General features: G+C 45.8%; 12 protein-coding genes across 28 annotated transcripts in view; 3 read left to right on the top strand and 9 right to left on the bottom strand.

Moving 5' to 3' along the window:
* Window positions 1-8,892, top strand: part of itga3b (integrin, alpha 3b) — a 20,983-nt gene extending 12,091 nt beyond the window's left edge. Inside the window, exons 4-26 of the mRNA XM_079293823.1 lie at window positions 233-482; window positions 693-791; window positions 932-1,136; window positions 1,425-1,618; window positions 2,115-2,203; window positions 2,299-2,435; window positions 2,603-2,689; window positions 2,778-2,845; window positions 3,068-3,216; window positions 3,303-3,449; window positions 3,571-3,668; window positions 4,316-4,484; window positions 4,630-4,704; window positions 4,791-4,870; window positions 5,059-5,136; window positions 5,280-5,382; window positions 5,648-5,824; window positions 6,880-7,011; window positions 7,471-7,584; window positions 7,691-7,789; window positions 7,865-7,990; window positions 8,214-8,369; window positions 8,777-8,892. Of these exons, the coding sequence (XP_079149949.1) occupies window positions 233-482; window positions 693-791; window positions 932-1,136; window positions 1,425-1,618; window positions 2,115-2,203; window positions 2,299-2,435; window positions 2,603-2,689; window positions 2,778-2,845; window positions 3,068-3,216; window positions 3,303-3,449; window positions 3,571-3,668; window positions 4,316-4,484; window positions 4,630-4,704; window positions 4,791-4,870; window positions 5,059-5,136; window positions 5,280-5,382; window positions 5,648-5,824; window positions 6,880-7,011; window positions 7,471-7,584; window positions 7,691-7,789; window positions 7,865-7,990; window positions 8,214-8,324 (2,787 nt within the window). The 3' untranslated portion in view covers window positions 8,325-8,369; window positions 8,777-8,892. The remainder of the gene's footprint in view (window positions 1-232; window positions 483-692; window positions 792-931; window positions 1,137-1,424; window positions 1,619-2,114; window positions 2,204-2,298; window positions 2,436-2,602; window positions 2,690-2,777; window positions 2,846-3,067; window positions 3,217-3,302; window positions 3,450-3,570; window positions 3,669-4,315; window positions 4,485-4,629; window positions 4,705-4,790; window positions 4,871-5,058; window positions 5,137-5,279; window positions 5,383-5,647; window positions 5,825-6,879; window positions 7,012-7,470; window positions 7,585-7,690; window positions 7,790-7,864; window positions 7,991-8,213; window positions 8,370-8,776) is intronic.
* A 4,276-nt stretch (window positions 8,893-13,168) lies between these two features.
* On the bottom strand, window positions 13,169-30,958 carry ace (angiotensin I converting enzyme (peptidyl-dipeptidase A) 1). The gene is made up of 25 exons (XM_079293929.1): window positions 30,620-30,958; window positions 27,496-27,663; window positions 27,297-27,384; window positions 26,257-26,400; window positions 25,917-26,108; window positions 25,266-25,363; window positions 24,933-25,102; window positions 24,346-24,569; window positions 24,055-24,199; window positions 22,732-22,830; window positions 21,924-22,046; window positions 21,626-21,831; window positions 21,237-21,373; window positions 20,141-20,299; window positions 19,759-19,846; window positions 19,285-19,428; window positions 18,583-18,774; window positions 18,044-18,141; window positions 17,415-17,587; window positions 16,979-17,202; window positions 16,744-16,888; window positions 16,475-16,573; window positions 16,102-16,224; window positions 15,688-15,872; window positions 13,169-13,699 (listed from the first exon to the last, which is right to left on the bottom strand). Exons 1-25 carry the CDS (start codon window positions 30,851-30,853, stop codon window positions 13,509-13,511), a joined length of 3,849 nt encoding a protein of 1,282 aa, XP_079150055.1. The 5' UTR covers window positions 30,854-30,958; the 3' UTR covers window positions 13,169-13,508.
* Window positions 30,959-38,550: 7,592 nt separating this feature from the next.
* abi3b (ABI family, member 3b) lies at window positions 38,551-44,813 on the top strand. Of its 5 annotated transcripts, none has more exons than XR_013772973.1 (11): window positions 38,551-38,792; window positions 38,974-39,141; window positions 39,623-39,802; window positions 39,965-40,026; window positions 40,510-41,533; window positions 42,099-42,156; window positions 42,238-42,484; window positions 42,626-42,746; window positions 43,836-43,898; window positions 44,015-44,231; window positions 44,692-44,813. XR_013772973.1 is itself a non-coding variant. In XM_079293705.1 (5 exons), the coding sequence occupies exons 1-5, from the start codon at window positions 38,649-38,651 to the stop codon at window positions 40,910-40,912; spliced, it is 957 nt and encodes a 318-aa protein (XP_079149831.1). In that variant the 5' UTR covers window positions 38,551-38,648; the 3' UTR covers window positions 40,913-41,770. The 5 variants fall into 5 exon arrangements, 1 of the variants encoding a protein (XP_079149831.1); XR_013772974.1 differs by having other exon boundaries at window positions 40,510-41,435; XR_013772975.1 differs by lacking the exon at window positions 38,974-39,141.
* Window positions 44,814-46,182: 1,369 nt separating this feature from the next.
* On the bottom strand, window positions 46,183-74,027 carry mpp2b (MAGUK p55 scaffold protein 2b; the record flags this gene model as incomplete). Of its 3 annotated transcripts, XM_079293702.1 has the most annotated exons (13): window positions 46,183-46,371; window positions 46,886-47,014; window positions 47,309-47,511; window positions 47,812-47,973; window positions 48,052-48,120; window positions 49,157-49,259; window positions 49,374-49,505; window positions 50,910-51,137; window positions 51,600-51,755; window positions 52,000-52,152; window positions 56,456-56,556; window positions 66,327-66,406; window positions 73,821-74,027. In XM_079293702.1, 12 exons carry the CDS (start codon window positions 66,355-66,357, stop codon window positions 46,195-46,197), a joined length of 1,644 nt encoding a protein of 547 aa, XP_079149828.1. In that variant the 3' UTR covers window positions 46,183-46,194. The 3 variants fall into 3 exon arrangements, with proteins under 3 accessions (XP_079149828.1, XP_079149827.1, XP_079149829.1); XM_079293701.1 differs by lacking the exons at window positions 66,327-66,406; window positions 73,821-74,027 and adding an exon at window positions 64,487-64,577; XM_079293703.1 differs by lacking the exons at window positions 66,327-66,406; window positions 73,821-74,027 and adding an exon at window positions 64,487-64,577 and having other exon boundaries at window positions 46,183-46,398.
* A 377-nt stretch (window positions 74,028-74,404) lies between these two features.
* On the bottom strand, window positions 74,405-76,204 carry LOC306794565 (peptide Y). The gene is made up of 4 exons (XM_079292679.1): window positions 76,154-76,204; window positions 75,721-75,908; window positions 74,889-74,969; window positions 74,405-74,558 (listed from the first exon to the last, which is right to left on the bottom strand). The coding sequence occupies exons 2-4, from the start codon at window positions 75,906-75,908 to the stop codon at window positions 74,546-74,548; spliced, it is 282 nt and encodes a 93-aa protein (XP_079148805.1). The 5' UTR covers window positions 76,154-76,204; the 3' UTR covers window positions 74,405-74,545.
* A 5,525-nt stretch (window positions 76,205-81,729) lies between these two features.
* On the bottom strand, window positions 81,730-86,570 carry tut1 (terminal uridylyl transferase 1, U6 snRNA-specific). 2 transcript variants are annotated; one of them, XM_079294004.1, is made up of 10 exons: window positions 86,382-86,570; window positions 85,929-86,119; window positions 85,628-85,831; window positions 85,397-85,511; window positions 85,160-85,287; window positions 84,842-85,068; window positions 84,611-84,720; window positions 83,626-83,748; window positions 83,277-83,369; window positions 81,730-83,110 (listed from the first exon to the last, which is right to left on the bottom strand). In XM_079294004.1, exons 1-10 carry the CDS (start codon window positions 86,455-86,457, stop codon window positions 82,002-82,004), a joined length of 2,376 nt encoding a protein of 791 aa, XP_079150130.1. In that variant the 5' UTR covers window positions 86,458-86,570; the 3' UTR covers window positions 81,730-82,001. The 2 variants fall into 2 exon arrangements, with proteins under 2 accessions (XP_079150130.1, XP_079150129.1); XM_079294003.1 differs by having other exon boundaries at window positions 84,611-84,762.
* A 776-nt stretch (window positions 86,571-87,346) lies between these two features.
* On the bottom strand, window positions 87,347-96,315 carry mki67 (marker of proliferation Ki-67). 3 transcript variants are annotated; one of them, XM_079292767.1, is made up of 16 exons: window positions 96,176-96,315; window positions 95,551-95,653; window positions 95,006-95,087; window positions 94,686-94,801; window positions 94,004-94,073; window positions 93,821-93,884; window positions 92,936-93,607; window positions 92,592-92,821; window positions 92,252-92,492; window positions 91,870-91,985; window positions 91,514-91,691; window positions 91,279-91,422; window positions 90,424-91,196; window positions 90,098-90,143; window positions 89,073-89,966; window positions 87,347-88,952 (listed from the first exon to the last, which is right to left on the bottom strand). In XM_079292767.1, exons 1-16 carry the CDS (start codon window positions 96,207-96,209, stop codon window positions 87,580-87,582), a joined length of 5,136 nt encoding a protein of 1,711 aa, XP_079148893.1. In that variant the 5' UTR covers window positions 96,210-96,315; the 3' UTR covers window positions 87,347-87,579. The 3 variants fall into 3 exon arrangements, with proteins under 3 accessions (XP_079148893.1, XP_079148892.1, XP_079148894.1); XM_079292766.1 differs by having other exon boundaries at window positions 90,098-90,146; XM_079292768.1 differs by having other exon boundaries at window positions 90,098-90,146; window positions 96,171-96,299.
* A 1,637-nt stretch (window positions 96,316-97,952) lies between these two features.
* raraa (retinoic acid receptor, alpha a) lies at window positions 97,953-226,524 on the bottom strand. 7 transcript variants are annotated; one of them, XM_079293441.1, is made up of 12 exons: window positions 226,318-226,524; window positions 209,989-210,058; window positions 192,246-192,368; window positions 172,272-173,117; window positions 112,903-113,051; window positions 106,890-107,031; window positions 104,432-104,476; window positions 101,565-101,725; window positions 101,242-101,418; window positions 100,909-101,113; window positions 100,558-100,716; window positions 97,953-100,378 (listed from the first exon to the last, which is right to left on the bottom strand). In XM_079293441.1, exons 4-12 carry the CDS (start codon window positions 172,423-172,425, stop codon window positions 100,176-100,178), a joined length of 1,395 nt encoding a protein of 464 aa, XP_079149567.1. In that variant the 5' UTR covers window positions 172,426-173,117; window positions 192,246-192,368; window positions 209,989-210,058; window positions 226,318-226,524; the 3' UTR covers window positions 97,953-100,175. The 7 variants fall into 7 exon arrangements, with proteins under 7 accessions (XP_079149567.1, XP_079149571.1, XP_079149568.1 ...); XM_079293445.1 differs by lacking the exon at window positions 104,432-104,476; XM_079293442.1 differs by lacking the exon at window positions 209,989-210,058 and having other exon boundaries at window positions 226,318-226,332.
* Window positions 226,525-247,000: 20,476 nt separating this feature from the next.
* Window positions 247,001-251,098, bottom strand: LOC306795241 (uncharacterized protein). Of its 2 annotated transcripts, none has more exons than XM_079293686.1 (2): window positions 250,757-251,098; window positions 247,001-249,355 (listed from the first exon to the last, which is right to left on the bottom strand). In XM_079293686.1, the coding sequence occupies exon 2, from the start codon at window positions 248,914-248,916 to the stop codon at window positions 247,462-247,464; it is 1,455 nt and encodes a 484-aa protein (XP_079149812.1). In that variant the 5' UTR covers window positions 248,917-249,355; window positions 250,757-251,098; the 3' UTR covers window positions 247,001-247,461. The 2 variants fall into 2 exon arrangements, with proteins under 2 accessions (XP_079149812.1, XP_079149811.1); XM_079293685.1 differs by having other exon boundaries at window positions 247,001-249,372.
* Window positions 251,099-261,835: 10,737 nt separating this feature from the next.
* LOC306795280 (gap junction delta-3 protein-like) lies at window positions 261,836-262,618 on the bottom strand (the record flags this gene model as incomplete). Its single annotated transcript, XM_079293747.1, has 1 exon — window positions 261,836-262,618. One exon carries the CDS (start codon window positions 262,616-262,618, stop codon window positions 261,836-261,838), a length of 783 nt encoding a protein of 260 aa, XP_079149873.1.
* Window positions 262,619-263,864: 1,246 nt separating this feature from the next.
* On the bottom strand, window positions 263,865-275,472 carry top2a (DNA topoisomerase II alpha). The gene is given in 36 exon segments (XM_079293395.1): window positions 263,865-264,344; window positions 264,439-264,647; window positions 264,760-264,876; window positions 264,969-265,018; window positions 265,104-265,275; window positions 265,641-265,811; window positions 266,528-266,642; window positions 266,817-267,005; window positions 267,272-267,355; window positions 267,430-267,576; window positions 267,682-267,773; window positions 268,034-268,229; window positions 268,324-268,524; window positions 268,675-268,809; window positions 268,923-269,154; window positions 269,293-269,441; window positions 269,589-269,660; window positions 269,662-269,720; window positions 269,831-269,945; window positions 270,030-270,122; window positions 270,315-270,424; window positions 270,555-270,660; window positions 270,961-271,071; window positions 271,238-271,363; window positions 271,509-271,666; window positions 271,755-271,893; window positions 271,991-272,128; window positions 272,245-272,346; window positions 272,679-272,852; window positions 273,074-273,286; window positions 273,387-273,484; window positions 273,853-273,998; window positions 274,164-274,227; window positions 274,338-274,428; window positions 274,526-274,675; window positions 275,342-275,472. Coding segments are annotated over 36 exon segments (4,680 nt in total). The 5' UTR covers window positions 275,360-275,472; the 3' UTR covers window positions 263,865-264,206.
* Window positions 275,473-286,655: 11,183 nt separating this feature from the next.
* lrrc3ca (leucine rich repeat containing 3Ca) lies at window positions 286,656-287,647 on the top strand (the record flags this gene model as incomplete). The annotated part of the gene is made up of 1 exon (XM_079293140.1): window positions 286,656-287,647. The coding sequence occupies one exon, from the start codon at window positions 286,656-286,658 to the stop codon at window positions 287,448-287,450; it is 795 nt and encodes a 264-aa protein (XP_079149266.1). The 3' UTR covers window positions 287,451-287,647.
* Window positions 287,648-287,738: the final 91 nt, after the last annotated feature.

Genomic DNA, 287,738 nt, shown 5'->3' on the forward strand with positions numbered 1-287,738 from the left:
TGGGGGGAGATATTACCCTTTGCATTTCATTATTACAGTGTCACAGATGACACAGTGTGCTTGTTGCAATATTTACTGCAGCATCAAGCATTATTTTTTTTAAATAATTCTCGCTCGGATACAATCACATGTGTACATTATCAGAATTGATTGCCAGATTTGACACATTGTAAGTTAGACCAATTACACCGTCCATAATGTCCCAGAATACCCACTCTTCTCTGGTGTCCAGGCATGCGGGCATCGCTATGTGAAGATCGTCCAAGGAGGCAGAAAGGAGCAGCGACGGATGATCGGAAAGTGCTATGTCAGGAGCAACGACCTGACCTATGACCCCAACGATGAGTGGCAGACCTTCAAGTATGAGGTCTGCAACCCCAACTTCGACATGGAATATGAGGGCATGTGCAACATGGGCATCTCAGGCGGCATTACAGACACTGATGTCTACATTGGTGCGACAGGCAGCTACCTGTGGCAAGGTGGGCACTGAAGAGTTAACACCAAAAAGAGTGCGTTTTGTTACTTGAACACTGAAATAATGGGCTGGTTTCACAGACAGATTAAATCCTGTGCAAGTCTGCTAAATTCTAGTGTTAGTCTAACACTGGGATTATTCTCTGTCTGGGAAACCCGTCCAATGTGCATGAAGCAGACATAACATTGTTGTTTAATCCTGCTTTTTTATTAAGGAAATGTTCATGTAACGTGGAGAAATCCAGAGAAACAGACTTCCTGGGACTCTGTCGGCAAAGACTTTGGACAGCTGAAAAGACGATACAGTTATATGGGTAAATATATCGTACAAATACATGTTTTTGCATCATATAAATATGTACATGTATGGACTTTTCCATGCTTTCAAGGCCTCTTACCCCTCCCACAGTCAGATGACTGTTTACCAGTGAATCTCGAATGCTGTCTTGCGCAGGTTACTCAGTCCTTGAAGAGAGGAAGCTGTTCAGCCGTGACGAGTACACAGTGGTGACAGGGTCTCCCAGGGACGAGTCCAAGGGCTCTGTGATGTTCGGGAGAAAGACTGAAAAAATTATCGAGCCGGTGCTTATCATTCCCGGGGAACAAGTGGGCTCGTACTTTGGGAGCAGCCTGGCTGTCACCGACCTCAACAACGACGAGTGAGTCTCTGCACACTGCACTGAACATCGAGAATGCATGACACTCATGTTTGTATGAGAGAACCTGTCATTTCAGCAGCTGAGATAAAGTGTTTATCATGACACAATGGTGAAATCATGTCTCCCTGAATGCACGAGTTAAACCTTGTTTGGTCTGTAAGATTTTAAGGAATACAAACATTTGAAATCCAAAGAATATACGATTTAGGATGTCATCTTCTGGTATCTATGTGTGCAGGTATTTGCATGTTAAAAAATATTTCTGGACATTTCCTTTGCTTATTACAGCTGGAATGACTTGATCGTGGGCGCCCCATTTTACTTTGATCGCATGAAGGATGAGGGAGGAGCGGTGTATATCTTCATGAATGAGAATGGATCGTTCCAAAAGACCGCCAGCGTGGTGCTGAAGGGTCCCTCGACCTCTGCATTTGGCTTTGCAGTGGCTCCCATCGGCGATGTCAACCAAGATGGATTCCAAGGTATGACTCTGAACACAATATTCGTTTTATACTCACGAGACCAGCGAAATACAGTGAATAGTTCATGGACAATTTGAAAAAAGGCAAAAATAATTGCACCCAAGTTCATTGATTAAAAATGACTTCAAAAATATATTTTGTGAAATGTTAATTCAGATATTTCTAGTTACATGAATTTGATAAAGTGTCTATTATTTTGTCTACCTTGTGGATTCTACTGTGTATTAAAAGGTGCTGCTAAAAACAAGGGTAAATAGGAAGCATTCAGTTCCCCATTGAGACTTTGTGTGATTCTTAATTATCCCACCAGTGAAAGATAACGTAACCTACTGTGTTGCACTTCAGACGACTTAAAAGCTGTACACAAATGAAGCAGTGCTATGCTGCCACCTAGAGGGCAAATATATTCCACACACAGACCTCCCTTAGCTTCTTCTCAGCAGACTGCTTGTGCATGTTTCCTTGTAATGTTTCACTCCATTGTTTATGTCTGCAGACTTTGCAGTGGGAGCTCCATTCCACGACACAGGGAAGGTTTACATCTGGATGGGAAGTAAAAAGGGAATCTCAAAGGATCCCAGTCAGGTGATATCTGATTTAACGCCACAGATGCACATCAGACATGCCGAGGGCCAGATTTAATGTGCTGACCTCGTATTTGTCATTGTCGCCCCCTGTAGGTAATTGAGGGTAAGTCGGTGGGAAAGGGAGAATTCCGCACATTCGGCTACTCCATCAATGGAGGGATGGACATGGATGAAAACAGTTATCCTGACATCTTAGTTGGCTCTCTGGACGACCGCATGGCTCTGCTCAGGTACAAATAAGAGAGAGGCGAAGCAGAATATGGAATTGTTTTTTGTTTTTTTGTTTCTCTTGTTGGAATTGATGGTGTGTCTCTATTTGTGACCGGTAAATATGTTGACTGTTCACGCAATTGTATGAAATAGGCCACAGTTTTATTCTTCTTCCTCTGGTTTTCAGGGCTCGACCAGTCCTCCACTTAACTACGGACTTAACTGTCGAGCCAAAGATCGTGGACCCTAATCAGTGTCTTGGAAGTACACCATGGTGAGATGTCTCCTCAGAACACCTCATTCTGAAACGGGCTCATTAGATTTCGTGTGAAAATACATTCGTTTTTATTTGTGTGTTTCAGCATCACAGCGACTCTGTGTATGTCTTTCATTCTAAGCAATGGAAACAAAGACTTTAAGAAAAATACCAGTAAGCAATCTTTCTTTACTTAAATTACACATTTGTTTTCCAATGAGAATTCATGTAATGTTAAATGAATAATAATTCAAATTTGAATAAAATATAGGCTGCAATTTTGAATCCACATGTATATCTGTAGTTACAAACTGTGGGGATACTGGCATGCTGTGTGCTTGCTGTATTGTCTGCTGCAGCGTTCTATAACGTGCTGTGTGTTTGTACTTTGTAAAGCGGTGAAGTACACGGTGGAGGCCGACGTGGAGAGGAGAAGAAGCCCTCGTGTTCTCTTTCAGAACAATGACGACGACGACACGTATACCGGCTTCCTGAGCCTGCTGTCTTCCAAATCCACGTGTCATACTCTGAAGCTGATTGTGGTGGTAAATCCTCAATACAAATGTGTGTTTTATTTACAGCTGTGGTGACCGTGTGTTTACTAATGTAAGACTCTTGGATGACTCTCCAGGAGCCTGTGAGAGACAAACTGGAACCGGTGGTCTTTTCCCTCAGCATGTCCTTGCATGAGCAGAAAGTTAAATCCAGGCGATCCCTGCAGAACCTCGACTCCTTCCCAATTCTCAGTGAACAGCAGAAACTCACTCAAAGAACTGAGGTGTGGCGTGTGGTGCATACACACATAAGTCACATTGTAAATCATTGTAAGCACATGTATAGCCTGTGTGGAACTCCCCCGGTGAGGTATGATGCAATATTATGTGTTCCATTTCCTGCAGATTAATTTTCAGAGGGAGTGTGGCCTAGACAACAAATGTAGCAGCAACCTGCAGCTGACAGCCCAGTTTGTTGACGAAGAGGATAAGCCTTACCCCAGGTGAAGTGGAACTCTGATTTATTAAGCCCTCTTTGACTGATGAGGGGTTTTTAAAGCTGATGGAAGTCACAAATAGGTGACATTTGGGGAATATGTTTCTTCGCTTTCTTGTCCAGAGTGAGATGAGAAGATTGATGCCACTAAATATACAATATCAATAATAATATCAAGCCAGCACCATCGGCTGGTTGGCCTATGACAACTGGAAAGAAGAATATAACACGTTATATATGGTTTGTTTACTTCATGCAGTTATCTTAGGACAGAGCAAGGCTAGCTGTTTACCCTTGTTCCTCGTCTTTATGCTAAGCTAAGCTACTGTCCCTGGCTGTAGCTTCCTATTTAGCGCACAGACATAAGCGTGCTATTGAGCGTCTCATTACCGCTGTGCAAGACGGTGAATAAGTGTGAATCCCAAAATGTCAAACTATATATATACTATATATATATACTATAAATATTGAATCCCTTCAATATTTTACCCTTTCAAATGTGTAACAATCACAAATGCTTCTTCAAAAACGTATGCACTATCACTGTTGATTAGCTGACACCGCCACAGGCCCTTAATGTATTGATGAGCCAAAGTTATTGTTAAAAATGTAGTGACGGAATAATACACACGGTACATGAATCCTTGTGTCCAGGTATGGCAAATTCCAGAAACTTCAGTTCAACAGCAATATCAAGATAATAAGGCTGATGGTGGAGGTCACCAACACTCCTGGTGGGGGGAAGCTTGGTGAAGACGCCCACCAGGCCATGCTCAACGTCACCATCCCTGATGCACTGAGTTACTCTGGCGTCAGGTCGGCGGTACGTCCACTGGAGGGCAGCAGATGACTGGCAAATGTCCATTTATTCCGTATTTCCTCATGGCATGATATTATCTTCATGTATGTTTGCCATCAAAATGTAATTATTTTCTTCTCTTTCTCCATATGCCCGATTTTGTGTCCAGGACCACGATGTGCAATGCAGTCTGCATGATACAGTGATTTGTGAGCTGGGGAATCCACTTAAAGGCAATGAAAAGGTATGTTTTGAATATTGATTTTCTCTCACACATGTTGACTCCTTTCCTCCTCCCGACGCCGCTCATTCTCTCGCTTCCATTATCAGGTGTCACTTGAACTCAAGTTCGAGACCTCGGGGATCAATTTGTACACACAAGAGATTGTGTCCCAGCTGCTTCTGTCCACGTAAGTGTTTAACATTGATTTTGTTCCCTTTTTATGTTGAAGGCTTGGGTCCCGGTTTTGATTCCACAGTTCAGCATTTTGCAGCTGTTTTATTTTTATTTAGTGTAAAATGTAACAGTGCTTTTTCGGCTCGAGTGGCTGTTACATTGCATTGGCACACAGTGTAGTAATTTGGGTTGTTTCTTCAGTCTTAGTGAGCAGAGTGACATGAAGCCTGTGCCTGTGGTCCTGCAGATTGAAAACACCATCATCCCCTCCTTCTCCATGTGAGTCCCATTGCCGAACATGACTTCCTGTATATACAGGAAAGACCACAGACATGCCACGGACACTGAAGCAGTTCATGTCGCGGCACTAAATTGTTACTTGCACAGTGTACAATCATTTCTAACTCTCTCACCCTGTCCAGAGCAAACATGCTGGTCAAAACGGAGTTCAGTGGGACGGTGATGGGCGAGTCAGCCATGGTAAACACCAGTGACGTGGGCAGTCTGGTGGAGTTCACCTTCAATGTGAGTCACCATCAGCACTCAGACTATATGAGACCTCCAGGATTGTATATTGCATGTATAATGTGTGCTACCCACATTTCCCTCTTCTCCACCCTGTCTTTGAAGCCAAAACTTTTAATTCTTCAGAAGTTTAATATTGTGCGGGGAAGGGATTGTGGTGTGAGCACGACCAGGGGTGGTTACTATTTAGGGGTTACAAAGTGGAGCCCTGACTGTTATTCCACACCATATTGTTATTTCTCACCATATGATTGTCCCCCACTAGGTGGACATGGGGGGACAGCTCCTGGGAGACATGGGGACCCTGGCTGTGGAGTTCGAGTGGCCCTTTGAGGTCGCCAACGGCAAGTGGCTGCTGTACCTGACGAATATTTTGGTGAAAGGGGAATCAGAGGTGGAATGTAACCCTTCTGGAGAAGTTGTCAACCTACTGAACCTAACTGTAAGGCTTTTTATTTGTTATGCCTGTGCCCTGGCGACAGCCTTGGACAGAGTCACTGTGTTTTCGAGTTGTCCGTCTGTCTGTATGCACGTACGCGATATGTCAGGAACACCTTGAGGGAATTTCCTCAAATTTGGGCGGGACAATTGATATGTAACGTATCGCCATCAACTTGGTCAAGTTTATCTTGTCTAATAAATAAAAAGATGCAGATTGTGAATAGAAAAGAAGACACGTGAAAACATCCTGGGTTCATATTCGCCTTTGATACATGCTTTTCTCATCTAATCTTTCCCATCTCTCTGTGTACTGGCAGCTTTGCAAAGGTTTGTCTGTTCTTACAGCTTACTCCTGCCCACACCCAAGACATACGCACATCCCAAAATATCCCATTACTGAAAAGCCACACAGTTACATATAAACAGAGAGGTACTGGCTTTAACGAAAGGCCGAGAACCAATAACAGGACTGTGTCTACGACACTTTGAGCAAAATGCTAATGCCAGCATGCTAACATGCACCCAATGACAATACTGACGTTTAGCAGGTTTACTGTTCGCAATGTCCACCATCTCAGTTTAACATGCCAACTTTTGCTACTTAACACAAAGTACATTATATGCCAGCATAGGCTATAACAACTGTGTTACAGTTACTCACAGTTTCATTTTAGTTTGCTGCCGTTGTGCTTTTCACAGGCTTGTTGCGTGAACTGTAGTTGATCCTGACGTGAGTGACCTGAAGCAGCCTGAGCTGTATTAGTAGATGTCGGCGGCAGAAAATGGGTGTGAAAAAGGTCTCAAAGCCAAACCACAGATGTTCAGAAATACATTTTGGAGACTGTATGCGTCGCCACATCCAGACTTCACAGAGCCTCAAATAGAAAGTTATAATGCGTGCGGCCTAGAAATAGAGTATAAATGACAGTGCTATTCTAAGAACTATTTGGTAATGTCTTTATCAAAACCAGTAATTACCACGAGCCCTCTGATGTCATGTCTCTGTCTCATCTGCGTCCTTGTTTCATTTTCCCTTCCCACTTTCTTGTCTTCCAGTTGTCAGAGGGCGGACGAAAGCGCACTAAACGACAGATCGCGGTGGATGACGCTGAGACAACAAAGCCACAAATGATTGAGCCACAGGCAGCCGTCACATTGCTCTCTCCTCGCAAAGAGACATACCTGTTGGTAAGAAATGGATCTGGTGCTCTCATGAACAAGCTTGCGTGCAGCATTTGAAGTACAAATATCAATTATATTTGATCAAAGATCATGAATATCTGCACTTTATTGGTGGTGGGACCGGAAGAACAGTCAGGGGATCACCAAAATCAGTAGAATGCATCCTCTGGGAATGATTTATACCTTTAGCAAATGTCATGGCAGTCTCCATGATTGTTGCTGAGATGTTTTTGTTTGGTAGACCAGTAAGTGTGGCTGGAAACCAATAGCAACGACCTACTTTCACTCAACATATTCTTTGGTGAAGAATGTCATCACTGAGTGCAGAAGTGAATCTTGTATTGGCTCGGCCTGTCTTTTTCTTTTTTTTGTATTTTGAGAATGTGTCCATCCTGAAGAAACTAAACCTGCAAAACAGTCTTAACTGTCCATGTTTGTGTTGTTCTTTGTCATCGTGCGTTAAAGAAATGCTCAGAGGGAACAGCCCGATGCGTGACGTTCACCTGTCCGCTGCTCAACATGACGGACTCAGCCACAATTTATGTCCGGGCCCGTTTGTGGAGCAGTACGATGCTCGAGGTCAGCTCTCCAGTTTTATGTACACACATTATTGACAATAATGGCATCCTTTGACTTATTTTTTACAATGTTTTCTTGCCGTGTGTGTGTGTGTGTGTTCCTGCAGGACTATTCCAACGCTCTGAGAATTACGGTCAAAGGTCAAGCCACTCTGAAGCTCATTACAGATAAACCAACCATCAGGATGGACAGTCAGACCAGCGTGGTGTGTGATCATGCTGATGATGATGATGACGATGATGATTGTGATGATTTTACTTGACTCTCTCCACCTTTCTAGTTCACAGTAGAAATAGAACCGCTGGAGGGGGTGGAGGCACCCGACGAGCTCCCGCTGTGGATCATCATCTCTGCAGCTGTGGCGGGAATTCTCCTACTGGGAGTAATCATTGTGATACTATGGAAGGTGAGACTGCCAATCACTGCTGCACTGATTACAGTCCTGCACATGCTGTATTTCTGCAGACACAGGCAGCAAATAGCCCCGAATCTCTCTACGTGTACTTTTTTTTTTTTTGTCACACCAACTGGATTATGAGAGCTGTTGACTCATTTTTTTCTTGCTGATTTATTACCTCCATATTGAGCCTTCAGTCTAACCTTTGACATGCACCCTCCTCCACCCCCAGTGTGGCTTCTTCCAGAGGGCCAGCAGGAGGGAGATGTATGAGGCCAAAGCCCAGAAGGCTGAGATGAAGATCCAGCCCTCTGAGACAGAGAAGCTTACTGAGGACTACTGAGGACCCCATGGGTCCCCAAACAGAACACACCAGTGGGGCTTTTGGGTAACGACGCCCATACAAATGGATCTTCTCTGGATACTATTACTTAAGCTTGGGATGTGATTCTTTCTCATGACTTAACTTTCTCTTTTATGTCCGCTCTGTGTCTACCTAACATCGCTTCTGTTTCCCTTTCAGGCTATCAGTGTGCGCTGCTGATCATTTAATCTCATGTTTGTCTTTACTACTTTAATCGCCCTCTCTATCTTACTCAGCGTGGGTCTATCTTGACTTGATTTTCCTCAGACTATGAATCCCAAATCTCATTCTCAACTCGCCATTAATCCCAGCTCTCCTGCTGTTTAAGTGTATCCTGTTTAATGTCACCTCCCTCTCTCTCTCTCTCTCTCTCTCTCTCTCTCTCTCTCTCTCTCTCTCTCTCTCTCTCTCTCTCTCTCTCTTCCCACTAGCTTGGATTCTTCAAGCAAGCAATCTACTACCGGATAATGCCAAAGCACCAGGGGGTGAAAATTCGCAAGGCTGAGCGGTATCAGTTCAATCTTGGATTTCAGCCTGAGGAGCCACAGAAAAAGTATTGGATCACCAACTGGACAGAGATGCAGCATTACTACTACTGACGCCTTTACTTTGGGTCTCGAACCACTCACACTGGTTTCACACGAGTCAAACAAAGAATATTAGGCTCGGTCGAGCCACGCGCATGGAAAAACATTGGATAGTGCAGTCCATTTTTCCCCCTGTTAATTAGATATAATTTCAGTGCAATATGCTGAAGAGTTTGTTTCAGAGATTGTATTTTTGATGAATTCAGTGTTGGAATCCGGGTTGCATTCCAGAGCAAATTGTAAATTGATTTGATTATTGTGTTTGCATATATATGTTTCCATTTTATTCTTTGAATCCTCAAAGCAAAGTTGCTGGTCATTCCTCATTTTTATTCCCACCAAGTCTGTTTTCCTCAGAGGACTGATCTTCTCTGTGATTGTGTATGTTTTTCCCTGCTCGGTCCCCGGGTATCACTTTGTGGTCAGCAGTTGTAGGTTCTGTAAAGGTTTTAAACCTACATCAATCTTTTCGGAGTTTGTTTTCAGACTGCACTTCGAATACGCTGACCAGCAGCCACTCTGTTATGAGTGTCTTTATGTGAATGTCCATGTCAGTGTTTGGCAAGCATTGCAAAGGCTAGCATCTCAAATACAGTTATGATTGTGGCACTGTCCTCCAAAAGTGTAATAATCACCTTTTGTGTTTTTTAGCCTACATAGAAAAAAGATTTCCCTAGTTTCAGGAAATAAATACAGAGAGGCACAAAGAAAAAACTGTTTTAATTGGCGAGTAATATACAGGCCAGCTTGACGTGAAAAGGGTCATCCAAGCACCCCTTGAACAAGTTTAAAGCAATAGCTTCTTGTCTGTATGTAGAAATAGAAAACCTGTGTTGAGATGATGGGAGAACAATTAGATTATTTATTACTGTCTTGTGTTATTACAGGAAAGAACTTATCTTTAAAAAATATCACAATAGGGAGTCATGACACTGGAGTAAATAATACATGACATTGTGTATGTCTGAAGACTGTAAGCTCTGGCATAGATAATTGTTATAAATTGTACATAAAGACAGGTAACCAAGGAATTTACTATTTGAATGAATGCTTCCGTCACTGGCCTTTGTTGTTTCACTGTGCCTAGGCTTTTTATTTTTGTATGAAACTGTAACCTGCACTCAGATTATTTCCAAGCCTTTGTGGTCCCCATTGAGGTCAACCTGCAGCACAGAGTAAACTGGACCAGAAGAAGACTGTCATTGAACACAGTCTGATGGGACTATATGTTGTGTTGCCACTCTATTCTGTGTTACTTGAGAAACCACAAATTGTGACTTTGGGTTTCACAGAGGCTCCATTGACTCTGTAAGTAAAGAGGGAAGGGCTAAAACCAATGCACAATCTCTGTCATGGTGTTTTTTTTACTGTGCAGTCTCATTGTAATTAACTAGTTTTTAACAACCTTTGCAATTCAGTTGCTGCCATAATATCTCAGTTGAACACAGGCAGAATAAAGATTGAATGCCTTTATTGTAGAAATGCAGATCAAAAACAGAACATAGTAACAAAATAAATATTCAAAAATGTTCTTATGTCTATCAGTTAGTGGGTAAAGGTCACAGTATTGTATCTTGGAAAAATACATGAAAACGTAATAAAGGCAGTGTATGTCGAAAACAGCCATAAAAACATCATGCTATAGCATGTCATGAAAAAGTCATAGTATGTTGAGAAAAGTCACAGTATAGCATGTCAAAAAAGTCATGAAAAAAGTCATAGTATAGTATGTCCAAAAAAGTCATAGTAAGTTGAGAAAAGTCATGAAATAAAGTCATAGTATGTTGAAAAAAGTCAGTATAGCATGTCAAAAGTCATAGTATAGCATGTCGAGAAAAGTCATGAAAAAAGTCATAGTATAGCATGTCAAAAAAAGTCATAGTATAGCATGTCAAAAAAAGTCACAGTATAGCATGTCGAGAAAAGTCATGAAAAAAGTCATAGTATAGCATGTCAAAAAAGTCATAGTATAGCATGTCAAAAAAAGTCACAGTATAGCATGTCGAGAAAAGTCATGAAAAAGTCATAGTATAGCATGTCGAGAAAAGTCATGAAAAAGTCATAGTATAGCATGTCGAGAAAAGTCATGAAAAAAGTCATAGTATAGCATGTCAAAAAAAGTCATAGTATAGCATGTCAAAAAAAGTCACAGTATAGCATGTCGAGAAAAGTCATGAAAAAAGTCATAGTATAGCATGTCAAAAAAGTCATAGTATAGCATGTCAAAAAAGTCATAGTATAGCATGTCAAAAAAGTCATAGTATAGCATGTCAAAAAAGTCATAGTATAGCATGTCAAAAAAGTCATAGTATAGCATGTCAAAAAAAGTCACAGTATAGCATGTCGAGAAAAGTCATGAAAAAAGTCATAGTATAGCATGTCGAGAAAAGTCATGAAAAAAGTCATAGTATAGCATGTCGAGAAAAGTCATGAAAAAAGTCATAGTATAGCATGTCGAGAAAAGTCATGAAAAAAGTCATAGTATAGCATGTCGAGAAAAGTCATGAAAAAAGTCATAGTATAGCATGTCAAAAAAGTCATAGTATAGCATGTCGAGAAAAGTCATGAAAAAAGTCATAGTATAGCATGTCGAGAAAAGTCATGAAAAAGTCATAGTATAGCATGTAGAGAAAAGTCATGAAAAAAGTCATAGTATAGCATGTCGAGAAAAGTCATGAAAAAAGTCATAGTATAGCATGTCGAGAAAAGTCATGAAAAAAGTCATAGTATAGCATGTCGAGAAAAGTCATGAAAAAAGTCATAGTATAGCATGTCAAAAAAGTCATAGTATAGCATGTCGAGAAAAGTCATGAAAAAAGTCATAGTATAGCATGTCGAGAAAAGTCATGAAAAAAGTCACAGTATAGCATGTCGAGAAAAGTCATGAAAAAAGTCATAGTATAGCATGTCGAGAAAAGTCATGAAAAAAGTCATAGTATAGCATGTCGAGAAAAGTCATGAAAAAAGTCATAGTATAGCATGTCGAGAAAAGTCATGAAAAAGTCATTGTATAGCATGTCAAAAAAGTCACGGTATAGTATGTCCAAAGAAGTCATAGTCCGTTGAAAAAAGTCAGTATAGCGTGTCAAAAACAGTCATTGTACAGCATGTCAAAAAAAGTCATTGTATAGCATGTCAAAAAAGTCACAGTATAGCATGTTGAAAAAAGTCATAGTATAGCATGTCGAAAAAAGTCACAGTATAGCATTTCAAAAAAGTCACAGTAAAGCGTGTCAAAAAAAGTCACAGTATAGCATGTCAAAAAAAGTCATAGTGTAGCGTGTCAACAAAAGTCATAGTATAGCGTGTCAAAAAAGTCATAGTATAGCATGTCGAAAAAAGTCATAGTGTAGCGTGTCAAAAAAAGTCATAGTATAGCGTGTCAAAAAAGTCATAGTATAGTATGTCAAAAAAAGTCACAGTATAGCATGTCAAAAAAAGTCATAGTATAGTATGTCAAAAAAAGTCACAGTATAGCATGTCGAAAAAAGTCACAGTATAGCATGTCAAAAAAGTCACAGTAAAGCATGTCAAAAAAAGTCATAGTATAGCATGTCGAAAAAAGTCATAGTGTAGCGTGTCAAAAAAAGTCATAGTATAGCATGTCAAAAAAAGTCATAGTATAGCATGTCGAAAAAAGTCAGTGTAGCGTGTCAAAAAAAATCATAGTATAGCGTGTCAAAAAAGTCATAGTATAGCGTGTCAAAAAAGTCACAGTATAGCATGTCGAAAAAAGTCAGTGTAGCGTGTCAAAAAAGTCATAGTATAGCATGTCAAAAAAGTCACAGTATAGCATGTCGAAAAAAGTCATAGTAAAGCATGTCGAGAAAAGTCACAGTATAGTATAGTGTAGTATGTCGGAAAAAGTCATGTTAGTAAATCGAAAGATTTCATGTAAAAAGTCACAGTATAGTCTGTCAAAAAAACTGATAGTATAGCATGTCGAAAAATAGCCATAAAAACGTCATTAAAAAGTCATAGTATGTCGAAAAAAGTCATGAAGTCACAGTATAGCATGTCAAAAAAGTCATAGTATAGCATGTCAAAAAAGTCATAGTATAGCATGTCAAAAAAGTCATAGTATAGCATGTCAAAAAAAGTCATAGTATAGCATGTCAAAAGTCATAGTATAGCATGTCAAAAAAGTCATTTTATAGCATGTCAAAAACGTAGTTCAGTTGCAATCATCATCATTATGTATTTTCCATAATATCTTGTTTGAACACATAGGCAGAATCAACATTTAATGTTTTTTATTGTAGAAATGCAGATTCAACAACAAAAGCAATTAAATCAAATATTCAAAAATGCCATCAATGACTTTAAAAACATTAATTTAAAACATTTATTTGTTAAACATTCAAATATTTAAAATAAATTACAAAAATGTAATGTTCTTTTGCATTGGCAAAAATATAATTTGACTCCAAGTGTATACAACAAATATACAAGACTAGATAAGGAGGCAGACCAAAAAGAAAAGCAAATTTGATCAGATGTACAACACAGCACAAAAACACTGATGTTTATGATGAAGTTGGTATAGGTACTAGCTACTGCTAGCTGTCATTGATGACTAGTACTTTTGCTTGAGCTCCATCATGGATAAGGACTTTTCAGGCTTTTTTGACCTGTACTTATAGGCCAATAGGATGGTGGCCACCAAGAGGACCACACCAAGGACCAACAGGACCCACTGGCCAGCTTTGGCAGCTGCGCCGTCCACATTCATACCCAGGAAGTCCACTTTACTAGCCTTAGCATTACCTGCAGGACAAAAATAAGAAGTTAGTTTTGACTGTTCGTCACCCACTCACAAACTCACTCATTCACATTTAACGTATTTAAAAAGCTACAGTTCTCCACAAGGAGGTACTATTCAGTCATTTTCAGACTTAGTTATATATAGACCTACTTGTGGCATCTAATGGGCAGAAAAGTAAGAGCAAGAGCAGTTCCAGGTTAAATGCAAGAATCCTGTAGTTAAATTCAACAGCTTTTGAAAGATAAATAAATAAAAAATAAATAAACATCATGGTATAGAATGTCAAACAAATGTCTTTAAAAAGTCACAGTATGTTATATCATTATAAAATGTCATATAAAATGACATAATATGGTGTGTCATAGAAAAAGGCATGAAAATAGCATGTCAAATATTCTGTGAAAGTATAATAGTATGTATGGCAAAAAAACTTAAAAAGTCATCGTATAGTATGCTATTGAAAAGTCTGTCATAAAGAACTCAGGAGAAGTCATAGTATTGTATTCCGTTATTATTTAAAATAGTGTGTCAAAACATGAATTCTATAGAAAATGTATCATGCATCATAAATGTCCATCTATAGTCTGCCAGTGGCGGGCCGTCAGGGCCTGCAAAGCCTTCTCTGCTGGCCTAAACAGAATCACAAAGTTATAGCTGTTTTATAATTTTTCTTAAATACACTACATGTATTATAATTTATAAAATAATTTTTCCCATTGTCTTATTTTCTCGTTGCACAGCTCCTGTCTTCCTCAGTTGCTCTGCTTCCAGTGCAGCTTGTTTTAAGTAGAAATCCGAAATCCGAAATCCGAGTTCACCTCAGTGACTCTAGGTAAGAAGAGAGGCCCGAGGCCTGCAGAGTCTTAAGTGAATCCCTTTGCAGTTTAAGTGAATGGGGACGTTATTGTTGATTGTCATAGTGTTCAACCAATCAGATCTTTAGTTTGACATGTTGGCCGTATTCTTTGACGTGCCAGAGCCTGCTAGCTGGCCTACGAATAAATCCGTCAGCAACAAGAACTATGGAGTCGTGCTGGGAGAGTTACTACTCTGTTAATTTGTCTATCGTGTCGTTTTCATGATATGGGTAATATTGTTCCCTCTGATATGAATAATATTTGCACTCAGTGTATTTGTAGGTGTTGAGCTTCATTTTTACGAGCCCAGGAATAAAATGCACGGCCCACCACTGTAGTATGCCATAAAAAGGTGTTGTAAAAAAATGTCCAAAAACATTATTGACACTGTGCCATAAAGATGTTATAAAAAAGTGTCACACTATACTATACTTCTGGACTAATACATCTACATTTGGAGCTTTAAAACCTAAAAGCTGAAAAAAAGCAGCTAAAAACAGGAAAAGTATGCTGTAATACGACTGGCAAAAGTAGAAAAATGACAAAGATGTTACTCTTCCTCGATGGCGCTCATCAAAATGTTGATATCCTTAAACTGCTGAGGCTACTTAGTATTAATGACTCTGTTGTTGTTGACACTGTTACAAATAACCTTCAAGTTATTGAAGCCAGCGTAACTTAAGGAAACAAAGTAATTTCATTTGACCTACTTTATATTCTTTTCACACTCGTTCATTATTCATTTTTGTATCAACATTCTTTATTTCTCTTGATCTGCGTAACAGCTGTGTTCTCTTTTTCCCCACTATCTCTTCATCTGCCTCTCTTTTACTCTGTTGCTAAGAATCTAATATGTGCACATCCTTTCAGTAGGATCTCATCAGGAAGCCAAGAGGAGCAGGAGATTGATTTCACTGTTAGCCGCAGCAGAGGAGAAAAACTAAATGAATCCCTCTGTGCAAAACCATTGTGCTTTATTTTCATGGATGGAGTTTAAAAAAAACCCATTTGGCTTGGTGATTGGAAAACATACTGAACACAAAGCGAATAGGCTTGCCTGCATGCGTGTGCTTTTGTTCATGTTTCTGAAGAAGCATCAAAAGTATGTTAAAGCAAGAATGTGTTGCACGCACTTGAAGGTTTCCAGTCGTACTCGGGCCACCCTCGAACATCATTGTTCCGGTTGTTTTCCACCTCCAGCCAGTCAATGAGAGGTTTGAAATACTGTACGAGAGGCTGGGCACTCATTTTGGGCTGGCCGGTGATCATGGTCATAGCCTCGGGCCAGGGCTTACTGAAGCCAAGCTTCATCACATCACTGCCAACGACAACACAGAGGGGGTCAGAGTGGAGGTCGGGGGGGGGGGGGGGGGGGGGGAAGGATCAGTAGCAAGAGTGTGTTCTAGAGATAATTACATATATACATACATACAGTACATGAAAAATGATTTGAATTCATTTGTTATCACTGAGTTGTTTCATGTGGCAAATGCATCTTGGGATATGATACATAAAGGTTGATTTTTAAGTGGTAAGTGGATACTAACCCGAGTAGCTTCCCGGCTTCTTCAGACTTGTAGATATCACAGGTATGTAGAGGCCCAACATGTTTGGCAGCATCACACAGAGCCTTTTGGAACTGAAACTGGATGATGAAGCTAACGAAGTACCTGATTGAAGATCATTAGACATGACATTGCTTTAATGCCAGGAAGACAGAAAAAAACACAGAACAACACAAAACAAACTGGCTCTGTCATCTCAACCCCTCATAATTAGGGATCGATTTTCCTTTCAGCCACGTGAGCAGCTGTTTATCTTATCTTTCCATCGTTCATTGGAGTGTGCTGAAGCCGTTATCAATCTATTGACCTCAATTATCAGGTGCCCTGTTTGTTTTGCCAAACAGAGAAACGTTACCTCACGTATGGCACGTTAGCAGGGATGTGGAACTTTGCACCTGGGTCGAAGTCATCCTCAGTACGGGTTACAGGTGGACACAGACCCTGGTACTTCATTCTGCAACGCAATAAAGTTTAATCTCGTTTTCATTTCAGTATATCATTTACAAATGTATTCATTTAGAACACAGATAATGCTTACTGATTAACTTTCCTTGATCAATATAATACATTTTCTAGATGATAAACATTGCACTTTGTAATTGTAAAAATGCTGGTGAACTTTACCTGAGGTTCCACCATTCTTTATTGTACTCAGTCGATGGGATGCGCCCGTCAAATACCTTCCATCGCCACTGATCCATCAGGTAACCGAAAGGTAGGAAGGCGATCTTGTCAAGCGCCATGCTCATCAGGAAGTTGATATCACTCTCTAGAGGAGGCGACGGAAACACCAAAACCATGAGCTGTGTTATAACATCACATGCCTTTACAGAACGATACAAAACTCATGGTCACTCACCATGGTTGTTCTCAACTTTGTCCAGGAGGCCGATGCTCTGCAGATGTTTGGGCGTGGACACCGACAGGGCTAACACATCGCCAATGGCCTCATGGAAGCCGGGGTTGGCTCCATCGCGGAAGGACACGGGCTGGTCTTTGTACTGCAGGAAGTACTGGATGTGGCCCATCTCATGGTGCACCGTGATCAGGTCATCCATAGTCACAACAGTGCACTGTTTGATCCTGGTGACACACACAAGGCTATCAATTTCACATCGTATTGGTTTCCATGCACCCAATGGCTGCAAAAGGAAATTTATTCATTTATCAGGGACCGTGCACAGCTTCTTAACTGTAACAGCTGTAGCTAGGTTTTGGATAACGCACACACACTTTTCTTTTGATGACGTAAAAAAAAAAGAAGTCTGAAAAAGGTTCTGACAAAAAGAAAGAACCTGAAGTCTTTTCGGTTGTAGAAGTCCCAAGCAGAGGCGTGGCACACCACCTGGCGTCCATCAGACGGCTTCTCCAGCATGGAGTTGTTCCAGAATTCTTGTGGCATTGGCAACAGACCCAGAGAGGTGAAAAATTTGTCCGATTCCTGGAACATTCTGACGGAGTTCCAGCCCTGTACAGGAAAAGAAGAGCGAATATGTGGCTGTAAGTGTGAGTAAATATAAACAGTTTTTCCAGGCAATGAGATATTTGTGAAGCGCAGTGTAAACATATAGCGCTTCTAAAAGGATCGGCGGTAACATACCCTTGAAAATATGTAAACAGTATGTCCATTAATAATGTACACTTCATGTCAGTTATGGATGTCTGCTGCTGTTATTCAGCTCAATTAAACATCTCTTTATTTATCCTCATTCTGCTTAAAACCTCCACTTTGGACTGCAGCAGAGTCTTATTTCACTGAAACAAACTGATCCTTGATCTCTGAAGTGGTGGAAGAATGCACATGTGTGTGTGTGTGTGTGTGTGTGTGTGTCTGTGTGTGTGTTCTTTGGGTGTGTCCTTGTGTATTCATGTGTGCAGGCTTGCTGTGATCGTTATGCAACAGCTGGCTCATGGGTTTACTCACCTGTGAAACCATAGCAGGAGTGGCGTCAACCTGCGTGGCATGCGGGTAAGGCATGGCCAAATCCATTATGCCAGACCACGTCTGCGCCCACATGTTGCCTGAAAGGACAGAAGACAGCTTTCCTTTACTTTTCTTCCAAGTTATGGGGCAAGTCATCCGCTGCTCTGCCGTTATTAAACCAAGTCGGATTCGTGGCGGTGAGCCAGTCCAATTCCTCACTGCGAGGAACTGTCACACACAATCTCACGCTTGACGCCTCTGAAAGCATATTGGATCGCGTCTAAATCCAAATGCATCTACAGCCAACGAGAATATCAATGGGGTACTCTTCCACACAAAAGGAGAGTTTAGGCTTGAGGAATCCTTTAAATTCCAAAGTGAAATACTGACTGAAGTGTGGTGTTGACCTGCGACCTTAGCCTCAACTCCTGAAAGCCTGAAATGATCAATGGAAAGTTTCCATGTAGACCTGAATATTGTACTTAAACACAGTGTAGCTTGATGGAAACCAGTTCCAAAACGTCCCTGTTGTTACCTACCCAGCAAATGAGCAGGAATGGGTCCATTCAGGTTGATATGCTCGGAACCATACTTTTTGTACAGAGCCCTGCGGACATAGGCATGCACATTCTGATAGAGTGGTTCCAGCTCCTTCCACAGAGCCTCCAGGTCTTCCTCGAAGGTAGGGGTTTCATACAGGGAGCGCCAGAAAGCCCCATTGTCAGAGTGGCCTACAGACAGCACCAGGGATACAAATGTTATAAGCATTACATTAGTTTCATGCAAACTATGAAAGTAAAACTGCAAAATATCCGAAATGGTGAGTTTAACAATAAAAGGGAAACTTTTTGTTGTTTATGTCGGAAAACTAATGAATTCAATCAAACAGTGAACAATAGAAAGACTTAGATGAGAGGATTATACCACTTTATTGTCTGTATAGTTGAAAGGAAGCCAATGAGCTACACTTAGCACAACGACTGGAAACAGCTTGCTCTGTCCAAAGGTAGCTAAATCTGCTCCCGGGGGTTATGTGCCAGACTATATTTAGGCCAGGACTATGTTGCAGGCAAACAGCAGAGACTCCAGGAAGGTACTGGTCCTGACCAAGAAGCAATGCTTTTTTTTTACTGATTAAATAAACATGATATAAAGATGCTGGTAGCTGGAGTTTGAACAGCCCTCACTCTGAAAAAAGAAATTCTCGAAACCGAATCTCAAGGTGGGTGTAAAATCCATACCATTGAGTTTGGCAGCTGTGTTGGCCAGTTCAACATATCTCTTGTAATCCTGGCGAAGCACTTTGCCAGCAGCATCTCTCCATCCTTTCCAAGCAAACAACAGCTCGTCATAATCCCTGGACTCTGCCATGATCTTCTGGAGATCTGAAACACCGCATTCTTTTACAACTTCAAATACAGAATACTGTCCAATGCAGCAGAGTGTTCATGTCGTTTCAGAGGTCTCATTGTTTCTTGTGAAATAATGAAGGGCATGGTCATATTTATTGCACCTATTACATTATTTCATAGTAGCTAAATGTTATTACATGCACCAGTAACTACAAATCAATAACCAATTTGATCTGGTAAGTATTAAGAAGTTACTGCATGGTTTGCCCTTATGCTATATCTTCATTATATATTATAGCATTATTATTTCTATTTCTTTGGAGTCAAACTCTTCATATTAGGATTGGTACTTCATCGTCTTACCTGGATCCAGCGGATGGCACGCCCCATTGTCTCTGCACACCTCAGCCACACTGTACTTGGTCTCCATGTTGGATAGGAGAGTGTTGTACTGAAACGGTAAAGGCATCCACCAAGCATTAGATCCCACAGAAAACATTTTTCTAACTACCTGCAAGCTCTGTTCTTTGTATTCTGAGATAGCACCATTCCTGCTCATTGCTGCCTAGTCTTTAGTTAGCTAGATAATGTTATCTACAGCCGACAGATGTCTCTCAGCATGAGTTTTCTGTCTATTATTGTCAACAAAGAACAACTTTCCCATTCAACTCAACCAATACATGTGCCTCCGGAGCAGCTCTGTCTTTAATAACCATTTGTAAAACTAAAACCGAATTCTCCACACCTCTTCCAGTTGTGCCATGGTCAGCGCAGCCCTCTCAATGTCGCTGAGTTTATTGATGATGCGTTTGACCGAGCCGTCCTGGAAGTCTGTGGTGTCGTACTGACGGGCCTTCTGGCCATACTCCAGGGTGTGGGCCGACATCTCCAGGCTCTTCTGAAGCTAGAGAGGAATGATTAAACACTCTTTAAATCAGGGGTGTCAAACATACGGCCCGCGGGCCGAATCCGGCCCGCCGTGTCATTTAATGTGGCCCGCGAATCCGCCAGCCAAAAAAAAATAAATAAAATTTATTATTTTTTTACAAAAATTTAAAGTTAGATGTGAAAATAAAAATATCCCCATGGTCGAAATTATGAGATAGAAAGTCGAAGTGATGAGATAGCATGTGTGCCGACATTAAAACTATCACAACAGGTGGACAGGAGATGCAACAACCCATAAAGAGGATTTCCAACAAGTGATCGTGCCTTTCTCAACATGCGTACTTCTCTGCACTTGTGAACTCGTGGACTTGTGAAATGTCATCATGCCATTTGCGCCGCCGGTCTCGCCGGGGGCTATTTGTGTTCATTCGCACTGGACTCGCCGGAGAGGGGGCGTGGCTTATCGCCCTGAAAGCCGTTCAACTGTCCGCCATTAACCATGGAAAAAATAACCTATTTCTGCTTAGTAGGTGTTGTGGAAGTCACAGATATCCCGGGAAACTAAACTAAATATATTAGGAGAAGTTACATTTACACCATCTTACATTTACAACCGGCCAAGAGTGAAAATGAGTTTGACACCCCTGCTTTGAATGTTCCATTTTTACATGAACTGTCAGTGGAAACAGGTGATTGATTGGGTTAAAAATGCACAGATGGGTACATGAGTAGTTAGGTACATAGATACATTCATACATGGGTTGATTAGTAAATCACTGACTCAAAACTAATTATTGTAATAATTATTGATTTAGACATTTTTATTGATGCCCTGAATATTGCAAAAAATCAACATAAGATGCAACACTTCATATGTTGTTGATGATAGATGATGCTTGAACAATGTTAGAGTGATCTCAGTCAGTCGGTCTGTCAGAGGCAGAGCGGCTCACCATTGCCTGCTTATTGTCTTTGTTGATGTCTGTGTTGTACTTCCAGGAGGCCTCGGTGTAGGCGTTCCACACCACCTCAGCTGTGCTGTTGTAATCTTTCAGAAATGTCTTTGCATCAAGCTCATCTGTGTTCTTGTCTGGGTAAACAAAAAGAGTGATAAGCTAGCTGAACTACCGTAAATAAATCCATGTAATCAAGTTTGAAAAATAGTATCACATTTCAGCTTAATTACAATGTGTGCATTGTGATTATTTATGATGTGTAAATGTCTTCACTTTCTTACAAGTTGATTTATTTAGAATAGTTCTTGTATTATATTCTGTCCCAGATAATGTGAATGCGTATCATCCTCTGTTAGTCTGCTGTACATTTCGATCAGTACTCTTACCAATATCCTCAGGGTAGCCCTCAGGGATGGGTGGGACCCAGTTAAAGTCAGGCCATCCCAATGTCTCATTCACATTTTGCTCATCCAGCCACTTAACAATGGGGTCAAAGTATTTCATCAGTGATGTGGCATCCATCCTACTGGTCCCTATAGCCTCCTGGAGCACTTCAGGCCAAGGTTTAGAAGAGCCAGACTGGAGAATTTTCCTGGACGGGGTAGAGAGAAATCGTACAACACCTTCACTGCTTCCCTAAATCCATTGTTCATGCTCTGTGTGACAAACAAGCCGAAGTCATACTTTAAAATGGCCCCGGCTTCTGCGGAGCGGTAGATGTCGCATGTGTGTAAGGGACCCGTGTGCTTGGCTGCCGCGCACAGTTTTTCGTGAAGCTGGAACTGCAGGATGAAGCTGACAAAATACCTGCGGGGGAAATTATTGCCGTCATCTCTTCGGTAAATTATATTTACAATAGCACAAACAAAAAGTCAAAAAAGACAGAAATCATAACGAGACATATTACCTGCTTTTTGGTCAAATCTGTCATACTTCGATAAGCTAAAAAAAGACCCCTATAGGTTTTGATGATAAGAATGCTGTAAGCATGTGTTTCTGCTACAACACAAAAATGTGTTTTTCTGTTTAAGTGGGTGTTTGACAACCTGTCAGTGGCCACATTGTTAACAAAAATCTGCTCGGGTCAGAAGCTTTGCTTTTAGAAGCTTCCTGCTATTGTAAGGCTATTGTGTCGTTTAAAACCACTCAAGTGCCAGTCATTTGAGTCCACATTACAGCAAACAATACCTTAATTCCCCAATCACCAGCTATTCCTGCATGTTCATTCACTTTCCATATTTCACATATTTCCCTGGTCCCCTCATGCTGTTGAGCAGGCACGTACACAAATACACTCACACGCTCAACATGTGCACTAAACAGGCTCCATTTTATGGTTTTTAAATCTTTAAGTCTGTATGAGTTCAGCTAATCACACAGCTAGAAAAACACTGAATACATGTCCAGAAAATATCCATAGCCCAAGCTGATTGTGTGCATTTCTTGCGTGTAAACTGTTACATATAGTGGGGTGGCTGGAAGAGGAGGATACCTGATGTATGGTGTGTTTCCAGGGATGTGGTATTTGGCCCCAGGATCAAAGTGCTCCTCTGTACGTCTGGTGGGTGGGCAGATGCCTTGATATTTTGTCCTTGAAAATGAAATAAGAGATAGATGTAACTAAGAAATGATGTTGTTACTAAGGAGCAGCTCTATAATTATTCTGTTGCGGCTTGGATTTGCTCAGTCTCAGCAGGTGCAAAGTGTATATGGAATATCAGCCATAAACTGACATTACATTAATGCAGCTATAACCATTTTTTCATGATTTAATAATGACTTATTATTCATGTGACAATATGAAAGACGTTGCTGATGAACTTACAGAGAATTGTCACCTGAACCTGCTTTACAGAGCTTTATAGTGTGTTTGGAGGCTAATTGTTTAGCCCGTCAGGCTACGGCTTTATTGTTTTGGTTCACTCTGACAGCTCTCATGCAGCAGGGAGCTGTTTTCTGGGACGTAGCTGTCAAAACTGTACACAAAAAAACTATACTAAGCACCAAACAGCAGGCAGAAAAGTTAACGACCAGATGGAGAATATTGTGGAGCATTTAGTCTCTTCAGCTCCGTCTCATGGGCGTAACTGCAAATTGAGGAGTTTATTTAGGCCTCAAGTCTATTTTTTTGAAAATATGCAAGTAAACGTGAGGTTAATGCCCATTAAAATGGCACCGAATGTCAGTGTATCTGGCCGCAGAGCGGTGGCTGGGGATCGGCGATGCACTCAGCTGAGTTATCACTCGTGGCCTCTATCAGCCAGGGGGCGGTTAAGAGTAGTGAGTGAAGAGTCAGCACGCAGTCAGTGGCATTAGAAAACAGGCAATAGAAGGCGTTTTGAAAAAGTGTGAGTCACTGCAGCCACACTTACTCACGGACACGCATGAGCGATCAAATGATTTTGCTGATAAGAAGGTGGACTTTCATTCATCGGATGGACTCAAACCTGACTCTGAATGAATGATAATGACAGTTGTTTGTTTACTCATCCAGAAGTGTATGCATAATTGTTTGCCAACAGGTTCACCATGTCAACTTAAAAGGCGATGATCTGTCAATAAGTTGTTTCTGCTTCTCATCATATCTGAAGTTTCAAACAACCGACTTTATCTAACAGGTTAGCATAGCTTAGCATAAAGACCAGTAAAAAAACTAGCAAGAGCTTCATATTTACTATAAAGACATGAGGGTGTTGTCAATTTTCTCATCTGATTCTCAGCAAGAAAGTGAATAATCACACTTTCCAAAAAATAAAGCCATTCTCTTTACATGGAATATGTTGTCAGTGTGTTAAGCCTGTGCATAAAAGTCTACCTGAGGTGCCACCAGTCAGCGTTGTACCGCTCTGGTGGTGTGTTTCCATTGAACACACCCCATCTCCACTGGTCGATAAGGTAGCCAAAGGGAAGGAAGGCTATCTTCTCCAGGGCCATCTTCAACAGGTAGTTGGTATCCGTTTCTGGAGAAAGACAATGCAGAAACACATTCTTGAAACATTTGCTGACAAAGAGAGATATTTAAGAATTCATGTTGGGAATTCAGCCACATCTGTTCTACGGGAGGGTATTTCAGTGGCTTGGATTTTATTTGATTCCGTCTCTTTACCAGGGTCAGAGGTCACATTTTCCAGAAGGTTAATGGTTTGTAGATGTTTGGTTGTGGAAACGGAGAGAGACAAAACATCGCCAATAGCCTCGTGAAAACCAGGGTTGGCTCCGCGACGGTAGCCCACAGGCTGGTCCTTGTACTGCAGGTAATATTGGACGTGCCCCATCTCATGGTGTACGGTAAAGAGCTGCTCCATCGTTACTGTGGTGCACTGCTTGATCCTAGGAGAGTGAAATTACTTTGTATTATCAACAAAATGGGCAATGACTTTCATAATGTAAAGACATAGTGGAGTAATGTCTACCACAGCAAAGAATGAAATCACTCCCCTTCTGTTTGTGTTGTAAGCTGAGCTTCTCCTGGCTTTCTTGACATATACCGGGACAGCCACGTGTGCCTTTTAGTGCATGTTAATGCATGTGAAGGAGCCCCACGCACACCGCTCTTCACTGCCCTCATAAGTTGTGGCGTCCACCCTCCCGCTTCACCTCAAGTAACCACTGTTAGCTCTTGTCAGCACCGTTTCCGTCGTGTAACCACAACTCACAAAATAGTTCACTCATAACTTCATTAGTTCATTTTACCTGAAGTCTTTGCGGTTGTAAAAGTCCCAGGCAGACGCATGGCACACCACCTCGCGACCATCAGGCTTCACCAGCATGGATCCGTCCCAGAACTCCTCAGGCATCTCCTCTAAATTCAGAGACGTGAAGAACTCCTCGGCCACACGAAACATGTGCGTGGCGTTATAGCCCTGTGGAGAGGAAACAAGTCTCAATTCAGCTCAATGCTATCTGACGAAAAAGCAGATTCAGATTTATGAGCTTCGTCATTTGAGGTAACTGTCTGCAAGACCAACAGGATGCTTATTTTACACAATCCATTCCAGTGGCACAGAATCCTTCCCCCATACTCACTTGTTTGAGCATTTCATCAGTCACATCCAAGTTGGGTTTATCAGGAAATGGGATCATCATACCATAAATATTGTTCCAGGTCTGGGCCCACATATTTCCTGAGGGTGAGGAAGAAAACACACTTTAGCAATAATTCTGACTTGTTATGAGATACTCCGCTCAGGGTCAGAAACACCTCATTCACAGTCATGTGATGAGCACCCCAAATGACTTGCCGGGTTTTGTCTGCATCTTAATACAGTAATGTGTGGTCACATCTTTTGATGACTTTCCATGCTTTTATTAAACAATGACTCCTCGTGTTTGGGAATGCATGCCAATTATTGGAGCAGTGACAAAATATGTGGTTGAAGCCCTACACCCGATCCATAAAGATCCACATTTAGTGTTCCTTAAAAATGACATATTGGTCCCCTAGCTGCTACAAAATAATGCCCTGATGAAAAACAAAAAACATGTTTGCTGTCCTCTGTGTATGGAAACATGCATCCATTGTGCACACAAGGCTTTTACTTCACACAACAATTTGGATGCAACTGTCCAACTTTACATTGGGCATGAATAAATCCATTACACCTGTGACCCAGCACATATTCATGGCTCTCATCAGCAGATAGCATATGTTAGCAACATAACAATGTTCAGTTGTACCGAGCAGATGGGCAGGGATGGGTCCTTTAAGGTTGATGTACTTGGGACCGTACTGGTTGTAGAGCTTGCGGCGCACAAAGGCATGCAGGTTCTGGTAGAGCGGTTCAATGGTCCTATAGAGTTCCTCTATATCATGCTCAAAGGTCGTAGACTCATACCAAGAGCGCCAGTCGGCTCCAGTGTCATCAAACCCTAAACAGGACAGAATGGTAACGTCATTTCTACTCCTTTACTCTCCTTGTTCCATCGTTATGTCAGTCCCATTCAATTTATTACTTATTTGTAGCGTTACGAGTGCTCTCAATAACAATGACAATGTCAAAAAGTGAAGAGTTCTCACCATCAGCTTGAGAAGCATTGTTGCTGAGCTCCACAAACTTGGGGTAGTACTCCCTGAGAGGTACACCTGATTCATTGTGCCAGGCCTCCCACACGTACAGCAGCCTCTTGTAGCTCCTTGAGGTGGCCATTATGTCTGTGAGATCTGCAAAATTAAAAAAAATTAAATTCCAACCTTAAGTCATGAAGAAAATGATGGAAATGTAAAGGGACGCTGACCTTATCTGGTGCACAGACAAACATTTATAATTCAAAAGCGAAAGGTGAAATTTCTTTCCCAAAACAGTGAAGATGTATCGGCATTTGAATTACTTCATGCTCCCTCAGCAGGAAAAGGCCAGAACAGACGCATTAACCAAGAGATTAGCTTTGAGTTTTGACAACTCCGTGATATTTTGAACGTGATGCAAAACAACATTTATCTTTAAAATTCCAGAAATAGGAAATGAAGGGGAAGAAAAAGGGAAAAAGTTGAAGAACACAAGGTGGTTGAAATGGTGGAAAAAGGTGATTGCTGACAGTCTGTTTGTTATTGTAATGACTCCATGTGTTTTGTAACGGGATGCACCACATCCTTTGAATAACCCTGTTCCACCTTAGTATGTTTCCAAGATTAAGACACCAGTAATACCACAGTTGTAAATTGGCATCTTTAGGTTTACGAGTAATAGTTTTCAGAAGAAGTAATGTTTGTGTTGTACTGTGTGTGTTGACAAGCATTTCTCACAATTACTATTGGCAGCTAAAACATCGAGCCATTGTTCACAATACATGCCGGCAGCTTTAAAAGCCGCCAACATGATGTTTCTACAGCATTCAATCAACAATAATGGGCACATCCATAACACTTCCTTTGGAGACCTCTCTGAAGTACTTTTGCCCATCCTGTTACTTTTCCAAGAGCAGATAAGATCTAAACCACTTAAAACTGTTTTTTCGTCTTCAGACTTCCCCTCCTTATTGTTGTGACTTTCAAATAACTCCAAAGCATCTGAATCATATAATTCATGCATTTTAAGCTTTTATTCTATATTTACTTACGTGGTTCCAGGCTCCAGCTTATGTTCGGTGCTGGATGCACCTTGGCCGTTGAATAAATATTGTCCATTTTGCTGAGAATTGTGTTGTACTGGAGACAAGAAAAAGAGTTTTGATGTTAGTCAAACAAGTTCAGCATTAATACAGCGATAAAAAAAAGAATTAGAAGGACAAATGTCTAATGTCTAATGTCTAAACAAACCTCCTCTCTTTCTTTCTGGGGCAGGTTGGCAACTCCCAGTATCTTGATCTTCTTCATCAGATTCCCGTCTGAAGTCGTTAGAGACTCCAGAACGCCATTACTGAAGACCTGCTTGGCCTTCAGCCCCCACGCTGAGGAGAAGGCCTGCTCTTCAAGGGCTGCATTTACCTAAAGACGAGAGGAAGTTAATGATCAGAACATGTTGATTACTCAGACTCAACAATCGAAAACGTAAAGCCGGGCCAAGAAGGCCTAATGAACATGTAGCATCAGTCATTTAGTTTCTTCACTTCTAGAAGCATTTTTTATGACCAAGCAAGGGTTGTTTTTGATATTTTCCTGTGTAGTCGTACTTTTTGCAACATTGACGCGTCTCAGGAGTAGAAAGTGGGCAGCAATGAGAGCACGTTCGGACATAAGCGACACCTTTGTTGAGCGGTGTGGGAGGAACCACCTGCACCTGGAGGAGGACATGAAGAGAACTAAGATACATTCACACATTTGATGATTTACGGATACTAAAGAACAGGGAACATCAAAAATGATTGATTCTACATTTTGAGAAAGCAGTTTCTTTGTATCTTTCAAGATTGAATGGATTGTCATATTATTGGCACTTAATGGATGAATCCCATGGAGCTCTGTGATCCCCAGACTTGCAATTGATGTTATTTGATGCAGGCATTAAGTGACCCCCTGACTTTTAATCTCACTCCATCATCGGTCAAAATTGAAATTAGTCCAATACTTTGGTTTACCTATCGCTAACAGATTTGATAGGTTGATGGCCAATAGCTGCTGGCATGGCGGCCCACTTTTCTAACTCCTTTACCAGCTGCAACATATCGGCATCTGTGCCTTCATGTGTTCCTTGGCAGCTGTACCAACACATCTCTCCTCTGGGCTCAATAGAGTGCTCTGTCTATTGGGAGCCAGGACAGAACAGCATAACAAACCTAGCTCAAGGATCATATTTTTGAAAAATGTCTTTGTCATTGCTCAAGTATATGGCCTCACTGAATGTCACAATTTCTTTTCTTTATGGCACTCTGGAAGGCCGTGGACGTCGGCGTTGCCATTATGTAATGACGGTGCTGGTAGAATGAAAGGAGTCAAGGCTGCTGTGGAACATTGCATGGATAGCATGTGTGTGTGTGTGTGTCACATTGATTTGCTCCTATTGAAAATGATGAACTACTGCTGTATTGTTACAGCACTATGCTGCACCTGAGACATCGTGTTTGCCGAAGAAAAATATGTTCCTTACTGGGTCGCAACCTTATACTGTGTGTGCATGTATTTCCGATTTTCACAAGTGTGACTACACGCTAGCTCAATTTACAGTGTGCTTTCTTAACTTTGAGGCAACCACATCCTGATATCACTGACCAAACAGCAGCTTCATTCCTGTGATGTTTTCATGGAAGCCTTTCTTATCTGTCTTTCTCACAGCCTGCACTGAAACAACAGGCTGCACGAGGGAAAACTGGTGACAGTGAGTTGAAGTATTAACTCCGACCTTTGTGCTCCTCCTCTTAAGCGCTGTCTTCTACTCAAACGTGGTTTCCACCCTGCCTACACCCATCCATCCACCCAGATAATCATTCTCAACCGAAGAAACACAATAAAGATACTAGAAGGCTGAAATGGCTTCTTTTTTTTGCTGATTTTGTTTCCCTCAAAGTCTTTTTGTTTTACAAGCTGGAATGAGTAAGCGGTTTATTTAACAGTACTTCATACTCATTCACCTGGTTGTGGTCAAAGCATAACTAGACTTGAATGCAGCACTTCTGTGAGAGTTCATTTCCAAAATGAAAACGCATGCACTTTGGTTGTTAGCTTTGAGAGGTAAGTATTTGTATTAAGTTAAAGAGTTATTAGAAGGTATTTGTGCCTGAAATACCTGAATTCTTAGAAAGAAAACGATTTTGCTTGGACAACGAAATGCTTCCAACAGGAAATTACAGCATTTCAAAACAGAACTCTTCACTTGAAGGTATAGTTCTCAAACATCAAATTCAAATCACATTAAAAAAAAAGCCGGCAGTATGCAGTGAAATGAACCTCAGGTCTGATTGAGATACTTGAAGGCAGCTGGTATTCTGGGGTTCAAAGGACCTCAGTCATTGATATCCACTCTCATCAGTTCATATTCAGCATGATTAGAAGCTTGTGAACTGATCCTCATTCTGTTTGATCTTCCACACATCTAACATGTGCCTTATTTGCACCCAGACCAAATCACTCTCACCTCTGAAGCCCAGGAGGAAGTGTGTGTGTGTGTGTGTGTGTACACTTGTTGTAATTTAATATGCCTTTATTAAAATAATTTCTATTCAACGTAATAGATTTACAAGGCAGCGTAAGAGAAATGGCAACACCAGAACATCTCTCTCTCAGGCTTAACTGCCATGCGCTCCCTTTGCTGGCAGTTTAGATGGAGCTCAGTGCTCTGATCCACTTTGATCCCATCTCACAACTCTCCGTGCTCTTGCATTGCAACTACAATCCTGCTCATCTTTCACCTTGCATGGCAGACACATTCTAGAGAGCAGAACACATTCTGCAGCCTTGACATTGGTGTGGTGGGAGCTGCACCTACACCTGTGAAATCCTGTTGTGACAGCTGTCCAAACACACTGCAACGTATTTTAATGGCTGCAAATATTGCCACTTTGGACTATAAAGGACTATTGGTGTGTAAAACTGCATCTAGTGGCAGGTGCATTCATCTGGAGAAACTGTACTTCGCAGAAAATATCATAAAACAGACAGTTAAGCAAATGATCGTCAACATTACGCAAGTAAGAAATGTATTCACAACTTGAAGACGTTTGCACCACAGGCATTGAGATCCGTTTTATATTTCCAGTAACACACAAGCTGAGTTGGCTGCGTTGGGAGGAAACTGAGCATGTCATTCTGGAGAGAGAAGAATAGGGGTAGTATCCAAATGATGCAGGGCTCCGTTCCACGGAAACCCCTTGACCATGCATGAATTAATGGTGATGAGGTGCCAGTGCTGGCTTGAACTGATCTAAACGGGCCAATTTTATACCAGCGTGAGAGAAAGGTCCAGCTAACATGTCACCCTCTAAGCTCAACACTCCAGGAGTTGTCCTACCTGAAGCTTGGAGTTGTGGTCCGTGATGTTGGTGTTGTAGTTCCAGTTGGCAGAGACGCTGTAGAATAACACCTCCTCGGCAGTGCTGTTGTAGTCGCTTAGGAACCTCAGTGCATCATCTGTGTTGTCCAGATATTCTCCTGGCTCCCAGCTTGCTGGCAGAGCCTCAGAGTGTCCCAAGACTGGCAGCAGCAGCAGCACTGACCACAGAAACCCATCCACGCCATTACCCATGGCTAGCCTCCACCAAAGGAAGAGTGGAGGAGAAAAACTGTAAAGTGAAAGAGTTGGAAGGTAGAGCTAAAAATACACTCGCTCCAGTGAATTGAGAGTACACCTTCTCCCTGGAACTGTTGTCTCATCTACTCCCTCACTGCTCCCTTCGCAGCACCCCAGCCTGTCTGCTGGTGAAATGCACAGAAGCCAAAGAGAGCTTCTTTTTAAGTGTCAGTTTAACCCAGCCCACACTTCTCTGCAGCCTTCCCTCTTACCTCTTTACACCACTGGACACATTTCCCACCCCCCTGCCTGCCTGCCTGTAGAGTGGCGGATCCTGAATAACCAGTTGCTGCTGGAGTATCTGGGAGGGACCCCACATGCTTTGATCTCAGCTCCCTCCGAGAATATACTCCACAGAGCAGTTCATTTCCTCCATTTGAGGGAATAAGAAACAGATTTGCATTGCATTTTCTTGACAGAACATTCACTAACATTAACTAGACACTAACTGTTCAAGTGTCTTTGAGTGCCTTTTAAAGCGCTATATATATAAAATGTACACCACACCCTGTGACAGCAGGTATGACACATCTGGTTTAACTCGTTCTTTTGGGGCTGTTGACACAAACTGTAAACACAAAACAGGCTATGACCTTTTTGAGGTAATAATCCTTCGGATTTTCAAACAGCTAATGAAATCTCATTTTGATACTTTGCAAAAGCCATTCAACACATATTTTCAGTAATTACCAATCTGTAAAGTAGATGGATTCAGGTTTCCAAATAACACATGAGAAATTTAATTTAAGAAAACAATGCATTCAAGTAATTCCGTGCATTTATTGATTACAGCCTCTGCTTACTGTGTCGGAGCTGTATTTAGTCATTGCTAATGCCAAACAAAATATGTATTGCTGCTGCTGCTTTACATTAACGGCATTCAACTGATGAAACAAGTTGGCTTTTATTGTGAAACAGCCACAGAAAAACAATGTGTTAACACTGACCATTATCATTTAACAAAAATAAGTGTAAAACAACCGTCACTTTCTGCATTTTTTTTGTCTTTGTATCTCCTTTTAGTTCTGTTTTGGTCTCCACCAACTCCTGAGGAAAATACGTGACATGTGCAAAGTGCTTACCAGCTAGTTGCTATTACAGTGCGGTTATAGAGCTGCCTTCTAAAGCTGTACTAAAAACTAAAAGCTGTACTAAAGCTGTACTACTTCTAAAGCTGATGAGAGCAATGACAGTTTGCCTTCAGTCATTCTCATCAATATTTCTTTGAGTTACCAGTGCTGGCGGTGCCATTGCTGATTGCTTCTTGGTGGCCTCTTGGCAGGCTGGTGCAAAAGATTCTAATTAAATACAGGAAGAGGCAATTTCGAATGTTCCAAGAGTCGGTAAAAACCTCTGATCAGCCATTATATATATTGCTCTTTTTGTTGTGTTAGGTCAGATTTTGTCTTCGTTAGATCAGTGCAGTCTGTTCACTTCTATTCAGTTTATGTTGAATTAGCATAGCCTAATTTAAGTTCTGTTTAATAGATCTCTTTTATGGGCCCAGCACTTTATTGCTAATTTTGTAAATCGTTTGTTTCGTTTTTGGTCAAATAAAACCCGATTCCTGAAAACTCCAGTGACTCCTCATGCCTCCTAGATCGGTCTCTTCCACATCACAGACAGTCATTTGACCCATGGTCGTGTAGAAAATACTGCAGCTTCTAATCACAGATTGGCACTCTTCATTTTAATGGATACAAAACCATTTGAAGATGAATTGACTTCCTGTCACATTTACCTTTCATGCTTTAGTGCCATGTTCAGGGCACTGTTAAAAAAATCAACTGCTTCTCTTTGGTACCAACCAGCTGATCATTCACCCGACCCTGGACCCTGACTGGCCTTAGTTACACTTTAAACAATAATTACAAATAAACCATTTTAAGTCCACTGAAAATATGTGGCTGGTTTGTTTAATCTTGGCAATATTCACAATGTTCAGCAACTTTTTCCTCAAATAATGCCATATTTTATATTTCTGAGGAATAACGCCATATAGAAATTAGAACATACTCAATTAAAACTTCGAATGATTACTCCAGACATTATTGCACAGTCTATTTGAGTTTTGTGACAGGCGATACAAATGTTATTCATATTAGAAGACCACCCGTAAACCTCCAGTGTGAACTGTGTTGAGTTTGAAAACATTGACAGTTAGCTGAAAGGAAATTTGAAGATGTTTGAGCACTGCAACAAAACAAGGTTGTTTGTCTTGAAGCTGCTCAAGACAAGGCAAGGCAAGTTTATTTGTATAGCACATTTCAACAACAAGGTAATTCAAAGTGCTTCACATGAAACCATTAAAAACATAAAGGCAAAAGTAAAGGAGATTTACATTACGCTGCACGCAATCAACCATACACTGCCGCAATTCTGCAACTACTCGCACACAAACCACGTTCAGCAGTGACTGAATGAGCCCATAAAACATGATGATGTTCAAAAGACGGATCTAATATTCCACGAAGATTGGATCATAAATCTTTATGACTTAAATAGCTGAAAAACGATTAAGAGTTTGGTTTGAAGTGTGAATGGATCACATTTATTTTTCCAACAATCAACATATCTTATTGTTTGACGGTTGAAGCTCATATTTCCCAGGTTCATGTAAAACTACAGGTATCTGGCATGTTGATTTATAGTGTTTGGTGAAAGCCATGAGTCAATCAAAGCCTCCATTAACCTTGGTAGAGTCATGTGACGACAGTAAACTAATACGTATCTCTTTATAATAATATAATTCTTATCAGTCAACAAAGGTATCTTTCTCGTCTAAAAGAGGACGCCTTTGATGGTGGAATAAATGGCGTTGATAAGGAGTTTTCCTCTGGAGCGGGTAAAGATGTAATTGTAATGATGCTGACATTGCTAAAAATAAGCATAGCCTGTGAAATGAAGTGAATTCACACTGTACTAGTGACTGTGCTGTCAATATTACATCACAGTCGCCATTACAGTGTTGATTCACTTCCTTGTGAAGTGTGTGTGTGTGTGTGTGTGTGTGTGTGTGTGTGTGTGTGTGTGTGTGTGTGTGTGTGTGTGTGTGTGTGTGTGTGTGTGTGTGTGTGTGAGAGAGACTGAATCTGAACTGTTTGTTTGTCAGGTCAAGGCAGAGGGAGTCACCATCACCTCGCAATGAGACAGCGATAGCTACACGAGTACTTCAGGGTCACAATGGATTTAGCCTCGGATCACAGGATTAAAATCACACCACGCTGTCCTGCAGATGATGCTCTGTGCAGAGATCTGCCTCGATCGGGTACAGATAAGTCATCCTAGATATCTGTCGAGTCACGAAGCAGATATCTTCAAAGAGATAACGGATATCTCAAAAATAGCACCAATGTTCTAGTACAGACACACCCACACACGAGTGTTGCCTTTGAAAATGTGAGACACATGTCCAACATGTGAGCCACCTGCGGGCTGGATACTTATTGACAGAGCACATCCTAGCCGAGAAAAATGTCATATGTCAAGAATAGTGATATACTTTTCATGAGAAAGGAAATCTATCACAAGATTTGTAATCTGTATTTCACAGCCAGTGGCTTAAAAAAAAGTTGGAGAAAAGGGCAGCAGGTGCCTGGAGACTAATTTGAATTGAGTTCATAGTGTTCACAGTGAGTGCAGAGTGTTAACTGCTGCCTTATTTTGTGTCTGTGTGTGTGTGTGTGTGTGTGTGTGTGGAGACCTGACAATGTAGTCTCCTCGCACAATAATTGAATTTGGCTTTTCCTTTAATGGAAGTCTGTGAAGTGTGGAGAGGCTGTGATAGAGCCAGAACATCCAATCTCCACAAACAGGCATACGTTGCACACACCATTGGACATGGATGCTGCAGTGCAGTATGTGTGTGTACTGTAGGGTGTACAATGACATTTTAACTCCTTCCGTAGCTTCTTCACCAACATTCTGAATAACTTAAAAATATGAATATCATGGTGATAATTCTAAAAGTGTCATGAGTTCATAATACAAAGAAATCATAATTTATCATCATAATTTGCAGAAGGCGACCATTGAAGATCAATGTGGAATCTAGGTAGCAACTGCATACATCTGTCCTGTAAGAAGAACCTTAATGTTTCATTGTTGGTCAAATCATTACGCCTTGAAGCTGACTGTGGGAAGCTCAGTTTTCTTATAATTAAGGTATTAAAACTGAATAATTGTTGCGTCTTCTTGCTTGTTAAGATTAATAATTAGATTCCCCAACATATTAAACAGGGTATGGTTTAATATAGATGTTAAAGGTACCCTGTGGCGTACGTTGTTTTTTTTACCACTAACAGCACTATAGAGACGTTGTATTTTTATGAGAACCCAGCCCATTGTTGCCAATTCTTTCCCAATGAAAGTAGCTAAAACTTGCTAAATGTAGCGAGAAAGTCACCAAGTCAGAAACACTGACAGCCGGTCCCGTCAGGCCTCCCTCCATTACCACTCCCCCAAAATCATCATTATGAACGTAAACAACGAACACGGCTATGGTGAGTGCTCACGGCTTTTAAGATTGCAACCTGTGGGAGACTCCGGTGACGAGCAATGTACATGTGCAGGCAGGAAGGTAGGTAAGTAGCAATGATTGGACGGGCAATCGTTTTGTCCAATTGTTTCATTTTTCGCTGGATGGGCTTATTACAGTCCTGCGAAAGCCACAGTTACTGGATATTTTTCAATCAATTCACTGATTGCTCTCAGGATATAATGAGCAACCCTTGCTGGTTTCACACTCGGAAAGTTTGTCCATGTAAACAACGCCATAGAACAGCAGTGTGCTGTCCGTGCTGTCCTGACTCATACGTACAGATTTGGATTTGAATGCAGCTAATCTGTAGCGGGAGGGGGCTCGTGATGAACTATCTGTTCAGATGGTTCAGGATAAACACACTGAATTCGTTTATTAGTGAAAACTTTATACAAATGGGGCCGCTCCGAGACTGAAATTCCAGAGGATTAAAAAGTGCATCTGAGTAAGTGTGGAGTAATGACTGAAAGGGTAATTGTGTGTTACAAAACCCTGGTTGCGCATTTGAGGCTCAGAAAGAAAATGACATAATGTCTGAGGTCAGCGAGAGGGCAGGAAGGTACGTAGAGTGTTCTCCCTCTCCTCAGTAGGTTCCTGTGTCTCTACAGTATATCATATCATTAGGCCACGTCTGTCTATAGTGTGTAGTGTGATACTAGCTGCATGAAGTCATGCAGAACAACAAAAGCAAGGGACAGAATCACAGCATTACCAGAGATTGAGAAAGTCTACAGCTGCACAATGCTGCACACACGATACAGAATTTCTGTCGACATGCACAAAAAGAAATTTAGTGATCGATCAGTTTTCTTTATTGTGATAAATGTAGGGTTTGTTCAACTGAAGGAAAATGCAGCGAAAAGCCATAATTATTAAAACAGTAATCAGTATCATGATTGTGAACAGTAAATCTCTATCTTCTCTTTCAACACAAATTACCCTGCGGTGGCTAAATTATTTCTATATTAACATTTTATGACTTCAGATTGTGCTGAACGCAGAGAAAATGAATGTTCAATAAAGGAATTAAGTCATCCATAATCTCTTATCAGTAGATAATGAGCCTGATGACTCCGTAATACGAGCTCCAACACATTGGAATAAGGTGTACTGTTGAAGACAGCTGTGACATTATCAATCATATCAAACCTGGAAAAAGTTTGGCTTACTTTCAGTGGAGAACTCAGACGCATGTGAACAATTATCAGATCCTTAAGAGAACATTAGCTAATTATTATTAAATATATAATTTCAACGTCATTAGTACAAGGCTAGTGCAATTTGGTATCAGTTACTCCAAAGCTTACATTTAATAGACCAGAAGAAATTAAATAATTTCACCAAAAAAGGATAAAAGAAAAACAGGAAGATAGATTAACAAGTAGAAGAGTCTACAGCCATGCTAACATGCTAACATGCTAACGGCCCTGTGAGCCTGTACTTTCGCTCAGTGGTGCTTCAAGCTAAATGCTAATATCAGCATGCTAGCATCCTCGCATTACAAATTCTAACATGTTGATGTTCGGCCGGTGATGTTTACCACGTACACCATCTTACTTTAGTGTGTTAGCATGCTAATATTTGCTAATTTGCACGAAACACAAAGTATTGCTGGAGCTGATGGCAAAGGGATCACCAAAGGTATTCATCCTGTATAGGGGGCAACCTGCTGGTGGTGCTAAATGAAAGGCGAGGGTACATCAAAGTCTTTAGGATCCCCCCCCCCCCCGACCATGAATGTCTGTATAAAAATTCATGGCAATGCATCCAATAGTTATTGTAAAGTTTTAGACTAACGGAGCAACCAACTTACAGAACGTTGTTGTCATTAACCATTCCTTTCCCCTCATTTCCTGCCATCTCTTTACTGTCAGCAATCTTACAAAGGCATAAAATGCACCCCAAAATATGGAGCTAAGGTCAGTGTACAAAAGTCTGTAGAGCTGCAACATGTAAACAGTCAAGTGGCCCTTTGGCAGACATAGCAGTCACCTGATAGTCAGGTATCAACACTAAACTGCATCCAACTAAAATGTTATTGTGGTTTGTCACATGGCTCAATAAGGTGAAAGTGTCCTGCTGGACTGGCACATGGCAAAACATGTGCACTAATCAGATGTATTGTATCAGACTGCATCGTGCGCATGTAGGCCAACAGAAACCTCTTTATAAACTGGAGTTGGGCCACCGTGAACTTCTGCATAAATGCAAACACAATCAAGGATGCTGGGAAATTTAACTTGTTTACATGCCAACAGGATATCCTGAACAATGCAGTGTGTTTTGACTTTGGCTGAGCATTTTGTCATCATGAAACCGCTTAGAAGTGAAATATTATCTGATCCAGCTGGTTCACACTTATGTTATACTGTCCGTGGCATCATTTATCATCATCATCATCATCATCATCATCACCATTCATAATGCAGAGTACGAAGAACGGGGTCACACATTTTACTTTCATTTCAATCTCTCAGAAACTGCATCCCTTATAGATTCGCTTTCAATCTGCTCTTAAAGCCTAAACTGTCATATGAACTGTCAAATACACCTTGTGCAAATAATACACACTCAAAATACACCTTTAATGGGGAAGACTAAAAAGCAACCTTAAAAATGAATTGAAAACGTTTCATATGATGTCTCCAACATCGAGAGAACATAAACAGGAAAAAATCAATGTGATTATACTCAACTCATCGTTATGTAAGTCTCTCACGCTCAGCTCCACGTGTCAACAAACCCGGAGGAAAATGCAATCAGCATCCGCAACTGGGATTTGTTTTTGCGTCCGACTAAGCTAACCACATGCATCACTGCACTGACCTCTAGCGGATTTTTATAAATAACACAAGTGGCTCGTGAGACGCGATGCACACCTGGTGTCACATTATTACATACATTATGTTGTAATATAAATAACAGTATTGCCTCTGTGACGATATTATAAAGATGAATACACATACAGTATATGTGTATATAAGGTACATCATGGTTGCTCACCTGTTTCAATGGATATGGACCTCATGCAGCGAGCCCTGCCCTGAGACCAGCTGCTCTGAAAATCTTTACCCTGCGGTAATTCCGCCTTTTACCGCCGACATGACAACTCCCTACGCTGGCTGACTGTTGCCAAAAGAGGTTTTACAGCCTCCTCAACAGCGAGAGGAAACCATTGTTTCAGGGTTTTGTTGAGCAGGCAGCGCCAAAATGGGAGAAATGACGGAGAAAAATAACTTTTCTGAAGTTATTACTCGGATATTTAAAGAAGCGCCAGCTGGCAGGAAGGATCTTGTTGATAACCACAGCAACCTCCTCCGCGTCGCAGATTACTGCGAGAACAATTTTCTCCAGGTGAGTTATGCGCATAAAAAAAGTGCCCTTTAAAAGCACAACTATGGCATACTTTTAGATATTTTCGAGAAGCCTTTGAAGCGTGTAACAACATATGTAATATATATATATATATATATATATATATATATATATATATATATATATATATATATATATATATATATATATATTCGTTCAGGCAGAGGATTCAACCAAGGCTGTTGAGGAGGCCAAGGGCTTGGCTGCCCAGGCTCTGGCCAGTGTGTCGTACCAGATCAACAGTCTGGCCAGCACCCTGCTGAGGCTGCTGGACTCCCAGTTCATGCAGATCAGTGACATGGAGTCCTCAGTCAACCTGCTGTCACTGGTGAGTTGCACATTCCACCTTCAATGCGCCACACCTGAGGTCTGCGTGATGTGACCCTTGCATATAGCTGGCAAAAGATAATAACATCCGCGGCACAGTCCATAGAAGGTTGGACCATGTCTGCTCTTTAGTTGTTGAAATGAAGAAAAAAAATAAAGAAATAAAAGTTGTATTCACTGCGGAAAGTGACATATAACTAGGTTAAGAATAACTGTGGTTTTATTTTTGTTTGAATAAATTAGTGATCTGCATTTGTTTTTTGCATGCATCACCTTCAGGAACTCAAACTAAAATACAAATATCTAGAGTCTTACTGTTGGTTGTATAGTTACGGTGCATTTGTTCTACTGGCAGGTCCTTTAATCTGTGGTCAGTGTGGTCGCTGTGAACCGTCTGTTTCATTGTTGAGAGAGAAGAAAGAAACTCTCTCGAGGGGACAAGTGGTGTGAAAATCTTGTGTTCACACTGTGCTCTGGTCCAGGCTGCTGCTATCCACTTCGAGACGGTTGCCAGGAGAGAGATCGGTACTTTTACTACTCCCAAAAACAGGAGCCGCTCCAAGCACATGACCCCACCGACTTCAGGCAAGGAGGCAGAGAGCAGCTACACAAGGGTGCCACTGTCGTTCTCCATCTTGGACTTCACTGGCCACTGTTTTGGGGTAAATTTGAAGACAGAATTGTGTTCGAGTCCACACACCTTTCATTATTTCCCATTCGATTAAGGATGCCGAGCACAATGCATCCCCCCCTTTTCCACAGTGAAGTCCCAGTGGATGTTTTTTTTTTTTCACCTTCATCTTTCATTCATCTTCTCCCCACAGATCGCTGAGCAGCAGCCCAGAAAGAGAACAGAGAGCACACTCACTACTGCGGAATACTCTGTGTACGTATCGATAAAGTTCTCCTTTTCCCTGTTATTAGCAACAATTAAACACTCTACTGCGATACTGATTATTATCATATGGGCATAGCATGACCTGTATCAATTATGATCATGTCTGAAAGGTTTCTCTATTGTGGACTAAAGAAGCAGTTTGGGAAAAATGCAAATTCACTTTCCTGCCGAGAGTTAGATGAGAAGATCGAGGCCACCCTCATGTGTGTCCGTTAAATATTGAGCAACAACCTGTAGCTGGTTAGCTTAGCTCAGTGTAGCATAAAGACTGGAAACAGCTAGCACGGCTCTGTCTGAAGAAAAAAGAAACACCGATAGCATCACCTCTAAACCTCTAAACTCTATATCATGTTGTGTCATTGGTCAGTAAAATAACAATGTTCCCAACATGTGGAACTGTTCCTTCAGCATCTAAACTGTGTCACTCTCATGCTGCCTCACAGTAGCTGAAGGTCTATTTTGTGTATGCAGATCCAGTCTGGGCATTGCTGTGCCTCCACCATCAGTCCCCACCTTGCGAAGCGCCTCCGACCCCATCAGCGGCAGCCCGCCTCCCCCACCTCCTCCTACTGCTGATTTGGACCCCAATATGCCCGCTCCCCCTCCCCCTCCACCACCACCACCACCACCTCCCTCTTCCTCCATGGACACTGGCCTCCCCCCACCACCACCACCGCCCTTCTCCACCTCACCCACATGTCTCCCCCCGCCTCCCCCTCCACCGCCAAGCTGTCCATCAAACGGCTCCTACCCGCCTCCACCTCCTCCTGTAGCAGGAGCTGCATCCCCTCCACCTCCTCCACCACCACCACCACCCCTTCACACTGGCACCTTCGGTATGGTGCCGCCACCCCCTCCCCCTCTCCTACGCTAATGAACATTATGTTATTGGATGGTTTTGTTCTAACTCACAGGCACGCTGGGTTTTGCCATCAACATGTGTAAAACATGTACAGCTGCATGGAAATATTTCCGGGCCTGAGAGCAACGTTCAGCATGAATAAAAAGCTTGAAAAAGTGCGTGTAGTGGTTTACCTTGAGCGCTTTCACATGTGTTAAATGGCTCACTGTGAGCCTCAAATGATACTTTTTCTCTGGGACAGAAAATCCTCCTTCAAAGTGAAACGTTGTGCTGCGCAGAGAGCTGCAGTAGAAATACCTCCAACATGTTTCAACTATACCTTGAGTGCATTCCAAAGAAACAAGCTGAAACAGGGACTCTTGTGTCGTCCTGTTTTGTGATTTCCCCCTCATTACCTTTCTGTGTTGTCGATCTCAATCTATGTTAATCAGTAGGAGTCCCTTTAACAGCCAGCGGCCTTTAGCCCACCGTCAGTCTGCTGTGTGGCGAGAGCAGTGTCAATGATAAGTCGTTTACGTCACCGGCTGTAGCCTCGGTGAGTTCTTCTACTTTAAACAGGTCAATGAGGCTATAAAAATATCTGTTGCGAGTCAAGGCTCTACTTATCCTGCTCCGCATGGCTTGTACTGGAAGGTAAGCTTTGTTTTCAGCATGTAAGTCATTCAAATAAGTCCGAGACAGCTAATCCAAACTTGTTAAATAATGTTTCTTTGTTCCGTTTTGTATTTGACTTTGTTAAAGGCCTGAAACCGTAGGAGCAGTCTCATCGTACGAGGCCCATTCTTGTATATTCATCAAAAATGGAAAGGAAATAGCCACTGCCTTTTACCGCTGATTACTTTTACTTTAATCGACCCAGCTTCAACTTTATTATCCTTCATGGGGCAACGTGCCATAAAAGCTACACATGCTGCACAGTTTTAACTTTGAACTATATGTTGCGTCAGTGTCTGCGTGTCTGCGTAAAAACGAATTGTACCGTGTTGGATATACATTCCAGGATTGTGCAGCTTTCGCAGTAATTAAATCTTCCTTCAAGACTTTTGTTTCTGTCTGTGTGATTTAAGGACACAAAGAGATAAAGAGCTACCTTTGACCTGTACAACGGTGTTGCAAAACAACATGAACCTGCATGACAAAATGAGTGAAATGGAGTTACGATCTTCAACTTTAAAAATTGATTTGTCCTTTTCCTCAGGTGTGAAGGCTGATGTGGAAAATAAGACTGCCATGGTCACTTTTTATCCTGCGATTGAGTAAGTATTCCCTCAGATTCATTTGTCGTATTCATACATTATTGTATGCGTGCTGCTCGTGTAAGCTGTCCTTTATTTCAGGATCCCCATATTGTGCGCTGGTATCGTTCTTTGGGTTTTTTGTTGCCATTTCGCAAAGAAGCACAGAGAAGCAGAAGGCTGGCCCCCGAGGCCCACTGACTCTTCATCTGTGCACGTCATCCCCATGTATGAAGAGGATCGGGTGGAAGAAGAAAACGAGGAAGCACTTGACATATATTTTCAGCCTCCTTCCAGAAACCCTCCCATGTACTGCTCAAGAGACGTCAGTCCACCTCCTCCATACAGGGTACAGCGCTGTATGCATCTTCTTCGCCTTCTTACGTTCATCATATTTCATGATGAGGATGATCTGGAAACAGTTTTACGAGATTTCATGGTCAGCAGCCAAATTGCATCATCTCTGTTTAAATGTCTCTCTCTTTTGCAGCTTGACCCACCATCCCATCCAGACCCCCCACCGTCATACACAGATCCTCCGACTTACTCAGAGCAAGCCTGATCTTCCTCGTCTTCCTCTTCCTCCACTTCAGTACTGTGGTTCCTTTTTTGTATGTAATTTATTAAATTAATTTATACTCGTGAATAAAATCATTTTAAGGAGTCACACTTGAAATTTACAACAATAGTGTTCAGTTTGATTTTCCTGAAAAGCAAAGTAGGAAGATGGGTTTCAGGCCAGATCGTGCCAAGAATTCAGCCATCACTCTTTTGTCGCTATTATGACAAAGTTTGGATACAACTGTCTCTGTAGAGACAGAACAGCGGTCTAATATTTGTCCCCTGAAGCCATAATTATTGGTTGACTGCAATAAATAGCAGTCTTTCACAAATCTATCATTTCGTTTTTTCACACACTATAACATAGAAGACACATGAGCACACCTCTAAGTCCTGTGTCTTTAAAAGAGACAATAATGCTGTAAAAGCTGCTCAGGTTGTGCACTTCCCTAAGTGACACATAATCCTTTGATAACAATCCTGAGGGCAGGACAGTTTCTGTATTGTTTTGGATTCTCAAATACGGTAAGGACTCATCCCACTGTAACATACTGATCCACGGATCTTCCAATTCTGTATCGTTAATGTGACATATGTTAGAATTATGTCAATTCTATTTTTTGTTTTTTCCATATACTGTTGTAATGAGCAAAAGATTTATAGGATGAAGGTCCACTGTCCGTTGTTAAACTCAAACGGTATAAAGTCAAACCGTAGGCTGGTCATTGATGCTACTTAAACTCCGAACGTCTTGATTTAACTTTACTTGTGCAGTGCTGAGCAGTTTAAGGGTTTTTAAAGTGGAATAATTGTTGGTGAAAAGCTTCAGGTCACAACACTGTGATTGGACAGTTCGTGTGGAACAATTGTTTGTGTGCGATTGAAGATGTAAAGGCTGACACATCATCATATCCTGTGATGTCAGCTCACACCAACTCACTGATTGTCAGTTGACTTGTCAGTCGTTCTTTCACTGTACCTATACTGTAGCCATTTAACAGGAATTAAAACTTGATTGTTGTATTCCAGAACAGATTGTGGATGTAATTAGATGTAGCATTCAATCGACATTATTCTCATTTCAATAAAAGTACATTTTTCACATAATTGTATTGTTTTTGATCCCCTCCCCTTCACAGTAATGTCAGCAATTTGACATCAATTCCAGCCATGACTGTGGCAGTGAATATCGTCCAATATCTGTAAGTAGTTTAATAAAGCCAAGAATGTATCCCTCCACACAGGAAGGGACTTTTTTGTTTTGCTTTGAGACACAAAAATAACTCAAGTCTTGAAAATGATGGCAATGTGCTCCTAGATTCCCGGCCCTGATGGTGTCCCTAGCTGTGGTGCTCCTCTGCTTCTATTGTCACGCAAAAAGGAAACGAGCAGCGTACGACGTCACCATGCCGACGCCGCATGGTGACAACTCGTCTTCAGTGCTCTACACGGTTTCTTACCCTGAAGATCGGGCAGAAGAGGACAGATTGCCTCCTCGGTACAGCACTGTGGATCACCCACCCCCATACTCACTGGTGTGTTTGCCCTCACAGTCACCCTCACTCACTGCAAACTGACTCAAACTACTCGCCTGTCATTCACTCATATTCATAACATATAGGAGTTCCTAGGTAGTCAGAGACATATTGTGGTTCTGTAAGTGGATTCTCTAATCAATATTTTTTAACTCCATTTAAATGTCCCCAAAAAAAAATCAACACTTGTTTAAGATATAAATTTTGGGAAATATGCTTAATTGCTTGAGAAAAATTGTGTCAATCTTCTCATCTTACTCTCAAGCAAGAAAGCCAATAAGCATATTTCCCAAAATGGACTATTCCCTTCACACTGAAAACTGCTCTGTGTTCTTTCTAAGGGTAGTAGAGCTTTCTGTATTATTATACGATTTGAAATATCGAGTAAAAGAGACTGTAACCGTTTTTAAAATGAACTGTGTTGCGACAGTACTGTTGTACTTCACTGTCTTTCATGCAGTTCGACCCCAAGCTGACGAGTGTTTGGCCAGGGGGCTCGCCGCACGCCTTCGAGCTGTACCCGATAACGCTGCCTCCGGCGCCTCATCACTGGACGACGTCCACAGGAGCTCTGCGTCCAACCCCACAACCCTCATCCAGCACCCGAACCCCCCCACAGCCACAGAGGCTGCAGCAGGCCTCCATCGGCTAATATCCACAGTAACTGACCGCTCACGCCGACGCACCGTCACTTCTATCCGTGTACTTTGAAAAATACTGTTGTTTCTTTTATACTGTGATTTTAACTTTAAAATAAATTGCATTCATATTATCTGTAGACAGCGCAGCAATATACATTTTAAAACATTTAATATGAACATCAAAACTACAGTGTAGTTGTCTACACACCCGCAGAATCATCAAAGCACCAAGGGGTTCTCCATGTTATACTATATACTCTTTATTACAATACAGTACTTACAAGTTTGAGGGAAGTGAAATAAATATTTAATGAGTTGCCAGTATTATTTTCTCTAAATTCTAAGGAACACGTACAGTGATAACAGTGTTTCCTTGGCTTTTGAACCATGTCAAGGCAAAAGTAAGTGTGAATTTCAAGCCACTGATAAAATCTTTACTCTTTGTACATCAAAAAAAACAAAAAACATGACAATTTCCAATAATTGTCCGACCTGTAATGTTTAGTAATTTGTTTGCCTTCATTATACAATCAGTGCATACTGTAGGCTACTTCTTCAGCTTTTTTCTTCATTTTTTTGGTTGCTGTTCTCAGTGCTACAAAGACAACAACAACAACAACAACAACAGGATCAAGCAGGAAGTAGTTGGACACTGTGATCCATTCGCTGAGTCTTCTCGCCGTCAAACAAAACCAGACACGTTTACCAGCACAGGGAAACAAATGTAACCGACATTAAAACGGAAAAAAAAACAAATCGAGACTGCAAATCAACGCAAAATGGGCTAGTGTGTCTGTAGAGTAAATGTATTGCACCTATGTGTTTTTCTTTAAAGTGATCTATTGCCGTTTGTTTTTCAAATCAGTGGTGACATAATATAAAGCACACGTATGAGCACATACAATCATACTGTATGATCAAATGGTAAAATATTGAGTTTTTATCACAAACATTTGGCAGGAAAGGCTAAAGAGTTCAATATCCTTCAGTAGAGCACCGCTGTCTGCAAACATTTTCTTTACTCTAAGTCTATCATCACGTCTATGATAACACACACACACACTCACTCACTCACACTATTGCACTAAACCTCATCATCAACTCTAAACCCTTCTGAACAAATAGCAATTCAATTATCCCAATTCTGACAAATAAAGTACAACTTGACATTCGGCTCAACAGAGGAACACTGAGTTTGTACAGAGACGCTCTACATGAGGCTGGTGATTTGCGCTGAGTCATGACACTTCACCACAGCCCCTCTGGAGCTACCACACCGTCCTCTGACCTCAGGCCTGTGGACCTGGTGCTCTCGGGGACTTTCAGAAGACCCAGCTGACAGGAACCCACTGCTGCTCCGTTGACAGTTTGTCCAGTGCCGACCGCAGACTTCGGAACGCCGCTTCCAGGCCGTCGTTTATGATGCAAAGATCAAAGTAATGTCCATAGGCCCGCTTAATGCGCTCGCTCTCGTCCACCGTCCTCTTTAATTCGGAGTCCTGTAGAGAGCATCTCAGGGAGAGGTGCGGGGCAGTGAGGCCATTAGGTGAACATAAATACGATGAGCAGGCAATTACTCGAATGGAAGAACAGAGTAAACAGTGAAAGCCGTGCGCAACAGAAATCAAATTCGTTTAAATTTTCCCATTCGCTATGCTGACTAAATCAAACACATTAGGTATTCCAATTACTAATACAATAATCTTTCATGTGATGCATTTCAGTCGAACTGATTTAGGGTAGAAACTGTAACTGCTTGGTTGATTCTAATGGGAGGACCACTGACTTTTAAAGTCGCATGAAAACATGGTTTTAAAAGTATTCCTTTCTTCTCTTTTCTTACATATCTGTGACTAAATAAGCAACGATCAAAGTTAAAGTTTTGAAAAAACATCACCATGTGAAATAAACAAAGTGTTCCAAACGGAGCGTTCATACAATGACAATATTTGTCATCGTGTAACATGAATGAGAGAATGGGTTTTCAAGGCCTTTAAGAAAACACACACTTACCGTTAACTGTTTTGTAACAACTCCTGACTCGATTGCGGACTTATTCATGGCTTTGAGAACCTCAAAATCCGGGGCTTCAATGAAGACAACATAGGGCAGGAACTCTGACGTCCGCAGGACTTTAAGAGCCTTCAGAGACAAACATTTACAATCACTGCATCGCTGCACAGCAAGCATTGGGAATCGATGTAACACATACGGAATTATCAAGTTGAGAATGTGATTTCAATGCAACGGCAGCATCTTCATCCAACAAGTCTATCACGCTAATGTGTGCAAATAAAATAAGCTGAGTGTTTCCAGCAAATAATGTCGATCATTAAGAGATCCTTTTTGATAAACACTGATGTGTGCTTAGCCTGAAAGGACTTCAGTAGCAACGAGCTGTACGTAAAGTTCAGATGGCAGAGCAACAGAACCTACCTGTGGGTTGACGTCCAGGATGCAGATCTTTCCCGTGTCTATCACCTCGTGTATGGAGTTGATCTTGGTGCCATACAGGTTCCCGTCATACTCGCCATGCTCCAAGAAACGAGCATTTTTGATGTCGCACTCCATTTCGCTACGGTTCATGAAGGAGTACATTTGGCCATCCCTCTCGTCCACCTTTGGCTTTCTGCAGGTGACTGAAGGACAGAAAAGAGGACGGAATAGATCATTTGCACAGCGCAAATACAGACACTGAAATACAAGGATGAAATCACAAGAAGAAGGCCAGAATATAACAATTTCAAAATATGTATATATTAAAAAACATTCAAACTTCAACACCAAGAGACAAGATGACAAAGAAAGAAATTAACTTCAGGGAAAAGCAGTTAAATGACAACAGTAGCACAGCATGCAACAACACAACAAACACTGTCACAACAAAAAATGAAAGATGGACTTTCTGTTTTAGTGGGATGATGATTGGCTGCACTCACAGGGGATGGTGGTGCCATACCGGTGGGGATCCGACACCAGCAGCTTGTTCTTCAGACTGCGACGGCCGACCCCCTGCGCACCAATCAGAACCAGCGTCTTCCTCCGGAAGGGCGGGACCTTGGCAACCTCTTCATATATCCGCAGCTCGTGTCGATCAAATTCTAGTCAAAAACCAGTAATTAGGGAGATGTATAGAATGACAAAAAGACAGTGATCTCATACTTTGTGAGGTGAGTTACCTGCATTCTTGGTAGTCAAATACATCATCTTTTTTTTCTTCTTACCACCCATCCCAGCACATAGAGGACCTGAGACAGACAGCAACAGCAAAAAAAAAACTCAATAAAACTTACAACCTTGGCGCTTGTTTCTGCCACCCGCTTCCACAAAGTCGAAATGATGTAGCGTCAAGGTGAATGTCTCTGAACGCACTGCAGGGTCATAAATCCAAACTCTTATTTTAGAATTAGAGAAACAAGGCCACTGGGTGGCACTGTGCACCAATATGTATCAGTCTATGTGCAGCCAGTCTGCTGCCAGAGGACACCTGTGACGAGGCGATCTAAGCCGTTTAAGCCGTGGAGCAGAATGTCTTATGAGCAGAGACAAGAAAAGAAGCAAACATGAGATCAGTTGTTTGTTTCCATGTCAGAATCCAACCCTTCAGGCTGTAACAGCTATTTTTTGTCAGCGCCTTACAGCCACAGTGTTAAATAATGACATATTTTTCCTGAATTGGACCAATTAACCCATTTTATCTCATTCAAATCCCGCTCTTAGTTGGTATGATGTGTGAAAAGCGTGCTAGCAAACAGATGTGTCCTTCCCAGGCTCCAAGGTGAGGCTGTCATCTTCCTTTCCTCCACGAGTAAAGCGCATGCTGCCGGCTGTGACTCGCCACCTGTTTTGTTGCTCCTGAGGAAACGCCACAGAGGCAATAAATCTAAAGGAGCTGAGCCTCTTTTCACCCGGCATCTCATAAGAGAGGAGAAGATTATTGATCAGGTTTGTATTTACGGGGGTCTTGCCACCACTCCTCAATCAACTCTCCTTCTCGGGAGAGCCGTTTGCGACGGGCAGAGCCTGCAGCTTAATCACAAGCAGATTGCAATCTGGCTGCCTGAGACACAGCGATGCTCATTACCAGTTCTCCAGTGCTCGCTGGCAGAGTAACAGACTGGAGAGGTGAGGGGCGGATGAGCGGGCCGGCGCCATAAGAAATGCTTGTATGATATGGAGAGGAACAGATGTTGTCTTTGTTGCCGGTGTGCTTGTGCGGCGAGGAGCCTGCGTCGAATCTGCATAATGAGAAGTGCTTCTCTGCTCTGCTGCTGAGAGGTGTACCTGTGGTAGTGAGCTCCAGATCTCTCTTCACAAACGCTTTCCTCTTCTCCTCAAGCAGCTGGCTTGGAATTAGACCGGCACTGCCTCCCTCTATGTGACAGGCCTGTGAGGGCACACAAAGAATGAGGCAACGAGCTAACAAGCAGGCGAATAAAACCCCTCAGTCTTAGCTCAATTGATGCACAAAAATGTTGAATATCGTGGGACTTGTACTGACCTGCCACCAATTGAGGTCCTCCTGGTTGAAAATCTGCAGAACGTCTCCGCTGTTGAAGCTCAGCCCTGCTTCTTTACAGGGAATCAGGTTATCATGGGATGGGTCGTAGTCAAAGTGACACTTTACAAAGGCCTAAATGGATAAACATGTTGAAGAGAGGGAAGGGGTCAGTGCAATTGCTGTAATGGATGTCAAAACAGAATGAATATGCATATATAGGCTGTGAGTGGTGGATGGATTGGGTGAGTGAGTGTCCGGCACTTAAAGTCTACTCCATCTCTCAGCTCACTTTCCCGACAACTCAAGGCTTCAGGCTTCAGCTCAAACCAAACCATCAACCCCCACCGACAGGACAAGGAGTCTGAGAGACAGACAGGCAGAAATAAAGAGAGAGGCAAAATCTGTAGCCATGGCAACTACCCCCCCCCCCCCCCTTGCTCTTGACGCCTTTTCCCGTTCTGAAGTGATGCATAAAAAGGCTGCCAGCCCTTACTGCACTGCGTGTGTCTCGTTCCAGCCCTGTAATGACAGACTGGCACACACTCACAGTCTGAACTGGCCAAAGGGAGCTGCTGTCAGTTGTTAGTCAGCATGCGACGGCAAAGCTCAAGGCGTTGCACACAGACAGCTGCATCACATTCAGAGAGAACTTCTGCGAACAACTCTTATCGTCGCAACTCCTCACACAGTACAACAGCGACCGACACAGCACTTCACTGTGGGAGCACAGCCACATCACTTTTTAACATCTCTAACTGACAGTATTCAAGTGGGCACTTACCTAACAGCAATAATATGCTTCAAATACATGTGTATGTCTGTGCTAAACCCTCTCTGTATAATTTCCTTGTAGATTGTGTTCCAGTATATTGTAGTTTCTAGTGTCTTTAATTCATTTTGCACCGCATCTTCAAGCCCGAGTGTTCCTCTTCTCTACTGCTGAGACCGATCAGTCACAGAGCCTTGTGCCCGACACATCTCGATCTGCATGCGCTGCATCCTCCGATGTGCTGCATCCTCCCATCCCATTGGCATCACCAGGCAACGTAACTGGTTTATTTCCCCCCTCCGTTTGAACTGGGTCACATCTTCAGTGTGGCTAGCCTCATGTGGTTCTTAGAAAGCCGGTGTCCATTAGCTAGCACAACCCAAGGAGAGCCACAAACACGCCATTATCCTTTTCTGCCGTGAAAACACTCTCTTGAGTAATTTCCTACAAATAATGGACATCCGACTGACTGAAACAATATTTCTGATGTGAACCTTACAACCGCAGCAGGAAAGGACTCCAGTGTCAGTGTGCGAGATCCCGCTTCGTCTTTCTTGTTCTTGCAAACTTCAAATATTGATCCATTATGTATGAGCAGGAAATGACCTTACATTTGGATAAGTGACAAAGCTGGAAAGCAGGTATTACATCTAAATAGGCAAAGTCATTTATATCTCTCTCTCCATGTGTGTGTGTGTGTGTGAGAAACGGATGCTTGTGACGATTGTTTTGATGTGTGTATCCCCCCCCCCCCCCCCCCAGCTGACCTGTCTTGGTGTGTGTGGCTCCTGGTAGCTGGGCAGGATCTTCAGCACCACACTGCCACTGGCCTCCTTCAGCATCTCCTGGAGCACTTTGGGGTCGTTGCCCACCTCCTTGCCGTTCACCTCCTTGATGATGTCGCCCACATGGAGCAGACCCTGCTGGTCAATCATGCCGCCGTGGAGGATCCTGGCTATCACCAGCTCGCCATTCTCCACTCGAAACGTCACTCCCTGCACACGCACAGTCAAAATACAAGGATCAGTTAAGTGGGTTCACTCAGTTTCCACTTATTCTTCCTCACTTTTGCTACAATTTGGATTTTGTGACACCAGCAACTCCCTTCACTTCACAGTAACATGTGAAATGACGAACCTATGAGCGACTCCACTGACAGTTGGCAGAGAGTCGGTGCGACAAGTTAGACAATACAGCACCTGGCAAAGTTATCGCCGGTATTAATCAACATGTCATGCTGCAGATAAATCTCCCCCATTGTGTGCTGCAAAGCAGTTCTGACTTGTTTCTCTTTTTAACAATGCTACGGAACAATCTCATGAAACTGAGGGCATGTGCTGCTTCCAAAACACAAATCATGCCATGAATTCAGGCCTTTTATCTGTTCACAATTGACAGGAGGGCTCTATCCTGCCCCACTGATTACGATGGGCTGCTCATTAACTGAGTAGACTTACCAGGTGCTCGCCAGACACCTTCCGGATGCCCACCATCCTGACTGCGTCTGGGGGAACAGGCTGGTTGTTGAGGGCTGCGTCCATGTAGGAACAGGGGCTGGGGGGAGGAGTCTCGTAGTTTTTGGATGCCACAGAGTCATGGGTCTCCAGGAGGGACTGTGAGCAGAGCAGCGTGTGACACAAACACTGAGGATGGCATTGACAAACGATTGCACTTGCAAGACAATGACAGGATCACGCTTTACTGTCGAACCAGGTGTCCTCGCTCTGGCCTGTGCGGAGCAATTGCCAGTCACTGCATGGACTCCATATCAATCTAATCCATGCTAGCATCATTAAGCATGAACATCACTTTGAAAGGAAATCAATTCAAGCTACGGTTTACTGTGAGACGCAAGACCTGGAAGTGAGGCTCCTTCAGGATGCGGACCAGCTCGTCCACTGCCTGGCTCCTGTTTGAGAGCGGGTGGAGCTCGTTGAGGATGTCCTGGACCAGCTCCACGTTGTTCTCCCTCACAGCCTCGAGCTTGGGCTCCTCAAACTGCTCATGGGCCTGGGATTTAATGAACATAAAACAGACGTTACTTCAGGTTCCTTCTCCAAGTGCCAGGATTTTCCCGATCCCCTGAGTTGCCTCTACCAGTCTTTCAGAAAAGGAATCTATGACATCTAGTTCCTTTCGCTGCAGGACCGCTGATTTTGTATTCAGCAACACCGATAAGGGCACCATAACAAACGACAACACAGCAACCTGAAGCCAACCCCTGCTGAGAGCGACTCGTAAATCCTCAATGAAAGATACAAAAACAAGAAAACTGAGCACACACTGAGGTCAAATCTTGCACCCGGTAGGAGCTTTCAGTATGTTGCTGTGAAACATCAATATTTCAGGGAACATTCATTTTTCACTTTCTCTGCCGCCATGGGTCTGTGGTTATTGGATATGGCTTCCACGTCTCTGGTACCAGGTCGCAGGTATAAAATGCACCAGATGGGAAAGGATGAAGTCATTCAGTTTTTTATCATTGGGATATTTCTGTTATGCTATACACCATATTGTTTTGCAAATAAATGAGCTTTCCATACTGAAATATGACGACATTTAATCAACTAACAAAAAACAGATGCTGTTTAAACCCTGAACATATCAACAGTCATGTACAGTTGCACTTCTTGCAGCTGGACACGCAGCAATCTTGTATTTGAAGGTCCAAGGCGTCCCCACAGAGGATTTGTCTGGTGGCACTGATGACGACGTTGTTTGTTTGTCTGAGGAAGAGATGAAGGATCCCACATTATCTGCAGTTATTTGCACGTGGGCTTAAACACAGTGATTCAGTGATGCGGCACAAGAACTTTGTTCATTTGTGTTTTTTGGGCAGAATCCTTTGCAACGATGGAGGGCGCCGTCAGTGTCGGGCCCTTGGACTACATGCCAGCTATACGATGACACTGTTTTGAGAGCCATGAACACCATTTCTGAGGCACGCGTCTGTTTTGGCACCACTTTAAATTAGTTGTGAAAATTACTAATCGCATCAAAAACGACGAGGATAAGCATGTTTTCGTACTGTCCCGTTACATTGAGCATTTTCTTTACTATCAGCCAATCAGGTTGATGATATAAACTCGATCATTGACACTGCTAATTTAACAATTATTCTGCAAAGTACTGACATTTGAGGCTTTTTAAAATTCCCATTTCATTATTATAATTGCAAGACATTACTCATCTTCCCAATGAGCACTGCTGTTCTGAAGGCAAAAAGGAAACGACAAAGCAGTGTCGCAATTGTATTCTGCATCTTCATGTCTGGTTTAGTTCTCCAGTCTTCTCATCTCACCACTAAAGCTCAGTGCTGTAATCACATCAATCGTGTTCCCAATGGTCATCAATGGTGGCTGATAAAAGGTAATATTACTTAAAGGAAGACTCGTGACTGTTGTAACTTAAACACCAGTGTTGAATTCAACACACTGAGGGTTTTTTTCTTACTTGGTCTGGTATGACCAGTAGCTTATGATGACCAATGTTAAATAACGTTGGATACGGCTGTGCAACTGACATCAGAGAGTTGGGTCCCTGACTGTATGACTCTTGTGTACTTGTGTACTTATGATGAGCCATTATCTTGTCAATTACTTATTGCCACAGTCGGTAATACAAATCCCACTTTAAATAATGGAAATTGAATAGATAGTTTCTCACATTGTCTTTGACTGCGATGCATCATTCAGCATTCAGCATCTAGTGCATTCGGAATTACTTTGAATTGACTTAATGGTGAGCGCTGAGTGCTACATTTGATAAGGTGCACTACAGCATGTGAAGACAAGCTTTTATGCATGAGTAACCGTACTTTCAGAATTGTGAAGATTTGACCGCTTAATCACATAACACCTAAATTGTTTTGCACAAACTGGCTTGTATAAAAGCAGAATTCAATGTTTTGGAGGCCATATGGCACTCTTTATCAAAGACCTTGTCATGTCTGAACAGGGGAAATACGATGGCTTGGAAGTTAAAAAGTACAAGGTCGGTACATAACTAAAAGTCTAAAGGCAGATCATTGAGTCAGATAGAGAGCAAAGCATTAAGTCAGTGCCACGGTCACAGCTGATGATAATCGAGCACTGTGGATAGCGCCTGCTGTTGTTATCCGTTCATTGTCACCCTTCAGATTCATCACAGAATTGCAGGTTGGGCTGATTGCATCATTCTCCAGTGAGTGGGGTGCGATCAGCACAATTCACTGCAGTCACCGTGCCATATGCACACAAGCATGGCCAAATAAACCAAAAACAAATTGAGGGAGAGAAATCGGGCTGGAAGGGAGCAGAACAGGGAGGCTTTGTATGCAGTGTTCCCTACTGCTCCCTGTGGAGAGTCCGTCTCCAAATGTCCTGAGCAGAAATGCCTCTGAATTACTGACTGAGGCTGCATAATGCGTTACCTCTGGCTCTTGTCCGAGTCTCTGAGCTGTAGCCCGGCAGACCAATTCATCTCCCCGGTCATAGAGGCCTCGCAAGCAGCTACCACCTCAGTCCATCCCAGCTAACACGGACCGTGCACAGTTCCAAAGATGAATATGGTAATCCATACTAATGACTGTTGACCATAAACCATGAAGGAAAAGGCACAGAAAGAATCTCAGTACGCGACGTGCACTGCATCTCTACTTTTCTCCTTGCCTACTTTTGCAGTGAACAGAAGTGTACTCTTTCCTTCTCTTCCTGTTGTTTTTGTGAAAAGTGCACACTTTTATGGGAAATTGGGCTCTTGGTAAGAAGTGGAAGACAACACCAGAGAGAGAGACTTTCTGCCACTGCTAAGCTCTTTCACTTCAAATCGCTGCTCTCCATAACAACCGCATCTCTCTCCTCCACGTGTATGTGAAGAACTGGCTGGGATTGGTTTCTTAAAAACATGCATCGTGCTTGGTTAATCTTCTATCCAACATAAATGAACATATTGTTCAGGTACACTCGCTGTTCATGACGCTGCAAAAACTGAAACACTGGAAGAATATCAGGTGGATGTCACGGCTCAAAAAGAAGAAAGGTCTGCGGATAGTTTGCTGGAAATGAATGAGCTTGCAGCTTAGCTTTATTTAACTATAAATAAACTCATCAAACGTGAACAAAGAGAGACAGAAGGTCTGAATAGTATGAATATATTCTTTCATCATATTTGCGTTTACCTGTGTTTATTACCATTATTTTAGCCAAAGGAACAAGACAATTGCCAGCGACGTCTGAGTGCTCTTGGAATAACTTCACTGATTTGCTTCCATCAGGACAAACTTTAATCCAATGTCTGAGCAACTGTCCAAGATAAATCTGTGCGAAAGCAACACTGATTTGAAAATGTAACTTGTCCATTCTGATAAACAGGCTGCGGACAAAAAAAAGAACAAGGCTTGATACGTAGATCAAGTATGTCTGGCATGGAAAACCCTTGGATCCTTCGAGTGCTGTAATACAAGTGCTTTAGCAGTGTGGATTTGAGTATTACTGCGTTGGACTACAAGGTGCTGCTGGCTCTACGGGATGATGTAGTACTCGTAGTAGGGGATTGATGTGAATCTTATGGACAATGTGCAAGTGAATCATTTTCAATTCTACATTGTTATGAACGGAATAGAATGAATACAGAAGTGTAAAACTTAATGGCTGCCATTCATTCCTGGATGCTCCATTGATCGCTGCTGCTCCCGCTGCACTTGTCAACCTGTCAAACGTGTCACGGGTAACTGTGCTGCTCACTGACTAGTATTTCAATCTTTTGCTCCGATTGGCAATAGAAATGTTGAGTTGCCTTGTGACTGACAGCTGGGCAACAATGTTAACAGTCCCTTCAAAAAAAGACAGATGTCTTCTCTGTGTTGTTCAGCTAAATATTATCATATGCCAAATAACTGCCAAAACATATTTTGCCTCCTTTGAGTTAAAAAATAAAAAAACATCACGATTAGTTATGAATTACGTGTCAGCGTAAACGCAGGAAAAGGCACACGCAAATGAGGATGTTGAACTCAAATTTGAATGTTGAGACAAAATGCAAAACTGTATTGCCATGTAACCAAATGCATTGAAATTGTAAATTTGCATGTATAAAATATCCTTCATTTTGCAGCTGATACGCTGACATCCAACTCAATATAAGTAGCTCGTAGTGTTGGGATGTAATTGCTGTATCGTGAAAGCCCTTTCTCATTGACTCATCCATTAGTCTGTCCATCCAACTGGAAAGAGTCGCATTAAAAGCTGTGAACACACACACACACACACACACACACACACACACACACACACACACACACACACACACATTTACAGTACAGAGTTGTTCTCACCACTGGGCTCTCCATGATGCCCTTGAGGAAGATGAGGTCCAGGTCATTGGCAGTTGTGGAGCTTGTGCTGTCACTCAGCGTGTCCAGGGCCCGATGCATGGCTACACACAGACAAAAAGAAGATATTTTACAGTTACCCAAGGGAAATAGACTGAATAGATCACCCCAGTGAGTGAGTGAGTGAGTGAGAGAGTGAGAGAGAGAGAGCGAGCGAGAGAGAGAGCACATTGACAGTACTTCACACTGCGTGGCTGAATGAGAGGAGGCTGTAGGCAAAGTGAGCAGGAGGGAGGAGGGATGTGGCTGCATCACATCCTTTCTCAAGCAATTTCACCTCTGCCAGTCACCCCCCCCCCCCTCTTACGGCTGTCGGAAACGACAGTATCTTTCTCCCACAACTCCCAACTTCCTCCCCCCTATGCACACGTTCTCACCTACACACACGGGAGCTAAACAACAAGAAAGTTGCGAAGAGAATAAACCTTTTTTGCCAGTTTGCATATGATTTTTTCAGTCTATTTTCAGTTCGTATGCCTGTACTAAACTAAAAGCCCCTTGATTAAAAAGCCAGATAAGACGAGATTCTAATATGGACAAAGTCAGTTGATCATAAGCCCAGAAAAGGAAACACATGCACGCATATGCGGCCATATTTTAAAGATGCTAAATCAAACTTCTAAACCACAGACATCAAATTCACGGAGGTCTTTGTTTTGCAAAGCTAAATATACAAACCTTTCCCCCCCCCCCCCCACTATGCAGGCAGGTGGGTGATCCACTACAGATCATGCACGACCCATTTCATAAGTCTCATGTCCTAATAAGGGCATAACAGAGCGTTAAGCGGTTGAATGGTCCAATTAGAGGGCAGTTAATTCGTTTTGTGTAAGAAGACTGTCCCACATAAACATGTTGCACCTGAGCAAGGGAGACTTTGGATACCCAGTATGCAGAACAACATAAAACATGATAGCTGCTGTGATAGCTGGTGCAATGTATAAATCCTCAAAAAGCACTTATTTTGTACGGTTTTCCTATCAGTGGTATAAAGTACATGGATTTATTCTACTATATAGGAGCGAGCTAGAAAGCTGGCATATTTTCAAAATGAGCCCCACGTACACGACTACAGGAAAAAAAAAGGACATGGATGGTCGGCTCCAGGTACGCTTATACAGATACTCGTGCATTTAAAGAGACAAATAAGTCTGTGGCCATACTAGTGGCTCTGTGAGGCTATGCTTAAGAACAGCAGTGCTCTGAGCCAATGACAATGACCATGTTTACAGGGTTTAATGTTTCCCACTTTCAACATCTTTGTTCAGCGTGTTAGCACGCTAACATTCGCTTAAACAGATGGGACATTTCTTCATTTTGCAAGTATTTGTACGTAAAACCAAAGTGACAATTCATCCCGAGCATGAATGCCTGCACCATGCAGTCTATGGTCCGTATAATGCTTCATGGCAATCCACCCTACAGCTTGAGGTATTTCAAGCTGGCCTCGGGCCTCCATCGCACCGTGCCGGTGAATTTAAGTTTTTCACTCGAAAGAAGAATCTGCGTTTGTCTTGTGAAAATCGAGATTTGTTACAATTTGGGAGTCATGAATATATGACCCAGAGAACCATGATGTTATTCGGCGGGTTTCATGTTTCATTGACGTGCAGCCTGCAGCTGCTCTATTGACAACAAACAACAACATTACACTGTGGACTCAAACACCATCAACTCAAGCAGAAAATGTTCTCTAATCCCCTTATAATGATCCTTTCTATGAACAAACTCATGTTTCAAGTTGATATTCTATAGAGAGGAGTGAAAACACAGGAAGACAAACCGCCAAAAAGTGTGTTTATTGATGCTGTAAAATTGAACAATACGGACAGTGGGAGTTGAACACACAACACAACAGTTGTGTTTTTTGTGTGCAGCTCAGGTCTGTCACAAAGCTGGCAAATGATTTATGTTTCTATTGCTCAGCACAACAGTGGGGGTTGTTTTTCTGTAAAGATGCCTAAAGAAGAGTGATGAGGTCATAGATATTTTGAGAAAACTATTTTCGGTCTTCTGAGTTAAAAAAAAAAAGAGGTATTTTTACGTGCACATTTACTGTATATCCGCGTACAGTCAGAAGAACGACTGTCCTCATCTCTGCTTTCACGCACATTAAAAAGCCAGAAAGCCAGAAGGCCAGAGGAAATACATTAAGTTAATCAAATAAATAATTACACAAGGCTTCCGCAGTGAAGCCTTGCTTCTCTTCTATTTTCCCTCAAACGCCGGCTCTGCTCCAGCAGGAACGTTGCCAGATCTGCGCCTGGCAGAGAATATCAGACCAGCAGGCTCGGCTTACGAGTCCTCCATAATTCTCGTTAATCAAAGCAACTGCACGCCGGCGTTGTTGCCACATCGTCACTTTTCAATGATGTCAGCTCGTCTCTGAGTAAGACGCGTGTGGACTGTGGAGATCTTTTTTTCCTCTCTTCATTTTCTCTTCGTCTCACGCTGCTCATGCTGTCTCAATACATTCACACGTCACTGATCATGTTCTCCTCTCCACTTCCAATCAGATGTTACAATTCTGATCAAAGTGATTGGTCCTCTCGAAGGCATCCAGGGTGTTGACTTTGCGTTTCATATCCTGTGATAGTGCCAATGCTTGAACGTCAGAGAAGGTGTGAAAGGAACCGGAGAATAATAGCCTTTTTTTTTTTTGCCTGGGGTCCTTCTATTATTCATAGAGATCATTAAAAATCCAACTTGTCCTCCTTCTCTGGTCTCTTTGCCTTTCTTCTCTCTGTATAGATAAATAGGGTTCCATCGCTGTACGTTCACTGGCAAGCATCAAAGCAAAGACAGCACAGGATTGGTCATACAGGTCAACAGTCCAGACAGGAAGAGGTCTGAATGTCAGACTAAGATACTGTGTCGATTTACTTTCTTCTTCTTTTCTTTTCAAACAGCAACTTTCTCTTTCGTATTCAGGTGGAGCATTTAATCTTGTATACTGCTGCTGTCCAAGCCATCACCCCATGCATAAACCATCTTTATTTAAAATATCGCTCACAGTATTGATCTTTCTTCTGCTCATGTCTCATGTAGACATTTGCGTAATAATATACTCTGTGTTTTTATTCATCCTCTGAGCCTTTCGAGGTGAGCGCTTAGGCGAAAGTCATTTTTCGCTCCAGTGAACCTGAATTCCCGATACTACACACGGTAACTTGATACCATGAGAGAACTGCATTTAGCAGGTGGGGGCTTATGAACACAAAATGGGACTCAGGTGTGCAGACAAACTGAACCAGCTACTTGTACGTCATGTGCTCTTCCGGGGAAATGTTGTCGAATTTCAAGTCCTTTTCATGCTTGAGAATGTCTTCACTACTGTGCATCTTCTGGATTTAAGGGGTGAAGAGGAGACCCAGTAGAGCAGGTAAATAATCATGACAAACATGTAAAAGTTCCCAAGAGACTCTGATGGTGTACACACAACTTCCAAAAGAAAAAACGATTAAAAAAAAGAAGATTAAATCCTCCTTCATAATAATACTGCACTGTGGTGGCCTCGAGCATCGCCTCTTAACAAAGGTTAGCGGAGTAGGAGCGTGCTTGCCGTGGTGACAGCAGAGCACACGTAATCACAAGGAACCCTGAATAAAAGGTGCTTTCGTCTCTTTAAAGTCTCCAGCTGCAGCTCCAGCGAGGGTTACAATTAAACTCAATGTCATGGAGGCAGCCAAACAAACCTGGGCCGTTATCGTTTGTGGATAGAGCACAGCGGGGGAACATGAACCTCTTAGCCAGCACTTAGCGAAGGTTGTTCCGTTGCTATGGAGCGGAGGTTAGGGAAACACGGAGAGGATGGAGTGGGCAGCTCAGGGAGGGTGGTGCATGGAGGGAAAAGATGCTCTGTGTTGCCATACTGAATCCTCATGGGGGACGTAAACACAGAGGAGTACGGTGTGCAGCCGACTCTTTCTACTTTCTAATATTCTAATATTCTCAAGCTCAATCATATCAGGGAGTCAGCGTATACTTGACCCCAAAGTACAACTAAAACAGTAAATTGGGTTGATGCAATTTAAGCACTTTGGACTCTTTGATTTCTTTCTATGATTCTCAAACAAGCACCATGAGGAACAATGTATTCCGAAGTACCGAATATGTGTCATCGTGTCTCTACGGCAAAACATGCCTCAGTCTGGAAAATGGACTTTAAATTTGTGTAGCCAGAATTACACTGAAAAGAAAACGAAAAGTCAGTCGCGGCAATGACCTGCTAGCCATTAATCAGGGTGTTGTCAACTGGTACGGTCAATGTTAAGCTTTTCAGTGTGCAGAGCGACTCCGCAGTAATAACACCCGCTTTGTCCTGTGAAAACACCGGCAGATTTCCAAGCAGCCTTCTCCACCAAAAACTCATTGATATTCTCGTGTTTCCTGGAAACACTTGGAAGTTACTGCAGTTTTATTTCTCCATTAAGAACAGAAAGGAGCATGATGACCCTGAAACTATTTAAAATAAGCCATAAGTCCCATCTATGTTATAAAATACTCCCGGGGCCCTGACAGACTTTATTAAAGACTTTAAGCTTGCGATTAGATTTGATTCTGCTCCCTGCTCTCCAGCACAATATAATTACCATCCGTCCCTCAGGTAGCGAAAGATGAACGTCTGAGACTGTGCTGGAGAATTTCATTGGAATGAAGTATATTGCATTGTGCGTACCATACCGATGAATCATTCCTGACTGAAGTATATGAATTATTTGTCCTTATGGTATGTGCTTGATCCTCGCCATGATGTCCTTGCAGAGTGTGAAGCATTTTTCTTCCGAGCATACAGATTACGTGCCTTGCACGGCAGCTGGATTCTCGCAATGACACGAGATCACCCGAGAATCGCAGGATTGCACATCACACAAAAATCCATCTCGTCAGGCTGCAAAGAATGTGTAACGCGTTTGTGTCCGGCAAGCCAGAGCAGGGACCAATCAGCTGCGAGGGGCGTGGCTACGGCCGTGGCTTAGGTGTGAGAGACAACACGGAGAGAGGACCGTTTGTCCGAAACAACAATGGCGGAGATGCTGCAATAGCATGGAGGTATATCAGAGCACTTCAATGGAAAAAGACGTTTTCGCTCCTCTCCTAACTGGCAAGAGTTTGATTGACAGATTGTTCATTAATTCATCTGCCAAACTGTTTATGACTGCTCCTCAGATGGTTCTGTGTAACAAACATCAGGTTAACAGAGTAGAACTACCACAGCATATATATATATATATATATATACACACAATATATATAAACGATATATATATATATATATCGTTTATATATATATATATATATCGTTTATATATATATATATATATATATATATATATATATATATATATATATATAACGATATATATATATATATAACGATATATATATATATATATATATATATATATATATATATATATATATATATATATAAAACCTTTAAAGTACCTGAATTGATTGTATTAGTTGACACTTCTGCAGTTCTTTTCACAGAGTGGAACACATTGTCGCTGTCACAATTTCTCAATATTTCCAGCTTGAATTTGCAGCTGGGACGCTGACATGAAGGTCAGTTACTCATATTTACTGGCTAAATAATATGAACAGAGCAGAAGAATTATAAACGACGTCCACACAGTCCTCACACAGCATGTAACCAGCCAATATAATTAAAATCCCCATTACTATGGACGTTAAAGGCCTTTAACTCATCCAGGAAACTGAAAAGAAACCAGGAATTCTATCATTTGGCAACATCTTCAGGGGAAAACCTGTAACCCTGACCTCCTCTCTCTTGGGTAGCCAATCAGCAGGACGAGGGACTTTAAAGCTGCCATTTAAACCATCCCATCTCCATGGTGATGGGTGCGTGCTGGATCGCCTTATTAGCTGGCTTAAGGTCACCACTGGAGACAACACTGTCATTTTTGTTGACATTCTGCAATTGGACAGCAGCTTCCCATTACACCTCAGCCCGTGGAGAGTCTGGGCGAGGGATAACTTCATGTGAAGTTATTTTTTTGGGGGGGGGGGGGGCTAACACGAACAAGTTAATCGACTGAACTTGCTGTTAGGAAGGAAACATGTCGACTTTGTGCGTGCAGCTATTTTCCTCGCAGCGGTTAATGAAAGAGCAAACAGAGATCGTCGGGGTGCGATACGGATGAAATAATTGCCAGTGTCACCGCATCATACCCTCAGCCGGAACTGAATTAAATTGTTATCTCTGACAGCCTAATCCTACCAACACACTGCACTCAATGATCCATCACCTGTGTTTGGGCACGGCTTCATTCGTCCAGTCGGCACACTCCGATAGTGTGAAGGTTCGTTGGGGAAGAGAGACAAAGAGTTATTTGAAGGTTGTGATTCTGACACTCAAGCGTGCTCGCTCTGATCAGAACACTGTTGCATATGAATGACCTACTCTCCATGAATGTACAATGCACGAGAGGTCTCTCTTTATCGTTCTCTCTCTCTCTCGCTCTCAGAACTGATAGACGGGATGCAAACGCTATGACAGAAGATGTGATTCATTCTGACCGTCACCGCTGTCTTGTCAAGCTACATTACAGAGCAGAGGATATCTTGCAACACGGTACACTGTGTGACATGCAATAGACTGGGCAATGATTCAATGACGCTTCTAACCTCGACTAATTTAACACGACAACATCAAATAGCGGCAAGGACAAAACAGACCATGAATAGATATGGACTCACAACATGTTACTGTGTAGTATGCAGTATGTGTAGCAGTTGTGTACTCTCCGTTGTGTTGTTTAATTCAGGACACGATATCTTTTGATGGCTCCAACCAGACGTTTATTCATCGGACAGAATATAGCTGGTAAAAGAGAACAGCTTCAGTGACGCTCATAGACAACGTTGTGGTCACAAGCTCCGGAACACTGTTAAATCAAAAGGGACAAATACGTAAGCTAACTGTGGTTAGCATGTTACTCATGCTAAATGCTAAATGAGTTAAAACCATTTGCTCTAGAAATTATAAATTAAAACAATTATACGAACAAAAAGGGACTTCTAGATATCTCTATATATATATATACACACACACACACATCGAATGAGATGTTTCACAACGGAGCTTGTCACAGGTCAACCTACCATGAAAACAGCTTCAGACTAGTTCATGAAAGCTGGGCGCACCGCTAGAGTCTGCAAGCAGCCAGCAGAGGGCGCTGTTACACACAACCCACTTGTCTCCATGGGGAACTAATGATATTTAAACAAGGAAATAATATGAAAATGATAAGATTAGCAATAACTTAAATAATATAGTAATACTAGCAACCAATGGCCAGGATGGCAAGTGGAATCATTACCTCTGTTACAGATGCACTCCATCAAGAATGAATTGAATGTATGGAACTTCCTACGCCATGCTGTGTGAGCTGACATTATCTGTGCATTATCATCCAATACAACAAATATGCACTTGCTCTTAAAAACAGGCCGTTCATCTTTGAATGACTTCTTATCTTTTTGCTTTCTTTACTTATCTCAAAGTGCAATCCTCCGTCTCTCACTCTTTATTACTCATAGTTTACCACAAGGCATCTCACTGGAAACTAAATAGAAGAAAATGTGGCACGTTTTCCCTGCACGTTGCAGACTGCCTTCTTTGTCTTAGTAGTCTGCTTGTCTCTGCCCAGGGTCCTACTCCGTCTCTGCTCATCTTCATCACACTCAGGGGCTTTGAACCAGCACATCAGGAGCAGGTGCAATGCGAATTTAAAAACACCAAACAGCCCTCAACCACCGATGTGTGCACAAGCATATTGCATAGTTGCATTTCAACAGCGATTCATCCTTCTCGGCTGCCCCACAGTTTCTGTCGAGTATATCCTTCCCCAACCAAACCTGTGACAAAACATATAGCTGCAGAAGTCATCTGTCTAAACTAATCCTGCATCCCTCACACAGCCAGCAGGTAGGACCCGGTGTTCTTACCTTCTCCCCCCAGCTTGATTTCCAGGCCCTCCAGGGAGTTGGCCGAGTCCTCTTCGTCCAGGGAGAGCCTTCCAAACAGACTGCCAGCCATGGTGAACAACACCTCTCTACAGTGCCCACACTCACAGTAACACACCCAATACTGTATCTGAGGCAGGCTGAGAGATCTCCCTCTGTCTTTCTCCCTCCCTATCTGCACCTGATTCTCTCCTCTCCTTCTGGCAAAAACAGCTCCTCGCTCTTTCCTCCCTTCTCCACCTGCTCTTGACGTGAATGTGTGGAAGCTACGCCTGGCTGAGCGGCTTCTGCTCCACGTGAATGAATGGAAATGACAGCGGGTTGAGTGCATGAGCAAAGAAAAGGGGGGGGGGGGGGGGGTTAGGGAAGAAAGTGGGAGGAAGGTGTGATGCTTTCTCTAGGAGGAGGGAGAAAGGAGGCAGGGCGATTTTCACTCCGGGCTTCCCTGTGGGGGTTAACCGGGGGAAAGAGCTGCAGAAGGCTGGCTTGTAGGGAGGAGGAGCGGTTGTGCGTGGGGAGCCGACACATATACGAGTGATGATGACCCTCCATTACAGAGATCACAGACACGGGCACAAACACAGCCAGCCTTGCAGATACAGTCAGTGAAGGGACATATTATATATTGGGACGTTTACATTTGTGCTTTCTGCTCATAGAGAGTTCCTTTGCCGACAGGAGTTGAAAAATATCGTCTTGTTTGTAGTCGGAACTGACCCGCCTCTAACCCTTCTCCCATCATGTGCAAAAATAGCCTTCCTGAAAATGCTGCTGTTGAAATTTGAAAAAAAAGAAAGAAAAAGAGACATGAATTGGCTCGGAGAAACTATTTACTGTGCCTTACTAAAAATGCCAGTCATCCCGACTCAGCCCTCAGCTGGTGCACAAATCAAGACTGACTGACAGACCGTTACGAAACTAAAGAAACTCCACACACGCTTTAACTCCCCGCGGAACTGCTTTTCTCCCTCTATCCGACAGCAGACTCCTGCGGTGTATTATCACGCGATAGAACATACCACGAAGCTCTGAGTTGAAGATTTGGTCCTCCGTTACCCAATATACTGAGACTCCTAATTTCCCAGACATCTGGCTGACGCTGTCTGGATCAAATGCATGGAAGCATGGCCATGTGCCAGTTTAGAGACGAATGTGAAATATAAATATGCTGCTACAGGGCGACACTTCAACTTTCATATCAGTGCCAAAGTATACATCTAAAAATCCACTCTGATACAATGCCAACAAAAGAGGCCATCAATGGGACGCCACATTTCAGCAATTCTGTTGAAAATTTTGCAAACGGGTGCAATCATTTTTTTTTACTAGTAAGCTGTTACTCTTCTGTTGTCAAGTGCCAGAATGTCTTTACAGCGTCTTTACTTTAAATTGGATCTTTCTTTTCTTTAACTACGACCAACGGAAGACACTCGAGAAGTGACTGCAAATCCCTGAACCCTCTGGGTTTCACGCTGTACTATTTCAGTCATCATTGATCAGTCATCAATCCATAAGAACAGACATTTGTGTGCATGCACTCGTGTGCATTTGTACTACTGGCCACTAGCGCAGGTTTAACGTGCATGTGTGCATGCGGAGAGGGCTGGGAAGGGTACAGCAAATCCTTCGAGGCATGACTGATCTAAGGCTGGAGGGTTAGCGCTCCATTAGCCACCTCATTAAGTCACATTAGAACTCTGGAGATGAGATACATGTCCCGAGTGCTGGAATAACCACAAACCATTCAACATCTCCTCCCGCTTGTCTCTCTCGATATCCATCTATCTTTCTCTCTCTCACACACACACACACACACACTTACTGGAGTCAGAGCTGGATGTTGCCACAGGCATTTTAAGAAGCGGTTCCTCCCGGTATCCTCCACAGAACTTGTTGGGTCAACTGCAATGAAAGAGAGTGCAGTGAGAGAGAGAAGGGAGATGCATTGAAAACACGAATGAAGTATCGATTGTGAATATGAATGATGTCAGAGCACCGAGGCCGAGTTAAGGTTCAAACAAGGGAAGGAGGGTAGACGCTCTTTATAGAAGTTCGATAAACAGTTTCGCATATTTGATATAGCTTGTTTTTAAATGGCTGCTTGTCACATTGTGATGAACTGTGTTGTTGCATCAAGGCCCTTCAAGTGCAACACACAGGGATCCATGGAAGTCTTAATCTAGTCATAATCACTGTGGACCTACGTACTGTATGTGCACAGCTCATTCTTAATTTGCAAGCTCCCACACACGCCAATTGGGATCTAACTTTGTTAATACTATAAATAGGATAGCCAGTTGCTCTGGTAACATCCAAACAGTCTTAGCCGTCACGTCCGTGGGGTACTATTAGCAACAGTTGGAAAGACTGAGTGAGCGGATGAGTGAGTGGGCAGGCCGGCTACCATTAGCTTAGTGAGGATCGCTGTTGTTTCTAATTGATCCATTTAATAATCGGGAGGAGAGAACGAAAACATTACAGACAGAAGACTGGGAGAGTAAGCGTCTGTTGTCCTAAAATTCTAAACGGGCCCATCAGGCGACGTGGAAATGTTACACAAAAATACACGCGGTAAATAGAAATTCAGAGAACGGGAGGAGGATCAGACAGAGAGAGAGAGACAGAGGCAGAGAGACAGAGAGAGAGAGAGACAGAGAGAGAGCTCAAACAAGAACAATGGAGAGGAGGAGAGGAGTGCAGCTGAAGAGGGAGAGAGACAGTGGTATCCAAGGATGCTAATTCCTGGTTGCCATGACAATAGCAATCCATGGTGGAACCAGTGCTGTGGTGGCCAAAACCCATTAACATCCCTTTGCCTTATGCAATAAATCGATGTCCTAACCCACAGACATGTCAGATGACATTTGGAATAGCTCGACCTGAACTCGATGTAACTGACGCACAGAAATAAAAGCTGTGCGTGTGTGAGTGTATCACTTCATTCTGTCTCTTGGTTTAGTAAAAGTTGTGTGTGCAAGTATATGTGGCTGTGACATTGAAGCATGTTCCTAGATGCTGAGGGACCCAAGCTCTTTCGCAAACCTCTGAACAATGCGGATCAGGTTCCTAACACCACATACCAGTCCCCAGGCTTATCTGTGGCATCCCGTGTTTGCACTGTGAAATGACAGGGCTTCTTAAAAGTATGCAAAGACCACACAGCCGCTAAGAAGCCAAAGCCGATTGCAGCGGAGCTTGGCCGTGCTGGAGCTGGGCTGACACACTGGAGGAGGGGTCAGGAAGGTTGGGGGTGGGCAGGGTGTTCTCTGCTCTCCGACTCTGCCACTCTCCCCGCTTCTTATTTTATATTACTGATGGTAAATAATTGGCCAAGACCTAACGATGGTGCAGCCATCACCAGTGGTGGCATGTATTGTAGAAAAGCCTGGATGTCGAGAAAGAGTTGCAACCAGTAATCAATCCCTACCGAGTCCTCTGGACCCACAGGTGGTCATTACAGTTATGGTTACATTCATGTATTCATACAAATCGGATCATTATCACTTTATTTACATTATCCTTTGCAAAGGAAATGCAATATAATAAGAACATTAATTGAGGGTGGTCTGAAAGTCTGGTGATCAAAATGAAACACAAAAGTCTCTGTCGCATTTAGTCTCTCCCATCTACGATTGAGACTTCAAACACATGGTCATGGTAATGGCAAATAGTTGTTTGCTGCTCTGTTCATGCTCTGAATATCGTGCAGGGAACCTGAAAGACGAGCTGAACAGTGTGTAAATAAGTGATCCTTCAATGAGGTCAAATTGGGTATTTTCACACGAGCTGCAGGTGGAAAAGAACCTGCAGTTAGGTGAAAATGGAGGGTCAGTCCGTAATATCTTGTGTATCTAAAGGGTCTCTGCTCTCTGAGTGATTTCTCACTTTATTAGTCAACACACACAGTTGCATACACTCACACAAGTCTTCATCTTCCACATCGCATTGCAGGAAGAGAGAAGCTCAAAGGCGCAGCTGCCATGACATCATATTTGCAGACCTGCCATCATCTCTACACTGTCAGTCTATTAAAACAAGAGGCCAGCTGGGTGTGTTGTGTGTGTGTGTGGTTTTCGTGCATGCACACAGACCGATAGATTACATTTCTAGATATTTTTGATACTTCTTAGCAAATAACCCTTTCCAGCCTTAACAGACTAAGTTTAAATTCCTGCATCACCCAAGTCTTACACAACGAGTGACGAAAGCAAAGGTCAAATCTAAGGTGTCTTAAAAAGATTCAAGGGAATAAGTGAACATGATGTTCATTGAGGATTGATACTTATTTGCTTCATATTGCCTTTTTATCTGCAAGCCTATACTCTCACATGAAACCAATGTTGTAATGTATGTGATCAGTAAGGATCACCATTAGTGATTGAGGGAAGAGTCTATTTCTTTCTAGCCAGCAGTGGCGGCTGGTCAATAGAGGGCCATGGGGCATGGCCCCGCCATGGGGCATGGCCCCACCATGAGCCACACAAAAAAATATATGTTTTTTATAATAATAATAAATTATACAAACTGTCAAGCCGCCACTGCTAGCCAGCATCTGCAGACTTGTTTTTTTCCAAATTGCATGTCAGCACATTTGGAGCAATGACACGAGTGGTGGCCCAGGTGTTTGAATGCCAAGTGTAGAACATCTTCAGCTCTTCCCAAAGTGAGTCTGCATTAAAGCCTGTAAACATGCTCTCACACACATCTTAATCCACACATGCAAGCTGGCCGCAGGCCTATAAATAGCCCTGTGCTCCCACAGGTTCAGCTCATTACTTTACAAGGGAAAACCGTCGTATCCAAGACAACCGTGAGCAGCTCTCCGTCTTTTATCCCCCGGCGCTTTGCCATGGCAACAAGGGAAAATGCGTAAAATAACAAGAAGTTGGAGCTGAAATCGGGTCTATTAATAGGTTTGAGCTTCAATACAGAGTTGCTCTTTTTTTTTGGGGGGGGGGGGGTAATTATTTCATATCGGTGTCGTTGTATACGAGTGTAGCGTTCACACAACCATTACTCTCCAGCCCAAACTAGCCCTTTTAAACCGCTTGTATTTAGCTGCTGTGGCCTGAGCGCAGCACGTCGTCCAGCTCCAGAAAGCTATTTCACCAGAACTGAAGAAACAAACACAGCGTGCACAGGGAACTCTCAGAGGAAAAAGAAAACAAATCCCCATCGAGCAGCAAAGGAAACATTTTCATTTTAATGTAAACAAAAACACAATACAATATTTGGATTCTTGACAGTAAAGGTCAGAGTTAAATTTAAGCTTAACGGGTCAGTTCACCCAAACCACAGAAGAACACAGTTCTTCACTTTGCCCGAATTGTTTCCGATCGCTCAAAAGTTTGGATTTATGCGTCGCTATTTAGAAATAATCTGCCTCTGAAACCTCTTGAGCGCAATACAATGGAGGTGATTTTGTTCAATCGTTGAAAGACAACATCTGAAAAAGTCACTGCAAAGACGTAGTTTCCTAAAATAGACAATCCTGTCAGAGATTATACTGTTATATTGGAGGATATCACTTCATCAAAACTACAACAACAACTTCTGTTAAGCATCTGCCCTCAAGTATCTCCAAACACCGATATGTTTGTGCTTCTCTGTTGTCAAACTAAACATTAAACTCTTTCTCAAAAGGGAATGTAAAAAAGAAAATTGCCTTCACATCAGCACCCAGGTCACTACACATGCCTGTACAAATCAAAACAAAGCGTGGAGGTCTTTTGAAGGGAAGGATGAATCCAAGTGCACTTTAAAGCCATGCGCTGCACGGTTGACCGACTTCAAAAATAACAGGCGCTTTAAATTCCCTGCGTGCACATTAAAAACACACAACGCGCTGTTCTCAGCAGCAAGAAAACATCATGGAAAGAGACGCTCCATGTATGCTGCCAGGCTGTAGGATGAGCTTAAATTGTAAATGATTAACCATCCGCTCACAGACTTGGGACTCATTAGCCACCTCAGGCACATGAAGTATGAGACTCACAGGAAGAGTCAAGTTCATTATCTTCTATTTCCTGTTTCCTACATCACTGAAGAACGAACAAACTATTAGCTTCTTTTTTTTTTAAACGGCATGATGACAAAAGAGTTACCACTATCAGATGGTGTCACTCGATGCCAAACAGCTAATAAAACCTGATGAACTCAGTGCTGCTGGGTCTTCCTTTCCCCTCAGCTGCTACAGATTGTAATTAGAATGAAATGGACTCAGGTTCAGTGTTGAGAGCCACCCATGGGGGAGCATTTACAATCACCACCCTGCCTGTCTGGATTTTATTTAAAAGCCCCCCCGACTCCCTTTGTCACTGTTTTTGTCTGAGGAAGCAGCCATGATGAAATCAGCAAAATGAACGTCACTGTTTCAATGTCACTCAAATCCCTCGAGAACAGAATCTGGTGGAGGACGGAATATTACAAAGCGAATCCTGTGTATTTGGCAGATACTAGCGTTTATTAAGGCAGAATGCAAAAAGATTATTGGGGGGGGGGGGGGCTGAATCTAATTTATGGTTTTGATGGACCCTCCTTTTGACATTTACCAAGAAAAAACAAAAATCGGTTTTACAGCCACAGAATTTGTGAGCAGGCTCCAGCTCTGTGGACGCTCAAGGACTTGAGCATCGCAATACTTTCACCCCGCCAGGAATCACAAAGAGCCCAGAAATATTTAGGATTTAGTTCAAGATGATATTGTAGCTTGATGTGTATGAGATCAGATGGATGACTATTTGTCATAATCAAAGTGATAAAAGTGATTCTAGGTCACATGACCAGACATGTTGAAGATGTTCCCTGAAGACAGCTGTTCCAAAGAGAACATTTATGGATGTCAAAAATGTAAAGACAAGCGCTCGCACGTGTGTGGAAGATATAGAGAATGAGCTAAATTGGAACAGGCACCGCCTAACTCTGGTTTCCCCACTTATAATTCATAACAATCAAAGATAAACGTTCATCACATCAGATTATTATATTGTAGCCTGTATGAGATCAGATATCTGAATGTCATAAATCAAATACTGATGCCTGAATTGCATAACCAGGTGTGCACAGTTATCCTCGGAGGCAATATCAAACGAAATTGGCACAAAGTTTTTTATGCAAATTCATCAAGTAGATGTTTCGCTGAACAAGTGAAAACATTGACCTGCTGGTGGCGCTAGAGGAGAAGTCCGGGTATCACAGTCACTTGGTCCTATGGGAGACATCATCAGTCGTACTAAATTGCATGCGTCATGGCAGTTGTCGACATATTTCCACATGGTGCATCGACCCGGACCCACTTTCCTAAAGCCACACCGTTAGCTCGGCAGAAAATATCGTATTTGTCCAATAAAAATCCATGTATATAAAAACACACCGTAATGCCACAGCCTCTTTATATGGAGATGTGCTGACGGGAGAGAGGTGGGACGTGTGAGAGTAATAGGAGCAGGTCAGGGTTTTTTTATGAATGATGCCATGGTGGTTGGGGAAAAGATGCTGAGGCTGTGGGAAATGCTGCAGATTAATCTCCCTGTGGAATCGAGTGTAGATGGGTCCTGTTTCTTAAGTCTTTCTGCCAGCTGCAGTTGATTCGTTGTCAAAGCAGTAAAACTGCGCCATGTCACAGAAGGTGTTCTCATTAAAAAATATTCAGTATGTGACATCAAATACCAAGGATGCTCTCTGACTTCCTCTATATAAAGGATCTGGGCCACACAGGGATATCCCAGTGTTAAAGGATATGTATGCATCCTCTGAGGCTCAGACATGTCTCGGTCTCATTGTCTGCATCATCGTCGGTGCTGTCAGTGTTGTTCCAATTTGATGTCTCATACAATCTGTGCTCACATCTGCGAAGGGGTTTAGAGTGAAGGACACACTCTATCTCAAAGTTTAGAGTCCAACTTCAAGCAGACTTTTTTTTAAATTGGTAAAGAAGTGCTTAGACGAGGTTTCTGTTGAGGTGGAACCAGACCTGCTCATCTTGTAGCCAATCCCCAAAGCCGTCAGAAGCACAAATTTATGGAAAACCTCACATCTTCCCAAACAGAAAGTGATAAGAAGGCTGACGTTTCTTTAATCCCAGTCGAAAGCTCGTTGAAATGAGACCCGACTGTGGTTTGACATGAAAACCCAGCAGTGGGATTAAAACGTTTTTTATGTTGTATTAAGTGACTACAAATGATGGTGGTTTTCAGAATCTGTTCTAAATGTTGACCATTTTTTGTGATCATACTGAGTTTTTTTTCTCTCAAAAGGACAGCAAGGAGTTTACATTTATATCCAACATGCGATACAGAGGAAGTACAACTCTCCCCTCAAACCCTCCTGGTGGCGCTCTACACGTGCGCTCGGAGGTCACCAGCAGAGAGCCAGCGCCTTCAGAGCTGCGTATTAAAAACACACTCGCACAACATACAGTCGTTCCAGATCACGGCTTCGTGTGAACATGCTGCTACAGTTTCCCCAACTTGTTTTAGCCTCGATGTAGCGTAGCGCTCTTAATTGTAGGTGATAACGTAAGCATAACACTGTAAGAAATATGGCACATGCTGTTAGAGGCTAAATGTGCGAGTGTGTTCATGAAGAAACCGAAACCATTTACCAGCAGCTGAGATACAGTGGTGTCAGAAACCTTCTCCCGAATGAAGAACTGGGTCATGCTGGAATATAAATGGAACTTGGGATCAAATGTAGGTTTGTCAGTCTTACTTTTTTTGGAGTTTGTTTGATTCTCATATTCGCTTCAGTAGTTGTCAGTGGGGAGAATTAAGGTGTAGACTTTTTTCGGTCTTGTCTTTTTTTTCTTATCCTTGTTAAATTAATAGTTAATTATTAATAATAGCGCGCGTGTGTGTGCGAGTGTGTGGTATGACTAGGTAGGAATTAAAGGGAAAGGGAGGGGTTTGCCACATTCCGCTGTATCGTGTTCAGTAATGGAGGATTCCATTGAATGTTTGTTGGTTTCTGATTGCTGATTGGTTTCACCTGTAAAGGTGCAAATAGCACGAGACCAAACTGGCCAATTAAGCTAGTTTAAATAGACATCGCGTGCTGGTACCGATGCTGGTAAACGTACTGCGTACAAACCCGCGCTAGAGGAAGCCTAATGTGTACCTTGAGGTGTTTTTTTTTAACGGAACCGAGACTTAATATTCCCCCTTACTTTGACAGGAGACGTGGAAATATCTCTGCCTGCGTGTACCAATACCCACCGAGCGAGAGGCGAGGGTGGGAAATGGCATTTCTGCTTAACACCGACCTAAAATAAGCACCACGTTTCCTCTGCTGCTACCAAAACAAAATGGTTTGCGCTCACCTGCCCCGGTCACCTTTATCCGGATGCCTCACGAGGTTTGCGGTATCTCCGCCCGGTCCGCTCGTAGTTGCTGGAGCACGGGCAGGTCTTGTTTAATCTATGCAGTCACTTTCACAACACCGATGCCAGCGGCAACCCACACACACACTGCTATCTTTAACGAGACCTTTCCTAAAACGGCTCGCGTGCTCTTGCAAGTGGCTCCATTGATTTAACGCCAATTGGCTGCGGTGTTAACCCTGATACCGTTTCCTGACGCGTGTCCGGGGGAGGTTGTGTGCTGACGGGTCTAACGGTGCGGCACCCCGGTGCGAAGTTGAAGCTCGTCCGCTGCCGTCGATGTGAACCCGCACAAGAGCAGCAAAAAGATCCAGCAACTTGAAAATGCACGTTTCCTGGTGACACAGTGGCATCTAGTGGCATCAACATTAACCACAGTTGACTTTATTAAAAAAAGAAAATAGAATACCAACGCATTTGTGTCTTTTTAATACTTTTATTCCCTTCAATTCTTTATTGTAAAGTGATTTTAATACAAATTATTTACATTTTTGGCCAAAGAACAAATAGATGTACTGAGAGAGAGATAGAGATTTGCATGCACATTAAATCATTAAGTGTGGAGAGTCAAAGTCCAGTGCAGGTTGAGAACCTCATTGTTTTCTGATTGTTGGTTAATCGAAGGGTCGGGGGGGAATGTAGTTTAGGGTCGGCGTTGGGCTCGTTTACCACTGATCGCTGTGAGGGAGGAGAAATAGCAGGTTCATTCATACAATATTCACACTTGCTGCATCCTAACATGTGGTGGACACCACCTCAACTGATGAAACATACAATCGTCACATAATGATGGTGACCAGTGGGCTGTGTACATTCTGTGCATTAAGACAATATATTAGACCAATATTGGCAGGGCTGTGTTTTCTATGTTGTGTTTTTTACACTGACTAGCCTACAACATCGGTGTAGACAGCGGGCATTGCAATAGCAATGTGTTAACCGGTATCAGTGTCAGCATTAAAGAGCCAGATATGATTAAATGTATAATCCTCGTCATGATTCTCTCACCGTGGTTCAGTGTCTTGGCTGGAATCGGCCCCAAACAGCAGCCACGCCACCGCCTGCTCCGGGGTCGACCTCTTTCCATACCTGGAGACAAATCAAACATCGATGTAAAGACTGCCACTCAATATTACTTTGGAGATTCTCATCCATGTGAGACTCTTCTCTGCTTTCCACGAGCAGTCACTCAGTCAGCATTTCACTGGGTGCTGTAATCAGTTATATCATATTTGTCACATTTTTGGTTTGAAAGATGAGACAAAAAGCTAAAACTTGTAAAAAAAAAAGGTGCAGAAAAACTTTTAAGTATCAAATATTCTGTCATGAAGAGTCTTGATTTTCACTCATAAGAAACAAAAGAAAATAAATAGTATGTTCCAGCATGTCGATAACAAGATTTGAGGTTACAACGGAGCCATTGGGGGCTCCTATCAGGACTTTATATGCTCTTCTGAGGAAACCCAGACTCCTCTCCTCTGCCTCATTATATCTCATAACAAGCACAGCATTGCATCGCATCATGAGCAGAACAACACTGGAGCCCTGATCGACTTGCCAAAGACGGGCTGAACTCTTGACCAACGAGAAAAGTCTTGATTTCGGCTGGAAAACAGGCCTTTTATGAGTGAAACCATGCCTCAATGTCAAGGCTCGATCCCCCATGACTACTTGTTTCTGAGCCAGAGACTTTAATCCCTCACGTCAAGCGGTGTCTGACCCAACCAGAGGACGAGAAGATACCAAAACCACTGCACGCTTTCTTTCTCAGTCCCTCCATATGTGTTCGTTTCAAGAACAGTGAGATGTTTCAAAGTGTAGTGTGGTGAAGCTGACTCACCTCTGCCTGGTGATGAGGTTGACATAATGCCTGACAGCTGCGTGGTATTTGGCCCAGTCCTCCGGGGAGGCGTTGTTCCCCGGGCTCTCCGGTTGGGGAGGGTAGGCGTCCGCGAAGCTGCTCCAACACACCAGCAGGCAGACGACGAGCGCCGCGAGCATCATCCACGATCTCATCATGTTGGCCATCTGAGGAGAAGCACCGGTACCCGTGGTATGATTTACATTTTGAAAATGACTTTCGTTGAAGCCAAAAAATATCTTTTTTTTTTTTATTTGAAGTTTCTGTTCCATTTCAAATAAAAACCTTAACGCACAAAATGCCTTTTAAAATATTCTATGAAAATACATTGAATGATAAATGACACTGAAAAATCTTTCTAGGATGCGGTTACAAATTCAAGCTGCATTAAAGTCTCAAAAGAATATCTTACTCTTTGACAGTTGTCTCCTGATGTGGTCTCCCCGGCGTTGCCCCCGTGTTGTCGTCTCCTCTCGGCTCACAGGGTTATATAGTGCGGGATGGTACCTGATGCGCACTGAGGAACACTTAACCACACCCCTCTCTCTGCTAGCTGCGTCTACAGTGGAAACTTATCTCTGCACAGTATTCTAAATAGGTTTGATTCGAGCTACATTTGTTTTTAACATACGACTTTTAGCTGAATTCTGAAGTTTGTTTTGTCAACCTGCCTTCTCTCTGTTTTTTTCAATATGAAGTTTGACATTTGTGGCCAAGTTTAATGGGTTTGGTAACAATTGAACAATTTCATCCTCTTAAAGAAGATGCTATTTGCAGCACATCATCCATGCACGACGCATTCATGGCGGCCCACTGTATGCCTGGCACGTGTCAGTATGTTTGCGACCAACATGTGACGTAACAATCCTGCTAGGTGAAGAGCAACATTGTTGGATGCTGAAAGAAACTATGAGGCGATAGAAAGTGTTTCCAAAAAAGAAAACGACTGAAACCTGATCTCACCTGCACTGAAATTATGTCTCTCAACGGGCAAGTTCAGAAACCACAACAGCACGAAAACAATACAGCTGTGGGTACACACTTGAGATAAAGGCCTGCACGACTGCACGATGGCACGACTGGCTCTGCAATATGGTGCTTGACAACACAGAGAACACATTCCTCCAGCTATCACAGTCAGCAGCTGCAGTCTCTATCCATCGCTTCTTCTGCTGCCAGATGTTTTCTCATCATTTTCGTTTGGCAAGAATATTGAAAAAGGTCTAATTTGAATGAAAGGGAAATGAATCCTTTTTTCAATTGTGATCAGCCGTCCAATTGTTTTATTGACTCCGGTCTATTCTGTGCGTGGGGTAGTCCATGAACAAACACAGCCGTCTTCCGGTAGACACAGAGGATATGGGATGTGCACGCCCCCGAAATGACATAAAATATAGACATGGGTTCGATCACAACTTCTTGTAAATGTCAATGTATTAGTGGTAATGCATTAATATGAAATGCTTCATATCCAGGAATGATTTAGCCTAATGTGTCTAATCATTAGCCCCCCCCCCCCTCACCTTTGGCCCGCTATGCACTCATCACCCCTGCAAGCATTATTCACATGGCGATGAAGCAGAGATCATAGGCTACAGCATCCACAGATCAATAATGCTATTGTGTTGCACACACTCACACAGTAGTGTCAGCATATTGTAGTTGAACTAAACGATCCATCGAGGTGTTCTGGGATCAAACATCACTTGTATTAACCATTAGGTGAGGCCATTAGGGTGGATGTGGACTGATGTGGCGCAAACGACATGAGCACACACAGCGTGTACATAAATACCTTTCAGGTCTCAAGTGCTGAGGCTGAGTCGACAGCGTAATCGGTCCCATTTATGACCGGAGCAGCGGCTCCTGTTTATCTCGGATCTTCACGGTCTGCTGTTCGGTCCGTGACGCCTGAAGTCGTCCCGTGTCCGACAGGTCGGGAGCGGGGATGTCTTTTTAGTGAGGCGTGAGGTGAGGCGTTCCGGCCTCCGTCCTTTATGTTTGCACACGCTTTAGAGATGCACAGCTGATTTTATGCAGTAAATGCTCGGTTTAAAGTGCCGCTGTATACGATCAGCCATGTATTAGAACAGATGTCTTCAACAGGGGGCCCGCGGCCCCCAGGGGGTCCGAGGAGGTACTGCTGGGGGTCCGCGAAATTTTTGGTTTATTAGACAATTAAAATATATATATATATATTTTTTTTTTCTTCTCTAAACACGAATCTTTCCATTATTTTAATAGTTCAGTATTGTATGAAAGATAACAGATATCTTCATGCATGGCAGTGGTACTAATAGGCCATCACACATTTTTCGTTTCCACATTTATGTTTAAAATAAAAACGTCAGTTTGAAAAGCTTGTATGCATGATTATCATGCAATTGACAATGTTGATATTGGCATTGGTATCAGCCATAAAGGTATGTTTGTAAATGGGGCTTTGTAAACGGCCACCCTACTCACTGTACCTTACACATGTTTAAAATAAAAACATGAATATATGAACCTGTGTATTATTTGAATAGCTTAGTATTGAATGCACAATAAAGGGGTATACACGGTACTAGGCCCATTTAATATAAAACACAATTTTATGCAATATATATAGTCGGGGGTCCCTGCTCCATCTCTCTACCAGTTTGGGGGTCCTTGGCCTGAAAAATGTTAGAACATTGGTGAATCAAAGAAACTGTCACGGTTCCATTAAAAGCAACAGCGCACGTCATGTCGCCCAACTGGGCTCCCCGGGGGAGGTCATGAAAACCCCTCTCCTGTGTTCTTTATAGGGCTGTAAAAAACAATGTTTCTTTCCCTGTCTGTCCCTAAACCCTTGTCAAAAACACAACTTGATTTCGGCATAAATCCCCGCTGACAGCCTCTGAAGAGCTGCTGGTGTTGACAATAAACAGGCGTTTATAGCGTATATGACCATGTCTTAAAGGCCGTGAGTGGATTGTGGTATTACGCATCGATTGCGCTGACTGCTTCTGAGCAATTATTGGACCATAATTCAAACCGATACCGAGGGACAATTAAAAACAGCAAAATGGAACCTAAATCGGAATAGCATGGCTTTTAACACTCCGGTGAGTTGGGAAAACAAGGGGAATAATTAAAAGTGATTAAATAAGGAATAAATCAAATGATCTCCCATTCAAGGGAACCGATATGTGTCCTCTCTGTCGTAATCACCCGTTTCCAGCTGCCGACGGTGGCCACCCTGAACATTCTACTCCAGTAATCAACCTCCCTGCGTTCACTCCACGGGCTGTAAAAGTCAATGACAAGAAACAATATGCACAGGACAAACTCATTAGCTCCCTCCAGAGTTTGTAGGTAAACACGGAGAAAGTAACAGCCCCCAGATAAGGGAAAGGGCAGAACAGTGAATGTTTTCAGTCCAATAAGCTCCAGCTAATGCACTCCTGGAGAGCAGTTTGGGCCCCTACTGAGATGAGAAGCGTTGGAGTTGCCATCAAGGCCAAGATAATGGGACCAGTTTCAAAACTTTTTTCTCCAATCTTGCTCACTTTTACCATCTTTTCCCACTGATGCATGGTGAAGATGTCTGTGACTTTATTTAGGTGAGACTTTGACATTTTTACAGCCGAGAGCGAGAACAGGAACAGATCCTGATGTTGGAAACCTTCTTACTGTAGGAATCTGCCCGTGCTCCTCAAATGGTGCTCTAAAAGCTTTCCTCACCATTTCCATTACACATGCTGTCCAAATACAACACAGACTCCTTCCTGCCATCACGGACAGAATGGGGGAAATGATTTTGCGTTTTTCTTTTAGCCTTATCTTCAGACTCGGGGAGCCGCTAATATGAGCAGAGTGCTTTTCAGGCACGATCTGTTTGCACAGGTCAGGAGACCAAAATGGGGGGGGGGGGGGGGGGGGGTTGATGGGCTGCCCACTACCACAGCACTGTAATCCATGAACATATAAATGGCTCTAAAAGGGGCCATGGAGTGCCAGTCAGCAAATAACACATTTCTCTTTAACTTTGATGTTACAGGTTTTTTCCTGCCTTTCTCGTGGGGGCATGAACACACTCTTCTTCGCAGAGGCAGTCCGAGACAATGGGTGAACAAGTCAGAGCATCTCATTTGCTCGTTTCCTCCAAGAGGATGAAAGCTGCTCCGCAAAAGAGCAGCAGCTCCTTTTTTTTCCTGGAAAGCAGAGGCTACCAATTACAGAGCCTTCCCAGCGGCTGATGTATTTACGAGCGAGCTGGCAATGGCAGCTTCAGGTAATGCTGATGAATGGCGAGACAGGCGTCAAGATTGGCCGGGAAAGGTCGCTGGTTTGATTCAGAGCGTGCTCTCAATGCCGCTACAAATTAGGGAAGACGGTGTTCTGTTTATGAATTATAAATGATACCCCTTCAAATCTGCCATGGCAAGATGACGTCAACGTCTTGATCATGCAGAGGGGTTGATGACTATGACGTAGACTTATATCATCACACTAGATGAGACAGTATCATGCGTCACAGCTGATATTGCCTGCCAGCTGTGGAGAGTCATGTCTCGGGGGGGTTGACTTATGATCTACTCCCAGTGGACCGCAATTACACAAAACATGAAGTTGGTTGTTTTTTTTCTCATTGCTGGGGAACTCTAAATGACGACAACAGATACAAATGCCCACCACGACCATTTCTTAGAGTAGAGTAATTACAGCAAATGAGCTGCATGCAACTTAGCTAGTGGGTCATCAATACCCAATGAAACCATCGCTCACTATCATCCAGGACCGCACATGTTGCTGTCCATCTTTACAATGGATTGTTCTCTGGATGAAGGGAAACTTGAAGAAAAAAAAGCACGGTGAGTGAACTAGTAATGCTTTGTTTAGGCCAACAGCAAACACACATCCCCAGTTCTGGTATCAATCACGTCATCCTCTTGCTTAGAGGTGTGTGAGAGAGCTCGTATATCAGACCGTAGAAAAACAAGCGATGGGGATGTCGGAGTAGCTGGGAGTGTCGGTGAAAGAACATGGCTGATGTTCAAGTGAACCTTAAAAGAATAAATACACAGAAGAGAACGGTCGGTCAGGGCTTCAGCCTCGAAAAAAAAAACTGTTGGATTGTTTGTGTGTTTGAGAAATTTCACCCAAAACCACAAATGTAACTCATACTGTACATCTTTTCGTGCTTATCTATTTCGTACAGCTTTGGATATTTCATAAGGGAAAACTTTGACCTGCTGGTGTTAAAAGCAAAGTCACGGAGTCACATCAGGCGTTAGGGTTCATCCTCAGGGGACCATGAATGCCTGCACAATGGCAATACTTCAAATAAATAGCCGTTGAGATATTTGAAAATACAACCCAAAAGGGAAACGCTGCTGGCGTGGCTAAAAACCAACATTTCCATGATAATTGGATTCATGATGCAATTTGACCTTTCTGATCATAGTCAAACAATATTTCAGGTCAAAATATACTTTTTCTGAAAAAGCTTAACAGCTCGTTTGATTTGGTGAGAACCTTTGGAGCCGTCACTTTTGTCACATACCAATATTACCTTGTATTTTACGGCCACAACGGACATCCCATCGGTAACATAAGCCAGCATCAAATTAAAATGTGGTGTCGTCTCAAACGTCTTCATCATCACAGCCAGTCTCCACAGCCCCATTTAACCGGCCGGCCATCTGCATCGCCCTTTGAAACTGAGATGAATGATGTTAATCAGCACAGGAGGGGGGGGGGGGGGGGGGCTCTGGGCATTCCCCAGCTCCTGCTTGTCCCGCTTTAATAAAGCGTTCTGCCTGCCTGAGTAATTACTCTCATATGTCTCGAGCAGATGAGCACAGACCTGACTGGATGCAAGCGCCACTCAAGGGCCTCTTCCTGGCAGCCCAAGCACAGCACAATTAATGAGCCCTTTATGAAAAAAGAAAACGACTTTTTAAAGATGCTGCTTTGGAGACGATGTAATCACAACTACGCTGTCCAGAAGGAGGCGGCGGTCCACAAAGACTTTCTTTATTCACTTGAAGACAGCCGTGTGTACGTCAAATGTCTGCCACTTGAAGTTTCCCTTTCAAGTTTCAACATTTAAGAACATTATTTTCAACAGAAAAGCACTAAAACAAAGCCACATCTCAAACACAACTTATTAATCTTATTCTGAAACTAACATAAAGCCACAACAATGCCCTTTCATGTCCCACTCTAAAGGGTGAATGCAAGTAGCAGTAACAACCCCTTTGAGTCAGAAACAAAAAGCTCAGATTTAAAGCTCACATGTGTGAAGCACTGCCCTCTTTCTCCAGCAGCGTCTCCACCATCTTAGGTAAGAAGGCTTCCAGGAAATGAAACAAGTCTTGAAAAACCCCCGTCTTGTCGCTGATCGGCTCCAACTTGAGCACCGCCTTCGTGCTTTCCGTCCCACCAACCATATGGGGCTGGACCTTGAACTCCAGCGGCTCCTTGAGCTCCGGCTCCTTTTCGATGATGTGAGCGGTGACCTTTGACTCCAGCTCCATGCAGCTGCCCTCCGGCCTGGAGTCCGTATCTTTGATGAGCTCCCTTCTCACTTTCCTCCTGCCGGCCCACACCATGTGCTTCTGCACACAGATCCAGTGAGGGGCTTCGGGCTTGCCCCTTTTTGCCAGTCTCGGCTTTTTGCCTTGAGGCGACTCGGAAGCGTCGCTGCCGGAAGACAGCTGCCTCTTGGCACCGACCGCCGGGCCGGCTTCGTTCTGGCATTCAACGCCGTCACAGCTGTCGTTTATCGACGAGTTGAGGGAAGCGGAGGTAGTTTCCATTTCCCCAGCGTCGTCGTCGGCCGACTCCTCGCCAAAGACGGCGTCTGTGGAGGGAGCGAGGCGACACCCGAGAACACGTTGGAAGACTCCCTCCACGGCGGAGCAAACCTTCTGAAACCACAGCGACCGGAAGCCGTCTCCCGCCTGCTGCAGCTGATTACGCAGGCCTTCGGGGAGCGACGCCAACTTGAAGGGGATGCTGATGGTCGGCTGCTCCGGCCTGGACTGTGGGACCTCCCCGTGGGGGGTGAACAGGCGCACCAGCCCCCACGATTTCCCCTTGGTGGATTTGCGCTGGTACTGCAGGCTGCGGCAGTACTTGTCGGCCTCCTGGCACTCCTTCTGGAAGCTGCGCTGAGAGCGCTCATTCAGGTTTCCAGCCACGTTGTGGGAGAGATCAAAGGGGTCCAAGAGATTTAGGGGGCCCAGTTTGGGGCCGTGGGTCTTGGTGGATTTCTCCTCCTCTGTATTCTGGCGGAGGAAATCAGTGATTGGCAGTGCCCGCCCCTTCCTGACAGATATGACACTACCGGCAAAATCAAACTTGGCATAGAAGGTGAAGAAGGCGAAGAGCAGCGTGCCTAGAAAGAGCAGACGGACATGAACATGGACATGTGGGGTCTGCAGTGGTCATGTCGGCATCGTATATACGGAGGTTAAATTCAGTCAAGTTTAGAATATATGAAGCACGGTTATTTAAAAACATGTCGCAGGAAATCTCTCACTAACAAATGACTTTTCACTTACTGAGGTCCTGTGTGTTCCTGCTGGGGGGCACAGCAATAGGCTGACTCGGGAAGGTGCAGTTCCAGCCCGCAATGACACACTCTTCCTCCTCACCTTCAAAGAGGTTCACACACAATGACTGAACTGGTTAACAAATAGCGTCTCATTGAAATAACAGCAAAACGGACAAATTAACTTCAATGCATAAGATCATCTCAATGATCTACAATATGAACGACTAATTCTTATGATGAAGAGACTTTCTGAACGAGCCATTCATGACAAACATTGAGCAGTTAAGAGTTTGGCGACTCCGCTAACGACACAAAGATGTTCTTGCACGAGGCCCGTGGAGCCGTGCAGCACTTACAGGCCATGTCTTTGAGCCGCTCCACTGTGGGGAGGACCGGAGGCTCGCAGTTTTGCAGGAAGAAGATGATCAGCAGCGTCAGCGCGTAGTTGTTGAGCAGAGGACCGGCACCGCTGGGATTACCTACACGCCACGAAGCAAACGTCTTTGTGTTGTTAACGATTATAGCATGAGCTTATTTGTAATGGTGCGGCGGGGCAGACCCCGGATCTGCACTGAATGACACAATCACATCTCTGTTGACATCTCATGGAACTGTCATTTTCTCCACTTACATGGTATAAAACTCTATGAGGGTTCTTTTGGTGAAGTATCAAACGGTTTAGTTTGCGTATCCTCACGCTCTGTTGGGTTTACACACTAGGATGGATAGAGTGCCCTGTAACATGAATGATGGGACTCTGGCTTATAGCGTGAAACCATGTATGTATTGTAGACGGTAAAACAGCCCAGACTCGTATAGTAGCAAACTTGTTTTTATGTATTTATTTGAAGGTAGAAAGCTTACTTCTGAAATAAGATCATTTTCTTTTGTTATTGTTGCTTTTTGGCACCTAGCAACACAGATCTATGCAAATCACGGCAGCCTCCCGTGCTTCCTGTTCCGCTGATCACTCGGCACAAGTGCCTTGTTGAAAAAGAAAACACTTGCAGCACGGAGGCTGCCGTTCATCAAAGGGAATAAAGACGATATGCCCCAGGAGAAAAGGTAACTAAGTGTGTGAGAACACTCTGGTTAACGTTGCGATTCTACATCAGGGGACTCCTCTGTTCTATTACAACACAAACAGAGACGTGCGTGTGCCGATTTATTGACCACGGCTTCTATAACAAGGCTCTAAAACAAAAAAAGAAAAGCATCGTCAATCTGTGTGTTCAGAAAGAGGAGACAGTGGAGTTCTACTGACATCTGTTGACCAAAAAAATAAATGACTGCCTCAATGTTTGGTGCGATACGCTACGCTCTGAGGGCGCTTCATCTTACCAGCCAGCTGCTTCTGCTTGGCCCAGTAGCGGATGGTGTACGCCAGAGGTCTCAGCCGGTCCTCCATCCCTGAACACAGCTGGAGGAAGCGCGTGTTTCTGACAGCCAGTCTAGTGAGGGATGTTGTGGGACGAAAGAGAAGGAAAAACGTACTGCAATTCAGATCGCTGTACACGGACGGAAACATTTCTCGCTACATCACATGACTTTTCAATGCAATCGCTGACAGACCTGTTGTTAATGGTGATGTCCCCCTGCAGGTTAAGCTCGCGGTGATGGAACTTGACCACGGGGAGGCGAGCACTGCCGACCACGTTGACTTTGTGCACATTGGGGACGCAGCGTTTGAGGATTGCCGCCACGAGGTCCAAGACCTCGGTCGGAGAGGCAGTGGACAGGTCGATATCAGACAGGATGGAGTCCTCGGAGCGGCCATCGTCCGACGCGCCCTCCCCTGCCTACAGAAGGAAAAAGAAGGATGGTTCAATACATAGCAGGCTACCTGTAAACTTACATGATTTACTGTGTGTGTGTGTAAAGATGCCAGACCTGTTCTGTAGTGGACTTGGCATGGGCCTGGAACACCTTGGTGTTGTCCAGGTCCAGGAAGAGGTCCAGGTCACAGGAATGGATGCCGAAAGTGTTCACAGATGAACCAAACGGCTGAATCTGGCTATCTGCAACCGATCCAAAAACATCGTATTAAAAGTGAGAGAGCGAACCGACATTTTGTCTTCGTGGAAGACGAGATTTCCGAAACCGACTCCACTACGTGCGCATGTTTACCGGGAAAGAACTCCACGAAAACCTCTTGCAGGAGTTGAACCAGCAAGCCTCGGGCCTTCTTTTCGTTTTCTCCCAGCTGAAGTCTCTCGACCACATACTGCATCTGTGCATTCACCTTGAGGAGAACAAAAAGGAACACACCGTGGTTTATCCAGAATACCGAACTGTCCATGTTGAACACCCACACTCATTTGCATAAACCAGGTTTCGTATTGATAACTGGATGCTTACAGACACCAACTGACACAGCTGAGGTTTGAGGCGCTCAAGAGCCTGCTGGAGGTTCTGAGACGCGTTCTTCTTGGGAATCAACTTGAAGTCCTTCGTTTCTCGGGGTTTGACGCGCAGCTTCAAGCCTTTCATCTGATGCTCGACGCGGGACAGCGTCGCCTGTAAGCTGTCCGTCTCGGCAAACTGCACGATGGCGTACACACCCTGTGAGTGCAGAGGGACAGTGTCTGTCAGGACGGGGCACCGAGAGGTTATTTGCATGTTACATGAGCTGCGTCTCACTGTGAACAAACGGACCGACCTTGTCTTTGTCCATGACGATATCTGAGACGGCACCAAACTGCTGGAAGTACTCCGCTATGTCGGTCTGAGAGATGACAGGGTTGATGCCGCTGACTAACACACTGTGCTGCTCCTGGGTCTTCCTGGTCGCCCGCACGGTGCGCAACGTTTGGTGTTTGCGCCCTTTGACATGCTGTTCCATGCTAGACGCTGCAGGGGAATTAAAAAATATATATTTAAAACAAATAAAGTTTCAAAGACCAATCCGTATTTAGCAAACAAACCACTGAGACTAATAACGTTACATTAACCATCTTTGGCATTTCTAGTTTAACATTAGCAAACTGTACTAATGTAATACATGGAGGTTATGGTTTTAGAATAACGGTAAGGTTGTATTCCATCCCCATTCATAGAAACATACCGTAGAGGGTCGGGTTTATTGTGGCTACGTTAGCTTAACGTTACTTACGGTTTGGTAAGTTGGCGTTGCACAGGACGCAGTGAAACCCTCTCGGCGTGGTTTTAATGTCACTGTCTGCTTCCATGATGGCAAACAAACTAGAAGTGGAAGGCAAGGAACAAATCAACCACTAAAGTCGTCTGCAAAGCTCGCGGCCGACTGCTCTCCACGCGTCCCGCACTCAAATCTCCCTCCAACGTCTGCTGTGCGTCTGTCTCCGGTCCGTCTCCAAAATATGTCCGGGTTGTACTCCTTATTAACCACCAGGTTCCGTTGAATGTAATAAGTCTATTTTTCAATCACATATTCATACTTCTATGCTTATTTCTAACTAAGTATAACAGTGTAAAAGTATTAGCGCACTGATTTCATAGCCTAACGTTATCTTTCATTTTCCAATCAGTCTTCTGTTTGAACAAAAGGAAAGAAGTCTCTAAAGGTTTATTTTGCTAATTCCAAACAAAGAGATTAAACTGACTCAGGTTGTGTGTGCTACACTGAAATAATAATAATGTTTGGAGAATCCAAACTTAATGTTTAACTTTAAAAAAGAGGGACACGAAGAGATTGATTGCATTGTGCCTCATGCATTATGAATCTTGAATAAAAGCTTAGTTCTTTTAAACCCAAGTCCATTAACACATGTGCTTCACTCCTTTACACTTGAGTAATTTTTCATATCCTGTGAATAAACCCTCTTTATTTGTCCTCTTCCTATAACAGTTCAGACCTGAAGCAACATAAAAAGCGTATTTAATTATATTTCCCTTTTCAGTCTCATCTTCCAGCACCTGTGACTTACTAAAGCAGGAACAACCGTCACCAACAGGCGCCATGAAAGAGTCATGTGTCAGCACTTTCACAAGGTCTTTCAAGCCATTAGGTGAATTATTATCTTACTCACTATAACCACACATGAAGATCCACAGAACACCAACTGAATATTTGAACAAAAAAAAGACAGTCAATTTTTTGATTCTCCCAAAAATAAAATTTAATAATTACTTTTTCACCATATTTGTAAAACCACCAATGAACATACAACTTGTCACAAAAAAATGGTTTAAAAAGATTCCCTGCTGTATTGGAGAAAAAAAGGCAGTGCTTAATTTTCAGTCTATAAAACTACTTTCTAAAACGCTAAACAATCTAATAAAAGGACCGGTTTAAAGAGGAGAAAAGCATTAGGATGAACAATACAAATGCTTTATTTCTTTGCTGCTCTTCCTCTTCGGGTTTTGGGCGGTGCCTCAACACTTTCAACCCGGCTAGTGGACTCTGCTTCGTCAGCGGTTACATCGGCGACCTTTGGCCCTCTCCTGGTTCTCTTGACGGGCTGAGCGGCTACAACTTTGTCTAAGAGATCCTCCTCTTTAGATCTGTCAGCAGGCTTTGGACCGGTTTTGCTTTCTGCGTCGACTTGGCCTCCAAGTTTGGACTTTCTACCTCGGACTGCCTTCACAGGTGTTACTTTTGGAATTTCGAAGACTTCAAACTCTTCTTTCCACTTGACGGATTTTTTGTTTGCGTCTTCTACGACGGCCTTGCGCGAGTCTTCACTGGTCACCGTGGCTTCACTCGCTGCAGGCTTTGCTGCTGCCCGTCTGCCTCTTCTGGCTGGTTCTACTGTGGTCGCCACAGGCTCTGAAACCTGGACTGTGGATTCTGCATTCGTCTCCTCAAGGGCAGCTGCACCTCGACGGGCTCTCTTGGCTGGAACGGCTTGTGAAACCTCGGTTTTTATGGAAGTCTTTGTCCCCCTTGCTCTGCTCTGTTTCATGACTGGAGCAGCTGGCTCAGCAGTATTCTTCTCTTCAGCCTCCTCTGGTACAGAAGTGACGCCACCCTCTTCAGTAACTCGTTTTCCTCTCGTACCACGTTTAACTTTGTCTGTGGAACTGACCTCAGTGGCTTTGCGGCCTCTCTTGGGCTTTGCAGCCTCTTCACTCATCTTCACAGGCTCAGCAACAAGTGGAGCGTCAGCCTCCTCTGGTACAGAAGTGACTCCACCCTCTTCAGTAACTCGTTTTCCTATCGTACCACGTTTAACTTTGTCTGTGGAACTGACCTCAGTGGCTTTGCGGCCTCTCTTGGGTTTTGCAGCCTCTTCACTCACCTTCACAGGCTCAGCAACAAGTGGAGCGTCAGCCTCCTCTGGGACAACCATTTCTATGGCTTCTTCTCTTGGTTCTACACGTTCTTGCTCTGCCTTCCTGGTTCTTTTTAATTTTTTAGCCGGCTCCTGGGATTTAGTAGTCTCGAGCTTTTCTTCTTCTTCCTGTTTCGCAGCTCTTCCTCTCTTAGCCCTGACTGGAGGCTGCTGCTTGGTCTCCACAGCAACAGCTTCAGTTTTCTTCCCTCCTCTTCCTCTGACTGGAGCAGAGACGACAGCTTCGTCACTGACCTCCGCTGCCTCCCGTTTCTCCTCAGCGTTGTTGGACTCCACCGGTTTCACCTTTCTGCCTCGACCAGATCTCTTCTGAACGGCTGCATCCAGTTCTGTGACTTTGCTCGTTGCCGTTTCTTCAGGTAAACTCTCAGTAACAGGCACCTGAGGAGCAGTTTCCATGGAATCCGCTTCTAAAACAAGAGAGGAGAAAACTCATTTAATATATTCCCTCACTTTAACACGTGTTGCACTGAGTCAGAAACAGTTTTTAAGTGATTCAGATTAAACCAATAACATGACAGCAGGCATACCTTTTGTCGCGTCAGCTTGAGGAACATCCTCACTGTGAGAAGTAGACACATCTTGCTGCTCCGTCACAGATTCTTCAGGTTGTTTTGCTTTTCTCCCTCGCTTGGGCTTCAACACAGCCTCCTCCATGGGCGCTGCACTGCCGCTGGCTTCATGGTTGACGGCCTGTTTAGCAGTTCTTCCTCTCTTAGCTGGAGGCTGCTGCTTGGTCTCTACAGCAACAACGGTGTCTTCCGCCACCTCGTTTTGTTCGACAGCACTTTTGGGTTTTTCTTGAGCAGGACTAGACTTCTGAGGTTGAGCGTCTGCAGTAACAGACTCACTTTGCTCTGGCTGAGGAGGCGCAACAGCTGTTCGTTTAGGCTTTCTTCCTCTAGCGGGCTTCACGACAGCTTCCTCCTCAGGGGGCGTGGACTCATTTTCATTTATTGGAGACGTCTGGTCACTCACAGCTTCAGAGGAAATCTCAGTCACCAGTTGAGCCTCAGCGGGGCTTTCTTTAGACTTCGCATTTCTGCCTCTTGACTGTCTAACAGCAGGCGGTGCTGTAGCGTCGGTTTTCTTCCCTCTTCTTCCTCTGACTGGAGCACAGACGACGGCGTCGTCACTGCGTTCTGCTGCAAGAGAGTCGACCGTTTTAAGCGTGTTGTCTAAAACGGACTTCTCACGGTCAGGATGTGTGGCAGTCGTTTCCATTTCTGTGACTTTGATAGTAGCAGCTTCCACTTCAGGTTGTTCCTCAGATAACTTCTCTTCTGTGCCCACTGTGGGTTTTTCCACACATAGAATCTCATCTACAGCTGCTCGAGAGATGGTTTCTACAGCATCCGATGGTTCATTGTCATCATGCCCACTTGGCACAGCATCTGCTGGCTCCTCGAGGGCAAAGACTAGTTCTTTAAAAAGGTAGTGAAGACAATGAAATCATCAATCAGCTCATCAATGTAATGCAGTTTACATAACCACTGCAAGTAATGCCATCTAATATTCCTGACATATTTCTAATCAGACCCAAGCGCAGACTTACCTTTTGCTACGTCTTCATCACAATCCAGAGGAGTTTGATCTGCAACCTGCTAAAAAAAAATAAATAAATCAAAAACTGTTTAGACAATCAGCACTAACTTTTAAATAATGCAAGAAAACACAAAGGTCTTGTAAAGGTTAGTGGAATCTATATGCTCAATCTGTGGCTACGCAGATGTTGGTCCCTACATGTTTGATGGTATATTAAAGAAATGATAAACTATGAGAGTACCTGACACTCATGTTAAAGCTCTTAACTAAAGACTTCCTGTAATGCAGAAGAGTTGCTAACATTAACTCTAACAAGAAGCTTTTAGCAGCGTTTACCTCACTGGTCTCCAGCTGTGCTGAGGGTTCAGTCAGTGGCTCCTCCATGAGCTCTTGAACTCCCTCAACGTCTTCCACCGGTGCATCAGCGCTCAGCCTCGGCGTTTTCACAAGTCTCTCAATCCCGAAGTTCTCCTCCACAGGTTGGGCCTTTACTCTGGGAGTTTTCACGAGCCTCTTCACACCGACCACATCTTCCACTGGAGCACTTTTCTCCTTGGGGGTCTTTGCTGTTCTCTTGCCATCGCTGAGACACACCAACGGGGAGCTCTTATCGACTGTCATGTCTCGGATTTCAGAGAGGTCTTCTGATGGAGTCTCACAAATCCTCTTGACTTCAGTGAGGCCCTCTTGTTGTTCAGGAGTGGTCAGAAGTTCCACTTTGATGTCCTCTACAGGTTCAGCCTCCCGTCTTGGGGTCGCCATCATCCTCTTCACTCCAGTGAGACACTCCTGGTTTTCCGGCTTCTGCTTAGGAGTTTTCAAAAGCTTCCCTCTCAGGTCCTCGATAGGCTCCGCTTTCTGTCTTGGCGTCTTCATCATCCTCTTCACTCCAGTGAGACATTCCGGTAACTCTGGCTTCTGTTTGGGAGTCGCCACAGACGTGGTCTTCACATCTGGGCGCTGCTGTTCGCTAGAATCCTCCACGGCGGGGGCGGCGCCAACGACGCTGGCTTCTTGGTCATTGTCAAAGAGGCGTTGGACCGCCTCGCTGTTGTAGCTTCCGTCTTTTACTGTAGCTGAAACACTCAGCGGAGACACCATCATTTCACCTGCAAAACATTTAACATTCAATTACCCAACTGGCTTAATGTGGCAAACCCCTTAGACTCAGTGCTTATGCTTCAGCTCTACCTGTCTCCTCCGGTGTGTTCAACACTGACGGTTCCACCACAGACGTGCCCAGACCTCCCACCAGTGTCTTTGAGGCGTCGTTCTCATCGATCACAGATCTCGTCCTCCGTTCACTCGCGGGGGTTTTTAACATCTCAGAGATTCCTGAAAACACAACACAGGCAGCTGCAATATTGAAAGTCCAAATTACATTTTAATCCTTCCCATTAGTTGGGATGACAAATAAGTCAATTACCTGTCAAGTTCTCGTCAGTCTTCGTGTTCTTTTCAAAGAGAGCGATATTGGGGACCAGTTTCGGGGCGGCACCGGTTGGCTGTACGACTTTTTGTTTGTGCGCTCTGCCCACCACGATGGTAACGGGGGAATCGGCATGCCCAGTGCTGACATGGCTGTGGAGTTGTCTCACAGGGGTCTGAGGAGATCGAGAAAGACATCGGCGCTGTAGTTTCAACGATGCCAACATCACATACTACAGTAACAGTTGACACGCAGTGTGTCCTTTGATTATAATAACAGGTCCAACAAGTTACGGTTGTAGTCGCTACAATGACGTTAATGTACCACGTAATCCTCGGCGTGTCGTACTCTACCTGTGGTTTGGAGACGGCCTTCTCCCGTGTGTTTTTGGTGACCCTTTTTTTAGCTGGAGCCGCCACGTGAGCCTTAGTTTTCCCAAATCTCACAATTTCTGCCCAGGAATTTTTGACTGTAAAGATGTAAAAATGTATTAACAGACAGACATCGAACGCATGGTCTGTGTACGGTTTTCATTTCATAATAATAAATGACAGACGGATGAAATAAGACATGATAAAACTGAATGGCGTCACTCTTTACACTTCATTCAGTTTAACATCAAGGACAACACTGACATTTTTGGAACTGAAGTCTTCGGTTGACGATACAGTGAAAGGAACAAAGACAACAATCCTCACGTAAGAGACGTATTGAGCATTTCAGGGTCCAACATACCTTTCATAGAGGCCCGTGAAATGCCACTTCTTCTGCGCATTACTTTTGCCAGACTTGGAGCCTCCCGCGAGGTGCAGGTCCTCCTCGGGTGAGTTGCAGTGACTGAAGACACCTGTTCAGTAAAGGCATCTTCTGCAACTGGAGATGGTGTGTCGATGTGGGACACAGAAAAGCGCCCTTGCACAGTGGGAGACCTTCCCCTTGCCGGATACGCCGCCTTGGGAGAAGGAGTCTTCTTGTCCTGCAAAAAAAAAAAAAAGATTCCATTTTAAATAGAATTGTAGGATGGATACGCGTCAGGTCAAACTATTTGAGTCATCATTCTCCACTTAAGTCTCACCTGTAGCAAGCCAATGGCTGATGCTCGTCGAAGGAGCGACTGTTTGGGTTTAGCCACACACAGACTCCGGCGCGGATCGGCCCCTTTGCGGAGCGGAGAGTTGGGAGGCAGACGTTTGTCAAATAACTCGGGACACAGAGAACCGCCGAAGGAAACCCGCTTCTTCATCGTGGACGTGAGACGGTCGGACCCAAGTTCGTCACTTTTACGTTTCCTGGACATCTCTTTCACTGAGAAATGAATTGAAAACATGATTGTGCGTTAATAACAACCAAACACGTGAACATAACGCGCTGGAATAATTACTGCGATTGGGTTAACAAAGAGAAACTACAGTCTCTCACCTTTCCCAGAGCTCCTTGGTGATGCCTTTCGAAGACTATCCGTTTTGGGAGAAGTAACGGCTTCCTCTTCTTGTTCCTTCGTCTCTGCCGGTTTGGCCTCTTTGCTTCTCCGTCTCACGGGTGATTTGGGCGTTGCAGAAATTTTCTCTACAACCTCACAGGCAGTAAACCTCTTGGGGGGTGTACGGATTCTCTTCTGGGGGAAAGTCGCTTCAGACCCGGCAGCATTTTCAGCTTCTTGAACCTCTGGTCTGGCCATCTCAGGGGAAGGAACCTGGATGGACCTCCTCTGCTTCTTCACAGACGTTGGGGTCCCGTTACTTACGTTTTCAGCCTCCGGCTTAGTTTCATCAGCGACAGAAGAGACTTCAGCTTCATCCTTCTTAGGAGTGATGTGGTCTTCTGTGGCAATGACGAGGTTTCCATCATCTTTCCTGACTGAAGCAGGTTTTGGAGTGCAAAACCTCGAGGTAGGCGTTTGAAGCACACTGGCAGATGATTTCCGAGGGGTCTTGACATCCAGGGACTTTCTGATCATTTGATACAGATCGCTGAAGGGGGAGGCCGTCTTGCTTTGCTGCAGGCCTTCACCCTCCTTGGTCTCCATCGCCACAGCTTTCTCCAGGGGTCGCTGGATGTTTTCATGGTTAGTTCCATCTTTAAGATGAGGGTCTTACAATGAGAAGAAACAACAAAACAGAGTGAGACGAGAGATGCGAGAATAAAAACACAGGAACCAAAACCCCTTTAACTTTTATTCTATCATATTTAATAACCTGCAACAGAAATACTAATTCGGGGAATGCACACTGACTGTTAATTGTGCAACATTATCTTCAAATATTAAACTCTCAAATCTCTAATTCAGGAAAATCACCGTCTCACCTGTGGACACTTTTTCTCCAGTTTCAGTGGAAACTGTGTCCCCCACTTGTTGATTTTGAAGAACCTAGACAAGAGACACTTGTTAACATGTATAAGAATCAAATGATCAGTAGTGTTGGCAACTCAAGACATCGGGGAGGCTGCACTGCTCTAGTGCCGAGAGATAAATATTGGGATGATTACTTTGAAGGTTTCAGCTTTGCCTCCTATGGAAGACCTCTTCTTCGGCGTGGGTGGTGGAGGGTACTCAAACCTGAAATGACAATCGGCAACAAAATGTAAGTACGACCTCATGAAAGTGGTAACATTTTGGGAAATGAGACCACGGGATTCCCATTACCCAAAATAACGTATGCCGTTTAAATACAGCCTGCCTGAACTTAGCTCCAATGTGCTTTGGGAAGTACAGGCACATATGAGGAGAGGTGGAACCGTCAAGAGGAACAAATGGTAAATATGGGAACACATAACTGTAAAACTCTTGGAGAGAAATAGAAAGAGCTGCTGGTGAGAGATATAATGAAACAGCACATTATGGATATTAAAATGGTGCGCGGTCTGGTGGTAGCAGCTTATGCTCACATCGTTCAGTTAACCGAGTCGATGTGGAAATTCGGATGAAGTGACGTCTGTTCCGTGGGCAGTAAGCACACGGTGCAAAGTGTCGCAGCAACTGATTGTTGATTTAAATATATTGCGCAACCACTTCTCTGTAAAGTCTACCACGGTACAAATACAGCTTCAATCAACAAATAATGACAATTAATAAAAGGATGCTCTCGAAGATCATAGTACTTAAGTGCAAATGACAAACAAACTCATTCGGCGAATATGGAAGGCAACGAAATGTTCGCGTCGCACTCACCTGAAAGAACGATCAATAACAGTTATCACATCTCCGTGCTTCAGACGCTCAGATTGCTGCAAAACCTCTCCGTTGACAAGGGTTGGATTCGCCGAGCTCAAATTTGTCAAAATGATCTGGGAGAGACAAACATCAGCGTCACCATGAACACAGTCTGGCAAAGCAGAGTACCAGCGTCAGCCAGTCTTCTACTTCTATCCGGGTCACACAAGTGATTCAAGCATCTACAAAATTAACATTGTGATGCGACATCGATGCGACTATTCCGTATTATCCTAGACATCCTACTAAGTTGAAACACGTTAATGTAGTCACGTTACCTCTTTATTTTCATTGAAGTCAATTCGGCAATGCTCCTTGGAGACTTGAGGAAGCTGAATACGGATATCGCAGTCTGGCTTCCTGTGAGACCACAAAGAAACAAACGTGTGAATAAAAGAGACGTGTCAGCTGAAATGTAACTGCCGGTAGGTTTACATGCAAGTGGTCCTTGTTCACTAATTACATGAATCGTGGTCTAGACGTTAAGTGAACGTGGGAGGTTAGAGAATATATATAGTGAGGAGGAAGTTGTCTTTGGTGCAAGACCAGATTCTGACGTCATCAGCAGATGTCCCGCCTCCAGGCCACAAGGGGTTCAATAGCACGGCGCAACATGGCTACACATAGTATATGCTGGCTCCGACACAACGTGTGGTTTCTTTTAGCATGCGTTATTGTAGTTAACATATACATCTTAAGATAAAAAACAACGCTAGTGCAATTAGAATTAAACACAGGAAACGAAAGGAGGTTTAATCTGAAATAACTGAAGTTACACATGACATGGCGATCCAACATTATATCCATCAAATAGTAAGCTCACCTTCCAAACAAGCATGCAGCAGTAAGAGGAAACTCGGTGCCATCTCCTCCAGTCCTCTTGATCACCACTATTTTCCCATGCAATGGCATTTTCGTAACGTTACCTGGGAACACGAGCAAACACTAGTGTCACGACTGGGCCAAGTCCTTTAACAACAGCGACGTCAGGTCAACTTATTTAACTGTTTTATTGGAATATCGCGTTTTATCGTTAGGAAGAAGCCTTCCTGAAACATGCATCCAATGGAAGGCCAACTGTCGGCGACAAAACATCATTTATATGCTTAAAGATATATTTAGCAATGTAACGTTAGCTAATAACGTTTTGTCCAACGTTACGGTTCACTTTTAAATAACTTGTCAGCAGCTCGTAGTTGGCGTAAGGTGAAGTTAAAACGCATTGCTGGCAAAACTGCGGAACCCCACGTGCAACGTCGCCACGATGGCAATGTTACAGTTAAGTCAGAAATCGATGTCTACTGACTACTACTAAACAACATACGCTTTTTAACTAGGCGTGCAACGTTAAACTAGCTACACTCGACGAACGTTATATGGCCTAAGATTGAACTAACGTTACACGATGAAACACATTAGTAACGTTTGGTGTTTCAGTCTTACCTTACCTGGAAGTCCGCTCAAAGAAATGTCAATAAACATCGACCAGGATGTGACAAAGAGTAGTTTTACTGCGGTATCATATCAGACTGAACGTACTATTGATATCATACCATGCCCTAAGACGACAGGCTAACGTATGCTACCTTGTACATACGTCCCTTGGCTTTACTCACCGCTTCCACATACATGCCGTGGTATCACTCCGCCACACTACAAACACACAGTAGCCTTAAAAAATACAACGGTTAACTTGTGTTTTGGGATACAAACAATAGTTGGGTTTTACGTTACTATATTTCACACTTTTTAGTTCCCAGCATAACATTTAACCTGAGTTTACATGAAAGGGACTATTTTGTTTACGAATTTGGCGGAACAATCTTACTTCGGTAAAGGGAATCTGATTTGAAAATGTTTGAAATTCCGCGCGAAGGATTGTGATTGGTTGAAACGTCACTATTCGACAAGAGGGAGGGGCATAAGGTTTCTCCAGGGCATATACTGGTCCGTGCTGAAGCTTTAGGCACTTCTGATGTTGAAAAGATACATTTTTTTTGTCGAGGTTTTTCATGAACGTCAACAGACTAGAATGGATCTTCTGTTTCATGGGTTTAACATACATGATATCAATGTATTGAGTAGCTATTATTTATAGTACTGTATTTGTTGTACATAATCATAACAGACTGTTTTCACACAAGGAACTTTGACATTACGTTGCAGAAAAAAACAAGTGTAATTAATAATATCAATGAGGGCTGGTTTTCAATAAAGTGTTCAAGTTGAAGGGCCGTGGTATTATGTATAGCCTACTGGTTTATTGGGTGGGCTTACTGAAACACCTAAATGGAACAGAGCCATCATTAATGTCATTAGTGGCAGCTCTGAATTTCTGCTGTAAGATTTTGACATTTTGGTGAACAATGCTTATAGGCGCGTATACATATTACATGCTCCCAAAATAAGTCTGTTAATAAACGGATAATGGGAGAACAAATGATTAATTTTTGCTATTTTTTGTGCAATGCATGATTGCGTTGTCTTCGCCTTGCAACCAACTCCAGAGAGCACAACATATTCCAAAAATAATCAATTATGTACCGTGCACTATATCTACACAGTACAGCTGAGCCTCATACAGTGATCTGTAAATCCAGCCCAGTTCTGGATGTACAGTTTCTGACGTCATTCTTTCCTATACATTCTATTGTATTCTTGTAAAACTGAGTCTGTGTACAGGTTGCTCAAATGGCAATTACAGGGTAATGGTAATGTAATGGTAATTGCTAAAACTGTCTGCAAACTCACTCTTTTAAAAGATACGTTACCTCTTCAAAAGTTACAAAGTTTCACGTTAACCTACGTTCATGCTGATTTCGATTGAGGTCACTGTCATGATGGTATTTATTCAGTGGGTGATGACAACTGTTCAACACTAAATATAAAAGTTAAGATTGTTGCTGTTAACCCTCGTTATTCATCTCTTCAACGTGTTGCTATTGCTGCACACACAGGGGGCGCCAAGGCTTCCAGAGAGAGTGAACAAGTGACATGTATGATGCATGAAAACATACTTAGGACACACCTGTGGCATGTGAATGAAAAGAATGACACACGCGAACAACACAAACTCATTTAATATTAAATGTTTTTATTTTTGTATCTTTTTTTTTGTCGTTTTCTTTTTCTTTTTTTTCCAAAGTCGCTTGATAATCTTGACAAAATTGCAACATACTCCATAATCTCAAACTGACGGTGTGTCCGTTGCTGTTCCAGATTAGCTGTGGAGGGAAAAGTTGTGCGCTGTTGTGGACAGTCCTTAATGATGAAAGCAGCTTTGACCGTACAAATAAAAAGAACACATGAAACGACTCGGAGAGACTCCACACATGTCGTAACGTTGCAGGGTCAGGGTAAGTGTCTCTCTGCACAAGTCCTGGTCTGCCAAACAAAAAAAACGAGTGACTGAAGAAAAATTCAGGGCTCAGTAGCAGAAGTGTGTGTGTGTGCATCTGTGGAGGGTTGGGGGGGGGGGGGGTGCAGCACAGGACATAGAACAGGCCAAGCACACAAAATGATTCCTTCCTGAGACATTGGCGTGTGTACAGTAACGATGGTCTAGCTGAAACGTGTGTGTTGACGGTGAAGGCGTTTTGGCATAAAGTGAGTCACAGGGTGCGAGGTTGCTCTGGATCCGGCAAAAAAAAAGTCACATATTCGTTTCTACCACAGGTTGCCAGGGGGGGGGGGGGGGGGGGGGGGTTGTGAGGACTTAGTTGACAGACATCACATTGGGACCTTCACTTGCCTTGACGACTGACGAGAGCAGAGGCAACACGACAATCTAGCCTTTTCCCATCCACGACAGATTATTGATCCACTCAGAGACTTCTGAGAATCCCGTGTGTTTATACAGTGTGTATGTACACCTTTCTTCACATTTTAATTCTCTTTGAGGCGGAGCGGCTGTGGCTCACTTGAACCTGGCGGGCTACGAGTGTGGCGAGTCTGGCTCACCGTTTTTCCAGAAACACCATCTCTTTCTGATAACATGGCCCCAAAAAAAGCTATGCCCCGACTGGAGTGCTACTTTGTCATTCTACTGTATGTAAAAACACGTTTTAAAAGGTGAAGGGGGGGGGGGGGTTGAAATTGTCTGTGAAAGCCACATTCTGAACAGCCAGTGATTGGTTAAGGGTCTGTCCAGTATTTAGTAGGACACAAAACATGAAAGAACTTCCTTCCGTAAAATGTGCTCAAAATGTATTTTCTTGCATCACAAACCTAGAAACAAAACACATAGATGGTATTCTTTAAAAAAAATAATAATAATCAGGTGAAGCCTAAAACTCTTCATAGTTTTACAGAAATGAATAAAGCTTATATACACAAACTCAAAGGCTACTTAAAATACACCTTAATAATGAATCTTCATTAATTTGATTTCTTGAAAGGACCTGTGACCATATCATACAACCAAGTTCATACAATCATTTTATTCCATCATCTTGGAAGCAAAAAAAAAAAGAAAACAGAAAAAAAGAAAACAAATCCAACCTGGAATAGTGGGTGATATTCATTGCGACTTGTTTTCTGTGCACATTTGTGTGTGTGTGTGTGTGTGTGTCCTTGTTTGTGTGTGTAGTCTGGAGAGAAATGTCAACATCTTTTGCTTTTCGTGAATTGGAATAATGTACAAATGTGATCAAACTGAAAGGTCTCTCTCAATACTCTCGATGGGTATGAAAAGATTCAAACGGTGGAGGAATACAACAATTTCTAATCTCAGAAAACATGTCCTCATTTCAACCTGCCATTCTGTTCTGGACATGGCAATCACAATAGTTCCTTAACTTTCTATATATATTTATATATCTTTTGTACGAAATCTGTTTTTTTTTAAGTTGGAAAAAGAGAAAAGACCCAGAGTCCTTTGAGGAGGGGGGGGGGGGGGGGGGGGGTCTTTTGACAAGTCCAAGCTTGCAGTCTGCCTCAGAGTACAACAAAAGAAAAGTGTCTGGTGTTTGTCAAGTCCAGCCTGTATGCATTGTCCCTTGATCATATATTTGTCCACGATGCCCCGCCCACTCTCAGTTCCAATCGAAACTGGTCACCACTGCATCCCAGATTTGTTTTCCATTCGTCTTTTTTGGGGAGAAGGTGGAGAAAGGAGGTGCAGCAGTGGAGGGGGAGAGCGGAGGGAGACGCGGGAGGAGTAATCAGCAGTGTTTACGGTGTGGTCTCTCAGAGGCATACTGTTGCCCCGGCCTGCCCCGGCCTCACCTCCCCTCACACCAGGAAGGTGCTCCACAGTGAGGGGAAGCAGATCAGGAGGTGGGGGACTTGTGTCGTGAGAGAGGAGGAGGTTGGGTCTGCTGGTCTCCTGAGTTCAGCAGTCAGGGGCAAGGCCCCCCCCCCATCCCCCCCTCCATGGCCCCCTCCTCTTTAGAACGCCGAGGGAGGACATAGAGGGCATCGTGAGGAATAATAAAAAGGGTCACTTTTTCACACACAGGGCGATTGTGTGGCCGGACTGCTTTGGGCAGAGCTCGGGGACAGACTCGGGCTGCAGCTGCCCGGGGGGACACCACTGGGCCGGCCGCCTGCGGCACCGCTTTCCAGGCCCTCCGAGTTCTCCAGCATCTCCTGGATGAGAGGGGGCATGGAGCCGGGGATCTCCATCTTCAGGGTGATGACGCGCTCAGCTCCTGCAGGGAGAGCGAGAGAGAGAGAGAACGTAAGCTACCATAGATCTGACAAAATACATTTTAGGTATTCATTCATTCTCTTAAACACAATATTAATATGGCATGAGCAATCATTTAATCAACTACTCTTTTAGCATTCTTCACAGATAAACACTTAGTGACTCGTGAGCGCCACAGACCTTTAGCGCTAATGCTTCTCAGATCGGTGATCTTCATCAGCATCTTGGGGAACATGTGCGGTTTGTGGGGCCTCCTCCTCCTCACGTAAATCTTCAGCGCCTCCAGGAGGGGCTCCTGCAGGACGTCCACCTTCTCTGCCTGTTCCAAGTCCTGACGATCTGCGGAGAAACACACAGAAACAAATGTGTCAGTGATCTACTGCTGTCATACTCACAGTCCGCCACTAGGTGGTGCTCAATGAAAGAGCCCAGCAGAGCCACCCTACTGTGATTTCTTATCGTTTCATTAAAGCTATGTTCTGGAATTTCAATCGGCAAAGAGAATGTTGGGTAAGTTTCGAGGTGACTTGCCTCCACACAGCAAACAGATGGCGCTGAGCAGCCCCGTCTCCGCATCGTCCATCTCCAGAGGAAGGAGCTGGTTGGCAAAGGCGAAAACCAGGTCGGTAAGGGGACCGAAGCCGGCGTTGTGCATCTGGGTTCGGTTTAGCGTGAGTCCATCTGAGAAAGTCATGGTGTCTTGCTCCGGTGTATAGCGTGTACAGATCCGGAGTATCTGGTGACGGCGGAGACAGAACGGAGACATTGGTTAGAAATGTGAACCAGTCTTCTCCTTTATCAGTTCAGTACAATTCTGTGGAGAAAAAAAAAATATATATATATATGGCGGGCTTCTGTTCTTACCAGGATGTCCAGACAGGCGGATTTGAGCAGAGTGATCTGGTCAGCGATGGTGAGCGTTGTGAAACCGGGCAGCTGCTTAGCAAACTCCACCGTCTTGATGATGCACTTGGTGGAGAGTTCGCTGAACTTGTCCCAGAGGTCTACGTCCAAAGACACACGTCGTTCTGAGCTGTTAGTCTGGAAGGAGGGGGAGAGGTGAGCAACATTTTTTTTTTTTAGATATTTCCAGATGAATACAATGAGTGCAGGTGAAAATAAACAGCAGCTCACAAAAGGTGAACAAATGCACGAGATGCACAGATCGGCGGTGCCATGCTACTAACCGTAGTGTATTTGCCCAGCTGGCAGAGAGACGGGAACGTTTCTTTGTGGGCCTTGCGAACCCGGTCGATCATCCGCTCTGTTTCAGGACTAAGCACGTAGCTCTCTGTGCACTCCTGTTTCTTCTCATCCTTTTTCTTCTTATTCCGGTCATTCCTTACTGCTACAGGGATGAAACGAGAGAGGCAGAAGAAAAGATTACTGTTTGTGTTAAAAACAACATCAAAACAATGACAAACTTAAGCTTTACACAGGCTTATTTTACAAACTTTTCACCATCTTAAATAGAGTTTTCCTACTCCTATCTCAGCTACATTTTTAGAAACTCGCTGTAGAAACCAAACTTGTACGGCCTTCATCAATTCAATCTGTACATATTGCTTGAGAACGTGTTGCAACATGCTCCCTCGGCATGAAAGGATGCTCCGTCTGCAGCAAACAGCAGCAGCGACCGCAGCGTCCCTTCTCTTATCCTACGCTGCAAGATAAATGTTGTGAGACGGCTCCACGGCCGTGGTAATGGAGGGGAGGAAAGGAAAAAAACCTTGAAATAATCCAATGTGCTTTCCCTCTGGGCGATCTGGCTGAGAATAGTGTGCTCACCCCAAATGATAAAAAACACCAGGCGGGGTGTTTAGCATTGGAATCCCATTACAGGGTCCATCCATTTCTCCCATCCAGACTGGGGTGCAGTTTAGCTATGACTGGGCTGTGTGTGTGTGTTGAGGGTGGGGGTGGGGGTGGGTGAGACGGGGTGCGAGTTGATAAATAGTGGTGGGGGATGGAGCCATCCATAAGGCTGACGAATTGCCACAGCTTTCATTAGGGGACCCGGCTAATCTAATAACATAATATGACAAATATCCTGCCTCTAATGGTTTTAAAAGGGCTCGGCTGCTCAGCCCATACCGGAGAAAAACCTTCCAGCTTTCTCTCTTTCACGTCTCTCTCTCTCTCTCTCTTGGTTGTACAATGCACAACTCTTATTCCTCCTCTCATTTCATTCTCACTATCTCCCCTTTCCAAAATTGTATTTCTTGCGCTTTAAATCATCCCACTTTCCTCGTCATCTCAATCAGCTCTCGCAATCTCTGCCTCCCCTCCAGGTACCTGAATTTCGCCCCAAGCAAGCTGACCTAAGATCAGATTTTCCTTGTCTTAATCCTAACCTTGACCATTAAGGGTGAGAGCGCTCGGGCTGATGGGAGATCAGTGTCTGTGACAGAAGGGGCATGGCCCGGGGGCCAGGGCGGGATGCACTACCCGGTCGCTGCTGCTCATCCATCAGCCCGCAGACAGGCCTCCCTGCCTGGGAGAACATGGAGGGAAGGAGGAAGGAGGGGGCTGGAAGTCTGATGCTGCACAATGTTATTGCTAAGCGCTGCTCGGCACAACAAGGAATGAAGAAGACCCTGCTGTGCAGACAGTGCACGGCACTTCTTGCCAGCGTTTTATTGGTTCTCATAGGGTGGACTAGTGCAGTCACCAAAACACATGTGGATCCCCCATAAAATACAATATGTTATGATGTTAATAAAAGCAAGCAAAAGCTTCCCACCTCCATTTACGTCTGTGAGCTAATTATGTCTTAATTAGAGAGGGAACACCCTCTTAAGCAACCACCGGCTTTTGAGGCCAGCTACATAAAAGCGTAGTAAAGTGCCGAAACATATTTGGGCCGGCCTGGCTCGCGGCGCTGATTGGAGGGTCTGTGTGCCGCCTGCCAGGAGGGGAGGGGTGGAGGGGCCGCAACGCAGTCGATGTCCAATTAATTCACAAATAAAAGTGGGGCATCCCCAGCGCCCAGACATTACCCGCGCTGACAAATTGGCAGCACAATCATAAGCCGCACAACACAATTTAATGAAGTCATTAAAGAACTATTAGGCACGACTGACGATCTGTCATGGCGAATTGCCACATGCAATAACACTTTGTGGGGGGGGGGGGGGGGGGGGGGGCACTGCAGCGGGGGAGCTAAAATGAAAGAAGAAATACTGTCTTGCATTTATTTTTTTATTGTGTGTGTGTGTGTGTGTGCGTGCGCGCGTGGACACAAACGTGCATTTGATGTTTGTGTGCGTGCCAACTTCAAGCGATGCATCTTTCTCGAAATGCATTATGAGAATACGAATGCTAATGGCGGAACTTGCATCCTGGATTGTTTGCGGTTCCGTGTTCATTGCATAAAAAATGATTTACAGGAGCCGGTGTGTAACGTGTACAGAATACTGTGACAGCACGCACACACACACACACACACACACACACACACACACACACACACATCACTCAATCATTTGTTCTCATCGTGGATTTCAGCTGCAGTGTGCAGTTAATGGACAATTTCTGTTGGTGCCTCGGTGTGTGTGTGTGTTTGTATACAAGACAGAGAGAGGTGGGCAGACAGGGATAATTCGTGTGAGGAAAATTAAAGCGCTGGCAGCTCGTCCATCACACAGATTAAATTCAATGGAAAGATAAAAATGTCAATGCCCCCCCTCCCCCTCCCCCGCTCCTCGTAGCGCAGAGCCACCGTCGACAGTGATGAAACTTTCTCCCTCTCCCTGTCCTCCAGCCTCTCTCTCACCCCCCCCACCACCCGTCTGCGCTCTCTCTCTCAACACTAGATTCTCACTCACACACTGACTTCAATACTCTTTCCTCTCACAGCCTTCATCTTTCTCTCCTGTCCTGCCTTTCTGGCTGATGTTATCCTCCCGTTCTCCATCATCCTTTGCCTCATCTTATTTTACTTTTATTACCTTTTTCTATCGCTGAATAACACCTTCCTCGAGGAACATGTGGGCGATAGCTTTGTGAGGGGGAGGGGATGATAAAGGGAGGGAGGTGACTGGTCGGAACTCACCAACATAAATAGCAGTTTTCGAGGATTGTGCAGCTGAACCAGAAACTAAAAAAAAAGATGTAAAATGGAGAAGCGTCAGTTGTGGGAATAAAGTTACTTCCACTCATTCACATTTGTTTTATCTGGTTAATTAAATAAAACGGTTAGCAAAGTCAACTCTCTACCTCTTATCAAAATGTACATATTTCTATAAACTGTCAGCATTACAAGCAAAGAGTGATTTTTACCTTCTCAAATAGTATAGAAAATATATTTTAGAGGCCTGACGAGGTAAAACCAGTTATAACAAAAGAACATAATAAGGGAAATGTTATGTTTTATGCTGCAGAATTGTATGAACCCCATGTTGGGAATCACTGAAATAGGTCGAAGGGCAACGTATGTGTAGTAACATTTCAACGTCTTAATATGATCGCGGACATTTTCTTTCATGATTTATTGCACGTTAATTAGAGAGACACCAATACCATTTTAATAATAAATAATTCAGTACATGTCAAGCCTGATGCTGCCTTACACATGAAAGAATGATCCTGGTCTCTTCCACACAGTGAGGCACACAGCTTATTGATTCAACAGTATCGGCCGACACCTAAAGCCCGAGACCTGAATCCCCAACGTTAACCTTCATTTTGACCAGAAGTCTCGGTCTTCCTTAACCACACACGGTCAGGTTGATGATAACGTGGCGCCAGGCTTACAGGCGTTTCCCTTGTAATCCTCCACTTGCTCCTAAACCCCCCCCTCCCCCCCTCTCCCTGACGCGATCTTGCTTGGCATTGCCACCTGGCAGCGGGCCTGGCTCTGTCGTCTGGAGCTGTCTGCCGACAGACACAAGGTCACCCGGACGTCCCCCCCGGTGCTAGCAGGGGGTCCACCTTCTGTGAGTGTGTGTGTGTGTGTGACAGAGAGTGTATGGTGTGTAAGTGGAGCTGTCCGAGCTCATTCCTGTTCATATCGGTTTGTGTTTGTCACCTTGCATGTGCATAATTGGATAGTGTGTGCGTGACATTACGCGCAAGCATGCATTTTCGTGTGTGCGTGTTCTCGCGCGCGCGCGCGTGTGTGTGTGTGTGTGTGTGGGAGAGAGGCGGCGAGACTCCCTGCTGGCTCCCAGATGGCCGGCCTCTCCTTCCTCACCAGTCCAGACCAGTTCCTCTCTCCAAAGTCACCGCTGAGGACACAGGGCGAGCGATCGGTGCACAAAATGACCGCAGTCACAAAAAGGCATTGCTGTCAAACCAAATGCGGCCGAGCAAGGGTGCCTCCAAATCCACCCGAGAATAAAAAATGTCGAGCCTCCATTCCAGTCAAAAACCATTTTAGCGGTTTTGACTTGTTCAGTACTCGTTATTCACCACTAGATGGCTCTCTAACTCCAGCAGATGCTCCTGCTGTGTGCCTGTGTGTGTGTGTGTGTGTCTGTGTCTAAAAGAGCTGGCTGCTGTGATCCTTCTAACCATGATTAACGGCCCCATTCAAAAGGTAAGGAGCTCAGAGGATGACTTCTTTTACTGTAAGCCACAGTGCTGAGGCATAGGGAGTGCTCCCTGCACTCGCTGTACCAGGAAGATGAGGTAAATAGCGCTGGGAAGACAGAAGGGATGGTGGAGTGAGCTTAAACAAGCCTGTGAGAGGAGGAGAGCTGCTACACTCTCCGTCTGCATCGTGCTTATTCACAATAAATGTTCTATTACGAAGCATTTATCAGCGTTCACGACTACAAACGTGTCCCCTACACATTCTGGCAATGTGTAAAATGATAGCAAGTGTGTGTCTTTGTGTATAGCAGTGTATGAAAACCCTGCTGGCCTCTGAGTTCTCTGCGGTCACACCTCTTCCAATTACTTTATCAAGTCTGACTGCCTGCGCGTGTGTGTGTGTGTGTGTGTGTGTGTGTGTGTGTGTGTGTGTGTGTGTGTTCACACAGCCCCCGGGGTGCAATGATGGGAGCAGACGCCTGCTCTTTCACTCTCGGCAGGTGAGAACATATTCATCACAGAGTCCTGCCAAGGCTGTCGACACCCCGACTGTTATTGCCAGTCTGCATCACGGCTGCCCTTTGTCTCGCTCTTACAGTGGATGTTCTCTTCGAAAAAAATAAATAAAAAAATCAACTAAAAGCATCAATGTGTGAGGAATTAATCATAACCGCTTTGATTTCACAGGATTTTCTGAGAAAAATGACAAAAAAAACCCGACAGGATGCGGTCTCCGCCCAGTGCAGCAAATAAATGAAGTGCAACAGTCACACTTGAGTCACCTCCAAAAGACGATGTGTGTGCGCATGAATAATGAACGCTGCTCGTGGAACAAATGCGGCGGCTTCCGACGTCCTGCAGTGGTAACAACCATGCCGACCCCTCTGGGATTTAACAACCACGACGAGGTCCGTGCTCGACCCCGGAGAGCCTTGTGGGAGGGGCAGGGAGTTGCGGGTAACAGCTTCTATACTCACACTCCTTGGACATCCCGACTTCCAGGCACTTCTGCAGCCGACAGTACTGGCAGCGGTTGCGGGTGACTTTGTTGATGATGCAGTTCTTCTCTCGGTGACAAGTGTACACCATGTTCTTCTGGATGCTTCTCCGGAAGAAGCCCTGCGTGGCAGAAAGACAGAGCGATAATGAAGAGAGAGAGAGGAGTGGGATGGCTGCCAAAAGGGTGAGGGATACAGGACTATCTCAGCAAACAGAGCAGCAAATAGCGAAATTACTTGGCAATTAAGAGTTGTGCTGCTGGCTGTTCCCCGGTTATTTATCCACATTACTGCTTTTATTGTGTTCTTTTGTTGCTTTGTGCAAACTCTCGCCTCATGTTCACCGTGTCCCTGTTCATCCGGTCCCAACAACAAAAGAACTTAACTTACTTGCAGGGTTAAAGAATGAAATAAAAAAGGCACAGGGTTACTGGGTGCCATAGAACCGTGGCCTAGTTTACACAGCCAGAAATAAGCAATTCTAGATCCAGGCCAAGCGTGTATTATATGAGAGAGAGAGAGAGCGAGAGAGAGAGAGAGAGCGAGAGCGAGACAGAGCGAGAGAGAGAGAGAGAGAACATAGGCTGAACACAGTGTTGTGTAAGAACAAAGAAGGAATCCCTTAATTTGCCTTTTTAGTCCAACTAGATCAAAGAAAATACATTTATAAATCTAGTCCATGCGCTTCAGGTTGAGGATGAATCATAATGAGCTCATCTTCGGTCACTGAGCTAGAACGAGAGGTCTTTGGGGAGGCCGACTATGTTTTGATTGCATAAAAGCAAGACGTAGAAACGGAGCAACGTATCTCTCCCGGATAGATAAGATGATTGGCATCACCACTGATATTCTTCTTAATACCGCGCAACTCCGATGAAATCCTTGTTGACCTCACATCGTCAAACCTCTGTCTGGATTTCAAACAAGGCCTCGCATCTGCTTTTCAAGCAGCCGTCACATAACGCGTTTTTAACGATAAAAGAAAACCTTATCAAAGTCCTGCTTTTCATGCACCATGGTACACCAGGTCTGTACCTCCCACAGACTCATGTGCGTCTCCCGACAGAGCGGCGAGGCCTGAACAAACAACAAAGTGGAGAGAACAACAAGGCTTGTAGTTCGACGTTGATTCCCGCTGCTGACGCTGGGGGATAAGTCCGTGGTCTTTGTGTGTGTTTCTACGTGTGCGTGTATCACGTGCCCTTTGATCCGACGGTGCCCTGACCCTGACCCCGGTGTCACAGGAGGATCGACATACTCCCTCCTCTCACCACGAGGCCCAGGTGCCCCCTGGCAGCGCCTCCCGATTGGTTGTTGCTGCCGGCTCGTGGGCTCACTCGATTGTTCCTGCCCCTCCCCCCCCCTCTCCGGAGTCATTGCTTCCTGCTGCCCTTAAGCCTCTTTTTGTATCACCGCTTAATCCACCCGGCGACAAGAGCCCTCAGCGGGCCTGTCAGCCACCCTGCAGCGCTTAGAGGAGATGAGAGGGGTGAGAAAGAGGAGTGAATGGCCACAGCGCACACTGGATCGCATCAGTCATGTGCTCTTGACTTCGTGGCTGTCCGCCCAGTGTGCGTTATGAGCCCCATGCACTCATGAGTGTGTCGGTGCTTTCTACTTTGCATGTGTGTGTGAGGAAATGCTTTATTAAAGAGGGAAGCAGGGGGTGGGGGAGTTCACAGGGAAGCACAGGAATCCTCTCTTACGTGACTTTCACACTGTGCCCAGATTAAGAGTGCGTTCCCAGCCTCCCACTGCGTCCGTGCATGTGCATGTGTGCGTGTGCCCGCGCCTCTATTACGCAGCTCTACTGCTACAGCCTCCACATTAGGAGAGACGGATGCTTGGGGGAGAGGAGACATTCTTGCTAGAAGCGGCGGTTGGGGACTTTGGAAAAAGCAGCAGATACCAAGGAGAGATTCGCCTGCCGCGCACTGCCGTGCCTCCAAGACAAAAACATAAACATGAGGGGGCGTGCATGCATATTTAATGTTAAAGTATTCATATCTGGAGGGGGGAAAATAAGTGGAATGGCGGTGAGCGCGTGCGGGCGGTAGAACGTCAACAACAAACGAATGAGCCGCCTCCAAGAAGCCGAGCTCACCATCTCCCTCCTGCTTCCTCTGTTCGCCACAGCCCCCAGGAAATGCCTTTGTAGTTTGGCATGCTGCAGCAAAGCCGAACGCCGCTACCCCTCAACTTACCCCAGTCTCAGATGAGACAACCGCATGCATTCACATGCCTGTAGTGTTGAATTATTGAGTGTGCTATGCCAAGTCATCTCCTCTGAAGCCAGAGATACGGAGAAGGCCTCGCGAATGTTGCAAATTAGCACTGCGGGTGTGGAGTGGGCAGACAGGTGGACCGGCGGCTCACGTTAGTTAGCACTGGGGATGGTTCCGCAGTTTGAGCCGACACAACGCCATTGATTGTGATGTTGCTGAACAGCTGAATTGTTGTGTTCTTTGGTGGCGGTGACACGGTGAAGTGAGACCTAGATCACAGCTTTCATATTTTAGTACAACTGTTAATGGGGATTAAGTGTCAGACTGTCGTGTACTTTACATTTTAAATGCCTCCTACGTCTACGTTAGACCTTCCTGAGGAAGGGAAACCTCACATCAAGATGTGGAGACGCCAGTTTGCAATAACGCTGGCGACCACTTACAACTCCACAACCATTGGCTCCGCTTGAGGCGACATGAGCTGCGTTTACCACAGAGCAGATTTCACACCTCTACATTGGTCGAACACAACCACACACACTCACGCGGGCTGTGATTTAGTGTTACAATCTCACGTATTACCCCATTTAATCAGTTGCTATGAGACAATGGGGAGCACCGATAAGGGGAAACGATAAAAGCACTTTGGGGCTTGAAATGGCCGCAGAGTTGCTGCACACCTTTTGAGACCGATGCGTTTTTTAATACATGCTAACAACCGAAAAACTAAATGCAAGCTTGCAAGGTTACCCACTGCCACATCTCCTGCCTGTGCTAAACTGTTTCGAAACACAAAATGGAGCAGCAGCACAGCGAGCAGCAGTGCAGCCGCCCCTATAAAACAGCCTTCACTTAGTTTGGTCCCTTTTCATTTCGTCTTTGGGGACCAGGTTGAGTTTCATGGAGCCCTCGGAGGGTTTGTGTGCATGAATCCTTGCGTTCCTGTATCCTCGTCTCTTTGTGCATTATTTACTCATTATCCCCTCCCCCCGCGCTCTGTTGCGCTGACCCGTCTTTCTTTCGATGTCAATGAGATCAGCCTCCGCCCCTGTACCCAGTCAGCCTAATCTGCTGCCCCTTCAACCATCCCCACTGCTCTCTTTTTAGCTATTCATGCCTCTTACCCCCACTATCTCACTCCCTGTAGTTTCTCCCATCTTTGTATCATTTTGTCTGCACTTTTACATTCCCCCTGAGTTCCTGACCTGCCTTACTCTTTCTTTCTTTCTTTCACTGCTGCTGCATGGCTTTTTTCTCAAAGCTCCACCCCTGTCCTTCCGCAGAACTCCTATCCCTGCACATATGGCAACACATACACACCACAGTATTGGCTGCACAGTCGATAAGTCAAAGGGTCTAGCGGGCACCTGTCACCGACAGCACCACGCTGCCTCCCTTCATCAAACCACTCCCTGCCTCCTCGGGGCTGTTGCTACGAGAAAAAGGGGAATTTACACACTCCTGTTTAGGACTCCACAACTTTGGAAATCCTATTTGGTAAATTCAAGAAAGCGTGATCACCAAGCAAAAGAAACGAAGGTGGTTTGCGAAATGTTGACACTGTGGATTTATAAGGTTTGCACCTGGCAGTAAGATTACATTAGATTCCACAGATCCCTCAGTCTCATCTCTATCCACCTCTGAGCTTTCACAACTCTGGCCCTGTACCTTGGGAGAAGCGAGATAAAGCGGCCTGTGTGCTGCTCGCACTAGCAGGAGAACATGTCTGCAATGCACACAGCAACTACCAACTGATAACAGAGCATATGGGGGTTATAATGCCTCTTCAGCACCTGTGTAACATGGCTGTATTGATAGCAGGCGGACCATGTGGACACGTCAGCAAAGCTGATACGAGCAAACCCACACGGCTGACATACTGCACACGATTAGACGCAGGTCCGTCATATACGTTATCTTGTTTTACAATGTGCGCAGATATAGGTTGATGTTCTTTAAGTGATGAAAGAGCCGATTGCTCATCGTCCAGGTCATGTCGAGGATTAGGCAATTCAATATAGCAGCCGATGTCAGTAAATGATTCCCCGTGAAAAGGTAGTCAATTCTGACTCATTGCCCACATTAAAAGGGGGCAATACACGGGATTCAGTGCATTAATATAGCAGCAAACCAATACTTGCTGTTAGGGCTGGGCGATAAATCGATTTAATCGATTAATTCGAATGTGTGCTTTAAGGCGATGTGTTTTATTGAAAATCGAGAAAATCGCCCCCACCCCTCCCCCCCGTTCGGTTCCCGTAGTAGAGTGCGCGCGCATTGTTTACAAACTAAAACAATGGCGGCCAGCAGCTTCACTGCTGGCCGCCGCCGCCACCTCACAACAACAACCCAGCATTTTGGAGACATTCACCAACTGTACTCCGCATGCGAAGAAGAGTGCCCGGTGGAAAGCCATCACGGATGCAGTCGCGATGTATATCGCAAAAGATATGGTGCCCATATACACCGTGGAAAAGCCGGGGTTTATTCACCGTCTCAAAGCTTTGGACCCCAGGTACGTGCTACCAAGCCGTAAACATTTTTCTGACGTTGCCTTGCCTCGGCTGTACAATAGTACACGCCAAAGGATCTCTGCGGAGCTGGAGGGGATGTCATTCTACTCCGCAACAACTGACCTGTGGTCCAGCAGGTTGACCCAGACACCGATCCACTTGACTGGTGGAAGCGTCACCAACTTAACTTTCCAAGGCTAAGTACTTTAGCAAAGAAATACCTCTCTGTGCCAGCTACAAGTGCCCCCTCTGAGAGGCTTTTCAGTGTGTGGGGGGGGCATTGTTACATGCCACCGTGCATGCCTGAAGCCAGAGGTAGTAGACAGGCTTGTCTTCCTGGCAAAAAAATTTAGAAAAAACATGCACTACTGTTTAATACTGTTGGTTATGTTGTGAATGCACTTGATTTTGTTTACATGCACTTATTTACTGTGCAAAATATGTTATGTTGATGTTAGATCAGATGTTGCACTTTTGAAAATGTGAATGTTAAAGGGTCACATACATTTTATTTCATGCTGTGTTTGTATCAGTGTATTCAGTTAGAAAAGCTTACTGTAAAAAGTTACATTTGCACAGTTGTTTACAATGGAAGGCTACTATTTAATGCCATTTAATGTTATGTTTAATTTAATTTTATATTTAAATGATTCAGGCAAACAAAAGAGTGACCAAATACTTTTTGTATACTACAGGCACCTTTCTACAATGTTCAGGTTTTGTTTGCACTTTATTTTTATCAACCTACTTGGGAAAATCATCACAAAATAAAAGAAAATTGTTTTCAACAGCTTCTGTCATCTGCAAAAAAATTTGGGGGAAAAAAATCGATTTAAATCGTGAATCGGATTTTTTGTAAAAAAATCGGAGATTTTTTTTTTAGGCCATATCGCCCAGCCCTACTTGCTGTGTAAAGATCCAGTGGATTAAAGTCTACCTGAGCAGAGAATGAAGCCGCTCTACCTCTGTGTGCGTCGCTATCAGAGCTTCTAGCTGCGAGCCGCCGGCTCAGCCGTTTCCATGTTGCGAGGCAATCAAAAATGCTCCCAATCTCGTATTTAACACCTTCAAAGTCCAGCATTATACACTGGAGAAACCCAAAAGTGTGCGAAATACTCAAAATGATGCGCCTCATCACTTTCATCACGTGAAGACCCGAGTGTATACACTCCCCTACAAATCACATGAAGGTTACAAGATTGACGAAACGTCTTGCCTGCTCAGCAGAATCAGAGCGAAGGTCGGAAGTCTCACCTTGCAGCCCTCGCAGGCGCTGACACCATAGTGGTACCCTGAGGACTTGTCCTGGCACACGAAGCAGGGCTTGTAGACGCGGGGCGGCGGGGGAGGCGATGGCGGGCTTGGCACTACCTCCTCCGAGCTGGTACTCTGGGTCTCTATCGCTGTGGAGAGGAAAGAGCAACAAGAAGGCGGTTAGCGAACGCCATCAGATGGAGCGCCGACAGACGGGCAGCATCAGTCGATATCAACGGGACAAACACAAATTCTCATGTGTACACTCCAAAAGATCTGACACAACCCCCGGTGCTGACAACGGTGCTGAAAACACGGTACCAATCAAGAGCAACAAGTGCTGCGGACAAGGCTCAGCATACTTCTCAATAACCTTTGTAACTTGTTTACCCCCGCAACCAAACGCATAACTAATTCTCTTATTCAGCATGTCAGACCGGTAAACAGAAGGAGTGTGCTCCGTCTTCACCCAGTGAGCACTAACATGACAAACCAAACGACAGGCCAGGCTCCCATATTTTGTGTGCTAGTACATAATAAACAGAGGCGGTACAGGATTGTGGGGAAGTAACCTGCTGTTGCCTTCATGTAATATGTATTGGACTCTGACCTCAATATCCTGTGTGTTAACAAAACACACAGCTCTTTCATCAAATATGAAAACACACATTCACAGCGGAGCCCTGCACCCTGTGGCCTCTGGCTAAATAAACAAGTGTGTAATCCAATAGGAGCGGCTTGGAGCTGGTGTTCTACTTGCGACTACCTTTTAATACCAAAACCATTATGAAGCCCGAGTGATGATACACAAACTCACTTCGACTGGCTTTTTCCCGCCAGTTAAGAAAACAAGATACACTCCAGTGGCATCAGTGATGGTGACTTACACATGAAGACATTCAAGGACTTTGACTGAAGTTTAACTCCCCCCCCCTCCCCAAAATTAGAAACTAAATCCTTGTGGCTCCATCCGTATCAATGCAGGTATGCTGTACGCATGTGTGTTCACAGCCCCGTTCCTCCACACAGCAGCATCATCGGCTCAACAGAGGAGGGATTGGAGAGGTTGAGGAGCCGCCCGCAGCTCGGTGTGTAAATAAGCCATCTATATTTAACGGATTGGGCCGGTTCAGCAGGCCCGTAGTACAGCTGGGAACACACTCCACGTCCCGTCACAACACACACCAAACCACTCTAATCGCCCTGCACGCCGGGCAATAGAAAACAAGGATAAAGTGTTGCTACATCTTTCTCTCTCTCTCACACACACACACTTTCCAATCCTTTTATAGTATCTGTGTGCTGGTCTCAGCCTGCCAATCTCCATGCGGATGCAACAGATGGCGCAGGGGAAGATTAGATCCAGAACAACTAAAATAAACCAACCTGACGCCCAGATATGTTCAAGGCTCCTGGGAGGGGAAAAAAGAAAACAGACAGACAGAGAAGCACGGTGCACCAAAATCCAGCCCATGCCAAAAAGGCTGCACGTTATCGCTGCCGTCAGGAAAACACAAAGCACATCCAAGTGGGTTTCAAGGGACGGTTGACAGTCAAGCTAAAAGCAATGCAACTCAAGCTGCAACACCCAGCGGTGACACCCAATCAGGCCCGGGGTTATTAGGACATTTCATTTATGAGGCCCAGATGTCAGATGCCACTTTGACACCAGCAATGACCTTATTAAGCTCTCGGTGTGAATGGGTCAATATGGGGAACTTTCGACCTCAGCCTGGAGGGAGACACTTATTATTATGCCAAAAGGTTTTTTTAGTTTTTTAGCTTATTGAGCAGCGATTATTTTGTTAAGATTTAAAAAATATATATGCAGTTTTATTGAAAATGGGAAGAAAAAGAAGAAGAGTTTTCCAATGGAGGAGGGTGGAGTTAAAAGAATGAAAGCACGAGAAGTCAAAGATGTGGAAGCGACAGAGAGCCGTGATGTGTTTGAGCGAACAGACAAAAATACAAAACAGATGAAGTGATAAAGAAATGGTACACACACACAAGGAGGGAAAGCTCATGCTGTATGTAATACTTCACTCATGTCCCCCCCTTGTGTTGTTTTGATTAATCTACATTACGCCCACAAACAAACAGCTGTCAGGTTTCAACCGAAAGCCTTGAAAAACTACAAAATCGGAGCAAATTGAACAAACTTGTGTGAAGCATAAGCGTGACTTATAAATCTCAAAGGAAAGGAGCGACGCATTTGAGGGAACGTGCGGACAAACGCTCATAAAAAGGAATTACACGGTTTTCCATCAAGGAGAGTAATGCAGATAGCAGTAAGGAGACGCACTTTTTTAAATGCTGCCGAGGAGGAAAAACGGGAGGCGAGTTTTGTGCAAAGGATTCAGTCGCAAAGCGAGCAGGGAGGATAAACGGCGAGAGTCCGCCCTTTGCCCACACCACTGGGCCACGCTCATCATGTCAAACAAATAGGGGTGTCACGGATCACAAACCTCACGGTTCGGTTCGGATCACGGTTCAGGAGTCACGGTTCGGATCATTTTTCGGATCAACAAAGAAAAGGGGAGGAGACAAACATAACTTTGCTTTCCATTTATTAATTAAAGAACTTCAAGAACACTTAAAGCAAAGAACTTTGGGCTGTAGTCTTACATGAAAACAAAAATATTGAAGATGTCCAATTTGAAACAAAATGAAATAAATAAATAAAAATAATACATTCAAGAATTCTGTTAAGTTTAAGTGCAACATGAGGTATGTTGATATCCTCGTCCTTTCATCAATACTGAAAGAAACAACTTGGGTCTGTGTTTACTTCCTGTCAGGTCATTCAAATACACAATAATGTTACATTACTGTGACATTATTTTCAAAAAGATGAGAATATCTCCATTGTCTGGGGAGAGGGTCGACCTTTCTGTGGTGATATTACTATTGGGCCTGTCCAGCTTCACTCTGATACTTCTGTCAGCACCTGAACCAGGTGTGTGTCTGTGTGACGCTCACAGAGGGGGCGTGTCTACAGCACCGGACTAAGAATCACTCCGCCGTGGTGAAAGCGGTCTCTGCAGTCTTTTCCTTCTCATAGAGGTCTGGAACAGCTTCACACTGAAGTGGGTGCGTGAGTGGACTTCGTAGCGTGGCTCAAGCACTTTAACCAGATTTAGAAATCCTTTGTTTTCCACAACGGAGTGTCCCCGTCGCTGACATGCCGATGTTTTGTCGTTGTCGTGCGTCTCTCTTTAAATAACGCCTACATACCGTAACGGTTTCGTCCACCACCCTCATCAGTCATTATACGTTACACGGAAGACAAAATGTTCCCAAACTTGTGACTTAAATGACGCCGCGGCTTGTGACCTTCCTCCGCTCGCCATGACGTCACCATTAAATGCTTCTAAGCTGGTCCGTTCACGTGAACACACCACTGCTTTATATCTGTTCACTGACACTCTGCATTGATATTCGGGGACTTGTTACTTGAAAAGGAACAGCAACAGTAGAACTTTATACACTATGATGATTACACTGTAAAAACAAAATAAAAATACTCGATTGATCCGCGGTTCACGAGTGATCGTGAACCGCGATCGACAAATGAACGTTAAACAGAGCAGCCCTTACATAACATGGCATATTTTCTCATGAGCAAAAAAACAAAACACAGTTCACAGTTCACTGCGCTCTTCTTCTGCCTCGCTTGATGTGGACTGATTACAGCCCTGCGTTATTAGTGTGACCAGAGAGCGATTCATCCACATTAACGCTGCCTTCAGTAGGAGCGCCGGGACACACAGATGTGCCAAGCACCCACACGCTAACACATAAACATGACAATTGCACCCATGCCTACATTTACACAGGCTAAAGGCTTTCCAAGAGTCGGTGGGACACACACACACACACACACACTCTTAATGAGAGCACCCATGGAAATCTGGGACACAAGGACAAGAGTCCGTCGGGGGGCTGGCGACTGTAATTAAATACAATGGCTGGCTTCTGGAGCCCTGTCAAGCTGAGGCATGGAGCGGAACAATGCCGGGCCTGTGGACGGAGAGGCAGGGAGGCTCGGCAGAGAGGACCGAGCTACTTCGCCCTCCAGCAGCCCTCACCCAGGCATTATTCAACACCAGCCGGCTTCCAGTGCTCTTGATCAACACCAACTATCACACAGGCCCGACTATTGTGTGATCCACCAGATCATTCGCACGAAACACTGAGAGGAGTGACTCACACTCGCCTGGAGAGCTTTCTTCAGTATCCTTGCAACACGTTAAACACTGGAAATGTGTGCGTCTGGCAAGGGTTCCAGGCCGGAGCCTGCAAACGTCACCGCGGTAACTAATACTCGCACAAGGGTAGAATATCACTCCGTTAGCCAAGAGAAGGAAACATGAAGAGACAATAACTTAAGCTTTGCTTAAGGATAGAGGAACAGGATCCCACAGCCCCGGAAATAATGTTGAAATGAAAAAGAGTAAGGAGTTACTGATAAGGACTCTATTGCACTCTGGTGACGAGGTGAAACACACACACACACACACACACACACACCACAGCGAGCATATAGTCACGGCAATTGTTGTTAACCAGACCACAAGGCTACAGCCTGACACGTTGTCAGACCAGTCAATAGGAGTGGGAAGAAACAGCACAGGCCGTCAGGCGTAACCAGCGGAAACAGAGTAGTTCCTACGCTGCGTTTAGACGGCACAAGGCCTTTTAGAAAGGAGGGCGTGTCTGTCCCACAGCCAATCACTGGCTCTGGCTGAAACTACAGTCTTTCTGCTAACTCCGGCACATTGAAAGTAACGGATCTATCAAATATCATTTAGAATTCTGAATTTTACTGTTCTTAAATCGGTCCAAACAATGTGTGAGTTGGCCATGAATTCACAACATACTTCTCTCATAAAACCAATTCTACATGACAAATTGTGACCAATTACTTACCGTAGATCTCTCCTTTTACATTCACAATCACTGACGAGTATTATAAACACACAGAGTTTCATGCAGCCCCCCCCCCCCCATATTTAAATAGCTTAATGTGGCGCGGCGTTCTCGAACTCAGAGCCAAAGCACCGGTGATTTAATTAAGTTCAAGTGTGAGTGGTCTGTAATGTCGCTCTTCAGATTCACTTTGCATACATCACGAGTCACAAGTGCACTTAGAGAGAAGCCGCGCCCCTCGCAGCCACATCCTCCATTAGCAATTACAGCATGCCTGGACTGAAATGGACAAATATGCACAAGACTGAAATGAAATCTATTCGGATGATGAACAAGCCTGATCTGTACTGGTGACATGAGATCGCCTGGCTAACATCAGCACTTCAAAGGCCTTTAGACCACAGACCAAGACACACACACACACACACAACCCCACCGGCTATTATCCAGCCTCCAGACTCTGCTGTCTCGGCCCAGTGCTGCTGAGCAGTTCTTGAGGTTCAGCTCTAGGTTAGTCCTCTGAGATTTGATTACCTTCATCCCGAACTGGTTACTGGGCCCAGCTGTGAAGCATATTAATGAGATTTCACCATCATTAGGGGGGAAGCTAACTACATTAGCAGGCTGGCTGCTTGGCCGGCTGGACTGTGGTGGAGAGAAGAGGAGAAAATGAAGGGCAGAGGGGACGGAGGGTTTGGACGGGGTCTTCCACTTTGTTGAATCCTGCTCTGTCACGGCCCTTTGTGTCCCCCGGCCTCTATTAGGTTATTTGGACATGCACACGCACACATGCTCGCCAAAGTGTAAGATACGCGGGCGACCATACAGAGGTCCATTTGTCTTTCCATGCAGCGAGTGTGTTTGGGAGGAGACGCCACACAGACCAGCAGCTCCACAGGCTGCTACGTTAAGTCTCGCTTTGAAGTCTGCTTAAAATAATGAAGTGGGACGGCCATTGGAACAGCCTCACGAAAGAGACCGCCTTGCAAAACCCAGAGAGTCGTGGGCCAATGCGTCATGCGTGTCCATAAAAACGACTGGCAGAAACTTAAGAGCTTTTATGTGCAATGAAACGGACCAACAAGTGGGCGGAGGAGGGCATCACTCATGCATAGCGCTCGACTTCTTGCTCAATATTCAGGCGTTATTTTTTGGTTTTCAAGTCAGGAAAGTGGGCAAAAGGGAGGGAAAACTACCGCCCCCCCCCCGCCTACCACACACACATACACACAGAGGAATGCTTTGTCAGCACTTTTCAATTACTGGAGGGGGAAATGGGACTATTTCCTTGCTGACAGGGAAATCCTGCCATTCTCTACCAAAGCGTCATAACAGATCTCTGCTGAAAATGGATGGGGCTCTGCTCACTGCATTCACACTGATTACTGACGGCAAAGCCCCGCACTCCATCTGAATACGAGCCGGGGTGAGGGCGGGCACGCACAGACCGACAGCTGTAAGGAAAGCGACAGTCGGGCGTGTTTGTGTTCAAACACGGAGTGTGAACAGTTATTGGAGGGAAGAGGGGGAGGAACCTAGCGGCGGGGCAGACCGGCATAAGTGAAAAAACACACACCCACACAGAGAGGAAGGAGAGCCAGTGGAGGTTAACATAGGGCAGGAGAGCAGACAGCGAGCCTCACGCCTCCTCTATTCACTGTAACTGAATCCAGCCTTTCCACCCCAGTCTCCCGCCACTTTCCACCTTCATCTCCTCCTACCTGTCCCACTTACTCAGGCCGACATTCTCCTCATCTCATTACGCTCTACAATACGGACAGTATCCAACATATGAATGTCAATATCTGATTCATCTTCCACCTGAAGATGCAAACAAATTGCAGCGGATCAATCACAGTACTTGACTGCCTTACAGATGTTTTTCTACTCTGAATTTCGTCACGCAAGCAGTCCATTTGTCCCTACTCCCACTCAGTTCATGCACGTTGGTATGACGGCATACGAATCTGCGTTCGTGTTCCAGTGAGGACGAGTTAGGAGGATTACTGGTTGTGCTCCCCCTAAGCTGCAGCATGTCTAGGTTGCAGTCTTACATTCTCAATGTGGGGAGAGCGAGGGAGAAAGAGGGGGGGGGGGGATGCATGACGATACAGGGCACTGTCACTAATCATGAGTCTCCAAATTTCCCAAGCAAAAATAACGGGAACAATCTTGCAGTGTTGCGCAATACCACCATTTATTTGGAAATATTTTTTGGAAATATGATACACGGTTGGTAGAACTAGAACATAGTCATTATTATTTAGTTATATTCATACTATATATTCATCTGTCACCATGAGGTTCACAGTATTAAAAAGGAAGGATGGGCGTGGATCAAATTGAGAGCTTAATCTGATTCGAATATAATTTTCAGCAGCGCATGACACTTCACTTCCAGTTAGGAGAGTATGTTGTGGTCCACATTTCAGAGAAATGACAGCCTGCTGTTTTTGCTACCATTGCAGCAACGAGAGCAGAAATTGATGTGACAGCCGGAGTTCTTTAAGGACTGAGCAGTACACCTTTGAAGGCTACACTGGCTCCAAGACCAAAATTTGATTGATAGTGCTCAAAATGGGGTCAAATACCCCCCTCCCAGAGTGTTAAGGCAAGGAAAACACACATACGTGAGTGATAGATGATGGTCAGAGCAGAGGCCAAAGGCAAAGCAGGTCAGAGTCTTTCTTGGCTGTTATGACAATCCCTCCTCGACACCAGGAAATGGTGGGCCAGAAGTGGGGAAAACACCAGGTTGTGCTTCGCAGGGGTAATTTACAGCCTCTTGGTGAGGAGGAGTTGTGGGTGTGGGTGACTGTACGGCTACGTGTTAATATATTACACTAAATGTACGTATTCCGAAAGGAAATGTGCATGCTTGTGCAAATGAGCGCATCTGTCTGTTTGCATACTTGACTGCATGCTGTGTGATATGCACCGTGTGTGTGCGTGTGAAAGCCGGCATGTTCCCGTCCAGGCCAGGCCTGGTTTTTATCAGCCCTGAGGCCCCCACCACGTTCCAGAGCCCTTCTCCAGGGGCCCAAGATAACTTCCCTCTCCACGCTGCCAGGCCTCTGAAATAACAACACACCAGATTTTCCTATCACTGCTGCCCTGGCAAATGGAGACGGAACTGAGAACATGTGTGGACAGACTAGGGCGCGGGGCAGCAAGGGATCAAGCAGATGGCAAAGGTGAGGTCTGCCGGGGCGGACCTTCAGCAGCAACTTCATGTTAGCCGCAGTAGCTGCTCTATGCTGCTGCAGCCACATGCTAGCCTTGGCTAGTGACTCAATCTATGAGTCACTTAACAAATACAGAATGCACAAAACATATAACCCACTCATAGATTGGTATTGCTCTTAGGATTTAACCAATGTTTAAAGATCTAATTGTGTAAAAAACAAACTGAAGACAGCTAGAAACACACAAGTTCCCTGGTAACAACGCTCACTTGTAACACGGTGTAACTCTACCCCGCAGCTGTCCGTGCCTGCTGACTGACAGCGGGACTATTCGAATTGGCACTTGCCCCGGGGGTGACTGGAGATTTGGCATGAGCTGATTGAAGGATTCACTGAGGATTCTGAACAGAGTTGGTCCATGGCAGGTCACGATGGTCCGACAAGTCAATGCAAATGTACAGAGATATTTCTGTCCACCTGTGTGTGTGTGTGTGTGCGCATTAGGGGCAGCCCCACAGCTTCAGATAAGAGGAGGAGAGGACGTCTGAGGCGAAAGAGACGAACGTTTCAAAGGCAGGCCTCCGAAAAAGAAGCAGGGCACATTTGTTTGACGTAACCACAGCGTAACCCGCCTTTATCAACTCTCAAAGTAAATGAACAAACCCTGTCCCCGAGTGATATACAGCTGTGACACGTTATGGCACATAATCAAGGACATCATTGGATCATAACACACACACACACACACACACACACACGAGTGAAACCGCAGGCTTTCACAAACTGGTCTTTAATGTTACCCCTCTGGCTGTGAAAATGGCCTCATGAAACATAAAGCCTCTGGTTGACAGAGTGCCTGCGTTGGTTAATTATAGAATTGTGCGCGAGTGGATGGCTGTGAGCACGCTTCTTCCCTTCGGCGATAAGAAACTGCACTCATGCATAGTAGGAGCCGGGAGGGTGCCGAAGCAACACTGAACCTGGGCCTGGCCCATCCAGAAACCCACCGTGCCGCCTAACAAAAGCCTCCACGGTTCGCATTCAAGTCGTCTTGATTGAAGCTCCTTCCTCAAAGCCACTTGGAATGAGGTGCAACAAGCCCAATGAGCATCTATTCGCGTAAAGAATGATGAGTCAACGGCATAACAAGCGGCCGGTAATGAGTCCAAGTGTCAGAATGTGTTCCTGTGACAGCCAAAGAAGAGAGGCGGTAAGCCTTTTTAAGAACATTGTAGTTGTACAGATATGATCGCATTAGCGGGACGGTCGTGAACACGTTTCATGAAAAAACAAATCACAGGTGAAGCAGTGCGGCAAAATGTCACGCACATCGGGATTTCTGTACTCATTAATCAGACCCTATTCATCTGTATTAAGCCGAGGGCTACACACAGTGCCTCTCATGAATGCTTATGCTCAAGCGTTTGCTCTTCACTCACTAACAGAGAGGTTATCTACTCATTGATACTCGCTAATCCGATGCGACTGGCAGCTTTCAAGGCCCTCCGTTCTTAAGCGCATATGTAACAGTGGAGGAAGCGGATCATAAATATGGAAGGGGCAAAGGGCTATTTGCATGAGAGGGCTGAAGTGGACTTGGAGAGGCCAGGGGGAGGTGGAGAGGGAAAAGAGAGGGGAACAAGGGATCAAGAGAGAGAGCGAGAGGGGGGGGGAAGAGAAGAGGCTCATGAGGATCTGGGGAGGAGAAGAGAGGATCACCGGGGACAGGCTTTGTCATGTTAAACTGCCTCTATCCACTCATGTTCTCCCTTTCCCCTCCCCGCCTCTCTCTCTCTCTCTCTCTCTCTCTCTCTCTCTCTGTGGACAACACAATAGTCAATCACAGGGGGAATAGATCACGAGGGTCTGGTCTTCTCGACTTCAGAGCAGGAGCATGATTGTGGAAGCGGGGGAGAGGTCGCGAGTGCAGCAACTGCGTGGCTCCAGAGGACGAGTGTGTTCAGCGGTGCCAAATGACGCCAGACCACTTCCCTTACAAACCCAGACACCGGTTTAGGGCTGTCACTCAGTGTGCCCGTCAACATGAGTTAGAGCTAATAGTTACACTCACTTGTAATTTGCATCCGCCCTCAAGCCTCAGCAGGCTGACGTGCATTCCTCTACTGTACCTGAAACCACATAATGACGGCGGTTCCCTTCATAAATTAGCTCAAAGTGCCGATGTCGCGGTTTAAAGTTGAAAGCATGTTACTGTGGACGTAAGTGGAGGTATTTGCAAGGGGGTGGACCAGAAGATGCAGCAAGCGGGCCATTATCCCGTCACTGGTCTGTTAAAGAGCTCAATGATGCCGAGACCCGAGGAGGTTACTAGGTCAGCACAGGGGTTAAAATGACCTAAAGCCCCCGAGGAGACAGATGACATATTTAGAATCGCCAGACGCAGAGGAAAACAAGCTAGCTGCACATGGATTACACAGAAAGCAACTAATTATCGTTTATTCACATATGGAACTCTGCAACTGCCTTTTTGTCAGTTTGCAAACTTCAAACTGACAAACTTGGCTGCACGAGTGCAACGTGACTAAACTCGTCTGCATCAAGTAAGGCAGCTGAATCCACCAAAGGGTCACAGCAGCGGCTTTAAAACACCGTAAGGCCAAGACGCACCCAACAGACATAGAACAGGCCCAAAAGTTGCCCTCGAACACGTCGCAAAAGCAACGACTAGCACGTACATTCTGCACCTGCGTGAGAGGAAATAACTCTCCATGCCAGCAGGTAGCGGCAGTCTGTAATTCTCATTCAAAAAGCCCGAGGACTGCAGGTATACGAGCCCTTTTTTTATGATGCACACATGAAACAAAAGCAGCGTTTTTCTTCCACTTTCACACCGCTCTAACTCCCTACTTGGCTTCATTCCAGGTGGCCGTGTAGTTGTGAAGTTACCCGTGGATTTGGAATGATCAGATGAGATGAAGATGAAAAACGAGAAGAGCTTTCCGTGTGTGTCCTCTTGACCTACGTTTCTCTTCTCATGCATGGATTCGCTGAAGCTGAACAGCCAATCAGAGTACTGTCTCTCACCAACGGGCTCCGCCACCGACAAGTAAAGACAAGTGCCAACAGAGCGGGACGTGCCGCAAAAAAAATTGGGACCAAAGACGCGCCGACGGCCCGAAATTGGCAGCCGGTCGCCCGTTGGCCTGGTGTGTCGGGGCCTTTAGGCTCACCAATGAAGGGCCAGCCACTGCTTTCCTGCTCATGCGCCCTAATGATGACTGATGACACACATTTGATTCAGCCGTCTGATGCATGGCGTCAGGGGGCTCCTGAGTGGAAGATTTGGGCAGAGAGAAGGGAGAGCGGGTGGGCGGGGAGAGGCAGACTCATTTGTCTTTAGTGTCAGCGCTAATGCACAAAAAGATAGAAAATAAAAAGTGAGACGCTCGTCGATAGCGCCGGGAGGTTAAGTTAGCGCCGTGCTTTGGAAAGATGGCTGACGAAAGCAGGCAGAGTCATCAAGGGAGCGCAGTGGGATGTTACTCAAATTTAATGAAGGACATGTTTAGCTTCCTCGGGTATGGGTTGTGCTTTTCCCTTCTCCCAGAGTCTCTCCGTCTGTGTGTTGTCTGTGCCCCCACAGACACTAATTTCCTGCATGCATCCCTGACCTTTCAATGTAGCCTTAGGGGAGCTATTTGATCACCACACACACACACACACACACACACACACACACACACACACACACACACACACACACACACACACACACACACACACACACACACACACACACACACACACACACACACACACACACACACACACACACACACACACACACACACACACACGACTGTTTTAGTGAGACAACGTTGATCTCGCCCTACAATGTCAGTTTAAAATAACAAGGTCCCTTTTTCATAGAAAATAAAATACATTGCTGATATTAAAAGGATACAGTTTGACTGTTTCAGATTTAATGTCACGGTTGTCATTTATCAGTCGTGGTGTAACGGACCGTTATTGATCCGTGACCCGTACGGATCGCCCCTCACCGTTCGGCACGCATATGAACTATCGATTAACTACACAGTTTAATTAACGTTAACCATCACAGGGTGCAATAAAGTTTTACTGCCGATCGTTATCCGGAACTATTCAGTGAAATATGCGATCAGGAACTCAGCATTTATGCTTTTCTGGTCACCGACGAAGGTTCCGTTCAGTTACATTGTGATGCGTTCAGGCTCTGTTCAGTGAAAATGAGTATTGGGGCGAAGGTAGATTATAACGTGATCATGATGTGTTCACATGTAATCTCGTAAAATGTAGTGTTGGTGAGAAACTTGAATACATCCAGTTGTTTGAAGGAGAAGTTGTCAGAGCAACATAAATAGATATTAGAGATTAATTATGAGCTGTTTACACTAAGCAGCTTATAATACATCATCAAAAATACTAATGACAAGATTTGTTTTAATCCATGAAATAAAATTGTGTTTTTATGAAGTAAAAAATAAATGACTAAAACAAAGTAAAATGATAACATTTTGTATTTCTGATGGTTTACACTGACTCTGATATGATCCGATCCGTGAGTTTTATGATGCGTTGCACCATCTATCAGCAACTCAAGATTATCACTGAAGTTTCCATATTTCTGTAGGAATACGAAGCCTTCAAATGCACCCTCGATGTAAAGACTTCATGGACAGTTTTCATTTGCAACTCTCTGTCCTCCAAAGAGAAAACTGCCGGAGAAGACAATAATTCATAAGGAACTCTCGCATCGAAATACTCTGTGCGTCCATGCGTAAAGACTCAAGCATGCCTCCTCCATCTGCAAGTGAGTGTGAAAATGTTCGCAAGCTTGCCGCTTATGAACACACTAGCCGGAAAAAAATGAGTGGAAGTAACGTGAGCCGAGCCCTCAGGTGAGCCTGGTGTTAACGGTCCCACTTCTCCCTCCTGTCCCCTTACCCTCTGGGGTCCAGTTAACCTCAGCTGGCCTCTGTTGACTGCTCCGTGTCCCGGCCTTGTGACCGGGGCCTCGTTATGACCCCGGGGGGGGGGGCTAGGTTCCTCTGCAAGGAGGAACCCACGCCTCTCCCAGTTAACTCTGTCCATTAAGCTAAGTGGGGCCTATCAATTATTCAACAGTTTCCACTGTATAATTCAAGGGATGAGGGGACCTGTCGTGAATAGCGACACACACAGGTGAGGAGAGAGTACCGTACTCCCAATCTGGGACGAATAAAAACAAGAAATGAACAAAAACAGCGAAGGGAACGTGTTAGAGAAAAGACAAAGAAGAAGAGCGAATGAAGAGATGGAGAGATAAAGAAAGCGGGCTGACAGGGAGGGTGAGAAACTGATAAAGAGACTGTGTTATGCATCTTGAGTCATAAAGCGCACAGAATTGAAAAACTGAGCTGAAAAACAAAAGCGAGCGAGAGCGGGAGAAGGGAAAAAAGAAATTGGGGCAGAGCATTGAAAGTGTGAGAAGGCAGCTGTATAGTGATACACCCCCCTCCCCCCTCTGCTGTGTAGGCGGGGGTCCTGGGGGAGCCACCGATGTTAATACAGTTATTAAGCCTCACCACTGCAGCCTGCTCCACCTCCCCAACCCTCAGCATCAAGGAGCTCTCTCTGCCTGCGAGCTCACTTGCTTCCACAATGAGATCAAACAGTCCCAAGTAAGCCAGCTCAGGGGAAGCCAGGGAAGGAGCTTCCCATTGAGCAGCGAGGGCAGGTGGGGATGGGTATGTCAAGCCCAAGGAGCATCCCAGCAGGCTTTAGGGAAGAGGTGTGTGTGTGTGTGTGTGTGTGGGTGAGAGGGGAGGGGGTGGAGCCGTAGTTCCTCCTTCCCTTCTCTTCAAAGTCAGCTGACCAGGATTCCCATGCATCTCTTCCTGGTGTTTCCAGCCATTGAAAGGCAGATTTCTTCTCTCGATAGCTTCATGGTGAACGTAGCTGTGGATGTTGATTTAGAGGTTTAGAGGCTGGGTGGACATGTTAGGCAGCAGCACTGTAGGCTGGACTTCCATGTGCAGCCCCCCCCCCCGACTGCAAAAGGGAACCTAGCTGGTCACCGCTGCACCAGAGTGACACGTGTGTCGGTGCGTGTCTAATCGCTGCATTACATCCGCTCCATAATTCACACGGGGCAGAGAAGATTAGCATTGCCACTCTAGCCTGTAGCCAGGAGGACCAAATTTGGGCAGCCATGCAGCTTTGCACGCAAAGGTACAAAGTAAAAAAAGCACCGGTTGGCTTCTGTCTGCCCTCACTGTTTACCGTCTCTATAGCAGAAAGAAAAAGGCTCAATTTCTTGTGCGAGCTAAAACGTGATGAGGCCAAGAGTGGAAACAGGTCTTACTGACAACTGGGCCACACACGCATTAAGGTTAATCAAAAAAAACTAAAAAACTGCTGAAGAATGGGGCCTTTGTCTCGTCATGACACTTGATACAAAATAAGGAAACGAGAGGAGAGATGCACGGATAAGAGATTGCCACGATAAAGACAAATGCTGTAACGTGCTAAACAGGACAGGGATATAGGTCATTTGGTACCAGACTCAATTTGCCAACGCTGGCCTGTTGGCAGCCATTGGATGCAGGCCAAGGCTCCATCAGTCGCACTTGAACACTAATAATATCATCATCCAGCCAGTCTCTCTCTCTCTCTGTTGCCTCCCTTCCCTTATTTCCTCTCTTTTCCATTTCGCTCTCCACTGCTTTTTATTCAAAGCAGAGCCAGGGCAAAAATCCAGAGGCCAAATATGACACTAAACCCTCTGAAAAGGCTCCACAGAGATTATTGTTTGAAAATGCCAGCTCTCCTGGAGCCCCCCCCCCCCCTTCCACTCTCCTGGAGTCTGAGATCTCTCTCTCTCTCTCTCTCTCTCTCTCTCCCTCCCTCTCATTTTATTTCAGCTGAGAGGTGCTGACAGCCCAGACACAATAATCCAGCTCCATTGTGATACAGCCACAGCGGCAGCAGTGCGACACATTAAAAAGGCATGCCACGTACGGCGCGAGGGCAGAGCCGGTAGAGGGCAGAGCCGGTAGAGGGCAGAGCCGGTGTCAGGAGGGGAGGGCGGTGGTCACTACAGGGCGCCAAACCGTGCGACGTGACAACTCTGGTTCAAACCGTTCGTCACCTTTCTCCAGTCAGCACCCCGGCTGGAGCTGCAGCAGAGAGGGGGGGGGGGGGGGGGGGGGGGGGGGGGGAGAGGGGGCTCCTGTGCTTCTGATTTCATCTCTTCGCGTCCTCTTTGATCGCGCCGCTGTCATTTTAGCAGCAGCAAACAAAAGGCGCGTTTGTGTGCAATATAAAGCTTTTAGACAATCACGCCACGACTTTGGTGGAAGGAAAGCAACAGCACAACTGTGAAATGGAAACAAAATACACAATGTAGACTCGTCTAATCATATCCTTGAGCAGAAGTGTTGAACAAATGACTTATTCTCATTCTCGCTTTCCAACGCGCCCATTTTTTTTGTTTTTTTGACTATAAAAAGCTTTCCTCGCGTTGCTGTTAAGAATCCCACGGAATAACAGAATGTGCCCTCTTGGGTCCCAAGTGCTGCACGGCTGCATATTTCCCTATAAGCCCCGCCCCCCTTTCCAAAATCTAAAGGAACATCCGGGCCGGCAGGGCTTTTGAAAAAAGAGATGACTGGGAATGAGGAAAAGGCATTCATGCGTCTGGTTTCATCCAGAGAGGAGGGCTCGTGTCAACCTGAGGGCTTCTGTATCAGTTTCTTTCCCCGTGCATTGTCTCTGCCAGTAACAATGAGTGCTCCTCAGCATCTGACGTGACCACCTAATTATTGTGATATCTACCAAGCAACCACCTCTCTCTCTCTCTCTAAACAGAGTACTTCACTAACAATGGCCCTGATAAGACACTACAGCTTCAGTGGAATGAAGAGGCTGCTTGATGTCACAGCGCGTCCCTTTTTACACAAGGTGGCTCGAATCATAACAAACATGATCCCGTTGTTTCAGTCTCTCCTCGCTCACCTCTATTAACCTACGCATGTTTGGAGCTGCTCGGCTACAGGGCATCTCTCAGTTCACACAATGCTGATATCACAGACGGGGTTAGAGGGAGACGAGGCGGGCCGTAACCCGAGCAGTCAGTCGAACATGCCGTCCTATCCGTCACCATCCACTACACTAGTCTATTTCGTCCCTGGTCCCAGGTGGGCCTTTAAGAGTCAAATGTCAGAGGCCGGGCTCCAGCAAAGACACGTAATGAATATGAAATGATTCAGGAGGGCTGTGGGAAAGATCAGACAGTGGCGGTCCAGACGGATCAAGCTCCTCTGTCTATAAGTGGGACCAGATTGAGCCGGGCCGACACGAGAGAGAACCAGAGAGGAGAAGATACACAATATGGATTTCTAAAGTTACTTTAGAAAAAAGCTTCCATAAATCAAGACGTACAAGAAAGGGCTTCTCTTCCTCCAAACTTGCCCTTGTGTGCACCCTGGGAGCCATGACAAAGACACCAACACCGAGGTATCATGAAAGGCAGGCAAATAAGGACTCCAGTTATTAACCACAGTAAGATCATCTGATATACTGAGACATCCCTTCTATCTTCAGAGCTGGCCCGCTACCCGATTAAAAGCACGATTGTAGCCGAGGGGGCTTTGTTTTTTTCTTCTCTGCCTGCACAGAGCTCCCTTTCTTTTCTTGCACGAAACACAAACATTGAGCCGGAGCAGAGCGCTCTCCGTTGCTCCTCGGTTAACAACGCTGACCGAGACGGCAGCAACACGGTGCTATTTTTTGCCCAGACAGCAGCGGCCCGGCCAGGCTCTTGTATTTTTAGCGCGCTAACCTGTGCCCTATTTCCTCGGCTGTCCCGCTCTCTCAACAGGAGGGCATTCCTATGCGTTGCGTTTGTGTGAACTACTCGAGGTGTACACAGTTGTCATCCACGTGACGCTAACACGGATACCCGGGGGGAGACGGGGGATGAGCATGTTGGTGTGCTTTGGCCTACAGCTAGTGGCCTGAGAGGGAGAGAGGGAGGAAGAGAGAGAGAGAGAGTGGCTGACTGCACAGCAGAGGCAGCGGTCCTGATGAAACAAGGCAACACTCCATGTAATCACTCTATATATAGCAGATGCAGGCGAAAAGGGGGGGGGGGTGGAGGGCAGGAAATCTTGTAAAATATGAGGAAAAATTAGGGCGGGCGAGCATTAAAGATGAATCGCGACACTGACCGCCCCGGCTCGGGCTTGCCATGCGGTGAATGCCACCGTGGAGATGGGAAACAGAGCGGGGGGAGAGCGAGAGAGAGAGCGAGAGATAAAGTGGGGGAGAGAAAGGAGACACTTTGGGAATGAAAATACCTCACAGATGAATTCTGGGGTGATGAATGTACCTGGTTCAATACCCCGATGAATTTATGTGTGTTCCATTATGAGAGGTTGGCAATGAAACATGGAGATAGGGCAAGAGATGGGAAGGGGAAAGAGAGAGAGAGAAAGCCCTCTTTCAAGGTGCTGGTGAGCTAGCCATGCAGAGCCCATTGCGAACAAGCCATCTGTAGAGATAAGTAAAGAAGTGATTACAACAGGCCCAGCTCAATTTCTGACAGTTGACGCTCGACTGCGCCCGTAGAGCCGAATTGATTTAAATGAAGAAGCTATGAATATTTTAGAGACCCGAGCCTCCCTTTAACCTGAACTGTTTTGAGCTCCCTCCCTACCACCCCCGTGTGTGTGTGTGTGTGTGTGTGTGTATAACAGGGCAGACACGGGGGCCTCTGTAATTATTGATTGTGAGATTACGGGCCCCATGTCACAATATCTGCAATCACCTGCCTTCTTTAAGCCCCGATGAATCAATGACACTGCCTGGATCTTTTCAGTCCGCCCTGCTTTGTTCATCAAAGTGGGCTTTGCAGTGTACACATAACCTTGTTTGGGGATTTAGTGTCAAACCAAAGCGGTGTACAGTACTCTCTGACTGGTGCCTCCAGGCTTATTCCCTCTACAAACAAGCTGGGGCCCATCGCTGGGGTCGGAGCATGTGTTAAATAAAAATTTAAAAAAAAGAAACCGCTCGGACAAAAACGTACTGAATTTCTGCTCATTGTGGAGTGACGCTGCAATACGCCACCCTACAGGGAGAACATAAGAGTTGGCAGTCAGCTCCAGCATTGTTTGTGCTTGCTGACGGACCACACCCACTTATTACACCGTCCTAAAAAACGACTTTGACACCACTGGACAGAAACACGCATCTCTGCTGATCCTTGTAACCTCGCGCTGCGGTGGGCATCTCTGCTTAGTACACGACGAATCGCATTGGGGAAAAAAAGCAGCAACAGCTTTTGAAGGTTGGTGGCGAGGTGCCGTTTTTGGGAGCGAGTGACGGCCGGTTGTGAAATGCCGCCCTGCGGCCTTTTCCAGGAGAGCGGCGGCGGCAGCGGGGTTGAACTCCCTTCACCCCCCCGTGCCATTACAAACATACCCTGATGACAAAATGCGTTATTGATGTTCACCTGAAGGTGAAAGCAGGCGTGTTTCTGTGGACATACTGATCTCTCTCTCTCTCTCTCTCTCTCTCTGGCACACACACGCCCTCTCTGTGACGTTCTATGCGTTCGGGCTCCTAAATCACTGTCACCATTCGCTGAAAGGGGGTCAGGCAGACGTGGCGCAATAAAAAGGAGACCGCCTGACACTTCCCCTCTCTGGAAGAGCAAGGTACCTCGCCTCAATGCGATCCCATCCATCCTGCCAGTTCCATCAAGTCGGGATCTACAAAGTCCCGCAGAGGAAAGGTCCCTTCTCTCATCAGCATGTCCATGAAAGCAACCGAGGTCCATGGACATGAAAGGCAATATGGAGAATAGCATACGGCTCAGGGTCTTGCCATTGACAATAAGGACAAACACTGCAGTTCGGGAACATTAAGGCCTGGATGTTGTACGCAGCTTTGCCAATAACTCCTGAGTGGATTGACCAAGAAAATAAATGTGATACTCTATGTTCTACCTTCAGAGATTATCTTTTCTGCAGCCGTTTATGACAGCAACCTCCCTTCAATGTCAGACACTGCCGGTACTCCGGCTAATCCTAAGTAGTTGGGGGACAAGACGAGCCTCTCTCTGTTTCTGCTCTGTTGTTCATGTTTTTCTCAATCCTCAGCGAACGCTTGCCAAATAAAATCTGCGTGTATACATAAAGGTCGGTGGGGGAGGGGGTGATTGATATCCGCAGGTCTTTCGCAAGGCCAACACCAATCTGCTGGCCTGCACAAAGTCCAAACACATCGCCCGCAGTTTCTCCACATTGCTGCCGAGCAGCACAAACAATTAGCGACGCTCCTGCCGCGCCGTCTTAATGCTGCAGCCGCTCAGAAAAGCCAAAAAGCGAAACCATATGGGTCCCCGCCTCACCAGCAAAGCTCAACCTTTCTTTTTTTTTTCCTCTCCAAAAATCCAACCTTTCCTCCCCTTCATCATTGCCCCAAAATTGCTCCCGCTCTTTCGGTCCGTTGCAGTGAAAAACAATAAAATACCATCTGTTTTTCTTGGGCCTCGTCTCCTGCTAGGCGAAAGGACTTCCGCACTTAAATACCACATGAGTCAGATTAAGCTGCCAGTCACTTGCCCTCTCGGACAAGGACACACACACAAACAGCCCACTTGGTAGGCCCTGCCTTCAGAAGACAAACTAGCTGAAGCTTGGCCTTCTGTCTGCCTCGTCTACTCTCTATGGAAATCCCTGGTGACCGCTTTCTTTGGTACTGTGGACAGCCTGAGAGAGAGAAAAAAAGCCTCTGGGCTGGTGAGCATTTGAGCCCACTGTGCAATCCCTCTTGCCTTCATACCCCCTTATTTCTTTTAGCGTGTGACAGTCATGTGAACAAGGCCATGCACAGTCTTTCATGCATGAGTCCCATAATTGCTGTAAGGATTGTGACAGGCCCTCGTTGGAAAAAATCAAGTGCATTTAATCTGCGAGAACAGAGCCGTAAAGCTTCAGCATCGTAGCTCTGAATAACCAGGTTATAAGCTCTCTGACACCGCCGTGACTGGACAAACCTGCGCCGACAGCCGCTGGACGGAAACAGTCAAACCACTAAAGTGGCAGCATCTTTAAAGAACTAATAACACTGGGGATGAAGCGTCCATATGATCTGGATTCGTGCCCGGCCACTTAATGGGTCCAGGAGGACGGTTTACTTCAGCGAAGATGCTATTTAGTGTACTCGGAGCTCGTCTGTAATGAATAGTTATACCCAATGTGAAGAGGACAAAAAAGGAAAAGCACTGAGGGGGTGAGAGAAAATGTTAAACTCCACCAGCAGTCTGTTTCCCAACCCACGTGCAGAGGATAACATACCATGAGACTACGCTCTGTGAAGTTTGGCATTTTACAGAGAGTCCAGAAAGAGATGAAGCCAGCAGATGTTGTTTGGGATCGACTCGTGCTTTTGAGCCTGACTGCTTTGGATTCCTGCTTAAGAGCGGGAGGTGAAAGAAAGAGAATTCTTGCTCTGTTTTGTTTTCTATCCCTGTGATCCAATAAGCCTCTGAGCCACATGATGACACTAACGGATGTTTGAGCCTCTGGTCTAAACCCCACCACCACCAACATCACCACCACCACCATCACCAACGCTCCCCGTTTGTGCACAAAATTACGTTCAAGCAGTAAGGCCCCCACCACACACACACACACACTGCAACTCCTCTGTTGAGCAACACAATGTGGAGTCGAGTACGGGATCAGAGGTCTTTTCCTGGGCCAAACCCCCACAGTCTCCCTCACATGGTTTGAATCAATGCTGCTACTAGAGCTCTTTAGTGGGTCAGCTCGATAAATACGGTGAAGCTCGCTGGGTATCTGCTCTGCAACTTGTTCTTTTAGTCGAGAGGAATGTCTAATCTCATGTGACTTGGAAAAACAAGCTGCAAAAAAAAAAAAAAGGTGAGACTGCGGCGCAAACAGAACCCGGTTATTTGGAGCAGTTTTGTTGCTGCTGCTGCCAAACGTCAGAAATGTCCCTTTGTCGTGTGCTTCTATAGTCTGGGAGACGAGGAGGAAATTGGCCCTTAAGAGCCTGTGGAGATTCCTGCCTTTTTACACTCTTTCAGCTGTGAAAGACAACAGAGCTATCTGTTCCATAAAGGCCTGCTGGAGCTTTGTGCAGCGCGGCGTCCTTTGAGGTAAAGAATGGGAACGGCCCCTGTGATACTTTGTTGTTGCAATAAAACTCTCTTATTGCAGCAGATACCGTATCAATAAACGGAGATCTGCCATGACTCGGGGGTTGACCCACCACACACATTTTAAAAAGCATAGTCACTGACATGCTATTTTTAGACATGGCAGAAACGCCTGCCTGGCACATAAGCCAATAACAATAATGTCTGGTTGTGTTTATTAGAAATAAAAATATTTATTCTAACTCCGTTTGTTCTGTTAAGATATTAAGATGCATATGTGTGTTTAAACAAACGGCAATATTCAACAGCGTGTTGTAATTATTTCCCCCGCCTACTAAATATTAAGCAGAGGTTTAAAACGCAGGTAATTAGCGCGAGGCCTGATCGACACATTACACATGTAGACAGCTGTGTGTCCAGTTCAGGCCGTGCTGCTGCAGCTATCCAGATTAACCGAGGGGATAACGCTGGGGGGGTTAACGGTGGCATGGTTTGTGAAACCTTGCTTGTATTAAGTGCATATTTTGGGGGAACGCAACAGCTTTGGAGAACGTGGTCTGGATCAGAGCGCCACAGTCTCAGATGTCTCTCCGGAAAAAAAAGAAGAAATCAGTCAGGGTGCACACAGAGGCAGGAAGGGGGGGGGGAGAGAGAGAGAGAGAGAGAGAGAGAGAGAGAGAGAGAGAGAGAGAGAGAGAGAGAGAGAGAGAGAGAAGTATATATATATATATATATATATATATATATATATATATATATAAATAATGCAGTTATGAAGCTAGGTGGTGGGGAGAACATGCAACGCTGTTTGCCACATATTACCGGGGTTGAATAATTGAGATACAACAGGCTGTTAACGAGAGACTACAGGCCTTGTAATAAATATCACACTCATTTTTTTTTTTTAAATAACTAAAATGGAAAACACGCAATTTCTCCAGGCTATAAATACAAACGCACATGGCCAGAGAGGCTTTAACCCCCCCCCCCCCACACACACACACACACACACACGCGGGTGAAATGAGTTGAGCAGGCAGGAAAAAGGCACCTACAGTGATTGGAGCCGTTCCAGTGCTGGTTCCTGATGGACGTGCTGTAGGGATGTGGCGCTCCGGGCACCAGTCCTTTCTCCGGGATCAAGCATCCTCTGCTCTGGTTGTAGTAATCCATCATTAGAAACGGGTTCGGGCTGGGATTCAGTCCCACCACGTCCACGCTCTCATACATCATACGGAGCGGGACGACAGCAGGGGGTTATTGTCAAAAACAAAACAACAAAAAACGAACTATTTGTCAGCGCACGCAGTAAAAAAAAAAAGAAGACGAAAAAACCAGCAGAGGTAGAAACTGAGGAGGGAGTGGGGGGGAAGCTGCATTAAAATAGAAGTAAAGGTGGTAAATCCAAGCACAGCGGGAACATTTGAACATTTGGCATCTTTCTTTACGGCGCAAAAACCCAAAGCGTGGAGTGGATCAGTGTCTGAAAGAGCCTAGTCGGCTGCGCTCAGTATGAAAACATCATTTAAAAGAACAGTCTGCATGGTGTCCGATTAAAACAAAAATAATAATAAACGCGGTGGGGAAGATGCACGAAATAATATAGCGACGGACGACCCGAAGAACTTCAGCAGAAGATATCGTTAGAATGTTGCTCAGATAGAGAGCTGTATCCACACCATGGAGAGAGAGGAGAGTCAAAATCCCAGAGAACAGAAGAACACAGATCTCCCAAGTCCGTGTCGGCAACACGGGGAATCACCAGCGGGACGGAAGCGCAAATATCACAGAGAGGAAATTCCGTCCGGTGGCAGTTGTGGTCCTTTCGGGTTTGCGCTCGGTCGTCCCGTTTGCGCCCGCCGTGGTGTGAACTCCTGTCAGCCCCGTAAACGAACCGGTCTCCCTCCGTGCGCTACAACAACAACCCGGAGGCTTCCTCCCCCCCCCCCACCCCCTCCGGTCAGACCCCGCTCTCCGGTATCCGGAGTCCCATTGAAACGCGCAGCAGCACCGCCTTGTTTGTATTCGGAGAGAGGCGCCTAAATCATTCCCACACCGGATCGTGCGGCGATCATGTTCTGCAAAAAAATGTGACAAGGCACAGCAGCTGAGGGCTTTGGCTCCACCTCCACCAGGCTTCTTTTCTCTTTTTTCCCTCCCCCTTCTTCCCCTCAGTCCCTTTTCATGCGTTGCTCCTCCTACGTTTAACCCCTTCAGGAACGTCACCATAGATCTCCCCCCCCCCCCCCCCCCCCCCTCTCTGTCGCTATACCCGGGCCCTGCATGGGACTGTGCGCCAGAGGAGTCCACCGCCGTCCCTCCAATTTTAGGTGCTGGGGCTTTAAATGAGAATGTGTTTGAGGCCATGATTAAGTAATATCAGCTCAGTAATGAGTCTGTCATATCTTTACCACCAGACTGTATCCGTCAGGCTCTTTTTTCTTTCTTTCCTGGAAGTTCCCCTCTATGCTCTCACTCTTTATTCGGGCTCCTCCTTCCAACTAATTTGACCCTCTCCCCCATGCTCTCATCAGTCCCTACCCTCACTTTTTTTTCTCCCCCAGCCCCGTCTCCCTAATTTGCCTAATGCTATGTGGCTGAACTTTTCCTGAACCCAGGGGAAGTAGGCAGCCTCACCTCCTGGTGACCCACTGGCTGACTCGGATTCGCCTTTCTGGCTCGCTCTCATCCCACATTATTCAAGGTTTCCCACCTTGTACGCTTAGTGACACCACTGCACTCTTGTTCGAGTGCTGCCCGGAGAGGCGCCTCGCCCCCCCCCGGCACAAACAAAATAACAAAAGTGGCACCCAGTCACGGTAGCTGACACTTTTTCTCAGTGGATTAAAGTCCAGGAAGCTGGTTTTGCACCACCTCCCCAGTGAAATGTTACTCCACCTATACTCTGCAACATTCCATCCAACATTGTTGCAACTGTGTCGTCCGCCAGGCTTGTTGGGTCCACACCAAAGCTTTCATAGCAGAACTCCAGAGGCATGAATATTTCCTCCTCGGAGTCAGATAGCAATCCTGAAAGACTATAGTGGCAATTGTGCTGCCACAAAAAACAAATAAACATCATGTCGTGGTGTTGACAGGTAAACTGAGCTTTTCAAAAGCACTGACCTGTGATTGTCACGTGATCTGGAGTTCGGCCGTCGGCTCAAGTTGCCTGCGCGTGTTCGATGGTGGAGATTAGGGCCAAGCACCCACTGGAGGTAAATGTGAGGACAGCTCACATGATATGACTGTTAGTTCACCTTCACACTGGCAAGAGAGAATATTTGGCTCAATGCAAATACAAATAAAAGAAAGACCACGTATAAAAATACCAGGCGTGTTTGATAAATGATTGGGACGTCCCAGAGAAGGTCGACAACCCGGAAGGATGCTTTCTGTGGACGCAGATTCTGACAACTTGTCTATGTCGGCGGATTCACCTGTCCTGCCCCATCGTTTCACGGACGTGCAATCTTAAGCATTTTTCTACTGTTTTTGGTGTCTTAACTTTTCTAAATTGACCTGAAAACAGAAAACAGAAAACATCCGCTACACAAAAAGCCTTTTTCAAATGTACCTGCATTGATGTGGAATTGGCAAAGAAAAAATTGATGTGGCTTGTGTTGTAACCTACACCGCTGCCTGAACAATACCTCTCCTCCCCCACTTTCCCTACACCTGAGCCACGGGCCACAGCTGGGTCTGACCAACAGGGTTTCTGAGAGGGATTATCTGCATGGAGCCTGGCAGGGGGCCCGCTCCGCCCCCACTGACTGTGACACTTATTTAATGCAGACCCTGGTGTGTTTACCCTGCCTGATAAGAGCCCGGTGTGCAGGCATGGGCCACGGCGACCCCTCGCCTGCACTGATAGCGTAGCCACACATTCCTTGACAGGATTAGCTCTGTGAGCAATGGCTGTCAGAAAATGCTAATTTCTCCAGGCTCTGTTTTCTTCTCCGAGGGGAGAGCATTCATCCCCGGGCAATACACTGTGATAGCAGAGAACAAGCGAAGAGATAACAGCTTGTTGATCATTGCTTATTACAGACGGGGGAGGGAGGAATACAAGATCAGACCTGAAAAAAGTCCTTTTCCCACAGCTTTCTTAATTTATCATTAAATGAAAAAAGGGACTTTTTCATCCTTAAAAAAAGGCAGAATTAAATAAATGTGGTATTTATATTGTGACAGGAGGAAACACAGTGCTCCTTGGGGTAGACAGCAGAGGAACTGGATGTATTGCATCGTATCAACAGAAGAATAAAGCGCTGGTTTAGTGACAGGTGGTGTCCAAACAAGCTCACACACACACAAACACAATATGAGTGTAAGTGCTCTTCCACGCTGGACAATTGGTGCCGTAAATACAGGGGAAGTGAGAGTGGTCACTCGTCTCTATTGCGTCTTCATGACCGTGTCTGGTTTTCGGCCCCACGTTAACGCACCAGTCCAGCAGGCTGATCTCGATCCGGCATCGATACGCCGCCACGCTGCTGAGAACACGGAGAATTACTTTGGCCGGGAAGCGAAGCCAGAGAGAAGGAGATTGCGTCTCGAGTGAGAGGCCAGTCTTGTTTGTGTGGCTCAGGCTTCTAAGTGTTGTTGCGTCAAGTCCAGGCCAACCGATGGCAGGTCCTGATTAGAGCACCATTCAAAGGCTTTTGCAGAAATAGAAGTACAAATAACAGAGGGATACCACGAGCGGTAAACACAGCAACTTGACTCGGTGCAAAGCTGGAACCGAGAGTCCAGCGGGGGGGGGGGGGTTAGGAGGGAATTCAAAGAGTTTTATGGGCAAGGGCGGAGAGGAGATTGCCGGCTGGACCGCGAGGGTGTCAAACTATTTTTACTGCCCCCACTCTCCTTCTTGCTTAGCTCAATCTGGGGTGTTAGGAAGCTGTAAAATGTGCTCTCCCTGCCATTGCTCCCCCCAAGGAGAGTCCAGGTCTGTCACGCTGCCGATTGTGATTATCTGCACCATAATAATCCCCTCCACCCCCACGACTCATACCACTGCCATGGTCCCAACTTCCTCATGCCGCACGTCTCCCCCCTGGGCGCATGTCAGCGTGTGTTTACTTCTGAGTGCGTGCCGTGGTGCATGTTGGCTTTTAAGTCTACCTGAAACTACCGCTCCATTCCCCTTGCTGCCATTACGGTTTCTGTGTGTGTGTGTGTGTGTGTGTGTGTGTGTCCAGTAGATTGACAGAAAGGAGATGGAAGCGGCGCCGCGCCCGTCGATAACTGCAGCATGGTCTCACATCGAAGGGTCGGGGCCCTCATTACACATTGGCTCGCCGTCGGGGAGCACAGCTGCTGGGTTTGGCTGGTGCTGCCTGTCCGGGCTGCACAAAACCAGCTGTGCAAACAAACGCGCACACACACGCGCACACACACACACGCACACACACACACAAAGCCTGACCCAAAGTTAAACTGCTCTGAAGAGCTCTACCTCTGCGTTTTGCTATCCTCAGTCTTTGTGCGTCTGTGTGTCTTTTCTAAAAAATAAAAAAAGACCCTCTTACTGGCTGCAGGGATTTCGTGAAAGCTAACCCCCCCCCCCCCCCTCCTGTCATTATCCCCTTTAATGTCCATCTGACATTATGCATTTATGGTACAGGCCTATATCTGCCCATAAAGCCTTTTATTGTTTAGCCCAACTCTATGGTGGCCGTAACCTGGTTTTCCCATTTTTTAATGGGACCGTCACTATATCATAGGGGGGAGGACAAAGCTGCCCACCATCGGTGTTTACCAAAGTATGGCCTACTCATAAATCCATCATGGCCGGCGGCATTCTGGAAATACCTCCGCAGAGGGAGAGAAAGCGAGAGAGGAGGGAGGGAGGGGGAGGAGACATAGCTTATTGTATCGCTGGTAATCGCCCACACTCTACAGCCTTGAGTTAGAGGGCCCATCTCCACAATGATCATTAAGTCTATTTTCCTTTGCACCGTCCATCATTCAGCAAATCAAGGGAAGATTGCTGTGGATGTTACCCTGGAGGGAGGATATCTCAATATCAGTCATCCCGGACATGGAATGGCCCCCATTAGCTGTCAGAAACAGGGAGATGTTTAATACATACGGATGGACACACCACTAATTGTATTAAGAGGGACAGAGAGTGAAACACAGAGCAACCTGGAGCTAAAAGAGACTGAAAACAAATCAAGGAGCAATGCACAAAACTTCACATAGAAAACCGGCACTGCCTGCCAAATGTGTGGCATGACACACACACAAATAATAACCTGAAGAGCAAGGCAGGCATGGAGTACAGTGTGAGGAGGATGATCTGCTCCAGGGAAGCTCAGAGGGAGAAGCAGCGGGCGGAAGTGAAGAGAATTCACTGATGCAATTCACACTCAAGCTTGCACTCTATTTGTCTATGTACGACGCCGTTCATTTCTCCGTTTGCTGCATCCAGGCGCTCGACCGCAGCCTCGTGGCCTTAATTCAGAGTTCACGAAGTTGAGGGAGCAGAGAAAATACGTTTAAAAAAAAGCGGTCTTCTCATCAAAACACACTTCCAAGCTTTGATTTTGCCTATGTTAGCCGATTAGAGTTGGTTCCATCTCCCTCTAACAGAGATCTTAGGCACTGCTGTCTGGGTGTTGAGGCACCGTGTTAAAAAAAAGCAGCCCCTAACACCAGCACCGGGCAGGGCAGGCCGAATGTGTGCCATGAACCGCGCAGAGGTTGGACAACTGCAGGCCGAATGTGCAGTCAACACTCATGGAAACGGTTGCGTGTGTGTGTGTGATCCAACTCCAATCTTTCTAGCTTTTTCATAAAACGGGCCGCTCTCTCCTGGGCACATGTGCTTGTTGCATCCTGCTTTTTCATGTCCCCCCCCCCCTCAATGCGAATTGTAAAAAAGTGCCGAGCTGGTTCAGATGTTAATGAACATGTGAAATCCCCTGCTTAGCTAGCAAGTTGGGACCTGGGGATAACAAAGGGCCACGGGAGAGCAACAGACTGCATGACAAATGCCCCTGCCATCGTCACCACTGTGGCCCCCGTTACCCTGCCTTTTATAAGGGGGAGGGGGGGGGGGGGGTTCTCCCTCATTCTAACCTGGGGAGGGGAGCAGGAGGGGGGGGTCAATGGAATGGATGACTCCGCCACATTAAAAAAGAGGGGAGAGCTGAGCGATGAGGGTGAGGGAGGAGGAGTCATCAGCATTTCAAAAGAATGAGGCGCAGGGAATGTAGATGGAGCCGCTGCTCCTCTTTCTCTGCTATCTCTCACCGTCTGTTATTGTTCACCGCACACACCCCGGCCCTCGTGTGTGTGTGTGTGTGTGCGGGCGTATACACATTTATACGTATGAAAGAGATGAGTTAATTGGATGAGAGGCAGCCATTTTTACCCCACAAGTCCCAAAGGGGTGCGTATGGGTCAACTTCATCTGAGAGCCGGTGACAACCCCGACAGTGAGACGCGGCCCCATCGGAGCACAGGGTTTCGTTGCGCTGTGGTTGTTTCTCTGCAGTCAAAAGGTTTGCTCGGCTCAGCCACCGGCAGCAGGGAGGAGGCTCGTTCCTTTGACGACAAGCCCAGAGAACCTCTGTGAAAATTGATATCAATGCCGGGCTTTTTGCCCTCAGGCCTCGTTTATTCGGCAGCAATGCAGAAACGAAAGAAAGAGAAGTACAGAAGACATGACTAACGCATGGCTTATCATGAAAACACATTTCAAATATACTTCAGAAATTATAGCCGTTTGGTTCGGAAAGAGGTAACTTTAACTATTTCCATCCATTTAAATTATTCCTACTTATGTCGACTCACGATCATAACAGGAAGCTGAAATAAAGATACTTTAAATCTCCAACTTTGTAGTTTTACCTATCAACTGGGCCTTCCATCTGTGACAGAACGTCCACGTGTTCGAAGAAAAAAAGCACAGAAGGGCTTGGAACTGATATAAATAAAGCTGGGCAGTCGCCGTGGCTACCCGAAACCATCTGTGTTGTGAGCCCGTAGAGGGGGGGGGGGGGGGGATGACTCAACAGTAAGTAAATATGCTAATACAAAAAAGTGAATGGCTCAGAAGGGCAGATCATTAGCCGGCCTCATCTTATCATTCTCTGTGTGATACCGGGACAGGAGGGGGTTGGTACATGAAAAAAGAAGCCGGATAATATTTAACCAGCAGAGATCTATCATCAATCTGAACTCTCCTCCCCCCCCCCCCCACCCAGCTCTGGCCTATTGTCATTAAAACACTGGCTCCCTTTCACTCCTTATTCAATATTTTTGAGCCTTTGTTCCACCTAACATGCCCCCTCTGAACTACATTACTTTTCCCACTCGGTGGTGAAAGGAGAGGGGCAACCGTCAGAAAAAACTACTTCATATGTTATAGTGTCAGGAGCAACAAACACCAGCCGGCCACGGCAAAAGTCTGGGTTTTTGCACACATTTTCAAATGCAAACTCCAGGCTGAAGCAATACACGCCATCATACACACACACACACACACCCACACCCACGGTGACCCTGTTGGCTTTGCTGGGCTCTTTGAATGAAAAAGAGAAGTAATTTATCAGATTCATCTTCGCAGCACCTTTTAAAAACACTCTTTATTCTTTGCTAACGCTAAAGCTGCAGCTTACTGACAGCATGATGGAGAGCCCCATTCAACCTCCCTTTATTTCTCTCTCTCTCCTTCTCTCCGCTGTCTCTGGAGCTTCTCCCGCCTTCCTCGCTCCATCCTCGCTGCCAACAGTCCTTGCAGAAAAGTGAAGGCCAAGCTTCAGTGACGATGTAAGAAAGTGTAAGTGTGTGAGTGTGAGCATACGCGTCCGTCTGTGCGTGAGCGCGTGTGTCTTGAGGGTGTTTTGGCACAGTTCCCCACAGTAGAATGTGTAAAAATATGAAAAGAGGGGGGGGGGGGGTAGTTGACAGATGAGCTTGCTTGAGAACAGGAGTGCATAACTTGACAATATGTTGCATTGCTTTAGATTATGCTGATCAAAAGTCAATCTTAGCTTAGTTATGTTCACATAACTTGGGGCGACCGTGGCTCACTGGGTTAAGAGGTCGTCTGGGAACCGGAAGGTCAACGGTTCGATCCCCGACTGGGACGTGTCGAAGTGTACCTAAGCAATACACTGAACTCCCGGCTCCCGTCATTGGCAGCCCACTGCTCCCTACATACAGGGATGGGTCAAATGCAGAGAAAAATTTCCCCCTTAAAGGGATAAAGAATAGTATAAATTCTATCCTATTCTATTCATGTAGCTGTGATTTTTGGCATTTACATTTAGCGCATGTCATCCCTGCATATTTCAGTTTGCACAGAGCTAAGCGTCGGACTGTCTAGACCCGTGTTTGACCAGGGGTGTGCATGCTCTCAGGTCTTGAGTGTTTGTCTGAGGTAGTCTCTATGCAACCAAGTGGACATCAACATTAAAACCTCTAACCTAGTTGGCCAGCAGCCCATCTCTTTATATCTCCCTCTCTCCCCGGACGGATCATTCATCACTCCCTCCCTCCCCTCCGTACAGCATCCCGGTCCACAACATCAGTCCCACCAATACAGCTGTTACTGCAGATAAGCGCCAACACTCGTGGCACGTTTGATTCGAAACTCCTATTATATAGTGTAAGAAAAGCAAAATAAATGGGCGTACGGAGGAGGAGATGACTTCAGCTATGGTTACAAAACATACAGTAAAATGAATAAGCTTTGCTTAAAAAAGGGAAAAAGTTCGTCTCGAATCAGTTTCACTGCTGTGATCCTTATCTGACATCACTGTGTATTGTTACTGTGATCAGGTGTATCTAAATGTAATGGATGTATGGTCCTAAAAACCGGATACTAATGCAGCCGCCATCTGGCTATCTGAGGGGCAGATCTGATACCCGAGGGATGCCGGAGCTTGTTCCTACATTACAGCAATTAAAAGCAGCTCAGGAGCTGCTTGAGTAGAAGAGGTGTGGGCCTTTAAGCCTGCTGGGTGTGTGTTGCGGGTCTAATTGAGACGATGCCCCCCCCGCCCCCCCTCAACATGTTCTGATCACTTAAGCAACTGAGATTGGCAACTGTCCAGGAGCAATATACAGTAAACAATGTTAAAAGACAATGCGCAAGCACTGACAGTAATGACTCATGGTTTCTACACTTCCCTTCCTTTACTGTAACTTCCCTATGTTGCCAAATGGCTGACATCCAGATGTCGTATATATTTGCACGCAACCTGTTTCTGTGTGTGTGTGTGTGTGTGTGTGTGTCAGGAATTGTGTTGCACTCCTTCATATGACTGCACATCTTTCCAATCTACACTCTCAACTGGACTCGGCTTCCACGAATAGATATCGACACAACACAAATACGGCTGAGACGTAATATTTTACAGGTAAATATTTGACTTGCAGTATGAAGACAAATAAGAATCGAAATGTATTTTATATCTTTATACAAGAAGACACTGGTGTCGATCATTGTCACATTAGTAGAGACGAGGAGAAGATTGCAACTATGACACTCAAGTGAAGAAAGTGTGTGTGAATAATTCATGAAGGACAGAAAGCGACAGTTAACAGGAGAGTGTCATTGGACACTGATGTACGTTCATCCATCCAGCCGCTCATCCATTCATCCACTGAAGCGCCCTCATCCACTATCTCCCCGTCTCTCTCTGCTCTGAGGAGTTCAGATAAAGGATAATGGATCTGCTGACATTCAGCTGTCCCAAAAAGTTCATATTAAATAACCCTGTTGGTATGGAGCAGCATGCAAATACTCACGCGCATGCCAGCCAAACGGGGACGCGGACACACACACACACACAAAGCATGGAAGAGCACAAGCAGATGTGCACACAGACACACAAGCTCATACTCAAATGCATATGACACGTGTGCTAAAAATGTATACAGCTTTATAAACACACATATACACAACATGTACAATATGCTCAGGGTTTCACAGATATTACAATTTGCGCATGAATGAATACTTTGTACCCATTCCCTATGATCGGGCAATAAAGCAGCCAGCTTGTACACAAGACACTCCTTCCTTTTCGCTCTCATTCTCACACACACACACACACACACACACACACACACACACACACACACACACACACAATGCCCTGCAGGCCCGGTGCTGAGGGAGTTGCTAGACTGCACCTCAGGGTTCAACGGTCGAACCCGGGCAGCTAGCCAGAGCGCTCTGGGCTGCACTTGGAGTTATGATCATAATGTGTGTCAGAGAGGCTTCTGCTGACTAACAATGGCCAGTAATGCAAAATACACAGATGATGTCCATTGTGCATGTCACACCCACAGTTTAGTCCCTGCAGATGCTATCTAATAACAGATGAATGAGCGGTGTGTGTGTGTGTGTGCGTGTGTGTGATGTTTGGACTGGATGCATGCAGGTTGCAAAGAGAAGCAAAGTCAGTTCCGCCTCTCTCGACAGACACGAGCTAATGAAACAGGTTGAGTCGATAGATGTGCACACACGATCAATGACGGCGAAATCACCCGCAGGGCAGCACACAACAACATTATCCTCTTCAGGAAAGTACACAAGTACAGTGGAATATACCTACTGTATGTAGGTTTCTCTTATCTCAGATTATTATAACAGAGTGGTGAATAGCACACATTAAAACTCTCCTTGGTCCAAGGACACTTTGACAAGATCTGAATACTGGCTGCCATAAAGCTATAAGCGGTACTTTGTAACAGTGTACCACACACACACACACACACAGCAAATCCCACCATCAGCAACATGCAGGTGCAGGATCATTCCAGCAACGGAGACAACAATGGACACCACCATCCTTTGCCAAAAACTCAGTCATCTGGCAAAACAGCTGAGCGGGACACATCATCCAGAGTATGTCTGTTGTCCCAAAGCAGAGCCACACTAGATGTCTGACACACACACACACACACACACACACACACACACACACACACACACACACGCGCACACACACACACGCGCACACACACACACACACACACACAGGCAGAGCCTAAATAAATCACCCAGAGAAAATGCTTGTTATTTAATATTTGACCAAAAAGAATGTTGAATTGATGTTCTGTTAGAATATGCATACGTAGCAGCCGTGTCCACAGCCTCCAAAGCTAAGGTCTACACATCAGCTTATGGCCTAATGTCAGTCACATTAGAGCGCTTTGCAATGTATAAAACACTTCACTGAACTAAACGAAAACAGGTTTTCTTTCCTGTAATAGACTGCTGTTGGCATGGTAACAAATGCAATCAGGGAACCGCTTGCCTGAGAAAAATGAAAAATACAATGTGGCAGCAACATCCATTTTCAGGGAGGTAAGCACTTACTTCCAAGAATAGAACAGAATAGAAATTTGGGGCATGAACATCCAAGTACGCCTCTTCATGAACCAGTGGTCAAAAATATGAAACTTAACTGCTTATTGCGTCGCTCAATGTACAGTAAATATTGTTTTTCTGCAATATGAAGTCACTTTGTTTATAGCTGCAGTGGACTCCATATCAACACTTCAAATCACCACACTTGACATTTCATTTAGTGCTGAATTGTTGGATAACTTGATTAAGTCTTCGCCAGAAAATTTGTTGGCAAAAGTTGTCATCGTAGATTTATCGTTCAAGTCATCAATCAGAAATGTGTCTCCAGCCTCTCATGTGTGGCTTTTCTCCGATTGATATTGTTTCAATTAAAATATATTATATAAACAAACAATCTGAAGACGTTTGGCAGACTCAACGAAAAAATGATTATGACACTACATATTTTGTGTGTGTCACTGTGTGTGTGTGTGTGTGTGTGTGTGTGTGTGTGTGTGTGTGTGTGTGTGTGTGTGTGTGTGTGTGTGTGTGTGTGTGTGAGAGAGAGAGAGGGAGGGAGGGGACAATGCGACAATATCCATTCTGCACTCTCCTTTTGCGGTCAGAGGAAACCCTGCTTATAGTCAGGTTTCCTCTTACCGTTAATGTTGCCAAGCTACGAAAAAATACCCATGCATTACAAAGCACACCCAACTTCCTGTTGAGCGTTTTCTGGTCCCGCCCTCACTGCTGCAGCGGTGGCGAGGACCAAATCTGCTGGCTGGAGGTGGGCACGTTGAGTCTAAATTCACTGTGGAGTCTTTCTTTTTCGGCAACAACGAACACACATCCGCACTGCACTGAATGCCCTCTGAAAGAGTGCAGAGGTGAGCGGACGAGCAGACGAGGACACACCTCTTAAGAAGGAAGGGAGGGAGGCTGAGGGGAGGATGGGAGGAGGTGATGAAGAGCAGGAGAGGAAGCCGAGTGGCACAGCTACGAGGCACGTAGGGCTCGAACTGTAATATTCAAGTGCTGAATGATGGCTCTTTACTAACTTTTCTCCACTTCCTGTCCCGGCCTACATATACATATAGACTGAATCTGTGTCTGCTGTCATCTGTTTCCACATATTCCCTTCTACCCCCCTCTTCTCTGCATACCTTGTGCCTGTCCCGTCCCCTTCTTCTTAGAGTTAAAGCAAATATCTCTCCGCCTACCCTCCAGTCTCTCTGGGGAAAGCTCCGTGCCAGTGTGGAGTTTTATTTGTGTAATTTACATCCACCCGACAGCCTTCTGTGCCCCCCCCCCCCCCCCGCAACCCTTGGCTTTTACAGCAGCCACAGTGTCGTAAAGCAGCCGCTCTTTGTGATGAGAGAGAAACAGAGGTGGGTAGGAGGGCCGTCTGAGCTGCAATCCAGAGAGAGTTGATTGTAAAGAAAAAAACAACAAAAAACAACGTGCGCTCACTTGGTGGAGGTAGCTTCCTGGCGGACTATTTGTTTGTGTGTGGTGTGTGTGGGCTACACATGAACAAAGCGGTTGCCGGGTTGATTTCTTGACCAAACAAGCTTTAGTATATCCAGGGTTCAGACATTAATCCGCCAGCCATCATGCGCTTGCTCTGTACTTAGCGGGCTCGACGTGGAGTCCAAAGGTGAAACGGTAATCCCATTAACAGGTGGCACTGACTTCCAGCTCACCTGTGGACGTACGAGTCTGTCTGGTGTCAGGTAATGCACTGTAGATACCAAGAAGCATCCCTCGCACAGCGCTAATTTAGCAGCAATGGAGATACCAAAGAGCAAAAAAAAGAAAAAAAAGAAAAATTTATATTTGCCGAGCTCAAAACCAGTTTAAAATGAGATAAATTCTATCTATAGAGGTGGAAAAAACATCAAAGGGCGTTAGCACCGATACAATTCCCTCTGAACCGGAATGCTAACGAGAGAAAAAGAGAGAATCAGAAGAACAAAAGAGAGAAGCATGAAGGAACGAGGCGAAATAGGTAATGAGGGGAAGAGATCGGTGAGATGCTGCATCTCAATGAGAGCAAACACACAGATGAAGGAGAGCCATCTGACGCAAAAAGGGCATGGAAAAAAGACAGAAAAGAGGACGAGAGCACCACTGTGAATAAAGTGAAGATGCTCACTTGCTGGAATGGAAAATGTGCTTTTTGGGGAAACAAGGTCACAATGAATAAGTCATTGAAACAGAACAGTGACCCAATCGCTCTCCTTTTATTCTCACTTTGTTGTAATGTCTAAAGAGAAGTGAGGCGCAAATGTGCTTGGCAGCACGGTGCGAGTCTGGCGAGCAGGGCGTCATGGCAACTGACACTGGCATGGACCTGCACACACACACACACACACACACCCACACACACACACAACGGAACAACGGCAGAACTATGACAACAGAGTTTGAGTCGAAGCTATGGGGAACAATGACCCCCAGTGGCAACTGCAACAATGTTTCAGAGTAGAGTGGAGCAGAGACACAAGTGTGTGTGTGTGTGTGTGTCGAAGAGGGCTGAGGAGGAACCCATTAGGAGTGTTTGGCCAGTCAGCCTCTCACAACTCACAGCAGCTGAATGGTAAACAAGCCCACTTGAGCACCCACTCAACAATATCACACACACACACACACTACAACCTGCAGTGTTTGTAAGAGACGGCATTTCAAGAGGGAACGTGCCTTATTAAAACTGTATACACACACTACACACACATCACAATCCCTTCCTCTTTTTAAGTACCCTTGATTCCACGCTATTTGTTGCAGTCTCCTCTTCAAAGACGGCTCCAGCTGAATAGTTGTGGAGGGTACAGCAGAGATGGAAAGAGGGGTGTGAAAAGAGGGGGGAGGGGCTGACACTAGCAAACGTACAACTGCTGGAGCGAGGGAATCAAAGCGGACGGGCCAACGCCATGCCGATGACATAATTAGCGAACACATGAATGCCATCTGCTTCGATTTAAAACTTTACAAACAGAGGAACAACACAGAGCGACAGCAAGGGAGGGAGGAAGAGAAGAGGGAGGGGGGGGATTAGTGACAGACAGTGAGTTCTGTGATGGTCGGCTTCAAGGCATTTGTGATGAAGTCACCATCGATTCAAGCTTAGCACAGAAACAGTGGGATTGGAATATAGAGACTTTGGTAGAGAAATGCTGACAATTCTGCACATTTGAGGTCATTTAGAAAGTTTTCGACTGTAAAACGTCCCGCTCAGTACATATCTGAGGTCCCGATTCTTTAATAAGCATACGGACGACATATTGTTCACGCAATATTGGTATTGGCCTAAAAAGAATCCAGTAAATTGGGCTCTAATTTGCAGTAAAAAATAAATAAAAAGGTCCACCAATAGGAAAGCCACATTGGGGCACATATGGTGATCCACCCATAAAATCTTAATCAACGTTAATATGAAGAGAGAACTCTCCCCTCTGCTGTGCTTTAGCCACACCACCAGCAGCATCACAGAAGACTCTTCTCAATGCCTCTTCTCAATGAAGGAGAGCTGATGTGTTATTTTAATCAACTCGGCCTGCCGGCATTAATTATTCACCAGGCTGGGGAATTGGGACACCCCCCGGCTAGAAAGTGGGAGGGGCAAGGAGTCCCTCTGATTGAGGGCTTTAGGGAGGAAAAAATGAAAAAAATAAGAATAAGAGAAAGATAGAGGAGTAGATGTAGAAGGAGACTAGCGCGACAACTCCTGCCCTAGTTCTTGTTAGCTATTTAGTGCATGTGTGTGTGTGTGTGGGCAGCAGTATATTTGGGTAGTAGCAGAGCAACGGCAGTCAGCACTGTGTGTGTGCGCGAACGTGTGCCGCATGGCCAGTGTCAGGCTGCTTATTGAGGCAGCAGCAGGAGTTGAAGTGTGTGTGTGTGTGTGTGTATCAAAGCTCAAATCAAATCATGATGCTGCTTGATCTAATTCCTGATGGTCAGGCAGGGAGTCCCGCCCCCCATGGAGACGAGCACCGCGGAGTAGGAGAAATGTGATTGGTGGGGATGGAGCGCACACACACACACACACAGACACTCCTCCAGACCATGGAGTGCGCCTCTAGGGCTAAGATGACACCATCCTCTGGCGCAGTGTGTTCTAAAGCGAGTGAGACCGCATGTGTGTGTGTGTGCGTGTGTACGCCTGAGAGTGTGTGTCTCTGTGGCCAAAACACAGGCGCCCCCCGTGAGTGCGTGTGTGTGCCTAAGCAGCTTTGAGAGTGATTCTCACAGCAGAGACAGAAGGGGGAACAGAGCGCCCCCGCTGACACTCTGTGGGCTGACACAGAAAGCTTGTTTGGGGGCATTACATCTTGACACAAATGAACACTGGGGAGGAGACAGAGCAAGAGAAAATGAGAGGAAGAAAGTGAGAGTCCGAATAAGAGGTGGGGGGAACATGCTAATAAAAGAAAATGGGGGGGGGGGGGGTTGGATGAAGAAGATGCACAAAAGAAAAAGGGAAGAGGAGAAAAGAAAGTGAGGGAAGAGAAGTGTAAGGGCACATAGAGGGGATCTCCTCAGGGGCAGGAAGGAAGGATGTTGCGAAGGGAGAAGAAAACTCTTTCCTCTCCAATCCGCAGGAGGATAGCCCGAGATGCCAGAAAAGCATAGCGCGGCAATAAATCAAACCAGTTAAATCATCATGTGTTAATGATTCCGTTAACCCACTTCTCCCCCTCCCTTCTCCTTTCCCCTTCACTAAAAGCCTGTACAGAGGTTCTGTCATCCCTAATTCATCCTCTCAGCAGTAGAGATAGAGGGCGGTGGGAGAAGGAGGGAGAATATAGAGGGCTGTGAGCGCTCTCCAGAGACTCGCTTTATAAATAGTCCCAGCGAATCACATCACGGTTTGTTTAGAGTGTCAGCGTTGCTCCTCTGCGTCATTACCGTCCGTCACTGTGTTGCCATGACGGACTGACATGTGGCATTCTCTTGCACGCTAGTTAGCATGTAGCAGAGGTCCGTTATGCACTGCTGAGTTGACTGGCATAGAGCAAGCTGTGCAACATCCAATAGTGTTAAAAGCTGGTAAAGGCCAGAAATGTTGTCGTGTGCACATGCGCAGCATCGGGGACCGTCCACACGGATATGAGCAGATGACGCAATTTACATTCCACGGAATCTTGCAGCAACGAGAAGATAAGATAAGATAAGATAAGATAACCCTTTATTAGTCCCTCAGTGGGGAAATTACAGGATTACAGCAGCATTGCTCACAAGTAAAAAATAAAAGATAAAAATCAAGTAATATAATAAACTAAACAGTAAAAGTAAAACAGTAATGAAATAAGACAGTAAAGAAGAATATTAAATATACCAGTTGTGACAGCCCCCGGGGTGGCAAGGGGGTTTCACGACAACACGGACCAATAAACACAACCAGTCGGTAGATAAATGGTGCAAGTGAGGTTTTTACTGAATATAGAGAGTGGATAGAGGTAGGATAGACACTCAACAATACACTGTCCGCTTTCCAGAGGGATGGTCGGTGTTCACTTCCACGGTTCGGTGCACAACGGGTATTCCTCATACGGTCCAGGGCGCGGGCAGGAGCAGGGTAGTCGTACAGGCAGGGGTCGGGAGCCGGGCGGGTAGTCAGACGTTCCAGGGTGATCAAGGGGTAAGGCAGTTGTCTCCAATGGGTTTGCTTTTTCTCCGTCTCCTTCCACTCCTACTCTCTCCCAGTTTCCTGTGTCCGGGGCCCTTTTATAGTCCCCTCCTCCTCCTCTGATAGGGTGTGGTCGCTCCCTCGTCTCTCCTCCTCAGGTGTTGCTTGTTGGGCTGATGGTGGTTTGGCGCTCTTTTCCACTCCCTGACATGGGGGCTCCGCCTCCATGTCAGGCAATATCGTCCCTCTACCACTTCTCCTCTGAGGTTGCCCCTCCGGCTGCCACATACCCCCCCCCTTAAATCCGACCTGGGGGGAGGACTGCTCCAGGAACCTAGGGCGTCCCGTCTTGACAGGGCGTCCGCGTTTCCATGAGCGGCCCCGGATCTGTGGACAACAGAGAAAGCATACGGTTGAAGGGATAAAAACCAGCGGGTGACCCGGGCGTTATTGTCTTTTGAACGGGACATCCATACCAGGGGGGCGTGGTCCGTGACCAGGGTAAAGTGTCGTCCCAGCAGATAATATCTCAACTCCCCCAGAGCCCATTTGATGGCCAAACATTCCTTCTCGACCGTGGCGTATCTCGTTTCTCTCGGTAATAATTTTCTGCTTACGTATGTGATCGGGTGCTCCTCTCCATCCCTCAGCTGGGACAGGACGGCACCCACCCCGGTCTCGGAGGCATCCGTCTGTACCACCAACGGTTGCGTAAAGTCCGGGGTCACCAGCACTGGTTCAGAACAGAGTACTTCCTTCAGCTTCTCGAAGGCGTCCTCGGTCTCTGCCGTCCATACGATCCGATCTGGCAGCCGGTTTTTTGTTAGGTCCGTCAGGGGTGCTGCAAGAGCAGAGAACTGGGGAACAAACCGTCGATAGTAGCTAGCTAGCCCAATGAATGCTCGTACCTGTTTCTTTGTGCGGGGGCGGGGCCATTCCCGGATCGCCTCGACTTTCCCTACCTGGGGCTTGACGCAGCCGCGGCCGATGGTGTACCCCAGGTAGTCAGCTTCCCGGAGGCCGAGGCGACATTTCTTGGGGTTGGCTGTCAGCCCCGCCCCTCGCAGAGCTTTCAGGACGGCTTCCAGTCTTTGGAGGTGAGCCCCCCATTCCTCCCCGTGCACGACGATGTCGTCCAGATAGGCTGCCGCGTATTCTCGATGGGGACGTAGTACCTGGTCCATCAGTCTCTGGTACGTGGGGGGGGCTCCGTGGAGACCGAACGGCAGCCTCTTATAGTGGTACAGTCCCATGGGAGTAGTGAAGGCCGTTTTTTCCCTGTCTTCGGGGGCTACTGCCACTTGCCAGTAGCCTTTAGTCAAGTCGAGGGTGGTTATGTATCTGGCCCTCCCGATGCGCTCTATCATCTCGTCCACCCGGGGCATCGGGTAGGCATCGAATTTTGAGATGGCGTTGAGCTGCCTAAAGTCATTGCAGAACCTGACTGAGCCATCGGGTTTCGGAACCAACACTATAGGGCTGCACCACTCGCTCGTCGAGGGTTCGATGATGTCGGCCTCCAGCATACTCTGTACCTCCCTCTCTATCGCCCCCCGGCGGGCTTCGGGGATGCGGTACGGCCTTAGCTTCACCTTCTTCCCGGGCTCGGTGATTATCCGGTGTTGCACCAGTGTGGTGTATCCGGGGTCCGGGGAGAACACGTCCCGGAACCGATCCACCATTTCCCGGACGTCCTGCTTCTGCCGGGGGGTCAACTCTTCTCCCACGGGTACCTCGACTGGCTCCGTTTTTCCTGGGAGGGTAGAGAGAGAGAAACAGAGCATGGCATCCCTACGCACCCATTTCTTGAGCAGGTTCACATGATAAACCTTCGTCGGGTGCCTCCGACCTGGTTGCCGGACTCGGTAGTTTACCGGCCCCAATTTCTCCATCACTTCATACGGCCCCCTCCATCGGGCTAGAAACTTACATTCCGCCGTGGGTACCAGGACCAACACCCGATCCCCTGGGTTAAACACTCGGGGTTGGGTTCCCCGGTTGTACACGCGGGCTTGGGCCGCCTGTGCCTCGGCCATGTGTTCTCGGACGATGGGCCAGAGGGATGCCATCCTCACCCTCATCTCCTCGACGTGGTCCACCATGGTGCGGTAGGGGGAGGGTTGGTGTTCCCAGGCTTCTTTGGCCAGGTCGAGTAGCCCCCGGGGTCGTCGACCGTACAGGAGCTCGAAGGGCGAGAATCCGGTAGATGCCTGGGGCACCTCTCTGATGGAGAACATCAGGAAGGGTAGCAGTTGGTCCCAATTCTTCCCGTCCTGGTCCATGGTTTTTTTCAACATTTTTTTCAGTGTCTGGTTGAATCGTTCTACTAGTCCGTCCGTTTGGGGGTGATACACCGACGTCCTCAGTTGGGTCACCTTCAGCATGCCACACAGATCCTTCATGATCCTAGACATGAACGGGGTTCCTTGGTCGGTGAGAATCTCCTCCGGTATTCCGACCCTGGAAAACAACATCACCAGCTCCCTTGCAATGCCCTTGGTGGCCATAGAGCGTAGGGGAATGGCTTCGGGATACCGGGTGGCGTAATCCACTATCACCAGGATGTACCTGTGTCCCCGGTTGGTCTTGGGTAGTGGCCCCACTAGGTCCATCCCGATCCTGCTGAAGGGGACGGTGATGATCGGCAGGGGCACCAGCGGGTTTCTGTGATGGGGTTGTGGGGCCACTTGTTGACATTCGGGGCAGCTCCGGCAGTAATCCTCCACGGCCTTTTTTATTCCGGGCCAGTGGAACCTGGCCCTCACCCTTTCCAGGGTTTTCTCCACTCCTAGATGGGCACCTAGGATATGGGAGTGGGCTAACTGGAGGACAGAGGGTATGAAAGGACGTGGTACCAGTAACAACCTGAGGGGGGCCCCGTCCCTGATTACTACCTGGTAGAGGAGCCCGTTATAAATGGAGAAATGTGTGGGAGGGAGGTCTCTTACCCCGTCCAGTGGTCGTCCGTCTACGGCGGCCACCTGCCGAAGGGCGTGGGCTAGGTTGGGGTCCTCCAACTGGGCCGTCCCAAACCTCCCTGTGAGGGGCCCGGGTAAGATGGGCTCCTCCGGGTCCTGGGGAAACAGCCCGGCCAGCTCCTCTTCTTCGAGGGAGGGGGTATCTGCCTCCTCGGGGATGGGCGGCGCCTCTCCTTCGGGCTCACTGGGGCTGGAGGGTCCGTCGTTCTCGACGGCTGTGGCATATACGTCCTCGGGGTTGGGTTGGGTGGCCTCCACCAACGCCCGGGCCACGGCACTGGCGACTCCTTCCGATAGGGGATCGGTGGAGATCTCCTCCCCCAGCCCACAGATGGCTTTCTTCTTGTACTTTCGGTGAGGGGTCGTACCTGGTTTCACCACCAGGCTGCGCCACAGCTCCTGGAACACGGGCAGGTCTCGGCCGACCAGCACCTCTACGGGGAGTCCTTCCACTACTCCTGCAGTGCCGACGTATCTACCCCTCGTCGTGTATATCTCGAGGGCGGTGGTGGGGTATTCGCGGGTCTCCCCATGGATGCACGTGACCGCTCGGGTGCCGGTTAGGAGCGGGTACTGAGCAAACGTAGGTCTCACCAAGGTAATAGCGCTCCCGGAGTCCACCATCGCGGAGGCGTCGCGGCCGTTTACTTTGACCGGGGTGAGGGGCATGTGGTCCTCGTGAGTGGCCCAGCATCCGGTAATCAGTCCGCATGGGCGACTCCCCTCACTGGCCGTGGGCATGGGTGCGTCCTGGCGGTGAGGACATTCCCAGGCGATGTGCCCGATCTCGCCGCAGTGGTAGCACCTCCTCTCTTCCGGTCCAAACGCCGGCCGACGTCGGGGAAAGCCTGGGGGAAAGGAGGGAGACACATAGGTAGTTTCCTCCGTTCTCATCTTTTCTTTGCGGGGGGACCCCTCCACTTTCGGGTTTCTTCCCCCACGCACTAACGCTTGTGCTGCGTGGTAACCCTCCATGATCTCTACCAGTTCCTCGAGGTTGCGGGTGTTTCTCTGGCCGGCCAATTTTTTTGCCTCATACGGGAGGGATCTAAGGAATTTGTCCATGACGACACGATCGGTGGGCGACACCTCGGTTGGCTCTGCGTGCAGCCAGGCCGTCGTAATCCTCTTGATCTCATGCATCTGGGCTCGCGGAGAAAGGGAGGTGTCATATGTCCATTCATGAAATCGTTGTGCCTTTATTAACAGCGTGACCCCGCATCGCTGTAACGCTTCCGCTTTCAACACCCGGAAGTCCACTTTTCCAGCGCGCTCTAAGTCCTGATACGTTACTTGCGTTTCGTTGATCAAAAAGGGGGCTATCAACTCAGCCCAGTGCTCTTCTGGCCATTTTTCCCGGAGTGCCGTTGTCTGGAATATCTGAAAAAACACTTCAACATCGTCAGCTGCCGTCTGCTTGAGAAGGAAGCGCGCTGGGTTGGCTTTCTCCACGGTACGTTGCTCCTGTTGTGTCTGTAACATGCCCTTGATTTCGCTTTGCATCGCCTCCGCGCGTTCGGTTTGTACCTCCATATACTTCTCCATGTGTACTTGCTGTTGGTATTGTTGTTGCTGCTGTGCTTGGAGGATTTGCATTTGTACTTGCATGGCTTGTTCGTGGCGTTTTTGGGTTTCCTGGTTGCTAGCGATTAACCCCGCTAGCAGCTCTTGAAATGGCACCGGGGTGGCCATGCTTACTGGGTCGGTCGGTCTATCGGTCAGTGTTGCCAGAACCGGACTGTGCCCACATTCTCCACCAAATTGTGACAGCCCCCGGGGTGGCAAGGGGGTTTCACGACAACACGGACCAATAAACACAACCAGTCGGTAGATAAATGGTGCAAGTGAGGTTTTTACTGAATATAGAGAGTGGATAGAGGTAGGATAGACACTCAACAATACACTGTCCGCTTTCCAGAGGGATGGTCGGTGTTCACTTCCACGGTTCGGTGCACAACGGGTATTCCTCATACGGTCCAGGGCGCGGGCAGGAGCAGGGTAGTCGTACAGGCAGGGGTCGGGAGCCGGGCGGGTAGTCAGACGTTCCAGGGTGATCAAGGGGTAAGGCAGTTGTCTCCAATGGGTTTGCTTTTTCTCCGTCTCCTTCCACTCCTACTCTCTCCCAGTTTCCTGTGTCCGGGGCCCTTTTATAGTCCCCTCCTCCTCCTCTGATAGGGTGTGGTCGCTCCCTCGTCTCTCCTCCTCAGGTGTTGCTTGTTGGGCTGATGGTGGTTTGGCGCTCTTTTCCACTCCCTGACATGGGGGCTCCGCCTCCATGTCAGGCAATATCGTCCCTCTACCACTTCTCCTCTGAGGTTGCCCCTCCGGCTGCCACACAGTACATACAGAATATACAGACGGAATAAAAATATAAGATAAATACTTAAACGTATTGGGTATTGCACGGATTAGATATTGCACCAGGTGAATGAATTAAAGTGTTCAGAAGTGTTCAGAAGTGTTCAAAGTGTTCGTGTTCAAGTGTTCGTGTTCAGTGTGTTAGTGGTCCACCGAGAGCAGTTTGTTGTGCAGCCTGACAGCAGCGGGGAGAAAGGACTTGCGGTACCTCTCCCTCAGACACCGGGGGTGAATCAGCCGGTGACTGAAGGAGCTGTGCAGAGGTGCCAGAGTGTCCTGCATGGGGTGGGAGGCGTGGCTCATCAGGGATGAGCGCTTCGCCATCATCCTCCTGTCTCCCACCACCTCCACAGTATCCGGTGGACACCCCAGCACGCTGCTGGCCTTCCTCACCAAGAAGAGAACACTATTGTTGTGCTTTTTGCAGGGTTTTTATGAGGGTACTTCTGAGCAGTGAAAAACTGGTGGTGGTTATGATCGAAATAAGCACATGTATTTTGCTAGTTTTTAGATCGTTGCTGTTGAATGAAAACCCCGCGAATAAATGTTGGGACAATGCAAAGCATCCTGGTAAATGAGGCTTATGCTGACCCAGAATCAGTGTCAATGAAGCAGAACAGTATGTGGACGGTGCCGAGAAAACAACTAATTGGATGAGCACAGTTAACTACAGAAATACTCCCTGTAGCTACAGAAAACATAACAACTTGACAATAAACATACTTTCATCCTCATGAACCACCAAGATATAAGCTATCTCAGCAAAGGTCAAGGTTCAGCTACCTGCTCAGGGGGAATGGAACACGTACCTCGCCCCTTGTCCTCGAGTCATTCAACATGAAGACAAGGACAACACTGCACAGCCCTCATGAATGAGAACCTGACGATGTTGGAAAAAAGACGTCATCACCCAAACGAAGACGTAAACAGAAACAGTGTGGATGAAATGCTGTAATAAGAACCCGCAGATGCTAATTCCATGCAAGGCAGAGCGTGACTCAACGCTGTAAGCACCTCGTCCCCAGCCGCTGTTGATCAATCAGAGCAACAGAAGTACTGGCTTTGCCTTTTGCAAACAGGCAAAAATGTGCATTTCATTTTCGACAAAGAGTTGACACAACAAACATCGCCGGTGGCTCGAGTTTGTCCTGTGAATGTGTTCAAGATGTGAACAGTGTAATCATTTGATGATCCTTTTCCAGGAAGGGTTCCAGTCAGTCTGATGGCTTCTTTATGCAAATTGGGGATAGGGTCGCTTCAACCCCCCCCACCCCACCCACCTCTGCCTCTCCCACCCTCTCTTACTCTGCCTCTCTCGGCTAAGTGATAAACACCGTCTGTTGGCCATAAATACAGGGGGAGTCCTGACAGGCGTCACAATGAAGCGCTCTATTTTCTCCCCGTTCGGTTGGTTTGTCAAGGGTCCCAGAAGAAGTGAGATAACATTCGAAGGAAGAGGAGACGAAATTTCATCAGTGCTGCACACACACGCAAACACACAGACACACTCGCAAACAAACAGTGGGACCATCCACATGGAAGGATGAAACACACGGGCTTACTCAAAATGAGTGACTCATGTGCTGAGTGGCCAATACGCTCTAACCGCAAGACTGCTGGTGAAGATCACGGCCTGTAAGCTGTGAAAAACACTTTTTTTTTTTTCAGTCTGTTCCTTTCACTCAAACAAACACAGATAAACAAGGCCAAGACAACAGTCACAGAAGCACAAACCCAAACTAATGTGCAAAGAAAACACCAACTCCCTCCAGTTCTGTCTGCGGCAAAAACACGCAGGCTTCCTCATTCATTTCAATGAGACATAACAACAAGTGTGCATACCATAAAATACCTCATAACACGCTTATTTGCTGCTGTACAACCCGGCCCTGTGCAGTGTCTCATAGGCCTTTCAACTTTTGAACTCTAATATCTTCTTCTTCACCTTGTTTTGTTGTAGCGACACTCTTTGTGTGGAAGCCACGCTACACCGTCTTTGTCACGTACACACAGTGCAAACATCGATTAGTTTGCTTCTAATTGAAACCAATCCTCCGATGGAACTCATTGGTTCTCACATCAACAGCGAGACGAGTGGACTGTCTGGATGTCCTAGCGGCTGCTTTTCTTTATTGTCACAGGCAGAGTTTAACGGCCAGTCCATCTTCGGAGGCTCTTGTGGTGTGTTCAGACGGAACGTGAAGGCAGTTTTAGACACAAAATTGGATGCAAAGTCAGAAGAACGGATCGAAAGATGCAGCGACTGAAGTGAAGAAGTGTCCTTGTGGGTATCAACTGTATCTAGTTGAGCAAAAAATTAATCTTGTGCCTTTACGAATGTACTAATGAAACCAACAGAAAGAACTAGAGGTCCTGGTGGGTGCTTCTGTTACATTAAGACTGTCGTTTTTGGAAAATTCATCTGTAATAGTCTGCCATCCAACACCAATGTATCTGCACTGACTGTATCTCGACATGACACTGCTTTGTCCATTGACCTCCCAACAACAAAATTGACCATGGCCACCGTTATGCTCTCATTAGCTTCCATCATCCATCTCTAATCTTGTTCAAGTGCCTCTTCCTAATCCTCCTCCTCGAGAGGACCCCACTCTGTTAATTCAGCCCCTCGAACGTTTCACCTCTCTCTCTCTCTGCTTACACTACCACCACACATCAGCGGCTCAAAACTGAATAGTTCATGTGTGTGCATTTATTTTTTGGTAATGTAAATGTGACGCACTAAAAGAAAAAGGGAGACGAGACAGAGAAAGACAAAATGAGATATGCAGTCAAAGGAGAGGGAGACAAGAGAGCAATGGGGCTTGTGCTCTTCAGGCTTTCTGCTTGTGAGAGGATTCCCACCTGGTAGCAATTTAGGTTCTGCCTGGTAAAGCGGGCCCTGGGAAGGGAAAATAATGTCTGTTGGGTTAGTGGTTTCATTTTTCAATCAAATAAATCACGACCTTACAGAAAATATTTTTTGTCTTTTAATGGCCTCCCCAGCGTTTGAAGTTCCTCTAGGGACAGCTAGCTTTGAAGTCGAGTGAGGAGCGAACTTCCTCAGTGTGTAAGTGTGTGTGTGTGTGTGTGTGTGAGCGAGCTTTCATTCCATTGCCTTCTCAAAGTCCTGAAACACAATACCTGAGGTACTCCTGATGAAAGTAAAGCCCTGTGAAGGCCTCTGCATGGAGCCGCGCCGGCACATAAAACACTCAGGATTCATCGTTTGGGGAAATGTGCTTTTTTGATTTCTGTCCAACAGTTAGATGAGGAGATCTATACCACTCTCAAGTCTGTCCGGTAAACATGAAGCTACTGTGTGCAGCCAGCGGCCAGTTGGACGTATGACATACTAATTACTAATGATATAACATAATTAATGAGCTTTAAAGGTGCTAATAGACAGACTTTGTTTTTTGCCAGGCTAGCTGTTTTACCCTGGCCCAACGTCCCCCCTAAAGCCTCAAACCCTGAACCCTCAAGGACTAACTGACGTCACCTGGTAAGTGGTTGAGTGTGAGACACTGTGAGGGCTTGAGATGGTGTAAATAGGAACGGGACAGCACTTTGTCACTCTGATGTGTTGTTTTGTTCCATCTTTAACCCTTCATGTTTCTGTGTACATTTAATAAGACAGGCTGAACACACGTGAGCCGTCCTCTTTGTTTACCTTTTGTTTTAATGCTCCATTTACTACCCCGTGTTTAACGTCACATTGCAATGATTTGTGGGTAATTCCCTTACGGTAAGGGTTCATAAAGGGCTCAAAATGTCTGCGAGAGAGCGACTGGATGATTTGACAGTGGGACAGCCCTAAAACCCTCACGGACTTGGCGGCAGCGCACCTCAAAGTCCGTGAGTCCTTAAGGGTGGCGATTGGGATTGGGCCCCTGTTTCTAGTCTTCATGCTAAGCTAAGCTAATCAGCCACTTGTGGCCGCTTCATATCGATCGTTCAGACATGAAAATGGTCTCAATCTTTCCATGCAACAATCAGAAGAAGAAAAAAAGAAAAACAAGAAAGAAACATAATATATAAATAAACTGGACCCACATGGCTCCGAAAAAAGACAAGGAAAAGTTTCCTTTGACATTCAACGAATAATGTGACATTGTTCAGGTTCTCTAACGGTGACTAATGTCGGCCTTTTGCAATTTTGTCCATGAATCTCTTTTTGCAATCACAAAAGTAAAATAAACATCTGTAAGTGTATGTTCGGAGGGATGAATAGGCTGCGTTATTCCTTTTATTAAAAACATCTCAGTGTGCAGGAGAGTAGCTTGTTGAGAGGTTTGTTGTGCATCAGGTCTTGCCATCTGAAGTACACGCTGACCGTATTTGTGCCAGAATCCAATTTCCGCCAAACAACTTATCCTTCGCGTACGATGGGCACAAGCCCATTGGCCAAAGATGTTGGGTGAACGGTAAAGATGGAAAGAACTATGAGGGGGTTTAATTAGGTCTACAGCGAGCGCGCTTCCCCCCCCCCCCCCCTTAGGAGTGGAGGTTAAGAGGAACACAGTGACGTGGAAAGAAGAAGAAGAGGTCTGGGAAGAATCGAGAGACCGAAATGAACAACCAAGGCCATTCTTTCTGGAATTGGAGTCTATTCAGCTACATTCAGCTAAGTGTACCAACCTCGGGGTGGGATGAATCAACAGCCACACACGCAGTATGAGACGGACAGACGTGCATGCATGCACGTGCAGAAACACAAGCGAGAACTACGTCAGCTTCTGGGCATACGGTACAAGACAAACGCACCGAGCGCGTTGACAGACAGACGACTACCTTCATGATAAAGTACTTAAAATATTCCTCTCAAAACGTTTTCCCCTGGAGCCCTTCCACTACTTTCCATGTGTACCTTCAGTCCAAGCGAGCTGGTTTTGACATAAAGGCTATTTTTCAAAGAATTGAAAGACGCCAGCTTTGACAGCACATCTGCCAGAGCGCCTTCTTTTTTTCTTTCAGAGAGGCCATATAGTTGTTTTCCCAGCAGAAAACCACCCAATGCTCTCCAGAAACACACGCGTACACTTGCTGGCAGCTTTCATGGCTGTGGTATACAGTATGTGTACACACACACACACATATAAATATACTGTACATTTGTTTAACTGCCAAACCCACGGGGACAAAGAATGATAAATCCCTGGCAGAAAATACAAAAAAAAAAAAAAAAAAAAAAAGGTGTGGACATTTCCCGGACTTAATCAAAAGCTAAAACACACTCACTTGTCTCACACACACCCATGAGAACCTCAGCGAGTTTAACATTTAAAGCGACACAACTCGCTGTAACTCACTCGCACTGTGTACACAGCTTGATTATCAGCCCTGTTTGAAACTAGACGGATGTTTGCCCTCTGCTTATTCAGTGTCTGATGTCTAATAGAGGCGGACGGAGAGGGTCAAGAAGAAGATGAAAGGAAGAAAAAAACGGCGATGGGCTCGGGCAGCGGTGAAAGAAGGAGGGAAGAAGGACAAAAAGAGAAAGGAGATGCAGGAGGAAATAATACAAATTTACAGCGCTGAGAGGGCCAGAAAGACGACCCGAGGAAGATAAAAACACGAGCAGACAGAGCGAAAACGAGTGAGGTGGTGAGAGCGAGAGTTTGGCCAAGTGCTTACAGGAAATAGTTCTGTTTGATGAGTAAATATTGAATCAGCGAAAATCCCATCTCTGGCACCACCTGACCGCTCCCTCCCTGCCTCGGTTTCTCTCTCTCCCTGTGTTAACAGTAAACAGGGACATTTTACCCACATTAGGGAATAAACACACGCCGGTGAAACAAACCATTGTAACTGCAACGGCACAATTGAAAACAGAACAGACGTTGAGGCGATTTGTCGAATGACAACACCGCCTCCTGCAACTTTCAGCAGGTATTCATGCGAGTCGGTGGTCGGGTGAATCTGCTCCTGATTCTTTGGTGAAGGGTCGGCCTGGGCCTGCTGTGATTTAAGATGCCTGCAGGGGCAATTTGGCTTTCCTCATTCGCTCGCTCCGCCTCTCTTGATCTTTCTCTCTCTCTTCCTAACCTCCTCTTCGATGCTGTCCCCCTCTTTCAAAGAATGAGCGATTAGAGGGGTCTCCGGGGTCAGAGAGGGAGGTCTTGGGTTTGACCTCAGCTGTGTAGCGTCGCTCTATTTCTTCTTCTTTCTTTTTCTCACTCGCCACTGCTTCCTTCCCTTGTGGCGTTCAACCGTATAACACAGAGCATGTGGGTGTACAGTACGTACGAGTCACGGAGTGTGATGATTCCAGTTCGTAAACAACTTAGCCATCCATTCCCTCAGTTGTTGATGGTTAGATAATCAGTTTGGCACAATGACACTTAAAGCCAACCATTGCATAAGCGTTGGGGCTGGTCCGGCCTCTCCTCATCCCCAGAACAGCATTTCCGATGACTAACCATAATCTCCCCGGGTTGCCTTGCTGTGGGTGTATTTGCACGTTTGTTAAGCGTACACAAAAGAAGCGGCTAATCAAAAAGAATTGTGTAATCGTGCGGTGCTTCGTCAAAATGTCAAAAGACGGACAAGACCCATAAATAAACAAAAAACGCTTATATTTGTGATATATTGTGGTCTGCCGCAACAATCTCATGTAGTGTATTCTCAATTGAAGTCTGAGTTAGTGGACAAAGGAAATGTTTTGTTACAGCGGCCTTTGTGTGTGTGTGTGTGTGTGTGTGTTCTAGTTTAAGACTTGAGATTTTATCTTGGCAGTAGAAGATCAGTCACTGTCAATGACTGTGGAATTCCTCAGTAACTCCAACAGATCCGACCAGTTGCACAACCATCAACAGCAACAGAGAGAATCCCCCGGTGGCGTAATCCATCTGACACAACGCTATAGGTTAAAGGCAGAGGTTAAATACGACTGAATCCACGCAACCACTCTGGCAGAATCCCCCAGTTGTGTGTGTCGTACCACGGCCACTTCACTTTTTGTTAAACAGTTCACATTATGAGGAAAAAAGAAAGAAAAATGGCCGCTCTGAGCGTCACGTTTCTGGCACACGATTCAAGTGGCTGTAGTGCGAGTGCGTTAACATCTGTTTGTTGCACGAGACCGACTAAATTAGGGGACTAATCAAGGAATAATGTACACCAGTGGTTTGGAAGGCCATTTTCAAAAAGGAGAGGCAGAGCTGCGTCACTAATCACGTCCTCTCTGTTCGCCTAGTCAGAGCCTATTACACGACTCTCTGTAAAATAGAAGACTTGGACATGACGATAAAAGGAGCATGTATACGTGTGTGTGTGTGTGTGCGGCAGAAAGAGTGAGGACGAATGACAGAGCTGGAGCTGTTTGTCCCTGAAGAAAATAAAGAAGAGCGAGGCCACAGAGGTATGAGCAGAGAAGAAGAAAAAACAAAAAAAAGCGGCCACATTTATTAAATTCAAGCGCTTGAATTTAATGAAAAGGAAAGAGTGACTCACACAATGTGGAAGTTAAATGGAACAAAAATGATTACACCCCAACCGTTATTTAAAAGTGATTTAGCTTAGTAAACACTATTTCCAGTAAGTGCATTAGCACACACACACACGCGCAGAAGACATAAAACACCAATGTACGGAACTCAATGTGTACCTCATTTATTATAAGGCCTGATTGTGTTAGAAGAAAAGACATAAACTCTGGTTCCACTGCACCAGAATTACCTCCAGACCTCATATGATTGAAGAAATGACGCCCCACATCTGCGCTTCGTGCAGAGCCTTCACACAGGAAACATTGTTCAGGGAGGTTCGTTGATTTTAATGTTACATGTGCCGATTAGTGATTTTAATCCCGTCTGGAGTGCATATGTCTGTTTCTCCCCCCTTCATAGTCACAGTCCAAAATATTGACAATATTGAACAAAAATGCTGCAGCGGCATGACAGCCCCCCCGCAAGTGAAGCCAAAACATTTAGTTCAGGGAGCTCTTATTTGATGTGCAGCAGTTTTAAACGTCATTGCAGCCGATAACTATTTCATCGTGGGTCGCCAAAATCCTGATCACGATTCACATTCGATTAATTGGGCAACTCTTCTACCTTGAATGCTTACCAAATTATGGCTAATAATCAAAAACCTGGATTCAGAAAATGAATTGGATTTTCACTGTTGAGCTCAATACTTCACACTCTTTGATGACTAATTAAAGTAAAACAAATCCACAACATCATAGACCACATAACTGCATCCACAAATCTGTGGAATGCTAATGATTACCGCTGCATTAATCAGCCCGTGGTACACTCGGCCGCTTTAACGTGCGTCACCCGGTGCATTATCGTTGCACTCTTGAGGAGACTAATGCTAGCAGACAGGCCTGAGGTTAAGTGTGGCCATGGGGCCCCTTAGATAGGTGCCAAGAGAGCGAGAGAGAGAGAGAGAGAGAGAGCTGGTGGCCCCATAAGCTCTGGCCCAACAGAGCTCTCTTAGCCCCTTTTGCGCAACACAGCTAGCCATTGTGCGAGGCTGGAAAAGCGCATTAGCTGCTGAGAAAAGGGCTTTCCCTCTGAAACCCCCTTGGACAACAAGCAAAGCTCTGCTTGATAATTCAATCACTCTCCCGAGCTGTGCAGGACAGATCGCCACAACCTCTCAAAACCTGTCCTCGGCTCCCTCCTTCCCTCCCCTCCCTCCCCCGTCTCCTCCATTAGGTTACTGTCCTATATTTTACAGATGCCGTCATTCCTACCACTTATCAAAGGACAATAGAGGAATGATGCCTGTGAGAGAGAGTCATTGACATTTGAATGTATGCGGCAGTGTGAATTATGGCTGTACGCCATGGGCACAGAAAAAGGGCAGAAGACGATAGAGATGTGTGTGTGTGGGGGGGGGGATAAAAGGAAGGAGAAGGGGGTCAGTGTGAGAGTGGGTTGAAGGAAAGGATAGGGAAGCCGTAGAGAGGAGGGAGAGAAGAGAAAAAATAAAAAGGGGGCAGTTCTTATCGCTTTACCCTTGTCTTGACTTCCTCGCGCCGCCTTTGAAGAGAGCAGGAATAAAGATGCTTGCGCTGGCACATCAGAGGGAGATTTAGATTATGTGAGTGTTTACCCAACTGAGTGCTGCATGGCTGCTGGCGACAGCCTGCTGGTTTTGAAGTAGTCATGGCCCAACTACGGCTTAAAGTGCTCGCTGCTCACAATATAACACCCATGCTGCAGAGGAGGGCTTTCTCTCTGTTTCTGTGTGTGTGTGTGTGTGTGTGTGTGTGTGTGTGTGTGTGTGTGTGTGTGTGAGACCGTACGCGTGTGCCAGTTGGTGTGAATGTTTATGCGAGATAGCATGTGTCCCGAATAGAGTTTGCGAAGCATTCGGCATTTCGGTGTGCACAAATGTGTGTGTGTGTGTGTGTGTGTGTTAGTGTGCAGTGCTCAAAATGGAGCCATCCATCGGATTATGGGTCGACAGCTCTTTGAAAAGGAGGGCCTGTATTTGCATAAGAGGCCACGGAAGGGAGAAAGAAAAAAAAAAAAACCTATAGAAAGAAAGACAGGATGAGACAGAAATGAGCCTAAATGGAAATAACAGGCTGCGAGTAAATAGGTGGCAGGGTAATGATAGCTCTGTCAAGTCCCAAGGTGGAGAAAGGGAGGGGTGGAAAAGATGGACAATGATGGAGAATAAGACAGACGGAGAGAGACAGAGAGAGACAGAGAGAGACAGAGAGAGAGACAGAGAGAGACAGAGAGAGAGACAGAGAGAGACAGAGAGAGAGACAGAGAGAGAGCGACAGAGAGAGAGACAGACAGAGAGACAGACAGAGAGAGAAACAGAGAGAGAGACAGAGAGAGAGAGAGAGAGAGAGAGAGAGAGAGAGAGAGAGCGAGAGAGAGAGAGAGAGAGAGAGAGAGAGAGAGAGAGAGAGAGAGAGAGACACAGAGAGAGACAGAGAGAGACAGAGAGAGAGACAGAGAGAGAGACAGAGAGAGAGAGAGAGAGAGAGAGAGAGAGAGAGAGAGAGAGAGAGAGGTGTGGAGTGAGGACGATCAAATATGTGACGAAAGAAAGACGAGTGTGGAAAGGAGATGAGCCGACGGGACGGATGGATTGCGCAAGAAAAGCGGACAACCGGAGAAATCGGCGATGGAGGGAGGGAAGAAGAATGGAAGGAGAGAACAAGAGATGTGCCGAAGCCAAGAAGGGAGTGAGGAAGAATGGATGTGAGGGAGGGCCAGGGGGCCAAAGGAGAAGGGTGATGGGTTTTTATTTTGGGAGCCCCTTTTGGCTAAGCTTGCTCGCGTTTTGGCGCATGATGCTGGCACGAGACACGAGTGCTGCCAAAGCCTGTGTGTGTGTGTGTGTGTGTGTGTGTGTGTGTGTGTGTGTGTGTGTGTGTGTGCGCCTGGGGCTCTGGTTCTCTATCCCTTTCTGATTCTCTGTTTGTCTCCCTCATATTTTTGCTTTCTCTTCTCAGTCCGTCAATGTACAACGAACGCTCGCAATAATGTGAAATAATATCTTCTTCTGAAACCACCGATGGACTCATATTCACCACGTTTCAGTCAGAGAAAGCTCAGGGTGAGAGGGAATAGTCGTATGTGCAGTAAAAGAAGCAGGAGCAGGACTATTTAAATAGCCTGTGTGTAAAAGAATGAAGTTATTTCAATGCCTCAAACTCGTTGAAGCTACCTGTGATGTGTTGAGGATCTCAGAGTAGCGTCAGAGACAATTACTTCTTTGAAAAGGCAAGAATAAGACGGCCCCCGTGCTCACTTCTCAGCCTCCGAGCGCTCTGAAGTTAATTAACAAGGTCGTTACGCTGAGGTGAATGAGTGCTACGCTGCTATGCTAGATGTGGTTTACGCGCCGCTTATTAATAAGCCCGCGTCCTCGCCATCAAAGTATCGGCAAACCCTCAAATGACTTTTCAATGAGGACAACCAGCTCCCCCGAGGTGATGGTTCTGTGCGAGTCAGTGTGAGCCTCTCTCCAGTGGCTGAACGGCTGGTACCTGGTCGCCCCGGTAGAAAAGTGTCATTAGCTTGCGTGTTTTGTGTCGTATCCCCACACACACACACACACACACACACACACACACATTGGATCACTGCCAAAAGGGAGCACAACTGTCAGTATGCTTATGCACCACCACCATACGAGCAGTGTGTGTACGTGAAAGTGTGTGTTTTTGCCACCCATGGAGCGTTACTGACATGCACCCTTGATTCCTGAAGACCACCGGGGCAGACGGGGGGCCACCTGTCTGTCCAGGAAACCAGCGCGCACACACACACACACACACACACACACACCCGCAACATCACAAACACAAGCTTTGCCCACCATTACCATATCCATATTTACCCATGGTCAGAGCATTCCGTAATGGACTGCTTAACGGGATAGGTGATACACACACACAAGCTTCCTTGAGGTCTGAAAATGTCCTTTCATTTTTCTCCTAGTGACCCAAAAGCACATTCATGAGTGTCATAAATTCCCTCCTAATAAGTCAAAAGAGATGCTGCTCGCGTGTGTTATTACCGTCCTGTACAGAGCAATTACTGTGGCTGCCGGAACAAGAGCACTCTGTGGGGAAAAGCCAATTAGTCCGCCGTGGCAGCAGGTAGCGAGCTGGCTCCATTCATTATGATCACTCTTAACACTGTGCTAATGTAATAGTACGGTGTTAGAGCTGGTGACAGACAGCGGAAGCTGTAATGATAATAACCGGATCGATAGATGGGGGTGTTATTGCCGGATAAAATCCATATTCATACAGACGAGCGGCATGAAGGAATTAGTCGAAAAAACACTCGTGAAAGTTGCGCGTTTAATGACGTTCTATTGGATGTGGATTGTGTTGGCTGTGTTCAATGCAGCAGCCTTGTGGGCGTGCGATCAATCCATAGTAATAATATTCAGTTAACTAATAAAGCTGCGGGCAATAAATGTCATATCAATATCTGCAACTGATCTGCTCCGGTGTGTAACCTGATGATTTTCAGATAATGTGACGTGACGACAGAACCCAGGAGGCTCGAGCTGCAGAGGCACAGAGACAGTTTGTTGTAGGCCCGGATTAACCCGTCTGCTCTGCTCGGCCCCAACAATTGGTCCGTTGTGGTTTGGTGAAGGAGGCCGAGGCAGAAGAGCCGGACAACTCCCGACAACGATGGAGGAGGACGAGTGTGAGCAGAGGAAGGAGAGAAAGGAAAGGGAAGGTCTGATGGACAGGATTTGCTTGTTTTTCAACAGTGGACCAGACAGAACATAATGCCTCCGGCCACGGCTTTAAAAATAATACAGGCGTTCATGTACCACACGCACATTGAAGCCTCTCCAAGCCACACCTACCAACACATGTTTCACAGCTGGATTTGTTTGGGACCAAACTCTCTTTTTGGACAACAACAAGGACACAAACACAAGGAGAAGTGCACACACACACACATGCTGTATACACACAAACAGGCATGTGACTTTATCTCCCACTGGACGCGCTACAATACTGAAATCCATTAAGTCCAATGCTCGGCTCTCTTGCCTCCAATCGGACATTCTGGAAATTCCTCTCATTCAAGCTAAAAAAAAACGGACTTTCTCTCCCCTCCCTCTGCACCCCACTCTCTTTCTTTCCCTATTTCGTCACTGCTCAGCATTGAATGGGGTTGGTGAGGGCTTAGCTGAAGTGTGTGTGTGTATATATGTGTGTGTGTGTGTGTGTGTGTGTGTGTGTGTGTGAGAGAGAGAGAGAGAGAGAAGGAGAAAAAGAGGTGTTTGAGCAAGAGGGGTGGGAGAGAGAACTGATCTGCTAGAGAGGGGGATCGGAGGAGGAAGAGAGAGGGGTGGAGATGGGGAGTTTGTGTCAAAATGGAAGGAGACACATGTGTGTCTGTTGCGGTTTCTGAGTGTGTGTGTGTACCGGTATGTGTGAATTATGCCTGCAGTTAACTGCATGCAAGGAGAAGCAGGAGTGAGAGAAAGTGAGCCAGCATGAAGGGCAAAGATGGTGGTTATGTTTGTGTGTGTGTGTGTGTGTGTGTGTGTGTGTGTGTGTGTGTGTGTGTGTGTGTGCTGGTCAGGAAGCTGTGGTGTCCCTGGCTCTCCAGTGTTTACAGACAGGAAATGTTTGTCCAGGAACAGGGGAAGCAACCTTGCAGGCCCGCATGGCAAACACTGGGAATGTGGCCCGACACACACACACACACACACACACACACACACACGCAGATATTCAGAAACACACACACACACACACACACACACACACACACACACACACACACACACACACACACACACACACACACACACACACACACACACACACACACTTGCAACAGTGTAAAAAGAGGAATCTGACCGGAGCTGCAGTGTTTGTGAGTGAGGCGGAGTATCTGGTTTTGGGGGAAGTGGGAGTGACAGGGCCGGGCACGAACCGCTCCTCACTTCCCTCTCCAGGCTGACTGCCAACGCAAACTCCAGCAGATAGAAAGTCAACACAATGCCCCCGTCTCAACCTGTGGGGTGTCCACACCAACACACACACACACACACACACACGTCTGACCGTGTTCCTCACGTTCACATTCCTGCCGCTGCCACAGCCGCTCAATTGATTATCTAGCTGCTTGTCTGCGAGTATGAAGTTTCACTGGAACACTTTTGGGGTTCTGGTTAGTAGTCGGTCGTGGAGGTGCATTTAAATATATATATTCTACTTTATAATTCCACTCCACTACATTTTAGAGGACCATATTTTACTGAAAGTTACAGATTATGATTTTACATACTGAAATCCTTAAAGTCTGAAAGATCTGCCAGCGCAGTGACCTCGTTTCAAGAATTGAGATGTTTGCCTTGGTGAGAACTGCCAGTACGAGGTGTGATTCGTATTTATTTTAGTGCTGCCAGTCTGTCTTGCAACACGCTGAAATTCACCTCCAGAAAAGACTTAATACGAGTTGAGATGTATTGAAATGATCTCACTGGCAGAGTTCTTTAACTTTCTTCTTCTAAAGCGGAACATAATCAAGCTGTGATGTATCGGAGTTCAAATGAACTGTAAAAGCTGCTACAACGTTAAAAGAATGCAAATAGGTCAATGCATAATACAACATTCTGAAAGCAGCCGCTGTACATAATGAGGACTATTAATAATACTTGTGCTGAAGTAAAATGCTGAGTATTTTTTACATGGTGGCACTGTTATCTTAATACTTCTTCCACCGCTGTCTTTCTTTAGGAAAATGTATTATTCATCTGGTTTGAGAAACTTTGCAAGTCAGTCCTGAAGCTTCTGATGGATTTGTATGAAGGAGTTGTTGCATGAAGGTTGGCTATGATGACAGTTTGTGAGATTTATTTTAAGGGCTGCTAGGCAAATCTGGGTTCCCCATACAAACAATGCTCCTTTCTGGCTGTCCTGCCTCACTTCCTTGTCATCTACGCTGACATTTCAATGTGTGTGTGTGTGTGTGTGTGGGCTTGTAAATTAAGGACAGCGCTGGAGGCGATGAGTGTGTGTGGCTGCTGCTCGCTGTTTACCAACGCTGACAACTTTCAAATATGAATCATCTAAACAGGACGAGATCAAAGGCTCCTTTTACCGGCAGACTCACAAGCATAATGCATGCACACACACACACACAGTAGGGGAGTGATGCAGGAAACCGTGTGCCACTGCCGCACAGGTAAACCAGCACACACACACACACACACACAGACAGAGGAAAGTGAATCCTCCTGTTCCCGACCAGCCTGCACAATAGCCAGAGCATGGCCGCAGTCCCACGTCTGAATCGTGAGCCAAGAGCAAAGTGTAACGTTGACTTACTGGCTGGTGAGGGGGTGCTGTACCCGCTGAGAGGCAGTCCCGCCAGGGCCTGAGGCGACAGGCTCCCCAACATGTGGGGGAAGAAGTAGGAGTAGGTGGGCATGGGGAAGCCGTTCAGGTGGGGGCCCGGCAGCGGGTTGCCCTTCCCAGCCATGATGGCTCAGTCCACCTCCAGTCACAAACAGACCCTCACTGGGAAACCACCGCAACGAGACGTAGCAGAGCTAAAGAGGAGTCAGTGTGGACTGCTGCACCGGTTTAATCCCCCATAGGGACACTGCATGAGTGGATATTCCAGAAGACGGCCAGGCGAAGATGAAAAAGAAAACCTCCTTATGGTTTTGAAACTGCTGGTGTCCTTAAAACGGCTGCAGTAGATGTCAGCGAGACAAAAAGAAAAAGACAAATCCTGCTGGTTTAGTGAATGTGTGTGTTGACGGTTGAGTTACTAAGGAAACAGGGTAGAAGTATAAAAGAGGACTGCAGAGTGTTTTATCCTTCCTTTCTCTGGTATTGTGAAACAAGCTGAAAGGCCTTATTTGCGAGAGGCGTTGGGGCGGCTGGAAACTAGCAGAGCCATTCCTTATCTCCAAGACGAAGGGGAGCGGGAGAGACGGGAGGCAGGTTGAGTCAAGAACAGGTGACTCCGACGACGGCAGTCAGCGGCGGGGATAGTGGCGATGGGGGGGGGGAAGGGTGGTGGGGGGTGCTGGTGGTCGTAACGCCTGCGAGGGAGTGTCGATTCACTCTTCCAACTGCAGAGCGCTCCTCAGGAACGAACAGCTCACATGGTGCCAAGACGAAGCTCTTCTCTGTGGACGGGCCTCCTCTCTCCGCAGCCTCCGTCTGTGAACAGAGAGAGATCATTTAGTGCTTCAACGACACGGTAAAGAGATCGTTTCCCTTTGTACTTAAGTGCTTCAGCAAAACTGTTTTTTTCTTTTGACACTAATTAATGTTGTCTCATGTCTCATCTGAAATGTTGCAAAAACAACCCCCCCCCCCCCCATCCCTCCGCCTTAATTATCTAATGGAGTGTTAAAACTGCGAAGAGAGCGGTGGGTGTGTGCGCGATGTCTCGTCGCAGCTTTGTGTGCTCAAAGCTCATTAACAGTGACAGGCTACAAATACTGCAGGAGACGAGCCAAAAAACATCAAATGAAGAGAGCAAGCGCAAAAGAAAACTTTGCTAATTACAGCAGTCGCGGGAAGACAGAGGTGAGACCCAAGGCGTCGTTCTGGGACCTCGAGAGATTTCTGCTGCAGAGTTTACTTCCAAATTAAGAGCAAGACGTGTACAAACAGACCTGTAACCAACCGCAGAAAGCAAGAGTGCACACGAGGGCACCGGCAATTATACACCCGGAGAACACAATTATCATAAAGTGCTACACTAGCGCCTCTTCAAAAGAGCTTGTCATAACATGAGCAGGACTTACTGTAATGACCCTTTTATGAGCCAGTGGATGTAATGCGCAGCAGTAAAAACCATTGCAACAAACACACACACACACAGGGAACGCACTGAAAAAAAGCTCAAAGAACGTGTGTTTGGATGAACAGCGTGGCTCAGGAATGTGGCACTCGAGCATGAACCACACCAGGACATCATGGATTACCTCCTGTAAAGAGAGAGGGGTCAAGTCCGACATGTGTGTCCCACTTCAACTGGTGGCAGCCAAGTGACAAATTAAGAGGAGAAAAAACAAAGTGTTTCACCACATGCAGGCAGAACAGCCTCAGCGCTCCTTAGGCAAATGTTCTACAAGTCTCTGAACTGCACCGGAGGGATGGACTCCCAGATATTCTTTCATTTAGGAGTTTTGATGATGTGGTGGAGAGCGCTGTCCGGCATGTCGGTCCTAAATCTCCCGTAGGAGATCAACCGGGTCGAGGTCTCGAGTTCGATGAGTTGCGCATCTGCTCGAACTCAGAACTTTGCTGCATATGTTGAACAGCGAGTGCATTGTTAATGTGAATGCAGTGGTGCGACCGTGTGTGTTACATGCGGTTGAACAGGATGGTGCGTCTGATCAGAATATCGTGAAACACTCATACTTTAACATACTTAACCATTTATTATTTAGTATTTAATGTCCGGTGTGTGTTGTGAATTTCTTATGTTGACGTCTCATTCACTCAGGATTTCCCTCCGTCTGTACAGTTGATGAAACTCTTCTTCATGGCTTCAGAGTGACTGACGCTGTGAAATTGGTCCCCAGCAACATCTTCACTTGAGATGGACTACGAGCTGCACTTCAAAAAACAACACAGGGCCTGCTGGCGGCTGGCTGTGCACTGGTGATGCAGTAGGACTTTGAATCCTCTTGCATCACATCTCTAGCCCTGATCCTATCCTAGATGTGTGTCCAATAAGAGAGTGTGTGTGTGTGTGTGTGTGTGTAGTGCGGGTGCGGGCAGTGTATGTGGAGCCCTGATATGTCTGTTAATCAGATGGAGAGCTGATTTTATGGGCCTTGGCCTTCTATTAGCCGACTTATTGTTATTGATCGCGCTCTGTTGTAAGCCTGTCGCTGTGAGCTGCTGTGTGCAGCGGTCAGTGGTTGTGGGCTGGGCAGTGCGCTCGTATTAGACCGAAAGCTTTAACAGAATTTTTAGAAGCCCAGGGGAGTCGGGTATAGTTTTATTTGCTCCGGAGTGGACCCCTATTAAACCAGAAGAAGCTTAAGAGGTAAGGCAACATGCTACCGTTGGCCATAGAGAGATATCATTTCTGCTTCCATCATGCAGTAACACACGACCGTTACCATTGTGAAATGCGGCCTTGACGGACTGTACGTTGCACATTGGTGTGTTCATGTAAAGTGCATCATCACTGTCCAACATTTTCCCACTGAAGTGATGTAAAGCCATATATATATATATATTTTAATGCAACGCCCAGAGGCCACAGATGCTGAACTGGGTTCTTTCAACGAGGAACGACTACTCGCTGCTGGAAATGGGCCACTTCCTTCACCATTATCATTACAGCGTCGAGTGTGGGCACCGTAATGGCCGCCCCGAATGATAAGCGACCGCAAACATTGCCGTGCACTTACACCAGCGGCAACTTTGTTGCAGTGCACCAGCGGCTAATTCTGTTTTTTTCTGGTGTCGCAGTAGAAAACGACGGAGATGTTGTTTAAAGTAAAGGAAGTGGCTGCAGCGCCAATGGTAATATAGAAGTTTCTACTCACATGACTTTAGATGTAAACACAGGGACTGAGAAACATTGAGTGTTTACGTAAAGATCAGCAGACAGTGAGGCGGCGACACGGGAACACATCCCGCTCAGGTAATCAGATCAAAAAGCATCCCGTTCAATGTCCCAAAATTGATGACATAAGCAGCCTAATAAAGTAAAACATTTAACTGGAGCAAACATTTGAAAAGCATAACTAGAATTATGTTACAGCCAAAAACATGTTTTATATGAATTATAAATGTTCTGTTAAAAAAGTCCGAAAATAAGTGTAAAAGAATGTGTATATGAAAATGAATCTTTGCATCGGAGTATTTATTGAGGCCCAGTGTATGGAGATAAGAATAGATGCACGTAAACAATATGTGATTGATGCAGCTGAAGCATTTCAAACACATTATGCAATCAGTGGTCTTTGCACTCATCCATGCATACACAAACACACACACAAAAGTAACAACAGGGCGTGGACAGCGTTAGAATGTAACTGAGCCCCTGTATTATCCCTCTGCCGTCGGGAGAAGCAGCAAATGGCAGCGTGGGGTCGGGGTGGACAAAACACATACACACAAAGATCCGACCAAACACCAAACGAGGAATCAGGGCACAAACGAGGGCCCCGGATAATCTGCAACACCAAAGCTGGGTAAAGCTGCCAACATGCACTCCGCTGCATCCTCCCTCCTGTCAATGTTTCACAAACCAATCACAACCCTCACAAACATCTGTGTACCCTGATCCTACATTGGATGGGGTGCACTGTAATCATGCATTATGTCAACCAACAGACACACACACTGTTTATATGCGCGGATATACACACACACACAGCATATTAACATATAAACACAAGTACCTCCGTGTGCACACATGCCCTCTTTAAACTCACTCTCCTTCTCACAGACGTGCGCTTATCTCGCCGGGCAGATGCATGATGTATGTGCTCTATACGATACAGCCGACACACAAGGTCACTGATGTGGAGCGGGAGAGAAGGGATCAGTTGTTTGCATAATGCTGTACTTCTGCTGATCCCCATTGTGGCGTATAGCGGTGCTAAAGTGCCAACAGGGCGGACAAGACATTTCTCATGTAGAGATATAGATGTAAAACAAGCATAACAAAGAGGACTGAGAGCTTTCTGCATGCCCAGTGTCGGATGTCGACATACGACTCATACACTTGCTTACTGCACTTACATCAATACAACTGAGAAATGGCCCGGCGTCGTCTGAAAACAGGAATAGATAGCGTAGATTTAAAAGTGCAGCCTATAGAAGTGGGCAGGGACCCCTGGGGCCTAGAGTTCAGCCATTAACGCACGTCTTTTCAGAGAGTTTCTAACAATTCATACATACAGCTCGCTCATATCGGCCAAATTCACTTCCAACAACAGCTCACAGGCTAGATGCTGTGTGAAGGGCAGCTCCCGGGGGAATGTATGCGATCACTTACAGTACCAAAGTAAACAAACAATCTGGGTCACTCGGTCTTATCTCTGTGTTTGACATGAAACAGGCAGAGAGGAGGAAGGGTCAGAGGTCACGAGGCACGAGACGCTGTAATTGGTTGTGACAGCAAACGCTGAATTAATAAATCGGGAGAAGCAGCAAATGGCAGCGTGGGGTCGGGGTGGACAGCACAGCAAACAGAGCCGCAGGGGAAGGCAAACGCAGCGCATGGCATACAGAGAGATGCGCTGGCGTGTATATAAATAGACACGCGTGCACGTTTGAACGTACACACACACACACACACGTCCAAAGATCATAGAGGTCACTGACAGAAAGTAAAACAGACACGGGTAGCTGTCGAGGCTTGCAACAAATAACACAGGGTGATTGTTGAGACAAAACACACACTCACACACACACTAACATCTACAATCTATATGTCTCCTGACGACCAATTATCTGGGACGTGTGGGTGCTGCATATCTCTGTGTCAGGGCAGCAGCGGCACACTTCAATGTGTTGCTAATGCTGTGGAGTCCAGTGGGATTAGACACATGGTTATGTTAATGCTGGAAAAAAAAAGCGCAATTAAACAGGATGGCTCCAACTTCTCAGACAACACAGCTTACGCTCCATTGCACAATGTTAAGTGTACCGGCACTGCTCAGAGATATGTAGTTCAACCTGTGGTAACAAGTATTGAAGAACAATTAACACAGTCTCAAGTCAATCGCTGTCATGTTGTTGTACGACACCTGCTACTTTACTAATGTTGCTCCTGTCCTGTTGACAACAGTACACCTGAAAATCGCCAACGTGCTGCGTCTGCGCTTTCAAATGACAGACATGCTGCTTCACATGCACTTACTCTGGTAATCGTCTCCGGTATCTCCGCCACGGTGACGTTAGCATTTCACCATTTAAGGTTGAGAAACAGACTTTTTTTTATTTTTTTTATCTTGAATGGCCTCAACATAAAACCCACACAGATTGTACAGAAGCCTCTCCGCGGGGAGGGCTGCGGGGCTGCTGGCTCAGAGTGGACGACGGTCCCTAGCAGCTCAGAGTGGGCTCCGACTCCAGCCCGTGTGGCTTCGACAGTGTTACACATAATGGAAGTCGCTCGAGCGGGATGCATTGAAATTTTTATGAGGACGACAGTGTGGGTGGACGTATATGTCAGAAGTGAGATGCGACATTGCGGGAGGGAACGTGCACGCATCAGCGAGCGAGCGTGTGTGTGTGTGTGTGTGTCGAGTGATGCACAAGTGTGAGACAAACACGTGCGTATAGATCAACAAGTGCCTCAGCGTATGTGCGTTGTGTGCAGTCACGCATGCAGGCTGTGTGTGTGTGTGTGTGTGTGTCATGTCCTGAATTACATTTGCATGTCATCTTATTGCCCTGGGAGGCGTCTTCCAGTACGCTGCATTTACATGCTCAGATGGGATGGGTTTTCTGCATAAAGACTTAACCACATGTGCGTGGGGGTAGATGGAGGCAGAGAGGGACACTTTGAAACGTCACTAACGGGGCTTCAGCTGATAGCCGTGAATTATTTAGGCCCGAAAAGGTAATGCAAGGCTAGTGAGAAGCCTGCGAGTCAGAGAGTGCTACTAATAGTTTGCACTACCTTTCCTCGGATAACCTTTCTTACTAAAAGATGGCGGAGATGCATTAAAACAAAGAATAGTGGGAAGAATTCCCAAAACTATTCAGCTAAAGCAAAATAGATAATTAATAAGACTAACCAGCCATATTATTGAGGTATGCAGTAAATGAGCGGCCTTTAATAATATGTTATAAGGAATTACACTCTGCTAAGTTGTTTTATTTTCATTTTACCAGATAGTGGCGAGGTAAATAATTCTATGGCACTTAAAAAATGTCAAATAAAAACACTAAAATGGAACAAAGGTGTAGTGATACATGTACTGCTGTCAACAGGTTTCCATGCAAAACACTGTGATGCGTTAACTGAAGTACAGTCACTGGACATCGGTGAGAGAATTATAACCTTACTGTGTGTCAACCTTAGTAAAGGATGGGCCAACGTTTCGTTATTCTATTTCCAAACATGTATCGAATAAAACTAGTATCTAAAGAAACCACTTCTAAAAATACTAAATACTTCCCCCTCAGTGCACCTTCCCCCCTCTGCTGCTTCAAGATGGCCAGACTCATAGCGGGGCTGATGCATTGTGGGGGACAGAGCTGGACGTGGGAGCTACTTCTCAGTGACAGCCAGAAAGTGTGGCGCAGGAAGGCTAAAAAGGTGCTAAGTGCACATCCAGGGTGGTGAGAACACTCTTCTGCCAGGGCCCCCTGTGGGGTGACTCCACTTGTCAGCGAAGCGGGCTGGGTGACATTTCTGCTTCACCTCAGAAAGGTCAGCCTTTAATTATCCCAAATGCCAGCAAGCACCTCACCTGCAAAAAATAAACCCAGGGATGAGCTCTGTGTGTGTGTGTGTGTGTGTGTGTGTGTGTGTGTCAGGGTAAGATGGTCGCTGCTTCCTTCACACATAATGAGCGCTACCGTGGCTGTCCGTGCAGAACTGGACCATCTGCCCACCTGCAGGCATGCAATGCGCAGAGTCCCATAAACACACATCCGCAGCCAAACCATGACACCCACCCACACACACACACACACACACACACACACACACACACACACACACACACTAGCTGTGTCAACCAAAGTCAATAAAACCTACAACCAAAGTCGCTCGCCAGCCCCGCCCCTTGAATAAAGAGTGTCAGGTGAGGAGGGTTAAATCCCAGGAACACCGGCGGCTTCTAAGAACGTCTTGGGTTAAAATAGGCCGCAGGCAGTGTAGGTGTGACAGATTATAGACTTATAGATAGAAGAGCGTGGGCCAGTGCTTCTGCTAAATATGAGTCAGCTGTGCGCCCCACAGATGAGATTACTTTCTCTTTATCAATATATATAATATGGTTTCCGGTGAGAATGCAGCTGGTGACATATCTGGCAGAGCAGGACGGCGGTGTTTGCTTTTGAGCCGCTCACTGTAGCTATTCAGCTCGGTCAATATTTGCAGGGGGGGGGGGGGGGCTATGGTAGCTCCCACACCCACATAAACACACTGCGCCGTACACTTAACACTCAGCCTCACACGTACACAACAACCCCAACCGCTCTGCCCAGAAAGTCCCACTCGTGCCCTCGGAGAGACAACAGATGAGATGGGACGGCGTGCGGCGAGCTCCTTGCGTCCGGGTTTTTTCACGGCATTTTTCACTCGCTCTGAGAAAACATGGAGGGCCGGTCCCTGTTGTTTACACAGCTGGCTCCATGGAAAAGATTGCTTAATTTGAAATATGAAGAGCGGAGAGGCTAGAGGGAGAGAGTTGGGAAGAAAAGAGAGAGAGAGTGTGGGGGGGGGGGGAGTTAGAGGCAAAGTGTCCTCCAAAACTGTGGGAGAAGAGAGGAGCACACGCAAGGAGCAAAGTGAGCGCAAAGAGAACATGGAGCAGAAGAAGCAGAGGTGTCCGAGTGGTGAGGGAGTCGTGCCTCCTGCGGTCCGGGGTCTGCAGTGCATGTCATCCTTTCCCAACAGTTCCACACCGCTCCTGCAGCGCTGCCTCACCGACCCTCTGGTACTCTTGTTTCCTCAGCTCCTTCACTTACCTCCTTTATTGCTTCATCTGACAAAACCTCAAACTACAAAGTTTCTTTGTTACTTGGATTTGTTTGAAGAAACAGAACTGTAGATATGTAGAATATGATGACACAGCTATTAAATGATCATGTCGGACAGCAACTAATGTTTCACTGTCTTTTTATTGAGGATTGAGCTCTAAATCATTGTGACGGTAGAGTCCACTTCTCTACCGGACGGTTACAATACAACGTTTCGTACAAGAGAGGGGAGCGGAGTGCGTCCATGGGTAAGCGCATGCGTGTGTGTGTGTGTGTGTGCGCATGTGTGGGTGTGTGTGTGTGTGTGTGTGTGTGTGTGTGGGTGTGGGTGGGAGTAGGGTGGCTCCTTCAGTCCACCTCCAACTTTGTTCTAGTTAGTGGGAAAGGCCCCCACAAATGAAGGCCATATTTCTGAGCAGGACTCCAACAGACTCAACACACCCCACCCGCTGACACACACACACACACGCACACGCACACACACACGCACACACACACACTCTACAGTCAAAACACTGAAACTGTCATATTCCGTATGCATAAACCAGATGTGCCAACACACACTAATATGTGTGTGTGCCTATAATGTTGTGTCACCTTTGTGAACCTGTCCAGGATATCAGCCGAACAATGTTATGAGAAACACTTCGGCACATTTCAACACAGAAGATCCAACGATACGAGAGCGCGTGACGCACTCAGGAGCAGGGCCCCTTCCTGTTTATGCCGCCACTCGCCCGCTGAACGGCTCAAACGAGATCTGCTCCTCCGAGCGGGTGTGACCTCTTAAGCCTGCCGTTCCTCCAGGACAACTCAATGCCAGTATGTCTCTTCAGTATACAAACAAACAGCACTGACATAAGAAGGCGGACATTATAATTCAAAACAGAGGACATTTATTCGTTTATCAAGCTTCCTTGAGTGTGTTTACACATCAATCTGTGTGCTGCAGCCACGACTGTGGAATTGTGAATATGTTGGCATCAAGCGTGTGTGTGTGTGTGTGTGTGTGTGTGTGCGCGCGCACAAAGCAACAAGCCAGTGTGACTCACCAGCTTAAATGTCACTGTATTTCCAGAGGGCTTGTTAGAGTCTTGTTTACAGAAGGCTACAATTCAATTACTTGAATGATCTACCGTATTGTGTTTGTAAGTGCGCCTGTACATACGCGTATTCATAGGGCGCTCATCTGCTTTCCACACCGACAACGCTCTGGTGCGTGACGGTGGAGCAGAGAGAAGCCATCACACGAACAAAAGGGGGCTCTAGAACAGGCCACGGACAGACACTCATGTGGCCCGGTAGCTCCAGCGTGGACTTCACGACATCGGTCATACCCACCGGTGTGGACACGCGTCAGATGGCAGCGAGATCCAGCGCTGCTGCCCGTTAACATCTGCATTTAAGGGCCCTGAGCAAACTAGGCTTCCCGCTGTGTGTCACCCTTCCCCAGGAGGGGGAAGAGGCACATTTCCTCAGCTCATGACCGATGCGGGAGCAGTATGTGGGGCACTGTGTGACCACTCTGCCTGCCGGCCGTGCGTACGCTTGTGTATTCGTGCATGCTTGCGTTTATATGAAACATTGGAGAGAGGCCGGGGGTTTGTGGGTCAGGGCAGAAAGACACAGATAAATACTACAGAGTGGGAAACATGGCCTCTCTAGGACACACATGCATAACATATATTATGTGTGTATGCGTGTGAGATATTTATATATGCTGTATATCCATCTGGCAGCCAAAACAATAACCCCACAAAACAGGTGGATTCAGGCTTACATGCTTAGTAATCATGATCAGCATGACCTTATAGATGAGTACATGTGTGTACGTAGTACTCAACGGGAAGAGAGCATTTGGAAGAAAGAGAGAGAAAGATGGTGGTAAGTAAAACTAGGAGGGGGAGAAATGAAAAAAAACAGCAACAAGAAACAAGCAAAACTGTGATACTCGTTATTATCCACTGCTCTCCCTTTCTCATGCACACACTCTCAGGCGCACACACACACACACACACTGACACTCACGGAACAAATATCAAGAATATTCCGGCCTCTCTTCCCTTGCCTGCTCTCCAGGAGTCATAAAACTCCCATTTAAAATGCATGGGCTCCATAAGCTTCCAGACCTATCTATTAACTCTGTTATAGTGTAGCTGGCTATTGCTGCTGACGGCAGCCAGTAAATGCTGCTTTCCATTAGGGCAGGCAGGGGGGGGGAAAAGAGAGAGAGAGAGCGAGAGAGAGAGAGCGAGAGAGAGAGAGAGAGAGAGAGAGAGCGAGAGCGAGAGAGCGAGAGAGGAGGTGAGGAATGAGGGGAATGGCAGAATTTACTCATTTTACTTTTTCCCATGGCACTGCAATCTGATGCCTGCGCGTTAGGGCATGTGGAGACAGGGACTTCAACATGTAAGCCTGCATAAGTATAAATACATAACTGTGTCAATGAAAGTGTGTGTGTGCGTGCATGCGTGCGTGTGTGTGTTTTGCAACTGCGCACGAGCCTGTGGCCGAAAAGTAATTGATTCGAGGGTTTCTGGGAGATTTTCAACAGTGTCCTTAGGTGCTCACCAGATGAGTATTGATTGGTTAATTGATTGATTGGCATCCGGCGGACAGCGAGTCAACAACATCATCACTCTTCATATGGACCCAGGCACACACACACACACCCACACACCCTTGCTTATCATCAGCTACGTTTCTAAGACAAAACTTCACACAGAATGTGTCCTTAGAATCTTTAAATGAAACATGATAATGTAAAAATGCTTATACATTTATACATGAGGAAGTGTTGAGCGTATCTTTTCTTTTCTCTGCTTCCATTTTCCAACTGCAATGTATTTAGAATTGTTTTCCCCCCAGCCTTTTCCAACGAAGCTGCTTTGGTCATTAGACGTAATGCAATCACGGAAAGAAAAGAAAAAAACACTTCACTGTCATAGCAACTAAAAATAAAATGTGACTATTCACCACGAAAACAGAAAATGGCTGTTTTTCGCTCAACTGAGCAACCCCTCCTCACCTAAGCGTCCTTGAGCAAAACACCGAACATCAACCTGCACTCGATACGAGCATCTGCTTAATGTCTTTGAATTAAAATGTAAATGAGCTTTTGGATGGTTCGGCTGATCTTCAACATGTCACTGTGCATCTCTTCTTCATGGTGTTATTTCCTCTCCTCAGCCCCACCTCTCTGTGCACGTGTAAGTCAAACACAGACTATGAAAATTAATGAGCGCGCACTTAAAGTAGTGGTGACACTCAGGAACAAGGCTCCTGGTCCCTTTAATGGACCATATAGACTACGTCTGTGGTATTTCAATTAACAGACAATGGGATGCCACAAAATAATGACATATAGGAAGAGCAGAGTGACGCGTGGGGGCGAGCTGGTAACGGCGGCACCTATCCCTCTAATGGACCATCGCGGTTGAGCGTAGACAATAGCGGCTAATAGGAAAAGTGAAATTATGATGGAGGCCCCTGTCTGAAGGGGTGAGTGACACTTCAGCTCCGCATATGGGGGGGGGGGGGGGTTGAGATCATCTGAAGGCCGCTAATAGCAGCCGCTGTCAGTCTCACATTAACCTTGAGAACAGCCAGGGGAGCGTGTTAGCCCCGCTGACCTCTCTTTTTCACACACACACACACACACACGTTTCCCGTTACGTCCACATGTATGACTGAAGGATGACTGTGTGTGTGTGTAGGCGCGAGTATGTCTATCCCCTTTTCCTGCGTCTTATGAGCACCATCAGTGGGATTAAATCGGTCCATCACAGGCTGCTGAAACACCGTACAGGCTGTCTGTGGTGAAGTGAAAGCACCTCAGCCTCTCCTGTTGGCCCCCAGGGTTCGGCACTCCCTGAGCTAATTCTGTGTACACAGATGTGCACACGTGCCTACAAATGCCCTCATCAGCTCACAATGGAACAACAGCGAGCTACATTTGTGTGTAGTTGTGTGCGAGTTTGACAAAATAAATACGACAAAAACGATAAAAACATGGCAAAATCCGGGTTTTTCTATCCAATCCTAAACCAAATCTGAATTAAACAATGTTCACCGTCTTGTATTCACCTTGAAAACAACAACGTGCATACAAAAAGCAAGATGTAGCTTAAGTGAAAGCTGGTTATGGTTTTCTGTTTGGCAACAAGGATCCTGTGTTGAGGATTGACTGGGCCGGCCGATGCCCATGTGTTTTCAGTCAAGTTTCGGGAGGAAAGACAGAATGTGGCAGATAAAGGGAGGGCGGCTTAGCGAAGGAGACAGGAAAAACAAAGAAGCATTTTTAAAAAAATGAAATGGTTGGAGTGGCTGTCTGGGAGAACGAGCGAAAGCCTGATCAAACACAGCAATGGCCCAATTTTCCGGCTACCCATCGCGGAGAAGAGGGATCAAAGAGGATCAACGCTGGAGAGGAAGGCGCTGACATCGAGGAGGCCGACATCTTCTGTCTCGGCGGAGGAGGAGTCTCACCGAAAGTGGTGAAGAGACTTAGACTTTAATGTGCTCGACAACAAAAGCGTCTTGTTTTGTGTGCCTTGAACACTGTGAGCTCACAAGCGCGTTGTCATGTACTGGAGGTTGGCAAACAGCTGCTACTACAACAAAAACATCTGGCAACCTCCACTACAACCTGAACTGTTCTTGTTTTCAGAATTCTTCTGGTGACAAAAACATATTAATAGAGCAAAGTGACACTGTTCTGCACCACGTGACAGGCAGTGTAACATACGGACAGCTCCGGGTGCTGAAATGAGGTATAGTAAACATGGCAGAAGTTAACTTTATAGAAAATTAAATAAGACTATTTATTTAACATTCTACCCAAAAAATTACTTTCAAACGTGTTGATGCAAATAAGTCAGGATGACAGCGTGTGGTGGACACATTTTCGTTCTTTAAAATCAATCGAATAACGTAGTTTAACGCGGGTTAAGATTTAGTCGACTTGGTAACGTCACCCAACTTCCTCTATTTCTTGATGGTCATTGGCAGCGAGAGCTCGGCTTTGGCACTAGTTTTTGATGTTTTTCTTGAAGGACAGTCAGGTATGCATCTCCACTGCGGCTCTGTGCCTCCACATGTCCCTCTGCTCCATGGCCGGACCTAATTGCCAACCCCTGTCTTCCACCAACCCCATCCGGCCGTCCCTAACACACACACACACACACACACACACACACCGGGTCTATGACGGTGCAAAAAGCTTTTAAAAAGGGCTAACATTTGTGCTTGAGTGGCCAGAACATTGTGTGCAGCGCTGCTGCAACTAGACTGGAGGGATATTTTTAGAAAGCCGTTGACAATATCACGTCCCCCCCAAACGGGTGTAATCGTATTAAGCTGGAGGCGCTAAAAGCCTTCGAGTTGGGAAAGCACATCACTGGAGCACCGTTCCTGTGAGCCCTGAGAGCAAGGTTAGATATACATTCTTCGATATATATTTATTATGTACATAGTACTTAAATGTTTAGTTTCTCTGTTCTACTTTGTTTTCTTTCATGTCCTTGTTCTTTATATTTCTCTTGTTTATTGTACATTCTATGTGTGTATGTACGATGAGAGCAATGTGTAACCGGAGTCAAATTCCATGTAAGCGCACGCATACATGGCCAATAAAGCTGATTCTGATCTGATTCTGAGTAGTAAGAGTGGGAGGAGTAGATAGAGACAAACATACATACGAACTCAGCATGCGAGATAGGAAGAGCCAGAGAAAGAAGAGAGAACCATGAGGAGGCGGGTTCAAGAGCTGTCAAGAGCCAACGGGGAAGGATGGGATGCAAATGAGGCCTCTGGTCGGGAGCGTTAGCTGTGCTGTTGGAGGGTGTGGTGGTGCTCAGGTTGGAGGCTCGACCGTTTTGACAGTGTTTGGTATCGGCAGCTCTGAAGGTTCAAGCCGGGCGAGGCGATGATAGATGAAAGACTGAACTTTAATCAGAATGGCGCCCGGAGCATTTTCAGGGAGGTAAACAGGTTAATCAGTCAAGCCCTCCCCCTTCCATCCTCACTCTCATTCTCCCCTACTCTTTCCTCAGCACGTGACCACTTCTGACACTGGCACGCCATTCGTCTCTTTCCCATCAGCACCTCGCCCTGCTCCCCCCCCCCTTCACATCTCTGCAACCAGCCAGAGGAACAGACAAACCCCCTCCTCCCCTGCCGCCCATACTATCAGACATATCCCGCTATGACATGAAGGGGACCTTGAAGATCAAAGCGCTCCGTCAGCCCATTTAATACCTCACAGCATCGTCCGCCATAAAACTATGAGGTGGGAGGAGAGCTTTCAGCAAACGGCTACTATTCCTACGCTCGGGGGTTCTTGCATTATTGCCCCTCCACCAGCCTGTATCACAGGAGGGAGATGATCACCAGGAGGTAGACAATCAAAGTGATCGCTCCATATCTTCAGAAGAAAAAACTTCAAATAAACCGTGCTGAAATCAAATCCAGTGAGGCAAAGGCAGGAGAGGAGGGAGCCGCCAAGCATTATCCATTGTTCTTGGTGTCCCCAGGGTTTATTTATTAAAATGGCCCTGTCTCACTGCTGCTCCGAGAAAACTTGTGCAATGTGCTGAACAGTGCCAAATTACTGCACGCCTGACCACCGGACATTTTAAAGCAAGCGAAAGAAAAAAGAAACCAGGAACTAAGAATTCCCATGAGTTTACGGTCAAAGCCACATTCCATGTTTCCGTCATCCATCTCATACATACAACCCCCCCCCCCTCCTCCTCTCTCCCCCCAGGAAAAATAAACAATCAACTCCGACAAACCACTTTGGCAAGCCGAGTGTGAACCTCACAAACAGCTCCTGTGGAGAGAGGCCACATCCAATCTGAAATTACCCAAACACCAGCTCTCCGACCGCACTGCGCTGAGGCCGTCGCCGGGGCTCGGGACGCAAGATTATTTTGTGTTGTCTGGGATCCCGACCGCAGGCTTTTGGTGAGCAATCAACAAGGGCCGCTCCTCGCCAAGATAAACGTCACAGGCGGTTGCCACTCGTTTACGGGCTGAGCTGCCCCGACTCGGCTGCATCTTCGCCTCCGAGCATCAAACTGGTCGCCTCGCGGGTTTTTCTCTCTCTAGCCTCGGTTGGAGTGCAGATTGGGTTTGGCATAAATGTTCCTCTTGTTCACATTTGTCCGGGACATTGCAGAAGGACACTGGTTGTGCAATAAGAACACACTTTACAGGAGGCCTTGAGGGGGGAACAGAGGAAGGGAGGTGTCTACGCTTCATGTTGGAACTATCAAAGTGCGTTGTGGTATCACCTCCTCCTACCCACCTCCGCTTTTGTCATATAGAGAATTTAGGATGTTCGCTTATTCAATGATGTGAGCATCTGCGCTGTAATTTGAACTATACACACAAGCACCTCAGAGGGAAATGCTAATGAAGCCATGAATGATGGATCAGTGCATAACTCAAGGTGGCAGCGAGAGAGGAGGATCGGCATCATCTTTTATTTCATTTTTTGTAAAAGTAGAGAGCTGTGTGGGATTTGAGGGGGACTGAAAAGTGCCGGGAAGAGGAGCTGGATAGGCTTCCACACATAAACACCCACTTGCATGTGGGGAATGTGGGACTGTGTAGATGTGCCAAAATGCACATGTACACACATCATAGGATGAATTACTTCGTGGGCCAGAAGTCCCATGTGAATTCACGGCATTACATCCACTCTCAGGGGGTTTTATAACAGTCGGAATATCAAATATACCAGACTGTAATGTAGTCTTCTATTACCACTGGATTAGCACTGCCCCAATTACAGAGTAGCTTGTCTTCGTCCTTCACTTTATATTTATAAAATGTTTCTGTATCTGGCTTTTCTCTGGTGCCAATTGAATTGAACGTATTTATTCTAAGCAAACTGCTGGCACAGAAACAGAGAGTAGCAATGCTTATTTAGTTTGGCACGACTTACTGGAATTTGTAATGTTGTAATATATTCTGACAAATCGATGGAAAAATGCAGAGTTTGCCAGCGAGACAAGGTGCCGGACACCGACACGCCATTTGCCATATCCTGAAAAGTAGCCTGGAAATCTCCACGGCTTAATAATGCACGGCAGACGGAGCCTGTCGGAGTCGCAGGCCAGCTGAAAGTGATTTGGTGGGATGAAGAAAAGAAAACAAAAAAAAGCAGGGAGTGAGAGAAACAGAAACAGACGAGGAAAAGAGGAATACAAGGAAAGAGAGGTGGCGGCAGACGGTCATCAGCGTTGTCGTCCCATCTCCCTGTAGATCGAGATGAATTTGTCCCGACAACACAGAAGCGACTCAGACAACACCTCCCGACCCATCTGCACACAACCGCACACACATAAATCTCCGACAGGCCAAGGAAGACGACGGGGGAGGGGAGGGGGGGGAGCAAATGAGAGTGTGAGTTAAAGTAAATAACCTACTAGACGGCGAGAAGTAGGGACAGAAACTGACTCAGGAGTGTCAGAGAAAAACAGTGAAAGAGAGAGAAAAGAATGAGGGAGACTGCGGATGAGGGACAAATCGATTTTGGTAATGAGGCAGAGTAAGAGGTGGGCATGAAAGAGGGAAGACAGAGATGAAGACAGAGCCTGAAAGAGAGTGAAAGTGAAATAGATTCAGAAAAGCAGAGGATGTGACGGGCGGAGATGGAGAGAAAGACACACCTTGTGAAAACGATTTGAGAGAGCAGAGGAGAAAATGAACAGGAGGACAGAAACAGAGAGAGGAATACAGAGATTGAATGAAGATCGAGAGAGCGAAAGGGAAGATGAGAGGATGCCTTATTTTCCTCCATCTCAATTTGCACAAAACTTTCATTACCACCAATTTGGGCCGGGAGCCGTAGGCCTGGACCATTAGACGAGCCCGGCATCAATCAGCCTAATCTCCCTCCCAGTCCGCTAAATTACAGCGCCCAGTTGCTTATTAAAATTTGTCGCCCATCTCCCAACACCCGGCACCGCTGGAGATTAGACGGGGGCCCCCAGACAAATCTGTTCCACAGAAGAGGAGGAGGAGGAGGAGGAGGAGGAGGAGGAGGAGGAGGGAAAGAGAGGCAATGAGGGAAGGAAGGAAGGAAGGATAGGGACAGTAGGAGGGGGGAAAAGAGAAATGTGCTTGCTGAGACAGAGCGGATCAGAGTCGGGGACGATCATCTGGTTTGATTTATACACTCCTGTAGCTCTGCACGCACACACACACACACACACACACACACACACACACTCCCTCCCCTCGCTGCATTTCAGCCTCTCTTCACACACTCATACATCCCAATACATCCCATACACACCCGCCGCCACACGTCCACTTCCCCCCAAATGCAGTTTTCCATTCCTGTCAACACCTCCAACACACACACACACACACACACACACACACACACACACACACACACACAGGTGTGGAGAATGCGGGGTTTTGCGACGCCTCCCATTGCACACTCAATCAAAGCGGCGGCCAGATAAGACGCATGATGAATGGCGTAATTGAAGGCGGCAGCAGGGTAATGCCGCATCGCTATGGGTTTGGTTGGGAGAGAAGTAGAGTGGCGAGTGGCTGATAGGGTGGAGGATTTATTGTTATTGCCCGTCTTATTAAAAAACAATAAGACTGTCTGCATCGCCTACCCCAGCGACAGAGCATATAGTGTAGGGCCCCACACCTTAGAGAGGATGAGCACACAGCAGGGTACATGGATTCATGTGGAAGTCTGCTCATATCGCTGATATACGGCACAACTAAACATGGAGGTTGCAGGGAAGTCTGCGCTAGATAGTAGCCAACAGTGCTAGCTCCAAAATGTGCTAAATCTCAAAGCCGGCAACACACTGACAGCCCATCCCTTCAGGCCTCCTTTTTTTTTTTTGGTCAGAGCATTTGATTCATTGATGGCTGTCGAGATGTAAAGAGAATTTCAACGAAATGTTTCTAAAAACACCCACCCTAGCTTTAACCCACACCCAGGATGTCTCTCTCCCCCTCTTTCAGGTGACACTTTGTCGTCTCTCTCTTTAAGCATCAAAAGCGAAGTGCGTGCTCGCCTGTAGATCAGTGGATAAAAGGAGTGAAACGAGGCAGAGCGACTTCGGGCTGCTGTGCACTCAACAGATCAAACGCTCTCCTCTCACATATCAAAAGCTACCGAAGGTCCTTGCCAGGAGTGAGCCAGATAGTGTACTTGCAGCAACACGCCTCTGCTGTCCTGCTGGGAGCATGTGCAGAGGGATTTCTCCTCAGACTGCCCATGCCATCTGATGACCCCGATTTGCCGCGGATTCCTGTTCAGTCGGGCCTAATCTGTCTCAACGGATCCTGACTTGTGGCACGTGAAGAGCTGATTTCAATTAGTGAGGCTCAGGGTGTTGTTTATATAAACGCAGGTCTCAAGGAACCAATTATTATCAGATCATGGTGGGAAATCAATGTTAATTGTGTTTAAGCTCCCCTTTTGACAACAAAAATGTTGAACTTCAAAATGGCCAAGATTAGTTTTTAAGATGGTACACTGGATAAATACAGTGTTTATACAGAGTGTATAAATACTGCCGTGCCATACTAAGGGAACATCGGTGTAATTGCTCGGCAGCAGATCATTTATTTGTATGCTTTGTGTCCTGCTGCATGCACCACGCTGCAAAAAGTACAGCTACAGTGCTGATACGATCGCTTGATTAATGGGACAACTAAATCAACAACAATTTAGATTGTAGTTTAATCGGTTTTAAATGTTAGGATTTTGGGGATTTTCTCCGTTGTACATTGTTGTAAATCTACTCTGAATTGCATTAATCATGGTGGACATTTTTAACTATCTTCCGACACAAACGATAAAATTGTTAATTGCAGCCGTAAAAACTCCCGTTCACTTTTAGGACAAAGCTTAAAAACTATCATTTCATATGAAGTTACAATACTTTTTCTGCACAACTAATATTGCGTGTGTTGAATGGGGGGAAAAAAAAGGTCCTGATATTTTACAGAGAAAAAGACAATGAGTATGAAACGACGGTGCAGTGTGTGGACAGACTTCACGTGACCCTGTGTCTGGTTTTACACCTGATAATTAGAGTGAAGGGGGTTAGCCTCAAAGTTAGCAACCACTCCGGCACAGGCTAACTTAAGGTGGACTGACCTTTAAGGTGCATTGCATACTGCATTTTAGTACTAGCGAAGATACACGACGCAACCGGAGAAAGCACAGCAAACTGCAAGCGGTGTGGTTGAACGGAGCACGTCCACTGTTAAGGCATAATGACACCCTAACCAGCACAGGGGAAACCACATGCGTGCACACTCAGCCAAATGTGGTCTCAGACAAAGCCCATTCAGCCGCTATAAATATAAACTAAACACAGCAGTTGCTTTGTCTGGAAGTTTAATTAGCACAGCGCCTAGAGTATTCAAAGATAGAAGGGCTGGCAGTGGCGAGGAGACGCGAGCCGAAGCGCTATTTTAAAAGACGAGCTCGACGTGTTGCTGTCGATTCACTCGGGCTTTGTTTAGATATACCCGGTGAATCACATTTACTGCTGTTGCAGGGTGTCTCCATGATTTATGAAATGAGTTGAGTCCAGGATCTACTGCCATATACAGAGAGAGTGTGAGTGTGTGTGTGTGTGTGTGTGTGTCTACCTCTGTTGCTCGCCAGCAGCCCCTTTGTGTTGCTGCTCAGACTGATTGAGTGGTGTGCCGGTCGGCCAACTGGGCTTCCGGCTGGTGGACTGCCCGCATCGATTGCTCGGACGAGCCCTTCTTCTGGAGCACAGACATAAAAAATAGAGAGAGAGAGATGGAGAGCGAGAGAGAGAGAGAGAGAGAGAGAGATGGAGAGTGGAGAATAGAGAGCGAAAGAAGAAGAGAAAAGGTAAGGAAGGAGAGAGAGGAATAGAGGGGGAGAAAAAAGAAAGGGGAACATTAGCTTAAATGAAAGTTTATTAGCTGTATCAGTCAGTCAGTCGGGTGGGGTCGGGGTTTTGCCCCAGGCCCTCCATCCTTCCTCTCTATCTATCTATCTCCCCCCCCTTCTGCTTGTGTATGTGTGTGTGTTTGGAAGGGGAGGGGTTTGGGGGGAGCGCAGGCATGACGGGAAAACATTAGGTTGTTGGCGAGTTGCCTGTACACCAGCCCGTAATTGGCTTGGGTAATGGTCATGTCCAGACAAATGGTGTAGGCCCTAACCGTGTTACGAGCAACCAACTGCTCCGCCTGTATTCACAGCATTAAAGCCAGCACTGCTCGGATACCCAATGGCTGCAGCGGGTGCGTGTGTGTGTGTGTGTGTCTGTGTACAAGACTCACAAAGCAAGTGATTTACTGGAACACAACATATTTTTTTCTCCCCCCCCCCAACCTCAATGTCTTCTGCACGGCCTGCGCGCGTGATTCATGGTTCGCTTGTGTCCTATGTGGGAGACTGCGCTGTGGAGGCAGCGAAAGCCCCGCTCACCTCGAGGGACGAAACCGGCAACTGCCGGTGTCCTCCAAACAAGTGACGGATAGGACATGGGGAGGGAGAAAGACAGACATACGGAAAGAGAGGGAGGAGGAGAGGAGGAGAGGGGGAAGACTACTAGAGAGAGAGAGGGAGTCAGAGGATGACTTCCATTTTTCACCCGTCCCTCCCTCTGCATCACTTCCCCTTCTGTCTGACAGCAAGCTGAGCCACTAATGTCCATTGTGTCTGGATGGGCTGCAAACATGCGTGTGTGCACACGTCTGCACGCATGTGTGTTGTCTGTCCTTCTGTTGATGATGAGTGACAATGAAACGTATATATATGCTCCTAGAGTAGCTATGCAAGCTAAATAACATGCAAACGTGGCTAAAGCTGAGTGTGCACGTGTGTGCGTGTGCATGTGGTGGCAGCCCCTCAGCCATCCAGCTATCATCTCCCGCCAGACAGGCCCCACCAAGCCATCCCAGCCGGATAATGAGATCCATTATGATTTACGTTCCGAGAGGACAGCCAGACAGAACAAAGACATGTACACACACACACACATGTACACACACACACACACAGATCGGTCTACATGTCAGTGTGCGTCTCTTACTGTATGTGCTGCCGTGCGCTGCCAACGCTTCATATTTCAGTTTTTGTTTCTGTGTGTGTGTGTGTGTGTGTGAGTTGCCTGTAGGCCATCCTGCAGTGGGTCCTCTTTCCGTTTGCAACTCGAGGACTCTCTCTATCTTCCTCTCCCACTCACACACTCTTCCTTTCCACCTCTGCCTCTCACCTGAAAAAAACCCAAGTACAGCAACCTCACTCTGTCTCCACCCATTTCTTTCTCTCTCCCTCCCTCCGTCTCTCCCACACACACACACCATGCCCCAGGGCAGAAAGTAAAGGTGAAGATTACAACTATGACCACACAACCTCACCCTGATTGATCAGTACCTCTGCAGCGCACTGGAGCTAGCCAGGGAATTGTTCCACGGTATTTGTGTGTGTGCGTGTGTGGGTGTGAGTTGTGTGAACTGGGATTTGTTAGTGGAAAGCCGGAGTAGCTGTCAAACACAGTTTGGAAAAGGAGCGGGCTATTGCTTCATTTCACCACTTGGGAGTGGGGGTGGGGATGGTGCAGAAATCAAACCTGGTTCAAATTAAGATTTAAAACACATTATTTGAATTATTTAATGTAAAGCGACAGGAGTGTAAGCTGACTCATGACTCACGATGGAAAAGAGCAAATCAGCAGGGGTGCAACTATATGATTGTAGGTCATAAAATGGAAGAGAATAGCAAAAATGTAATTATATAAAATGGAGAAAACAGCAAATCCTCACATGTTTGTTTATAATGACCATTGTGGGTGTGATGCAGTCCACGGGGACACAAAACCCACAGTAACGAAATGTAAAGTCTCTCTCTCTCTCTCTCTCTCTCTGCTCCAGACTGGGGAGAGATGAGGGCATTAATAGAGATGCGCGAGACTAAAAGAGAAACAGAGACAATGAGGACACTAAAGAGAGGAGGAGAAAACAAGTAGGCTTGTGGGGAAAAAAAAGAAGAGCGCAACAAGCGGGAAACCGAGAGACTCACGCCAGTCAGACACACAACCAGGACTATCATGACTCCTTCATCTGCCTGCCATTGCTCTGCCTTTGTTTATACACAAACACAAACACATAGACCCCCCCCCACACACACACACACACACACACACACACACACACACACACACACACACACACTCCTCTGTGGTATGTATTTCCATCATCAAATGTGATCAGCGCTACTGTTCGCGAGCCAACATTCACTCACCCGTGAAAACCCTTGTGGGAAGGCACACACACACACACACACACACACACACACACACACACACACACACACACACAGCAACACTTTCCTCCAGCTGAATACTGAACCTTTTGACCACAACACACACACACACACAGTGTGGGCACACTGTCATCACCCAAGGATCTGACATGCCCGATTAAATTAAAAGGTCAAATAAATTAAATAAACATCAAAGTGAACGAGCCTTCAGATGGATGCCGCGGTGACTCAGCGGTTAAGCTGGAGGGGCTTGTCTCCAAGAAAATGAGGAGCGCTATGGTCATGTATTATTTAATTTAAAGGATCATTCCGCTTTAGTACATCTCTCACGGTTTTGGGCTGCTATTTTCTGAGGCTAATAATAACATTGTACTCACCAAGATAATTACTGAGATCTGGGAAGGAGTCAGAAGTATAAAGTACAATGTTATATCTGTAACTGACAGAACCTCATCTCCTGACATGTAAGAAAAGTTTGACTATTGTAACGCCTGTTAATTAAATGTTCATTCAGATGCCGGAAGATGTGGTTTTTATCCAAAGAGCTTGTGTGCAGTATGGGTGGGCCCGACCATGCAGATATCACCACCACTCTCTCTGCATTCACAGACAAATTGTTTGCGGTCGTAATAAATCTCCCATCATGCAGACAAAGTGTTTCGCCGCTCTCTCTCTGAACTCTTTGGACTTCCAAGCTGGTATGCGTGTGTAGTCTGTGTGGGAGCCGAACCCACAACCCCACTGTTGTGGCACATCACACGCTCCGACCCGCTCCGCAATCAGCGCCAGCGTCGGAAACCCAAACCACATGCCGCCGTAACCAAAATAGTTCCCTCTAATTGAGTACCAACACAACAACATCGTGCCTCGGATCTCACTTTGACAGAAAACCCGTAACGTCAATATTTCTCCAACAAACCAAGCTCTCTAACAAAACAGCTCTCCGCTCGCTGTGGTGCCAACCCTAATCACTTCCCTCAGCACCAGGTGGTTCCCATTGACTTTGGTCCAGCTCCTCCGCTCGGCAAGACGCTCTCGCCAGAGGAAATTGGCTCGTCTACAAGCGTTTACTGCTCCATCGAACGGAGTCACTGGCCTTCGCTCGGGCTCTTTGAGCGGCTTGCTGCGCAGGAAACGGCCAACGCCATCAAAAGAAACAATTAGAAACACCCTCTTTCCCCGTCACTCCTCACCATTAACCGCCATCGTGTGGAAGTAGTGTCAGTACTCTACGGAATAAGTGCACTCTGATTCATGCCCTCTTTTCTTCCGTGGGCCGCGGCTGCCGCAGTGGCTTTCCACTGCTAATGAAGAGGATGGAAGAGAAGTGGTAATCAAACTGAGCATCTCATCCGTGGTAATAAGGAGCAGGGAAGAGGCCTTGGAACGACTCCCTAGTGTGTGTGTGGAGGGTAAAGTGACTTTTCTATGTATCTGTTTCGATGCTATTCTGTTACCGAAGCAAAGGCGATGTGAACCGATTGTCGGTTAAACAAAAAATAAAAACAATGCAGGAGATAATGTGAGTGCCTGGGCCTCAGCCGTAGGGATGCGTACCCGGCTATGGGCCGAATCCTTCTCCGCCATACCAGCCTTTCATCCCTCCCAGGCTCCCTCGTCCTGCACCGCAGTGCTAACCAGCGGGGTCTGATTAGATTTAAATGTCAAGAGAGATAGGACAATACAGTTATCTTCCAAATGATGGACCATTAAAGGGCCTAAGCAGTGCGACTCCCTCCTCCACTAACTAATAACCAACCAGATTCATCATCGCACAGACTCGGGCATAATTTGGGAGGCTGTGGTTTCTCGTGCTTCTCCCTTTCTCTCGCTGTGTGTGTGTGTGTGTGTGTTTCACACCGTGTGCAAGGGCATCCAGGAGTGTCTGTAATGTATAATCAGTGTGTGTGCATGCTGTGTGTGTGTTGCTCCGAAGGGAGCTGGTTCAGCGCCCCAGGCCAGTGACCCATTAAAGAGAAAGAGAGAGAGTGAGAGAGGAGAGGGGCTCCTCATTTAGACAGCAGGAGAGGCCGGCTGTGTTCCACCCGTTGCCAACAGACAGACAGACAGACAGTGGGACAGGGACTTGGAGGTGTCCCATCTGCCTCCTCCTAATTCACCTGCTGTCCTCAGGGTGTCATAGGGAGCCACACACCAAAATAATGGAGTCTCCATGCTCTAGTGTGTTATTTTACTTTTTTTTTTTTTGCTTCCGTCCCATATTTCATCCGTCACTCTTACTTCTTTCAGACGCATGCTTTCCAGTCTTTGTCCTGTGATTCATTCATTCCTCCCTAGCCTCCCCTTGTTCCCTATAGAGGAGCTATATCATATACTCTATAAAGGAAGCCTATCGTTGATCTAGCATGCATCACAGTTTTCATCCCATCATTCTCATGGTCGTATGGAGGAATGAGCAAACTGGAAATAAAGGACTCATATCTCAAGGTGGTTTCCTTCATATCCTTGTCTCTCTTGGCTGCTTCGCCTCCATTTCCTGCCCCGCCCACCTTTTCAGGATTCATCTTCCCCATGTTGGATCCTCTCTCCTCCATCCTGTTTATCATACCCCCCTCCCCCCATCCTTCCCTCTTTCACCTGATCCTTTGTCTGTTCTTTAATCTCTCCTGCCACTCAATCACTCTTTTCTCCGTCTTTCCAACCCCCCCCCCCCCCCCCCCCCCATCATGGATCCACTTATGTTGGGCTCTGACTTCATACCTCCGCTGGCGATTTATGCACAGGAGCCTCGGCGATGTGCATTAGGGCCCCCCCGTCGTACGGCAACGCATTATGGATCGCGCTATAAATAGCCGCTGTGCGTCCTGTAAAAGCTTTTCATTACACGGAGATATCGTTTGATCAATATGAGCCCCGCGCTGAATCTAATTACCAAAACGACCGGGGCTGGAAAAAAAAAGTATATATGTATCATCAAGAAAATCCGGCAAGCCGAGGCAGCCACTGGTTTGACCAGAGAGGACTCAAAATAAATGGCCCCGTTTTAAGTACAAGTTACAAGAGCTGATTGGGATGTTGGGAGTATGAGAAGAAGAAAAAAAATGGAGGATTGAGGGATAATAGAGGAAACAAACACTCTGGATAATGTGCATACACAGAGGTATTCTGAGCAACTTTATACGAGCTTGATTTATTGTCATTCGACAACAAAGGGTTGCTGTTTATGCACAACACACGTACAGTAGAAGGACAAACAGGCTTAATGTTGCCACTGGGCCCCAGTTGAAGCTCCATGGGAGCCACTGATCTGAGCCAAGCAGCAGACTTTTCACAGGAGGTGCAGCTGCACGAAGACTGGGGAGAAAAAGTAGAAACAAATGGGGGGGGGGGAGAGAGAGCGAGAGAGAGAGAGAGAGAGAGAATAGGAGGAGCCCAGGGTGTCATTTCTCTCTCTGTCAGCTTCCTGCCTCCCCCCCTCCCTCCCCCATCACCCCCTGAGATGTGGATGCTTCACGGGGACAATTACCAACTGACACTTCATCATGGGCCGCGCGACAGGCACTGACGGCCCTCGTCCAAACAAATGATGCTGGGGGTCGAGGTTGCGGGCCTGCCTCCGAGTCCGCCTGTAGCCCCGCTGCACGGCCCTGCAGTGCATTAGCAGGCAGCGCGCACACTCACACACACAGAAAAAGAGACTCCTCTCAACCAACCACCTCCTTCCTTTAAGAAAAACACATTTATCAGCAGTGGGGGATGGTGGGTGAGGTGGAGGGGGCTTCAATAGAAGCATGGAGGTTGGGTGGGGGCGCTACAGTACTGTCAAACCCCATCCCCCCTTAGGTAAAGAGAGAGCTCTTCATCTTTGTGAGGCAACTAGGACACACACACACACACACACACACACACACACACACACACACACACACACACACACACACACACACACACACACACACACACACACACACACACACACACACACACACACACACACACACACACACACACACACACAGGGGTTAAACGGCAGCTTAAAATAAGCCACAAAGGCAAAAAAGAGAGCAATCAGTACGTTGACACTAGCATGCAACAATTTGTGTCTTTGTGGAGCAGATAACACTCTGACCCCCCCCCCCCCTCACATGCTCAACGACCAACTCACTCCTCTGCCTTTGGTTGAGTGCAGCTAAGTTTAGATTTATAAAGTAGGTCGATTGCTAATTGTCCAAAAAAAAAGGGGGGCAGCATATCGTGTTTAAGTAGAGAACACACATAAAAAGAAAGGCAGGCATGTGGAGGACCTGCTGGTCGCGGTCCCTCAGGTGACACTCTGAACCTGCAAATGAATAAACGCCGCCTGTGATCTCAGCCCAGGGAGGCCCATGAACAACAATTGATACAGACATCAAACGCCTGACTAACACAGAAACAACACTTGGTAGAAAGCTTGTCAGTCTCTGAACACACACAGGATGGAGAGGAGAGGGAGAAGAGAGAGAGAGTTGGAGACAACATAAACAATGAAACATTTATCAAAGCGAGGAGCATCTCCTGGGCTGTGCGGGCAGACTGCTGATGCAGGTGGCGTTATTGCTGTTGTGAGCTGCCACGGCTAGCGGGCATTGAGCAAAAATGCGTCATGTCGGTAAAAAAAACAACAAAAAACTCAAAAGCAACCTGTTCCCCATCGACACCATACTTTGCGGATGCCCTCTGCTGTCCCCAAGGAACTCGCATTGCTAATTTATTCATTTTTTATCTTCTCTCGTCGTTATGCTATTCTCTCTGAATTTATTATCGCATTCTTCTCATTCATACTCCTGATGTTTGCTCTATTGGCAGCTCCCCCTTGATAAATGTGTTTATGGCATCTCTCACGTCGACAAACCCAATGCACAAGCCACGCTGTCTAAGATAAATAAAGGGGGGGGGGGGTACAAAGCGAGAGCCATACGTCATGCAGGCCCCTGAGAGCGCTCTCAATCTTTCCGTCAATATTCAACGTGCAGGCCTGTATATGCCATCATTAAAAAAGGGGAGGCTTCACTGTTTATTTATCATACGGACACACGGCTGACAGCTTCCTGTAAACAAGTCGTGTGTTATTATACACGTGCGTGTCTGTGTGTGTGTGTGTGTGTGCGTGCGCTCACTGTAGCTTTTATAACGAGCACGCCGGCGTCTCTCGGTCCGTTATCTGTTCAAATGGATGGCTGTTGCTGAGTGATGTGGGGAACAAATGATGGAGTTGGCCAGTGTGCGCTCCGATAATGGCCGTTAGAGCTCATCACTGTATACAGCGATGGAGGTTGTTTGATACAGGGGGAGGGGGGGGGATGCTGCTTCCACGTTGATCGGTGGAGATAGAACTGAGAAGGACTTAAAGTTTGAGGAGTGTGGAAAAATGAGGTGGCCAAGATGTTTTCCACGCTTCATCACTTCCAAGATGTTTGAACAGTGAGTGACTCGTTCGCATGATCTGACCTTGTAACGAAAAAAATAAAACGCAAAGATAATTATTTACTGAATTACTTTAACAGAAAGACACCTGTCACGATTCATTCATCCTAATGCATGCTTAGTGTGCATTCAAATCAATCAGCAGGAAATCATTCAAATAAGGGACACTTCCTTGTTGTGGAGCATGATTGTGCATGTCAAGCTGTATAGAGTATAGAGAGCAGAGTGTGTGTGTGTGTGTGTGTGTGTGTGTGTGTGTGTGTGTGTGTGTGTGTGTGTGTGTGTGTGTGTGTGCGGGCCAAACTGACCCACAGGGAAAGACAAATGGCTATAGCAGGGGGCCGTGCTTGACATTTCGGTTCCATGTGGTAATGGACGTTGACCTGACGGGGTCAGGCCTGCCAGCGAGGCAGCAGAGGGGCCCATTCCTGCACACAGCCCCATCCCTGTAACTAGACACTGGCATAACAGTGGTGGACACACACACACACACACACACACACACTCTCTCTCTCACACTCAGTGGAGAAGACAGAGTGGTTGGACCACATAGGTGGGGTGTCATTATAGAGAAGAGACAGATGTTCGCCGTGTAGGTCTCGAGCATCGCGAGCAGAATGTGCTCTCGTAACTGCAGCCAGGTCATCCGTTCCCACATATTTCGGACATTTCTGTTGATATTTTCGTGCGCATTGATTCCTGCAACCATGGCAACAGCACAATACCAGGGAAGGCAGAACAGTGGTAGCTGCTATTGTTGAGAGAGAGTTCACCCACAACTCAGCAACAGGAGGCTACTTTATATACTGTTTGTGACAGCTTTGCGGTAATAATGGAGCCCAGGCCCCCGCTAGTGCAAGTGGCATGCTCAGTCAAGTGAGACTGTGTGTGTGTGTGTGTGTGTGTGTTCTCTGTTAGGCAGGCACACCAGGCAGCCTCCTCGGTACCTAATGAGAGCACTGGGAGAGTGGAGAGCAGGAGGCAGGCAGAGGAGCAGAGAAAGGAGAGAGAGGATGGGAAATAAAGGAAGAGCAAGGGGGAAAGGACAGTGAGTAAGGAGACCAACTTTAAGGTTTGGGATTGGAGGAAGGGAACAAGGGATGGCCTGGATTGCTGCCAAAGAAGAGAGAGGAAGATGGGGGGGGGGGTGTCAGAGAAAGAGGAATGAGAGTGTGTGAGAGAAAGAGAGATGGAGTTGAGGTACACAGCAGTGAGATGGTTATGCAATGCAAACACAGGGGTGCGGGGGGTCAAAGACATGGGGTGAATATATAACTACATCTGACAGCGGAGTCAGCGAGAGAAACACACTGAAATATAAAGAGAACAGACACTCCCCGGGGTTGGAGGGAGGGAGAAGGAGTGCATTGGGTACTGAGTACACATCATCTTTGAGTAACAATGGAGGAGGGATGAATACCAAAAGAAAAAGAAGCTAAAAATATAGACATGCCAAAACTGCTCTTCCTCTGCCTCTATAGGCGCTATAGCATCATCTGCTCATCCGGGCAGGTGCACATTGCCCGGTGGCTTGTGGGCGGGTAAGTGAGGAAATAACTCGTAGTCCAGAATGGCTTAAATGTCCGGTGACGAGGAACAAGGACAGGCAGGCACAGCTGAGCTTCTTGCTTGTGCTTCCAGGGAAAGCGGAGCATGAATTATTAACAGGCGCTCGGTCTAATGAAGTGAAGATGAGCCACTTGGCTCCGTGCTCATCAGAGCAGACGAGCGTGCTTGTTTGGACTACAGTGGCCCGGCTCCACAGCAGGTGATCGTGTCAACAAGTGACATGTCACCGACACCGCCGCCGTGAACGGCGCCCTGGATATTTAAGAAAGCGCTGCAGTGCTGGGCCGTGTGTTGGATCGACTCTCCTCTGGCAGCGATGACATTGGAGGGAAGGCACATCACGACTTCAGACTAGAAGGAAAAAAAGGGAAACGTGTTGCACACTTTTTACCCATCAGCAGACACTCAGCTGACTTTCTGACCACAAGTTTATTGCACATGGAGCCTGAGCGTGGGACACGCTTCACCCCTTCTGCACCAGTCACCCTCAGGCTGCGCTGCCTTTTCTCCTCCGCCCTGTGAAATCAAACATTCTGGGACAGTTGTCCCATCTTGTTTTCTCCTCCTAGCTATTATACTAGTGCAACCCAACAGCATTATGTGATTATATCAGTTTACTAGCTCTTCTAGGACTCTAGGACAGAGGGGACAGGATGGAGGAGTCGGAGAATAGCTCTTTTGCAGCGTTGCTCCGGGGCTACAGTCACTGCTTTGCTGCTCTCTGCCTGCCTCTCCTCGCAGCAGTCCACATGCTAATCCCTCGTGGACCCAGAGGAAGGCTTTGGGAACTGATATTAGCCAGCCTGTGGCCACTTTGTTGTACTTTCAAAGTCTTTTCTCTGTAGCAATACGTACGAGTGTTAAAATGCAGTGGACATATAGCGCGATATTGTTTGGAGATATCTGGAGTTTCTGATAATAGCTCCCACTTGGTGAAGACAACCCCTCAAGTTAAGAGCAAAAAGACATTATAAGAGACAGTCCACCATTCATAACCTCACACAATACATTGAACATTGTATTATGTCTACATGGGTTCAGTAGGCGAGTGCCATATAGAACAACTGAACACATAATTGTTATTAACCAATATACCTGCTGGCTAATAATTCCTGAGAATACATGTTTACCTCAGGCGGTAAGCTCAGCCAATTAGCTGCATACAAACATATATACACAACAACGCACACAAAGACGGAGGTGTGTTGCGATAAAGTACGACGTGAGTGGCAAGCCCGAGCTATTATGAAGACAGTGGACAATAAAAGCTCTCAATGCAGTTACGGGAATAATACGTTATCATTCAACAAAGCAATTCTCTTCTACAAGCCTCTCACTAGCCCTGCACTCCTTCCTGAGGAGCCTGCAGGCGAGAAACAACACTCAAGGTGACGAAATGTCTCTTCGCTGCACCGAAATCTGTAAATATGTGCAATTGCACGGCGCGAGAGGTACCGCTGAGCCCGCGCGGAAGGATAACTTCAGTGTAATGAACACATCGAGGCTACCGCGGCACGACTCCGTCTTAGTTACAGCCACACACCCCCCCCCCCCCCCCGAGCACATCGCCACGTCTCCTTCACCCTTCTCCGGTTCCTTTTACAGTGCAGAAAGGACCCTATACCTATATCAGTGACTACTGTCGTTCATTTCTTCTCCCTCTCTCTCTTCAGGGGTTCCCAGTGGCGGTCCAGAGCACATGTGTTTTGGTTTACCTAGAGCGGAGCCCTATCTGAGCCCGGGCTGAGAGCAGACTGCGGCCTTTGTCTGTGGCACCATTAATCAACTGTCCTTTAACAAAAACAGAAAACCAGACGAGAGACAAAGGGAAGAGATGTGGGGGGTGGGCCCTTATTTAGGGAGAAAAAAAAAAGGCAGAAGAGAGAGAAAAAGGGGGGGATGCTTGACCCAGATCCAGGCCTTCAATAAATCAAGCAGCAACAATAACAAGCAAAGTTTTCATGTGGCTTGACTGATTAATCAGCTTTTTTTCCTTCTTTTTTTTTAAACATGGGAGGCGAGAGGGAGTCTTTTCTTCTTTTTTCTGTCTTGTCTCTCTTGTGGGAGACTGCAGAGTGGCTGAGCGAGTCTTTTCATGTCGGATGTTTATGTCTTCATGCTGCGAGGCCCGCATCGTTCACGCTTTAAATCAGAGGAAGACCTTCACCCGATGCTGCGACGGGACGGCTTCGCCGAAGGTTTCCGGCTGCTTTAGTGACGAACAGGAAGGTTGTCGGGAAAGGTGCGGACGCGCACGGGCATGCGGACGCCGGTTTATTTTTTTTCCGAATACATAAATAAGCGCCGTTTTACACACGTGCACTATCTACACAGCGAGCCACAGGACATGAAGCAGCCCCCTGAGACTCTTTGCGAGGTGCCGATCGATGGGCATTGAGTGTGGACAAGGAGGCCTCAGGATCGATAGGGAGCCATTACAGAGAAGTGCCTTCTGGGACCTGGGAGAGGAGGTGAGGGGGGGGGGGAGATACATCTGGGCCCTTAATGCCGTCTTCTTTACCTCAGTGGTGGGAGGTTTTACTCCTGGCGAGTGCTGGGACACACAGGTCTCTCAGTCTCTCTAACTCACTGATGGCGCCATCTTTCCCTCACTATCTCTCTTTCTCTCTCCTCCTGCTCTGCAGTGTCACCAGAGCCGCCTGTGCTGTGCTTTGTCAGTGCATCCTAACACTTTCTGTCACCCCCTGCTCATCGTCCACTCCTCTGCTGCTCAGAGGGCACTGACTGTTCTATTCTCTCTCACACACACACACACACACACACACACACACAATGTCAGTGACATAATACCCCACCACGTCCTGTTTTACATGTTCTGGGACCTGGGAGAGGAGACGATTTACATCAATGGTTTAATCAAGCTAAAATGACTTGTGGGAAGGTGCTCAGTTAATGTAGGTGAGGATGCACAATATCGGATATCCAACATGCCGATATTTTGGCCAATGCCGAGGCAGATAGACGCGTAAGTCTCTCTTGTTAACATATGCTATCATGATGTCCCACTGGCAGACGTATAAAATGCGATGCTTTTCGAATTGAAAACGTTCACGAAGAAAAATACTTCAACTTCGGTCACTTACAAAACATGCCTTATTCATTTTTATGCAACGTGTTCAAACAAAACAGAAGAATCCATCCTACCATAAACAGCTGTCCCGGAGACAATCCTGAAAATAGGCACAACCGGGGCAAATCTGACCTTTTTCACAAGTTGCAAAACAATCTACCTCCACACTGCGCACGCTTATCGACCTGGAGGAAATGTTCATTTCTGGCGGATGACTACATTTCCTTTTCAAGCCTTTATCTGCCTATGCCGATGACGTGCATCCCCAAGTGTAGACCTAACTAAAGGAAATTAACTTAGCTACTATGTCCTGTGTTTAGATTAGCAAAATTGTACAAATATGTTAAACTCACCCTGAAAAGAGCACAATACAACCGGGGATTTGATCTAAAAGAGTTTTTTTATTTCATCTCGACTTTAGGGATCTAAGCGCTACCCTTTGTAACTATACAGCACTCATACAGGTGTTAATCACATGAAAGGCTGATGAGCCAGTCGGGCAGAAGACTGACACTAATGAGGCAGACTGTGAGCCGGCAGACTGTGAGCCATCTCCCTTCCAGGAAAAAAAAAAAGACTATTTACCACATTTAATCCTCAGAGTAGAACTTGTAGGAGAGGAGATCGGGTCTCCTCCTCCTCCTACTCGCCATCGCCCTCTTTTATGCGGTCCGTCTCCACCAGTACCGCCATTAAAGTATGGTTGAAAATAGTGGATGATGTTGTGGAGACGGAGGACTATTAAAAGTCAGGCAAATGCTTTTACCAGCGCTTATGAAATTGCATTTGAGGCGCCGTTTGAGCTCCTGCAAATGCGGTCCAAAAAACCCTTCTGTGGCTGATGAAAAAGAACGTGCATACACACACACACACACACACACACACACACAGTATGCACACTCATTTTCTGGGCTCAGTTAGCTGTCCCCATTGGTTTGGAAGGCCATCGCAAGCTATAACAACTACAGCCTGGTCGGCCTGTTAGTAGTAGGCCCTCTGTTTCAGCAATCTGGGTTCTCTTTGCCTTTGGACATGGACCAGGTCACACTGCACAATACACCACTGTGTTTGGAGAGAGGGAGGGAGGGAGAGGAGAGAAACCTGCAGTCATGGGAGTCTTTGCGTGCACACGTGTGTATAAATAAGCATGTGTGCACCAGCATGTATGTTTGAGTATGTTTTGATTGTGAGAATACTGCGCATGTGTGTGCATGTGTGCATGTGTTGTGACTGTTGGGTCCACCACACCCTCTCTCTTTTCCATACTGGATTGCAAGGCCTCTCTCCCGTCTCCCCAGCCTCTGTCGTTACATCATCGCTACAGCTTTTTTTTTGTTTTGCTACCTCAGCACATGCACAACCATTTCTGGGACCCCCCCCCCCCCCGGCAGCATTTGAATGGAGTCGTTGAAATCCTCCGAGAGGTCAGTCCACCAGAAGGAACACACTTCACTGTCAATCTGAAAACAATGCAGCGGGCAGCAGACGTTTCTGCAGAACAAACAGACCTCAGATCCGGCGTGGGCCTGTGCCTCTTTAGGTGGCACCTGTCCCTTTAAGATCTATTTCTCACAGCGTGCGGGTGCTGAGCCGAGCGGCGCTGCGCTGTACATGTATGGTAACAGGGAAGGGGGGGGGGGGGGGCCGCGCCGCCCAGCCTGCCAGCCCACCACAGGGAATTTGTTTATGTTTCCTTGCTGCCAAGTTCCTGTCAGGAGGCGCCCCGAAGAGGAACTGCAGACTACTCGGTGCTGTTAGCTACGCCCTCTCGCATAGAGTGGCTGAAGTTTTCTGCATACAGTATCGGGTCGTGCTTTGTAAGTACACTTAAATCCAGGGAGGTCTCTTCATCAATTTCAGCACTCGCGCACAGTACACACTCACTTCAAGCCCTCGCTCTGTTGCTCCATAACCAGCTTTGAGAGCATCGAAAACTTTACGAAACAAGTTCTAACGAAAAAGCTTAATTTATGACCCCCAAACAGATTTACACCAATTTACTCAAAATCCAGTGCATGAAACAACACAAAAGGCATAGTTTCATTAAAGCAACACTTTACGAGAGGCACTTTGTTATCCTGAGGATTATGGGTCTTGTAAAAAGTGAGCACCGCCACCGTAAAAACACAGTAAACAGGACTAGTAAACTCATGAGTATTAAGCAAAGTATTTGTGAGGGAAAGCGCTAAAAACTAAATTACTCTCCCACTAAAGCAAAGAATTCCGACCTCCGACAACACGCGCGGCCATTCCCTTGAATCATGATTAAAAACACGATCTATTACCGCCAGTGAAACAGTGACTGCGGCAATTTTGCACATGAACACAATGCCTCGGCCTGGCGTATACGTGCCGTTTCCACTGCGAGTGAGCAGCCCTTCTGTCAAGCAAGGCCAGCAAGTGTGCTCACTACCTTGAGTGCTGTGGCCACCCGCAAGTTTGCCTCTGCAAAAAAATAAAAAAAGGAAGCAGCCCGCTCACTTACAGTTATGTCAAGGACACGGGCAGTTTGTCTTCATACCGTTGCATGTGTGACGTCCAGTGAGTGCGTGCGGTTAGGGGGGGATGGAGAAGTGTGCGAGTGAGCGGAGGAAGGAGAGGTCGGACGAGGCCACGCAGAGGGGCGTGGGACCCGGGATGGCGAGAGGAAGAGATGGAGAGAGAGAAAAAAGGGGAAGAACAAAAGATGGAAGCGTGGATGGAAACGATGTAAGGCTGATGTTTGGGAGGGGGGGGGGGACTGCGTGAAAGCAAAAACAGGAAGCCATTTATGTCAGCTTTGGATGGCGGGACCACTCCCCGTCACGTGTTGGCACGTTTCACTGATTCTTTGTCAGAAACTCCTCTTTCGCACACACAATAAAAGGGGAACCAGTGGCTGATTGGGTGAATGCACAAGGCACAGACTGCGTTTAAAAAAATATATAATCATGCCGTGTTGTCAAACTTCTCCATTTTGTTTTTTCTACTGCGGGTGGCAGTGCACACGCAAGAGCGAAAACTTAAATCAATTGAGCATCGGGACTTGCGGCACACTTCTGCTATTCTGCCGACGGTGAGGAAGTAAGATGCCACACAATGTCCTGCAATTCAAATGCCTTACAATAAATGAGCTCAGCAGCACAAAATACCAACAGAGCTTACTCGACCGTAACTCTCCAAATTTGGGAGATCGTGTAAATCTGACAAATCAAATTGGTGAATCAGAAAGGTGGAAGTGTCGGAAAGACCCAGCGTGCAAACGCAATCGCAACACTACACTCGAATTTATCACAATGAAAGGACAACAAAAAAGTGCCAAAGAGCCATTAAGAGTTTCAAAGAAATCAAAGATGACATTAAGACAAAAAAAAAGTCTGGTTACAACAGAGATGCTGAGTGCTGGTTATTGAACTCTGTTCAGCTTCGAGGGAGGATAAGAGGGGCCGTTACACGGGAACAACTGTACATAAACAACACTGAAGTTTCCATGTCCGAAGTAGAGTTAAAGAAAAACACAGGAGTCCCATTCTAGACTGAGGGCTCAGCAGCCACCACCGACCTACCGCATACAGAGTGTGAATCATTAAAGGCATGTGTTCCACATCAACTGCCGGGGCGCGCTTCCCAACCCACCAATGAGACGGGCTCTAAATTATGGTGGGGAAGAGAGAGAGGGGGGGGGGTTAAGTACCGCTTCACGTGGAGATGAAAACCCCAAACCTGCTAACTCAGTGAGAGTGAAAGAAACTGGAAAATGACTGCATGCGAGTAATGCGTGTACCTTCTGCCCGGTTCACAAAATAACACGGCGATGAACAAATGAAGCGGCTAATGGAACAAGTAAATGATTTCCCAAAACACTGAAGTGTCATCGTGTACAAATGAGGTGAATACGGTTTTGTGCTCTCCAAACAGCTAAACGGAGAGCCAAACTGAACAGAAAACTGACCTACTTTGCTTTGCTGCGTGGTCTTTCTGGCTGCCTTTGTCAATTTCTAAAAAGCTAAAACACAGCGGGAGAACTTTCCCCAGGAAAACAAATCAAAAGAGTGAAGAAATACAAAAAGGAGGGAGGAACTCAAGAGCTGTACGCGTACAAGACCAATGTGCCAGCCTTAGTCTTGTCCATCGGGCCAGCCGTATGCCAAAGCGGTTGCTAACAGAGGAGCGTCTGCCAGACCGCTTGTCACCCCCAGTTAGGACACACGGATGTCTTCTGTGGGTGCGAATATGTGCTTGTGCTCAAAACACACACACACACACACACTCTGGTGTGGGCATCCAGTGGAGGGAGTCTGCATCCTTCTGGGCATTGCCTGGTATCTTTGTATGACATACCAGTCTATTTGTTTTTGCCTTGAGGTTGCCATGGGGGACGGTGTTTGTCCCCCCCCCCCCCCAGAGCCAGGACATGACATGACAGGGAAGAACGGGAAAGTAAAACGCTAGCTTGTACAGGCAGGAGAAAGCCCAAATGGGACAGGACAGGAGAAACTGAGCCCCAGTCCCGGGGACGTGACGCTATGATTGGCTGAGAGAAATTTACCAACCTTTTCAGCTCCTTCCTGTCGGTCCTTCTTGTGTCAAAATTCTGGCAAAGCAACGTTAAAACGAATCAAAGGGAAATGCCAGAGTCAAACAAATAGTACAGAACTATTCTTTCTGTGCTTTGAAGCCGACACAATGGAGATGAATCATGCCCAATAAATCAATCTATATTCACAAAGTGATGGTCCCAAGTTCTTCAAGCCAGTCCCTAATGATGAATGTCTGTATTCGTTTTGTCTCGGTTGACTAAACATGACAGAGCAGATCTCCCTGCTGTCAGCTCCAACTGTGATGCAACAGACCCAGGATTAGACCCGATCCTACCACTGGCCACGAGACAAGAAGTACCTCCTGTAAACGAGGGACAGTGCTATTGCGTGTAGAGCAAGATGGTGTTTGGTACCCACAGACACAATTGCGGCGTGTGCAGAAGTCCAATTACCCAGAGTCGACAGGAGCGACAAATTCGGGCTTACCCCAAAAACGTCAATCTCCCCGTCCTTGGCCGAGGAAATCTCCCCTTGAATCGATTGCGGCTCCTGAACTCTGAAGAGAGAGGAAGAAAGAAAGAGAGAGCGATGTTTGAAACCGGGAGCTTTGTAGTTCCTTATCCACGTGCTGCCGACTCAGTGGCTCCCTAGCTTCTCTGGCACAGAACCGCTTCACTGCGAGCAAAACTCTGACACTCTTTTTCCTTCCTTCCCTCTCACACTCCCTGTAATCTGCCTGCCTTTTTTTTTTTTTTTTCTCCAACAGATTGGACTTTCTCGCTCGCTACATTCGAAGCCCCGGACATCATGTGAAGAGTGGAGTAAAACTGTGGTGTGCGTGTGAATTACCTGGGGGCCGAGGAAGGCAGAGTCGAGCTTACGGCCGCAACTCAATTACAGCAATGTGAATCAGGTGGCGGCCGAGAAATCCCCTCAGCCTGACGTACAAATAGGGACACAGAGGCGCCTTCATTGCCAAGACGGAGACAAATCTAAAGTGGCATGTCATCTCTTCGTGGAAAGACAGCTAAGCCTATGGTGTACAGATGAATGGCTGCTGCAAACATGTAAACAGCCACACCGGTTTGGAGTGTGAGAACAACGGCGTTTTGTTTTATGCATGTTGCTGAAATATCAGCGTGTACCAATCAGTCTGGTTGCAGATCTAAATTGAGCCACATGACACTTAGGCTCTCTGATAAGCACTGCCTTAGTGCGGCAGGGGAAACTGTGGGAAGTGTTTTTTTTTGTTTTGCAACGAAAAACAACTGGAGGAAAATTACAGGACGGTGGTTTGCAAATGTTAAAATGCACTTTGTTGGATTTCATAGAAATGCCAAACTCAACCTCCATGGTGAATACTTCTGGAAGAGAAGATCGGTTTGACAAAAAACACTCAAAATCAGCAAGTTTATCTGAAGAAAACAGAGAAATCTCTTTTTTTTTTGTTGCATATGCTGGCTCCAGGATCCCCTCTAGGCCCCGTAACATGTGGAGCTGTGGACCAGGTCAGTGTTTCCTAAAAGTATGTTAAACCGATGACCTTTGAAACCATGGTCTGTTTGAGTGTATTTCACTTCAAGGCACATGTCACAGGGAGGAAGAGCGATTCCATCCTTCGGTTAACATTGAAAGCAGCGAGTTAAAGCGGGAGGACGGAGCTTTTTCCTTGCTCTTTAGAAGCGTCATCATACCACTACAGAAAATAAAAAATCCCCTCCCTCCAGCCTGAAGTGGCCCTGTCGCCATTTTACAAGCAGCAAATGAATTTCACACGCATTTGTTATCACAAGGACAGTCAAACAGCTACAACAGAGGTAAATATAGCAGTCTTACAAAATACAATTATACATTCATCTCGACAACAAAGGCTGCTTTCATTTGCACATCGCATAACTCCAACCGGCTACTGTGCAAAACCCCAACTTAACGTTAATGAGGGAATCACGTTTACAAATTCACATGAGGCGCTTTGCCGGATGAATGCAACGAGCTTTGGTACGGTTCCTGTTGGAGCTAATGTTGCTCACATGCATCGGCTATGAGCTCAGCTTCGTGCTACATGTGAATAGTAATACTGTTCGACAAAGACTGAGTGGGAAGACCAGATTTAAGAGACAAACATCACTGCCCAGTGGTGCATTAGTGGATCCTAAAATGATCTTAATTATAGACCTGTACATCGCAAACATATCAATTAATATTTATACGGTATATTACCGCAAGACCAATTCACAACAGGGTGCGGACACTTAAAATACTTAAAATACAGTGCCGTGCATTAGCCCTGAAACAAGCATTACCTTGCCTTGGGAGGTGTGTTGTTTGATAAAGTCAAAAGACAAACACTGGAGGGCTCCTGTTGACACTGAACGGTTGTTAATTATAGTGTGCCTGGAATGAATTGCACTTTCTGGCCAACTAAGTGATGCATCTGCATTTGTTAATAATTGCTATGACTTTAAATGGGATTCAAATTATGTACAATAATGCTCATTTCAGAAGTGAATTGTGGCTTTGCATCAGACCATACCACCGTTCCACCAAAGCATGGTTCTGGTGCAATGCTTTGCATGTGACAGCTAATACTGTATGTAGCATTTAGCCGCGAGCTAACCCACCTTCTATGCGAGACGTGGTTATGACACTTTAATGTGAAGGTGTCTGGCTCTGTCTGGTCGCCCAGGTTCCTCTTCAAACCTCATAATCGAGCCTGTGCCCTCAAAGACTCCTCATTTCACTTCCTGTCTTATTGCACATCCTCACTTCCTGTTTGTCATTCTTAATGGTTTATTGGTCCACAAGGGCAAAAGCAGCATAGGGTGAAATGCGGACAGTGTTGCCTGCACATGCACGTATGCCGTGTGTTAGTGTGTGTGTGTGTGTGTGTGGTCATGCATGTGCAAGCCTGCAGCCTATACACTGATGAGAGCAGACAGGAGTAGCCTGGGGTAATCACGTCTTTATCCTTGCTGATGGCTGAAAGAAACTCATTGCAGACCAGACACTCACCTTTCTTTCTCTCACACACACACACACACACCAGGAGAGGAAGAATGGGGCCCTCACTGCTGGAGCCCTGCCAGACAAGTCCATCTGCTTTTAAAATGGAACCCAATTTACACCACCTAGAGGGCCTCGATTGCTCAGGGACCATCGATCTCACCAAGCAGAGGTCACCCGATCCTCAATGTACGGCCTTGCATCGGCACCCGGTGGGATCTGGGTTGCTCAAGTGCTGACGGCTAAGAATGTAAAAAGGTTTGAAGGGAGGCGGTCCAACTCTCGAGTAAACTCATTCGTCGGCCCTGTGACATTCCCCGACTCGTTTTGACAGCAGCACCCTTACACTGCCACTGATTGTGGGTACGACCGGCCGTCTCCAAGCAGTGCGACGCATATTTGGGAATGGCAGCCCTGCGGCGAGAGTCATGAGCTCATATTAAAACAGACACAATGTGTTGTTTTAACTCGCTTGCTTCTTTAAAATTCCAAATTCCACCGGCTGTGCACACCCCCCCCCCCCCCCCCCTCCTTGAGGCTCTGACTCTGTGGTGGAAACCCCCTTCAGTCGCACATAGATCACATAACCTCTCTTGTCATCGGAGGACAGCACTCCCAATGGAAAGATGCAGATTCACACACGCTGAGCGCCGGCCAAGGCTCCAGACTGCCATTGTCCTACGTAGTCATCCAAACAAAACACTGAAGAGGGTCACGCAAGGCCCCCTGTGGAATGGTAAATACCCGCGGAGAGGGAGCGTCAAAGAGGAAGAAGGCAGCGAGAGAGAGGAAGTGAGAGAGAGAGAGAGAGAATCCACTGACAATGACAGTGGCGTATGGAAAAGCAAAATATGATCATCTGGGGGAAGGTGAATTCTACTCATGTTCAATCATTCATGAAGAATCTGACACTGCTCGCATGGAAAACATGTCAGCGCCGTGATGTAGAGCAAAAACAGTCACGTAGAGAAAGACTGTAAATTTCCTCATCTCTATGTGTAAGGAGTTATAGTTACTATAGCACATGGTGAAAACATTCAGCTCAGAGAACAATATCTCATGCTCTGTAGTAGAATAACAAAAATATACATCGCATACAGTGCATACAGTGCATCGCATACAGTGCGGGAGACAGTAGCTCATGTCACGTGTACAGCCACCGAGGCGAGCGCTGCTTTTTGTCAGCGCCGTGCTCGGGGCAGAAAGTGCAAACGGTATCAAAAGGCTGAGATTGTGGTGATGTAAATCATTCATTAGTGCTGAGTGACCCTCATTATAAAACCATCTTTGTTGTCATTATTCATCGGGCATAAAATGCGAGCCTGTTAATTCAGACTTCAGGATGTCGACAATGGGCGTCCTACAAAGGGCTCGGAAGGCACAGTCCCCCCTCCCGATTGGTCTTTCATATGCTAATGAGGAAACTGTTTTGGGTTTACTGGCCTGGTTGGAAATGATTTAGGGTGACACCGGTGCTCTGAGCCTTTATGTTTGGGCTGGCCGCGGGGGCTCATATATCACCATGATCATTAATCAATTAGCGTCTCCTAGCCACCTGTCGGACACATCGGCGCACAAAACATTCCTGCCCTCGGGCAGTTGCTAGACGATGATCATCAGTAGCACCGCTATTACCTTCCAACCCTTCGGCAACCCCCTCCCCACCCCCGCCTGCCTTTATGGTGATACCCTGATGGATTACATAATCGCACCCAAACACTGGCCACAACGAAAAAGGGCTCCGTTCCAAGAGAAGCAAATCTGAGTACCGCCATGGTGGTTTTTTTAATGGGTCTTCCACTCCCAACTCAATTAAAATGGCAAGTTTTGTTTGTTAACATGCATTCGCCCTCCACTGTCACAAACAGAAAAGAAGAGGCCGAGAGGAATTGATGCGGCCCTTGTAGGAGAATCAATAAGCTGACCGCTATTCAAAAGTGCTGAATGCACACCAACGCCGAGGCCGTCATTGTTTTAAATGCAGCTGTCTCCAGCGGGGTATTGATGGTTGTTTAGTATTGATGACGTGTCACAGTAGCCAAACACATGCGAGATGGAGAGGGGTCTAAACTATCAGGGTGTTAGTGACATTAGACGAGAGTCCAGAAAAGGGATTTTCTTTAGACGAGACAAACTTACTGCTGACTTGAACAAACACACAGTGGCTTTCTGACTAGCTGCTCATTCATCTTTAAATCACAGATTCCCTGGATAAAGGTTTCTGTAAACTTCCAGTTTCTGGCTAACTGAACAAGAGAGAAAGCGGTTACACATTTCATGGTCTGGGTTGTTCGGAAAGTGCATCAGGCTTTGCGATCTCACGAAGACACTTGAGAGGCGATGGCGATTGAACAAATCCTCAACGATTCCCGTTAAAACGACTGCCCTCTGCCCAACCGCTTCAAATAGGTTCCTCTGAAGATTTGCATGTAAATCTGAACTCTCATGCAAAGGCCCTCGCTTGCCACGACACTCTTTTGCACAGCTCCGCTTCCCTAACAATACCCAGCTCCCTCCACCCTCCCATCCAACCTCCCCCCCCCCCCCCCCCCACACACACACACACACAAAAAATCCTTCACATTTTCACCCTTTTTTTTGTTATTTGAAACTAATTCTAAAAAGCAGCTGAAGAGATAAGTGGCACTAAAATAAGAGCCTAATCCGTCCAACCCTCAATATGGCGACGTGGAGAAAGTAGATTAGTCAAGCCTTGATTTAGCAGTATTCTTTCATTATAAAAGTAGCACTCTTCACGCAGCTTAGCAATACCAAATGGTCAAATCAGTCTCGTGCGGAACATTTAGGAGGGAAGGAGGATGGAGTTAGGGCCCATCTGTAAACCCAGAACACTGACAGAGAGTTGTTGTTTTGTTTTATTTCGTCTTTTAAATCCAACCAGTCCAGGCAAGAAGCCAGCTGCCGACATTATCAGGTGGATTTTCAACAGAACAAAAGATCCTCTGCAATTCGAGGAAAATATATCCCAACGAGCATAGACAGTGTGTGTGTGTGTGTGTGTGTGTGTGTGTGTGTGTGTGTGTGTGTGTGTGTGTGTGTGTGTGTGTGTGTGTGTCCCTGTCCCTGTCCTTGGTATTTCAACCAAATTCATTTCTTCCAGAAAATGATTTCCCCGATAATCTGGCCCGTTCTTCTATTTACTTATCTCTCCAGTGAGGGCCTAAAACCCGGCAGCGATATTAGAAGTTTAAAAAGGTTGAAACTAAAGCTGAGAGCATTGTAGAGGAAATGCATATCTGCTCCGGCTCGCTGTATCTAATCACATTCACGACATAAATGTAGCTCAGAGGCCACAGATATTTTTGGAAAAGATAAATCTGGAAAGGGGGAAATAATCTCACACTTGAGTAACAGTGCAGAGCTGTGTTGCCTGGTATCTGCTGGTGGACACGCAGTGTTGGGGTGAAAAAACTATTGCCTGAGCAAGATAAAGGCCGTCCACATGGTACAGAGGCAGAGAGAAGAGAGCGGGGGGGGGGGGGGGGGGGGGGGCGACAGGGCAGAGGCTTGACCTCTCGGGGTCAATAGGGGATGAGTAACATTTATCATGCCGACGCTAGCTGTTAAATGAAAAGCCAGGCGGCTTCTCTCCCAAGAATTCAGGCACATTTCGACGTCAAAGTCCAAATGAAGGCTGGGCCCACGAACCAGATGCCCCGTGTTTATGACAAAGACAAATATTGGAATCCCTAAGTGGAAAAACATGCCACGCTGGCACACGGCAGCAGCAGTGAAACGTTACATCATGTTGACGATTTAATGCGCCCAGCCTGGATCCGATCAAAAGTTTAAAATGCCTGCCAGGGCCAATAGAAAAGCGTGTATTTCATGCTTCGCGAGAGAGGCTACAGAATAAGTTTCATTCAAAAGCAAAAACAATGGTTGGAGGACGGAGGAGCAGTGGTGGAGGCCCTGATGGAAAGCCGTGGAAGGTATCGGAACACACGGAGCCACGGCTCAGCCCCACACCGACACTCGCATGGAGGAAAAGCACAAAGAAGCGATTGAGTGCGGAGACCAGATTTGGCACCCAGGCCTATCTTAAATCAAGCCAACCCCCGGGGGGGGGGACTGGCCGACAGCGGTTGACGATGCACGGCAGCGCTGCGTTGTTTTCGGCGCTCTGGCCAAGTGGACCGGAGTTGGAGTGGGCATCCCGGGCCTGAGGCCAACCCGAGAATGAGAACGCTGCCGTTGTGCCGAAAGGACAATTACACCACACTCACGCAACAGACATTCATCCAAGTGGAGATGACAGTCTATTTTGCATATTAGACAAACATACCCTCATTGTGAGCCATTTCGTAACTTGTGCATGGGCACGATATCTACAATGACTCCACTGGAAGTGAAATGCACAAACAAAACACAAATTAGAGATGGCATCCCATTCTTCTCATCCCACGTCTCCAACTCACGGAGAAGATGAACTTTTTTTGTTTTTCCCCAGTCGCAAACACAAGTTTCCAAGAATCTCGAGCGCTTTCTCCAAATCCCTCAACACACTCGAGCGCTTGGACGTTCCGAAAGCAGTGTCCCTTTCTGAAACGTACAATCTGATCATGCCTCTTTCAGCAGCTTTCAGCATCATCCCACTCCGGTTAGAGGGCACTAAAAAAAATAATAAGGGACGTTGTCCAATGCCACAACTGAAGGCAGCAATCCGGGAAGAAGATAAGAATAGTAGAGGCTCAAAAAGATCCAGGGAAATATCCAGAAAAACAAATTCAAACCCACAGCATGCTGCTCCCTTCCCACTAAGACCAGTGAGGAGAGGGTGGGTAAAACACAGACAAGCATACAAAGACTAAACAACAACGAACAAAAAAGGATACTTTATTACGTTATTTGTTCCGTTAACGTCTCGATAGTGCTCAGATGATGACACAATGCACACCTGTTTCTAATTTGTCACTTTATGAGCAGAACACTAACACGGCGAGAAAAACAAACGTTATTTAGACATTCTATCATCGCCGGTGTTAATCTGTTGTTCGTTTAAATAAAACAGGTTAACACTTCTCCAATAATTTCACACTTAGTGCAGCAGGAACACGGGCTAAATCAAAAAAGGCAAGAGAGCGGCCTTTTCCACATGTGCGTAGGAGTAACAATGGGCAGAGCTCCAAGTGGTCTGCAGACCGTTTTCTCCTCATTTTTCACATTCCTACTGTCCGTGTTCACTGCTGAACCACACCAGACACCTCTGGACCGGGAGCGATGGAGGAAGCGCCACAGCGGGAGACAGAAGCAGACCGATCGCAATCAGCAGCGAGGTCTGAACAGATTTTAAATTGTCACAGCAGGAAAAATAAAAAGTAAGCCATACCAGAAAAACATGCCCAGCTCCGTATTAAGAAACATATGAAAGCCGCAACACTTTGGAAAATAGCGACATGAGGCACCGCACTTGCTGAATTTACTACATCGGACCACAAACGAGACAAGGACTGCTCCTCCGCCTCACGTCTCCTCCCGACATACAGCCAAGTCGAAAACGAGCGACGTCGCTCTCTAAGCAACGGAGAGGGATATTGATCAACTGTCATTTACTGTCAGTGTAGATCTCGCCGACAGCTTGGAGGTGCAGCAGGTGCTCGAAACGTTGCGTTGCTCTTTAACGTTATTAATTACACTTACGATGTGTCAGAAATGTCTGCAGTGGTTAAAATATATGCATTGATAGACTCTTCTTACACGTCTACCCCACATTCACAGTGGCAGAGCATGCTATCTAACCGACGACCTCCTTTTCTGCTTATTGATCTCATGTATCAATGATTACTTCTGCTTTACGAGTACACTGCTGACGTCTGACATAAGGAAGTGTTTGTTTAGACAACATGCTTGTGAGGGCCATACAGGAACTCCCTTGTATACATATGACTTCCACAGACCTCTTCAATATCTCCGTTTATGAAGTTGAGCAGTGTAATCTTTGAGTCAAGTCCGTATTGATTGTAGCTGTTGTAACTAGGTGAGTCCCAAGCTGTTCTGCGGGATGGGGATTGAGGCCATTAAGGCATTCTTTATGGATTACATAAAACTCAATCTTCTTCCGGTCCTTCGTCTCTCATAATCCGTTGCGCTCCTTTAAACGATGGAACCTGTTCCTCCTTAACGCCCACAATTGCATCGCAAGTAAGTGAACTAAAAGGTAGTGTGAACCCATTTACAGTAGCCAGTAGTTCCATTTCATGTTTTGTTTTGTTTCAGACAGCCAGCGTTAACAAGCAAAGCCAATTTGGGTTTTATAAACAGAGGGGGTCTGCCTCTTTTTCAGTGTCAGTTTGCAGGTGGAAACTGCCTCATGCTGAATTCAGCATTGTGTTCATGCTGTGGATGAAGACAGAATTGATCCTATCCACATCTCCCTGCCACATACGATACACACTTTTTTCTCTGTGGATACAATTCAACATATCTTCTTATGGAGGAAAATAAAAATCCCGAAGTTCAACCACAGCAAAAAGGCCAGAGAGTGAAGTGAAAATGGGCCCCGAGTTGACCAGGCAGTGACCAGGAAAACTAGGACTGGGTTGATGTGTACAAATGAGAGGTTGTGCAGAAATCACCCTGGAACAGGAATGAGAGCGGTGCAGAGGAGCCTCCTGGAACACAGTCAACACATTTCACACACGCAGGGCCTGGAAACAACACGCTCGGGGCTCCCACCTTCATTTAGATGAAAATGGACCTCCTCGAGAGGAAATAAAGCCATTTTTAACTCCCCCCCCCCCCTCTCTCGCTACGAGCCGGCCTTCCGTAATGTGCCCAGTCAATGGACTGTGGGTTTATTCAACTGCAGGCAGCCCACAGCACAGCCATAAATAATGTAGGGCGGCTCACATGAAACCCTAATCACCATTGTGCTGTCACCCAACAGAGAAGATTGCTTGTTTAATTTACTGCGCCGCATCTGTCTCAGTTCTGCCCAATTTAGCTTCACAATTTCAATGGGCAAGTACTCCAGGTATTTATCAATATGCTTTTCATCCAATACCATGAATCAATAAGAAGGCAATGCTCATGTATCCAAGTCTGTGTGTGTTTGTGTGTGCGTGTGTGTGTCGTAAAGAACAAAAACAAGAAACCTGCAGCTTGTGTAACGCCAAACGCCATCAACACTCAATAACCAGAGACTCATCATTGGCTATACACACCGCACTTCATTATTACATTACTCCTCCATTAGCAGGCAGACATTTGCATATTGCAGTCACTTCTTACAGAGACTGTTGATCATAAATGGCAGCCATATGCTGCCTAGTGTGCCATATTACAGAATTATTACTGCGACACAAAAAGCCAAGAAAAATGGAAATCACGTTGACACAAAACTAAGTAACAGTCTCGCTGACTGAATGACTATTGTTTACATTTTTTGAGACCCAGTTTGTTGGGTGCGTCCGATGCTTTCCTCACATGATATACATTATGATTTGTGCATAAAAGACCTGAACAGCAGCAATGTAGTCAGCTTTTATGAGAACAAAACATGGAAGATGAATGACCTTATAAACCCACACAAAGGTAAATGTAATTAGCCCCTAATCGTCTTTTGCTGCATTGTATTGGGGGGTTATTTTGCCTCGACATCCCCCCCCCCCTTTGCTGCAAACACAGGAATCCTGTCATGCGGCACCGTCTCAGTATGACAGATATTTGGTGTGATGGCACTGTGATGACAACCCACGGAGACAGAATAAGTAGCAGAGGCTCACTAACTACATAGACTTGGCAGGCTCAAAGCCCATCAGAGCGGTAATACAGCGATGCCGCGAGCAGCCGAGCCGCGTTCGGCCGGCTAGCTGTCCGAGCTAGCAGCAGCAGCGAGAGCGGTGTCGTCTCTGTTCAGGACCATTATCTTTCTCACCGCGGCGTTCACTTCGTACTGATGACTGTGGCCTGTAGCAAATTCGAGCTAATGTGCAAGCAGCTGCAGCAGCTGGGGTAACGCCACATATGCCCACACAGGAGGCACAATAGAGGGGGATTTGTTCCACCCAAACCAGTGTTGAGATGCGTTCGGTTTGTGTAGCGCTTTGGAAACTGGACATGGCCGCTGCGCAGGAGACTCGCATGCAACGTCCTCTATAGCAGACACAGGAGCTGTCAAGCATGTCAATTAGGAAGATCCAGTCCAGCTGATAAGGAACCACTCCAGTGTGCGCAGCTTATTGTTGTAATCTGGAGTAGATCCGTTTGTTAAAGTCATGTTTTTTTGGGGCACAAATACCAACCATGTTTTAGGTTGCAGCTTCTCCAATGTGAATATTTTCAGCTTTTCTCAGCGTTTATAATTAGAAGCTGAATATCTTTGGGTTTTGGACTGTTGGTGGCACGAAACAAGACATTCAACGATGGATATTTTCAATACGTTATGGCATATAACTAAACTAATAATAGACTAATTAGAAAAATAATCCAGGGTTCAGTGACAAGTCAAACCTTTTTGTGTACTTGTCTATCTGGCACCTGAGCAATCTTTTTTTAAATATTCTACTGTATAATGAGTAAGACTAAAATGATAGAACGTGAATATAAAAATGATAGGTTTTGTTCTGGTGGACGACCAACCAGAAATCACGACGTCATCGCTGACTGCAGAGACACACAGAGCCGCGCTGGTATTATCGAGGGGTGTTTGAGGACAGATCGGCTGGTCGGACATCTGAGTAAGTGACACCAGCTATCTAGCTCATGGCAGCACGAGGGTTAACTTGGCAGCTCAGCTGTACAGTGCGGCTCTGAAAGGAATATTAACAGCATGTCCCTCTGTGCAGAGAGAGAGAGAGAGAGAGAGAGAGAGAGAGAGAGAGAGAGGAAAAAGGAGGAGAAGAGCAGAGCTGAAGAGAAGGCAAAGAGCAAAAACAGGGGGGGTGCGATTCCAATTGCCAGTGACAGTGCGCTCAGGATCACTGTTTCAGTGAAAGAACATATCATCTGTCAAAGCTAATGGCAGTGTCCCGGGGAAAATGAAAGAAAATAGAATGGAGACCAATCATTAAGAAGGTGGGTGATGGGGGGGTCGAATCCAACGGCCTGCTCCACTGTCTGCCCGGGAAAATAAATATGCACATCAGCCATTATATACATTTACGAGGTGGCAGCGCAGCCGCGATCAAGGGCTGGTTCTCATCCTAAAGAGATAATATTAGCGCAGATGCCTGAAGAGGCACCCGTGGGCCCCGAGCACGGAGCCGTCGCTGGCAATGAAGAGGTCGCACCGGCGTCCTGGTGGGACGGGCTGGCAGGCTAGCAAACAGGCCCAGCCAGCCTGTCTCTCACTCAGAGCTGGATGTACTCAGCAGAAGCAATTGATAGCATTGTTTTATAGAGAAGCGGGTGGAGGGGGATTAAGAACCAACAATCGGGCTCTTTCACTGGAAATGTCAGTCGTCGCGCCGGGGGGACTGTCCGACTGGGCAGAGGGACTTTTGTAAAATGCCAAAAGGTGCAAAATACAGCGAGACATGCTCCAGAACGTTCCCGTGCCAAACGGTAGAAATGCAACAGGCTATAAGGGAAACGTTACAACGCACATCATGTGCGATCCAGTCAAACAGAAACACAAGGCTTTCAATTTATGTCTAAAAGAAAAGCAGCACAACTCTGCAGAGAAACGTGTCAATTATTTCAAGGTCTACCAAAACACGCGGCAGCTTGAAACACATTCCAAATCAATAACCAGGATAATAGGTTATATGGGTCTTTAGCTCAGCCTCATTAGGGAAAAAAAAAAAAGGAGACAAACGTGGCCTGATTCTTCAGGCACATTAACATAGCGAGGAACCTAAAATATCACAAACTATGATCCATTCTGGGACATTTGATCATGAGACGAACAACTGAGAGATACAAGGCTCTCCCTCCGAGTGCTTTGATAACCCCACTGGCCTTGGACCTCTTTGAAAATCTCACTCTGAAGGTTTGAGGTGAATATAAAGCGTGAGTTGAACTGAGGTACCCTGGCGCTTTAAGGCCGGGATGAAACAGAGTTATTCTGCCACTCTGACCTAATTGCTCTCTCGCTCCCCCAACATGAACACTGGGAGCTGTGCACTCTGACACGTAAAGATTATTTAATACCATCAAAGCCATAAAAAGAGGAATAAAAGGGAGGCAGTGCGAAAGGGGGGGGGGGGGGGGTTAACCCTCGCGAGGCTGGCAGTCCAGATAGCTGTGTGGAAAACAGCTGAAAGGGAATCAGTATGCAAAAGCAGACCTGTCTAAGTGCCGCCGGCCATCGTGAGCGGCGCTCGCACATCCCAACGGCTCCAGAACTCCCTCTCTAGAAAAAATTTAAATAAAATCCCACTCTGCTTCGGCTACGCTCCTGGTATCGGCTCCCACCCTTCTTCTCTCCTGCTTTTCCCACACTCGCCCCAGTCCCTAAGGCAATGACTACGTCATTGGGCACCACTGCCAAACCACTGTAATATCCCAATTTATTTCTACTTATTTCTAACAGAGTCGGAGCCTGTTTCATTTCGGGTCAAGGCTGGTTTTATTGGTGTAAAGCTACACTGCTCGGTTCCACCGGGCTTCATTTTTTAGAAGTAACTGCTTCTCCATTAGGCCAAAACTGAGCTATTCTTAATGGCAGTAGATTGGTGAACAAACACATGTAGAACATCAAAACAAAGTCTAAAAAGATAAGGCTTTTTTTCCTATTTACAGTAAGTGTAAAAAAAACGCCGTTTGTTTTTTCACTTTAATTACTTCCTACCCCACAAAAAGAGCCACTCGCATCTGAAATGTGAGTGTGGGTGGGAGCGGGAAGAGGTGTTTACCGTTAGCTAAGCTCTGGGTGACATCTCCAGGGTGCCCTGACATTGTGGCGAGCGTGTCTCATCTGTCAGAGCCTGATGAGTTTGTGCTGCACAGCCTCATGAGTCAGCCTGGCTAGTAAACAACAGGGCGGCAGGCTGCTGTGGCGAGGCTGTGTGCATAGACCAAAGCAAACCACCTGACACACCGAGGTTCATTCAGAGGTCCAATGCCAAATGTGGCAAAAGAGTACATCTCTGGAATATTTCCACTTTGCCGCTAAAACTGCATTTTCACACCTACTGTAGTGGCCATTTGTCGGCTAAATCAAACTTAACAAATCAAACAAATAATAATCAAACGCCACTGATGCACCGTGGTCGGTATCCTTACGCAGCCAGAAGAGAGTGAAATGTCCAAGCAGGATTCCATTTGTGTGTATTTATTAAATAAAGCAAATAAAACAAGCAAACAAACTTCTGTCGTGCTGTCTCTCCTGTGCAGTGCAATGCTGCTGTGTAGCTGGTAAAAACTACACGCCCACCCCGGTGCATGCTGGTCCTATCTTTCTCCTCGTTTAAATAGCAACAGGTGCCCACAGTAATTCCCCAAAATATAATATAACTAAACAAATTACTATTGAAGAGAAAAAGAATCTTAACATATGAAACATCTACAATAATTAAACAATACTACTTATAAATGACATAACAAAATACAACATCAAATATATAGCTCCAACACCTACTATTGGTGGTGAATGTGTTATTCCTGAAGGATGCTATCTTGTGACTGAGATCAAACCGGTTCGCAAGAACAAACAATGTGGTGACCTACTGAGCTGACTGGATGACACCATCTATGACACCTGATAGTAACACGAGGAAGGAATATAAAAAACAAAAACAACACTGTGCCCACTCTCTAACTTGCCAAGCATGATGAAAATAGGTCACCCGAAACTTCTAAATTCAACACGCACAAGTCAATGTTTGCTTTGTTCCGTTGCGCCAAATAAAAGTAAGAGAAAAGGTCTTTTGGAGTAAATATATAAGAAAGACAGCTGAGCAGAATCAGCTGCCCAACAATCTGTTGGAAGCAAACGTATCTAAATGTGAACAATCCAACCAGCTGTTAATAACTCATCACCTCTCACCAAGTCATTTGTTCCACAGGTGATGAACAAATCAAAAGTGACGAATAAAATTGACAGAGCTCGGAGCCACTGACTCACTACTACTGTGTTTTTGAAGAACCAAAAAGGATCCTTTCCAGTGTCATTCACACTTGACTTTACAATCTGCAGAGGAAGGAAAGGGACTTTGCGAGGGGGTGGTGTGGGGGGGGGGGGGGGACAAAGTGAGTGTGCCACTGCCACCACTGATGATGACACATACAGCGCTATGTGAAGGCGAGGCATGCGAGGCCTTTAGCTGGCACTGTTCACACGAGGAGAGGACCAATGACGCTCGTCAAAGGGTTGACAGTACCACACAAAGAAAAGCAGCTAAACAGAAGCTAAACAATGCACTGCTGTGGGGGGGGGGGGGGGGGTATTATCAAAATTACCATTACATGTCACAGTTTAGAGGGCAGGTAAACAATGCTGTGTTTAGCCCAAGCCTTCCCAATTACGGCGGTGGCACAACATTTAACCGTGAAGCACACCAAGAGAGGAGGCGACAAGGCGGGGAAAACTGACACACCAAATTTCCCACTTCGTGGCTCAGCCTCTAATGCATCTTGCTCTGAATGTCACAGGAGAAAGGGCATCTTCTTCTTCCAGCCCCACCCCACACACACACACAGTGCACAGGCCAAGTCTGCAGACAGTATTACACAAGTTGAGTGAGGCATAATAAACCTGTAGCTTCATAAAAAAAAATCATTCAACAAATTACGCTGTGCCAAATGCATAAAGTGCACAGCTATTTAAGGATGACTCAAATAAAAAAAAGGAAACATCTCGGAAGCACTTGTTACAGCCGCAAATGGAGTTCAATGCGCTCTGTAATCTGTGGTTTCACAAGACAATATTTTACAAGCGAACACTGATGACTTTCTGGTGCTGCAGGGTATGCAACTCAAATATTATAGCGCAGTCCTGACATTTAATTTGCTGACACCCAGACGCCACATTATCGTGACAGGGGTTAATCAGGGGCGTTAACTAATTAGGAGAGATATCCGTCAGTTTCCAGCGGGAACTTGAAGGCTCCACTCTCAATGCATTGGTGTTTGGGTCATCAGGTTTGCGGCTCGGTATGAGGAGCGCATCAGAAGAATGCAGGCTGTGGTTGCCCCCGCGTGAGCTGCATGCCCGTTCATCCGTTTAGAGGAATGGTGCTGCTGATATGATCCGTATCAACAGCGAAGTATATACTATGTACTGTGCAAAGTTCACCTCGAGCCTAAAAGTAGCCCGCAACGAAGCAATAGGGAGCGAAATCACGATGTGAGAATATAGATATCTCTCCACATTCCAGGGTGCACAAAACAAACAAGTAGGCACTGACGGCGAGGCGCAGAGCATTGCATCTTTCTAGCGCCACATACCAGCACTTTCTAAATGATAAGCTGAATAGTTGTAAGGCTGGCTGTTAATTGACTCGAGTAAAGCGCTGAGATGTGTCGCGCTGTCTTTACAGGCTTCACGTTGAGGAGCAGAGGAGCGTTAGCTTTGCATGCTAGCCGCCCTAACAGACGTCATGCCCACTGAACATAATGTCGCGTGGACAAACACAATTAGCGGTAGTTTTCTTTTTTTCTTTCGACAGCCACTAATTACCAAGTTGACAGGAGTTTCGGACTCCAGGTGTTCATTTGTTTTGACAATGAACGGCGTTAAAAATCTGTCACACTCGTGCACATTACCACCGTGGCCATGCACGACGCATTAAAACTCCTCCAGGTGGAAGAGCTAACCCTTAATTACGGTGTCCCCGTTAGCCTCTTATGAGACGCGGACGCATGCTGTCAAATGTTGACAAGCTGTCAATGGCGTGTGGATGGTAATACCTGGGACCTGTTGACTCCTCCTCCCGGTCCCCTCGGGCTGCTGGTGGAAGTTCAGCCGCGCAGCTGTATTTCTCCGCGGCGGTTCAAAGTTTTCTGCCGACTCTCGCTTGTGCAAACGGTGTCTCCCACGGAGTCCCGAGTGGCATTAACCCGCGGCCGGCAAAAACCGTAATGTACGTGGAGGAACGGACTCTCAGAGCCCGGGCAAGTTTGGCACGGCTTTCGCGAAGGCAACCGTTGCAGTCACGTTCTCTGGCTGTGAAATCCAACACCGGCTCGCGCTGACCCCGCCCCTTTCCTTTTCTGGGGGCCAGTCCTCTAAAAAGTGGATGTCCTGCCCCCCCCCCCCCCCCCACAGATGTGCCCAGGGCTCTGCATAAATGATGCGAGGCAACAAGAAAAGCACAGCATTCGTTCAGCTGCATGTTTTAAGTGGGTTTCATCCTTTTATGTTTTTTTTTCTTCACTTATGCTTTTGTTAGATACACAAAACTCCCTCTTCTATTTTCAGTCAGGCAGCCAAAGACCAAAGACAAAGACTTACTTGTTTTAGTTGACAAAGAACTAACTTTAATGTGAGGCTGAAGTCAATGGTGTCTCCAGTGAGTGTGTGATTATGTAACTTTTTACATTTCAAAAGCAATGCAACCAAACACAAGCTTGCAAAAGAGAGTGTAGCAAGCAAAAGATACGAAAGTATCAATTTAGAAGCCAGAACTAAAGAGAAAAATCAAGATGTTGCATTCTGATTATAATACATTCATTATACAACCACTGACACACATATCTAGACATGGAACACATTTCAGACTGTCTTAGTAATAATAATGGCTTCAACCTTAAAAATGCATCGTTCATTAATCATGTATGACTCAGGTTTCCTTTTGGTACTTTCCTCTATTTTGTCACTCCTTAAAAACCATCAACTTGTAAAATGTCAACTCTATATCTTCACAATGGGACACCAGAGAGACTGGAGAATTTTCAGACTTTATTAAAATATGTATAAAATTTTAAACCTGGCCTTTCCTCCATTGCGTGGCAATGCCTCCCTGTCCTGCTGAGAGCACCATTAAAGGCTCTAAAATCTCTTCCATCACAGATTGCACTGTACCCTTTTGTCACACTGCATTGGGGCAGTCAGCTCCATCTGTTAAATCCAGCACTCAAGAGGAACTCTTGTGCCAGATCACATAAAGAGCTTTTTATATTTAAAGACAAATTTTTCTGGAAGCAAACTATGTGCACTATGTACTCTGCACATTTTTTTTACATGTCTCTATAATTGGCATTTGACAGATCTGTAATATTTTAGATCTACTGTATGCATTTATGTTATACCTCCTCTTTTGTGCCTGATGTCATAACTGTGCTGAGTTTTTAATTGTGCCTGCATGTGAACATTAGCTCTCAGCTTGGCTAAGCTGTTTTAACAGTTGATGCAAATGATATGATGCTGTACATGGCTCATTAAAGAAATTAAATCAAATGAACCATGAAAGCTCACAAACTAAACTGTTTCTGCAAGAAATTGTTTAAGATTTCTTTTGTGCACGCATACACATGAGCCTGTATATTTCAATTTCGAAAACTGTAATTAATTGATTGCATTTTGTTAATCATCTTTTTCCTGGGAGCACTGACACGGCGACAGAGAGAGTGCGAGTGACAGTATCCTCCTTGTTTCCCCTGTTGCCTTTAAGGCTTCCTCATACAAAAGCTGTGAGTGGCACTAAGCTGTGTCAGTTGTCACACATCACCACACAAGTGAGGAATGCAGTGCTTTGGGGGGGGGTGGGCGTTGGTTGTGACATGGGACACACAGGCATGCAAGTAACTGTGGACTGATGGAGTCATCGTATGCTAAAAGTATGTACTGGTGGAAGTAGCTGCTGTCATAACAGAATAGTTGAAGGGACGGTCTTATTTTATTGCCATCTGTAAGAAATTTGAGCGTAGAACTGTGTGTTTAGAAGTTATAATAAAAGTGTTTAATGATTCATAATTAAGAATTCATAACTAGTCATAATCATAAGTATTTTGGAAATGCATAATGAAGATAAGCATAAAGTGTTTTAGGATTAGTAGCTAGAAGTAGAATTTGAGACATGAAGCTTTTGCCAAAAGTTGCAAAGTCTTATCTATTATATGGAATGTTTATCATAGAGGGATTAAACAATAACTGACAGTCATTGAATGTGTTAGTGAACTCAGGGACAGAGAGACAGACAGGAGAATACTCTCCTGGAAGTTAGCCAATAGGAATTGGGATAGACGGAAGGGGAGGAGTTTCGAACGGACGTGAGGGCGGGAATAGGAAGTGTTTTTCTGCCTCTCTTAGCGTGGTTCCCAGGGATGGCTGTGTCTCATGGGACCAGAGGGTAGTTTTTTCCAAAGTGGGTTAATATTGTAATATTTCATAGAAATAGTGTACGTCACTGTAATCGTACTTGCATCAGGGGGATTAAATTCCTTTTAATCGTAAACCAGTTTTGGTAGCGTTATTATCGCAGCGTGTCCACTGTACACAGCAGCGGACCATGTGCTCCGGCCTCCTCTCTGTGGAGCAGGCTCAAGTTTCCACACATCTGACAGGTGTAACTGGGGCCCGGCATGTGTGTGTATAGCATGTGTTCATGTAGGCTGGATGGGCTCGCCCTCGTTCACTAAACTGCAGTGTAGGGATTTGTATTGTGTAGCGTTGTGCTTCCTCTACATATCTCTCGGTTGGATAGTCAGGCCTCTGGGGTCCCCTTAGCCCAGCTGCATCCTCCACTTGTAGCCAGGTTTACACTGGAAGTTACTGGAGTTGAATCTTAATGGCTTACTGGCCTAGTACAGCGCCCTGCTGCTCTACAAGATACAGATATAGATGACATTTTTAGCATTTACTGCACAGCTATAAGGATATGACAAGCATAGTGGAAAGCCATGTGATGCATGTTCAATTCCGTGCTTCACATAGGCTCCCTTCAGAATTTACGGCTTGACACAGTGGCTTGGAAGGCATTCCTTTTGTGTCTGGCTACTGTACAGAGACAGAAAATCTGAATTTGGACATGCTTCGAAGATCCATGATTTCTAATGCTGCCTTCTCCATTTTCAAGGCTTTCTAGGAGACAAGTCTGACATTAATATAAAGGATTACATACGGTATGCATACAGTGTCTTGACATGAACAGTTTTAGTTTTAGGTTATGGGCTTCAGTATTTTTCGGTCTGGAGCACTTCCTGTATTGTCTGATTGGTTACCTACAGAGCCAGACTAGCTGTTTCCAGTCTTTAAGCTAAGCCATACTAACCGGCAGCTGGCGGTTGCTTCATATTTATCGAACAGGCATGCAAAAAAGCCCATGTCCCAACATGTTCTTATTCCTATCAGAGTTCACCAGAACAAAAAGAATGTCAACTGCTGCATTACTTAATACAGACAAACTCTGAGATGCTTTAGGAGGCATCCTATGTGCTCTGCGCCCTCACAGAGCTGCCTTATTCCTGTGATTCCTCCTGATGAAAAACCACAACATCAAATAGTCCCTGTACACGGTCATTGTTACTGCGCTGTAGTGGAGCGCCTCTCTCATGTTGCATTTTACAAGGCACCTGGTGAGCCCCTTGGCAGGTGCTCAGTTTCCGCTTCGAAACATCGGGTGCCTATTTACTGCCGGCTGTGAAAATCCAGTGCTATTTCCAAAGTGTGGTAACATTAGCCAGTCTGATCAATGCTTTCACCCCCAGCATGGGGGCCACATGCCGCATGTCATGGCCTGGTTTCGCAGGGAAAAGGAAGAGGGTGGCAGAGACAGGGAGGGGCCCCCTCCTCAACGTATATACAGGGTGTCATCCACGCCCAACAGAAACATTTCCAGTTCCCCAAATATCAGTGGACAATTACAGTGAGGCGTCCAACGCATCGGGGCAACATGAGAGCCCATGAAGGTGCCAAAGCATATTGGTCAATCACCATCCACAGTCATTTGGCTTTTAGTCCGACCAGCCTGCATGCTGCCGCCTTCTTAAAACCACATATGTATTTGGAACTCCCAACAGCCAACCATTCATCACTCTGCAACTCCCCTTTATTGGCTTGTCATCCAGTGAAATGGAGAAAGCGTCAAGCAGTCATCGTAGAAAACACTTCATGGCGTGTCTGAAGGTTAGACAGTTGGGCTTAATGAAAGAGCCTTTCTAAATATATCACAAGATGAACATATCGCGTCACTTGAATGCTCCAAAGAAGCAGCCCCGCCAGTGGCTGAATGTGCCACCCGTGTCCGTTAGTGTGCCTGGACAGGCGTGCTGAAAAGCTACATGGCTTTCTCGTTGGTTCACTTCATGGCGCTAGGTTGTGAAGAATAAAGAAGAAATTAGTGAGGGGGAAGAAAGCGAGTGCAGAGGAGATTGTATCAGCCGCATGGGAACAGTTACCCAAACCCCAAAGTCTCCTTTGAACTGCAAATGGCAAGAAACAGCTTTCACTCGGAACACATTCGAATAACATGCCACCAACGTGCAGGAGGACTCAGACCTTTCCATGCACACTACGGCTGCCACACACAGGGACCGCCCTGCAAACCCACCCACGTCCCTGCATAATCTCACCTGCAAGAGAGAAAACCCATTATGCAGTTTAATGTTCTCGTTCTCATTTTTTCCCCTCCTCGCGAAAAAAAAAGAAAAAAAAAAGATGATTTTTCAAACCTCTGACAGCCGAGCCTTTCGCAGGATTTAGTCCATCTGAAAACATGTGGTAAGCCTTGTGGAATGTCTCAAATGATTCCCAGATGTGGGCCGCAGACAGGTTTAACCCATTCTTCTCCCGCTCAGCGGCAGGGAGGAGGTATAAAGGGGGCCTTGCGGGGAGAAAGTCTGAGCAATATCAAAAAACCTTTATCCCTCTCCGTCGATTTTTGTTACTTTCAAAGCATTAGGGCTCACTGAACTGTGCCTCAATGTAATTTGCGGAAAAGCTAAAAATGGAAGTCCTTTTGTGCTGCATTACCCAAGAATAAAGAATGCAAGAGCGCTGCTTTTTTCCAGATGACTCAGCAATGTTAAGGAAAACACCTTTGGGGACAATTCATATTCCCCACATGGTTAACTTCTCTCTGCATTGCTCAACAGACTGTTTTCTTGCCCCCCCCCCCCCCCATGCAAAACAACCTGTAACAAAGCAGAACATTTCTCGTGTATCAGCTCCAATCCACGTCTCTCCGGGCATAGAGAGCTTTGCCATCGTCATATAAAATAAAAACAAGACTTAAGCTGACTTAATGCTTCACTTGAACTTCATCATCATTGTTTACATGGAATGATTAAGCCAGGACTCAAAGCGGGGGTTGCTGGATCGTTTTATGAAGGACATTGTTGCTGCAACACTTCCAAAGATGGCGGTTTTGATGAGATACGGAGGGAGGTAACAGAGGAGCCAAACTACTAAATGGGGTGGAGAGAGTGAGCCGCTTGATATCCTATGAGCAACAAACTCAAGTGACCCCATTCCCTGCTCTCCCTCTCTATCTTCAGCGTTGTCGTTCCCTCCCTCCACCTTTTTTACTCCCTTTCTTTCTCTCTCTCCTTCCCTCTATGCTTCCCCCTCTCTCACCAGCCTAGCCAACTGTGAAGCAGTTGTCCAGCACACCCGTCAGCCTGCCAGCCAGCACGTCGGAGTCCCATTACACGCAATCATAACAGACAGAAAGCAGACAACTGATAGAATTGCATTAAAATTGAGGGCAGAGGAGAGTGGCAGGCAGTCACTCTGGCAGCGAGTTGGTGAGCAAGCGGAGAAAGGTATAAGAGCAGTCAGAGAATGAGAGATGGAGAGAATAGTCTTGTGCTAGGAGGCACTTAGCAGGATACCATAGGCCATATGAGGCCAGAGCAGGCTGGGAAAGATTGTTACTGCTTTGAGCTTACACATGTGAATGCACCGCAAAACCCCCTCTCCCCCCTTTTTTTTTGTTTGCCTCCCTCCCACAAGCCTCCCTAAGGAAAGACCAGCATATGAAAAGAAGTACAAACAACTGCCAACTCCAAATTCTGCTTTTTTATTTCTGAAGCGGACCCAAGCATGCTTTTGCTTCCTCAGCTGTACTGTGTTGTGAGCAGCCTGATGCTCCGTTACTCAGGTCACCCATTAAGACAGAACACGTTTTTTAGGCCTGGGATCACATCCAGAGGGGATCACGGTAAATCTGCAACAGGGTCGTATTTGTGTGCCTTTCATTTCCACTTCTCACCATCAAATATCCACTGTTCTTGCTATCGTGCAAAAGGAACAGTTTGACATTTTGGGAAACACGCTCCCTTTCTTGCGGAGAGTAACATGTGAAAACCTGGAACACTTTCACGTCTGTGCATTAATTATGACGCAAGAGCTGCAAGTTGATTAGCTTAGCTTGGCTTAAAGACTGGAAGCAAGGGGGAAACGCTAACCTGGCTAACTTCAGAAACATGCCTATTAGCACCTCTAAATATGACTCAATAACACATTCAAATTACTGGGACAAGACATGTTACTACTCAGCTTTAATGCTTCTGGTAGGCTTATTTATGAACTTTGGAGCGGGGTAGGCTAGCTGTTTCCCCCTTCTTCCAATCTTTATGCTAAGCTAAGCTAACGGTCTCATGGTCTCGTGGTTACCGTCTCATCTAACTCTCAGCAACAAAGAAAATGAGTACATTTCACAAAATATTGAACTGTCCCTTTAAAAGGTAGCAGAGCAAATACAATCTTCCAAACATAGACAAACATGCATGTCTTGTGCTGATGTCATGTCACACATTATGCCACCTGGCAGCCTCCGTTCTGCACAGCGCCTTTATACGCATAAGGTTATGTTACGCTCCCCCCCCCCCCTGTCTCTCACAGCGTCTTCCATTTTGGATCATCAGGGTGCCAATCGCCAACATGTTCCCCTTCCCAGCATCTCATCAGAGGAAACCCAGAAAGTATGTCCCTTTAATTAGACCGCCCGTGAAAATAATGGCGCATTAATGACATTTCTATGGAGGCCAATGAGCTGGAACAACAGAGGAAAGACTAAATCACAAATCAATTCCAACAAATGTAATTAAGGCTTAATTAGCCTCCAGGGTGTCACTGAAATGCCACAGAGGGGATGATGTGGAGGAAGAGAGAAAGCGAGGGGAAGTGAAAGAGAAATTGAGAGAAAGTAAGGTTGTCATTGGTCGCGAAAACAATGTCCGCTCTTTAACCTACTACATGTATAACAAACAAAAACGACATACTGTATTTAATGTGTATCAAGCTGTGACTTTATGCCCTGACGGCTTTGATGAAGTTCATAAGAAATGCTAAATGTGTGGTTCTTGGCACGTGCCTGGGCGGTTTTAAAGGCTGATTTAAAGGCAACACTTGTGTGGAGCCACACAGCCAGCGTTGGGTAGAGAAGTGCTAATTCTCTATAAAAACAGCAGCATGTACGGTTAAGCCCAGCATTCTGGTGTTAAGAAGAAAGGAAGGAGGGGGAGAGAAAAAAACAACAGAGGGGGGGGGGGGGGGGAGAAATGCATAAACCGCAGGGAGGCTTGGAGAGGACACAAACACAGACTTTAGCGCCAATAAATGAGCTTCATAAACTGCAATTGTTTTAATTGCAGTGGGCACTAATTTAGTGGAAATGGCAGCCTGTAAAAAGCAAGGAGGAGAGGAGGATGAAATAGGGGGAGAAGTGGAGCTTTCTGGATTTTAGTTTCCTTCTCTCTTTTTTTTTTAATCCCTTGCATTAATGCAAAACATACACCGCTTATAGTTTTTCCTGGCTTTTACCATAAACGACTTACTTCAACGCAGGGAAGCACACACACGCACTCACACAAATGCCTCTCCCAACAGCCATCCAGGCACGAAGGCCGGTCTGTCGTATTAGAGGTGGGGGGGGGGGGGGGGGGTGCACTGGACACGGCTGATGGGAGACATCTGCCCCGGCCGCCTGTCTATCAGGGTCCAAAGACTATGGAATGACGTGTAAGCACTGTGTTAAAACACAGAAAAACATACACGGTGCAGGGAGAAAAAAGAACCCACTCCATAAACACTTCTAACTCTCCCACCACCCAGCAGACAGCACAGTAAACCATCAAGTGACATACTTGATATGCTACAGTTACAGTAAACGCGGCTGTAATTGGGGATGAGTGGTCATGGGACGCAGTTCAACTCTGTCAGATCATGTCGTAAAGGCCTCCGGTGGCCGCGGTGCCGAGTGACAGTGGAATATCAGAGGCTGGTAAACAGTGTGACGAGCCTCTGCGTGTGAATTCCTCGTGAACCAGCAGCAGCCATTCCTTCGCACAGGATGGGTGGTTTCGACATCTCTTCCTGGTTAAGATTACTGCCGAGCATCGTCTGACCCTGTGCTCGTCTTCCCCTCCCTCCTTCGACACTGGTCGTGAGCTGGAGCTTTTAAAATGTTATTCGTGGAACGTGCACAGTCAACTTCTTCAAATGTCAGGAAAATGGCAAATACCACAGTAATGTCAATGAAAGAACGCTCCCATATCTGTAACCGCGGATGCGAAAAGCTAAACGCAGTGCAGTTCGCTTTTATAAAATGTCTTGCACTTAGACAAACTGACTGTTAGGCCCCAAACACACCCCAGTGGTCTCATCCCTGCAGTAAATCCCTGCAAAAGCTACACATCCACTGGAGCTAAGTAAGCAATGCCCTGTGCCATGTTGCCTTTTTTAATTGCTTATTGATTACTATGTCATACTGTGACAAAAACAGGGGGAACAACGGAGGACAACCTGGAAGTGATGAGAATTTAGGGGCACAATGCTTGGCTGAGCAGGAGACTGTCTCAGAGGGGGGCGCGAGCATAAAGTAAACTCTGCTGGATTAAATAAAGGGGATTTAAGAAAAGGAAAAAGACGCCCTGCACAGGATCACAGAAGGGGTTCCAGTTTAAAAAGCAGGAGCTATACCATCTGGGCATCGAGTACGTCTCTCTTTTTGAAAGAGAAAAACAACATGAGCTTGGCGACGGAAGTTTGAGGTTTAGGCTTTTAACACCACCCAAATCCTCTGCTCTATCTCTTTTGGGTTTCCTGTGTAAGTCACCCTTGCACCAACGTGCCCTTGATGACTCTGTGCATGAGCAGTCACACACAGTTTAAATTACACAACAGAGTTCAGCTTTACTTTAATAAGTTTGAGAAGTAACAAAAAAAAAGTCCCGAGAGTAATTTGATAAATGAATACAATATGAGCAGGAACGTCTTAGCGGCTCATAAAATCGAACTGTGGTTCTATTGTAGGAACTTTGTAGGTTGGTGTTTTTCAGATCAAAGTGTTTTGAGTAGATTTGATCAGATCACGTACTTTCAACGCCCTCAATCTAGAAATAAGTCTCGAACGACAGTTTGACGGTGCTGGATCTGAAATGATGAAGTTAGAGTGCTGAAGTGACTTCAACATATTTAGACAATTATATTAATACATGTCGAATTCAGTCGCTAGTTTCGGTCTCTATGTAGGGACTCGGACTCACTATGAGTCATCGCATGCAGGCACGCAAATGGGAACTGATACCCTCATCTAATGATCAGTCGGGATCAGATGTTGCTCATCTGTGACTGCTGCTGCTTTTCCCAGGGCTACATGTGGCCACACAGGGACTGACGGAGGCAGGCAGCGAGGAGCGACCATAATCCTCAAATGTCTCCCTGTGATCCACGAGGAACCTGCTGCTGATCTGATCCAACTGAGGCGGGGAAGGAAAACTCCTTCCCTTGATCTCTCTGCAAGGAAAGAAAAAAGAAAAACACAGAAGGACTACTAGAACCGCAGCAGTGCGATGCTAATCTTGCGTAGCCATCTCTCTGGCTTCACCTAGCAGCAAAAGAAAAACAAGTTCATTTTCTTCAGCACATTCTGCACATTTTTTTTTTTTTTTACCAATACTGCAAAGAAGGTACTTCAGATCATGATGTTCCCGTTTAAACCAGTTTTCACACAAATACATCGATATGAAGTACCTGGTGGCAGTGATCTAAGTCGTTTGATTGCTACAATAACAGTAACTTGAAAGTGGTCTCCCCAGTGAGGTTACCACCTTGCACGGCAGCTGGATTCTTGCAAGAATCGCAGGATTATATAATATAAAAACATCTTGTCAGGCTTCAAGTAATGCATTCGTCAAGCAAGCCAGAGCACGGACCAATCAGCGTCCTGTGAGGAGCTATTGGCAGCTAGGGGCGTGGCTTAGGTGCATGATGCTAATGGCCTGGCAGTGGCCGGCAGAGTGAAGGGCGAGGTAGGCTGGCAGATGTCGACACAAGGCGTTTATGTTTTTGCCCGGCCTCTCCGTCCAATCCCCGGTCCCTCTGCAAGCCAACTTTACTCTACCCAAACAGATAGTTTTATTTATTCATGTCGGTTAATGAAGGACGCCACACCATCCAAAGGTCTCAACCGTTTGATCTAAAAGGGATAGAGCGTTGGCCTTCTTTTATCTTACTTTCGGTAGATCTCATCTGATAAATAAACAAATGTTTTACTGTCAGATGAGGATTAGATTACCCTATATTGTAATGTAAATGTGTCACATGCACCCTCCCACTGAAGCTGGAGTGGAGAGTAAATAACATATGCAATATGTGAAATATGCAACCCAGCAGTATACAACACAACTCACTGCAACACTTTCCCTGCTGTACCAGTAACACATAGCTTTATGTTTGTTGTAGTCGATAAAACATCAGCATATAATGTCTGTGCCCATCATATGTTCCCAAGTTGACTTCTTGAAACTGCTTTGTTTTGTCAGATTGACATTGACGGCAGAAATACCCGAAGACTTTACATTTTACACTGACACATAAGAGGGAGAAATATTTTTCAGAAGCTGGAGCCAGCAAATATTTGGTATTTTTGTTTGCTGAATTATTTGAAGGATGAGGCCAAGATCATGATATATTATTCCATGAAAAGATGGGTCACACATGGTTCTTTTCAAAATGTTCAGTAATTTCCTAAAACAGCTGGGCATTCTCAAAAATGCTATTCAAACGAGAGTCGGTGGCAGCAGGTCGGTGTATGTGGGACTTATAAATAAACACATAAATAAACCGGAGTCTTTCCTTTCATGATAATGAAGGAACATGTCACCCAGTCCAACAAGCTATCACCAGCGCGATATTCTTCAAAGGATTAATCTACGATCTAAAATGTCAGATAATCATTTCAGCACCACATAATATCGCATAACAGAAGAGCAGGAAATGGAAAACAGACAAGGACAGTGAAGGCAGCAAAGCGGAGAGTGAACCGGCCAAGCAGGCAGGCAGGCTCGCTCCTCTGGGGAACGGACAGAAACGGGAACATGAGTCCACATTTCGAGACAGTGACTGGCCTAGATTCAGGAATTCTCTCTCTCTCTCTCTCTCTCTCTCTCTCTCTCTCTCTCTCTCTCTCTCTCTCTCTCTCTCTCTGCAAAGTTATCATCAAAGTTCGCTCTCAAAGGTCACTGGATCCCTCATAGAACAGCCGACCTCTGTGCTGGAAGAAGGAGTTGAGTCGATCTAATGAAGGCAGCAGTTTGAGAGGCTTTTTAAATATGTTTTCCTCCCTTGCCTCATCCTCTGACCTACCACCCTTCCATCTAATTGTTTTTTTATATATCCCCCTCCTTTCCCATCCCCCTTTGTCCCTCCCTCTTTGTCAGCCTATCACATCCTCTCTTGTCCCCTGCTTTAAGGACACGGGCTTGTTGAAGTGGAAACCCGGCCCGTCGTTTGATATTACAGCAAACACAGGACCAGCGGAGTGACACAAGGTGTGCGAAGCCCCCCCCCAAAAAAAACCCCAAGCCAAACAGACCAGACGTCTACATTGGCTCTTTGTCTTTCTTGCTTCTCTGTCAGTCCTCACCCATGCAGGACGAGAACAAACACAGAGACGCTTCGAACAAAAAGAGAGACAGAAAGGAAGCGCGGAAGAGTGGTTTAGAGGGAAAGAGAAATGAATAGAGCAGCCGGTAATGGAGAGAGGAAGGGCAAAACACCAGAGAAAGAAAGAAAGAGAACTATAATCCATGTGAAAAGACAAGCTGACCATAAAACTCCAGAGAGGTCACATGGGGACTTAGTCAGTCAGATATGTAAGGGATAATGCCCTCATTGTTGTAAATGAGATATGTAAATCTGTTAATTTATGTCATTTGATGTAGCCGCGACAGCAATCAAAATAGAGAATTCACCCAGATCACGGGATAAATATAGAGCGTGTCCGGTTGGCTTTAGAGGATGATGGGACAGAAGAGGGCGAGAGAGCAAGTGGAAGAGAAGACAACAGGTTTGTTCATCTCAATCTATCGCTCCAGTGGAAAGCCACCTACCCCCCCGACACTGTGAAAAGATTTCCCCGGAGAGAGTCGGATGGTACCACTCCCCTCACACCTCTTTACCTCCTTCTTTCGTCTCCTTTTTTAACCTTCCTCCCTCAGTCACTCGGCGAGTCTCTTTCTCTCTCTCTCTCTTTCTCTCTCTCTCGCTCTCATATCACTCATTCCCACGGCACTGACGTGTGAAGAGCACTGAGGGAGAAACCTCCACCAAGGGGCCTCTTAAGTATTCAAGGCCACCCGCTTGACAAAGTGAACGCCGCAGCGCGTGGAGTGTTTCACAAGGCATGTGATGTTTTGCAATATTTGATGCGCTTCCCTGCAAATCTGATAGCGTGCGCTTGAGTGTTTGTGAGTGTGTGTGTGTGTGTGTGTAGTTTGCGAAACAGGATGACCTGTGGACAGGGTGTGTCCTAGCGATGACAGTGTTTACACTCTTTCAGATTATCCGTTTCAACGTCCTCAGACTGAGTTGAGTCGTGTGGGTTTGGTTGTAGTTTCTTTTATCTGCATGTTGTCACGCACGCACGCGCGCACGCACACACACACACACACACACACGAAAACCTTGTAGCTCCAAAATTGATGCATTCCAGGAAGGAAACCGTTTTCATGCTTTGATAGAAGCATAATTCTGAGTTCGACTTCTTTAAAAAAAGAGTTTCATAGATTTCCAAGATTAGAGTGTGTTCCTCAACCATGGAGGGTAGTGATAGCTGCAATGCCCTCCTCCTCTCTCTCTCACTCCCCTCGTTTCCTGTCTGCTTGTGATATTTCTTTTTAAAAAGCAACTCTAAAGTCTGTTTTCTACAGACTGCAACAATATGAATTTTATTGGGGATTGTATTGGGGATATTTATTGTTGAACACTGTAGAGGATATATTACATTTAGAGGGACATCTACACTTTGCCTAAGGTTTAGGAGCCCAGGCTGAAAAACAACATGTACTGCATTCGGCTTATTATGTTGTACACGTGCAGTTCACGTCGTTATCATTGATAATTATAACACAAATATCGTAATATCAGAGAACAGTTGATCTGCCACCAATCCAAATCATTTCAGATCGGCTGCCTCTCAGGAGACGGGATGAATGAGAGAGTAGCGGCTTCACATCCCAACATGCCAAACGACAACTACTAAAAGTAATCTGCAATTTATTAGAGCAACTGAAGAAAAAAAAAAGAAGTTTTCTGTGTTTTGGATGGAGCTTGTGAATAATGCTGATCATCTTGGCCTCCCACCCCGGGACAGAGATCACGAAAAGAGAAGCACGGCCCCAAGACCTGTGTGTGTTTGAGACTCTCCTTCAACACTTCTCTCCGTTTCTTTTCTTCCTTTCTTTCTTCCACACCCTGCCCAGGTAGAGCTGAGGTTGTTTGTCACAGACACGGCGATAAAAGACAGGCGAGTAAAGAGAAATGAATGTTACAGTGGGTGGGATGAGAGAGAGTGGGAGAGGGGGGGGGGGTACAAATGATCGCATGCTGGTGGAATGAAGCATACTCCTGCTCCTCTTATCTATCTCGGGGAGGAAAGAAGAAGAAGCGGCGGGGGGGGGGGGATCAGCAGACCTCCTCCCCTGAAGAAAAGATTGGAACATGAAGAGCCTGCCCTTTATGGTTCAAGAACAATGTTCTGCATTCTTTTCCTCAACCACAAACTGCAAGGCACTTAGCCTTCATGCACACACACACACACACACACACACACACACACACACACGTTCGCGTTCTCATACACATGTTCGCACACACACATAGGTGCACTAGCAGATTTTGTTACACACATTACACATGAAAGGATGTGGGTGGAGGCGGGGGGCTGGTAGAGGGGGCAGCGCAGGGCGGCTGTTCAGAGTGTTTGTCTTTTTATCAGGTGAAGGAGAAGCAAGGGGGGTGGTGGGGGGGGGGGGGGGGGGAGGGGGCGGTGTAAGATTTATCTGCTGCCGTCGGAAAACTTTGACCCCCGAGTTGTAAATCTGTCAAAGGAGTCTAGCCGGCTCAACAGGAAACACGAAGAGGAAAGGGGCAGGGTGGGAGGGTGGCATGGCTGGAGGGGCTGGGATGTTTTTCTTTTCAAGGGGGGGGGGGCACCCATAAGCTCAATGGGTGCCCCATGTTTACAGTCCTGAAACTGATCCCCCCCCCCATCCTTTACCCACTACGCCATCACTCCCCGAAAATAAATAGAGCAGCAGAAACTACGCAGGAAATCACTGTTCTGTTGAATGTTTCAAATGTATGGTTTTACTAGCAGCATATGTCCTATTAGATGCAGCTTCCAGTGATTATGTTGAGTTTGTTCCAGGAAATGCTTTTATTGAAAGGCTGGAAGAATTCAGGTAAAGCATGAGTAGTATTTAGAATATGTGCACAGGTCCACTGGAACAAATATAAAGGCGTCTTCTTTCCTCTCTGTGACATGGCGAGGTGTTTCTGTCTGCCAACTACAACTCAATTTTCCATCTCCTCCTTGATTACTCATTATGTGTTTCAGCACGGCCGAACAATGCGACAATAATGTCTGCACTGTATATCGCGTGTGTGAATATGAAGCAAACTCAAGACAAAGCTTGTGTTGTCCAGCCTTTACGTTCTGGCAAACTCTTCCGTCTTCGCAGGAAGTGCAGCAGACCTTCATCTCCTCGATCTATGCAAGTTCAGCAAGCAAGCACAAGAGATCACAACTCGACTTACCCTGCAGCGAGCGAAAACAATGCTGCAGTTTAAAACGGATTGAGAAAGGTCTGTCCTGCGCGTCCCGTACTGTGTGCTCGTTCTGTGCCAGCAGAGCACGGCAATTGGACACACTTTACGGCAACTAAAATCAGCCATTACTGAGCCCTGGGAAACCCCAACACCTTGGCACAGGGTGGCACGCTGTCACAGGCTGCCCTGGGAACAGCTCAATTAGCCACCTGGCCAATGCCCCCACCATCACAAGACCGTGGGCAGCGGCGCAATGGATTTCTGGCAGCCAGCTGCACACACAGGCTTTAAGAGAGCACCTTTCATGTGAGATATTGTTTTTTTTAATTTCCTAATCATCCATAAACCGTCTCCATGACAGGAGGAAGGGGAGTGAGATCATCCAAGAGCTTTTGTTCACCACCGACAGCCCACAACTTTGCATTAACCAAAACAACGAGAGGCAATCGGGAGGCTGAGCTATCGCTGTCAACGAGTTCATTCGCCAATTACAAAGAGGGAGTTTTGACGCTACGGTGTGAATGTGTAGGAGCATATCTGGACTGTATATAAACAGAGCTGTGAAGTCGCAGACGAAGAAACCTGGCGAGCATGTGAGGCCTTGGTCTGATTTGACTTTGAACAGCTATAAGCTAACAAACCCGGAGCCAGTGTGTGAGAGGGTTTAGTCTATAGCTGCATGTGTGTGTGTGTGTGTGTGTATAGTGAGGGAAGAACAAAGGCGGAGGCCAAACAAGAGAATAGTCAGTCTGTGCCCCGCATGGACACTGAACGCATGCACACACACTGTCACTCACACTCACATTACTGCGGGTGAGGGATTTGTTTCATGCTTTCGTTGAGTGAAAGAGAGAAAGAGAGGTGTGAAGCCTCAGTCACGCAATGCCGCTCTGCTTGGCCCGCTGTGTGTGTGTGCGTGTGTTTTGGTGGCACAAATATTCTGCCAAATTCGGTAAGTATATTGAGGTTAGCTAGCGAGTACATCTATTGTAAACTGGACAGCCTCAAACGAAGCTCGGCGGCAACAGTTTTCTATATATACGCACATGTGAGCGTGCCTGCAGGCACACGGGTGCATGTGCTGGCACGGGGGCGGTACAGAGGGCATCAGAGGCCGCGTTTGGGGAACTTGTTGTGGTAACAGACACATGTGGTTTCATAGAAGGGGAAGTGAAAGCTGAGGGCTGCAGCTGTTCATGTCTAGAAGGCCTCATGCTAACTATAAGAGAAAGGAAGCGAAGAGCAGAAATTGGCTGTGTGCCACAGTTATCTAAGTGTAACAATCTGCCGTGTACGCGAGTCCAACCGTGTGCGTTAGTCGCGTCTGTGCCAACAAGACACAAGAGTTCAACTTCCGTTTTTCAGCGCTTTTTCTCTTCCTTGGATACCGCTCGTGAAATAAACAGAAAAAAACATCAGCATTTGAGATGTTTTTCTATGCAACTTCATACAACTGAAGTGACTCATCCCCGCTTTTGTATGCTGACAAATTGATCTGCCTCAACGAGAAAAGGTCAAAGTGACAGCATCTAGGAACTGGCACTCTGAAACCTCAGCTAGACTATTTCCTCCTTCAAGCGTGACCTTTGTCATCCCACAAAGGTCTCAGATTTCATAAGGTCACGATGACTGGCATATTCTGTTTGAGGACTTTTGGATTAAGACTGAATCTATACTTTTCACACCAATTTAGTAAATAGTAAATTTAGTTAACTAGCTTCCACTTTCCACGCTGAAAGGTAATCAACCTAAATATTAGCACTTATTGAAAACTCACCTTTTCAGTGCTTTTGCATAAACATTTGGGTATCTGGAGTGCCTACCAACTTACAAACTGTAAAATAAGATATTTTTGGAATTGGCTTTCTAGATCAGAATTATTTCATGTTTCTGACAATATCAGAAACATCAACGCGCAACACAAAAAAACCAAGTCCGAACCCTGACAATGAGCACGATGTGTCCCCTGTACCTCACTCCTGACTGGAACACAAGCCTACAGTATTTGCTCATCCACCATGTTGGAGCAGAAGTCGTCATCCTTGCTTGGTGAAACCGCTCCGATGCTTCGTGCAGCTGGCGAATCGTTTTCACTGAACAAAACTCATTCGACTTCCCTTCAAGTGAATAGGCTAATAGCGGCCATTGTCAGACCTTTCCTCCTGGAAAAGTCTCCACAACCGAAGGTGAATGAACGGTGCTTTCCCCTAAACTGTTGCTGAGCTGCTCTTGAGCAAGATGTTACACCAGCACCCCCCCAAAGGAGCTTGTCTTTTGAATGATAGATCACTGTAGTCCGCCCCAGCTGTTGAAGCGTGTGCGATTGTAGCGTGAGTAGAAACAAAGCTCTACTAGCACGCTCACATTTTTGCTGTGTGCTGTTAAATCAGAGGTGAAGGTTGTTTTTGGCTTGAGCTCAAACACCCCCACACTTCACCTCCCCCTTGTTGTCCCCCCCCCCTTACCTAACTCCCACTCTAAGCCTTGAGCTCCAGTATGAAATCAACATAGAGTCTGCAGGAAATGAGAGATCTTCACAGCAGATATGAGGAGGGAGGGAAGGTGGAGGAGGAGGAGACAAAAGAAAAACCAGCGGAAAGAACCATACATTTGACTTTTGGCATCCGAGTGTCCACTCTTGGTGTCACGGTTGTTATGGAAGAATTTTACCTCACAACAAGAGAGAAGGCCGGAGCACATGTGTCCGGCTGCCTTGTGCCGTCGTCACACGCTACAATAATAACTACCAAAACTGGTTTACAATTATAAGGAATTTAATTCCACTGATGTAAGCACGATTACAGTTATACATTGGAGTATGTACTCCTATGACATATTAAAACAATAAAACCCCATTTGCAAAAAACTCTACTCAGCTCCTCAGATATAAAAAACACGTCTGTTCTCTGCGAGCATCCAGGTGAGAGAGAAAAAGACTTCAATTAAACCTCCCACCCCTGTTTGACACACCTCCCCTTCCGTCTATCTCAATTGCTATTGGCTACCTTCCAGAAGTGTATTCTGCAACTTGGCAGAAGCTTCATGCTTCTGCATGTTTATGTTTATGCTTATGCTTATCTTAATTATGCATTCTCAAAACCCTTATGATTATGACTAACTATGAATTATTAATTATGAATTATTAAACACTTTTATTATATCTACTAACTACAGTTTTTTACTCAAATTTCTTACAATTCCCCCCTAACTCACAGTTCACTGTGAGTTAGCTACTCAAATGTAGTTAGTTTTTCAAATGTCCCTGGAGACCTCCCCCCTACTCAATCCAGGGAAAGGCTCCCTATCTATCTAAACCGAGGCAAAGAATGCATGCACACAGATATCATTTCAAGTATTTCTGTTCAGTTCGTTTCAAGATAGAGTGCGTTGGAAGTCACTGCCTTCCACGTCTTGGGGCTGGCAGGATCAGGATACAGCCTGTAGGCTAGAGAACACATACTGAGAAGCCTTGACTGTTCTTTCACACGTGACAAAATTACATTTCTTAATCTTTTCACCCTAAAATCCCTTTATAACCCAATTAAACAAAAAATGTAATCTCCAAATACTCATCCAAAACAATCCGTCTATTTTCCAAACTTCCAACATCTCACTGGATGTTTTAGAAGTCCATCTGGATGGTCAGGAACCGCTCGTGAAGTCCCTCTGGTGGCCTCATCTAGACTGTGGCCATCAGAAGCTCCAATTCGTCCTCATCCTCGTCACATAACTGGTTGCCTGGACTGGTGTCTGGCTCATCGGTGAAGCAACAAACCCCTGTAGAGGTCCACGGATGCACGGGAACCCCCATCCACAGACAACTAAGCGGTCTATGATGACAGCACACAGAATAATTACGATTGCCAAAAATGTATGTTTTCACTGGCTAAGCATACTTCCCAACCAGTCGGTGAACGGATTCGTGACACCAGAGTTGTCTGCTAGCTCTTGGCTGAGTGCTGTCAGTCCCTCCAGAGCCCTGGTCACCGATCCATCAGGAGCTGTGTTATTTGGAATGAAAGTACAGCACGCAGACCCAAACATCTGGCACACGCCACTTTTCTCTGCTAAATCATATCTAATGCCATTCTGTTCTGCAAGGTCATTAAACTAGTCTTCGCCAGCTGTGCATGCAGTCCTGATATGGCGTCACTGGTGAAGTTTACTAAACGCTGTTGGTTATAGTAAATGTAGTTGATCCAATCGACATTTTTATTAATCATCACCCTCTGAGAGAAAACAGATTCTAAATCTGCTGCTATTTGATTTCTGGCTTGAAAGTCATTAGACACCCCCCTTGGCAGTCTTATGACATCTTATGTACACTTGGTCATCAAAAGCTCCCTTCGGGCCGCCGGCATCTCTTTTGGATCTTCTGTTAGCATGTGGGCGTGGAGAGATGAGTTCTCCATAAGTTGCATCAGTGACAGGCAGGATATAGAATGACAATACAAGTTGCATCAACGCACCTGTCCAATCTTTAGGCAGGATTGGATGTATGGTTCTTCCTCCACACCACCACCATAAATCAGCTCTAGGTGCTGTCTGTCTTAACACACTGTTATATAGATAGTCGCTAGCGTTGTGACTGTGGCTACAATTTGCAATAATACTACCTACATTGGGCCCCATAGCTGTATCTGAGACTATACAATCAAATGGACCCTCTGTAACCTTGAACAGAGGTGGGGTATTATATTATACAGGTGGGTAATGCCAGTGCAGCCTCTGACAAGTGTGTTGGAGGGGCAAAGTGTCATCAGTAAACAGAGTTAAAATACAACTAATTCAGGACTTAGGAGTCTGAATCTTGAAGGAACTGGTGTTGCTAGGGGTCTAGATCCTAAACACACAATACAATCTGTACTACTGGCTTGAAGCCGTATATTGTACCCACCATAAATTCCCATCTGCCATTCCAGTTTCCACCCCTTACCTCATTCTCTGCGTCAGTCGTATGTCGAACCTGGTCTTTTTACAGGCTTAACAATAATCCTAATGAGCCCTTGTGGGGCAGGACTATCAGTAGCCTTTCCCTGTACTACGTAAAGTCCTCAGTCAGTCAATTTAGGTAAGTCTTAAAGGATTACATCTACCCACCCCCTTTGTACACATCACAGGCATAATATGATAACAGCTTCCCATACTTATGTGTGGCAGGCCCACACTCGTCAGTTATGATGCACACGGTTTTGGTCATCCACCCGTAGATGTGTTCATACCTGGGACCGGAAACGACTTCACAGAAGTCGAACTGGACCGTTGATGTTGTACCTTCTTTGAACATAAGAGTGAGAGTTACATTTTCATAGGTGAGTGTCGTCAGAGAAGCCTCTCTACGTGGTCTAAGATCGGTTTGATTAGCTACTGAGGCTAAATGTCGAATCCTGATGTAGTCATGCATGTGATCTGGTTCCTGTCTGTGGTTAATTCCACATACTAAGAGGGAAGCTACTGAAATCAGGAAGAAAGCAACTACAGACTTCCATAACCTACTGAAGCTAGAGTCTCCCAATGGAAGGCCTCGCTTAAACTGTGGGGGAAACGTCATTGTCAGTACTGTCTAAACCCTCTTTTGAGGTGTCTTTACCTTCAAATTTTCCTGTCTGATGTTCACTCCTGTCTCTGCGAGTGTCACACTCGTTACCTTCGCTGCTGCACAGTGAGTGAGGTTGCCAATACTACCTCCCATGGACCGGTCCACCTTGGTTCACTCCACCTGCGCTCATGGACTCTTATCCACACCAGACTGCCTGGTGACACATCAGCCTGCTTCCTTTCGTCAGCTGCTGCTTCTGCGTTTGTCACCTGAGGAAACAACACTCGGCTCATGTTAGTTAGAGCTCCCGTATATTTCTCAATTTCTAGAGTTAGCAAGTCTAGTTGTGGTTTATCATGACGTTATTAAATCTCAAAATTTGTGAGTAGCACCTTTACTGAAAACGATTCTAAATGTGGATCTACAAAAAATGTTTGACACCTTACCATAAATGTTTGACACCTTACCATATCCCCCTTCACCTCGATATCTCTGCTGTAAGGGATCACATGGCAACCATCTATGTATCTTGGCTATACCCTGAACCTCCCCATGGTCCTGGTGACAGCATGGGCATCTGTTGATGTCTCATGGGAGGAGGTCCAGCTGGACCTGGTCGTAGGTGCTGCTGATGTTGTGGTGGGAACGGAGCATGTTGTGGTGCTGCACTGATCTGTCTTCCTCTCCTTTTATGTGGACAATCCCTCACCCAATGACCCTCTCTCCCACATACGTAGCACTTCCCTCTACCTACAGGTCTTTCATAACCTCCTCTGTAGTTACCTCTCCCTCTGTTAGATGCGCGTGCACGTCCTCTGCCTCTGTAATGTGGTGGAGGTTGGTAGTACACCACTGTGTGGGCTGGTACTGCTGGATTTGGTTGGTATGAGGTCGGGGGTGCAGCTGGATATTGGGGCTGTTGTGGGGCCTGAGCCTTGGCTACGGCCATCTGTTTCTTGGCCAGATGTTTTCTAGTTATTTCTCTGTCGGCCGCCGCTATTTGAAGTTTCAGCAGCCGCCGCGTCATTCTCTCCAGATCTTCCTGTCCTCTTGTCTCCTCAGTTAGATGTCTCTGGTTGTAGTGAGTTAGGTGTTCCCTCCACATGGCATCTTCCATGTTGCTCAAGCCTACCACTCCTCCCAGCGCTGTCTGTACTGGTAGGGGCAGGCCCTTCTGCACAGTGTGTCGCCATACTACAGTGGTGGCTTCATTGCCGTCATGTCTCCCCCCTGTGGCCTCATGCCACTCTTCTTCAGCTCTTTTTAGATACCGATGCAGCTCTTCTTCTGGTTTTAGCTTCAATCCACTGAGGGAAGTCATGTTTGGCTTCGTGGGCCAGATGCTTCTCATAGTTTCCCAGTAGATTCCTCGGAAGTTGTCGAATGGGGTCTGGTCCACTCTGCGGGCCGTTCCCGTTCCTGCTTCTAGGGCATTTAACTTAATTGTCCCCTCTGTGCGGATAATCATGGCCCGTATGTCTCCCAGTGCCAATTTATCCGCTGCCGTGAGTTTTTCAAAGAGACGGATCCAAGGGCTGGCTCCTCCTCCCAGCGGTGGCAGTGCCTTCTCCAGTGTGTCCATGTCTCGATGTCCCCATGGCACATACTCCGCTTGTCCGTTGTATTTCACCAGCAAGGGGTACTGTTGGGTCTGGGCTAATGGTGGCATCTCACCTTTTACAGGATAAAGACGTTCTCGACAGCGTTCTGGTGCCTTCCTTTTCCTGTTGAACCGTCTGGGAAGTGGACAACCTCCGGCTGCTCCACTTACCTCTTCTCTTCTGTCCTCATCAGTGTCGTCAAGGGTGTCATCATCACTTGTGGCTGCTCTCTGTCTGTTTCTGGGTTTTGGGAACACATAACCGTCTGTCTTATACTCACCACTCCCCATCTTCCACTCCCGTTTTATCTTTTTTCCTCTGCACCCCATTTGACCTGCTTCGTCCTGGCAGCCCCCTGGAGTCTCCACGTCCATGTCCCCCCTTTATTCTGTACACAGGTGCCCGGAACTGCGTTGTTCCTGTAGTCAGTAAAGTGAGTCCGAGTGTGGAATCTCCCCCCTTGACAACTCAGATTGTGGGGGAACAGAGAAACAGAGACAGCAGCAGTATATTTTGTCCAATAAATGCTCTAAATGTGCTGTGCAGTGAATCAGCCTGCATGTGACATTCTAAACACTTTAGCATAATAGTTAACGTAACTTGCTGTAACTTTCTAAATCCTTCAATCGCATGTGTTATGTGGGTGTGCGTGGTGTTTGTCTAGTTTCTAATGTGTGTGTTAAATGTACACACTTGTCATTGAAGTCAAAGTCAACTCACCCTCTGTGCTGTATGGCGTGTGGCCGCTGACTCCAAAACTGGGATCCGCTGCTCCACTTCCCAGATCTGGACCCACTCAGCCACGCACCTTGACTAAAACGAACACAGAACTGCCAAAAGTTCAGCAGTAAATGTTAGCATACGTCTGTAGTGTAAGAGAGGTCAACGATCTCTCAAATATGTTGCGCCGTCTGTGTCAAAATTGATTCTTAGGAACTGTGTAAATTAGTAAATGTACCAAAATTAGTCAATACTGGATATGTGAAGGAATCTCGAATCCAAAATTGAAGCTAGAATTCCGAAATCAAACTCAACATCTAAATCAGAATCACAATCACAATCCAGTTCCAAATCAGAATTTGAAAGGTTTAAAATTGGAAGTAAAATGAAATTAAAAAACAATGAATAATTAATCAATTAAATATTAAATTCAACTTTAAAAATCAATAACTGTGTTCAAAGATATTCAATCAGAAATACCAATGTAAGTCAAACTGTTGAACTGCACTTACACTCTGGTCTGCACAATACTGAGTCACAATTAAGTTCAAGAATTGAAGAAACACAACTGAAACCATTAATCTTTGTTAAAATGCTGAACTAAAACCAAAGTCAACGACTAAAGTTATAATGCTTAATTAAAACTAAGGTCAGGATATGAGCTCACAGCTCTTAGACAATGAATCTCTGAAAATTCAGATTCTAAACACTTCTTTACGGTTACCTGCAGTTAGTCCTTCTTCTGTTTAATTGTTTTTAAATCTCCTTTTCTTTTGCCTTATGTTCTGATGCTTTTAATGGTTTTATGTGAAGCACTTTGAAATGTGCTATATAAATAAACTTGCCTTGCCGTCTGCGCCGAACCGGAAGTTGTTCTGCGCCAAACCGGAAGTTGTCATGAAACCGGCTTTTTTACAGATATGCTATCCGCAATGCTAACGAAAAAACGGAGCTTCTGATAAAGCGTACGCACACACAAGTATCACCAAAATCCCACACTTTAATTCCACTCATACGCCTTCTGTCTCCTCTCTCAATCCAGCCGTTATTTTATTTTATAAGCACTTATTTTACATACAGGGTACCGCAACGCCGGAGCTACACGTAGCTAGCGTTAGCTCCTCACAGCGCGGTCATGCAATATCAATCATTTTAAACGTATTTCCACGCTGCTAAAACACAGACTAGTCACACGTATTATTGGACTTATTTAGTCATTTTAAACGTATTTCCACGCTGCTAAAACACAGACTAGTCACACGTATTATCGGACTTATCGTCCGGTTTTTTTCCTTAAACCCTCTGGTTTAACCAGACCCTACGATCGTCGTATATAACCCTTCACCCAGTGTGTTCTCACAATCGTATCGCCAACACGGCAACCACGCACATGACAAGACACAATTGTTACCGGACTTATTTATCTTTTACCCACCCGAACGTCCTTTAATATCTTGCATTCAAAAGCCTCCCAGCACCCCGCGGCAATCTTACCTTTTGCAGACTCGATTCCCGGCAGCAGTGCCTGGTTGCTTCCAAAGCTACCGAAGCTGTCCTGGCTCACCAGCTCCTTCTTGTCAGTGTATTTATTCCATTTTGAACCACACCATCCAAAACTCAAACTCTAGGTAAGGCCGGCGAGGTAATCCGCGGACATCGGGCTCTTACCTATACCGAGCAGTGTTGGTCCGCCACTCCCAAAGAACACGCAGTTCGGCCTATCAGGGCTGCCGCCCATCAACGCTTATCGATTCAGCGCTCCCAGTCCTCGCAGTTTACCAAACGCTCTGAATCTCAGTATTCACTGAACTAGTCCCCTCTCTTCAGACTGCAAATCATAGCTTACCTCAGTGGAACGAGGCCTCCCTCGTGGAACATGGCCACCGGCAACGTAGCGTTAGCCGTTAGCAGCGCTTAGCCAAGCAGAGATTCCCCTAAGGTTCCTAATAGCTAACTCACAGATTTCATGAAACGGCTCTGCCGACCGATATTGTGGGCCCAGGATTGTCTGCTTGACTAATGCCGCCGTCAGCACACACAGCGAGGCCGGCAAGACTGTCCCATCTGGGGTGCCAAATTTGTTATGGAAGAATTTTACCTCACAACAAGAGAGAAGGCCGGAGCACATGTGTCCGGCTGCCTTGTGCCGTCGTCACACGCTACAATAATAACTACCAAAACTGGTTTACAATTATAAGGAATTTAATTCCACTGATGTAAGCACGATTACAGTTATACATTGGAGTATGTACTCCTATGACATATTAAAACAATAAAACCCCATTTGCAAAAAACTCTACTCAGCTCCTCAGATATAAAAAACACGTCTGTTCTCTGCGAGCATCCAGGTGAGAGAGAAAAAGACTTCAATTAAACCTCCCACCCCTGTTTGACACACCTCCCCTTCCGTCTATCTCAATTGCTATTGGCTACCTTCCAGAAGTGTATTCTGCAACTTGGCAGAAGCTTCATGCTTCTGCATGTTTATGTTTATGCTTATGCTTATCTTAATTATGCATTCTCAAAACCCTTATGATTATGACTAACTATGAATTATTAATTATGAATTATTAAACACTTTTATTATATCTACTAACTACAGTTTTTTACTCAAATTTCTTACACGGTCCTACTCCCTTTTTCCTGTAATCACCTCCATTTCATGTCCGTCTATCTTTCTGTGGGTCCATCTCCGTGAACATCTGCTTGCTGTGTGTGTGTGTGTGTTCGTGCATGGAGCAGTGCCTGGGTCTAGGCTGCATAGTGAGCTTGAAGGGCCCGCCTTATGAAAGGCTCCAGGCTTGTTGTTTTTTTTCCTGGCACAGTAATTCGCTGGCTTAAGCCAAGAAAGTGGACAAGCAGCGAGCTATTCCAGCGGGGCCTTGTTTTTGTTGTTCCACGCTCAAAGACAACATGACCTCACGTGACCTCCCCAAACCCCCCCCCCCCCCCTCATGGCTGAGGCTGGAACACAGCAAAGTCTTCAAGGTGCGGGAGGCCGAACACGGCCCGACCGTGCAGCGAACGAGAGAGGCCGCTTTAATAGACGCCGGCTCAAATGTACTGCGCTTGGGCCGATGGGGGGTAATTTGGCTTTCAACGTGTACGCACAAGTGTGCGTACAAATGTGTGTGTGTGTGTGTGTGCAGGCGCAGATAAGCAAGACAGACAGACACACACACACACACTCTCCTACACACCAAATGGGTGGGGTAGCAGTGAGGGGCTCGGTTAATGGCTTTTAAATTTCCACTGAGTGAGTGACTTACAACTGTGTAGGAGCACAGCTGTTCCTGATTTGGGGGAACAAAGAGGGGGGGGGGGGGCAGCGATCTGAGAGACTGGACCGGGCTGCTCTTATTTAATGGGCTAAAATCTCCCAGGAATGACACAGATGTGTGTGTGTGTGTGTATCTGTGATCATCCTTTACTTCGCTGTATGAAGTCTCTTATGTGTGCATGTTCGTGCATGCGTGTACTTTTGCGTGGGAAGGCAACAGGACACTGAGTCTTCAGCCATAGATTACGGCCTGCAGAGCAAGCGGCAGAGCAGCGAGATAGCGAAGGTCAACTCATTTGGGAATAAACTAGAGTTAGAGAGGAGGGGAGAGAGGCAGACAAGGCTCAGATGCGTGAGATGTAATGCCCGGAGAGAGGAAGGGAGATGAAGAGAGAGAGAGAGAGAGAGAGAGAGCGCGCGAGAGAGGAGATTAAGGCCAGAGCTCATCTAAGCAATAAGAGTTGAAAAATCTAACGTCAGCCAGGTGGAAAAAATCCAACTCGCTTTGATCAAAGACTTTCCTTCTCAGGCAGACAACAACGCAGCGCGTTTGAACGCGGCCTCGCATGAAAACTCTGTCTTGTATGTCTCATATCTTGAATTACTGCTTCCTGAACCCCCCCCCACCCCCTCACACCACTTCTCCCCTCCAAGCTGTGCTTTGTTTCCTGCCGCTGGTGAACGCAGCCCTTTTCCTCAGAGGCCCCCTCGCTGCACTGCAGCCTTGTAAAACATAGCAGGTCAGCGTCACATGACTGAGGTCTAGGACACTGAAGGCCAGGGCCGACCCTCTGCCTCGCCGAGCGGGAGTTGGGTGTCAAAGTACACATGGGTGGGGCAGTGTGAAGGGAGAAGGACGGAGACTGGCAGTTAAGAAAGAGAGAAAGAAAGAAAGAGAGAGAGAGAGAGAGAGAGAGAGAGAAATATGGAGAGGAGGGAAACGAATGACGAATGTCAGCAGAAAACCAGTAATCCTCCCGAGGAGCTGAAACCACTGAAACAATATTCTTTCCATCCATCCCCAAAGAACACCTTCCTCTACTCTCATCTATCACCTCCTCCCAAAAACAGTGTAACGCTCTTTTTCTCACCTCAGGTCTGAGATGCTCGGTCACCCATAGACTGATGTAGACCCGAATGGGAGTCTCCACACACTCCCCTCCCTCTCCCTTTGCCCCTCCTGGTTTCACTGAGTGATCGGAGCTGACATCCATATGGAGCACACTCATCCGGGTAGCACTCAAGAGAGGGGGGGGGGAGAGCACATGCACATGCTAGTACGTAGATGCGCATGCATATACATGCAGGCCCATCAATCCCCACGCACACACATTCACGTTTCCAGTCCCGGCTGTATGTCATGGCTCAGTCTCAGGGGTTTCCGTTTCTGACATTTGAGCTTATTTTACTGAAATTTGGGTCTCTCGTCTCGTCTTATACGTCTCTCCCCCAGTCTCCCTCTCTCTCTCTTATTTTTTGTGCTAAGCACTCGGAGTGTGTCCCCAGAGGTCTCCAGCTTCATGAGAGGCCTGTCACACTAATAGATTTCACATTCACTCATTTTCTCCCTCACTGTCAATCCCTCTCTCACCCTCTCTCTCATCTGCTGCCCATTACGGGCACGAGAGTCTGCTCACCACAAGCTGCAGTAGCTGAATGTTCTGAGGGAATTCAATTTCTGTTGCCCCCCCCCCCCCCCCCATCTATTCCAGTGGCAAACATCTCAACATAGATTTCTTCATTTTTCACGTCGATTTCTTAATTTTTCTATCCAACCACACATTTCTGAAAAAGGCTGCACTGCCTCTGATGGTGTTAGCGCAGTGCATGGCGCCCCTCCTCGGCTTTTACTGTGCATGCAAAGATTTTGAAAAGGCGATAACAAAAACAACAACTACTTCCTGTCTTTCACTCCGCCAGTCCACTGCAATGGATTACAACGTCCAATGTGCCGAAGAGCCAATCTTCAATAGATGTATTAGTTCACAATAACAATGGCTGATGTTCCATAATTGCTGTTTTATTTCATCAGTGATGTACATTGAGTTGCAACATGTGTTGTAAAGTATCCTCTAGAATCTACCCACAACAACCTCACCTATCACTCTTCGTCCTCCTCCTCCTCCTCCTCCTCCCCCTTTGCTCCGTCTTGCTCATCCCACATATCACATCACATTTCCCAGACAGCCCTGGGAAAAGGGCAGACTCCTTAGGAATTGATGTGGGTCGCTTACAAGAGCATGGCCAGGGCAAGGACAGGCCCCCATACACACACACACACACACACACACACACACACACACACACACACACACACAAGGGTGAACCACGAGGGTGAGGGGACACTGTGAACACACATTGTCCTTCACCTGTCACCCTGCTGTCATCGGGTTGCGCGGTCTCTGAACCGCAGCTTCAGCGTGCTCGTCCAAAATATGTGTTTATTCATAATTCTGTGCACACGAATCACATTTAACATCACACAAAGAAAACAATACCTCTGCCACACTTTCTCTGACAGAGCTATGGCGACAGTGCTGCATGACGCCACACACACACACACACACACACACACACACACACACACACACACACAGCGCCTCAGTAGTTTTTGAAAGGGCAGCTCACCCATACCTGCCTGATCTCCACAGCAACCCAAGAACAAGCTGGGCAATGACGACACCTATTGGTGAGAATAAGAGATGCTTCGTTGCAGAGAATATATGAGAGGAATAACCAGTGATATTGAGTGCATACATCATCCACTGACAGTAAATTCACAGAGGAAAATTGACATTCACTCCATAAACATCTATCACGGGCCCGTGTATTCGGCAGCACACATCTGAGTGCGGAATGCACGGCCGATCAATCAGATGCAATGGAGCACGACGGGGCCTACGTCATGATATTTCTCTGTGTTTTATATGAGCACTCAACGGTTTTCACACACACACACACACACACACACACACACACACACACACACAGTCTCTCTGGGCCCCCACTCGCTGTCATCTACTTTCCCAAAGGTGCTTCTTCGTGACTCCCGTTACCCCCTGATTTATTCCTGTTCCCCGCAGCCTGCACGCAGTCTTTTATATGTCCAGTTAAGCAATTCTCCTCTCTAATTGGTTAATGTAGGGCACAGGGGTTTGGCGTACAGGGAAATCCCAGGAGCCTCCGAGGCCTGCTTCATGCCCACTAGGCTGGAAGGGAGCCAGAATGTAGTCTCCACCAGGCCTCCCCTCCCCCCCCCCTCCTGTGAAACTTACACTACTGTGGACGACTGTGGATGAAATCCGATGGAGAGGAGCTTTGCATCCATCAATGCTCACGCGTTATACATTTAAAATGATTGATGTTCGGATAATTTCACATCACGTGCTTTTACAAAGACTCCAAACTGTCAACTTTGAAGCACTTTCAAATCCAAATATGTCGTGATACTCTGTGACAGAGACAAATCAACCATTTTACATCAATAATGCATCACACCCCGATCCATCAGCTCACAGAACACATTCCAAGACAGGAATTGCAGCATCATATCAAACCAGCCGGCGCTTGAGGAAAAAAACGCTTTGTGGAAAAAGTTGAGCAATTTTTAGAGAATTTTTAGTGTCTTGAAGCTCAGTGATCCACAATGCTGCTGCATGCAGCCGCCTCCCTGAGGATAGAGGAAAAACACAGGCTGGAGAGAGGGGAGGAGAGATGGAGGGGGGGGGGGGGTAGTGCACACAGGCCCACAGAGAGGAGGAGAGGGGATAGGGAGAGTGATGCAGAAAGAAAATGTAGACAGGGTGTTCAGTCTGAAGGTAGATTATTCCGGATAAAAAGGTCAAAATGGCGAGGAGAGGGAGTATTGTTGTCGCTTCTGTGGCCCTGATCTCTCCGTTCCTTCTCTCTCAGCCGCTTATCTTTATCGCCAACAGTGGCGGAAACATAACAAGTAAAAGCAGAAAGTATAAAATCACTAATTAGTGGAACTGCTAACAACACGTCGCTGTCTGACACATAAAAGTGTCCCGTACAGCTGTTCAATTGATACAGTTGAGTAAAACACATATTTCCCTCTGAGATGTAGAGGAGTCGTAACATCAAGTACATTGAAAATACACATTGTACTTACTTGGAGTAAATGTAGTTGGTTACTTTCCACCGCTGACTATCAAGCACTTGTCTGGAGCGGAATCATTCGGCCTGTTCTTTGGGAGGAGGGGGCGATGGTATTTCATGACACTTCATACTTCTGCTCCACTGCAGGGAAACGTCATTTCTACCATCTTCATTTCACACGCACATTTCCACTCACGAGGCTGGGCGGATGAACATATGAAAATGTGGCGTTGCGTAATGGGATATTGCACAATATGTCCCATTTGACACCATGTCACTTGCTGATGCACATTACAACCCCCATGTTATGCTGCTAGTAAGCAGGAAACCAGGGGGGGGGGGGGGGGGGGGGGGGAGATTCTTGGGGTGAAACGAAGGGGGAGGGAGAACATGGAGGCTTATGTTGCTGTCTCCGAGCAGAAGACGTGGAGTGACTGAGGTAGACAGCCAATGGGGTGTGGCGGAGTGGGGGAGGGAGGGAGGAGGGGGGTGATGGTGATGGTGGCTGCGGCGGGCGGAGTTGGTGTGTGTGACTGTGGGTGGGCGAGAGCGCGGTCGGTACTGGTATTTCTACCCTGTCACATCGTGTTAGTGTGCAGCCGAGCACGGCTGCTGAGCACACCACTCTGGACAGCTCTTCACACACACACACACACACACACACACACACACACACACACACACACACACACACACACACACACACACACACACACTTGAGTGCACACACAGAAATCTCCCACGAGGGCCAGTAAGGACATCCAAAACAAGTGAGCACCGTTGGAGATTTTGACAGAAACCAGGGGAGAGTGCTCAACCTCCCAACTTTACTTCCACCCATCCACCCATCCATCCATCCATCCATTTATCCATCCATCCATCCATCCATCCATCCATCCACCCATCCGTCCGTCGTTACAGCAGTCCGTGCATGCTATCGAACGGTTGCGGGTACAGTCGTTCACAGAGGAGTATGGATTTCCTTTATCATCACAAAACTGTGCACACTAAACGGAAGGGGAGGAAAAGCATAAATCACAACCACATGACGTCTGTCTATCCCAAAACACGGTGTATTGATGTAGTGGGAAATATTGCAACCTGATGTTCTTGGCTCTGCGCTTCAGTAACACGGGCAATATCTGGTTTTGGAAAGAAGCTCTTCAAACCCAGATGTCCAGACTGCGCAGAGCTGCAAACGGACCATAACAATTTACTTTTCCGCCATCAATCACACTGCCGCACAGGGCGAGGAGAGCAGCCAAGAAGCATCGTCGTCATCAAACAAAGCTATTGTGTCAGCGGGGGCAGAGCAGTCGGCTCATCCGCTCTCTAGTCACTATATGAAACATGGCTAAGGGGCTTTTTACGCAATATTTTCCTTGAGAAGGGGTGAGGGAAGGGAGATAAAGTGAGTTCGGAGATAAAGTGAGTTCAGGTGGACAGGTAGGTCCAGGTCAAAGGGGCAGAGAGACAGAAGCTCCACAGCAACAAAGAAAAAAAGCCGCATAGCAACTATGATGCGCTGGCACGGAATGAACGGATGGGCGGGGGGGGGGGGGGAGGGTCAGGTACCTGAACGGCTGATGAGGAGAGTGGCAACAGGTGTGTTGATGGGTGGGGTAGTCAGGTGATGGCCAAAAGTGGGAAAGTCCGAGGGCATCTGGTGGATGGATGTAAAATGGCAGCGATGGGGCCTGTGGAGGGAATGTGGAGACTGTAGCATAGCCAGGCTCAGGCCAAAGCTAACAGAATCGACCGACCATCACCTGTTCTCCAAACGATGGATATGTGTGAAGCTAATTAACAAGCAGCTGTTTGTAGCTTCATATTTATCGTCATGGGAAAATGTCCAAAGTAGATGTTGTCTTCTGATAGCAGCTAGTACTCAGGAGCTTCCTATTAATAGAAACCGATATGTGCACTTTCATACTTTGGAAGGTTTCAGTAAAAGAGTGTAATGTGGTACTAATTGTAGTAATCAGTGTTCAATTGGTACACTCTCAATTCATTGCAAATTACTGATATTATAACTTTATTTTACCGAAATTTGTTTGCGGTTTAGTTTATGTTCACTTGAGTTTTTCGTGTCATTTTAGTTCATTAAAGGAAATTCATCTGGAAATCAACAACCACCTTTAACTATGTTACATCATTTCATGTTGTTGTTTTTACCTCCTCTGTTTCCAGGATGTTTGAGAATTTCTTTTTTCACGTTTTAAAATCAAGTTACCCAAAAGTCAAGCCAGCAAACATGCGACTTGATGTGTTTAGAACTTTGCACTGTGCTGCAAATAAACCAATCAAAGAGAAATGCAACTGAGTAAGCTGTTGAGTGTCTGTTTGGAGAAAACCATAAGAATGATGTCTCTCGAATTTCCCCTTGAAAAAAAAAGAAGAAAGCTTCTTGTCAAGCATCGTGCCGACGTGACTGAGCAGAATGTTAGATGCTCTGAGAGCATGTGGAGGCGTCAGTCAGCTGCACCGAGCGGACTGGGGACCCAGGTAGAGCAAAGGGAGCCCCTCAAGTGTCTCAGTCAAGGTGGAGGGTGAAAATGGAAGAGGAAGGGGGGAGGGGGGTGCAGAGAAAGATGTTATCACTTCCATCACCTCCTCCGTGTTGGTGTGAAGGGAGTTGCTGAAAAAGATGCCCTACATTTTCTTTGACAACAGACTCCAGCAGCGAGGCCTCAACCACATTCAGAAAAGACAGGCTGAAGTATGGAACGAGAGAGAGAGAGAGAGGGAGAGAGGGAGAGAGAGAGAGAGAGGAGAGAGAGAGAGAGAGAGAGAGAGAGAGAGAGAGAGAGAGAGAGAGAGGCAGACTTCCAGTTTGACAAGGCAGACATGAAAAGGTGGAGACGCAGGCAGACAAAAGGAAACAAGGACCGTTTTAATCCTCTTCCTTCCTTCCCTCTCGAGTGGTTATATAAAACACATCTAGAATTCTGTTCCATGCACATCAAAGAGCCTGCACCGCTTTGCATTCTGCATATATGATGCATCCAGGGAACAGCAGGAGGTGTGTGTGTGAGTGTGTGTGTGTGTGTGTTTGAGTCAGAAATAAGCTTCTTTGGAGAGTATCTAGATTACTTTGTGTTTAGATGAGCCACTCGGATCTGCGACTGCTTAAGTCTTCAAATGACAATCACATTTCCTTTCTGTGTGAGCGCGCTCCCACTGCCAATACAGCAGTAACCATTAAAAGCAAAGAACTAGTTCCTTCAATTGGCATGATCACATACATGAATTAACAGCCGTGGTGTCATGCGGAGGTCTCGGGGAAAAAAAAGAATCTGCTCCTAGAAACTCAGGAGGGTGGGTGCTGTCAGTTTAATAATGTGGCTGCAAATTAAGTCATCTTGCTCGAGAGAGCTCGACAATTCAAGCAGTTTGTTTCTGTTCCGATGCTGCCACCTACTGTTGACAAAATGCACTTAAGAGAAGGAGGAAGAGAGGGTTATTTGCTTATATTGTTGTTATCAAAGCGTTTTTTTGCCAAATATTCTTACAGAACTTATTTCAGTAAATAAATGAGTGGAGTTTTATGGATTTCCCACATCATTTTATTCTTTGTTTTCATGTTTTGATGTAGGCATTCTGATGGTTTCCTCAGCAGCTACCAGATAAAATATCACATTTTCTTTTGCATTTAGAAAATAAACTTATCAAAGGGACAGAGATCAGTTATTCTGTGCAGGTAACATCATCTGACATATCGGACGATGAGGTGGAAGGTTGTAAATATGTCATCCAGACATATTTAAACAAATACTATTTAAAAACCTGATCTGATAACAACGAGCGAAACATATTTTTGAGTGCAGCGGATCTTTAATGTTCTGCAGGTAAAGCGTGATGACATGAGGCAGGTTTGATTCGTCTCCAACACCATGATGTGTTTCAATACCATATTGCATTTCTGTGGTTAGGACACAATTGCGTGCAGAGTGATTTAAAAAATAAGAACTGTTGCACAATGTTTTGCGTTCAACTTTCAAAAAAAATATGATAAGCATGTCTCTTATAGAAGTGCAAAGACAATGAAATGTGTTCACATTTACAATATTCAGTAAAAAGTAAAACATCAGGATGAAACGTCATTGAAAATTACGTTTCTTTGCTCTCTTGCTGAGAAGATTGATCCCACTCTCACGTCTACACGGTAAATATTAAGCAGCGGCTTAGCTTAGCTTAGCTTAGCACAAAGACTGGAAAAAGGGGCTTTCTGCTAGCTCCAGAAAGTTACGACTTTTTTATTTTTGTATGGATTTAACAATTAAACGTTTTTTTTTTGTTTTTGTTTTTTAAAGCTCTGTACAAACAAAGCCCGGTTAGCTGTTTCACCGTTTCCAGTGTTTGTGCGATGCTAAGCTAATCAGCTGCTGGCGATAGCTTCATTTGAACTGCACAGACCATTGACTAGAAGACACAGACACCAGTGAGGTGGTGAGTTTCTCCAGCAAATATCTACTTCTTTAAAGGAAACACACACACGCACGCGCACACACACACACGCGCTCGCTCACACACACACACACACACACACACACACACACACACACACACACACACACACACACACACACACACACACACACACACACACACACACACACACACACACACACACACACACACACACGCAAATAGAGACCAGAAATGGTTTCTATTACTTATCTTCATTTATAGACTTATAACATACATATACTGGAATAACATAAAGTTCACGATTGTTCCGTTAAGAGGGGCGTGGCACAAGGACGTCCAACCAGTTTGAAACAGAGGCCCAGTCAGCGTTAAACTGAGTGTATCAAGCATGATAAAGTGTTTTTTCCTGTTTATGGTCCACAATGATTCATGAGACCAAACAATGCAACAATGCGCCGGCCTTATCAGCGGCATCTTCTCATGCTCATTTCCTGATCTTATGACTGTCTACCAAGCAGTTCCTTATGTCTCCAATCATGAAATCCCCTTTCCTCATCAACTGTGAAATACATTTTTTAAATGAAATAACACAGAGGGATTAGTAATATTATTCTAACATCTAATAAGTGATTGCTGCATGTTTGAATCGAGGCCGCCTCACACCATCAATGGCCTGGTGCTCACATATTTGCCTCCCCTGTGCTTGTGGCCGACGCTGGAGACCTTCTTGCTCGCGCTGCTCCTCAGTGACCCCCCTTCAGCCTCGCGCCGCTGGCCACGCTCTCCGACGCCGTCCTTCCCCGCGGTTTCTCCTTCGCCACCACCTCCTCCTCGTGCTTGATGTTGTCGAGGTCCTGGCAGATGTAGGGGCGCTCCGGGGCGAAGGCCGGCTGGCTCGAGTGGAACCACTTCAAGGAGCTGTAGAAAAGCTCCGCGCAGCTGGAAAACGCCGATATCACACCCACAGCGAAGTAGAAGCAGAGGAAGACTGTTTTTTCCGCAGGGCGGGAGGTGAAGCAGTCCACCGTGTAGGGGCAAGGGAAGCGGCTACAGGGGAACCGGGCCTCCACCTTGAAGCCGTACAGCATCCACTGGCCCACTAGAAAGCCCAATTCTGCCAATATGCGGAAGGCCACATTGACAACGTACATCCTCCTCAAATTGAGCTCTTCTCTGTTGTCCTGGCTCCTGGTTTGGCTGAATGTAGAGCGGGTATTCTTCTTGTTGTGGTGATGCATGACATACATGAGGAAAACCAGGGACGGTGTGGCGATGAGGACGATGTGAAACACCCAGAATCTGTACTGGGAGATGGGGAAGGCCATGTCGTAACACATCTGTTTGCAGCCCGGCTGGAGGGTGTTGCAGGCAAACTCCTCTTGCTCGTCTTCAAACAGGTCGCTGGCCACAGTTCCCAGGATCAGGATCCTGAAAACGAGCATGAGCAAGAGCCAGAAACGGCCAAGCATCGGCGAGTGGACCTGGAGGCTGTTAAAGAGTTCACCGAGGAAGCCCCATTCACCCATGATGGCAGCGCTGTCTTGGATACGGCTTCTAGGGAAATCGTGCGCTTCGTCCACCTGTCCGTCTCTGCCTTCTATGGTTAAAAAAAGAAAGTAAAATGTATCTTGTCTTCAATTCATGACTCAGAGAAACTAAACAGACTACACTACAGGTCAAAGGTTGGTCCAAGGTTTACGGCGATAAAGGTTCACATTCCCAAAACCAAAAAATAAAACATTACGCCACCTGCAATGACAGCAATTTAAGCACATCACTAAAGGAGTCAAACAGGAACACTTGCCTGTGTTGAACCCCCTATGTCTTTTTCTTTAGGTTTCATTTAACACATCTTAAAGACAGAACCGTTGACCCCAACAATGGGATAACATAGGTTACTTTCCACACATCTGAACTTGACTTTGAGACGTTTATGAGCACAGCCTCTATCCGCTACTTGTCTCTGACGCGTTCCTGAGAAACCGCTTTTAAGAACAAGCCAATGGCAGAAAACAACACAACAGGTTCAGCCTAAAGCAGAGACATACGAAACCTACCCTCTGTGATAATCCTCGTTTCTCTTCTCCCAGTCGGATACAAACCAAACGATTTGAACAAATAAAAAGTGTGTCCAACAAAGCTCATGTGCACACCAGCTTATATTCCTCTCATTCTCTCTGAATGGCATGCGATTGAAGTTTGCCGGGGCAAAACATTTGAGAGGGCGGCAACAGTTTAGGAAATTCCGGCTACGTCCTAATCTGTACCCATCAAGGGTCCAAGACGCACGCGCTCTTTACCCAAGAGAGGCTCAGTCTTGATGAGCATTTCAAAGAGCTTCCGAAACAGCAGGAAGGATCTGTTTTAAGCCGTATCAGCAGCTTCCTGGGCCACAATGGGCAACATTAGAACATGCAAATTGCATAAAGCACGCAGAGTACTTCGTTCAGTTAGCGGCTTTTAAAGACACCCGGCGATTTTCATTGAGTGTCGAGGTTTGAAGTTCAGGATTCGGTATTTCATACAGGGAATAAAAATAATATTTTAAGGGAAAGTTACTTTGTAAACGATCATAAACTCAACTTTTGAACATGCTACTTACCCATTCAAACGTCACAGTGAGCCGATCCCCATTTCATCACAGTAGATATCTACCACGTGTGGCGGACGCTCCTCCCTCACAAATCATTTGAGAAACTAACTTGTACAGACGGATGACAGGTTTGACGAGACTTTAGCCCCGAAGCAAAGAACAAGTCCAAACACAAGCAATACAAACAAACAAGGGAACTTTATTCTTCGCAAACATAAATATGAACAGCCATTGAAATATTTACAGGACACAAAACACAAACAAGTCAATCACAAAAAAAGACATTTCAAGAACTCCAAGACTTGCAAATATAATGCAGTCCAAGCACCAGATTTTTTTAAATTCTGTTGGACAGGATGAGTGACACAATTATTTTGTTTCTTTATTTGGTCTATCTAAGCCACTAACGTAACTGCAACCATCCTTCAAGTGATAAAATCCAAGCAACATTAAATCACACGTGTAACTTATTAAGAACATGTCTATAACACTAAATCTAAAACTGACTTGGCGAGTCAAATTTAAAGGTCTTCATCTGAGTCGGAGTCCATGGTGTAGGCGACAGCTTTCCGGGCACGGGTGGGCTTGACCCGCGGCGCAGCGGCTGCTGCCTCCTGGTCGGAAACCTCGAAGGTGTCGTCGTCCCATTTCTTGGTTTTCTGCAAGAGGAGACAAAACATTCAGCTCTAAAAAAAAAAATGTGTTCATTGTGAGTTACAATGACCATTTCTGAGTTCAGTAGTAGAAACTGACCTTGCTGGTCGTGGTTTTGGCTTTGAGGCGCGACTTGAGGTCGCTTGAGCTGCTGTCGGAGTCGTCGCTGGCGATTTGCTTTCGTTTCAGAACCTGTTTGGCCGTTGCAACGGGAGCTTCAGTCTCAGAGTCACTGGAGTCAAATGACGGGACCTTCTTCGCAGCCTTGGACTTCGAAAGAGCATCAAGGATGGACGGCTGCTTCACGTCTACGAGAAGTCAACAGGAAAAAAAGAACTCAGCAGATTAGGGAAGGATACATTACACTTCAGCGTTTACCAGAAATGTGTTATTAGTTATTAGACTAGTTAGTCTAATTACCTGCAGCCTTCTTAGATGCAGCTGGTTTCCTGGCAGCAGGAGCTTTCTTGGGTGCAGCCTCCTTGGTTTTGCGCTGAACTGGAGCCTTGGGTGCAGGCAACTGATCATCCGACTGAGCTGCAAAAGTGCCACGAAGTGCAAATGAATGAATGAATTAAAGCGCAGACCCGAGGTCCAACATGTCACCGGCGTCCCGTGGAAATACTTACAGCTCGACTTGGCTTTAGCTGCGGTCGTTTTGCCCCTTGCCGGTTTCTTCCTGCATGAAAATGACAACATTTGATTAAAAAAACAACCCTGAAAGACTCTTCACATATCAAGTTGTTGGTTGTTTTAATACTCACGTGGGTTCTGGAGCTTTGGGAGGCGGGCCAGGAGAGTCCACGTCGCTGCCGGCCACGGGCTCTTGGATGAAGCTGTCATCGTCGCTGATAACGGCCCTCTGTTTTGGAGCGTCCTTCTTCCCCCAGTCATCAGATTCATGCTCGCTGTCGGACATAATGTACTTCACCGCAGCTTAAGAAACGAGCGGACAGAGCGGTTCGATTTAGCAACGCTGCCACGTGAACCAGGGTCAGTGGTAGTTTGTGTTACTGAATAACAGATGAGCAATCAAACAGCTGTTGCAAAGATATGTTTGGGGCGAATTGAGATAGAGAGCTAATTAGCCTCTCAGGAAATGCATCGCATCAGTGTTGTCATTCAAAATCCAAAACATTTCTACAGTGATTGCATCGTGTCTCGCTGTGGAAGATAGACTAGTGAGGTGGCAAGTATTCGGTATGTACGAACAGTCTTTTCATAGATGGGAAATATAACGGATACAACCATCTCCCTCTAAGCCATGTTAGTTCGTGGTCCGGTTCATCGAGCGGATTCACCTTTAGATTTGCGTGCCACCGTCTCCCTCGGGGCGACCGCTTCCTCTTCAGACTCCATCTGGCTGTCGGACAGATTGGCATCGGACTCCTCATCCGACCACGGATTGTTTTTGGGCTTCTTGGAAATGGGCTTGAACTGAAGAGTGCTCTGCCTGCTGCTCTTTGATGCTTCTGCAGAGAACGTGTGTTTCTTAGTCATCTCAAGCAAAAAAAACAAAAAAATACAATGCAGCTTCATTACAGTAGATACAGCATTTAGAAATGTGCAAACTAATAATTTACTGTAAAACATCACTTGTGATGGTCAAGGTTTTGGCTCATTTCTGTTGCGATATTCCCCTAAAACCATCCACTGTGGGCTACGTTCAACACACACACATCCGGTGCTACAAACATCCAGCAGAAGTCTGTCATTGTGCCCATCTCGCTAGGAATGTTATAATCAAGCTCAAGTAGTATGGCACATCACCTGAGTCACTTTGTAACCGTGGTGGGGGTGAGGAGTAAAGGCATGCAGCCCTGTATCTTATCTCCGAAGCACAACATCATTTATCCAACAGGTCGTACGCTTAAAATGTATTCAACTAAATCCAAATTTTTGTTTTCAAAATGTTTGCAAATGATGTCTTTTGCCAGGGCTGCCACTAGATGTCACTGAAGAGCCACTGCTTCCTTGTTGCAGGACTGTATTTATCAAAATGATGTTTTACTCACCATCGCTGAACAATAATTGAGAAATAAGTTTGTCATTTTGTTTCATTGAAATTTAACTTTTTATGATATTAAAATGATACATCAGAGAAGATAAATTGGAGCGTCTGATGTGCTGTTCAGAGAAGGTCTTTCCCCTCTGAACTGCTGACAGGGGAACATCTTCAGCCACTCACCCGTCTCCTCGGTTCTTGGTTTCCTGCTCAGTCGTGCAGCCAAGCCAACCTCCTCAATCGGCTCCTCGTTCTCTGCATCTTCTCCAAACTCCATCTTCACCACGAGCTTTTCAGTCTACAGTTAAGAGAAATGAGGTCAAGCTATGCAGATATGAGACTTACAAGACACGACCGGAAGCGTGGCTTCTCACCGGTGTGATAACTGGGAGTACCTCAGAACCCAATAAACTACAAACAATAACAAGAGAACCCTTTTCGGGCGTGATTTTTCTCATCTGAAAAGCCGTACCTTGACTTTCTTGCCCCTCTCAGCCTTCTTGCACGCTTCAGCCTTCATGGTGCTGGTAATGCGCGGGACAACGCGCCGGCCTTGCGGCGTGGGCAGAGTCTCCTGCTTCACCTTCATCGCTCTGCCTTTTCCCGCCCCCTTTTTAACGACGGGCATTTTCTCCGCCTCTTTTTCTTTTTCCTCAACTCTCTGAGCAACGAGAGGAACAAGATGAGAAGAATATTCAGGAGAGAGCGCGAGAGGAGTGACAAGGAGGAACGCAACCAGAGATCAGTGCTCAATATGCACGCATGCTCATACCGGATTGAATATACGTCTGTTGTGTATTATGCAAGTTATATTGCCAATCTCTCTTCTACAACGGCGGTGGACATACGGTAGTTGACCGTGTGTGACTGAGGAGGTGCGCTTGCATGTATAGAAATAGCAAGCGTAGACAGATAAAGAGACAATACCTCCAGTTCCTCGCAGAAAGCAGCAAGGTCTTCCTTCCACAGGTCTGTTGGAGACTTCTTCTTCAGGGTGTCGAGCTCCGTCATCTAGAAAACAAACGTTGGGTCAGAGACGTTTACGCGAGATGAACCAGTATGATTACGGCACAGCGGGACATCACCTTAGCGTCCCTCTGTTTGCACAGCTCATCTTTCTTCTCTTTGGTCAAGTACCACATGGGCATGCTCAGCAGGTAGTTGTAGTCTGGCCCGCTGGTGTCCTCCTCCTCCTCCCCTTCCTCCGCCTCTTCCTCTAGGGCGTCCACATTCTACGAGCATGGACACAAAACATGTAATATTTGCCGTAGCGGAGGCGGACTACCTAGCATTCTAAATTCAAGCAGCTGAAAACCACACGATTCAAAGTCTCCCACCTTCTCTTGGGCCTCTTTCCAAGCCTTCACCGGGTCAGAGTCGTAGCCCATCTCCTGCAGCATGCGGATCAGTTCCTTCTTTGGCTTGTTCTCTAAAAATAGATGAACGTCATTAATACTTTTGATGAAAGGAAAACCAAAAAACAGTCTCAGGTCGGCACAATATTGGCTAAAACGATCATTTTAAATGGAGACGGCTATGAATATTAAATAAAACAATTAAGTAGCTTTTCTTCAACATTTAATTTGAGGCTAAATTACTCACCATTAGTGGAGAGTCATGTAAAAACACAAACTATTGATCTTCCTTGTTTGTACGCCTTTATAAAGAAAAGTGTAACCAGTCACTAACCAATGACCAGGCTGCCGTCGATTTTCTCCAGGATGAAGCGGGCCTGGTTTGTGAGTTTAGCGCTCTCTGCGCCCAGCATGCCGACCAACCAATCCTTTCTCAGCACGTAGTACTTCATCCTCAACTCAAAGAAGTCCTTGAAAATATCCTGCACGGACTCGTACTTATTCAGGCTGCCCGCATGGTCAAACAGAACCTAAAAAGACACAATGAGTGTCAGGTACATGAAGACTTGAACCAGCCTCTCTCGCTGAAACATTAGATATGCGCATGTGTGTGGCAGCGGGTACCATAGAATTGCAAGTGAGGGTGGTCTGAAGCTTGAAGACTTTGTGGAGGCCAGCACCCTCCGCCTCCCTCAGCTTCTCTTCCGTCATCTTGACCACAAAGCGCACGGTGGTGTCGGTGTGGTATTCCCTGTAGTCTGTGATCAGAGGGGGGACCTTTTCTGTGCCACCCAGCATCGGCTCCAGCACGTTCTCCTTGTAGGCCTAGACCGACAGAGAACCGCGTGAAATGACATGTAGATGTGATTAAAAATGATCGCAAAAAGGACTCAAAATGAATTCATTTCATCCTGGAGACAACGTTACAATCCGGAACACGTCGCCAATAAGTAGGACAAAGCTCGAGGGACTAACCTGCGTCCAGGATTTGACGGGCAACTCGGAGATCTCAATGGTGGTGGAATCAATGATGGCCACTTCTCCACTGATCATGTACTGGTTGTCCACCACATGCTCGAGTGCGCCTTTGAAGCCTTTGTAGTTTGGAAGCTGTGGGAGAAAAAAAAAGAAAGAAAAAAGGCACCCTCATCGTCTGATTTGTCCACCAAGGAGACACAAGACAGCGATGTCAGAAAGCAACAGCAGCCGTTTGCTGTCCTCACCATCGGCAGAGGCTCGTCGCCGTTGAGCATGCGGTGGATGTTGCTGACGATCTCTCGTATGTCGTAGTTGGGGATCTTGGTGGACCAGCCCGTGCCGATACCTTCGACACCGTTCACCAGCACCGTGGGGATGATGGGCAAGTACCACTCCGGCTCCACGCGCTGGTTGTCATCAACGTTGTACTTTAGCAGGTTGTCGTCCACAGTTGGGAAAAGAAGGCGGGCCAGAGGGCTGGAAGGACAGAAGAATTGGGGAGAATTTTTAAGTTAATCGGCAACTAATCGTGACATTAACTCCCCCCACGTTCCTAAACGTGTGCATGATGTCTGTATCTTCAGATTGTTTGTGGTTTGCGAGGAGGCTGCTGACCTGAGCATGGTGAAGATGTATCGAGGGCTGGCAGAGTCCTTGCCACCGTGCAACCTGGTTCCGAACTGACCCAGAGGCTGCAGCAGGTTCAAGTTGTTGCTTCCCACAAAGTTCTGGGCCAAACCGACAATGGTCATCATCAGAGAGATCTGAAACATTGACAGAGATGAAGAGATTAAATCAACAGTATTAAAAGAAAACCAAAGAAAGCTTCACAGAAAGTTTACAACAAAAATCATTGGCATTGTAAACATATGTGGGAAATAACCAGATCAAAATTTGTGATGTCGTCTCACCTCGCCGTGGTGGTAGGCTGACATCTCAGCCACCGAGCCAGCCAACTGGGCCACCTTCACCTCCCGCTTGTCCCCGCTTGTCATTCCTCTTGAAGCAAGAGAACAGCACCTTCCTCTGGCCTGGTTTCAGACCTGACACACACACACACACACACACACACACACATTAAACCACTCACACACCTGACAAACAGTTCTTCTTAAGATCCATAAACGTGTTCTCGGTGATCGTTTTCACACACCGTCCACCAGGCAGGGGAGGGACCGCTCGTTGTCACAGTTGGAGAAAAGTACCAGCTCCTTGTTGACAAAGTCGTTGTACGAGAGGGACTTGGTGGACTGACTGTACAGGTACTCCTGTGAAGAGACGGCACGATACAGTGAAAGTCAACAGGAAACAGTAATAAAGCAGGTGAAATTCATCCAGTGTTGGGACGTTACCTCTGGCAGGTTGTGAGCCCTGCGCTGACGCCTGTTGACCATGAAGTTGGTCAGCCACACTTTACGCTCGTCCACTTTCTTCTTGCTAAAGGCCTGGGGGGGGAAAACAACAGATATTGACACTCCAACTAATAACTATGTCCTCGTCAGGAACTTGACGATAACTTATCGTGCACCCTGTAATTAGTTTACAAAAGGACCGCCAAGGTTTTACGTGATCCTCCCCGGGTGTACTATGAATTTCATTGGCTGATAAAGCCGCCATCAAGACGGGTGACATCTTACAAGGGAGATAGCTTCATCGTCCTCAGGTCCGGAGTACTTGAATGGGATACGGTGCCTCTGCATATCAGAGAAGTACTCCTTGGCTTCCTGCGATGTGCTGGTTCCCAAACCTGGATGGACAAAGTCCACAAAGGTTAGATAGAGCATTATAAAAGACAAGGTTACAAGCACAACACTGGCCAGGTATGAAAAGCGGCTTACTTGTCATGTTTACTACCACACAGGGGTTTTATAACAAACCTTTGTAGTATTTTATTTTCCAAGATTTGGGGTTGGACTGGCTTTCCTTCCATGCAGTGTATTCAGGGATACTGTAGAAAGACATCTGGGTTTTCTTATGAGACGCCTAAAGAGGGGAGGGAAAGGGAAGAAGGCCGTTTGTTGACAAAATGGTAAAATAAGGACAGAATGTGACCATCGGGGTTCATGAAGAGTGAGATCTTTTAGATAAATGGAAGAATTGTTGTTTTGACACCAGAGGGCAGTGTTGTTGTAAATTCAAGGAGACGACTCAAACAGCCTGAACTAGAAATGCTCCTTTGTTCCACATGATATGCTACATTCCCATATCATATAGTGACTTTTAATAAATAATGAAATAACCTGTCAAACACAGATCTTGTGGTTTCAGTGTGAGACTATGCACCTTGATGATGGGGGTGATGAACTCTTCCAGGAAGTTGTGGCGCAGCAGGGACGGCCAGTTGTGGTGGATGAAGTTGATCAGAAGGCCCTTAATGTGGGAGCCATCTTGATCCTGTCAAAACCACAACATTAATGTTATCAGTAAAGATGGATCCACTCAAACGTTTACATGTAGCACTGCACCTAGTGGGTGACAAACGTGAAAAGTAGAGCACTAAAAAGCAGTAAAATAAGTTAAAAAGATAAATACAAAAAAAGAATAAAGACTCCTGTCGCACCTGATCTGTCATGATCATGATCTTGCCATAACGCAGAGTCTTGAGGGATTCTGGGTCGCTGTAGTTCTTCTTGTACTGAAGGCCGATGATCTTAATGATGCTGTTGATTTCAGCATTCTCCATGATCTGAGGAAGAAGGCCAAACAAAGCTCAATACGGTTCTCTGATTGAACCCATTGTTATTATGCGCTCTAAGACAACGTGAATGCATCGGTGTCCATCCGAGGTAAACACAATACAAGCTCTATCGTTATGATATATGCAACCTCACCTGTTTGAGTGTGGCCTCCCGGACGTTGAGCATTTTTCCTCTGAGAGGGAAGACGCCATAGTGGTCCCTGCCGATCACTCCCAGCCCAGACACAGCGAGCGTCTTGGCCGAGTCGCCCTCAGTAAGGATCAGCGTGCAGCCGATGGAGTTCTTCCCGCCTGCCAGAGAACACGGTCATTGCAGGATGAGAGCGGCTAATTCGCTTTCTCGCCAGACTAAAGAGAAAACTGGTGGTGTATACAATACCTGCATCGTTGGCATCGTCCAGTTTAGGCACCCCTTTGATTTTGGTGTGCTTCACACTCGAGCATTTCTTGTTTAGCTGAGTCTGAGCCTTGAACTTCACCCAGTTCATGATGCTTTCTACAATCCCACAGGATGTGGCCTGTGGAGAACAGAGAATGAAGATGTGTGATATCTGAGTGATTACACTTCTGAGGGTAAAAAAAAAAAATCCAGTGCGAGTGATTCTTCATTGGCACCTGTTTTATGAACTTGTCACTGAGAGGACACGTGGAGCCAAAGCTCTTCTGCTGCAGTGTCATGTTCTCTTTGGTCTGAGAGTCAAAGGTGGGGTTCTCAATCAGGCAGTTGACGAACAGACACAGGTGGTTCTTCACCTGGATGGAGAGGGAGTGGAGCATTCTCAGTTATGTGTTCTGCTAACAGGAGACCAGCAATCTCTGGAATAGTTTCCATTCAGCTAAGAGCCGAGTTCACAACGAGATGACTGTACCTGGAAAGGCTTGACGGCCACGCCAGCTTTGTTCTTCTTCTTCACCACTTCAATGATCTTGCTAACCACCTGGTCAGCGACGAAGTCAACGTGCCTCCCTCCCTGAGGGTGCAAAGGACAAACACAAGATCCCACTTTCAGAATAAACGACATAAGTCTTAAATCATAGTGACACAAAGTGGCCCGGGAGAGCTGCCAGACTTGTACGTAGCTGCCAAAGGGGCCTGTACTACTGATTCAGCCAGCATTAAAGCGCGTCAAAGCAGCTCTACGACGTACATTTAGACGGGACTTACAAATTAAGATAAAATTTAAATTGGCGCCCAGTATTCCATCACACTACTTAAAACAAATGTAATTATCGGTGTAGCTTTGAGTTCACAACCCAGAGTCAATCCACCACTCTGTTACACGGATGCAATCAATGGCATTACCTTGGTTGTGGCAATGCTGTTGACAAAGCTGACTTGCTGGAAACCTTTCTCACTCATGGTGAGGCAGACCTCCCAGCGGTCGTTGACGATCTCGTGGACCACGGTGAGGGCACCGCCGAGCTCGTCCACCCGGTCCTTCACAAACATGTCCACGTAGCTGCGGAAACCTGTCAGCTGGAGTACAAGGCTGGTCTTAGTCTTGAGCGCAAGACGTACCCTCGACAGGCGTATGCAGTGAATAATGAGTGTTGGGTTTATTTCTGTTTGTACATTCATGCAAACTCTTGCATCAAAGCCATGTAAAAGTTTAGGATGTAAAAAAAGGCTTTGAGAAATGCCACAATATATAATTTAGTACTTTGAATGCAAAGACACACTACAGCATGGTGACTTACTGGCAGCCTCTTGTCATTGAAGAACACACGGACACCCTTGGAGGCTCCAGCAATGTCGTACGCCCTCCTGGTCATCAGAGCCACGGTGTCTTTGTCCAGGACGCTCATTTTAAACTTGGTTAGGTCCGGCCTGAACGTGATGCAAGTGTGTTCCTCTCCGTCAAAGGCTGTGATGTGGGGATCCCCTGTCCTGCTCATGTTGTCATACCAAGTCTGTAGGAAAACATGGAGATATTGTGAAATTACATACTTCCCTTTCAAGTTACAATGATTAGAAAAGAGTAAATGTGGTCAGCCTCCCCGCACCCCCTACCTGCTTGAAGGTCTTCTTTGACTCTTTACAGGAAGTCTCCACAGTGAACTTTGTGCTAAAGATGTTGCAAAGCTTAGCACCATATCCATTGCGTCCACCTAAAGAAGAAGCATTGGTGTGAAGATGCGAGTGAGGATACTAGCGAAGCAACGGTCGACTGATGAAACAAAACATGGCTGTAGCGTATGTATACAAAACCATTTGTGGCTTTAAATTACATTTCTGCTGACTACCCAGGTCTTATGTTCATAGTTTACAATAACGAAACATCTTTTTTGGAACGAGGATGTTTAAACTATACTCTTACAATAGAGTTTGTGATTAATAATAATTCCTAATGATTATAACAGACATTTTGGTGGTGTTTGCTGTAACACGTTGCTCAATCTGTTAGATTTTAGTGCAAATTTGCATCAAGCATTGTCATCACATGACTAGATCTCTGCAGTTCTAATATCAGTCTTACCAGTGACTTTCTTCTCATCATCATCATAGTTACTGGAGGTGAGGAGCTGTCCAAAGATGAGAGCAGGCACATAGACCTTCTCCACTTTGTGCTGCACCACAGGGATACCCTTCCCATTATTCCACACACTGATGGAGTTGTTCTCACTAAAAAGGAAAGAAAACACATTTCATCATGTGCTTCTGGGCTACAAAGGAAATCAGTTGAGCTGGATATGGGGCTATTATATCTTACAAGCAAAGGGACACTGTGGTGGGATCATAACATATTTTGAGATCTTAACTGGTCATCCAACATTATATAACACTCACACATCTATGTTGATCTTGATGCTGGACATGCTCTTGTCCCTCTGCTTATTATCAGCTGCATTCACTGTAGAAAGGGGAAAAAAGGCCTCAGTATGGTAGGACCGCCAAGTGATGGCCAGCAATTTGTCTCTTTACATTATACACCATGTAAAGTTGTGTGAGATGTTTACTCACCAAGGATCTCATCAAAAATCTTGTAAAGCCCGGGTACAAACGTCACATCACGGCAGTTCAGTCCATCGACCTCATCATACACCCACATTTGCTAAAGAAAGAAGTATAACGTGACCCATTAAATCTTTGTTCTCCATATCAACCTGGACATTAGAGAAGCCATCCATTTCAAAAACATAGCCGCTCACTTGGGTGACGGGCTCTACAGAGCCAATGTAGGAGTCCGGTCGGAGCAAAATGTGCTCCAACTGAGTCTTCTTCTGGTAGATCCTCTCCACTGACATGCGCTTTGGATCATTCTTCTTCTTTTCCAAAGGCTTGTTTTCAAAGAAGGTCTGCTGCAAATGACACAGGGTTATCTTTTGAGTTTTCTTGCATTGCTTGGCTAAGTCTATAAACATGCAGAGGAGTTCTACTTGTGTTACGAGTAACCTCTGTATGATGACCAGCATCTGCAACAACATTCGCTCAAACAACTCCACATGCGAAATAAACACGTGTAGTCCAGACTATCTACACATTTAAATATATAAATGACAATGTCACATTCCGAGTAAAGTTCCCCGGGGTCTTCTGGACAGATTAACTGCAACATTGGCTAAAGTTAAACTTCTGAATTCATATAAATTTTGATCCTAACGTTAAATGAATGCAACAATACTATTGCGTGTACAACGCCATAGAGACGGGCAACTTTACTTCTTAATCGATTAAGGAAACAACGCAACAATTGGGGTTAACAATAGCTAACGTTAGCCGGATGGTTTCTAAAATGTATTGGCCTACATCACATTTGATTTGAAGGGAGTTATTACACGACTAATAGGGGCCAAACATTGTTATTTTCTTAAGCAGTGCGTTAACGATAGTTATATTTGTTACTACTAACAAGCGTTAAACGGTGTTGGCTAACTAGCACATTGTAACCGTTGTTAAGACACTTCGCGAACACTAACGTTAACAGTAAGTTAGCTAGCAGCAAATATCGACGTTTTGGTAGTTACCTTCAGTGGTTCCGCCATTCTTCTTATAGTTACTTGCTTGCAATAACTTATTAACTATGTTTAAAACTGACTTTAGCTAAGAAACTACCACCTGAACTGTTGCCTGGCTGCAATACAACGTATCGTCTCAGACTAAATCAAGGACCCACTCTGAAAATTCAAAACTTGGAGGGAACCTCTCCCGCCAGCTATATTGACCAATCAGACCAAGGGCCTGCTGACGTTTCCCTCCAATGAGGAACGCAGAACCCTCTTTTTTTTTTTTTCAGGTAAACAACCAATAACCGAAGAGGCACGAGCATTGGAAGCCCGCCCACATTGCTTCTCACGGCCAATCAACTGCATAAGATACAAACGAATAGAATCATAAATGCTCGAAAACGAATAGGCCGCTTACGGATATTTACACAATCTAAAATCCAGAAATGGGGTGACAACTAAATATTTTGTTATTGTTCATCTTAAAAACTGTCTATTTAATTCTTATATAATTCGGATTTGAAGGGAGTTATTACACGACTAATAGGGGCCAAACATTGTTATTTTCTTAAGCAGTGCGTTAACGATAGTTATATTTGTTACTACTAACAAGCGTTAAACGGTGTTGGCTAACTAGCACATTGTAACCGTTGTTAAGACACTTCGCGAACACTAACGTTAACAGTAAGTTAGCTAGCAGCAAATATCGACGTTTTGGTAGTTACCTTCAGTGGTTCCGCCATTCTTCTTATAGTTACTTGCTTGCAATAACTTATTAACTATGTTTAAAACTGACTTTAGCTAAGAAACTACCACCTGAACTGTTGCCTGGCTGCAATACAACGTATCGTCTCAGACTAAATCAAGGACCCACTCTGAAAATTCAAAACTTGGAGGGAACCTCTCCCGCCAGCTATATTGACCAATCAGACCAAGGGCCTGCTGACGTTTCCCTCCAATGAGGAACGCAGAACCCTCTTTTTTTTTTCTTCAGGTAAACAACCAATAACCGAAGAGGCACGAGCATTGGAAGCCCGCCCACATTGCTTCTCACGGCCAATCAACTGCATAAGATACAAACGAATAGAATCATAAATGCTCGAAAACGAATAGGCCGCTTACGGATATTTACACAATCTAAAATCCAGAAATGGGGTGACAACTAAATATTTTGTTATTGTTCATCTTAAAAACTGTCTATTTAATTCTTATATAATTCGGATTTAGTAATAACTGGCCAATGTGGAAATAAACATTCACTTTTGTGAATCTGCAGCTTAATTGAATGATTAATAAAGTGGTTATATTTGTCATGGATCACATGCTCATGATTAAGCTACAATAAATACACCAACACTGATTAAGGTGAGCTGAAACCATGTTTTTGGTTTACCAATATGAAATATCTTTACAAGACATTACCAAAATGAACCCATTCTCAATACATGACTACGTCTATATACATGCACAGCTTCTAGCACATACCTCACTTATAGAGTGGTCACTGAGTATATGAACAGTGGTATGTTTTTTTATCATTGTTTTGGCTGTAGCCTACTGCAGCACACTGGAAACACTCACCGTGCAATTAGGGTGCTGACTTGAAGCTTTGAAGGTGTTGGGAGATCATTATTGGGTGAGCAGTGTCAGAACCACTGCCCATTTACCCATTGAGGCTGCAATTTCCACACACTTCACTGGATATTGATGTTAACACCTTTAAACCTTAAAGCCAGCACTTTGCTTGCACTGAATGTAATATAGGCTATAGTGTGTAGTCACATATCTTCAAAAAACTAAATTCAGTGGCGAAACGGACCTCTTTTGACTCATACAAGTTTTATTAAACGTACACTTCCATGTAAGTGTTTTGTCTCTAATAATCAAGTCTGTGATACAATTGTATTCTGTTCAATAACAAGGCAACAGTAGCAGGTTAAAAATGCATCACTTTTGATTCATCAGAAAGTCAACAACACCGGCACAGTTCATTTATTGGACATTTTAAAATCCGTCATGGATGTAGTTTATGTTTGGGCGCTATTGTTATAAACCGTGACTGTCTTTTCCGATGTACAAATGTACAAAAATTGACTTGGCAAGAAAGTGTTTTCCTGGGAGTGCAATCTTCTCTTTTTCTCAAAGTGTTTAGTTCCAATTTTGCCTCATATATCAATATTCTCTCACCTCACATCTTTCTCGCTCTCACATTTCCTCCAATCTCTCTGTCACACACGCATACACACCGCACATGATAGCTGCCTAAAAGCTATTTAGCGGTTATGAGTTTATCTCCCGAGAAGTATGGCGGTGTAGTTTTTATAACAGCCCTAAACGGATGCTTTTGCAGCTTTGTATCATCGAGCAGAGCTTTTCCTTCGTGTCAGCTGATGTAAAGTGATTCAGAAGTGCAGCGTTTTAGAGAAAAGACAGGATTTTATTCAGTGCTAAGCAAACATCGGCCTTTACATTTCTGGTCCGGTGGCTGTCAGTGAATGGAAATGCAGCAACCTGATTTATCCAACAGCTCTATCATACTTATCGGTCTTCCTCTGCTTTGTTGCCCACACCATCTGACCTTGGCATAATAATAGGGCTGAGGAGCTTGAGCTGTAGTCCAGCGGAAGTAATGGCGTGTATGTACACAAATACACCCACAGCTGCACACATGAATGAAGGTGCCAACACGCATTACAGTTTGATTTTGGTGTCTTCAACCAGAAAGAGTGATTGATCGTGACTCTTTTAAGAAATATAATAGAATGTCAAGCCAGCCGCCCTCATCCTTTATTTCATACGTGCAACTCGAGGGATCAGATTTGCCACCGTGAAAATAGAATAGTTTTGATCCACCTGAAAAGGAGACAATCGAAACTCAAAATGTACTTTCTGAGCCTGTATATGTACTTTTCTGAGGAAGAATTGTGAACAGGAGCAGCGCTGAGTCTTTTGTAAGATAGAATTCACTGTTACCTACGAAAATATTCCATCATCTCATCATAACTGTAATCAGATGCATAATCCATAGGAAAAACAACAAAACAAATGAGATATAACACATTTATTTGTGAGTTTTAGAGGTGTACCATTGGACAGAGCCAGGCTAGCTGTTTCCACCTGCTAAACTAAGCTAACTAGTCTCCTGCCTATAGCTTCATATTTAACTGATTTAACAGATGTGAGAGTGGTATCAATCATTTATAACTCTCGGCGAGATCGCAAATACCGGTAAGCATACTTTCCAAAATGTTGAACTGGTATTTAAATGGTAAAATGTTACATACAAGACGATGTGATAAATCAGGTCGTTCGACAAATTCATGTTGATGTAGAATACCTTCCATTGGCTTCTGATACATTTTTCTTTGAGCACTATTTTTCTTTCAAATGTATCTATCTTCAGAGTAGAACATTTAAAGGTCACTTATGTTTTTTTTTGTGTGCAACTATGCCATTACTATTCGAACCTTGTAGCACACACACACACACAGACTTCCTCTTATCTAGTTCTAGTGCGCAGTTTGAAACGGGGAATACGAAGTACATGGCATCCAAAAATAGTCATCCATCTGAAGTTGCTGAGAGATGTTAGCAAAGTAGATGGATACCCTCGCTCTCAGTACCACCTGCTTCCCTGTTTATTTATTGATGGGCCTGTGTTTTCTGAGGCCTGACACAGCTTGACTATCGGGGAATAGAGAGGCTTGATGTGTCCCAGATCTGCTGATAGCCGTCTTAAAGGGGCTGTTTGGTGCAACTTGGTCTGGTACAACGATGGGGCTGCTTTACAGATATTATTAGGGCGACAGGAAAACAACTGCTGATTCCCGCTGAGCACTTTGACAGAGCTTGCTCCAGAAAGGGACCTGGGTTGTGAAAAAGATATATCTGTTGACAGCACAGTGACAAGGATGCTTTTCAACATTATCTCTTCATTTAGTCCTCTTGTCATGGAACTGGTGATTTCCATGCATGCACGCTTAATGAAATGTAATCTTCATGACATATAAATGAATCATTTACAATGAAATGGATTCATAACACTGCAGATGGTGAATTAAGTTGTGGGGTCTGTGGGAAGATGAAGAAAGTGACCCTGGGTCATCGGGTCACCCTTTTGTTTGAGCCCCTGCTGTGATGATGTTTGAGATTTCCTGCTGATACGAGACCGGTACGAGAAGGTGCTCTATGGCATATCTGTTGATATGTTTTCTTTGTTCGCACTACTTTATAAGGCTGCATGTAACACACGGTGTGGTGCTCAGTCTTTAGGAGGGACGCCATGCGTGCACGGATTAAAGATCTGTAAGAGGATAGAGGAGTATCGTGTTGGTGCGTTTGTTGCCTCACTCTCTTCTCACTCTAGACAGCAACTGATTGAGCGGATCATCAGAGCTCTCTGAAAATACGTAGATTTGAACATATGGGTCGATGGAAAAAGTGGGGTAGCAAAAGTCGAGCTGTTTGAGACATTTGAATGTTGATTTTGACATACGTGCACTTTCATCGGCTCAGATTGTGGACTGCTGTCGCCGACTGAATTGCCACAACTTGATCTCAAAGAAATAGTTCAACATTTCGTGAAAAACATCTGTTCTCTTCCCCCCCCCCCCCTCTCATAAGACCGGTATCAATTTTGTCCTCTAACTTTTATCAAGACAGCAACTAACTGTATTTCCCCAAAATATTGTTCGACCAAAGAGTAGGTTGCATACATGAGCCAAATAAAACCTCTGCTCACAGTTCATGGGGTAAATGTTTCAGCTTCAATTCTAAATGTTCATTGAGGTTGTTCTCTGAGAAGAGTTATTGTGTCAGAGTTGGAGATGTGTGCTCTTCCCTGGAGTTCACTCCCTCCCGAGTTTGTTCAGTGAATCCACTTGAGTTCACCTCAGTGTCTCTGAGTAATTATTTCCTGGCAAGGACGAGTCGCACTTCTTCCTGTGGATGTTAGATGAGCGACGGCAAGTAGAGCATGTCGAGCGTAATGTGCGTAGTGATATGAAAACATTCAACTAGAATGATTTAATGGTGGGAAATGGAAATTACAGCTTCACGTTTACTGTGAACTGTGAAGGTAGAACAACTAACTTGTGTTTATGCTCACTGGAGAAGATAGAAATGAGAAGAGCAAGCTAGATGACAAAAAAAACAAGATGTGACTTGTGGATGGTCAAACCTTTAACATACCTTTGAAGACCTTCCACCTGTGTTTAGGGAAGTCATCTAAACCTCCAACCTTTATTGCAAGGCGTTTTCGGGTCGTGCTTTGGCCATCCCATTTCCAGCAGTGTCCATAGAAGTCCATAACATGACCTTTAAGGTGAACAGCCCTCCCTGCCTGTCATTGTGAACATGTCGGAGAGACACAATGAAAGGACTAGGAATTATTAATTACTTTAAAAGGGCAGTGGAAAACCGCTTCAGCCACCGCCATCCTGTGTTGGCAGGCAACTGTAACAACGTAACATTTAAGACGCCATACATCACAATCACTGACGCCACTTTGGTGATTGTACACTTGTGGGAAATGTTACCGCTCAGTGTTTTGCTAACATAACTATACATTTGCAGCAAACACCTTATATTCACAGCGTGCAGAGTAAGAACTGATTTTCTTCAGCAAGGTCACACCTAATTATGGATTCAAAACAGGAGGCAGATTGGATTAACCAGCTTCATCAGCTGGCAGAGTGAAATATAGAGTACCCTGACCTCATTAGTACTGACTGATATTACCGAAATAGCACTGGTTCAAGTCGTTTAAAAAAGTGTACAGACATGCATGATCCCTACAGGATGAACAGGAATCACTTTGGACATCCCTTGGCCTTTCATTTAGCACCATCATCAGGCCAAAATATTTCCAGTGTTTTGGTTGAAGACCAAATGCCCGCAAAACTAATGACATTCCAATCAGTTTTAGTTGTACATTTTGTTAAATGCTAATTAACACATGTTAGCATGCTAACTCGCTCGACAATGATAGTGGGCATGCGAACCAATATTGATGCTGTGAGCGTGTTGTCGCTGTTACAAGTGAGCATGTTAGCAAAGCACCACTGTGTAAATGCAGAGCCGCTAGCATGGCTGTAGAAACTCAATCATGTGAGTTAACAATTTTGTTTTTTATCCCTGAAGAGATTAAAAAAACAAGGTAAAAGGCCAAAAAACATGACTTTGCATTGCAGGTTTTTGTTTTTTAGGAGCCATCTTGAGACTTTTAATTAATCTCATGACCCAAAACATAAAATAGTATGAGCTACAAACACCATCAAAGCCCTTTGACCATCCCATTTGAGCATTAAGCCATTCATGGTCTGCTTTTACTGAGGACTCAAGACTCCTTTGGTTGGAAGCTTTTGAAAAGACTCAGCCGGCCAAAGCTGTCAGCGAGGGAATTCAACAAGGATCAATGAATATCTACAGCACTTTCATATCGCCAGTCCATTGTTCCCTTCATGTCAATGATATCAGACTTCAAAGACGGGGATCTTCACAGGGGAAGAGCGGTGAAAATCCTTTCAATGCGCATTTCTCACAGTGTTCGATTAAAAGGTTCAAGACAGGTAAGGAAATAAATCAATAAAGTGCCGGATAATGTTGAATTCATAAGGAAAATAAGGAACGTTGATCCACTTGAAAGTGCAGTCAGGACTAATGCTTGGTTGATAATGCATACAGCGCCCGTCTCGCTGCCAACCACAGCGGAGCATTTGAAGTAATCTGATAAAGCTGGGCAAAACTGACTGCCAGTGCACTCTCCCCTGCCGATCAGGAAAGTAATCCTATTTTCTGCTCTTTCGCTGTCATACGCTCCTCCACCGATCTGATCGCCCTCTAATTGACATGAGCAGCCTCTTGACCTCGGGGGCTGTAACAGCAGTGACTATAGAGCAGCAACAATGAACACCAAGTTATGTTTCTCATGGAGAATGGGACGCTGACATGTATAATGGTTTCATCAATCAATCAACCCTCATCCCGAAGCATTAAAACATCATTAGATTCAGTTTTGGTCCTGACTTTGTATATCTACAGCTTAGTGTAACATTGTGATAGCCCACTCCACCAGAGAGTCCAATGAGCCCAAAGAAATACAAACCTCAGCAGACTTGTTAACAACTCAACCTGAACAGCAAAGCTTGTATTTGGAGGGCGAAACAGATATAACAATGAAAACATATTCGCACCTCGATAACCCAACATGACTGGCTTTTGTGTTGTGCAGCTACAACTCCTGCGGGTTTTATCTGCATGTTCAACTCTGTCAGTTTACAGGGGAACAACAGATGTTGTCTGGGTAGCGAGAAGTAACATAACAGGACCAGAATGACAAGTGATGTAGATGGTCTAATGTGACATCCATTGAAGTCGAGGCATGAAGGAAGTTGCCCACTTTGCAAACAAATGAAAGAAAGACCCACAGCTGCAGTTAATCATTTACAGTCTGCCATTCCAGAGCACCAGGGAGGGAGTTTGGGTGGAGTATCCCACCTCATTGATTTTAATGCCATTAAGACCTTATGACCGACTGCTTGGCTGACTCTCCCACTCCAGTGTCCCATGAACGTCTGTTTTCATAGTGGATTTGATTGGACTTCCTTATCGGCTGGCAGCAGGCAGGAAAAGACCCCGGAGGCAGCCAAAGATCCACCGCCCTGGCAGCCAGGCTGCATGTTTGAAACAACAATAGCTTCAGATCAAACATGATTAGTGTGGGCTGCCAACCCAACCACACGGTGTATGACATCACTTGTGTGTGTGTGTGTGTGGGAGGGGTACCCCTCAGTTTACTGGCACCTGATCAACAGATGCACATGAATGAATGCAGAATCAGTCCCTCCATTACATGTTTGCATGAATGCATTTTGCACCGCTCAGATCCGACCAAACACATCCAGCCATGAACGCGTTCTGTGCGTAAATGCATTGCGCGTCATTTTAAACTTCACATTGATGCTTCAGGGTCAGTCTGATACCACCATCACTTACATGCTTTGCCCCCGCGCTTCGTCCTTGTCCGTGCGCGCCGGCTCCAGCAACGCTGCTGCCTCGTTTTTTTTTGTTTTTTTTTTTTGGTTGCGTGGAAACTAAACGCTGCACTGAGCGAGCACTGAACTGTAGAAGCATTTCCAGTGGTTGCCAGAGCGGCTCTCTAGCACAAGTTTAACGAGCTGCAAAAAAGGACCCGATGGAAGCGAACCAAAATATTGGCCGATCCGCCTTTCGGAGAGCGCGCTGATCTGCGGGACCATATCATTGCTGGGCACTTGCTGAGATACACATCATGAAGAGGAGAGGGAAAGCGGCAACGACGTGAGTGTGCACTTGTGTTTGCTTTGGGATATTTGGGATGACACGTCTTGATCCATCAAAATAGCGGCTGTTTACGAGTTTTAATGCGGGTTTCTAAATGTGATTGGCTGGAAACAAGCGCCGCATGGCGCTGACTGAAACAGGATGAAAGACAAACTTAACAAGGGTATCAATTCCCACGAGGCATCGCCTTTATCTCCCGTCCTTTGAGTTCATTTTCCACCAGAGGCTTGTTGCTTAGAATTTGAATTTGAGCAGGAACTGATACTTAACCCGCTGTTGCGCTTTAATTCTGCATCTTAAATGCCCTCAGCTTGTGTTGTGATTAATGTAAAGTAATTACATCATGGGTGTTGTTTTAATTCAGTTCATGTTTATTTATCTTGAAGAGATATGTAAACTGATTTCAATGACTATGAGATTAAACTCGTATTAATCTATAATGCACAATCCATAGTGTAAATGCCATTACACTATTTATAGAGCAGTACAGTCAGAGCAGACTGCCCCCCTGAATAAGTGTTGTGATTGCTATCAGCAAGATTGATCTGTGGGAGAAATGCAGGTCCTCTGGTAAACCGTGCAATAAGGAATAGAAAAGAGCATGTCCAATAATCGAGATTGGCATTGAGGGGTTGGGAGTCGATAAAGGTGAAAGCACTGTAATAGGATTACAGTTACATTAAAAGCCAACGTTTCAAGTTAAATATGTCAGGGATGCTTTATGTCCCTGTTTACCCTTCGGTCATCCACACCCGCCCATTCATAACCAAACCAGTTGATCTGCCGTTCATGCGACGCTCATAGCTGTGAGAGGTGAGATTCATACACTACATCATCACAAAGTGTATTGACGCGATACATTTGTGTTGCATTTGATTGCCTCTCGTGTTTGAAGCAATGCCTGCTTCTAAAATAGTCGGTGCGAGAGACTTGTCCGTGCTGCACGGACATTGAATGTATGAAGCGAGAGACTGACCTTCATGAGCACTCTATTTATTGTATGAATTCATAAAAGCAGAAGGGTTACACAGAAGGAATGCCTTTAGGAACACTGATTGAGACTCAGACAGATTTAGAGGCTAACTGATTGATTCTGTATATGGCTGTACGATGGGTTATTTTTGTTGTCGGGGTGTAGTAAAATGACAACATTTTGTCTTTGAGGGGCTTATTTTGGATGGAAAATATTTTTAACCTGCCACTTATTTGGATAACACCCTCTCTTTTCTGTTTATCTCATCTCTCCCCTTCATTCTTTCACTGCCAGCTGTCTTCATCAGCTGTCCCTGTGACTGACAAACATGTGCCCCTTTCCTCCATATCTCGTTCGTGTCGCACACTGTTCTCTGTCTTGTTATCGTAATGTTACCCCCCTCTCCTTAAATCCTCTGGATATCCCTCTTTCTCTCACAACCCAGTGCTGGTGTGCCCATTTTCCCTCTGTGCACACATGCTCATCTCTTCCCCCCCCCCCCTCCCCCATTATCTCTCAGCAAAATACCAGGCTGGCATACTGTGTGACGGGAAGAGCGCAGCCTTTGCAGGAGCATAACGTTTCCCATTTAGTTTCGGCAAGACCTTTACTTCCCCGGGTGTTGAACTGCCTTTGTCATGCTATTTCACATTCTCATTTGCACTGCTGACATGAAGTGCAGAGGGACATCCTCTGGAAGTCGCTTTGCTTTAATGAAGACGTATGGATATGGCCTCTCATCCAGTCAGAGCTTCTTAATAGCAGAGGCTTCATCCGCCCTTTGCTCTGCCTCCATCTCCCCCCTCATTATTGGGATTGTGGTAGGCATCTCGAAAACCCGGCGTAACACAATGAGTGTTGTTATCTGTGTCTCGTAGACAAGACATCTGTCCCTTTTACACACACATACACACCGCCGTTGCCACTACACTCTGTCCTCTACCCCCCAACGGCATGCGACACTTTGAGGTACTTAGAGATCGATTTCATTTTCTAATCTTGGTAAGTGGATCTTGTCCAGTCTCCAGCCATTTTGGAGAAATCAAGAAGTCTGGTTCAACTCTGTGGTTCTTGTTTGTCTCAGAGAGGACAGGCCGTCACATTGTCTGTTTTGTTGTCCTTGGTGCTGTTCATAGCATTTACCCCAACAAAAGGATTGGGTGGCCAACACTGGTGCTACACTGACTTCAGGAGTTTTTCCGTAAGAGGATTAGTAACAGGATAGGAGGTAGCCCTGTTCAGCTGTTAATGAAGTGTGTTAGGGTGGGTAGACCTGCTATTTTCAAAGGCTTACATACAAAATATAAAGTGTAATTTACAGGACACACAGACAAGCTTTTACTGTGTTACTTGCACTTCGAAAGGAAATGACCCCAGCAACTGCATAGCTTGACGGACACCAAGCTCGGACATTTTTAATGCTCACTTTCAATAAAATGGTTGCATCAGAGTGGCAGCTAAATGTTTAGAAAGAACTAGAAACATGAAAGATATACTTTCTGTTTTGCTTGGAACATTTTCTTCCACACATGGTGTCACATCACGATGTTACTGCCGGTCTCTGTGTACTGAAATAGCCCTGCATAGCAGGGATGTCAATTATAAAGGAGGCACAGTGACACCAAAGGACTTTTGTAGCTTGTTTATTTCGTCGGTATGAAGGCAATGTTTGATCCTTAGACTTTCCTGTAAATACAACAGAAGTTCGGTTGTTTCTGGCCAACTACATGCTGAAATGCAGCATTCCCGCTGCCTGCTCACTGCAATTCGAGAAGCTACTGTAGACGACCCCCTGATTTCTGCATTCGATAACTCTGGACTCTGAAGAACATTGTTAATAATCACCCATGCTAGCTTGATAAAACTATTTCACAGTACAATCTGCACTTCTGTTTTTTTTCAAAGGGTAGTCTTCCTACCTTTGCTAATGTGACTTTCTTTTGTTTTCATGTCATAGACTCAACAGCTACTGGGGAGGTTGATGTGGACTTTGCCTCCTGCGTCCAGGCGGTCCTTCCTGGAGCATGCCCGCATCCCACAATGCCCCTACTTGCAGACTGGTTACTGCGCCACTCAGTGGTCATGTGTCTGCTGCTGCACAGCCTGGTGCTCATGACCTTTTGCTTCCACCATGCTGCTACCAGTTGCTCCAAGAGCTGCTACTGCTCTGAGAGCGAGAGCAGCGGCAAGACGGTGCGCTGCAGCAATCAGCAGCTCACGGAGATCCCCCAGGATATCCCCAATGACACGCAACGCGTCTACCTGGACTTCAACCTCTTTACTACAGTCCCAACCAATGCTTTTGCAGGTTTGCCCTATCTGATCGAACTGGATCTATCGCACAATGAAATAAGCCAGTTAGAGCCAGGGGCATTCAGAGGCCTGGGATCCTCGCTACAGTTCCTAGACGTCTCGTCTAACAAGCTAGTACACTTTAACCCCGAGTCTTTCGAGGGCCTGCGGTCTCGCGCCAACCTAACAAACAATCCGTGGCATTGTGACTGCAACTTGCAGATGGCCATGCTCCGCGTGGACCTGGAGCCTGCGTCGCTGACGGGCATCGTGTGCCAGACGTCATATCCGAAGGAAATAGGAGTTCAAGGACTTGCCTTCCTGTTGGCACCAGACATAGACCTATGTGTGGTGATGAAGAGGACTACAGACGTGGCCATGCTGGTCGTCATGTTCAGCTGGTTCACCATGGTCATCTCCTACCTGGTCTACTATGTCCGGGCTAATCAGGAGGACGCCCGCAGACATCTGGAGTATCTCAAGTCGTTGCCCGTCATACAGGGCAAGTCAGAGGAGTCTTCCACCATTAGTACTGTGGTATAGGCTGAGGGATCTACACGTGGGACCTGTAGGGGTAACCCGCGCCAAATAGGATGGAGCTACAACCTACAACCGCAGTCATCATCAGTCTCAGATGGTTTTGCTCAGTTGTTGTTACAGAGCCACGGTGGGCAACAAGACAGGTGCATCTGCACAAGAAAACCAGGCCGATGCCACCGATGAATAATTCATCTTTCAGCGACCCATTGAGTGGTTTTGTTGGCTCGGTTGATGGTCCAGTATGAGCGCTAAGGGAATAAAAGCAGCAGCATGTTTTTGGATACAAATAGG

The sequence above is a fragment of the Melanostigma gelatinosum genome (genome assembly GCF_949748355.1).
Source record: "Melanostigma gelatinosum genome assembly, chromosome: 21".
NCBI classification, from domain to species: Eukaryota; Metazoa; Chordata; class Actinopteri; order Perciformes; family Zoarcidae; genus Melanostigma; species Melanostigma gelatinosum.

Coding starts and splice junctions, on each gene's coding strand:
- ace (XM_079293929.1), bottom strand. CDS start 30,853: ATGGGTAATGGCGTGGATGGGTTTCTGTGGTCAGTGCTGCTGCTGCTG. Junction 21,832..21,923: donor GAAGCCGGGGCCATTTTAAA/GTATGACTTCGG, acceptor TACCCCGTCCAG/GAAAATTCTCCAGTCTGGCT. Junction 15,873..16,101: donor GAAGCCGGGAAGCTACTCGG/GTTAGTATCCAC, acceptor TGTCGTTGGCAG/TGATGTGATGAAGCTTGGCT.
- abi3b (XM_079293705.1), top strand. CDS start 38,649: ATGGGAGAAATGACGGAGAAAAATAACTTTTCTGAAGTTATTACTCGG. Junction 39,142..39,622: donor CAGTCAACCTGCTGTCACTG/GTGAGTTGCACA, acceptor GCTCTGGTCCAG/GCTGCTGCTATCCACTTCGA. Junction 40,027..40,509: donor ACTACTGCGGAATACTCTGT/GTACGTATCGAT, acceptor TTGTGTATGCAG/ATCCAGTCTGGGCATTGCTG.
- LOC306794565 (XM_079292679.1), bottom strand. CDS start 75,908: ATGGCCAACATGATGAGATCGTGGATGATGCTCGCGGCGCTCGTCGTC. Junction 74,970..75,720: donor AACCTCATCACCAGGCAGAG/GTGAGTCAGCTT, acceptor ATTTGTCTCCAG/GTATGGAAAGAGGTCGACCC.
- tut1 (XM_079294003.1), bottom strand. CDS start 86,457: ATGGAAGCAGACAGTGACATTAAAACCACGCCGAGAGGGTTTCACTGC. Junction 85,288..85,396: donor TTTCGTGGAGTTCTTTCCCG/GTAAACATGCGC, acceptor GATCGGTTGCAG/ATAGCCAGATTCAGCCGTTT. Junction 85,069..85,159: donor CCAAGTCCACTACAGAACAG/GTCTGGCATCTT, acceptor TTCCTTCTGTAG/GCAGGGGAGGGCGCGTCGGA.
- mki67 (XM_079292766.1), bottom strand. CDS start 96,209: ATGTTTATTGACATTTCTTTGAGCGGACTTCCAG. Junction 94,074..94,685: donor GTTATTGATCGTTCTTTCAG/GTGAGTGCGACG, acceptor TTGTCATTTCAG/GTTTGAGTACCCTCCACCAC. Junction 93,608..93,820: donor TGGAGAAAAAGTGTCCACAG/GTGAGACGGTGA, acceptor TCTCATTGTAAG/ACCCTCATCTTAAAGATGGA.
- raraa (XM_079293440.1), bottom strand. CDS start 135,423: ATGATGTATGAGAGCGTGGACGTGGTGGGACTGAATCCCAGCCCGAAC. Junction 113,052..135,245: donor CTGGAACGGCTCCAATCACT/GTAGGTGCCTTT, acceptor TCCTCTCCACAG/CGATAGAGACCCAGAGTACC. Junction 107,032..112,902: donor GCGCCTGCGAGGGCTGCAAG/GTGAGACTTCCG, acceptor TCTGCCACGCAG/GGCTTCTTCCGGAGAAGCAT.
- LOC306795241 (XM_079293686.1), bottom strand. CDS start 248,916: ATGGACGTGGAGACTCCAGGGGGCTGCCAGGACGAAGCAGGTCAAATG.